Here is a 288,358-nt window from a genome sequence, read left to right on the forward strand (position 1 = left end):
ACAAAGTTTTTTGAAAAACAATCTTGGTCACTGAGAATTGGACCAATGATTAAAATTTATATTATTAATGGAGGTAAGACAACATATAGCCACCGTCCAATGAACCACCCACCCCGCTAAATGTCATTACAGCCATCTAGTTTGTATTTATTTGGGATAGGCCCTATAGCCTAACCTAGGCCTACCAACGTTTTAGCTTACTTTAATTACCCCTTTTTAAAATTATTATTTGCAGTTATCATTTTCACATAGGCCTCCACCTTTTATAGCCTGTCGATTACGACACATTTACAGACCTACCGAGCGGCTCAATGTGTAAATTTTATGCCTATTGTCAAGGCTGTGGGTAACTGGTGAAAGGAGTCAGGCGCAGGAGAGCTGAGATGCATGGACAAGGTATTAAATACAAGACAACACCAATATAAACACAATACCACGGTGTGGGAAAAATACCGGTACCACAAAAATACCAGCCGTCAGTAACAGCCTGAACAATAGAACAAACATGCACACAAACATGGGGGAAAACAATGATGAACATTGTTAAATAATGATAATGGGGGAATAAAACCAGGTGTGTATAAAACAAAGACAAAACAAATGGAAAATTAAAAGTGGATTGGCATTGACGTCACCGACGGCGGTTGGTGACGTCGACCGCCGCTCGAACAAGGAGAGGGGCCGACTCCAGCGGAAGTCGTGACACCTATGGCCTTATCCTGTTGATATTTAGTTTTAATATAAACAATCCAACTTATCCTATAGATCCCTCTTAAGGATTTGATCTATAGTTTCGGTTTTATTTGGTCCTAACGATTAGCCCTATGTCTTTTGGGGGAGATATTTGTAGGCTGGGCTATTGATTTTATATTCTCCCTCTTTTTGTACTGTGATCTGGATGGGGGCTACGTTGTTCCAGGATGGAGTGGATAAGATTCTGCTCTACGCAGAGGATTTCTTGCTCTACATAGACACAAATGTTCGGTACGGCAAGTTTTCAGGATGGTAAGATACATTTGAACAAATCCGCTGTTTGCCCTGTCAATCTTACACTCAACAGCTCTATGGAGACACGCTGTCAGTTTCAGTGGAAGACACAGAGGTTTCAATACCTTGGGATCTTTCTAACACCAGATCTGAATTGCCTTTTCAAGGAAAATTATCTCCCATTCCTGGATCGAATCAAGAACGATCTCCAAACCTGGATCTCCCTCCCAATTAGCTTATTCGGAAGAATCAATGTTATCTGTATGAACATCCTACCTAGATTTAACTATTTATTTCAGATGCTCCTATGTTATCTCCCAGTTTCCTTTTTCAAAACAACTAACCAAAGCATCACCAAATTTATATGGGGCAATAAAAAACCTAGGATCCAGTTCTCCACTCTATCGAAAACTGAATCTATGGGTGGTCCTGCCCTTCCCTTCTTCAATTACTACTGGTCTGCCCGAATCCGCAACATGCTAACATGGATCACACACAGACAAGACTCAATGTGGATTCAGTTAGAAGCCCAAACCTGTGGTTCATTGCCCCTTAGCTCAAATATATTAATTAATAACTTCAGTGAAAGGGCAACATAGCCAAACCTTTGTGATTTACAGTGCTCTACAAGCATGGAGGGACTACAAGAAATACCTTGGCATTTTCTCCTAAATATGTTCTCATCCGCCTGTTGTATGCAACCCAGACTTGCCAAAAGCAAGTGGCATACTCAAGGGATTAGGACCTTTTCAGACCCGTTTCATCAGAAATCCACTATACTGAAATCCTTTCAAGAGCTCTGCAGTGAATTCAATGTGCCAAGATCCATTTTTTTTATATCTTCAATTTAGACACGTCATTTCCTTATTTACTTCCAAGGGGAGGTTAATAGCTCAGTGAATGAAGTTGAGACCCTTCTTGCTACAGCACAATCCATCAAAGGCAAAATCTCATATCTATAGAGTTCTTTCTGAGAAAGGGGGCTCCTCCTTAACTCCTTTTCTGGGAAAAGGACCTTTGTCGGACTATCAGTGATGAGTTATGGGCGGATGTATGCGACCGGGTATAGTGCTCCTCTACTAATGTTAAAATGAAAGAATCTAATGACACATTTTTGTACACATTTTATTACACCCCAGTGCGACTCCATGGAATGGATACAGACATGTCTTCTGACTGTAAAAGATGTACCTCTGAAAGGGGAACCTATATGCTTGGATTTTGGAGTTGTAGAGAGATTACCAGATTTTGGCAAACTATACATACTGCTGCACAGAAAATACTAGATGTACAGTTTGATATGACCCCGTGTCTCTATCTTCTTAATGCCCAGCAGGACTTTGTTCTTGATCATGACAGAGAAAATGTGTTTATGACCATCACATACATTGCTAAGAAATGTATTCTTCTATTGTGCGCTTCTAATACTTCTCCTACATTTAAAATGTGGATTGACCAGACTGTTGACTTTCTTCCCCTTGAAAAGCTCACTTATGACCTCCACAAGAGACAGGCCAAGTTTGATAGACTCTGGTCTCCACTACTCAACTATATTTCAAATTGGACACAGTAATGGGGTGATTAGGGAAATGAACAGATACATGTTGTGTAAGATGCTGTAAAAAGTAATTATTTGCTCGTTGTCTCAGCTAAAGATGGAAATATCTAATAGGAACGCAGATGGTGCTGCTGCATGTTTGTTTGTTTCGTTTTATATATTATTTATGTCTGCCACATCTGTGAATGTGGAATGTGTTTTGTTGGTTGATTGAAAAACAAGAAAATGTAATAAAACTTTAGTTGAAAAAGATAATTCAATTAATTTTATCAGGTGTTATACTTCTAGGGCTGGGGGAAAATGTGACACCAATCAGGCCCCCGAGGACATAAGTTGCCCTGATCAATGTATACTTCTGAGCTGGGGGAAAACGTGACACCAATCAGGCCCCCGAGGACATGAGTTGCCCAACCATGATCAATGTATACTTCTAGGGCTGGGGGAAAATGTGACACCAATCAGGCCCCTGAGGACATGAGTTGCCCTGATCAATGTATACTTCTGAGCTGGGGGAAAACGTGACACCAATCAGGCCCCCGAGGACATGAGTTGCCCAACCCTGATCAATGTATACTTCTAGGGCTGGGGGAAAATGTGACACCAATCAGGCCCCCGATGACATGAGTTGCCCTGATCAATGTATACTTCTGAGCTGGAGTCCTTCCAGAGTCACGCAGTTTGCTTTCGCTCCTCCAGTCTATGAGGCTGCAACCCTACTGGCAGCACTTGACTACAACCTCTGTAACCATCTTCCAGCCTTGGAGAACGCGTAGGGCAGTGTTCCCCAACTGGCAGTCTGTGGGTGGTTTAAGTTTTCTAAGCAAAAAATATGTATTTGTTTTATTTTCATTGTTGGACGTAAAAACACCAGTTATTTTAATTTGGGAAATCTGTTCTCAATATCCCCGCACATAATAGAGAGACACGTGACCTTATACAAATGTAAGTAAGGTTTGAAATGATTGATCATGTTTTTGTCAAATATTATATCTGTTTAGAATTCTTGTGGTCAATTTGCAGCCTACAAATGATTTGTAATTATGTTCCGGCCCCCCAACCATCCGCTCATGAAAAAAATCGGCCGTAGCTGAATCTTGTTGATGATCCCTGGCGTAGGGCAATAAGATGTAAGTGTTAGTTGTCCTCTAAGTTGTGAAAAATATTTGAATGATGTTAAACTAAAACATTTAATAAATGTATTAGAACTTATTACAATATAATGTAATATGTTCAACAAATGTCAACATTACAGTTCGGCACTGACAGTAATGAAATTCTTTAGACAAAATACTCACAAAATATTATTATATCTTTCAGCTAAAGGAGACTCTACAAAAACAAGCCTTAAAGGTGAAATTTCTACTCATTGAAAACTGCAAAGCACTACACCTACATCCCAGTACTTCAGATGGCAGTGTTACGAAGACTGGGCTCTAAAATCGGGGCAGTGTTGTCAGACTTGGTGGTCCTACAACCAAACATATAAATCATATAAATAAGGGAAGTTTATGTGGGCAAAAATAAACTTGCGTGAGAAACAATACTTGTGCATTCATTATCTAGCATATAGTCATCATTATTGTACATTTGGAATGGCCTAGAACAAAACAAGTAAATCATGTAAAAAAGGGAAGTTTTTGTGGTCAACAACACTTGTGCATTTTTTATCTAGCATATAGTCATTATTATTGTACTTTTGGATTGATTTTTAAATTATTTACTAAATTGTTATCTTTTCTTGGGTATTGTCACGCCCTGACCATAGAAAGCTGTTTATTTTCTATGTTGGTTGGGGCGTGATAGTGACTAGGGTGGGTCAGCTAGGAGAATTGTATTTCCATGGTGGCCTGATATGGTTCCCAATCAAAGGCAGCTGTTTATCGTTGTCTCTGATTAGGGATCATATTTAGGTAGCCATTTCCCCATTGTGTTTGTGGGATCTTGTCTACAGTTAGTTGCCTTTGTGCACACCAGTAGCTTCATGTTTCGTTTGTGCTTTGTTTTTGTTTTGATGAGTTTCGATTTATTAAAAATATGTGGAACTCTAAGCACGCTACACGTTGGTCTACTTCTTTTGATGATCGTGACATACATCTATGTTGTTGACGGTTTACTATTCAATTGATTTTCAAGCAGAAGAGTCGAGTAAAACACTTTTGTAAACCATACACAACATATTCATAGTCATAGCTCTCGAGAATCAAGGGGCCATCCGAGTAATGTTATTAGCTAGCTAGTATAGCTATGAGTCAGAAGGGCAAAGGATTGAATGAATGCCAAAGCCAAGGTTATTTTCCATGAATACAGAGCCATGATAGTCAAAATTACTCTTCTACAATCAATGCATATCTTCATAGCCATAGCTCTCCAGAATCACAAGGGGCAATCCCAGTAACGTTATTAGGTAGCTAGTTAGTATGGGAGTCGGAGAAGGCCAAAGATTTGCGAAAGCCAAGGTTATTTTCCAAGCTAGGATATTGCTATTTTGTACCAGGCAGGGAAATTCAAGGTAGCTATTATCAACCATGTAGCTTTCTAAATTAGCTAGCTAGTGTGGGGGTTAATTTCTTTACTATCAAATGAGGAGAGACAAACTTATCACACAAGTCAGAGTTATACTTAAACTAAATTTGTAATCACTTATTAATAAGGGAGCAGGTCAATACAACCAACACATATAAAGTGAATCGATTGAGTGCTCTACGATAATGATAGCTGGTCAACGAAGCACCCTCAGATGATTTGTTGAGAGCCCCGAGACAATAGTACAAAGGTCTGTTATAGCCAAGATACACCCCTTTCATTCTACAAGTCGAACAACAGATGAATGGAGTGGGTCACAAGGTTAAGATTTGTATGAAAGATACTTATATTTCACAGCAGACAGTATCTGCTGTAAAAACATTAACTCATGCTCTGGAATTCGGTATCCCCAAAGACATTGTAAATCTTCCAGAGGCCCATCCTCAGTAGAACACACACAGATGAGCGTTCTAACAATCCCTTATTCTGTTGCATAAAACAACCATTTGATGCAATAAAAGTATTATAATATAATCTTGCAATTTTGCTCTCACTCTAGCTACATTGACATTGTTAACATTAGCTATCTTTCTGGCATACAACGTGAATATTATAACATGTATATGATTGTGCCTGTTCTGAAGACATTGTTGCTAAAAGATCTGCAATCTTGTCCATAACTGTTATCGCATCGGCATCCACAGTCTCAAATTACCAGACTCTGTTGGGTTGTCACTAGTTACCACAGCCACAAAGTATCAGAGAGGATCATGATGTCAAATCAAATCAAATCATCCCAGTGGCGACAACCCATGAGAGCTGGGGTTTTTGGCATATCACGTTCAAATCTAGAATAAAAACTACATTCTTGCCAGAGGGGTCTTCAAAAACACCTGTACACACATAATTACTCAGTGAAGGTTTAAACAACTTAAAAGTGTTTACCTATTTAACTAAAGTGGAAAGTCTGGAGTTGACAGAGATGCGACTCCGTGACCTGGAAACAGTTGGAACTCCTAAAATAGGAAACGGAATCACTCAAATCATTCCCCTAAATTCATTGTGAGGGTCACAGGACCTGAAACAGGAAACCCAACTTCCTTCATGAGCAATCGTTTCTATGAAGAGTTCGGGCAGGAGAAGCTGGGTCCCATGCCGCTGATTGACAGTACGCACTGCATGGGTCAAGTCCACAATGACTCTAGCTGTATGATTGTACGGATCCACAGCTTTGAAATCAAGCAGCAAATTGTTCGCCTTGCAATGCAATCCGGGGGTCTGACCTATGCAGGGAAGAGTATCAGCATCTACCTGGGGGACCAACTTCTTATTAAACAAAGGGAGACCTACAACAAGGAATGTTTCATGTGTAATATTACGATTTTTCACATTTTGAATTTCGCGCTCTGCAATTTCACCAGATGTTGTCGAGAGGGACTGTATCTGTGACCAACAGATGCATATCTGTATTCCCAGTGATGTGAAATCAATAGATTAGGACCTAATGAATGTATTTCAAATGACTGATTTCCTTTATATGAACTGTAACGCAGTACAATCTTTTAAATTGTTGCATGTTGCATTGATATTTTTGTTCGGTGTAAGTTGGTCACTATCCCCTACTATTTTTTGTTTAATTTTGTATTTATTTATTGTTATTGGCAAGGATAGATGGACAGTCCCATATGGGCTACTAACACATTATTTATTTTTTGCTTTTGCTTGTTTCTCTTCCTGTTCATTCCTACCCCCCTCTGATTGTATCTACTGAATGTATCTCCCAGGGAGGGCTTGCCCCACAGGCAATGATTCATTATTATATAAGATCTAGTGTATAGACTTCACTTTTTTGCACATACCCCGTTCTTTTTGTGTGACCATATTGTAAAGCATTTAAACGTCATGGATTAAATGCTGTGGGTCCAACAGCTATCCTATTTTTGACTGTTTAGGCATTAGACTTGCATGTCTGTCTTATCTTCATTTTGTTTTCATATTCTTTATTTTTTCTTTATTACCCATTACTCAACAAGTCTATTTATTTGTAAAGGTGTCCCCAAGCCACAAGACTGCTAAGGAGTACATTTACATTGCACTGACTCTATCTTGCACGGGCCCTTACGCACTCACTATACTACAGTGGGGAGAACAAGTATTTGATACACTGCCGATTTTGCAGATTTTCCTACTTACAAAGCATGTAGAGGTCTGCAATTTTTATTATAGGTACACTTCAACTGTGAGAGATGGAATCTAAAACAAAAATCCAGAAAATCACAGTGTATGATTTTTAAGTAATTCATTTGCATTTTATTGCATGACATAAGCATTTGATCATCTACCAACCAGTCAGAATTCCGGCTCTCACAGACCTGTTAGTTTTTCTTTAAGAGTCCCCCCTGTTCTCCACTCATTACCTGTATTAACTGTACCTGTTTGAACTCGTTACCTGAATAAAAGACACCTGTCCACACACTCAATCAAACAGATTCCAACCTCTCCACAATGGCCAAGACCAGAGAGACGTCAGGGATACAATTGCAGACCTGCACAAGGCTGGGATGGGCTACAGGACAATAGGCAAGCAGCTTGGTGAGAAGGCAACAACTGTTGGCACAATTATTAGAAAATGGAAGAAGTTCAAGATGACGGTCAATCACCCTCGGTCTGGGGCTCCATGCAAGATCTCACCTCGTGGGGCATCAATGATCATGAGGAAGGTGAGGGATCAGCCTAGAACTACACGGCAGGACCTGGTCAATGACCTGAAGAGAGCTGGGACCACAGTCAATCCAGGCCATGTCCAGGCCCGTCTGAAGTTTGCCAATGACCAACTGGATGATCCAGAGGAGGAATGGGAGAAGGTCATGTGGTCTGATGAGACAAAAATAGAGCTTTTTGGTCTAAACTCCACTCGCCGTGTTTGGAGGAGGAAGAAGGATGAGTACAATCCTAAGAACACCATCCCAACCGTGAAGCATAGAGGTGGGAACATCATTCTTTGGGGATGCTTTTCTGCAAAGGGGACAGGACGACTGCACTGTATTGAGGAGAGGATGGATGGGGCCATGTATCACGAGATCTTGCCCAACAACCTCCTTCCCTCAGTAAGAGCATTGAAGATGGGTCGTGGCTGGGTCTTCCAGCATGACAACGACCCGAAACACACAGCCAGGGTAACTAAGGAGTGGCTCCATAAGAAGCATCTCAAGGTCCTGGAGTGGCCTAGCCAGTCTCCAGGCCTGAACCGAATAGAAAATATTTGGAGGGAGCAGATATTCCGTATTGCCCAGTGACAACCCCGAATCCTGAAGGATCTGGAGAACATCTGTATGGAGGAGTGGGCCAAAATCCCTGCTGCAGTGTGTGCAAACCTGGTCAAGAACTACAGGAAACGTATGATCTCTGTAATTGCAAACAAAGGTTTTTGTACCAAATATTAAGTTCTGCTTTTCTGATGTATCAAATACAAATTAATTACTTAAAAATCATACAATGTGATTTTCTGGATTTTTGTTTTAGATTCCGTCTCTCACAGTTGAAGTGTACATATGATAAATTGTACAGACCTCTACATGCTTTGTAAGTAGGAAAACCTGCAAAATCCGCAGTGTATCAAATACTTGTTCTCCCCACCGTATATATTTAAACCTGATAAATTACAAATAAAGAAGATATTCGAACTGGAAAAGTTGTTAACGACGTTCTCAACAAACACTCTTTTCAGAGCAGGTAGTGACTCTCTCCAAAGTCAAGACAGAACTACATTTGTTGATAAGACCAGCATCCCATAGTCACCTCGTCAATGTTAACGTTGAGACTGGTGTTTTGCGGGTACTATTTAATTAAGCTGCCAGTTGAGGACTTGTGAGGCGTCTGTTTCTCAAACTAGACACTAATGTACTTGTCCTCTTGCTCAGTTGTGCACCTGGGCCTCCCACTCCTCTTTCAATTCTGGTTAGAGTCAGTTTGCGCTGTTCTGTGAAGGAAGTAGTACACAGAATTGTAAGAGATCTTCAGTTTCTTGAAAATTTCTCACATGGAATAGCCATCAATTCTCAGAACAAGAATGGACTGACGAGTTTCAGAAGAAAGTTATTTGTTTCTGGCCATTTTGAGCCTGTAATTGAACCCACAAATGCTGATGCTCCAGATACTCAAGTAGTCTAAAGAAGGACCAGTTTTATTGTTACTTTAAAGAGATGGGTGGGGCTAAATCTTAAGAGGGCGTGAACGATGCTGAAGGGGTGTAGTCAAAGTAGGGCTCTCCAATAGTAGTACCAAAATATTAAAATGCCATTTTCTCAAAATTGTATCAAAGAATCCTTGAATCTCTAAATCAATCAGAGACAACTACTGTTGGCAAGCAGCACGGAGGCAAAAGGTGGAAAACATGGGGGTTGGAGATATGTTGGGCTGGGGGTATGGGATGGGGAGTTGATAGAGATAGACACAGGAATACATAACAGGGGTTTTTAATACACCCAAAACAGACACGTATACAAAAAAACTGGGCTGTACGCAAACAAAAGAGTGCGGGTAAACCATGTTGACCGACACGGGACTATACCCATAACACACAATATATATAGCACGCTGTCACACCCTGACCATAGTTTGCTTTGTATGTTTATATGTTTTGTTTGGTCAGGGTGTGATCTGAGTGGGCATTCGATGTTGTGTGTCTAGTTTGTCAGTTTCTGTGTTTGGCCTGATATGGTTCTCAATCAGAGGCAGGTGTTAGTCATTGTCTCTGATTGGGAACCATATTTATGTAGCCTGTTTGGTGTTGGGTTTTGTGGGTGATTGTTCCTTGTCCTTTTGTCCTTAGGGCTGTCGTGTGCTAGTTTGCACCAGTATTAGGCTGTTTCGGTTTTCTTGTTACGTTTGTTTTGTTTTGTATATTGATTTGTGTTTACTTCAGTAATATTAAACATGGATCGCAATAGACACGCCGCATTTTGGTCCGACTCTCTTTCACCTACAGAAAACCGTGACACACGCAGCATAGCAGCTGCACCAACCCATAGGTACTCACACAACCAACAGAGGGCACATGTATAACGTACTAATCAGGGGAAATGGGAACCAGGTGTGTGTAATCAGACAAGACAGTCCGGGGTTGATATTAATGAGTCCCGTTCATTGAAGCCTAAAAGCCGGGGGGTGTAGACTTCCGGAACTGGTGAACAGAATGAGCATCAGTACCGGGTGGATCCATGACACTAAAATGGATTCATGCCAAGTCAATAGCCATTTCCGCACCTATGACTCAACTCAATCTATATCCCCGAAGTTCAGTGCTATAGCCCAATTTTAATTCATAGGCAATGTTCCCGTGTTCGTGGAGAATTCATGGTAAACGCTGCATATGTCGGCTCAATCAGAAATTAGCTTTATATTTCAAGTGCACTATAGCGTTGAACTTTGGCGATACGGATTGAATCGAGACCCTATATTATATTGCAACAGAAGAAGACAGCAGCTTAATTTAAGGGTGAATCCATTTGATGGATGAGTGTGTGAGTGTATGTACTCTCCGAAGGCCCCCCTTTGTCTGACACTGGATAACTCTGTTCAGGTTGACCTACTTAAATCTTTTCCAATAAAATTGTATTATTAGTATTATTCCATGCATCGCTATCATCGTTATAAATCATTTGACACGGGCCCCATAGTCATCATTGACACGCTCCCCACAGATTGATGAAGTGCCCTCAAAACAAAAACTCATGTTGACCCAGTTACGAATTCAAGACTGTAGCTCCAACTTAGTTTTTAAAGTGAAGCTACATAAAGCTTAATTGTATGGGGATTGTTGCACTTCGAGCACATAGTTGAACATGTGCAGTAGATTCGTTTATAATCTCTCTCTTTACAGATTTTTGCCTATGGATGTGGTCAATTTACTACACAAATACTCATACTCTTCCAATATTTTTTCATCATTACTACCCTTTCTACTTAGCTTTCCCTTACTAAAAGTACTATTACTACTACCACTACCATGCTACTAGCACAGAAATAATGATCACAATACCAGTTTAACCACCAGTTCAGTATTTTCTTTCATTAATAAAACTTGTACAAGTTTCAACATGTACGAGTTGCGGCAGAGGTTGGTGTGGAATAATTGTGTCTGTTACCAGCAAGTCTTTGAGTTCACGTCTTCGAGAAATATGCCTTCTAATGATTTCATTTCACACCCCATCCAAAATACAGGTTATCATACTGCAGGTATAATTGCTTGGGTTCCTCCGGTTAGGGGAGACTGTGTTAAGTAAGGATATAATGTACCACTGATATGTTAGTCATTATTATTTCCTTGTATCTTCCTTGCAGTATTAGGATTATGGCATTTTATACAACAGGGACTGGAGATATTTTGGTTTTATGACAATGACAAAAAATGTGAACCATTGAACTGATGATACATAATAAGTACAGTTAGAAAAAAGTGGAACTTGAACAGAACAAAAATTGGTGTATTTAGTCTTGTAATAGTATTGTTACAGTATAACTGTAATAGTATTTACTGCTCAAAATAAACATAATACCATTCTCTTTTCAACTGTATGACTGCCATTACTATGTGGGACTGGGGGGGAGATGAATGGTTGCTGACAGGCCAAACCTCAAATCTTAGCCCGACATGCTGACATTTGAGTTGTTCAATTTGAAGGGTTTAATTAGTTAACCCAGGTGCAGTTATTGTTCCCAGGTGCAGCCCCTTTGTCTCCACATGAGCTCAGGAAGCATGAGGCAAGGCTCCCCAGGTACATGAAAAACATAAGGAGACCAGGTGGTGGAAGATGGTTGCAATTCTGACAGCAATGTTTCTTAGTCTCCCAGGTACAGATCCACCTGCCACAGGGTAAGAAGCCCAGGATGCTGGGTGCATTCCAGGGAGTCTGTTGTGAAGGCACTGAGTTTGTGATGCCGTCACATTGAGTTCACACGTTCAAACCCCAAAAAGAGCCCCAGATGTTCCAAAAAATGGTGAAGCTGAGCAGTACACTGAGCAGTAGTGCACAGTATTAGCTCTCTTTCTTAATGCAGCACTGCTGCACAAGAAAATAACAAGTTTTATATATTGAAAAGAGGGGCATGAAATCTATTCTAGTTACGCCCTGACCTTAGAGAGCGTTTTTATTTCTCTATTTGGTTAGGTCAGGGTGTGATTTGGGTGGGCATTCTAGTTTGTCTGTTTCTTTGTTGGCCGGGTATGGTTCCCAATCAGATGCAGCTGTCTATCGTTGTCCCTGATTGGGAATCATACTTAGGCAGCCTTTTTCCCACCCGTGTTTGTTGGGTAATTATTTATTTTCTGTGTGTGTTTGTGTGCGCCACGGTTGCGTCACGTTAGGTTTCTGTTTACCTGTTTTTTTTGTGAAGGTTTCACTTTATTAAAGATGTGGAATTACATGTACGCTGCGCCTTGGCACATCTATGACAGGGAGTTGGAAGACAGTGAACGTGACAATTCTATTGCAAACATTTTCCAATTACAGAGTTAAGGTTTGGCCAGACTGATCCATGGAGAACAAACACTGAATTGGAATGGATTAATATTGGTCTGTGGTCACACACATGATTAGCAGATGCTATTGCGGGTGTAGTGAAATGCTTGTGCTTCTAGCTCCAACAGTGCAGTAATATCTAACAAATGACACAACACATACCCAATACACATACATCTAAGTAGAAATGAATTAAGACTATATAAAGGGCCTTTCATCTATTCATCTATTCATCCCCCTTCTCGTTTTCCTATTTTGTTGCATTACAACCTGTAAATTAAATATATGTTTTATATTTCATGAAAGGGACATATACAAAATTGGTGAAGTGAGATGAAAAAAATTACTTGTTTAAAGGAAGTTAGATTTTTTGGGGGGGAAAAGTAGTGCGTGCATATTTACTCACTTAAGCTGTAAACTCACACAGAGCTGGGCTTTAACCTCTTACATCTATGGGGGCGCTATTTCATTTTTGGATGAAAAACGTTCCCGTTTTAAACAAGATATTTTGTCACAAAAAGATGCTCGACTATGCATATAATTGCTACCGTTCGAAAGAAAACACTCTGACGTGTCCAGAAATACAAAGATCTTCTCTGTGCGTGCCCTATAACGTGAGCTTCAGGCAAAACCAAGATGAGATGGCATCCAGGAAATGACAAGGATTTTTGAGGCTCTGTTTTTCATGATCTCCTTATATGGCTGTGAACGCAATAGGAATGAGTCAACCCTTTCTGTCGTTTCCCCAAGGTGGCTGCAGCATTGTGACGTATTTGTAGGCAGATCATTGGAAGATTGACCATAAGAGACCACATTTACCACGTGTCCGCCCGGTGTCCTGCGCCGAAATTGGTGCGCAAAAGTCACCTGCCAGTATTTTTCCATGCGATACAGAGAGTAAAGCAAGCTTCCACGAACTGCATGTCAATGAAGAGATATGTGAAAAAACACCTTGAGGACTGATTCCAAACAACGTTTGCCATGTTTCGGTCGATATTATGTAGTTAATCCGGAAAAAGTTTCACGTTGTAGGTGACTGCATTTTCGGTTCGTTTCGGTAGCCAGACGCAATGTAGAAAACGGAACGATTTCTCCTACACACAGACGCTTTCAGGAAACACTGCGCATTTGGTATGTGACTGAGAGTCTCCTCATTGAAAACATCAGAAGCTCTTCAAAGGTAAATGATTTTATTTATTTGGTTATCTGGTTTTTGTGAAAATGTTGCGTGCTACATGCTACACAAAATGCTATGCTAGCTTTGCATACTCTTACACAAATTAGTCAATTTCTATGGTTCAAAAGCATATTTTGAAAATCTGAGATGACAGTGTTGTTAAGAAAAGGCTAAGCTTGAGAGCAAACGCATTATTTTAATTTTATTTGCGATTTTCAGAAATCGTTAACGTTGCGTTATGCTAATGAGCCTGAGGCTTTAGTCACGATCCCGGATCCGGGATGGGGAGTTTCAAGATTAAGGAAGAGAGGCCAGAAAAAAATCCATTGCTTAAAGAAAAAAATAAGCAAACACATTTGGTGTTTACTAAAAGGCATGTGGGAGACTCCCCAAACATATGGAAGAAGGTACTCTGGTCAGATGAGACAGAAAATTAGCGTTTTGGCCATAAAGGAAAATGCTATGTCTGACGCAAACCCAACACCTCTCATTACCCCGAGCACAGCATCCCCCAGTGAAGCATGGTGGTGGCAGCATCATGCTGTGGGGATGTTTTTCAGCGACTGGGAAACTGGTCAGATTTGAAGGATTGATGGATGGTGCTAAATACAGGGACATTCTTGAGGGAAACCTGTTTCAGTCCTCCAGAGATTTGAGACTGGGACGGAGGTTCACCTTCTGTGTAAGTCAAATGATACAATTCCCTGCCCCAAAAAAATCTATTTTAATTCCAGGTTGTAAGGCTACAAAATAGGAAAAATTCCAATGGGGTGAATACTTTCGCAAGCCACTGTACATATGGACGAGCGATGTCAGAGCGGAACGGACTAAGATACAGTATAAAAGTATAGAATAGAGTATATACTGTACACATTAGATGAGTGAAAAAATTGTGAGGGTTTTAGGTGACCAGACAAATTTCTTTAGCCTCCTGAGGTTGAAGGCTCTGTTGCACCTTCTTCACCACACTGTCTGTGTGGGTGGTCCATTTCAGTTTGTCAGTGATGTGTACGCCAAGGAACTTGAAGCTTTCCACCTTCTCCACTGTGGTCCCATCGATGTAGATGGGGCGGTGCACCCTCTGCTGTTGTCCTGAAGTCCACAATCATCTCCTTTGTTTTGTTGACGTTGAGTGAGAGGTTGTTTTCCAGGCACCAAACTTCCAGCGCTCTCACCTCCTCCCTGTAGGCTGTCTCGTCATCGTTGGAAATCAAGCCTACTACTGGTGTGTCGTCTACAAACTTGATGATTGAGTTGGAGGCATGCTTGTCCATGCAGTCATGGGTGAACAGGGAGTACAGGAGGGGGCTGAGCACATACCCTTGTGGGGCCTCAATGTTGAGGATCAGCGGAGTGGAGATGTTGTTTCCTGCCTTCACCACCTAGGGGCAGCCCATCAGGAAGTCCAGGACCCAGTTGTACAGGGCAGGGTTCAGCCTCAGGGTCTCAAGCTTAATAATGAGCTTGGAGGGTACTATGGTGTTGAATGCTGAGCTGTAATCAATAAACAGCATTCTTACATACACGACAGTGTGCAGAGTGATGGCGATTGCATCGTCTGTGGATCTATTGGGGCGGTAAGCAAATTGAAGTGGCAGGTAAGGTACAGATGATTTGAACCTTGACTAGTCTCTCAAAGCATTTCATGATGACGGAGGTGAGTGCTACGGGGCGATAGTCATTAAGTTCAGTTACCTTTGCCTTTTTGCGTACAGGAACAATGGTGGCCATCTTGAAGCATGTGGGTACAGCAGACTGGGATAGGGAGTGATTGAATATGCCTGTAAACAAACCAGCCAGTTGGTCTGCGCATGCTCTGAGGACGCGGCTGTTGTTTTACTCACGTTGGCCACAGAGAAAAATAGCCTTACAGTCCTTGGTAGCAGGCTGCGTCGGTGGCACTGTCTTATCCTCAAAGCATGCGAAGAATGTGCTTAGCCTGCCTTGCGTAGTGAATAACTACACTGTTTATATTCTGCCATATTGCCTTGCCATGGTTAAATGCGTCCATAATAAATACAAGTACAAAGACAACAAACAAAACTCATCCCAGTCCATCAGTCAAAGTCCTATCCAAAATACATCCCTACACAGGCTCGGGGGAGGAACACTTGTTGACAGGATTCCTTGCAAGGCCTTGGCTGTGAAATCACAAAGACCCCAAAAACGTTCCTGCCGATCTCACAATGATGCCAATTTTCTCAAACCTTTTCTCTGTTTGTACTGTAGTTTAAGACCTTTTCAATGAATGACACAAAGTATACATTTTTAACAAGTACAATGATCACTTAGATGGTGAGAAACCTTCACTGGTGGTGGCTCTACTACCATTGCTCCTTCAACTCTTCTCACAGTCTTTCTCCTACAACAGGCACTCAAAGATGTTCTCCACCACAATTGCAGCATTTCAACTTGGCTGTCATACGATACTCTTCCTGTCTGCATACAAATCTTCTGCATTTCTGACACTGAGGGGCTTGTGCATGCATAAAAGTACTGACAGGGTATCTCATGAATCCTAACTTCACATGAGAAGGGAGAGACTCTTCATCAAAGAACAATAGTATGGATTAAATTAATTTCTTTATTCCATTCATTATTCCAGTCAGTCAACGTGCACCAACCACTCCATCTAGGTCTTCAGTTGTATCAACTATATTTACTTAATGCGCCAACGCCAGAGATAACCCCCCTTGATAGCACCTTGCTTCGAAGATCCATAAACTAAACATTACACTTTGATGTCTTTTTGAGGTGCAAATAACGCTTCTTCTGCTCCGCAGACATAAAAAAATCGAAATAAGATAACTAATTGTGCTGCTTATCGACCCCACATCATCCTCCAATGCATCCCAGAAATTCTTAGAGATGTCAAATGAGTGTCCCAGGTAGCATTGTTCCAAAACCCTCACTCAACTAAAAGCGAGTTTAGTCTAGGCTTGGATTTCACCTCAACTTCTCGTTTACTTTATTTTTTGCCACTGTAACCCACTCACACTCTGTGCTCTCATCTTCACACGACACAGCGTCGGTTTCAAACAGAACATGCATTTCTGCCATCTTTTCTTTGGACTTCACTAACAAATAGGCCTATCTTCTGTATACCAACCCTACCTTGTTACAACACAACTGATCGGGTCAAACACATTAGGAAATTCCACAAATTAGCTTTCAAAAGGCACACCTGTTACTTGAAATGCATTCCAGGTGACTACCTCATGAAACTGATTGAGAGAATGCCAAGAGTGTGCATTCGGAAAGTATTCAGACTCCTTCACTTTTTCCACATTTTGATTTACGTTACAGCCTTATCCTAAAATATTGTTTCCCCCTTCATCAATCTACACACAATACCCCCATAATGATGAAGCAAAAACAGATTTTTAGACATTTTTCCATATTTATATATATTTTTTAAATATCACATTTACATAAGTATTGAGACCCTTCACTCAGAACTATGTTGAAGTACCTTTGGCAGTGATTACAGCCTCGAGTCGTTTTGGGTATTACGCTACAACCTTGGCACATCTGTATTTCTGAAGTTTCTCCCATTCTTCTATGCAGATCCTCAAAAATCTGTCAAGTTGGATGGGAAGTGACGCGGCACAGCTATTTTCACGTCTCTCCAGAGATGTTTGTCCGGGTTCTGGCTGGGACACTCAATGACATTCAGAGACATGTCCCAAAGCCACTTCTGCGTTATCTTGGCTGTGTGCTTGTCCTGTTGGAAGAAGAACCTTCACCCCAGTCTGAGGCTTGAGCGCTCTGCAGCAGGTTCCGGGTTGGAGCGAGCGGTCGCATCTACACTTCGGTCCGCAGGTAGTATAACTTTTCCATTACATTTCATTATAGTACAACGGTTTGATTTGTCTAATCTTAGCAATTTCTTCTTAGCTAGCTACATAGCCGTCTTTGTATCAAAGATAATTGCGTAATTATCGTATTTCGTCGTCCTAACGTAGTCTACACTGCTATCTGCCCAGCAGCTAGCTAACGTCTACCGTCTACTAGCACTGTAGAAACTATTACACTCAACTGAACGACTCGATTAGTGTAGTGTTAGCTAGCTACATAGTTGTCTTTGCTGTCTTCGTATCCAAGATAATTGTGTAGTTTAGAGTGTGTAGACTTAGAGTGATTATCTTAATTTACAGAGGTTAGCTAGCCAGCTATTTGTCGTCCTTAACGTAGGAGATACTGATAGCTAGCTAGCCAACAGCTAGCCAACGTCTACCGAATTAAACTTCAACAACCCGGTCAACATTCCGCTTCGCTCCACAGGTAGTATCACATTTTCATTTCACTTCATTACAGTACAACGGTTTGATTTGGTTGATCGTAGCTAGCTAGCTACATAGCCGTCTTTGTATCTAAGACAATTGTGTAGTCTAGAGCGATTTTCTAGGTTAGCTAGCCAGCTATTGTCGTTCTTTTAACGTAACGTAACGTAATCAACACTGCTAGCTAGCCAGCTAGCCCCGAATAGCAGCACTGTAGAAACTATTACACTCGACGGAATGACTTGATTAGTGTAGTGTCAACAACGCAGCCACTGCCAGCTAGCCTACTCCAGCAGTACTGTATCATTTTAGTCAAGAAGATTCTTGCTACGTAAGCTTAACTTTCTGAACATTCGAGACGTGTAGTCCACTTGTCATTCCAATCTCCTTTGCATTAGCGTAGCCTCTTCTGTAGCCTGTCAACTATGTGTCTATCTATCCCTGTTCTCTCCTCTCTGCACAGACCATACAAACGCTCCACACCGCGTGGCCGCGGCCACCCTAATCTGGTGGTCCCAGCAGAGTTCATCTCAGCCTATGCCTCCCTCCAGTCCCTCGACTTCTTGGCACTGACGGAAACATGGATCACCACAGATAACACTGCTACTCCTACTGCTCTCTCTTCGTCCGCCCACGTGTTCTCGCACACCCCGAGAGCTTCTGGTCAGCGGGGTGGTGGCACCGGGATCCTCATCTCTCCCAAGTGGTCATTCTCTCTTTCTCCCCTTACCCATCTGTCTATCGCCTCCTTTGAATTCCATGCTGTCACAGTTACCAGCCCTTTCAAGCTTAACATCCTTATCATTTATCGCCCTCCAGGTTCCCTCGGAGAGTTCATCAATGAGCTTGATGCCTTGATAAGCTCCTTTCCTGAGGACGGCTCACCTCTCACAGTCCTGGGCGACTTTAACCTCCCCACGTCTACCTTTGACTCATTCCTCTCTGCCTCCTTCTTTCCACTCCTCTCCTCTTTTGACCTCACCCTCTCACCTTCCCCCCCTACTCACAAGGCAGGCAATACACTCGACCTCATCTTTACTAGATGCTGTTCTTCCACTAACCTCATTGCAACTCCCCTCCAAGTCTCCGACCACTACCTTGTATCCTTTTCCCTCTCGCTCTCATCCAACACTTCCCACACTGCCCCTACTCGGATGGTATCGCGCCGTCCCAACCTTCGCTCTCTCTCCCCCGCTACTCTCTCCTCTTCCATCCTATCATCTCTTCCCTCTGCTCATACCTTCTCCAACCTATCTCCTGATTCTGCCTCCTCAACCCTCCTCTCTTCCCTTTCTGCATCCTTTGACTCTCTATGTCCCCTATCCTCCAGGCCGGCTCGGTCCTCCCCTCCCGCTCCGTGGCTCGAAGACTCATTGCGAGCTCACAGAACAGTGCTCCGGGCAGCCGAGCGGAAATGGAGGAAAACTCGCCTCCCTGCGGACCTGGCATCCTTTCACTCCCTCCTCTTTACATTTTCCTCCTCTGTCTCTGCTGCTAAAGCCACTTTCTACCACTCTAAATTCCAAGCATCTGCCTCTAACCCTAGGAAGCTCTTTGCCACCTTCTCCTCCCTCCTGAATCCTCCTCCCCCTCCCCCTCCTCCCTCTCTGCAGATGACTTCGTCAACCATTTTGAAAAGAAGGTCGACGACATCCGATCCTCGTTTGCTAAGTCAAACGACACCGCTGGTTCTGCTCACACTGCCCTATCCTGTGCTCTGACCTCTTTCTCCCCTCTCTCTCCAGATGAAATCTCGCTTCTTGTGACGGCCGGCCGCCCAACAACCTGCCCGCTTGACCCTATCCCCTCCTCTCTTCTCCAGACCATTTCCGGAGACCTTCTCACCTTACCTCACCTCGCTCATCAACTCATCCCTGACCGCTGGCTACGTCCCTTCTGTCTTCAAGAGAGCGAGAGTTGCACCCCTTCTGAAAAAACCTACACTCGACCCCTCCGATGTCAACAACTACAGACCAGTATCCCTTCTTTCTTTTCTCTCCAAAACTCTTGAACGTGCCGTCCTTGGCCAGCTCTCCCGCTATCTCTCTCAGAATGACCTTCTTGATCCAAATCAGTCAGGTTTCAAGACTAGTCATTCAACTGAGACTGCTCTTCTCTGTATCACGGAGGCGCTCCGCACTGCTAAAGCTAACTCTCTCTCCTCTGCTCTCATCCTTCTAGACCTATCGGCTGCCTTCGATACTGTGAACCATCAGATCCTCCTCTCCACCCTCTCCGAGTTGGGCATCTCCGGCGCGGCCCACGCTTGGATTGCGTCCTACCTGACAGGTCGCTCCTACCAGGTGGCGTGGCGAGAATCTGTCTCCTCGCCACGCGCTCTCACCACTGGTGTCCCCCAGGGCTCTGTTCTAGGCCCTCTCCTATTCTCGCTATACACCAAGTCACTTGGCTCTGTCATAACCTCACATGGTCTCTCCTATCATTGCTATGCAGACGACACACAATTAATCTTCTCCTTTCCCCCTTCTGATGACCAGGTGGCGAATCGCATCTCTGCATGTCTGGCAGACATATCAGTGTGGATGACGGATCACCACCTCAAGCTGAACCTCGGCAAGACGGAGCTGCTCTTCCTCCCGGGGAAGGACTGCCCGTTCCATGATCTCGCCATCACGGTTGACAACTCCATTGTGTCCTCCTCCCAGAGCGCTAAGAACCTTGGCGTGATCCTGGACAACACCCTGTCGTTCTCAACTAACATCAAGGCGGTGGCCCGTTCCTGTAGGTTCATGCTATACAACATCCGCAGAGTACGACCCTGCCTCACACAGGAAGCGGCGCAAGTCCTAATCCAGGCACTTGTCATCTCCCGTCTGGATTACTGCAACTCGCTGTTGGCTGGGCTCCCTGCCTGTGCCATTAAACCCCTACAACTCATCCAGAACGCCGCAGCCCGTCTGGTGTTCAACCTTCCCAAGTTCTCTCACGTCACCCCGCTCCTCCGCTCTCTCCACTGGCTTCCAGTTTAAGCTCGCATCCGCTACAAGACCATGGTGCTTGCCTACGGAGCTGTGAGGGGAACGGCACCGCAGTACCTCCAGGCTCTGATCAGGCCCTACACCCAAACAAGGGCACTGCGTTCATCCACCTCTGGCCTGCTCGCCTCCCTACCACTGAGGAAGTACAGTTCCCGCTCAGCCCAGTCAAAACTGTTCGCTGCTCTGGCCCCCCAATGGTGGAACAAACTCCCTCACGACGCCAGGACAGCGGAGTCAATCACCACCTTCTGGAGACACCTGAAACCCCACCTCTTCAAGGAATACCTAGGATAGGATAATGTTATCCTTCTCACCCCCCCCCCTTAAATGATTTAGATGCACTATTGCAAGTGGCTGTTCCACTGGATGTCAGAAGGTGAATTCATCAATTTGTAAGTCGCTCTGGATAAGAGCGTCTGCTAAATGACTTAAATGTAAATGTAAATGTTTTCATCAAGGTTCTCTCTGTACTTTGCTCAGTTCATCTTTGCCTCGATCCTGACTTGTCTCCCAGTCCCTGCCGCTGAAAAACATCCCCACGGCATGATGCTGCCACCATTATGCTGCAGTTGCTTCCGTCTGGCCACTCCACCATAAAGGGCTGATTGGTAGAGTACTGCAGAGACTGTTGTACTTCTGGAAGTTTCTTACGTCTCCACAGAGGAACTCTGGAGCTCTGTCACAGTGACCATTGGGTTCTTGGTCACCTCCCTGACCAAGGCCCTTCTCCCCCGTTGCTAAGTTTGACCGGACGGCCAGGTCTAGGAAGAGTCTTAGTAGTTCCAAAGTTCTTCCATTTAAGAATGATGAGGCCACTGTGTTCTTGGGGACCTTCAATGCTGCAGAAATGTTTTGGTACCTTTCCGCAGATCTGTGCCTCGACACAATCCTGTCTCAGAGGTCTACAGACAATTCATTGGACCCCATGGCTTGGTTTTTGCTCTGACATGCAGTGTTAATTGTGAGACATTGTATAGACAGAGGTGTGCCGTTCAAACTCATGTCCAGTCGATTGAATTCACCACAGGTGGACTCCAATCAAGTTGTAGAAACATCTCATATATGGATTTCACATGACTGGGCATGGGTACTGCCATGGGTGTGCCTGGGAGGATATAGGCCCACCCACTTGGCAGCCAGGCCCACCCACTGGGGAGCTAGGCCCAACCAAATAGAATTAGTTTTCCCCCCAAAAAGTGCTTCATTACAGACAGACAGATTTTGTAGCTCATGAAACATGTGACCAACACTTTACATATTGTGTTTGTATTTTTGTTCAGTGTACATTAAATGCGGATGCTACCATCATTACGGATAATCCTGAATGAATCATGACTAATGATGAGTGAGAAAGTTACAGGCGCACAAATATCATATGGCAACTTCCCATTTTATTGTAATGGTGAGAGGTTAGCATAGCCAGAAATTATTTGGTGGGTGGCCCTCACTCATCATTGTTCACGATTCAATCAGGATTATCTGTCATCATGGTAGCATCCACATTAATGTAGAACTGTTTAGAAACATATTCTATTCTTATTTATATTACAAGTGACTCCAAAATGACCCAATACATTATTTAACATTACTTTCTATTGGGCCCAAAATAAACTGAAACACATGAACCTCAGTACCCACAATGCCAGTTATTGAGGTTACATATGTGCCTACTGCATTGTATCACGACTATTGTAGATCTCTATTGGATCGGTGGGTAAAATCAGCTGGTTGAACGTTTGTGATCAGCAATGTGTAGCCAGCAGATCTATATGTGAATTTGAATTTGAACATTTTTTACTCCATATTTTACTATGCACATGTTTAGTTAATAGTAAATGCAAACTTCTTAAGGCTAGGGGGCACTATTTTCACCGGATGAAAAGTGTGCCCAAAGTCAACTGCCTGCAACTCAGGCCCAGAAGCTTGGATATGCATATAATAGATTTGGATAGAAAACACTCTAAAGTTTATAAAACTGTTAAAAGTATGTCTGTATAACAGTATAGCAGAACTTATTTGGCAGACGAAACCCTGAGGACAAACCATCCAGGAATTTTATATTTTGAGGTGACAGTGTTTTCAATGAGATTTCTATGTGGATCTAGATTTCTAAGGCACTTGGTTGCAGTTCATATTGCTTCCACTAGATGTCAACAGTCTTTAGAAATTGGTTGATGTTTTTCCTTTGAGAAATGAAGAAGTAGCCATTTCCTATCTGGGTGGATAGCCAAGTGTACTGTTGTGTTTGGGGCGCACAACTTGAAAGCTCGATCCACTTTCATTTTATCCTCTATTGAACATGGTTTATACTGTCTTAAGTTTGATCGATTATTTACATTAAAAAATTCCTAAAGTTGTATTAGGAAAGTTGTTTGAAATGTTTGGATCGAGTTTACAGGTAACATATTAGATACTTTGTAGTCATGTTGCGCGAGTTGGAACTGGTGTATTTTCTGAATCAAACGCGCCAAATAAATTTACATTTTGGGGATATAAAGACAGAATTTATCGAACAAAATTACCATTTGAGATGTTTAATGGACATATTGGAGTTCCGACAGAAGATCTTCAAAGGTAAGGCATGAATTATACCGTTATTTCGGACTTTTGTGTCACGCCTGGCGGGTTGAAATCTGATTTTCGTGTGTTGATATTCTGGGTGCTGTCTTCAGGTAATCGCATGGTTTGCTTTCGCCGTAGGGCCTTTTTGAAATCTGACACTGTGGCTGGATTAACAAGAATTTCATCTTTAAACCGAAGTATAACACTTGTATGATTCATGAATTATTATTTTGAGTAGTTCTGTTTTTGCGTGCTGCTATTTCACTGGGTGTTGTCAAATCGATCTCGTTAACGGGATTGGCGCGTGAAGGGATCACTAAGAAGTTAAGCTGTTGCTATCTTACCTCGTTTGCCCATGGAAACCTCTCCAATATTGTTAATGACAGTATAACAAATCAGTAAGGCTGGGTATTGTTTGTTACACATGAAAGGTGAATAGTCTTGACCTTTTGAAGCAAACATTACTTTTGGGGAATATATGGACCTGGTAATGATGGGCTGTCAAACAAATCAATATGATGGAAAAATAAGGCACTCGTCGTGATTGCGTCTGACATCATTCCTCATGGGTTGCGTTGTCCAAGTTGTGCTGAGTCGCTCATAATTATAGTTATTTCCTTTTAATTGCATTCTAATTTGTCATCCAAGGCACTAAAATGAATTGGCAATCCTATTACTTGGTTAGATGAGAGAGGCTGTTCTGTCCTCTGTGGTTCACTTACTACATTACGTGGTTCATATGTTTCAGAATTGTCTAAAGGCAATGCATTTCATTCAAGTAAAAGGTGTCAGTTTGAAAGCAGGGTATACACAGAAAGAATAATAAAAAATGTGCAGCCTGCTCTCACCTACTTCAGTGTCTTTCTGCAGCCTTTTTGAGTTAAGCACCACTGTTAACATCCCCAGTTACTTTCTGCTTGGTTCAGGTACAGATGTAACCAAAATTGCATCACCGAAAACTTGATCAAGCCTACATAATGCTTCAAGCAGAGAAATCTGATGAACACAACTGACCTCTTCATATCATGTTGTTCAGTGTGCTACAGGATGTCAAGAAAGGCCATCCAACGTTTGGGAAATGTTATGATAAATAATGCATGTCGTTAGCTGACCAAGGGGAGTTATTAGAGCTGGGAGCGCTGCCAATAAGGAGCGTGATCCTTCATTGCCACCTCAATTAATCATAATCCTCGCAGCTAATCCAATAACGCCCAGGTGACTCTGGCCTTCCCTATTATTTAGTATGTGTGTGTTACAGTTTGGAATGGGTGCATTTGTGAATTCATTCTCTCTTTAAAACAAAGAAAACTTCAAAAAATGGGATGATATGTTGATACAATCTAATCTAAGCATCTAAAGAACATGTAAACACTTGATTATTTTACTTTGCTCGTCTACAAACGAGTCGTTCACAAAATTAGCCTCAAGGTCTAACTTTTTGTACAGCTTGATAGAGGAATAATTTAGCTCTGAACATGCGTTACTATAAAAGTATAACATAAAAATTGAATTAAACATCTCTATCATACCCCGTGTAGGGATGTTAAAGACGCAAAAATGAGTTTGAAATCCTGGAAAGAGATTGGGGATGTAATAGGGACAGATGTGGTAAAGATGTAAATGGAATGCAAACCGTGGGGTATATTAGGATGCTAGATTGGCGCACATTCAACAAATCTCATCTAACAAAGTGGATATTTATCAAATCCGTTATGATTGATCTATTGTAACAGGCCCACAATGTGGTAATTAAAATCAGATGTTGATATATTTGGCTGATTTTGCTGCATAACATTTAGAAGAACATTTAGTACCTTTTCAGGTTTAGATAAAGTGATTGCTAAATGCTAATTCCCATTCGTATAAACTGGTAGCTTAGCTAGCATACAGAAATCGGTGGTGGTAGTCAGAGTTTTAATTGTAATGTAGATGATTGAAGATGACATGAACATGTATTGGGGTTGCCATCCATACAAGCATTATACTCTTGCAACAGGGAGAGATTTGGGATGGAGATGCAGGTGGGAAAACAGTGCAGTCTTTTTACTTCATGATATCTTGGCTGAGCTCCAATGTCAAGAACCGGGAAACGGACTGCAACATTTCAGAAGAGGTAAGGTCTTGTCTTTTCGTTTAGCCAGTTGCTTGTAATTAGTTGGGTGGCTATAGAGATTAGCCCTCATTCACTAGGAGTGTTGCGGTGCAAACCAATTTATTGGACGAGTATGACAGCTTCCCGAAGCAATATAGGTATGAATGCTCTGACTTCTACAGAGGCCGCATCACAGTAAATGCTTTAAGGCCACTGCAGATGTCAGACTGACCACGCAGAGCCTTTAATTAGCCCCTACACCCTCGATCATTTTCACTCCCTCAGCTTTGGGACAAATGTGCATATGGCATAGGCGCACGTGAATGCACAAATGGAGGGCTGAGGGGAAGGGGTAATGGAAGGGACTGGTTTGAGATTCAGCATAGTATTGTTTGCTACTTAGACGGAATTCAGCCCTCTTTTCTCCCATACTCCACACTGCTTTGGTCAAGGGTCAAAGTTCTCGGTCACTGCGACGTATTTCCATCATTTGGTCTTTTTGAGATTAGTGTAGATCCATAAAAAAATCTCTTGGTGGATATGGGCTGGAGATGACAGAAGCCTGCAGAAGCATGTCTGTTCTACAAAATACACTATATATGCAAAAGTATGTGGACACCCCTTAACATTTGTTGATTCAGATATTTCAGCCATGCCCGTTGCTGACAGGTGTATTAAATTGTGCACAATGCCATTCAATCTCCATAGACAAACAGTGTCAGTAGAATGACCTTACTGAAGAGCTCAGTGACTTTCAATGTGGCACCGTCATAGGATGCCACCTTTCCAACAAGTCAGTTCGTCAAATTTCTGCCCTGCTACAGCTGCCCCGGTCAACTGCAAGTGCTGTTATTGTGAAGTGGAAACGTCTAGGATCAACAGCGGCTCAGCCGCGAAGTGGTAGGCCACACAAGCCCACAGCACTGGAGTGCTGAGTGCTAAAAGCACATAACGCGTAAAAACTGTCTGTCCTTGATTGCAACACTCACCACCGAGTTCCAAACTGCCTCTGGAAGCAACGTCAGCACAAAAACTGTCTGTCGGGAGCTTCATGAAATGGATTTCCATGTCCGAGAAGCTGTACACAAGCCTAAGATCACCATGCGCAATGCCAAGTGTTGGCTGGAGTGGTGTAAAGCTTGCCGCCATTGGACTCTAGATCAGTGGAAACGTGTTCTTTGGAGTGCTGAATCACGCTACATCTGGCAATCCGACGGACAAATCCTGAGTTTTGCGGATGCAAGGAGAACGCTACCTGCCCGAATGCATATTGTCAACTGTAAAGTTTGATAGAGGAGGAATAATGGTCTGGGCTAGGCCCCTTAGTTCCAGTGAAGTATGCTACAGCATACAATGACATTCTAGAAAATTATGTGCTTCCAACTTTTTAGCAACATTTTGGGAAAGTCTCTTTCCTGTTTTAGTATGACATTGCCCCCGTGCACAATGCGAGGTACATACAGAAATGGTTTGTCGAGATCGGTGTGGAAGAACTTGACTGGCCTGCACAGAGCTCTGACCTCAACCACATTGCACATCTTTGGGATGAATTGGAACGCCGACTGTGAGCCAGGCCTAATTGCCCAACATCAGTGCCCGACCTCACTAAAGCTCTTATGGCTGATTGGAAGCAAGTCCCTGCAGCAATGTTCCAACATCTAGTGGAAAGTCTTTCCAGAAGAGTGGAGGCTGTTATAGCATTAAGGGAGAGACCCACTCCATATTAATACCCATGAGATTTGAAAATTAGATGTTCGACGAGCAAGTGTCCACATACTTTTGGTCATGTTGTGTATATGTTGTGTATATTTTGTGTATATTCACAAATATTTGATTTCCTTTGTTAAACTGTGTGCATTAAACCTACTGTAGCTGCTGGCAAAGTCATTCAAAGCCTTCACTCAGGTCAGGATGCAACTTTCCAGTGCTACAGTACAATTTTGTTCAATGTAATATTGTTATTTCAACCAAATCTGACAACATAATAGAACAATAGTTGACCTATTTACCTAGTCAGCTTGTTGTTGTGTGTTCTATATGAGAGAAATATTAATCTTTATGAGCATTCAAGTTACGAAAGTGATAGGGGGGAAACATGCATTCTGACAAGGAGTCCATGGACAACAATTCTTAATGCAATTGCGTAAAAACACCCTTGAAAGCAGTTGTGGCAAATGTATTTTGAAAGCAGTCTTGGCCTTCTAGGTGAACGGAGCCAAATTATCGAGCTCAAAGAAAAATGTATATTGACATGATTCAGTTTATGTGAATTGTATAGCCACTTTGCTGCATCAGTTAGGCTACATGTAATAATGCTTATTGCTAATAGCACATCTGATAATAGACCATGCATAGGCTACATGTAATTTTTGGGGGTAATTTACATAATTTTGCCCAATATGTTTTTGGGCTCATTTCTGGAGTGGAAATTGATTTTTAGATGTTGGCAGTATCTTTTCATTTTGGAGTAGAATGTCCTTTCAAAAAGTCACCAGAACTGATCATTTCAGTCCTTCTATGTAAAAATCATCCCAGGTAGGACCCCAGACCCATAAGCAAGGGGCCTTGAATCAGGAAGCTGGTGCAGAAGGTGGGTTTAATAATAAAACAATACAAATTAACAAACATGAGAACTGAGAGATAAAACAATACTACCTAATGACTGATGACAACTTAGGGCTGATTAAAGGTGGAGTAACCAAGGAGAAAATTATGACCAGCTGTGCATAATGACGGGGTACCCGTGTGCATAATATAGAAGTCAGGGCCGGTGGTTAGTAGAAGGCGACGTCGAGTGCCGGAGGGAGGGAGCAGTATTCCCCTCCTGATGCACGGCTCCGGCAGCAGGAGTACAGCCCCAAGGCTGGTCCGGACGGCGGAGATGGAATTCCCTGATGATGTTGGGGTCCAGGATGTCCGCCACCGGGACCCAATAGCACTCCTCAGGACCGTATCTCTCCCAGTTCACTAGGTACTGGAGCCAACCCCCATGACGTCCAGGAAGTCCAGGAAGGCCCTAACAGCATAAGCGTGACACACCCTCTCGATTGAGTTGTGGACTGTATGTATTATAGTATCAAGGTGACGTCTCGATGGTTATCAATATTAGTTCATTCTTGTGTAGGCTGCTATCCTACTTGAGAAAAAATAACGCAAGAGAAAAAATGGCTACGTAGCTACCGCCGGCGACACAACCATGATACCCAGTATCAGTACCATGATACCCAATAAAAAATTACAGTATTTCAATCTTATCTATTTGCTGTTTTTCTAGGAGATTTGTCAAATCTGTGTTGTTTTGATATTTGTTCTGGTAATATTAATGTTGGCATAAATAACAAGTTATAAAGGGTCAGTAAGGTGACCAACAAGGTCATCGGGATGCAACAGGCAGGTATTCTGTCATGTCTTATTATGTCTGTTCCTGTCCTTTCTCTTCACTCTGTCTCTCTCTGCTGGTCTTATTAGGTTACCTTCTCTTTCTCTCCTTCTCCAGCTGTTCCACATCTCCCCTAACTAGCTCATTCACCCTTTCCCCACCTGTTCCCTCTTTTCCCTCTGATTAGGTCTCTATTTCTCTCTCTGTTCCTGCTACTTTCGGTGTCAGATTCTTGTTTGTGTTTTTCATGCCAGAAGCAAGCTATCGTCTCGTTTGCTTCCACCTTGTCCTATCCTGTCGGAGTCTGCCTGGCAGGTGCATCCTGCACTCTACTAACGTTCTTTTGTTCCATTGACAACGTCGGAAGAGGATCTATGCCATTCCTGTTTATTCATTAAAAGAACTCTGTTTTCTGTTAAAACCGCTTTTGGGTCTTCACTCAAGTACATAACAGAAGAATCTGACCAAGAATGGACCCAGCGGCTCCGGACCCTTTTCACTCTGCCGTCGAGATCCAGGGAGCGATGCTAGGCAGACACGAGGAGGAATTGTCTGCTGCTCGACATGCCGTTGAGACCCTGGCCGTCCAAGTCTCCGACCTCACAAGACAGGTTCACCAACTCCACCTCGATCCACCGCCCACTTCCAGGGTTTCCGAGTCTCCGGAGCCCAGGATCAATAACCCGCCGTGTTACTCTGGGGAGCCCACTGAGTGCCGCTCATTCCTCACTCAGTGTGATGTGGTGTTCTCTCTCCAGCCCAACACTTACTCCAGGAGCACAGCCCGCATCGCCTACGTCATTTCTCTCCTTACCGGACGGGCGCGTGAGTGGGGCACGGCAATCTGGGAGGCGAGGGCTGAGTGTATTAACCAGTATCAGGACTTTAAGGAGGAGATGATACGGGTTTTTGACCGTTCTGTTTTTGGGGAGGAGGCTTCCAGGGCCCTGTCTTCCCTATGTCAGGGGAATCGATCCATAACGGATTATTCTATTGAGTTTCGCACTCTCGCTGCCTCTAGTGACTGGAACGAGCCGGCTTTGCTCGCTCGTTTTCTGGAGGGTCTCCTCGCCGAGGTTAAGGATGAGATCCTCTCCCGGGAGGTTCCTTCCAGTCTGGACTCCTTAATAGCTCTCGCTATTCGCATAGAGCGACGGTTTGATCTTCGTCGCCGAGCTCGTGGAAAGGAGTTCGCGTTCTCCGTTGCCCCCTCTCCACATCACTGCCACCTGCCGCATCACTGCCACCCTCCTCCGCCGGCTCGGATGCTGAGCCTATGCAGCTGGGGGTATCCGCATCTCGGCCAAGGAGAAGGAACGGAGAATCACCAACCGCCTCTGTCTCTACTGCGGCTCCGCTGGTCATTTTGTCACCTCATGCCCAGTAAAAGCCAGAGCTCATCAGTAAGAGGAGGGCTACTGGTGAGCGCAACTACTCAGGTCTCTCCTTCAAGATCCTGCACTACCTTTCCGGTCCATCTCCGCTGGCCCGGTTCATCTGCTTCCTGCAGTGCCTTGATAGACTCTGGGGCGGAGGGCTGTTTTATGGACGAGACCTGGGCTCGGGAACATGACATTCCTCTCAGACAGTTAAGGGATCCCACGGCCTTGTTCGCTTTAGATGGTAGTTCTCTCCCCAAGATTCAGCGTGAGACGCTGCCTTTAACCCTCACTGTCTCTGGTAATCATAGCGAAACCATTTCTTTTTTAATTTTTCGTTCACCTTTTACACCTGTTGTTTTGGGTCATCCCTGGCTAGTGCGCCATAACCCTTCTATTAATTGGTCTAGTAATACTATCCTATCCTGGAATGTATCTTGTCATGTGACCTGTTTAATGTCTGCTATCCCTCCTGTTTCCTCTGTCTCTTCTTCACAGGAGGAGCCTGGTGATTTGACAGGGGTGCCGGAGGAGTATCACGATCTGCGCACGGTGTTCAGTCGTTCCAAGGCCACTTCTCTCCCTCCACACCGGTCGTATGACTGTAGTATTGATCTCCTTCCGGGAACTACTCCCCCGGGGTAGATTATACTCTCTGTCGGCTCCCGAACGTAAGGCTCTCGAGGATTATTTGTCTGTATCGCTCGACGCCGGTATCATAGTCTCCTCCTCCTCTCCCGCCGGAGCGGGGTTTTTTTTTGTTCAGAAGAAGGACGGGTCCCTGCGCCCATGCGTGGATTATCGAGGGCTGAATGACATAACAGTTAAGAATCGTTATCCGCTTCCTCTTATGTCTTCAGCCTTCGAGATCCTGCAGGGAGCCAGGTTTTTCACCAAATTGGACCTTCGTAACGCCTACCATCTCGTGCGCATCAGGGAGGGGGACGAGTGGAAGACGGCGTTTAACACTCCGTTAGGGCACTTTGAATACCGGGTTCTTCCTTTCGGCCTCGTTAACGCTCCAGCTGTCTTTCAGGCACTAGTTAACGATGTCCTGAGAGACATGCTGAACATTTTTGTTTTCGTTTACATGGACGATATCCTGATTTTTTCACCGTCTCTCCCGATTCATGTTCAGCACGTGCGACGCGTCCTCCAGCGCCTTTTGGAGAACTGTCTTTATGTGAAGGCTGAGAAGTGCACTTTTCATGCCTCCTCTGTCCCTTTTCTCGGTTCCGTTATTTCCGCTGAGGGCATTAAGATGGATCCCGCTAAGGTCCAGGCTGTCATTGATTGGCCCGTTCCTAAGTCACGCGTCGAGCTGCAGCGCTTTCTTGGCTTCGCGAATTTCTATTGTCGTTTCATCCGTAATTTCGGTCAGGTGGCAGCTCCCCTCACAGCCCTTACTTCTGTTAAGACGTGCTTTAAGTGGTCCGTTTCCGCCCAGGGAGCTTTTGATCTTCTCAAGAATCGTTTTACATCCGCACCTATTCTTGTTACACCTGACATCTCTAGACAGTTTGTTGTTGAGGTTGACGCGTCAGAGGTGGGCGTGGGAGCCATTCTTTCTCAGCGCTCCCTCTCTGACGGCAAGGTCCATCCTTGCGCGTTTTTCTCTCATCGCTTATCGCCGTCAGAACGTAATTATGATGTTGGTAATCGCGAACTGCTCGCCATCCGCTTAGCCCTAGGCGAATGGCGACAGTGGTTGGAGGGGCGACCGTTCCTTTTGTCGTTTGGACTGACCATAGGAACCTTGAGTACATCCGTTCAGCCAAACGACTTAATGCGCGTCAGGCTCGTTGGGCTCTGTTTTTCGCTCGTTTCGAGTTTGTTATTTCTTATCGTCCGGGCTCAAAAAACACCAAGCCTGATGCTTTATCTCGTCTCTTCAGTTCTTCTGAGGTCTCCACCGACCCCGAGGGGATTCTCCCTGAGGGGCGTGTTGTCGGGTTGACTGTCTGGGGAATTGAGAGGCAGGTAAAGCAAGCACTCGCTCACACTCCGTCGCCGCGAGCTTGTCCTAGGAACCTTCTGTTCGTTCCCGTTCCTACTCGTCCGGCCGTTCTTCAGTGGGCCCACTCTGCCAAGTTAGCCGGCCACCCCGGCGTTCGGGGTACGCTCGCTTCCGTTCGCCAGCGTTTCTGGTGGCCCACTCGGGAACGTGACGCGTCGATTTGTCGCTGCTTGTTCGGTCTGCGCGCAGACTAAATCTGGGAACTCTCCTCCTGCCGGCCGTCTCAGACCGCTTCCCATTCCCTCTCGACCGTGGTCTCACATCGCTTTAGATTTTATCACCGGACTGCCTTCATCAGCGGGGAAGACAGTTATTCTTACGGTTGTCGATAGATTCTCTAAGGCGGCTCATTTCATTCCTCTCGCTAAGCTCCCTTCTGCTAAGGAGACGGCTCAGATCATTATCGAGAATGTTTTCCGAATTCATGGCCTTCCGTCAGACGTCGTTTCAGACAGAGGCCCGCAGTTCACGTCTCAATTTTGGAGGGAGTTTTGCCGTTTGATTGGGGCTTCCGTCAGTCTCTCGTCCGGCTTTCATCCCCAGTCTAACGGTCAAGCCGAACGGGCCAATCAGACTGTTGGTCGCATCTTACGCAGTCTTTCTTTTCGTAACCCTGCGTCTTGGTCAGAACAGCTCCCCTGGGCAGAGTACGCCCACAACTCGCTTCCTTCGTCTGCTACCGGTCTATCTCCTTTTCAGAGTAGCCTCGGGTACCAGCCTCCGCTGTTCTCATCTCAGCTCGCCGAGTCCTGCGTCCCCTCCGCTCAGGCTTTTGTCCAGCGTTGCGAGCGCACCTGGAAGGGGGTCAGGTCGGCACTTTGCCGTAATAGGGCGCAGACTGTGAGGGCCGCTAATAAGCGTAGGACCAAGAGTCCTAGATATTGTTGCGGTCAGAGAGTATGGCTCTCCACTCAGAACCTTCCCCTTAAGACAGCTTCTCGCAAGTTGACCCCGCGGTTCATTGGTCCGTTCCGTATTTCTCAAGTCATTAATCCTGTCGCAGTGCGACTTCTTCTCCCGCGCTATCTTCGTCGCGTTCACCCGGTCTTCCATGTCTCCTGTGTTAAGCCCGTTCTTCGCGCCCCCGCTCGTCCCTCCCCCCCCCCATCCTTGTCGAGGGCGCACCTATCTACAGGGTTCGTAAGATTTTGGACATGCGTCCTCGGGGCCGTGGTTATCAGTACCTAGTGGATTGGGAGGGGTACGGTCCTGAGGAGAGGAGTTGGGTTCCCTCTCGGGACGTGCTGGACCGTTCGCTGATCGATGATTTCCTCCGTTGCCGCCAGGTTTCCTCCTCGAGTGCGCCAGGAGGCGCTCGGTGAGTGGGGGGGGTACTGTCATGTCTTATTATGTCTGTTCCTGTCCTTTCTCTTCACTCTGTCTCTCTCTGCTGGTCTTATTAGGTTACCTTCTCTTTCTCTCCTTCTCCAGCTGTTCCACATCTACCCTAACTAGCTCATTCACCCTTTCCCCACCTGTTCCCTCTTTTCCCTCTGATTAGGTCTCTATTTCTCTCTCTGTTCCTGCTACTTTCGGTGTCAGATTCTTGTTTGTGTTTTTCATGCCAGAAGCAAGCTATCGTCTCGTTTGCTTCCACCTTGTCCTATCCTGTCGGAGTCTGCCTGGCAGGTGCATCCTGCACTCTACTAACGTTCTTTTGTTCCATTGACAACGTCGGAAGAGGATCTATGCCATTCCTGTTTTTTCATTAAAAGAACTCTGTTTTCTGTTAAAACCGCTTTTGGGTCTTCACTCAAGTACATAACATATTCAAGAAGCAAGTGAAGAAAAGCTGATAGTATCCTAGACTCTCCTTAAAATCCCCTTGTTGCCGATTTTGAGCCCCTCCCTTCAGGTCCTGTTTGTAGACTTCACAAACTCAAGAGCAGCAGATCCTATAACTATTTTATCCCACAGGCCATAACGTTCTTAATCTGCATTATTTATTGCTGCACATGTGTACAATATCTGCTACAATTTATGACTTTAACACTGTAACTGACCTCACACTTATCTCATGTGTATATATTTTGTATGGTTGTTACTGTTTTTATTGTTGTAACCCTGACTGCACTACACATTTCCCAATTGGGACTATAAAGACATTGATTGATTTAAATATCATATTGACAAATCCGTAAATGTACCAGAGATTAATCATACGTAACTCTGACAAGCGACAGCCCGAGACCAGGTATTCCCAAACAGTGGTTCGGGGTACGCCAAATAAACATGTGATTTACATTTAAAAGAAAACAAAATCCAGTCCATTTATATATTGGGGCTGTACATTTGGGTGAGTTTTTTCTTGCCTGAGTAGCCTCGTTTCACTGACAAAAATGTAATTAAACTATCTATTGTTTAGCGAAATAACAACACAATGTCAAATACAGGTAGCCTAGTTAAATAGTTAACATCCAATCACATGAACCATTACTCTCTCTCTGGAATTCCATTAACAGTCCGTATGTAGCCAAACGTACCTGCTGCTCATTCCGTTTGCTCGGAAATTGATAAATGGTTAAAAAAAGGCCCTTGTCCATAAAGACACATACCAGCTCTACTGGTAGTACTGCTACTACCAGCAGTACTACAGTTGTGGCCAAAAGTTTTGAGAATGAAACAAATGTTAATTTTCGCAATGTCTGCTGCCTCAGTTCGTATGATGGCAATTTGCATATGCTCCAGAATGTTATGAAGAGTGATCAGATGAATTGCAATTAATTGCAAAGTCCCTCTTTGCCATGCAAATTAACTGAATCCCCCCAAAAAACATTTCCACTGCATTTCAGCCCTGCCACAAAAGGACCAGCTGACATGTCAGTGATTCTCTCGTTAACACAGGTGTGAGTGTTTACGAGGACAAGGCTGGAGATCACTCTGTCATGCTGATTGAGTTCGAATAACAGACTGGAAGCTTCAAAAGTAGGGTGGTGCTTGGAATCATTGTTCTTCCTCTGTCAATCATAGTTACCTGGAAGGAAACATGTGCCGTCATCATTGAGTTGCACAAAAAGGGCTTCACAGGCAAGGATATTGCTGCCAGTAAGATCGCACCTAAATCAACCATTTATCGGATCATCAAGAACTTCAAGGAGAGCGGTTAAATTGTTGTGACGAAGGCTTCAGGGCGCCCAAGAAAGTCCAGCAAGCCTATAAAGCCATCTGTAAAAAAGCTTGTCCGGAGAAGACAAGGTGAGCGCTATCCTCAGTCCTGTGTTATGCCAACAGTAAAGCATCCTGAGACCATTCATGTGTGGGGTTGCTTCTCAGCCTAGGGAGTGTGCTCACTCACAATTTTGCCTAAGAACACAGCCATGAATAAAGAATGGTACCAACACATCCTCAGAGAGCAACTTCTCCCAACCATCCAGGAACAGTTTGGTGATGAACAATTGTTTTTCCAGCATGATGGAGCACCTTGTCATAAGGCAAAAGTGATAACTAAGTGGCTCGGGGATGAAAACATTGATATTTTGGGTCGATGGCCAGACCTTAATCCGATTGAGAATTTGTGGTCAATCCTTAAGAGGTGGATGGACAAACAAAACCCCACAAATTCTGACAAACTCCAAGCATTGATTATGCAAGAATGGACTGCCATCAGTCAGGATGTGGCCCAGAAGATAATTGACAGCATGCCAGGGCGGATTGCAGAGTTCTTAAAAAAGAAGGGTCAACACTGCAAATATTGACTCTTTGCATCAACTTCATGTAATTTTTGATAAAAGCCTTTGATACTTATGAAATGCTTGTAATTATACTTCAGTATTCCATAGTAACATCTGACAAAAATATCTAAAGACACTGAAGCAGCGAACTTTGTGAAATGTATATTTGTGTAATTCTCAAAACTTTTTACCATGACTGTACACCTGTACCTGTTGATGACACAAGTTGTTCTTCTTCCATGAGCACATCCAATGCTATCATCAGTAATTCTACTTTTGTTGTTAGCCCAGCTTGCATGCACGCTGGCGATTGTGAATCTGATGTAACCGAAGAGCTACTGCCCCCTTACCAGGGAAAGCACCAAACAACATATAAGGATGTTGGACCATCGAAGAGGCGCAAATATGATGAGAACTCCATTGATTTGGGTATCATTTACATTGGGAGTAGTGCCTTTCCTCAGCCACGTTGTGTTATATGTGCAAAAGTACTATCTCACAACTCGATGAAACCTTCACTCTTGCGCAGACATTTAGAAACAAAACATGCCAATTTGAAAAAAAAGCCACAGGTTTTTTGGTGAGAATTAAAATGACTTCCGAGAAGTAAGACCTGTATGAAAGCAAAAGATACCATTAATAATAAGGAGGGGCTAGAAGCGTCTTATATGGTGAGCTACCGAAAGGACAGGCAAGCCCCAAACTGTTGTGGAGGACTTAATTCTTCCTGCTGCTGCTAAGGGAATGTCTGACAGCTTGATAGACTTTGTGGACACTACAGTGAAAATGGTTAACTTTGTTAAAACAAGTCACCTGAACTCTCGTGTACTTTCTGTACTATGCAATGATATGGGCAGCGACCATGTAACACTTTTACAACACAGCTGGTTATCAAGGAACAAAGACACGTATTTTTGAATTAGGAGATGAGCTTAAAATTTTCTTTACTGACCAGGTGCTCCGCAAGTAGATTAATTAACTCCCATTACGGCACCATGAAATTAAAACTACTGGATAAAACGTGTTGCTAACAAAGCTTTGTAAAGGCCCGGTAGAGTCAAAACGTATATTGTACAACAGCTGATGAAGCAACACTGTAAAAGTGTGCTTTTTTATGTATTTATTTAACCTTTATTTAACTAGGCAAGTCAGTTAATTAAGAACAAATTATTATTTACAATGACAGCCTACCCCGGCCAGACCCTAACCCGGACAACGCTGGGCCAAATGTGTGCCGCCCTATGGGACTCCCAATCACGGCCGTTTGTGATACAGCCTGAAATCGAACCAGGGTCTGTAGTGACACCTCTTATAGTATTTCCTTATAGCTGCTGGTTGAAAATACAGTCTACCACAGGATCTTCTACTCAACAGGTTTGCATGGCAGTCCTTCCATGGTGACATCACCTTTCATTGGTAAATAGACCAATAACAAAAAGAGTTCCAAACCTCTCTGCTAATAGCAGGTAGTTTTCAGTAGGTTGCAAACTTCTTGCTTGAGAAATAGTTTTTGATAAAAAAACATTTTTGCCCATTTTAATGGAATTCTATTACAGTAAGGTACTTCATTGTTACCCATAATTAATTTTATATTAATATAAAAATGGCTGCATTGGGTCCATGGCCATAACAATGAAATGACAAATACACTTCAAAAGTTTGGGGTCACTTAGAAATGTCCTTGTTTTTGAAAGAAAAGCAGTTGTCCATTAAAATAACATAAAATTGATCAGAAATACAGTGTAGACATTGTTAATCTTGTAAATGACTATTGTAGCTGGAAACGGCAGATTTTTAATGGAATATCTACATAGGCGTACAGAGCCCCATTATTAGCAACTATCACTCCTGTGTTCCAATGGTACATTAGCTAATCCAAGTTTAGCATTTTAAAAGGCTAATTGATCATTAGAAAACCCTTTTGCAATTATGTTAGCACAGCTGAAAACTGTTGGTCTGATTAAGGAAGCAATAAAACTGGGCTTCTTTAGACTAATTGAGTATCTGGAGCATCAGCATTTGTGGGTTCGATTACAAGCTCAAAATGGCCAGAAACAAATACTATTCTTCTGAAACTCGTCAGTCTATTCTTGTCCTGAAAAATGAAGGCTACTCCATGCGAGACATTGCCAAGAAACTGAAGGTCTCATACAGTGCTGTGTACTACTCCCTTCACAGAACAGGGAAAACTGTCTCTAACCAGAATAGAAAGAGGAGTGGGAGGCCCCGGTGCACAACTGAGCAAGAGGACAAGTACATTAGAGTGTCTAGTTTGAAAAACAGACACCTCACAAGTCCTCAACTGGCAGTTTAATTAAATAGTACCCACAAAACACCAGTCTCAATGTCAACAGTGAAGAGGCAACTCCGGGATGCTGGCCTTCTTGGCAGAGTTCCTCTGTCCAGTGTGTGTTATTTTGCCCATCTTAATCTTTTCTTTTTATTGTCCAGTCTGAGATATGGATTTTTGCTTGCAACTCTGCCCAGAAGGCCAGCATCCCAGAGTCGCCTCTTCACTGTTGACATTGAGACTGGTGTTTTGCAGGTACTATTTAATGAAGCTGCAGGATGATGGCTAAGCTCTCCATTAAACTTGGTTTAAACCTAAGGACTAGGTTTAATCTCCCTAAAGGCACAGCAGAAAATTTAGATATCACACAAATTAATTCATCAGTGCATGTGATATTCATCAAATAATCTAGTATTCATAAGAACAGGCAGATTTTTTACAGACTTCTGTAAAGTGAAAGAGGAATAGCTGCCAGCATTCAAAACAGAACCACAAATAATTTTCACATTCACTGGCACAAAGCAAAAAAGAAATAGCATATACACTATGCTGCCCGCAGAAAGGATATGGGAGAATTTGGTTGGACTAAATAGTTTAAACAAAAATGTCGGTTTTATATTGATTGATTGATTCTCTTTTTTGTATGGTTCACAGACTTAAAATGATTTTGTTCCCAGTTGTCTTCTCTTTGGACAAGTAGGAATTAGATACATTGTTTTGTGGGATGATGCGACACCCGTCCCATAGGGACATTTTTTTGTTGACAAGATATCAGGTAAGTGTTCGTCATATTTTAATTGAAAAAACTGAACACTACACTACACTAACAACGAAGAGAAAACGAAACAGTTCTGCCAGGTGAGCAGACACTAAACAGAAATTAAACACCCACAACCAAAATGTTCCTAGGCTGTCATTGAAAATAAGAATTTGTTCTTAACTGACTTGCATAGTTAAATAAAGAAAAAATAAACTAGTAGCTTACTTAGTATAACATGTTGTTTTTAATACAGTGTACATGCAAATGTATGTGATGTACTGGTATACTTGCAATTTTCTACAATTTTCTTTTGACAGGGGATATGTACAATTTGTTTTAGTACATCTCCTAATATGTCAATGGCATGGTGAAATAATGTAGTACACCTATTAGAGGGTTGGAAAAGAGAAAACAGGAAATTACCCAAGGGGGGGGATCTAAAAGTACAGACAACAAGGTAATTTAATGTACATTTCTGGGTTTGCGCAAGATTGGCTTTCTTTCTATGCTCCATACATACTTTGTTAAATTTAAAAACCTTTGTTGAAATGCCCAAATTCCAAGGCAGCAGCTACTCTTCCCGGGGTCCGGCAAAATTAAGGCAGTTACACAATTTTAAAAACATTACAATACATTCATTACAGCATTCACAACACACAAAGTGTGTGCCCTCAGGCACATACTCCACTATCACATATCTACAACGGAAAGTGCATGTGTGTATAGTGCGTATGTTATCATTTGTTTGTATGCATGTGTCTGTGCCAATGTTTGTTGCATACACAATCCCCGCTGTTCCATAAGGTATATTTTTACCTGCTTTTTAAATCTGATTCTACTGCTTGCATCATTTACCTCATGTGAGATAGAGTTCCATGTAGTCATGGGTCTATGTAGTACTGTGTGCCTCCCATAATCTGTTCTGGACTTGGGGACTGTGAAGACACCTCTTGTGGCATGTCTTGTGGGGTATGCATGAGCTGTGTGCTAGTATTTTAAAACAGACAGCTCGGTACCTTCAGCTTGTCAACACCTCTTACAAAAACAAGTAATGAGGAAGTCAATCTCTGTTCCACTTTGAGCCATGAGAGATTGACATGCATGTCATTAATGTTAGCTCTCCGTGTACTTTTAAGGGCCAGCCGTGCTGCCCTGTTCTGAGCCAACTGAAATTTTCCCAAGTCCCTCTTTGTGGCACCTGACCACACGACTGAACAGTAGTCCAGGTGCGACAAAACCAGGGCCAGTAGAACCTGCCTTGTTGATAGTGTTGTTAAAAATGCAGAGTAGCGCTTTATTATGGACAGACTTCTCCTTATCTTAGCTAATTCAACTGCCTGCTACTCATCCCCAGAAGATAAGATATGCATATTATTAGTAGAATTTGATAAAAAAAACACTCAGAAGTTTCTAAAACTGTTTGAATCATGTCTGTGATTATAACATAACTTCTGTCGCAGGCGAAAACCCAAGGACAAACCATTCCGATTTTTTTTAGTTCACTCTTGCAGTTCCTACCGCTTCTACTGGATGTCACCAGTCTTTAGAAATTGGTTGAGGTTTTTCCTTTGTGTAATGGAGAAGTAGCCCTTTTCAAAACGAGGTTCACTTCATGTGTACTATTTGAAAGAGGCGCATGACCAGAAAGCTAGCGGCAGTTTGTTTTCTTCCTGTATTGAACACAGATCATCCCGTCTTCAATTTTATTGATTATTTACTTTGCAAAATACCTAAAGTTGTACTAAAAAAGTAGTTTGAAATGTTTTGGCAAAGTTTACAGGTAACTTTTGAGATATTTTGTAGTCACATTGAGCAAGTTGGAACCGGTGTTTTTCTGGATCAAATGCGCCAAATAAATTGACATTTTGGATATATATGGACGGAATTAATCGAACAACAGGACCATTTGTGATGTTTATGGGACATATTGGAGTGCCAACAGAAGAAGCTCGTCAAAGGTAAGGCATGATTTATATTTTTATTTCTGCGTTTTGTGTCGTGCCTGCAGGGTTGAAATATGTTTTCTCTCTTTTGTTTTACGGATGTGCTATCCTCAGAAAATAGCATTGTTTGCTTTCGCTTAAAAGCCTTTTTGAAATCTGACATGTTGGATGGATTCACAACACATGTAGCTTTAATTTGGTATCTTACATGTGTGATTTCATGAAAGTTAGATTTTTATAGGAATTTATTTGAATTTTGGCGCTCTGCATTTTCTCTGGCTTTTGGCCAAGTCCGTCCCACATATCCCAGAGAGGTTTTTAAGTGTTTCAGTCATTTCAGTTGCTGTAGTAGCTGACGTGTATAGTGTTGAGTCATCCTCATCCATAGACACACTGGCCTTACTCAAAGCCAGTGGCATGTCATTAGTAAAGATTGAAAAAAGCAAGGGGCCTAAACAGCTGCCCTGGGGAATTATTGTTTCTACCTGGATTATATTTGAGAGGCTTCCATTAAAGAACACCCACTGTGTTCTGTTAGACAACTAACTCTTTATCCACAATATAGCAGGGGGTGTAAAGCCAAAACACATCAGTTTTTCAAGCAGCAAGCTGTGATCGATAATGTCAAAAGATGCACTGAAGTCTAACAAGACTGCCCCCACAATCATGCCATCATTGTTGAATGTCCTTCCCTATATGTGTGCCGAAAGTCTGTCAATTTGTTTAATGTGAAATAGCATCGTATCTGGTCAAAAACAATTTATTCCAGAAGTTTACTAAGGGTTGGTAACAGACTGATTGGTCGGCTATTTGAGCCGGTAAAGGGGGCTTTTCTATTCTTGGATAGCGGAATGACTTTAGCTTCCCTCCAGGCCTGAGGGCACACACTTTCTAGTAGGCTTAAATTGAAGATGTGGCTGTAAAGGGTACGTACTCTTCCAGATCTGCCAGTCAGCCAGACTCTTCCAGATCTGCCAGTCAACCAGACTCTTCCAGATCTGTCAGCCAACCAGATTCTTCCAGATCTGCCAGTCAACTAGACTCTTCCAGATCTGCTAGTCAACCAGACTCTTCCAGATCTGCCAGTCAGCCAGACTCTTCCAGATCAGCCAGTCAACCAGACTCTTCCAGATCCGCCAGTCAGCCAGACTCTTCCAGATCTGCCAGGCAACCAGATTCTTCCAGATCTGCCAGTCAACTAGACTCTTCCAGATCTGCTAGTCAACCAGACTCTTCCAGATCTGCCAGTCAGCCAGACTCTTCCAGATCTGCCAGTCAACCAGACTCTTCCAGATCCGCCAGTCAGCCAGACTCTTCCAGATCTGCCAGTCAACCAGACTCTTCCAGATCCGCCAGTCAGCCAGACTCTTCCAGATCCGCCAGTCAGCCAGACTCTTCCAGATCTGCCAGGCAACCAGATTCTTCCAGATCTGCCAGTCAACTAGACTCTTCCAGATCTGCTAGTCAACCAGACTCTTCCAGATCTGCCAGTCAGCCAGACTCTTCCAGATCTGCCAGTCAACCAGACTCTTCCAGATCCGCCAGTCAGCCAGACTCTTCCAGATCTGCCAGTCAACCAGACTCTTCCAGATCCGCCAGTCAGCCAGACTCTTCCAGATCCGCCAGTCAGCCAGGATCTGCCAGAGCCTTCCTCCTCTCCGCTGCTGCCGGAGTCTCCCACCTGTCAGGCGTTGCTGCCGGAGTCTCCCGCCTGTCAGGCGCTGCTGCCGGAGTCTCCCGCCTGTCCGGCGCTGCTGCCGGAGTCTCCCGCCTGTACGGCGCTGCTGCCGGAGTCTGAGGAGCCCCTCTGTCCCGAGCTGCCCCTCTGTCCCGAGCTGCCCCTCTGTACCGAGCTGCCCCACTGTCCCGAGCTGCCCCTCTGTCCCGTGTTATTTAGTAGGGTTGCCGTGGCTAGGAGGTCACGGAAGCGGACAAGGTGGGGGAGGACTACGTTGAAGTGGGGGCCACGTCCAGCACCGGAGCCGCCACCACGGACAGATGCCCACCCAGACCCTCCCCGATAGGTTCAGGTTTTGCGGCCGGAGTCCGCACCTTGGGGGGAGGGGTACTGTCACACCCCGACCTTAGTTTATTTGTATGTTTCTATGTTTTGGTTGGTCAGGGTGTGATCTGAGTGGGCATTCTATGTTGGATGTCTTGTTTGTCTATTTCTATGTCTGGCCTGATATGGTTCTCAATCAGAGGCAGGTGTTAGTCATTGTCTCTGATTGGGAACCATATTTGGGTAGCCTGGGTTTCACTGTGTGTTTGTGGGTGATTGTTCCTGTCTCTGTGTTTTGCACCACATAGGGCTGTTTTCGGTTTTCGTACGTTTGTTATTTTGTTAGTTTAATCGTGTATAGTTTCCTTATTAAATAAAATGAATCACAACTATGCTGCATTTTGGTCCGCTCCTCCTTCCCACAACGAAAGCCGTGACAGCTGCCTAAATATGGTTCCCAATCAGAGACAACGATAATCACCTGACTTTGAGAATATATGTTGGAGAGGGAAGAGAGAAAGTGGGCACATGGAGGGGATTTGCTTTTCATTTTGCTCAATCACAAGCTGACAAGCCCACAAACCCCTAAGAACCGAAGGCTGCACTCAAAAGACACAATAGTAAATCCACCCCAATGAGAATTTCAATGTGTTTGCCAGCTCTGCTGTTTCTGCTACAGCACAAATATCCCACAGATAGTTCACATCTTGCTTTACTCCATTGTCTCTCTTGACTATAGAAGTTGAATACCAGAGTACAGAGCAGAGTACTTCAATTTCTAACCGAGTACACTGAAATTGGTTCTGTGAAAGTTCCCAGAACATTCGTTAGGTTGCGGCAAATGCTTTCATAACACAAAACATTTCCAGTTGTGCTGATGATTATACGGTGTTTGGTTACACCATTTTAAGGGGGCCTTATAAAAGTGCAATTACACTGCATAAAGTATTGTAATTAATTGTAATAATCAGTGGCAATTTTAGCATGCTAGCAAAGCCACTCACAACAAAACACTAGCTGTAACGGTTCGCGTCTGTCGAAGGAGAAGCGGACCAAAGTGCAGCGTGGTGGTTATTTATGTTCTTTAATGAAAATGAACTAGACATGAAATAACAAACAAAACAAAGAATGAACGTGAAAACCTATACAGCCTATCTGGTGAACACAAACACAGAGACAGGAACAATCACCCACGAAACACTCAAAGAATATGGCTGCCTAAATATGGTTCCCAATCAGAGACAACGATAATCACCTGACTCTGATTGAGAACCGCCTCAGGCAGCCATAGACTATGCTAGACACCCCACAAAACCCCAAGACAAAAACACACCACAATAACCCATGTCACACCCTGGCCTGACCAAATAAATGAAGACAGACATAATATACTTCGACCAGGGCATGACAATGCACAAGCACTTACAATAAACTATTCCGGACATGGGGGGGGGGGGGGAACAGAGGGTTAAATACACAACATGTAATGATGGAATTGAAAACAGGTGTGTGGGAAGACAAGACAAAACAAATGGAAAACGAAAAGTGGATTGATGATGGCTGGAAGCCCGGCGACGCCAACCGCTGAACAAGTGGAACTTTGGTGGAAGTCGTGAAAGTGACAAATAGGAGTGGTGATATCGTCCACTATTATCCTCAATAATTTTTAATCCAGATTGTCAGATCCCCTGGCTTTTCATTGTTGATAGACAACAGTAATTACTTGACCTCTTCCACACTGACTAAGGAATTCAAAAGTACAATTGTCTTTCAAAATTTGGTCAGATATATTTGGGTGTGTAGTGTCAGCGTTTGTTGCTGGCATGTCATCCCTAAGTTTGTTTATCTTCCCAATGAAAAAGTAGTTGGCGGTATCAGTGTGATTTGTAATGAATGATTCATCTGATTCAATAAATGATGGAGCCAAGTTAACTTTTTTCTCCAAATCTTTTTTACTATCATTCTTTATATAATTTATCTTTGTTTCATAGTATAGTTCATTTTTATTTAGATTAGTCACATGATTTCTTAATTTACAGTACGTTTGCCGTAGCTTTTTCCTCATCCCTCTCAACCATACCATTCTTCAATTCCTCATCAATCCAAAAGGATTTAACAGTTTTTACAGTCATTTTCTTAATGGGTGCATTCTTATTAGTAACTGGAATAAGCAAATTCATAAATGTGTCAAGTGTAGCATCTGGTTGCTCCTCATTACACACCACAGACCAGCAAATATTCTTTACATCATCAACATATGAATCACTACAAAACATCTTGTATGACCTCTTATATACTATATTAGGCCCAGCCTTTGGAACTTTGGTTTTTCTACATATGGACATTATATTGTGTTTTAAAGTACATTTCTGCAGCATTAGTATAGATGTGATTAATACATGTTGATGATTTCATTCCTGTGCTATTTGTAAATACCCTGGTAGGTTGACTGACAACCTCAACCAGGTTGCAATCACTGGTTATAGTTTTTTCTTGAGTTTGCAGCTTGATGATAGCCAGTCAACATTCAAATCAACCAGAAAATATACTTCTCTGTTAATATCACATACATTATCAAGAATTTCACCCATATTATCCAGATACTGACTGTTAGCACTTGGTGGTCTATAGCAGCTTCCCACAATAATGGGCTTTAGGTGAGGCAGATGAACCTGTAGCAATATTACATCAACAGTATTTTACATTAGATCTTCTTTAAGCTTTACAGGAATGTGGTTCTTTATATAGACCGCAACACCGTCCCCTTTGTCTTTTCGGTAAATGTTATAACCATGTATTGTTACCACTGTATCATCAAAGGTATTATCTAAGTGAGTTTCAGAGATAGTCAGAATATGAACGTAATCTGTTACAAGCAAGTTATTGACTTCACGGACCTTGTTTATCAGGCTGCATATTTTAATATGGGCTATTTTTTAGCACTTTCCGGGTTGCTTGATTGTTTTTAATGCTTTACTGGGAAGCTTATCAGAAGTAGACTTGATAGTGCAGGGTGAACTGCACAAAGTGGCCTTCCTACTAGGGCACACCGCCTCAGTGCTATCAGTGTAACTCTGGTTCATAGGTTTATGATTACTACATCTAATAGCTGTAGGATTAACAAAGTTATTCAGGGAAATTAGAAGGCCATGAATTAAGTTACTTACATTGTGTCTGCCAACACCCCTAGGATAGTATACCTTTAATGCAGCATTATGATCACTCATTGTCACAGTGGTAGGGATTAGCTGAGCTGGTCTTGGGTCATTGATAAGTCAATGTTTCAATGCAGCCTTGAAATGCATGGACAGAGTCCAGGAGCCAAGATGATTTGGATGGACTCCATCATTCCTGTAGAGTATCTTCTGTTTCCAGGTGTCAAAGTAATCAATGAAAGTGACTCCAGCAGAGCAACAGCAGTCTTTTAGCCAGGCAGCCTCACAGTCTGGTGAGGCTGGGAGCTCCGAGGATCTGAACAAGAGGACAGAGTCCAGGAGCCAAGATGATTTGGATGGACTCCATCATTCCTGTAGAGTATCTTCTGTTTCCAGAAGGTGTCTAAGTAATCAATGAAAGTGACTCCAGCAGAGCAACAGCACTCTTTTAGCCAGGCAGCCTCACAGTCTGGTGAGGCTGGGAGCTCCGAGGATCTGAAGCAGAGGACAGAGTCCAGGAGCCAAGATGATTTGGATGGACTCCATCATTCCTGTAGAGTATCTTCTGTTTCCAGGTGTCAAAGTAATCAATAAAAGTGACTCCAGCTGTGCTACAATATTTTTTAAGCATTCATGCAAGGCTGATATTGTACAGCATCTACTCCCTTTATTACAGTGCACCCATACCCATTGCGAAAGGACACCCAATAAAAACCACCAAGTATATAGCTAATAATGAGAAATCGTCACCCTATTGCCGACCAATTAAGAACATAATTAGGCCCGGCCCTGCTACATTTAATACTGAACCAAAAATGGCCATTTGAATGCGTCCATGTGCGGTATTTGGGATTATTTCTTATTCTCCACTGATGAAGTATCACAACATAAAATGCTAGCCTGTGTCGCCCTGCTTGGTGAAACCCTGAGTGAACTGGAAGGTTTAGTAATCAGCACTTGTCTTCTTGTCAGAAGAGTAGAATGCAACCCCCCCCATCCAAATCCAATCCCCTCCTGGTTTGAGTTAGCCTTTTCCAGTGTGATTTAGCATATATTAACAGAGAAACATACAGTAGCACGATTACCTCTCTCTTAGCTTTTTCATCACAATGCTAGATAGCTTTAACACTCCAGAGCATTCATTACCCTGGTCCCAGCCAAATGATGCAGGCAATTTCTCAGCTCCCTTTGCCACCATCCACCATCCACCCACAACTCCAAAACCTCCTTTAATTACATAGCAACCAATCTGTCGGCCTGTGTAGCTTGCATATGGCCAAATCTAATACTAGAAGGGGGGAGTATCTTGCTTAAACCAGACTGAATGCTAACAGTTCATGTAAAACAATAGTGAGCGTAATGTTCAGTCTTGTTAAACCAGTACCTATGCATGTGTCATGTTTCAGGGTAAACCCAATGACCCAACTAAATAACAATGGCAATATTTTTGTTGTAGTTCTTATTGATTATTATAGCAGTTCCAACGGTAGCCACAACAGTGAAACAGATATGAGGTAATGGGCGTTTAAGATGGTATGTCACATTTATGCTTATGGACAGTCAGTGAGCAAATTCAAGAATCTGTCAGAAAATGTAACATTGTGTAAATGTTTAGTTATAAAAATATTTTAAAGACTGAATTATTATGCTGCAGTTTTTTCCTACAGTAGTTTTTTTACCCATCTAGAGGTATTTCTTAAAGCTGAAATCTGCAGCGACACTTTTCACCCAAGCACATTTGTTATTGTTTTTGTTTTGTTGATGAAATGGAGGAGAGGAGCGTCCTGCATCATGGTAAAAATAAATTGCAGAACATACTCTGCTGTTCCATCGCACGTGCAATAATGCTCAATGATGTCCGAGGAAAGAAAATTGTGTTCGTTGTTTGAAGTAACTTTTTTGTTGTTGTAATATCGCAAATGGTCATGGCAGTTTCACCAAGCATGGATTGCAGCTTTAAGAGCCAGGCAGTGGTTGAGTGAAAGTGTCTGAGTGCAAATAGTGGGCCCCATTTTCAAAACTAATTACAGATGTCACAATGCCAGTCATTCACACAATAAGAAAATGAAGTACGTTGAAAGAGGTCTCTCAAATAGAGCACTACCTTCAATGCTCTCAAAGCTCTTTCAGCCCAAGTGGATTGATTTAACTGTCATTCTTAGTTGTTTCCCTCCCTGTCATAAAACACTTCCCACCTATTCCTGAGGATCTCAGCAAATGGCATGACAACATTATGATCTATACGTTTGAACTTCTTTCTTGGGTTTGAGCTATTGAATATAGAAGTTGATTCAGTAGTTTGGTGTGAATGTATTGTTATTTTACTCTTTTCTTTTAAGCTTTATACTGTATATTGTGTCATTATTGCACATGCAATATGCAATTACACACTTCACCGCTTTGCTGAATAAACAAGAAAAAAATAAATACACAATGACTAATTCTCTGGTTCGATCAGTTAATAAGATGCTGATTTATTTAAATGGGAAAGTTAAACTGTGAAATATCAAAAAGGATCTGATGAGGGGAAAATGACGGCTAAACCCTCTTGACCTTTTGGTCCAAGCCATTATGCCTGGACTGTCAGCACCTGCTTCATAATTAAAGTTTAAATACAATTTCCCCCCACTCCCCCTAGACATCCCCCAAACCCCTCCACCATCCTCCACTTCCCCATCCTTCACTTCTCCGTTCTCCCTTTCCCCTCACTTTCTCTCAATTAGGCACTAGCATCTAATGTAGATTCTCATTACTGAAAGCAAATTGGTTTTAAATTCTGAGTCCATCAAAGGCTAAGTAATCTAGGGGTCTATACATGAACGGCTAAGCCGTCCCGGTGTCATCTTCCTCCGTCTCATTTCGCTCTGGCGCATGTAGCAGCCAAAGTCTTTTCTCCATAACAAAAAATAACGAAAGTGCAGTGTTTTAACATTTTTTTTTATTGTACTTGCTGACGAAAGAGCAAGACTTTGATATTATGCTCAGTTGAGTCAATATTTAAGTTAAAAGCAATGTAGGAGGAAAATGTTCACCCTATTTCACCTTATGCCATTTTAACCCACCATTGACTACAGTGTCTGTTGAAGATACATTTTGGTTAAAGCAACATTTATGAGTTTGACTGCCTTCTTGGGTATATTATGTATGCTGATGAGTTGAGAATATATGTTGGAGAGGGAAGAGAGAAAGGGGGCACATGGAGGGGATTTGCTTTTCATTTTGCTCAATCACAAGCTGACAAGCCCACAAACCCCTAAGAACCGAAGGCTGCACTCAAAAGACACAATAGTAAATCCACCCCAATGAGAATTTCAATGTGTTTGCCAGCTCTGCTGTTTCTGCTACAGCACAAATATCCCACAGATAGTTCACATCTTGCTGCACTCCATTGTCTCTCTTGACTATAGAAGTTGAATACCAGAGTACAGAGCAGAGTACTTCAATTTCTAACCGAGTACACCGAAATTGGTTCTGTGAAAGCTCCCAGAACATTCGTTAGGTTGCGGCAAATGCTTTCATAACACAAAACATTTCCAGTTGTGCTGATGATTATACGGTGTTTGGTTACACCATTTTAAGGGGCCTTATAAAAGTGCAATTACACTGCATAAAGTATTGTAATTAATTGTAATAATCAGTGGCAATTTTAGCATGCTAGCAAAGCCACTCACAACACAACACTAAACAATACATTAATTGCACTTAATTGCTGTAACGGTTCGCGTCTGTCGAAGGAGAAGCGGACCAAAATGCAGCGTGGTGGTTACTCATGTTCTTTAATGAAAATGAACTAGACATGAAATAACAAACAAAACAAAGAACAAACGTGAAAACCTATACAGCCTATCTGGTGAACACAAACACAGAGACAGGAACAATCACCCACGAAACACTCAAAGAATATGGCTGCCTAAATATGGTTCCCAATCAGAGACAACGATAATCACCTGACTCTGATTGAGAACCGCCTCAGGCAGCCATAGACTACGCTAGACACCCCACAAAACCCCAAGACAAAAACACACCACAATAAACCCATGTCACACCCTGGCCTGACCCAATAAATGAAGATAAACATAATACATTTTGACCAGGGCGTGACAATTGCCTAATTGCCTACATAAAGCTCTCCCAACCACAGAGCTTTCTTTTCAGCACCATGAAGTGAATCCTTACCACCGCTACACCTGGCTATCAGCGGTGCCTTGTCTGGCAGTAAAACAGTTAATTCAGCCTCATTTACTACCTTTTCAAAAAAACATAACTGATATGGCTGACTTGCTTTAACAAATGTAGTTTCTACTAACAATTGAGTTGTACAAACTATGGCACAAGAGAACAATGAGCGGATAAGAGGCGATTAAGACATTAATGAGCGAGCTAAGACGGACGTAGTCAATTTAACTATTTGTTAACGGAATTCAGAACATGAGTGTTCTTACAGTATTCTCCCTGCACCACCAAGTCAGAACAGTAGGCTAAGTTATGGGGGTGAAAGGGACCAAATAATTAGGGTGAGGCATATCAAATCAAATTTTATTGGTCACATACACTTATTTAGCAAACTTTATGCGGGTGTTACGAAATGCTTGTGTTCCTAGCTCCAACAGTGCAGTAGTATCTAACAAAACACACAAATCTAAAAGTAAAAGAATGGAATTAAGAAATATGTGAATATTAGATTGAGTAATGTGGAATTTACTAAAATAGAGTAGAATAGAATATAGTATATACATATGAGATGTGTAAGGCAGTATGTACATATTATTAAAGTGACTAGTGTTCATTTATTAACTTCTCTAGGGTAAGGGGCACTATTTTCACCTCCGGATGAAAAGTGTGCTCAAAGTAAACTGCCTGCTACTCAGGCCCAGAAGTAAGGATATGCATATAAGATTTGGATAGAAAACACTCTAAAGTTTCCAAAACTGTTAAAATAATGTCTGTGAGTATAACAGAACTGATTTGGCAGGCGTAGTTTTCTATTCAATGCCATTACAGTATCTGTTGATTTTGAACTCAAATTGCAGTTCTTATGCCTTCCACTAGATGTCAACAGTCTTTAGAAATTGTTTCAGGCTTGTATTCTGAAAAATGAGGGAGTAAGACCAGTCTGAATGTCTGGACCCTAAAGTGTCACAGAGCTGTTTCATGGGCAATCCCGAGAGCGCGCCTTTCTTGTTTACCTTTTATATGGACAAATTTATTGTCTGGTTGAAATGTTATCGATTATTTAGAGTAAAAACAACCTGAGGATTGATTATAAACATCGTTTGACATTTTTATATGACCTTTACGGATACAATTTAGATTTTTTTGTCTGCCTGTTGTGACTGCATTTGAGCCTGTGGATTACAGCAGAAAGCGCGAACAAAACAAGATTTTTAGATATAAAGAGAATTTATTGAACAAAACAAACATTAATTGAGTAAATTAATGTCTTCTGAGTGCAACCATATGAAGATCATCAAAGGTAAGTGATTAATTTTCTCTATTTCTGACTTGTGTAACTCTTCTACTTGGCTGGTTACTGTTTGTAATGATTTGTCTGCTGGGCGATGTTCTCAAATAATCGCATGCTTTCACATTAAAGCCTTTTTGAAATCTGACACCGTGGTTGCATTCACAAGAAGTTCATCTTTAAGAAAGCTGTGCTAGGTGAAAAATATTTTGACAATCGCATGTCAGGCTTTCGCTGTAAAGCCTATTATGAATCGGACAATGCAGTTAGATAAACAATAATTTAAGATTTTAACTGATATAAGACACTTGGTATGAACCTAAATGTTTAATATCCATAATTTTTATGATTATTTATTTGAATTGAACACCCTCCAATTTCACCGGAAGTTGTCGACAGGCGCTACGCCTAGCCCGAACAACTACAATGGAATAGGCCTATGTTGATCAGCCTCCCCTAAAATGTTTACTGTGTTTCAGAACTCTGATGCAATGACCCATCTGAAACTACTGCTTTACATACTCTTGCATTTGAGAGAGAAACCTGCCAGCATGTTGACTATGTGCATGGTAGGCCTAATTGTTTCTATTGGTGTGTGTGCATGTGTGTCTGGTCTTTCTCCTACAGATTTATTTTATGTACTTGACTGGGTCAATGCTGTGAATTCTATACTGTTTCTCCTGTTTTCACAAGACCACAAGCCCTGTGACACTTGTGGGAGTCGCAAAGCAAAACGAAGGACACCATTCTGTTCACGAGAATCTGCCCTTTCCACATTCGGGTCATATTAGTTTGAAGCCCAAACGGTTTGGACGCGACAAACAGAAGTTGGCACATCGACTGTACCGTTTTCAGACGAGTCCCGTCACCCGTTTGTGAGAGTCTCATCTTTCCATTGAGTCTGACAAACACCACTCTAGCTCTGCCACCTTTCCCCACAGATGCCAGACATTAGAAGATGTGATGGATTGAGACGCATCCAATGGAATAAAATAGATATCTCAAGCTTAAAACTGATGGATTTTGATGGGGATTTTTAAAATGTTACTTATATTGATACACCAGTGTATCAATCAACTCTAGGGGTTCCGTGATCATTAGAAGCCCCTGCCACACATGTCTTGTGTCCAACCCACTGAATTGCTCTTCCACTTTTTCTCTATACTTGTGTTTCGCCATCTTTTGTCACACCCTGATCTGTTTCACCTGTCTTTGGGATTGTCTACACCCCCCTCCAGGTGTCACTCATCTTCCCCTGTGTATTTATACCTGTGTTCTCTCTTTGTCTGTTGCCAGTTTGTCTTGTTTGTCAAGTCAACCAGCATTTTTGTCTCAGCTCCTGCTTTTCCCAGTCTCTCTTTTTCTCGCCCTCCTGGTTTGACTCTTCCCTGTCATGAATCTGAGCCCGTCTGCCTGACCACTCTGCCTGCCATCCGGTACCATTGCCCCACCTCTGGTTTACTGACCCCTGCCTGCCTTGACCTGCCTATTGCCTGCCCCTGATGGATTATTAAACCATTGTTCATTTGAAGTTGTCTGCATCTGGGTCTTACATTCATATCTGATATCTTGATCGATCTGCGTAAGTCATATTTGTACTGTTTAACCTCTCTTAGGTAGGGGACAGTATTTTCAAATCCGGATGAAAAGCGTGCCCAAAGTAAACTGCCTGTTCCTCAGGCCCAGAAGGTAGGATATGCATATAATTGGTAGATTTGTATCGACAACACTCTACAGTTTCTAGAACTGTTAAAAAATAATGTCTGTGAGTATAACAGAACTGACATGGCAGGCGACACCCCGAGAACAACACCCCCCACCCAAAAAAATCAGCCTAACACTGTTTTCAACGGCTGTCACTTTTATTATAATGCAAAATCCTCCCAGATTGCAGTTCATAGGGCTTCCACTAGATGTCAACAGTTGTTAGAAAGAGTTTCATGCTGATATTTGGAAAAATTGTCCAGAAATTGTAGTTTTTCTAGGTGGCTCCCATTTTGGCTGTAGTGTTTCCAAGGGAGTGGAAGAGAACCCGTTCTTTGGTATTTTTCTCCTGTAAAGACAATAACGATTCTGTCTTAAATTTGATAGTTTATTTATGTATTAGGGTACCTAAGGTTTGATTATAAACATTGTTTGACTTGTTTGGAAATGTTTATTAGCAACGTTTGGGATTCATTTTGTATGCATTTTGATGGAGGGAAACTGGTGGATTATTGACTGAAGTGTGCCAGCTAAACTGAGTTTTATGGATATAAAGAAGGACATTATCGAACAAAAGGACCATTTGTGATGTAACTGGGACCTTTTGGAGTGCCAACAGAAGAAGGTCATCAAAGGTAATGCATTTATTATATCGCTATTTCTGACTTCCGTGGCGCACCTGCCTGGTTGAAATATGTTTTTCCTGTTTTGTATTTGGGGCGCTGTCCTCAGATAATCGCATGGTTAAAGCCTATTTAAAATCTGACACAGCGCTGGTTTAACAAGAATTTAAGGTTTATTTTGAAAGTAACTTTTCATTACCATGAAAGTTAAATATTTATAATTCTGTAGTTTGAATTTCGCGCTCTGCAATTTCAACGGATGTTGGCCAGGTGGGATGCTACGGTCCCACTTGCCCATAACAAGTTAACCAAACTAGTGTCACCTTGCCCTGTTTATAAGCAGCATATCTCTCTTTCAGTTTTACTACGGTATCACATCTATGCATTTCTTTATGAATCCAGTGACTGTTTCATTGACATTATCTCCTGAGGCAACCTGGAATATATTCCAGTCCACGTGATCAACACAGTCTTGGAGCGTGAATTCTGATTGGTTGGGCCAACGCTGTACAGACCTAATCACCAGAACTTCCCTCTTGAGTCTTTGTTTGGCAGAGAGAAACAAAATGGAGTCATGGTCGGATTTTCCGAAAGGAGGACGGGAGAGGGCCTTATACCCATGTCGAAAAGGTGTGTAGCAGTGGTCAGTAGAATTTTATTGTGCTGGTAATAATTTGGGAGCATGATTCTCAAATTACTTTTGTTAAAGTCCCCTGCAACAATGAATGCTACCTCTGGGAATGAAGTGTCCAGTTTGTTCGGGGTCCAATGAAGATCTTTGAGAGCCTTTTTGGTGTCGGCTTGGGGCGGGGTGTACATAGGCATGGCGATAATCTCCATGAACTCTCTCGGAAGGTAAAGAGGACAAGATTCTATGACCAAATATTCCAAGTCGGCAGAGCAGAAACTCGCCATTTCCTGTACATTTCCCCCATCGCACCATGCGGTGTTGGTCATAAAGCTGAGCCCACCACCCTTGCTCTTGCCAGAGAGAGGATGTTTATAATCAGTCTGGATGTCAAAGGACCTAACCAAAAGGACCTCAAAGGACCTAATCAAAATAATAAAGAAAACAGAGATAACTAAGGTCAGGGCATGACATGGCGGTCTAGTGATAAGAGTACACTCTCTCAAAAACAAGCTTTAACAGCTGAATTGAAGGGAAAATGTACAAAGGCCATGATACAACTGCAATTCCTTGGCATGTCTTGTTGCTGGCTGATCAACATTTCATATTAAGTTATTCTGCATTGTATTTCCTACCTCAACCTATCTCCAGACAATTTTGCTTGAGACGACCTCAACTTCTTCCATGGCCTTAAGGAAACAGAATAACTGCTCACTGCTTTGTTTCAAGATTGATACAGTACGGTCCATTTTGAAATAGAGTGACACAGGTGTGTCTGTTTAGTTTTTGCCTTAGAGAAGTTGGTAATGCCACTCGTACATAACTAATATTGTGCTGTTGCCTACTTGATTTGTAAAAATAATCTGGATACAGTACTAATAGGCCTACTTGTTGTTGAAGGAAATGTTTTGTCTAAGAGACCGGGTACCTGCTTTGTGAGAAGAAGAACATGTATACAGTACTTGTTGGACTATCTTGCACTTACGTTTGCTTGTTTTAAACTGATTGGAAGAGAAATTGTGGCTCAATCTGGGATCTGGGTTTTGAAGACAATATACTGTAGATAAATGCAAAACTGGTTAAGCAGCATGGTTGGGGTTAATTTAATATAATTTTTTACATTTTACTGCAGTGGGCTAAATCAGGGTCACAAATCTACTTTGAAACAAAAGTATACACCTAACAAATGGTTATGGTACACTTGTATCATGTCAGATATAGTTGAAGTTGGAATTTTACATACACGTGTTGGAGTCATTAAAACTTGTTTTTCAACCACTCCACAATTTTTCGTTAACAAACTATAGTTTTGTCAAGTCAGTTGGGACATCTACTTTGTGCATGACACAAGTATTTTTTTCCAACAATTGTTTACAGACAGATTATTTCACTTACAGTTCATCGCATCACAATTCCAGTGGGTCAGAAGTTTACATACACTAAGTTGACTGTGCCATTACACAGCTTGGAAAATTCCAGAAAATGATGTCATGGCTTTAGAAGCTTCTGATAGGCTAATTGACATCATTTGCGTCAATTGGAGGTGTACCTGTGGATGTATTTCAAGGCCTACCTTTAAACTCAGTGCCTTTTTGCTTGACCTCCAGAGCTCCACAAGTCTGGTGCATCCTTGGAAGCAATGTCCAAATGCCTGAAGGTGCCACGTACATCTGTACAAACAATAGTACGCAAGTATAAACAAGATGGGACCATGCATCATTATATTTGGAGAAAAAAGGGGGAGGGAGCCGAAGAACACCATCCCAACCGTGAAGCACGGTGGCAGCATCATGTTGTGGGGGTGCTTTGCTGCAGAAAGGACTGGTGCAGTTCACAAAATAGATGGAATCATGAGGTAGGGAAATTATTTGGATATATTGAAGCATCATCTCAAGACATCAGTCAGGAACTTAAAGCTTGGTCGCAAATAGGTCTTCCAAATGGACAATAACCCCAGGCATACTTCCAAAGTTGTGGCAAAATGGCTGAAGGACAACAAAGTCAAGGTATTGGAGTGGCCATCACAAAGCCCTGACATCAATCCTATAGAAAATTTGTGGGCAGAACTGAAAAAGCGAGTGCATGCAAGGAGGCCTCCAAAACTGACTCAGTTACACCAGCTGTGTCAGGAGGAATGGGCCAAAATTCACCCAACTTATTGTGGGAAGCTTGTGGAAGGCTTCCCAAACCGTTTGACCCCAGTTAAACGATTTAAAGGTAATGCTAACAAATACTAATTGAGTGTATGTAAACTTCTGAGTCACTGGTTAATGTGATGAAGGAAATAAAAGCTGAAAAAAATCATTCTCTCTACTATTATTCTGACATTTCACATTCTTAAAATAAAGTGGTGATCCTAACTGACCGAAGACAGGGAATTTTTATTTTGATTAAATGTCAGGAATTGTGAAAAACTGAGTTTAAATGTATTTGACTAATGAGTTTTCATCCCAATATTACACTTTATATACAGTACATCACAGAAGACTGAAATATATCAAAACCGTTTGACATAGAAACAAGATTTTCTACGATTTTAAAATAAACTTTATGTAACAGTTTTCATGCGGTGAAGGAGAGTCGGACCAAAATGCAGCGTGTAGATTGCGATCCATGTTTAATGAACAAACGTAAACACGAATCAATACAAATACTACAAAAAACAAAGAAAGTAACGAAAACCGAAACAGCCTATACTAGTGTAAACTAACACAGAGACAGGAACATGGACACTAAGGACAATCACCCACGAAACACACAAAGAATATGGCTGCCTAAATATGGTTCCCAATCAGAGACAACGATAATCACCTGACTCTGATTGAGAACCGCCTCAGGCAGCCATAGACTAACGCTAGACATCCCACAAAACCCCAAGACAAAAACACACCACAATAACCCATGTCACAACCTGGCCTGACCGAATAAATGAAGAATAAACATAAAATATTTCGACCAGGGCGTGACAGAAACCCCCCCCTAAGGTGCGGACTCCCGGACGCACATCAAAACAATAGGGAGGGTCCGGGTGGGCGTCTGTCCATGGTGGCGGCTCCGGCTCCGGCGCGGCACGTGGAACCCACTCTATAAATGTCTTAGTCCCCCCTACTCGCGTCCTAGGATAGTCCACATTCGCCGCCGACCATGGCCTTGTAGTCCTCACCCAGAACCCCACTGGACTGAGGGTCAGCTCGGGACTGAGGGGCAGCTCGGGACAGAGGGGCAGCTAGGGACAGAGGGGCAGCTCGGGACAGAGGGGCAGCTCGGGACAGAGGGGCAGCACGGGACAGGGGCAGCTCAGCACTGAGGGGAAGCTCAGCACTGAGGGGAAGCTCAGGACTGAGAGGAAGCCCAGCACTGAGAGGAAGCCCAGCACTGAGAGGAAGCCCAGCACTGAGAGGAAGCTCAGCACTGAGAGGAAGCTCAGGCAGGTAGTTGGCTCCGGCAGATCCTGGCTGGCTGGCTGGCGGATCTGGAAGAGTCTGGTTGACTGGCGGATCTGGAAGAGTCTGGTTGACTGGCAGATCTGGAAGAGTCTGATTGACTAGCAGATCTGGAAGAGTCTGGCTGACTGGCAGATCTGGAAGAGTCTGGCTGACTGGCGGATCTGGAAGAGTCTGGCTGACTGGCGGATCCGACAGATCCTGGCTGACTGGCGGTTCCGGCAGATCCTGGCTGACAGGCAGGAGAATCCAGCAGCGCAGGAGAGGAGGAAGGCTCTGGCTGCGCTGAACAGGCGAGGCGCACAGTAGGTCTGATGCGTGGTGCTGGCACTGGTGGTACTGGGCCGAGGACATGCACAGGAAGCCTGGTGCGGGGAGCTGCCACCGGAGGGCTGGGGTGTGGAGGTGGTACTGGGTAGACCGGATCGTGCAGGCGCACTGGAGCTCTTGAGCACCGAGCCTGCCCAACCTTACCTGGCTCGATGCCCACTCTAGCCCAGCCGATACGAGGAGCTGGAATATACCTCACTGGGCAATGCACTCGCACTGGGGACACCGTGCGCACCACTGCATAACACGGTGCCTGCCCGGCGCCTGCACAATAACCCATGTCACACCCTGGCCTGACCGAATAAATGAAGAATAAACATAATATATTTCGACCAGGGCATGATACTTTATTCATTATGAAATTATTACAAATAGTCATTTTTAACTCGGCGTTACTCTGGACCCTGATCTCTCTCTTGACGAACATATCAAGACTGTTTCAAGGACAGCTGTTTTCCTTCTACGTAACATTGCAAAAATCAGAAACTTTCTGTCCAAAAATGATGCAGAAAAATTCATCCATGCTTTTGTTACTTCTAGGTTAGACTACTGCAATTCTCTACTTTTCGGCTACCCGGATAAAGCACTAAATAAACTTCAGTTAGTGCTAAATACATCTGCTAGAATCCTGACTAGAACCCCAAAATGTTATACTATTACTCCAGTGCTAGCCTCCCTACACTGGCTTCCTGTTAAGGCAAGGGCTGATTTCAAGGTGTTACTGCTAACCTACAAAGCATTACATGGGCTTGCTCCTACCTATCTTTCTGATTTGGTCCTGCCGTACATACCTACGCGTACGCTATGGTAACAAGACCCAGGCCTCCTAATTGACCCTATAATTCCCAAGCAAACAGCTGGAGGCAGGGCTTTCTCCTATAGAGCTCCATTTTTATGGAATGGTCTGCCTACCCATGTGAGAGATGCAGACTTGGTCTCAACCTTTAAGTGCTACCTGTCCCAATCTGCTGTTTTCAACTCTCTAGATACAGCAGGAGCGGTAGAGATACTCTAATGATGGGCTATGAATAGCCAACTGACATTTACTCCTGAGGTGCTGACTTGCTGCACCCTCGACAACACTGTGATTGTAATTACAGTGGGGCAAAAAATGATTTAGTCAGCCACCAATTGTGCAAGTTCTCCCACTTAAAAAGATGAGAGGCCTGTAATTTTCATCATAGATACACTTCAACTATGACAGACAAAATGAGAAAAAAATCCAGAAAATCACATTGTGATCAAACAGTCAAACATGATGAAAATTACAGGCCTCTCTCGTCTTTTTAAGTGGGAGAACTTGCACAATTGGTGGCTGACTAAATACTTTTTTGCTCCACTGTATTTGACCATGCTGGTCATTTATGAACATTTGAACATCTTGGCCATGTTCTGTAATAATCTCCACTCGGCACAGCCAGAAGAGGACTGGCCACCCCTCATAGCCTGGTTCCTCTCTAGATTTCTTCATAGGTTTTGGTCTTTCTAGGGAGTTTTTCCTAGCCACCGTGCTTTTACACCTGCATTGCTTGCTGTTTGGGGTTTTATGCTGGGTTTCTGTACAGCACTTTGAGACATCAGCTGATGTAAGAAGGGCTATATAAATAAATTTGATTTGATTTGATGGCATGTCACTCATACCCAATGTGTTTTGGTCACTATTTTGTTTGAATGTCATGGCCACCCCATACAATATAGTTTACTTTGGCCGACCATCTGGAGGTTAATGCATGGATCTGACTTAACCCAAAATATGTTTAAATATCTTTAAATAATCTCAGTTGCACATGTGCAATGATTGTAATTGTAAGCAATTAATAGAGGCTAATTCAAGGCAACCAGCTGCAATAGGAATGTGAATTTGCTCAACAAAATGACATTGAGGTTGATTCAGAGTACAATTGTAAGGCAACAAGCTGAGTTTACGCAACATTTGGGCATGTTGGGTCAGCAAATATGACCAAAAGTTGAGTAAACTCACAATCCTATTGCAACTGTTTGCCTTGCAATTGTATTGTACATTGAATCAACATGTTTATTTTTCAGTGCATTGCAGCATTAGGCAAGTTTTTAACCAAGCGTTATCCATCTTATGTGGTCCTTTACTGTTGGAACACTATGTATAAATATAGGTAAGGTCATCCATTTACAATTGCCTTCATGTGCATTGAAGGCACTTGCTTTGCATTTTCCTGAGTGTGCAAGTTTAGAAGAATGTTGAGCCCCAGTATTCCCACCCAGTTGACAGTCTTTAATGTAGAAGTGTACTGTTTTAGTGTCTGTGATTGACTGTGTATTGACCCTCTTTAATTGAAATTAATTTACTCCAAAGGAAACGTACCACTGATTCAATAATGCAAGGACCTTGATTGTGAGCTCCATGGCCGTTAGATTACATTCTCCCTTAAAAACCTCTCTCCCAGTCCTTTCAAGATGAATGAACAGGCTACTGCAGTGACTAAGAGCTCTATTATTTTCATAGGGACGTGTGATTGTTTAATATCCCCCTTTTCAATGTAAAATAAGTGCAGATTCAGCTCATACAATGTCTCAATATCAGTGTGAAAAAATATCATATAGCTCTTATTTGACTCCTTACCAAACAAATGTAGCCTTTTAAAATCAAAGGTACATTATTAAGTGTCTACAAAGTGATCCAGAGAAACTGCCTGGCTGGATCAGCAGAATGGACTAGATGTGTGTTTGTGTGAGAGCGCGTACATGTGTGAGTGTCATATAATTGATTTGCCATTTGTATTCTAAGAACAGTATGTCACTATTAGTTTAATTTGTACCTACTCTATTCCCTTTTATCCAAACTTGAGGACAAGCACTGTGAGGGTTTCTCGAGTCTTTTGACATATCTAGTTAAGGTGAATGTCAGTTATCAGTTGAAAGTAAAAGGGGACACCTCTCTTGGAACGACTGTTAGACTTGTGGAGAGATTCTAGTCAAACATGTTCAACATTGTTATGATTGCTTTCTGGAATAAAAGATAGCTGTAGAGCAGTGTTTCCCAAATGATGGGAACAGAGTGATCATTACGCACCAGATGAAAGAAAACAGACTGAAACAAGGAGGGACAACCTTGACTTGTCCAATAAGACATTTGAACATTCTGTTACCATACTTTTTGAAGCATTTTCCATTGTGTCCAAATTAACATGACTGGTTTGTTTGCAGCGTAACAAGAGGCTGGCTCATGACTAGAAACATTTATTTTGTTATATTAGTTGGGCAAAGAAATATTGAAAAAGCTTTTGGTGGGAAACAGCCTAGTTTGGGAACCACTATAAGCTTATGCATTGTTTTCAAAAGATGGGTGTATTTCACCCTTTTCACACTACTAAGTGGAGCGCAGCCAAGCAGAACTGAGCAGGCCTTATTGCGCATACACCATACAGTAGTTGTTGATACCATGCTGAAAATTGGACAGTATACAAATAAAATAGGGAATATCTCGGTCCTAAAGCAGAGCTGGAGGCACTGAAAGGGGAGAGGCGCCGGTATGATGAGGCAGCACGGCAGCGCGGCTGTAAGCCCGAGAGGCAGCCCCAAAATGTCTTGGTGAGGGGCACACGGAGAGTGTGGCTAAGTCAGGTAGGAGACCTGAGCCAACTCCCCGTGCTTACCGGAGAGCGAGAGGGACCGGGCAGGCACCATGTTATGCTGTGGAGCACACGGTGTCCCAGGTGCGTGTGCATAGCCCGGTACGGTACATTCCAGCTCCTCGTATCGGCCGGGCTAGAGTGGGCATCGAGCCAGGTGCCATGAAGCTGGCTCTACGCATCTGGTCTCCAGTGCGTCTCCTCGGGCCGACCTACATGGCACCAGCCTTAGGCATGGTGTCCCCGGAGTCTCCCGTCTGTCCTGAGCCGCCAGAGTCTCCCGTCTGTCCTGAGCCGCCAGAGTCTCCCGTCTGTCCTGAGCCGCCAGAGTCTCCCGTCTGTCCTGAGCCGCCAGAGTCTCCCGTCTGTCCTGAGCCGCCAGAGTCTCCCGTCTGTCCTGAGCCGCCAGAGTCTCCCGTCTGTCCTGAGCCGCCAGAGTCTCCCGTCTGTCCTGAGCCGCCAGAGTCTCCCGTCTGTCCTGAGCCGCCAGAGTCTCCCGTCTGTCCTGAGCCGCCAGTCAGCCAGGAGCCGCCGGAGCCGCCAGTCAGCCAGGAGCCGCCGGAGTCGTCAGCCAGCCCATCTACCAACAGGTGTCCTTCTTTGAGAGGCATTGGTCTTTGTGTTTGAATCTGAGTTTGAAATTCACTGCTTGACTGATGGACCTTATAATTATTTGTATGTGTGGGGTACAGAGATGAGGTAGTCCTTCAAAAATCATGTTAAATAATGTTATTGCACAGAGAGTGAGTCCATGCAATTTATTATGTGATTTGTGAAGCAAATCTTTACTCCTGAATGTATTTAGGCTTGCTATAAGAAAGTAGTTGAATATTTATTGACTCAAGACATTTCAGCTTTTCATTTTTTATTTATTTGTAAAAAATTCCACTTTGATATGAGGTATTGTGTATAGGCCAGTGACTTTTTTCTCTCACCAATTTAATCAATTTTAAATGTAGGCTATAACACAACAACACGTGAAAAAATCAAGGGGTGTGAATACTTTCAGGAGGCACTGGAGATTGACACTTTTGTGATTCATCATGATTATTTCTAAGGAACTTGTTCATTGTATTCCTGACTGTTTTAGCAGCTTTTGTCACACTTCAGTCAGACAGCAAAGCTATGGCTAAAAAGGGCTAATCAGAGATCCATCGTTTCTGTGATTGGGGAGAGAGGGAGATACTGTATGAATTAGCCTGATGGTGAGTGGCTGTATGTGTTTGTTACCCTCTGATCTACTCAAGCACCCCATCCGGGATTACCGCAGTAAAAGCCTTAATCAGGTTAACCTCTGCCCAGACAACAACATTGACGGTGTTCACTCTCAGTCTGCATATCCATCTGCCCTTTTCTCCCCTCCTCCCTTCATTTTGGTCTCTGTCTTCAACATTCTCTCTTTTCCCATCACCCTATTATTCTTTCTCCCTTTCCCCACTACCTCCATTTTTTTGCCTTGACTATCTTTCACACTACTTTTCCCTCATATCCTTTACTTCTCCCTCTAGCTCTCTTCAATTATGGTTGTAATAATGCATTGGGATGCAGTCCAGATAGGTTCCGCCACATTAAGCTGAGGCCATATGGCGGCTTGCCTCATGAACATACTGTACTTGGAGGTAATTCGGTATCACTCATAAAATCTCCATAGAGTGTTTTAGCCTTCAATGTATAATAAAACACTTGTTTGTGAACCAGTCAGAGGCTGAATGACTATATTTCTTCATCAGATTACAAAAGATCAAGCTTAGAGTAGAGGTAAGGTATATAATAAGTGGTATGAGCAAATAACTCTGATATGCAAAAAAAGTGGCAGCATCCTATGTTCCACTCACACACACACACACACACACACTCTTAAAACTCCTTAGGGCGAGTTCCCTTTTTTCTCAATTTCCGCCTGAATGTCGTGCGCAAAGTAAACTGCCTGTTGCTCAGGCCCTGAAGCCAGGATATAATTGGTACCATGGGAAAGAAAACACGTTGGGGTTTGTAGAAATGTTAAAATTATGTAGGAGAATATGTAAGAGACAATCCAAAGAAAAACCAACCAGAAGTTTTTGTTGTTGAGAGAGACCATCCAGAGTGGCAAGTATAAGGTCATATTGAAGATTAGCTCCCTGTATGCAATTCCCATGGCTTCCACAGCGTGTCAGCAGTCTATGTTCAAGGTTTCAGGCTTGTAACTTCAAAAACAAATAAGATATATCAGTTTTAGTACAGGGACACAGTCTTGGAAATTCATGTTTGCGCGCCATGAAGACAGGACGCACCTGTTAAAATTGGTTTCCTATTGAACATACTTCTTTCCGTAAGAAATATTATAGTTTGATTACGTTTTAGGGTATCTGAGGAGTCAATAGAAACATATTTTGACTTGTTGAAACAAAGTTTAGGAGTAGATTTTTGGATTCCTTTCTCTGCATGTTGAACTATTGGGTTACTCAAAATCGATGGCGCCAACTAAACTAACTTTTTGGGATATAAAGTAGGATTTTATCTAACAAAATGACACTACATGTTGTAGCTGGGACCCTTTGGATGAAAAATCAGAGGAAGATTTTCAAAAAGTAACTGAATATTTAATCGCTATTTGTGAACTTATGAAACCTGTGCCGGTGGAAGAATATTTTGATGTGGGCCGCCATCCTCAAACAATCGCATGGCATGTTTTCGCTGTAATAGCTACTGTAAATGGGACAGTGCAGTTAGATTTACAAGAATTGTAGCTTTCAACCGATATAAGACACTTGTATGTACCTAAATGTTTAATAGCCAACATTTTTATTGCGCGCCCTCCAGTTTCACCGGAAGTTGTCCCGCTAGTGGGATGCCTAGCCCTATTTAGGGTTATTCATTCTTCAAAATGAGTGCCCAATTTGAGTAAAATCATCCATCGTGAATTGAAGGTAAATTAAAATAAGTATATTTTTGTGCAGCAAGGATCGGAGTTGAAGTTCAGTGCATCCACAAAACAGTGTTAAATGTAAAATTCAATTGGATGTCCAACACTCTCAACATAGGGATGTATTTTCCTCTAAACTACAGAATCTACCAGTAAACTGTTTAAATTGAACAGGGCTTCCTCATTGATGTAGTTGGCTTATTGTTAGAAGAGAGAACATCCTATTACATCTACTGTAGGAATGCTCCTTACACGGGGCACAATTTATGTAGGGCAGGTATTCCCAAACACCCAGGGGTATATGCGCAATGCCGTCGGGGTTACGCCAAATAAAAATATGATTCACATTTTCTATTTTTTCACATTTTCAAACAGTCCATTTAAATTTTCCAATGGGGAAATACATTTGGGGGAGGTTTTTTTCTCACCTGAGTAGCCTCGTTTCACTGCCAAAAATCTAATTAAACCATCTAGTGTTCATCGAAATAACAACACAATTTCAAATACAGGTAGCCTAGTCAAATAATTAACATCCAATCACATTAACTGTTATACTCTCGCGGGAATTCCACTAGCGGTCCATATGTAGCCAAACGTAGCTGCTGCGCATGTTGGTATCTGCACTGATGGCGCAAAAACCATGATAGGGAGACACACTGGCGTGGGAACGCCGTGCAAGCAGATGCTCCCGACGCCACTTGGGTACACTGCAGCATCCAATGAGAGGCTCTTGCTCCCAAGGGAATGTCTGACAGCTTGAAAGATGTTTTTGACACAACAGTGAAAATGTGTTAAAGCAAGGCTCCTGAACTCTCATTTATTTTCTGCACTATGCAATGATATGGGCAGTGATCATGTAACACTTTTACAACATACAGAAGCGTGCTGGTTATCAAGTGGCAAAGTATTGACACGTTTTTTTGAATTGAGAGACGAGCTTAAAGTTCTCTTTACTGACTGTAATTTTCACTTGTTTGACAGCTTGTAATGATGACGAGTTTCTCACATGACTGGCACATGTTTTTTCTCGCCTGAATGATCTGAATCTAGGATTACAGGGACTCTCTGAAACTATATTCAATGTGCGGGACAAAATTGTGGCAATGATTAAGAAGTTGGAGCTCTTCTCTGTCTGCATTAACAAGGACAACACACAGGTCTTTTTTTGTGTGCAAATTAACTCAAGCTTTCAGACAATGTGATATAGCGAAGCACCTGAGTGAAAATTGAATTTAAATCAAAAGCTACTGCCAGATTTGGCTGGACTCAGAGTATCCTGCCTTGACAAATCGCGCAGTTAAGACACTGATGCGCTTTGCAACCATGTACCTATGTGAGAGTTGATCCTCGGGCCTCACTAGCATGAAAACTAAATACAGGCACATACTGTGTGGAAATTCATTTAAGACTGAGACTCTCTCCAATACAACCCAACATTGCAGAGTTATGTGCATCCTTTCAAGCATACCCTTCTCATTAACCTGTGGTGAGTTATGAACAAATTAGGTTTTATATGTAAGATGGTAACATAAAGAGCAAAAATGATTATTTGTGCCCTGGTCTTTAAGAGCTGTTTGTGACAAAAACAGAGTGAGTCCAATATTGTGCCGCTGCGCGTATTGATGGTGACAGGATGTTATACTTGTTTAATTGACTATTATTCTCCATAAATTGACTCTTTCAAATAATTTATTCTGGCAAGTTTGGCACTAGCGAGCTGCAGTAGGGAAGTAAAGCGGAAGTCCAATAATCTGTAATGTGTGCATACTGCGGCAGAGAAGTCAGGTGCAAGAGAGCAAAGACTATGTTACAACGGTGCAGTTTAACTTCTTTGGGGTAGGGGGCAGTATTTTCACGTCCGGATGAAAATCGTGCCCAGAGTAAATTGCCTGCTACTCTGGCCCAGAAGCTAGGATATGCATATTAGTGGATTTGGATAGAAAACAATCTGAAGTTTCTAAAACTGTTTGAATGATGTATGTGAGTATAACAGAACTCATAAGGCAGGCGAAAACCTGAGAGAAATCTAACCAGGAAGTGGGAAATCTGAGGTTTGTAGATTTTTTGTCACGGTTTTCTGTAGGTGAAAGAGAGTCAGACCAAAATGCGGCGTGGCTATTACGATCCATGTTTAATGAAACAGAAGAAAACACCAATCAAAATACAAAACAAACAAACATAACACAAAACTGAAACAGCCTAATACTGGTGCAAACTAGCACACAACAGACATAAGGACAGGAACAGGAACAATCACCCACAAAACCCAACACCAAACAGGCTACCTAAATATGGTTCCCAATCAGAGACAATGACTCACACCTGCCTCTGATTGAGAACCATATCAGGCCAAACACAGAAACAGACAAACCAGACACACAACATAGAAGGCCCACTCAGATCACACCCTGACCAAACAAAACATATAAACATACAAAGCAAACTATGGTCAGGGTGTGACAGTACCACCCCCCCAATGTGCGGACTCCGGCCGCAAAACCTGAACCTATTGGGGAGGGTCTGGGTGGGCATCTGTCTGCGGTGGCGGCTCTGGTGCTGGACGTGGCCCCCACTTCATCATCGTCTTAGTCCGCCACCTTGTCCGCTTCCTTGGCCTCCTAACTAAAGGCGACCATACTACATAACCCCACTGGACTGACGGGCAGCTCGGGACAGAGGGGCAGCTCGGGACAGAGGGGCAGCTCAGGACAGAGGGGCAGCTCGAGACAGAGGGGCAGCTCGAGACAGAGGGGCAGCTCGAGACAGAGGGGCAGCTCGGGACAGAGGGGCAGCTCGGGACAGAGGGGCAGCTCGGGACAGAGGGGCAGCTCGGGACAGAGTGGCTCTGGCGCCTCTGGGCTGACTGGCGGATCTGGAAGATCCTGGCTGACTGGCGGCACTGGAAGAGTCTGGCTGACTGGCGGCACTGGAAGAGTCTGGCTGACTGGCGGATCTGGAAGAGTCTGGCTGACTGGTGGATCCTGGCAGACTGGCGGATCTGGAAGATCCTGGCTGATTGGCGGATCCTGGCTGACTGGCGGATCCTGGCTGACTGGCGGATCTGGAAGATCCTGGCTGACTGGCGGATCCTGGCAGACTAGGGGAATCTGGAATATCCTGGCTGACTGGCGGATCTGGAAGATCCTGGCTGACTGGCGGATCTGGAAGAGTCTGGCTGACTGGCGGATCTGGAAGAGTCTGGCTGACTGGCGGATCTGGAAGAGTCTGGCTGACTGACGGATCCTGGCTGACTGGCGGATCCTGGCAGACTGACGGCTCTGGCTGCTCCATGCAGACTGGCAGCTCTGGCTGCTCCATGCTGACTGACGGCTCTGGCTGCTCCATGCAGACTGGCAGCTTCTTGCAGACTGGCAGCTCTGGCGGCTTCTTGCAGACTGGCAGCTCTGGCTGCTCCATGCAGACCGGCAGCTCCTTGCAGACTGGCAGCTCCTTGCAGACTGACAGCTCCTTGCAGACTGACAGCTCTTGCTGCTCCATGCAGACTGGCAGCTCTGGCAGCTCCACGCAGACTGGCAGCTCTGGCTGCTCCATGCAGACTGGCAGCTCTGGCTGCTCCATGCAGACTGGCAGCTCTGGCTGCTCCATGCAGACTTTCAGCTCTGGCTGCTCCATGCAGACTGGCAGCTCTGGCTGCTCCATGCAGATTGGCAGGTCTGGCTGCGCTGAACAGGCTGGAGACTCCAGCAGCGTCGTAGAGGAGGAAGGCTCTGGCAGAGCTAAACGGTTGGGAGACTCCGGCAGCGCAGGAGAGGAGGAAGGCTCTGGCAGCGCTGGAGAGGCGAGGTGCATTGTAGGCCTGATGGTACTGGGCCGAGGACACGCACAGGAAGCCTGGTGCGGGGAGCTGCCACCGGAGGGCTGGTGCGTGGAGGTGGTACTGTGGAGACCGGACCGTGCAGGCGCACTGGAGCTCTTGAGCACCGAGCCTGCCCAACCTTACCTGGTTGAATACTCACAGTCGCTCTGCCAGTGCGGCAAGGTGGAATATCCCGCACTGGGCTATGCAGGCGAACCGGGGACACCGTGCGCAAGGCTGGTGCCATGTAAGCCGGCCCAAGGAGACGCACTGGAGACCAGATGCTTAGAGCCGGCTTCATGGCATTTGGCTCGACGCTCACTCTAGCCTGGCCGATACGCGGAGCTGGAATGTACCGCACCGGGCTATGCACCCGCACTGGGGACACCGTGCGCACCAGAGCATAACACGATGCCTGCCCGGTCTCTCTAGCCCCCCAATATCCAGTGTAAATGGGGTCAGATTGCACTTCATAAGGTTTCCAGTAGATGTCAACAGTCTTTAGAAAATTGTTTCAGGCTTCTATTGTGAAAGGGGAGAGAATAAGACCACTCACAGTAATTGGCTCAGCTGAAAGTTGTTTATCGCGCATGGCCGTGAGCGCGAGCTCCGTTCCCTTTCCCTTCTAGTGACAAAGGAATTGTCCGGTTGGAAAATCATTGATGTTTTATGATGAAAACATCCTAAAGATTGATTATATACATCGTTTGACATGTTTCTATGAACTGTAATGGAACTTTTCGTCTGGACTTGCCCGCGCCTTGGATCATTTATGTCCAAAAACCTCCTTTTTGTTTACGTGTTTAGCACAGTAATTCAAATTCATGACGCGCGATGAAAAGTCAAAAAGTTCTGTTACAGTCCGTAGAAACATGTCAGAAAATCCATCGACAGGTGCGACCAAGACCATTGTGGAACGGGTAAGGGGTGTAGCTTACCTCTGTGCAGGTGCCTTGGAGCCTTACACTGGGCGCACACCGAACAGGAGGAAAAATAAACCCTCACGTCCTTAGCCAAGCACCGCTCCTCAGTGAGGTAATGGGAGCCGCTACCTGACCAAAATCCTGGAAAAACCTCCGGTAGTAGTTGGCAGACCCTAAGAACCGCTGCACCTCATTTACCGTGGTGGGAGTCGGCCAACTACGCACAGCTGAAATGCGGTCACTCTACATCTCCACCCCTGAGGTGGAAATGCGATACCCTAGGAAGGAGAGGGAAGAACAGGCATTTCTGGAAGAAATACTGGAAGAACAGGCATTTCTCAGCCTTGACGTACAGGTCATGCTCCAACAGGCGACCAAGCACCCTGCACACCAGGGACACATGCTCGGCGCATGTAGCGGAGTATATCAAAATGTCATCAATATTCACCACTACACCCTGCCCATGCAGGTCCCTGAAAATCTCGTCTACAAAGGCTTGGAAGACTGATGGCGCATTCATCAACCCATACGGCATGACGAGGTACTCATTGTGTCCTGAGGTGGTACTGAAAGCCGTCTTCCACTCGTCTCCCTCCCGGATACGCACCAGGTTGTAAGCGCTTCTGAGATCTAGTTTGGTGAAGAAGCGCGCCCCGTGCATTGACTCAATCAATGTGGCTATGAGCTGTAGCGGGTAACTATACCTCACCGTGATATGGTTCAGACCCCGATAGTAAATACACGGGCGCAGACCTCCCTCCGTCTTCTTCACAAAAAATAAACTCGAGGACGCGGGTGAAGTGGAGGACCAAATGTACCCCTGACGCAGGGATTCGGAGACATATGTTTCCATTGCCTCCGTCTCCGACTGTGAGAGGGGATACACGTGACTCCCCGGAAGTGCAGCGTCTACCAGGCGATTTAATATCGCCCCGTCGATAGGCTGGTAATTATTTTTAGAGAGGGCGAGAGCCAAATCGGCATATTCATAATGCGCACGGTGGAGACCTGGTCTGGACCCTCCACCTTGTTCGTGTAACAGTATAGAATTTACGTCCGTCCCCTCGCCCCCGATCTGGGCGCAAACCATGGACGCTCTGCACAAGGCAACAGTCACCCTCGAAGCATTGTTACCCATTGTTCCCCTTGCAGAGCAAGGGGAACCACTACTTCAAGGTCTCAGAGCAAGTGACGTCACCGATTGAAACGCCACCTGCGCGCACCACCGCTAACTAGCTAGCCATTTCACATCGGCTACACTCACCCCCTTTTGACCTCCTCCTCTTTCCGCAGCAACCAATGATCCGGGATCAATGTAACAGAATAACTTTCGTCCTTCTTCTCGCCCCAACCTGGGCTCGAACCAGGGACTCTTTGCACATATCAACCAGTCACTCACGAAGCATCGTTACTCATCACTCCACAAAAGCCGCGGCCCTTGCAGAGCAAGGGGAACCACTACTTCAATATACAATGGGACAAAACACTTCGCACGCCAGACATAACATGCACAAACTCTTACAATCAACAGTACTGGACAAGGACATGTGGGGAACAGTTGGTTAAATACACAACATGCAATTGATGGGATTCAAACCAGGTGTGATGGAAGACAAGACAAAACAAATAGAAAATGAAAGGTGGATCGGCGATGGCTAGAAGACCGGTGATGTCGACCGCCAAATGTCGCCCGAACAAGGAGAGGGACCGACTTCGGAGGAAGTCGTGACATCATCACAAACAAATTAGGTGTATAGTGTAGAGAATCATTGTACCATCTAAACCGCTGTGAAATGCCTTTTCCATAACCAAAAATATTGTATTTTCAGCTGTTTGAAGCTGGTGTACAAAACCAAATGTAAAAGACGCAAAAACAAAACTTTAGAATGGGAAGAAAAGAAATAGCGCCCATAGAACAGATCTACCACTTCTTAGACATGCTTTCAATGAGAATGATGGATCTATAACATATGTGAATTTGGTCGGGTCACCCAAAAAGTTATTGCAGCAATAAAAAATAATAATCCTGTAGCTAACATTGAACAACTCCCAGAATTTCTATTCATCGCCCCAAGCCACGGAAATGGTTATGGATCACATATATAATGGTACTCCGATTCCGCAATAATCTACACCCCACAGCCGCAAACTTCCGAATGCAACTCTGCAATAAGAAGCCACCCTCTTATTTGTCAACAAAGCAATCTAGCTACTGTAGCAGCTGTAACGTTAGCAGAGGTAGCTAACCAAAGTAAATTACTACAGCCAATATAGTCAATAAGTAATGTTACTAGCTAGCTAGTTAACAAAATTGTAGCTGACATGTTACATGGATTTTAGATGTAGGAGTAAGAAATGGAACATTGCTGTTTTGACAAAAACAAGCTAATGTGAGCTGGCAATCAATGTGAGCTAAGGTGCAACGTTGTTACAGCTAATTCCTGTTTGCCTGAGTATGATGCCGCACAGATGTTTGTACACATGCATATTCACACACTCATTCAAAATGCACACACGTGCACAGACACACTAATTCAGTTGGCCTTGTTTTCATGATTTTTGTTGTCCTTGATGGCTTTTGTTTTTGTCTTTCTCTTTGTAAATGTTGAGCGGCTTCACTGCAAGTCGTTTTTTTTATTGAATACTAAAACATACAACCAAAGCATAGTTCGCTAACGTTAGCTACCCAACGTTGGTGGAAGAATGGATAGCTTGGTAGCTAGTTATTCTTACAAGCCTAGTAAAATACAGCAAAGGAGCCAAATCAAATTTTACTTACTATATTTTTTCCATTGATACAATTAGTTTGTGGGAGCCTCTTCTTGCAAGGAAACGATGCATCACCAAACGATGGTTTTCCAGCAACTCATGTCCAGGCTGAATCAGATGCCAGACTACAACATGGTAGCTGATATGAACGAAAGGCTGATGGCACAAGTAGCTCAACTATTCCAAAAACAACAGCAGCCGCAGCAGCTACAGTACTCCTCCAGCGCCTGCATCAAAACGGGCGAAGGGCGTTCATTGAGAAAGATGGAATGAGCTATCTGTAAGTTGTATGATAATTATCTTCGCATTCTCAAATATGTTACATGAAATAGAGATCCGAATAGCATAATCTGATGGGGCAGCAGGTGGCCTAGTGATTAAAGCATTGGGCCAGTAACTGAAAGGTTTGTGGGTCGAATCCCCAAGCTGACAAGGTAAAGTTCTGTTGTTCTGCTTCTAAACAAGGCAGTTAACCCACTGTTCCTAGGCTGTCATTCTAAATAAGAATGTACTCTTAACTGACTTGCCTAATTAAATAAAGTTTGAAAAAAATCTAAATTTCATGTTTTTTCTTTGTCATGTCTCTGGGAGAACAATCCGCATAACACCTGTGTACTGGATCTGATGGTTAGTCAGCTGAGATGGCAGATTTTGAAGGTGAGTAATTTCCTAAAGACATGGACTGACGAACAGAATTCCACATTGTAAAATTTTCTCAAGGGTTTTGATGCATATAACCATTGATAATACACTGACTCCTCAGATTCAGCTGCAAATCTGCATTGGACTGAAAGAGTGGAATAAGCCGTCGGACACCCCAGACAAAGCAAAAGAACGGGACATCAAAAAGTGAAGGCGGTCTTGCCAGAGACAGGTTAGTTTATACATGTAAACCAATCCATACATTTTAAACGCAGTACCGAATTTTGAAATGTTGAGACTTGTTCCACAGCTTTTGCTTTCAGTGTCTCTGCATCTTTAGCTTTTTTTGTTTCAAGACAGCAGAATATGACGTATTATCTCCTGCAATTTCACAGGCTGTGGTCAGTCGGTCAAAAGAACTCTGCTGAAGAGATGCAGCAATTTGCGAAGGCAACTGAAGACACGATGTCTGATGTGGAGACAGACCCAGAGAATACTGGTGCATATTTAATAACCTCCCCACCATGCCTCTCCCCTGAGTTTGAGGACCTGATTGTGTCAGCAGACCGGATAAAGGCCAAGCGTGCTTATGGGGAGAAAAGGCTCCTTCAGAACAACAACCAGAGCAACCACCGCAGTCCTATCCAGAACATCTGATTGTGCAATAGACCACAGACAATCACCTGCAAAGGTCCTCTGCATCCACATTACTAAGAAATTGGCATAGTTCAAACATACCATCACAGTTGTGAAGAGGGCACGACAGCACCTCTTTTCCCTCAGGAGGCTGAAAAGATTTGTCATGGGCCCTCAGATCCTCAAAGTTCTAACAGCTGCACCATTGAAATCAGCTTGACTGGCTGCATCACATCTTGGTACGGCAACTGCAAGGCACAGAAGGTAGTGTGTATGGCCCAGTACATCACTGGGGCAGAGCTCCCTGCCATCCAGGGACACTTTACCAGGTGGTGTCAGAGGAAGGCCCAAAAAACTCCAGCCACCCAAGCCATAAATGGTTCTCTCTGCTACTGCATGGCAAGCGGTACCGGCGCACCAAGTCTAGAATAAACAGAACCCTGAGCAGCTTCTATCCCCAAGCCATGAGACTACTAAACAAGACTGCTAAATTATTAATCAAATGGCTACCCGGACTACCTGCATTGACCCTTTATTTGCACCAACTCTCTTGTACTGACCCCATTCACACACTCAGGACTCACACTCACTCACACATACTTACAATACACTGACACCCCAACACACACAAACATGCATACTGATGCCACTCACACACATACACACTTTCACTTACCACATACGCTTCTGTCACTGTCTTATCTATCCTGTTGCCTTGTAACATTACACCCAACAATAATACAGTGCCTTCAGAAAGTATTCACACCCCTTGACTTTTTTCACATTTCGTTGTGTTACAGCCTGAATTTAATTAAGATTTTTGGGTCACTTGCCTATACACAATACCCCATTATGTCAAAGTGGAATTATGTTTTTATACATTTTTACAAATTAATTGAAAATTAAAAGCTGAAATTTCTTTAGTCAATAAGTATTCAACCTCTTTGTTATGGCACGCCTAAATAAGCTCAGGAGAAAAAATGTACTTAATTAACAAGTCACATAAATTGCATGGACTCACTGTGTGCAATAATAGTGTTTAATAACATTATTTTTGAGTGACAAACTCATCTCTGTACCCCACACATACAATTATTTGTAAGGTCCCTCAGTCGAGCAGTACATTTCAAACACAGATTCAACCACAAAGACCAGGGAGGTTTTTCCAACATCTTGCAAATGAGTGCACCTATTGGTAGATGGGTAAAAAATTAAAAAGTAGACATTGAATATCCCTTTGAATATGGTGAAGTTATTAATTACATTTTGGATGGTGTATCAATACACCCAGTCACTACAAGGGTACAGGTGTCCTTCCTAACTTAGTTCACGGACAGGAAGGAAACCGCTCAGGGAGTTCACAATGAGGCCAATGGTGACTTTAAAACAGTTATAGAATTTAATGGCTGTGATATGAGAAAACTGAGAATGGATCAACAACGTTATTCAACGTTATTCCACAATACCAACCTAAATAACAGAGTGAAGACAATGATAACAATGGTTAGGTGTGAGTGTCAGGATAACTTAATGGCATGTCTCATGCTGGGCACACTGGCAGTCATGATCTCTAGTCTCCACCGAGTGTTAACACCCCATTTTTCACCTTATCCGTCTGTCGATGGAGAAACAACGAAGTTCTTCCTACTGGCATGAAGTGGATAGAATCTTCAGAGGTGTAGGAATTATTAGGAGTCTGAAACTAGGGTATTTGGTGCAGGGTATGTTCTTGAGCTTGTGTCTTCAAAAGTGAGTACACCTCAGCAATGTCTAACTATTTTTAAAAGAAAGGTGAGTTCCAGAACTTTATAAAACTATGCAACATTACTAGTTCATTTTTCTGGCCATCTCATGAAAATAATTACGTTTGGGTATGTCTAGTTAGGGCAAAATCTTGATTACCACCTATCGTTCAACTTTAAATACCTAAATGATATAATTTTTCTGAATCAATCTCAGAAACAGCACTTAGTTTGACTCACGTATCTCACTAATCCTGACTCAGAGGTCACTTTGTGAGTAAAGGAATTTGTCATTTGCTACAGGTTTGACCTCTGTGTGATATAATTAGAAAGATAATCTTTAAAAGGTCAGTTTTCCAACATAATTCAGCATGTGTAATTGGCGTTTAGACACTTGGCGAGGGCACACACCCATTAGATTAAGGTTTTGGGAGGAAAGAATAAATACATTAGATTTATTTCGTTTTAAAAGGGAAAATCTTTACAAACTATAATACAGGGGCCATGCTTAATCTATGAAAACATTTCAAATTCTGTAAGAAGATGGAGGATACAACCTTCAATCATTGGATGGACAGTTGTTCATATATACTCATGGTGAGTAAAGCTTTGTGCAATGGAAATTTTGCTCTGGCTCTTCAAAGCATTTCCAGGGTGAATGACTCCGCTTCTTGATACACCCAGTGTGTGGTAAGGTTGTTATTATTTGTCAAAGACCATTGTTTGTTTACCACTACTTTGAGAAAGTTTAGCTACGTTTTCATGGTAGGATAGGAAGCAGTAAAAAAATAGGCCTAATCGAAAGTTAAATCTTCTTTTTTTCATCCAGCAATGAATGATATATTCTTATAGCTATCTACACGTCGTTGATCTAAATTGCAGGGCAACATATTCCATAGATTATCAAAATAATTTAATACATTAGTTAAAGCATCCCATGTCACCTATTCAATAATATGTATGTGCAACAGGGACTGTATAACAAGACCTATCCTTCAATATTAACAAAACAAACACAACAGAGAGAGAGAGAGAGAGATGGCCCCACAAATCAAATCCTGCACATGTCCCCCAAAAAGCTTTGTCCAACACTGATTATAAGCCTTATACTAATACATTACAATGGCTCATCCATGCTTATGACAAGTAATACAGCATGATACCTGTCTGCTTTAAGGAAAGTGTTACCAAACTAGCAGTTGGCACAGTACAACTGACAGAACGAAGGACTTCCTATTTACTAGTGAACATGACTGTCTTTGTGGAAGACGCTCAAATAGGCATGTGTGTCCTACAGAAATAACTGTCTTTGTCCTTGGTTGCGGCTCTTATTGAGCCTTAGTGGCGTTGCCGGGGAGAAGGCTGACCTGGGTTCAAATACTATGCAAAATCTTTCAAATATATATATTTGTTGTGTGTTCTTGCCTACCTGGAGTGCCAGATGGGGTTGCACTTCTATTGTTCCACTTTGCCAGACAAGCTCAATCATGCGCAGCTAAAGTATTTGAAATTATTTTTCATAGGGTTTGAATCCAGGTCTGGGAGAAGGAGGTCTGCATCACAGAGAGAGGAGGGAAAGCCCTCTGAAGTGAGCGAAGAAAATGGAAACAACAAACAATCAGTGGAACACAGGAGTCATGCTGCTTGAAACAAAAGATTTCAAAAGGAGGAGGCTTTTGTTTCTAGAATAACAGGGCTGTTGCAATACATGCCTTGGAGGCAGACAATGAGAGGGGAGAGAGAATGAAGCAAGGTTATAAACTGCTGGAATTTCACAATGAAACAAACAATGATTGACTGCCAACTGTCCTTGGGTTAATCTGGAATTCAGTAACATCTCAGATCATGGATGTCATGAGTGCCACTGTTTACTTTAACATGATTGACCATATAACATAAAGTAATACTTCATCATATTGGGAAATAGATTATAATGCAATTACCAAATTGTAATTACTATACAATATGCATAGAAAGTGGATACGCATCACACTGGTCAATCGTAAACACAACTGGAGACACCAGTTATTAATAAACATTTTGGAGACAGGTTATTAATGACACAGTAGCACTACTGTACCTAGCAACATAGTTTAGAAGCGATTGCTAACTAACTTCTAGCTTGCAAGCGTGACAGTGTCAGGATCCAACTTATTTTATGAAGTCCACCTCGCTCTTTCTAGTTTTATCTCGGGAGTAGGATGAAGTTGCCCCGAGTCACTGATCTTTGGTCAGTTTGAATTTTCCCCACTTATGGTTTAGGTTGGGACTGAAGAGAAGGAAGCTAATCCTAGATCTGTACCAAGAAAACCTGGACAGGATGTTCGCCTCAGGACACACATTTGCATTTTCTGCCTGCTTTGTTTCAGTAGACGCAGGGTTTCTCCTCAGGACTCAAAATCTTAATCTGCTGTCATTGAGATCTAAAACTGGTGGAAACTGAACTTCTATCACCTTAAAGGGAAATTTCACCACTGCTCTATGTAACTATATATGTACATTAATACGTTATTAACATGTCATATGTGTCATAAAAATTTTGCATTTCCTCACCACATGCAAATACGAGCGTTTCTGCATCTCACTGTAAGAAACGGGCCAGCTACAGTGGGGCAAAAAAGTATTTAGTCAGCCACCAATTGTGCATGTTCTCCCACTTAAAAAGATGAGAGAGGCCTGTAATTTTCATCATAGGTACACTTCAACTATGACAGAGACAAAATGAGAAAATGAATGAGAAAAAAAATCCAGAAAATCACATTGTAGAATTTTTTATGAATTTATTTGTAAATTATGGTGGAAAATAAGTATTTGGTCAATAACAAAAGTTTATCTCAATACTTTGTTATATACCCTTTGTTGACAATGACAGAGGTCAAATGTTTTCTGTAATTCTTCACAAGGTTTTCACACACTGTTGCTGGTATTTTGGCCCATTCCTCCATGCAGATCTCCTCTAGAGCAGTGATGTTTTGGGGCTGTTGCTGGGCAACACAGACTTTCAACTCCCTCCAAAGGTTTTCTATGGGGTCGAGATCTGGAGACTGGCTAGGCCACTTCAGGACCTTGAAATGCTTCTTACGAAGCCACTCCTTCGTTGCCCGGTTAGTGTGTTTGGGATCATTGTCATGCTGAAAGACCCAGCCAGGTTTCATCTTCAATGCCCTTGCTGATGGAAGGAGGTTTTCACTCAAAATCTCACGATACATGGCTCCATTCATTCTTTCCTTTACATGGATCAGTCGTCCTGGTCCCTTTGCAGAAAAACGGCCCCAAAGCATGATGTTTCCACCCCCATGCTTCACAGTAGGTATTGTGTTTTTTGGATGCAACTCAGCATTCTTTGTCCTCAAAACACGACGAGTTGAGTTTTTACCAAAAGGTTCTATTTTGGTTTCATCTTGTAACGGTTATCATGCGGTGAAAGAGAGTCGGACCAAAATGCAGCGTGTAGATTGCGATCCATGTTTAATGAACAAAATGTAACACGAATCTAAATACAAACACTACAAAAACAAAGAACGTAACGAAAACCGAAACAGCCTATACTAGTGTAAACTAACACAGATACAGGAACAAGGACACTAAGGACAATCACCCACAAAACACACAAAGAATATGGCTGCCTAAATATGGTTCCCAATCAGAGACAACGATAATCACCTGACTCTGATTGAGAACCACCTCAGGCAGCCATAGACTAACGCTAGACATACCACAAAACCCAAGACAAAACACACCACAATAACCCATGTCACACCCTGGCCTGACCGAATAAATGAAGAATAAACATAATATATTTCGACCATGGTGTGACACATCTGACCATATGACATTCTCCCAATCTTCTTCTGGATCATCCAAATGCTCTCTAGCAAACTTCAGACGGGCCTGGACATGTACTGGCTTAAGCAGGGGGACACGTCTGGCACTGCAGGATTTGAGTCCCTGGCGGCGTAGTGTGTTACTGAGGGTAGGCTTTGTTACTTTGGTCCCAGCTCTGCAGGTCATTCACTAGATCATTTTGACCCCACGGGGTGAGATCTTGCGTGGAGCCCCAGATCGAGGGAGATTATCAGTGGTCTTGTATGTCTTCCATTTCTTAATAATTGCTCCCACAGTTGATTTATTCATACCAAGCTGATTACCTATTGCAGATTCAGTCTTCCCAACCTGGTGCAGGTCTACAATTTTGTTTCTGGTGTCCTTTGACAGCTCTTTGGTCTTGGCCATAGTGGAGTTTGGAGTGTGTCTGTTTGAGGTTGTGGACAGGTGTCTTTTTTACTGATAACAAGTTCAAACAGGTGCCATTAATACAGGTAACGAGTGGAGGACAGAGGAGCCTCTTAAAGAAGAAGTTACAGGTCTGTGAGAGCCAGACATCTTGCTCGTTTGTAGGTAACCAAATACTTATTTTCCACCATAATTTGCAAATAAATTCATTAAAAATCCTGCAATGTGATTTACTGGATTTTTTTTCTCATTTTGTCTGTCATAGTTGAAGTGTACCTATGATAAAAATTACAGGCCTATTTCATCTTTTTAAGTGGGAGAACTTGCACAATTGGTGGCTGACTAAATACTTTTTTGCCCCACTGTACATTGCCTGACTGTTAGCAAACCACATTTTTCAGAATTCATAGTAATTTCAGGATGTGGAGGACAGCCCCGTGGACGTGTGAGAAATCTCTAAATGTCTGTGTTTGTAGCCAGCACTTACAGCCAGAAGATTTCGAAACAGATTTAAAGTCTCATGTGATGGGGTTGCCATGTCGTCAAACAAGTCATGTCATTCTATCGATTTTCCCCTTCAATTCAAAAAGAGGCAGCTATCCAATCCTATCCAATCAACAACACCACAGCAAAAAAAAATAAGTCAAGCTGACGTAACTCAGCTAACGCTACCTAGCTAGCTAGCAAAATAAATGCATTTATCTAAACCAAAATCTAGCTAGCTTTTATAATACGCTAGCTAGACATTCCAAAGCATTCCGATGTAATTTTGCAGCTGCTATCTGACAATGTGATTTGTAACTTTGCAAGTTACCATTAGCTTCATTAGGTTACGCTAGCTAACTAACTACCACAGAAGCTAACGTGACTGTGTTCTATTTAGAGTCTGATCCCATCAACATCTGTAGAGGCATCAACATCAAGCTCAGCACCAAGAACTAGCAAGTCACCTTCTGTTGTAAAATCTTACTAAAATCTACTAAATCTTTCCATGATTCCATGATGAGCAAATAAATATACTGGAGCCAATCATATAGATGGTCAGTGCTTGTCTTGATGTCATAGTTGGTGTGTTTACAATTTAGGCAGCCATATTCTTTGGGTATTTTGTGGGTGATTGTTTCCTGTGTCAGTGTTTGTGCCACACGGGGCTGGTTTCGGTTTTCACGTTTCTTGTTTTGTAGTTGTGTTCATGTTTAGTGTCTCTTATTAAAGAACCATGAACTATAACCACGCTGTGTTTTGGTCCGCCTCTTCTTCCCAGGAAGAAAGCCGTGACAATAGGCTGTCTCGTCGTTGTTGGTGATCAGGTTTACCACTGTTGTGTCGTCTGCAAACTTAATGAAGGTGCTGGAGTCATGCCTGGCTATGCAGTCGTGGGTGAACAGGGAGTACAGGAGAGGACTGAGCATGCACCCCCGGGGAGCTCCAGTGTTGAGGATCAGCGTGGCAGATGTGTTGCTACCTACCCTCACCACCTGGGGGTGGCCTGTCTGGAAGTCTGGGATCCAGTTGCAGAGGGAGGTGTTTAGTCCCAGGATCCTTAGCTTAGTGATGAGCTTTGAGGGCACTATGGTGTTGAATGCAGAGCTGTAGTCAATGAATAGCATTCTCACATAAGTGTTCCTTTTGTCCAGGTGGGAAAGGGCAGTATTGAGTGCAATAGCGATTGCATCATCTGTGGATCTGTTTGGGCGGTGTGCAAATTGGAGTGGGTCTAGGGTTTCTGGGATAATGATGTTGATGTGAACCATTACCAACCTTTCAAAGCACTTCATGGCTATGGGTGTGAGTCTGTAGTCATTTAGGCAGGTTGTCTTTGTGTTCTTGGGCACAGGGACCATGGTGGTCTGCTTGAAACATGTTTATATTACAGACTCAATCAGGGACATGTTGAAAATGTCAGTGAAGACACCTGCCAGTTGGTCAGCGCATGCCCAGAGCACACGTCCTGGTTATCCGTCTGGCCCCGTAGCCTTGTGTATGTTGACCTGTTTAAAGGTCTTACTCACGTCGGCTACGGAGAGCATGACAACACAGTTGTCCGGAACAGCTGATGCTCTTATGCATGCCTTAGTGTTGCTTGCCTTGTTCTCCCCACTGTTTATGCATAGTCACTTTACCTATACATTCATATACATACTACCTCAATTGTGCCAACCAACCGGTGCTCCAGCACATTGGCTAACCCAGTATCTGCATTGTGTACCGCCATCCACCATCTGCCAACCCCTCTTTTACATTACTGCTACTGTTCATCATATATGCATAGTCACTTTAACCATATCTACATGTACATACTACCTCAATCAGCCTGACTAACCAGCGTGTATGTAGCATCACTACTTTTATAGCCTTGCTACTGTATATAGCCTGTCTTTTCACTGTTTTATTTCTTTGCTTACCTATTGTTTTAGTTAGTCAATAACGCTCTGGATAACATATAAACAGCCTAACCAGCTCTGTGCGGGCGAAAAATAAAGGCCAGAGCGTGGTATTCTATCATTTGTGTCTGGAAGTAGCTAGCAAGCTAGCCAAATTTAGCCAGTTAGCTTGGGTGCTTGACTGGCGTTGTGAGGAAAGCTCGGGTCAACCTTTCTCCTCGGACAGTGCCCAGTGTCAATTTGTGCAGTGAAACAGACAATCTGACAACACTCTGAATTTATGAACGACCCAAAGGCAATTTATGACAGCACGATAAGTTGTCAATCAAATATATTTTGGCTGTATCAAATGAGCTGGCAGGCAGGCAAGTTCCCATTCAGTTGTCAAAACATGGGTTGGGAGAAGCATGCATAGGCAGGCAAGTGTCACACCCTGACCATAGTTTATTTGTATGCTTCTATGTTTTGGTTGATCAGGGTGTGATCTGAGTGGGCATTCTATTTTGGATGTCTTGTTTGTCTATTTCTATGTCTGGCCTGATATGGTTCTCAATCACAGGCAGGTGTTAGTCATTGTCTCTGATTGGGAACCATATTTAGGTAGCCTGGGTTTCACTGTGTGTTTGTGGGTGATTGTTCCTGTCTCTGTGTTTGTTGCACCAGATAGGGCTGTTTCGGTTTTCCACGTTTATTGTTTTGTATTGTTCGTGTTTCATCTTCATTAAAGATGTATCTAACTAACCACGCTGCTTTTTGGTCCAATCCTTGTTCCACCTCTTCGTCAGAGGAGGAGTTAGAAGAAACTCGTTACAGCAAGCTGCAAAAGGACGAGCAGGCTACTGTTCCCCATTGTTTATCATTGCAATTTTGACGTCCAACTAGCTGAAAAAGTTTGAGGGGGTTTATCTAATGTTCCCTCATTAGATTTCAGCTCCTCTCACTATGGATAGCATTAGTTGTTGACCTTGTTGTTTTTATGTGCATAACTGAGGGAGAGAGAGCCTACCTTTTCATGGTTGTGTGATCAATAGAACCATGAAGTTCCCAAAGGAAAGAGGACTCCCAGTTGAATTTACATATTTGCAGAGATCCATTCAGGTGTATTCTGTGGCTTTTGGCGTATGCGTTCTACTGATCTAAAGTCGCGCAGTTGCTATTGCCTGTGAACACAGTCCAGTTGAAAGTGAATGATGGCAGGTCGTATGGAAAATGGCTTATTTTCATATAGGCCTACTTTAGCTCTGATTGGCTATGGTGCACTGATCTGAATAGATTCCAGTCCTGGACAAGACGTGTTTTTATTAGTTTTTATTTCTATCTTGCTATAGAGTTTTCACAAATGCCTTTCAGGTGCCTACCTCAAATGCCTACCTCTGTTATAACTTACATAGCACTAAACATTGATCATACCATTATTTATAATCTCACAATGGGCTTGGAAACTTTAGCCTACAACTGGTTCCGTCACTGTAGCACATTCAGTGATCGATTCATATCCAGTACTCTAACATTACTTTCTGTCAGGTGAAATCCATAGATTAGGGCCTAATGAATTTCCTTATTGTGTTTTATTTTTGTTCAGTGTATTTTTACCAGAAAGGTGAGATTTTAACCTGTCTTGGAGAATGCAGCATTACTAGTTATTGTTCATGGCCCTCTCCTGATAAACAATTATTTTTGGGATTGCATTTTCTATTACATTTAGTTACATTTAAGTGGTTTTAAAGTCACCATTGGCCTCATTGTGAAATCCCTGAGTGGTTTCTTTCCTCTCTGGCAAATGAGTTAGGAAGGACGCCTGTATCTTTGTAGTGACCGGGTGTGTAATGAATAACTTTACCATGCTCACATGCTCAAAGGTATATTCAATGTCTGCTTTTTTTTGTATTGTGTATCTTTGTAGTGACTGGGTGTATTGATACACCATCCAAAGTGTAATTAATAACTTCACCATGCTCAAAGGGATATTCAATGTCTGCTTTAAAAAAATAATATAATCCCATCTACCAATAGGTGCTCTTTGTGAGGCATTGGAAAACCTCCCCGGTCTTTATGGTTGAATCTGTGTTTACAATTTACTGCGCGACTGACGGACATTCCGAAAATGGTATGCATGGAGTACAAAGATGAGCTAGTCTTAAAAAAAACATGTTAAACACTATTATTGCACATTGAGTAAGTCCATGCAACTTGTGACTTGTTAAAGCATGTTTTTACTCCGGAACTTATTCAGGCTTGCCATAGGAAAGGGGTTGAACACCTATTGACTCAAAAACATAATTCCACTTTGACATTATGGGGTATTGTGTGTAGGCCAGTGACAAAAACATCTCAATTTAATACATTTTACATTCAGAGTATAACACAACAACATGTAGAAAAAGTCAAAGGGTGTGAATACTTTCTGAAGGCATTGTAGGTCACTTTTGAGCTTATCTAATACCAACACCAGGTCTTGAGGTGTGCCATTAACATAACATTAGTCTGCTTATTGAGAAGTGCCACCATTCCTAATTGAACAGCTGTTTGTGGCAGAATAAAGGCATTGCCTAATCAGAGTACAAGGTTATGGTCCCCTTCGTAATGAAGGCACTTTATGATGGTTGGCCATATGTTATATAGTTGTTCTTCTGTGGGACCTGTATATCACAGCTTTTAACCTAAAAACGTAGGGCTAGATGTCCCCACTAAACCCAGTCAGCCCAGTATTAATTCATGAGGTGGTTTCTTTGGCAGAAACGTTAAATTATAACTGAGTCACTTGGCTCATCAACATCAATTCAGTAACGCACCAACCTTGAAAGGTTAACTTTAGTCAACCCTCCCCCCCTGTCACGTTCTGACCTTTATTTCCTTTGTTTTGTATTCATTAGTTAGTATGTTCAGGGCGTGAGTTGGGGTGGGCAGTCTATGTTTGATTTTCTATGATTTGGGGATTTCTATGTTTCGGCCTAGTATGGTTCTCAATCAGAGGCAGGTGTCATTAGTTGTCTCTGATTGAGAATCATACTTCGGTAGCCTGGGTTGCACTGTTTGTTTGTGGGTGATTGTCTATGCTAGTTGCGTGTGTCAGCACAGGTCTCATTTGTAGCTTCACAATCCTTATTTGTATATTGTTTTTGTAGGCAGTGTTCAGTACTTTCTTTAATTAAATATTCACTATGAACATATACCACGCTGTGTTTTGGTCCTCTGATCCTTCTCGCCTCTCCTCTTCAGATGAAGAGGAGGAAGACCGTGACACCCCCAAATATTAATGTTAGGGTTATGGTTATGGGATATGATACTATAAATATGATAGAGTAAAAACGTCACTCTCTTTTAAATACTTCCTTAGCAGACAAAAGGCTTTTTGTAGAAATTCATGATGTCCATTACACTTTATAGTAGGCATGACATTCTCTGAGCCTTGCTGCCTTTCTCTCCTCTTCTTTACCCAGACATTATTTTTAATAAACCATACTCAGTTTGGGCTTAGATATGAGTCAGGTACTTCCATCCTTCGTGGCAACTAGTTTTTCCCATTGCTGTCTAAAAACAAATGTTTTCATATGTAAATTATTAAATGAATTACGCATATCCCGGAGTCATTGTGAGAATGTCAGGGAAAGGGGCAGGGGCCACTGCAAAATGTGGTGTATTACAATCTGCTACTTATTCTCTGTCTATTCTTGGAAGACCTTGGTTCCCAATATTCCTTCAAATAACTAGGTGTTCAGTGCTTATCAGAGTTATCTTAGCTATTTCAGGCAATGCTTTGAGGGAGTTGCCTACATTTGCATAGGCTTTCCAGTTGGGCAAAACTCATAATTTGGTTTACCACCATGATTTTATAAATTACTTTTTTATACTATCATTAGCATGACAACATGTTTGACATGACAACAAAGATTCCATATGGCAAGAAACATAATGGGTTTTTGGCATTTAACATGGAAAACGTTTGGAAAACAGATTTACCACTCCATGCACATTAACAGGGTGATATTAGTTTTCTAAGTCAGACAGTAGTTTTCATATGGTGTCCATACTAGGAGAGACGCGGGACTGGCCTAATATGGACAACGTCTTCTCATTAATGGTCGTGACGTGGTAAGTCAGAAATTATGTCAGGTCAAAAGTAGTACACCACATAGATAATAGGGTGCTATTTTGGACGCAACCCCAGTGTTTGGAGACGGCTCATTTACCCTGGCAAACAGGAGCCCAGCAATTACACAGAATTTGCAGGAGACAAACAAGGACTTTATCGAAGGCCTGCAGCACCAAACGAAAGCAGACGTTGAGTTAGTGTGTGTGTGTGTGTGTGTGTGTGTGTGTGTGTGTGTGTGTGTGTGTGTGTGTGTGTGTGTGTGTGTGTTTGTGGTCAGGGGTATAGAGAGAGATTAATAAAAAACAATTCAATATATTACACGTAAATGGAGTGTGTGTGGTGGGGGGTATAGAGGGAGATTAATAAAAAAACAACCCATTATATATAAGGTGCAAATGGTTAGTGTGCCACCTTAGCAGAAAAACACTGTGTTTACCCTATTGCCACTCACAATTTTACTTGTGAAAACGCTGTGTATTGCTTAATCCTGACTCTCTCCCAGCCAGAATGAATTCATACAATTTCAGGCCCAAATCCAAATTACAGGAACTGACCAAATACATCAGGGAAGGAGAATTTGTGTATGAGAATGACAAATTGGAGTATCATGTATATTCACCAATATGCTTATCATTCGGGGCAGTTTGAACACAGAATGCACTCAGGCAGCTGAGACCTCTGTGTGAGAGAAAGATGTCTAACTGCCTCCATGCAGCATGCGACCTTGAATTTTTTTTCTCACTCTCAACTCACAGGGCTCCATATGGTGGCTCCGTGTCAAATAGGTACTCATTACATTGGAATTACTCTGCTTTTTGGCATCCCAATCATGTCCGTACCCTTTATTTATCCTCACCTTTAATGACGGGAACATTTTTGCTGGAGGAGCCTTCCATCTCCCAGGACACCACCGCACCTTCACCATTTCTAAGCAGAGACACAAAGAATACTGTCAGCAGCAAGAAAGTAAGTATCCAATACAATGTGTGCCCTTTTGCTCTTAATGTAACAATGAATCTGTCTTTTGATAATGAGATATGCATTATAAATTATAATTTGTGATTGGTCTATTCGGTATCTTACTGCAAACCTGCTATTCATAGTGGCAATTATTGTTGCATCCAAGGTTAAAGATGCTATACAGATCTTTTGTTTCTGGGAGTGCTGTTGAGTCAAATGGGGTCCCCTAAATAGATAGGAATATTGTCCAGAAATTGCCTCATTGAACAGAAAGGGGCACCCACCCCACACCCATGACAAAAAGTATACTAACACATGTCATGTCACTAGTACAATCCACATAATTCTATTCAGTCATGTGAGTGTAATTCACCAAACCTCCACTTCAGCCTCTTCTTCACCCCTCGTTGACTTCTTTCTCCTCTCTGCAGCAACCCCAGCACAAGTAGGTCCTCTCTATACAATGTGTTTCTAGGATATACATGTTCTCTAAAAGAAATGCAGCTTATTGTAGACATCACTATAGATATTTCCCAAACCAGGAACATTCCTAGAAAATGATTTAACATTAGGATCATAACATCCCAAATGTGCTGCTAAATAAAACTATTTTTTGTATTTCAGTTAATTTCCTTAAACATTAAAAATATATCTTTGGAATGATATCCTCATTAGGTTTCCAGGTAAAGAAAAGACAATGTGTTCTGGAAACATTCTTGCAACATCAGGCGAACGTTTTATACAAACATCCGGTAACAATTCATTTTAAGGGGTCCTTAACATGTGTAATTACACTGTAACAAGAATTGTAGTTAATTGTAATAACTCCTAGTTGCATCTTATAACATGTAACTGGTGGTATTTGCAGTCTGTAATTAGAGGTATAACGATGAACATTTGTTTCAAATAGACAAGTTTCCAGTAAATTCACCAATTTGGTGTTTTGTTTCTTCTCCGCTGCAGCCGATTCAGTAACAACTATCACAAGGTTGTAATCTCTTGTGGACAGATGCGCTGGGTTTCCCGAGATTACATACGCTCTAATTACTTACCTACCCGTGAATGCACTCTCTTCAAAATGTCCACTCAATGTTGTTGCTAGCACTTGCCCCCAAAAAGTGTACCATCTAGGTTATCTTGGTCGAGTTTACAAAAACAGATCAAATATAGATCAATATCACTGTGTGTGGTCTACCATACGGGTGTCATCCTCAAGTGGGTGTCATCCTCAAGGGGGAGGATAAACACACAAGTGCACCCGAGTACATGTAAAATCGGCATAAGTACAATGTCATTACTAGGTGTTACACAGGATTTAGTTAGTTAAAATTAAGTGTATATTAGCCCATGCAGTGGTGTAAAGTACTATTACTTAAGTAGTTTTTTTGGATTATCTGTGCTTTACTATATATATTTTTGACAGCTTTTACTTTTACTTCAATGCATTCCTAAAGAAAATTCTGTACTTTTTCCCCCTCTGACACTCAAAAGTGCTCGTTACATTTTCAATGCAGCACAGGAAAAGGGTCTAATTCACATACTTATCAAGAGAACATCCCTGGTCATCCCTATTACCTCTGATCTGGTGGACTCTCTAAACACACATGCTTTATTTCTAAATTACGTCTCAGTGTCAGAGTGTGTCCCTGGCTATCTGTAAATAAATAAAAACAAGATAATTGTGCAGTCTTTTGGCCCGCCTCCAAGCCGCCCGCGATGTGCTGCACTACCAACATTCTGCACGCCAAACTGCAGTGCATTGCCACAGACACACCCCTCCTCCCAGATCCACACACAGACCCACCCGAGCCAGCCAGTGTGCTGTATCATAACATCACTAATGGCACTGACCAAATCTTTTACCTGACCAAAAGTTGAAATTTGCTGTAGACTAAATGTCCAGTTCCAATAATTCCTTGCTGTAGCCTATAGATAATATAATTTTGCTGTCAAAAGGTTATAATAAAAGGTTATAAGACAGAGGATTAATTACTAGGTATAAATTACTATTAAAGGACAACAGGACACACAAGTGAGAATAAATTAGTTAACAGCTGAGTCACCTACTTTATAAAATTACAGCCTGATCAATCCCATCAATGAATTCAACATCAATTGCGCTGCTTTCATGTGTCCCATTTACAGCACACAGAAGACAAAGTGTAGACTTTAGAGACACATGCCACAGTCCTAGGCTACTAAAATGTTGCTGTCTGGCTTCGGTTTTTAAAACTTGACAATGAATAACCAATAAACAACACTTGCAATAAATCACCTAGCAAATGAGAAACATGTTGTCACACCCCGATCTGTTTCTGATAACGTAATTTATATATTTAAAGTAATGACTAAAGGATTCCACCCTGAACTCATATTATTGTATGAACTGTGTTAGTAGTCATAATTCTGTAATATGTGTGACTGGACCATTGAGTTGTTGTGTCGTGGCGTGAGAGTTGAGCGAACAAAGGACAACAGGAAAGAGGCTCCTTCCAAGGTCCCTCTAATCTAGGGAGGGAGGGAACGGCATGGAACTGCCAGCGTGGTAGTGATAAACAAGGAATGTGGACTGTGGGGAAAGATACTGCCCACCTTCGTTTTTTTTGTCTGTGTGCATGTAAGTAGGTGGGGGGTGGGAGTTATAAAATGACTCGTCTTTGCATTTTGGACTTTAGAATGTTCTCTGAATAAACCTTACGGACCTTTTGCAGAAGCGGGGTCTTTGCCTAATTATTATTAAACCCAGGGTCTTACAAACCTCGGGGATTGGTCAAAGCTTAAATAATTGTTTAGTATTCATCAATGGAATTGAAAATTCTCGTGACAGTTTCTGTCTTTGTGCTTGTCTCCACCCCCCTCCAGGTGTCGCCCATTTTCCCCATTATCCCCAGTGTATTTATACCTGTGTTCTCTGTTTGTCTGTTGCCAGTTTGTTTTGTCCGTCAAGCCTACCTGTGTTTTTACCCTTACTCCTTTCTTTTTCTAGTTTTCACGTTTTTACCATTCTGCCTGCCCTAAGCCTGAATGCCGTTCTGTACCTTGTCACACCATCCTGGATTATTGACCTCTGTCTGCCCTGACCCCGAGACTACCTGCTGTTATGTACCTTTTGGACTCTGATCTGGATTACTGACCTCTGCCTTGACCTGTTGTTTTGCCTGCCCCTTATTCTAGTAATACACCTTTGTTACTTCGACACTGTCTGCATCTGGGTATTCTCTTGAAACGTGATAGTACGAACTGGCCATAACTGACCCAACAGACTCAGACTATCTCTGCAACGTCATCTCCTCCCAAGGAGCCACCATTGGAGGGCACGAGGAGTTGCTTCGTGGTCTTATGGAAGGGTTACAGACTTTGGCTGAAGCAGCCTACCATGACTGTAACTTCCCAGCCCCTCAGTAACCCGGGTGGTAGCAGCACCACCTCCCCGGCCACCTAGGAACCCTGCTTAACTCCCCTGGAATGCTTTGATGGAGAGTCAACACCTGTCGGGCGTTTCTCACTCAGTGTTCCCTCCATCACCGAGCTGCAGCCCTCCTCCTTCCCCTCGAACCACTCTAAGATAGCGTACCTCATCACGCTGATGTCTGGGAGGGATCTTGCCTGGGCTACGGCAGTATGGGAACTGTAGTCGGCCACATGCACATCCACAGTCTGGAGGAGTTTGTGGTGGAGGTGAAGAAAGTTTTCCATGCTCCATTGTCCAGGAGAGAGGATGCCTGGAAGTTGCTCCAGCTTTGGCAAGACTCCCGCAGTGTGGCAGACTATGCGGTGGATTTCCGCACTTTGGCAGCTGAGAGTGCCTGGAACCCAGAAGCTCTGTTCGACATGTTCCTGTAAGGAGTTTTGGAGGAAGTACAGGTCCAATGGATCTTGACTGGCTCATCGCCTTGACCATTCGGATCGATGGGCGACTACCAGAGCGAAGGAAAGGGAGGAGGTCGATTTCACTCCCCCGACCAAGGCTTCCACCTAGCTTCCGAGACATCCCAGAAGCCCTCGACGGCTCCATTGAGGAAACAACCCGAGGATACCCGAGTTCCCCCGAGAGTCACCGAAATCTGCCAATTCACTTCTTCCCAAGCCGATGCAACGAGGCAGAGCTTGGCTGTCCCCAGCCGAACGGCTATACAGACTTCACACAAAAAGTTGCCTATATTGCGGGACTACTGGTCATTTCGTGTCCATTTGTCCACTAAAAGACCAGGCTCACCGATAGGAGCGAGAACTCTGATGGGCCATATGGATAACTTTTCCTCTCCCCTTACTCTCCCCATGCCATCTTGTTGTGGGGGAACCAGTCAAAATCTCTTTGGGTACTCATCGACTTTGGGGCATTTGAGAGCTTTATGGACCCTACGCTGGTATCTGAGCTGGGCATCCCCACTCAGCCAATCTCCATTCTCATGGACACTAGAGCGCTGGACGGGCGCACTATAGCCCGGGTCACCCACAATACCACCTTCATCAAGCTACTTGTGTCAGGGAACCACAGAGAGAAGATCCAATTCCTGCTTATTACAGTGCCTTGCGAAAGTATTCGGCCCCCTTGAACTTTGCGACCTTTTGCCACATTTCAGGCTTCAAACATAAAGATATAAAACTGTATTTTTTTGTGAAGAATCAACAAGTGGGACACAATCATGAAGTGGAACGACATTTATTGGATATTTCAAACAAATCAAAAACTGAAAAATTGGGCGTGCAAAATTGTTCAGCCCCCTTAAGTTACTACTTTGTAGCGCCACCTTTTGCTGCGATTACAGCTGTAAGTCGCTTGGGGTATGTCTCTATCAGTTTTGCACATCAAGAGACTGAAATTTTTTCCCATTTCTCCTTGCAAAACAGCTCGAGCTCAGTGAGGTTGGATGGAGAGCATTTGTGAACAGCAGTTTTCAGTTCTTTCCACAGATTCTCAATTGGATTCAGGTCTGGAATTTGACTTGGTCATTCTAACACCTGGATATGTTTATTTTTGAACCATTCCATTGTAGATTTTGCTTTATGTTTTGGATCATTGTCTTGTTGGAAGACAAATCTCCGTCCCAGGCTCAGGTCTTTTGCAGACTCCATCAGGTTTTCTTCCAGAATGGTCCTGTATTTGGCTCCATCCATCTTCCCATCAATTTTAACCATCTTCCCTGTCCCTGCTGAAGACAATCAGGCCCAAACCATGATGCTGCCACCACCATGTTTAACAGTGGGGATGGTGTGTTCAGGGTGATGAGCTGTGTTGCTTTTACGCCAAACATAACGTTTTGCATTGTTGCCAAAAAGTTCAATTTTGGTTTCATCTGACCAGAGCACCTTCTTCCACATGTTTGGTGTGTCTCCCAGGTGGCTTGTGGCAAACTTTAAACAACACTTTTTATGGATATCTTTAAGAAATGGCTTTCTTCTTGCCACTCTTCCATAAAGGCCAGATTTGTGCAATATACGACTGATTGTTGTCCTATGGACAGAGTCTCCCACCTCAGCTGTAGATCTCTGCAGTTCATCTAGAGTGATCATGGGCCTCTTGTTTGCATCTCTGATCAGTCTTCTCCTTGTATGAGCTGAAGGTTTAGAGGGACGGCCACTGTCTTCACAACAGTATCTCGGACCTGCCTGGTGTGTTCCTTGTTCTTCATGATGCTCTCTGCGCTTTTAACGGACCTCTGAGACTATCACAGTGCAGGTGCATTTATACGGAGACTTGATTACACACAGGTGGATTGTATTTATCATCATTAGTCATTTAGGTCAACATTGGATCATTCAGAGATCCTCACTGAACTTCTGGAGAGAGTTTGCTGCACTGAAAGTAAAGGGGCTGAATAATTTTGCACACCCAATTTTTCAGTTTTTGATTTTTAAAAAAAAGTTTGAAATATCCAATAAATGTCGTTCCACTTCATGATTGTGTCCCACTTGTTGTTGATTCTTCACAAAAAAAATACAGTTTTATATCTTTATGTTTGAAGCCTGAAATGTGGCAAAAGGTCGCAAAGTTCAAGAGGGCCGAATACTTTTGCAAGGCACTGTAATCAATATTCTGGCTCAAGGATATGGTTTGATGGAAATCTCCATCTTCATTTCTCTTTTTACATACAGATGTGTTTTCTTCTCCTCATACAGCTCATTGCCTTTGCGCAGACTCACTTCAACATCATTCAAAAAAGTAGGAATGGGGAAAGTGGATGGCCACGGTGTCACGGTTTTCATATGGTGAAGGAGAGTCGGACCAAACTGCAGCGTGTCTATTGTGATCCATGTTTAATAAAACAAACGTAACAAGAATCAATACAAAACACTACAAAACAAATAAACGAAAACCAAAACAGCCTAAACTGGTGTCAGCTAACACAGCACAAGGACATCAAGACACTAAGGACAATCACCCATGGCAAACTCAAAGAATATGGCTGCCTAAATATGGTTCCCAATCAGAGACAACGATAAGCACCTGCCTCTGATTGAGAACCACTCCAGACAGCCATAGACTTTGCTAGATAACCCCACTAGCTACTATCCCAAATACATACACACCAAAACCCCAAGACAAAACACACCACAATACAAAAACTCCATGCCACACCCTGGCCTGACCCAATACATGAAGAAAAACACAAAATACTTAGACCAGGGCGTGACACACGGATTATTTTGACATTGGCTAAGGGTGGAAGGTGTAGAACTCTCAAGGGAACTGCATGACATCGAGGGAAAGAGACTGGCAGTGTCTAGTGAAGAAACCAAGAGAGGTTCCTCTAGTTCCTTAAAATTCCAGAGCACCTTTAAAGTTGCCTTCTCTGGTGGCAGATCTGAAATGTCAATAAAATGAGTCCTCAAACTGAAAATCAAAGTCTCCTGTTTAAGCTTTTCCTGAAGAGATGCTGTCTGTTCATCCAGTGACTCAAGGTTGTCCACTATGGCTGCTGTCCAATAGGCTCACGTGAACTACAATGTTCAACATACAAAACATGACCACTGGTGAGAAATTCTAGATGTCTGACAAACCACTACACTGTCCAGGAAACACAATCATGACCTCAAAGCAATGCGTGGGACATAAAATACTCTACGTCAGGCTTTCTCAAACCATTGTGTCCACAGAGCCCACCAGATTCACATACCTGAATAGCTAAACAAGTGTATGCGCATGTGAAAAACATTTCCCGTCTTCATAAATCTCCTTAGAGTAGGAGTGCTGATCTTGGGACAGTTTTGCCTTTTAGGTCATAATGAATAACAGGGGGGAGTTAATCCTAGATCAACACTCCTACACTGAGACCCTTTATAATGCTTGTCCAGAACTAGCCTGAAGAGCCGCTGGATTGCGTGGTTCTTCCTGACATAGTTAGTAATCCGTTAACAAAACAAGTAAATAGTGACTGCTAGAGGCTGTTCAGGCTGGTCCAGGGCAAGCCAAGTTGGGGTATTGTGCTGCCAAGGAAAAATTCAGCCTGCAAGCAAGTTTGTTGAGTAGACACATGCTCACACATTAGCACAATTTCTTGTCATTCTGAAGCACTGTAATGCTGATTAAGCAAGTGGTTACGTTAGCTTTTTTACAGTGTAAAGATTGTTTAGCACTGCATATAAAATCAAGGTGGAAAATGAGATGTAACCTTTCAGCTCATTCAACGAAAGAGAGACAAACAGCTTAAAGAAGATATGTTGATGACATTTCTTAAAATATGTACATTGTGTTAGTATTTCCCCTAAGTTCCTATTACTTCAGAGAGCATGACATGACAACTTAAAATAAGTTGTAAGGCCAGCAAACTCTAATACAATCCACATCACCACCACCACCACAGGAACTCGGGACAAGATAGAGAAGACAACTGTGCACTCTCAAAACCTTTAAACCCTATGACACGTTTCAAATGTTTGAAGCACTGTATTGGATTCAAGCTGAGAGTTGTCCTAGACACACTCCAAAAGTTTTTTGGTGTGAATGGCAATTTCTGCTTGATTTGTGGACACAATACCAACCACATGGAGAGCCCTCAGCCTCCCCCCGTGGTTAGAAGCCATGGCCTGCCAGGAATAATCTGCAGTAAAGCAGATTGAGGTGATGATAGCTCTGTGTGTCCCTGATTGCTCCATGTAACCCTAGGGAGTTTGGGGGATCATTCTGGCACTTTCCTTCTCAAGTCTTGATTGGCTGGGAGACTCAAGGGGTCCTTTTTGTGCCCATCTGAATTTCATATTGAGAGCAGACATTGGGACAGAGGTGATATGACATTTTCATATTAATGGCCAAAGTGTTGAGGGCAGTTGATTCTGATTGAAGTTTAGTGTCTGGAGTGATTTTAGTGTCTGTCTGTCTGTCTGTCTGTCTGTCTGTCTGTCTGTCTGTCTGTCTGTCTGTCTGTCACCCCACAGTTGAGTCTTCTTTCAGGATTCCTATTGTAGAACTGGCTATAAACTAAAGCACTGATCACCAAGCCAAAATATTAGCTCTAATGACAAACACATTCTGGCTAAATTGCAAAGCCAGTGACTTCCTTTCAGTACGTTTGAACTGTAGGTCAGTCAACACACTGCAGTACACTCCCTGTCACATCTACACCCTTTCCGGCCTCTCGGTCATCCGGCTGCTGGTTATCCCGCACACCTGTCACCATCGTCTTGCGCACCTGCGCCTCGTGACACTCACCTGGACTCCATCACCTCCTTGATTATCTTCCCTATATCTGTCACTCCTCTTGGTTCTTTCCTCAGGTTATTGTCTCTGTTTTCATGACGGTGTGTTGTTTATGTTTCGTGTTCATAGTTATTAAAACACTCACTCCCTGAAATTGCTTCTCGACTCTCAAAGCACACGTTACATTCCTGTTGTCTCGGCAATCAAATCGTCATCACTTGCATAATTATTGTTGCCTTTTTGATGAGTTTTTCCAAAGGCCTTAAGCTCGAATGATTGGATTTTTCTGAAAGCAATCTTGTTAAATATACAAAATCATATATCCAATTCTGTAAGTGAAATCGATAGTATACGGCTACATATACTACCTGCACAGACTGAGAAAAGGGAGGTTGAGGACTGAGGAGGGACCTACAGGTATCTGACAAAATAAGGTTATGATGTGGGGTGCATTTTCCTGGCATGGTTTAGATCCACTCAACCCCTTAGAGTGCAAGGTTAACACCAATAAATGCACAGCCATCTTGAGTCACCTTAAGCTTGGCGTCCCACTAGCGGGGCAACTTACGGTGACACTGGAAGGCACGCAATTCAAATAAATAATCATAACAATTATGGATATTAAAAATGTAGGTACATACAAGTGTCTTATATAGGTTGAAAGCTTAAATTCTTGTTAATCTAACTGCACTGTTCAATTTACATTTGCCATTACAGCGAAAGCATGCTATGTGATTGTTTGAGGACGGGGCCCCACATCAAAATATTTTTCCATCGGCACAGGTTTCATAAATTCACAAATAGCGATTAAATATTCAGTTACTTTTTGAAAATCTTCCTCTGATTTGTCATCCAAAGGGTCCAAGCTATAACGTAGAGTAATTTTGTTAGATAAAATCCTTCTTAATATCCCAAAAAGTCTGGATTTTCCCCTACCATATCTAGTGTGTTATAGTGTCCTACAAACTTCAAAGTGTCTTCTTTCCAATGGCACCAATGATATTCATATCCTGGCTTTATTGCCTAAGTAACAGGCAGTTTTCATCCGGATTTGAAAATACTGCCCCCTACCTAAGAGAGGTTAAACAGTACAAATATGACTTACGCAATTGAGAAAAAAGGACACTAGCCTGAAGAAGTCAAACCTCTCACATGTAGGTAAGACCCAGATGCAGACAGTGTAGAAGTAACACAAGTTTATTTTCAACCACAGGGCAGGAAAACGACAGGTCAAGGTGGGCAGGGGTAACATTTGTAATTTATTTAACCTTTATTTAACTAGGCAAGTCAGTTAAGAACAAATTCTTATTTACAAAAACAGCCTACCAGGGAACAGTGGGTTAACTGCCATGTTCAGGGGACAGAACGACAGATTTTTACCTTGTCAGCTCGGGGATTCGATCCAGCAATCCTTTGGTTACGCTCTAATCACTAGGTGGTGTTTGAGATCCTGGAACGCCCGATCAGCAGCTGGAGACCACGTGAACAGAACCTTGGGAGAGGTGGAATTTTCATCTTTTACAAACAACTGGTCTCCAGGAGGCGCTGGAGAAACTGATGGACGTGGAGCACATGTTCTTGGATGGAGCGGGAGAAGAAGTGGATGTCATCAAGGTAGATGAAGACGAACCGGTGAACCAGAAGAACATCCTTAACCAGAGCCTGGAACACAGCAGGGGCGTTGGTAAGGCCAAAGGGCATGACCAGGTACTCGTAGTGGCCGCTGGCCGTGTTGAGAGCAGTCTTCCACTCATCCCCGTCCCGTATCCGTACCAGGTAGTCGGCCCAGCTTGGAGAACACGCCCCCCTGGAGTGGCTCGAAGGCCAGAGGAGATGAGAGAGCTGTCAGGGACTTCCCGACAGCTCGGAGGCGAGGTGGAATCCTTGGCCGGGCGAGTGAAATTGAATCTCCTCTCCTTCCTTTGGTCCAGTAGTCGCCCAACCATTTGAATGGTCAAGGTGATGAGCGAGTCGAGATCTGTTGGTAGTTCTCGGGCAGGAAGTTAGTCATTTACTTCCTCTGAAACTCTGTGCAGGAACCCTGTCTAACAGTGCTTCCGAGTTCCAGGCATTTTCAGGTGCGAATGTGCGAAAATCAACTGCGTAGTCTGCCACACTGAGGGAGCCTTTCCAAAAGTAGAGTAACTTCCAGGCAGCCTCTCTCGTGGAGAATGGAGCAGCCCTTCTTTCCATCTTCCACAAACTCCTCCAGACTGGAGCATATGGCTGACTGTTGTTCCCATGCTGCCGTAGCCCAGGCGAGAGCCCTCCCGGACATCAGAGCGGAGCAGTCGGAGGGAAAGGATGAAGGCTGCAGCTCCATGATGAGTGAACACTGAGTGAGAAACGCCTGACAGGTGCCCGACTCTCCATCGAAGTGCTCCTGGGGAGGTAAGCGGGCTTCCCGGGAAACTGGGGTGAAGGCACTGCTACCAGCCAGGTTACTGGCTGGGAGGTTACCGTCATGGTAGGCTGCCTAGTAGACAACCCACGGATTTGATCCAGCAATGTGTTCAAGGCTTTGTTGTGATGTTTGGCCAAGCTCTGGAACCCTGCCATCAGACCATGAAGCAAATCCTTGTGCCTTTCAATGATAGCTTCTTGGGAGGCGAGGACGTTGCGGATGTGATATGAGTCTGCTGGGTCAGTCATGGCCAGTTCATACTATCACATTTAGGTAAGACCCAGATGCAGACAGTGTAGAAGTAACAAGAGTTTATTACAACTACAGGGGCAGGCAAACTACAGACAGACAGGCAGGGGTCAATAATCCAGAAAGGTGGGGTAAGGTACAAAATGGCAGGCAATCTCAGGGTCAGGGCAGGCAGAACGGTCAATACAGAGAAGGACTAGACAAAAGGAGCAAGAAACAGGCAGGAGCAGGGAAACAAACGCTGGTACGTTTTACGAACAAAACGAACTGGCAACAGGTATAAACCCCTCTTTTACGCTACTGCTACTCTCTGTTCATCATATATGCATATTCACTTTACTTTAACCATATTAAAGAAAAGTGTGATAAATAAAAACATATACCAATTTCATTTAAGGATCAAAAACAGACAGCTGTGCCATATAGATTGCAAAGTAGTTGGGAAGAGATTTTCGACCCATTCCATGGCAAATGGTTTATGAATTGATACTCAAAACAACGCCGGATTCAAAACTTCAATTTAAATTACCATGCAAAATTTTTGCAACCAATAGAATGATATATATATATGGGGGATACAATCTTCCCAGCTCTGCAGATTGTGCTGTGAGGAGGCAGAGTCATTAGATATTTATTTTGGTATTGTTCATATGTAGCTCGTTTTTGGTCACAGGTCCAGGAATGGCTGAAGAATTGCAACATTTGCCTAGAACTAATGCTGCAGATAGCAATACTGGATGATTTGAAAAGCCATAGTCAATCAATCAATAATATAATTATTATTTTAGCAAAACATTTTTTTTAAAATTTACAATCAGTAGACGCTATGAGAATAGAAAGGTTCAAAACGTTTGTGAAGAATCACTGCAGTTGAAAAATATATGGCAAATAGAAATCCAAAATGGATGATGTTAATTAAGAGATAGATGGGAGGGGTTGAATGGAGCTGAAGGGTGGGACCCATAACAAGATAACCAATGTAAAACATACGGTGTCTGTAAAATGTATATAGGTTCAGAACTTCTGTGAAATAGCACAGTTACAAATAGAAATCAAACTGGATGGACATCAGAAATAGAGGAAGGAAAACAAACAAAATAGATTGTGTCTGTAAAATGTGTATAAGAGATATAAACCAAAGGTAGAAGCCTAGGTGATTATTGCTTTACTCCAATTGGGGGAAGGGTGGTAAGGTTTGCGGGGAATAATAAAGGTATATTCTAAAAAATATATGTATGTATATAAGTGTATATGTCTGCATGCGTGTATGTTTATGGATATATATATTTACCAGAAAAATATATGGGGGATTGGAAATGATGCAGACAATTACATTGATGGAAGCAACAATCTTTCCGCAATATTAAGCTGATCCACCCCAAAAATAAAAATAAATAAAACATGCTATGGTAATAAAAAATGTAAGTTTACACACTACCAGGAATGTCATACGTGATGGATCATTAGCTTCCCTACAAAAAAGACACTAACCTTCAACAATCTAGATGGCTGTGCCGGGTGGGTGTGGAGCCAGAGACAGCAGTGGGGTTAAACTGTAGAACCCAGTTCCCTACATTTGAATATAAAATTCATTTTTTCAAACAAAACTACACTATATTTTATCTTGGGGACCTTCAAGTTCACTTGCATACAGTATTTGTGGGCAGACATTTGTGAAAAAAGTTTGGAGGAAATTTGAGCAGTAAGTGATTTATAAAGGGTTAAATATGTTTTGTAGATGCAACTGATTTACACATGACTCATCTCAATAATACTTTCACTTCTTCTGGCTGCAGGGGCACTATTGAGTAGCTTGGATGAAAGGTGTCCAGAGTAAACGGCCTGCTCCTCAGTCTCAGTTGCTAATATATGCATATTATTATTAGTATTGGATAGAAAACACTCTGAAGTTTCTAAAGCTGTTTGAATAATGTCTGTGAGTATAATAGAACTCATATGGCAGGCAAAAACCTGAGAAGAAATCCAAACAGGAAGTGAGAAATCTGAGGTTGGAATATTTTCAACCCATTCCCTAATGAAATCACATTGGGATATGTATGAAATGTCAGCTGTCTATAGAAACTTGAATGAGGCTTCTACTGTGTTGTGGGACTGAATAAAGAGGGGAATAATTCAGGCTACTGGCAGAGAGCCATTTCCCGGTGATGCGCAAACCACATGATATCATTCTGCGTTCCTTTCCTCCTCAAGACCCAAAGAAATTCTCTGTTTGGAACTTTCCTAATGATTGATTCTGTACTTAGTTTGAAATGTTTCTTCGACCTGTAAAATAACTTTTTGAAGTGAAATGGTCAACCAGCACCAGCGTTTGGGTAGGTGTACCAAACGCGCTAACAAAGGTAGCTAATTGGACATAAATGACAGACATTATCGAACAAATCAAGCATTTATTGTGGACCTGGGATTCCTGGGAGTGCATTCTGATGAAGATCATCAAAGGTAAGCAAATATTTATCATGTGATTTCTGGTTTATGTTGACTCCAAAATGGCGGCTAATTGAATTATATTTCTGAGCGCCGTCTCAGATTATTGCATGGTTTGCTTTTTCCGTAAGTTAAAAAAATCTGACACAGCGGTTGCATTAAGGAGAGGTATATCTATAATTCCATGTGTATAACTTGTATTATCATCTACATTTATGATGAGTATTTCTGTTGAATCGATGTGGCTATGCAAAATCACTGGATGTTTTTGGAACTAGTGAACGTAACGCACCAATGTAAACTCAGATTGTTTGATATAAATATGAACTTTATCAAACAAAACATACATGTATTGTGTAACATGAAGTCCTATGAGTGTCATCTGATGAAGATCATCAAAGGTTAGTGATTAATGCTATCTCTATTTGTGCTTTTTGTGACTCCTCTCTTTGGCTGGAAAAATGGCTGTGTTTATTCTGTGGCTTGGTGGTGACCTAACATAATTGTTTGTGGTGCTTTCGCTGAAAAGCATATTTGAAATTGAACACTGTGGTTGGATTAACAACAAGATTACCTTTAAAATGGTATAAAATACATACATGTTTGAGGAATTTTAATTATGAGATTTCTGTTTGGCGCCCTGTACTTTCACTGGCTGTTGTCATATCATCCCGTTAACGGGATTGCAGCCCAAAGTGGTTGTTAAAGGAAATCCAGACTTGCAAATGAACACAGATGTGGAATAGCCTAGTTCATAAGCCTAACCACGAGGGTACATTAGACTTTGTCTTATCTCTCACTGCAAATTGAATAATAGCAGCTGCAGAGGGTTGAATACTATAACATGTCTGTGTTCTGTCTCTCATAACCAGGGTTTGGAAGATTGGAAGATTGGAACATTCTTTTCCAATTGGTTCGTTATGAACATAACAATTTTTTATGTTTGGTTCCCCTGTTCCGACCAGCAAAATAAAGTTCTGTACCAGTTCGAACCAAGAAAAGTACTGGTCTATATCATTCCTTCCTGTTCATTTTTAAATATCTGATATCAGAAAAATAATTATGTTTAGCTCGACATTCAAATACTTCACCAATCAGTGCAAATAGAGCAGCTTGCTATAGAGCTATAGTTGTTTAGATGCAATGGACAGACAAGCGTAGGGTGCGAAGACACCACTCCAATCAGGATAGAAATGATTCACCATAGGTTTTGTCACACCCTGATCTGTTTTCACCTGTCTTTTGTCTCCACCCCCCTCCAGGTGCCGCCCATCTTCCCCATTATCCCATGTGTATTCCAAATCAAATCAAAGTGTATTTGTCACATGTGCCGAATACAACCTTACAGTGAAATTGTTACTTACAGGCTCTAACCAATAGTGAAAAAAGGTATTAGGTGAACAATAGGTAAGTAAAGAAATAAAACAACAGCAAAAAGACAGTTGAAAATAACAGTAGCGAGGCTATATACAGACACCGGTTAGTCATGCTGATTGAGGTAGTATGTGCATGTTAACCATTTACATGTGCATGTTAACCACATACAAGTTTCTTACCTTTTTCCCCTCTATTTGCCACATCCATTTTTGTGGTAATGCTGCAATTCATTAGTTGTAATTTTGGGTAGAGCAGACATTTCCATATGTCTGTGTTAGCTGTATGTGTGACACAACTCCACCAGTTCTGTATATGATATAATTCACAAAAATTATACCTTTTTAAAATATTCTTTTGAAAAATGTGTTTTTTTATTATCAATTACTATATTTGAGTTTAATCACAATATTTGTTGTATTATTTGTTTTGTTTTTCAGGTGGATTAAACTGAAATTGCAACCAACTTTCCAAGGCTTGTTTAAAAAATAAAGATATTTTGGAGATTATTTCCTTTTCAAACAACCGAAAGTGAGCAGGTGTAATCTGAATAAAGGGGAAAAAGGCCCTTCTTAAACATAGGATGAGACATTCTTACCAATTTATTAGAAAACCAGTTTGGATTTAAGTATAATTTTTGTATGACTGTATCTGTCAGAATCGTGTGTATAGGTGGCAGGGAAGTCAGGCGCAGGAGAATCAAACTGAATGAAAATGGAGTTGTTTAATAACAATAAATGAAACATAACTCCAACACTAAATAACAATAAAACAAAGTGGGTACGAGGACCCGTTGCGCACCAATACAAACAAACAATCTCTGAGAAATACATGAGGGGAAATACGGGTTTAAATACACAACAGGTATGAATGGGATTGAAACCAGGTGTGTAGGAAGACAAGACAAAACCAATGGACAATGAAAAATGGATCAATGATTGCCGAGCACCGCCCGAACAAGGAGAGGCTTCGACTTCGGTAGAAGTCGTGACAGTACCCCCCGACCCGTGGCTGTCGACACCGGCCTTGGGGACGACCCGGAGGATGAGACGCAAGGCGATCCGGGTGGAGACGGTGGAATTCTCGTAGCATGGAAGGATCTAACACGTCCTCCACCGGAAACCAGTATCTCTCCTCCGGACCGTACTCCTCCCAGTCCACGAGGTACTGAAGGCCCCTCGCCCGACGTCTCGAATCCAAGATGGATCAAACGGAGTACGCCGGGACCCCCTTGATGTCCAGAGGGGGCGGAGGAACATCAAGCACTTCAGCCTCCTGGAGCGGGCCAGTTGCCACCGGGCTGAGGAGAGACACATGGAACAAGGGGTTAATACGGTAATTAGTGGGTAGCTGTAACCTATAACATACTTCGTTCACTCTCCTCAGGACATTAAACGGCCCCACAAACCACAGACCCAGCTTCCAGGCAGGTCAGGTGGAGGGACAGGTTTCGGGTCGAGAGCCAGACCCTGTCCCCTGGTGCGAACACCGGGGCCTCACTGCGGTGATGGTCTGACAACTTTCTGGCGCAGCATGGCGCACTGAAGGTGGACGTGGATGGCCTCCCAGGTTTCCTCCGCCCGTCGGAACCAATTGTCCACCGCAGGAGCCTCGGTCTGACTCTGATGCCAAGGAGCCAGAACCGGCTGATACCCTAATACACAGTGAAAGGGAGAAAGGTTAGTGGAGGAGTGGCGTAGCGAGTTCTGGGCCCATCTCTGCCCAGGGCACGAAATTCGCCCATTCTTCTGGCCGGTCCTTGCAATAAGACCGCAGAAATTTACCCACAACCTGGTTAACACTCTCCTGCCCATTACTCTTGGGGTGAAAACCTGAAGTAAGGCTGACCGAGACCCCCAGAGGTTCCATGAATGCCTTCCAGACCCTTGATGTGAACTGGGGACCCCGGTCAGACATTATACCCTCAGGCACCCCATAGTGCCAGAAAACGTGTGTAAACAGGGCCTCTGCAGTTTGTAAGGTCGTAGAGAGACCGGGCAAAGGGAGGAGACGACAGGACTTAGAAAAACGATCCACAACAACCAGGATCGTGGTGTTACCCTGTGAAGGTGTTACCCTGTGAAGGTGGAAAATCCCCCGACAGGTGCGACCACGGCCGTTGTGGAATGGGTAAGGGATGTAACATACCTCTGGGCAGGTGTCTAAGAGCCTTGCCCTGGGCGCACACTGAGCAGGAGGAAACATAAATCCTCACATCCTTAGCTAAAGTGGTTCACCAGTACCTCCCATCAAGACAGAGCACCGTCCGACCTATCCCAGGATGACCAGAGGAGGGTGACGTGTGGCCCAATATATCAGTCGGTCGCGGACAGCAGATGGAACGTACAGACGCCCAGCTGGACACTGAGGGGTAGAGGGCTCTGCATGTGACGTCCTCTCACTGTCCGCGCCCAGCTCCCACACTATCGGCACCACCCAACAAGAAAACGGGGGTATGGGAGTGGGATCCATGGACCGCTCCCCCGTGTCACACAGCCGGGACAGTACGTCTGCCTTAACGTTCTGGGAGCCTGGTCTGTAAGCGAGGGTTAACACAAAACGAGTGAAAAACATGGCCCACTTTGCCTGACGAGGATTCAGTCTCTTCGCCTCCCGGATGTACTCCAGATTGCGATGGTCAGTCCAGATGAGAAAAGGGTGTTTAGACCCCTCAAGCCAATGTCTCCACGCCTTCAAGGCCTTGACGACAGCCAACAGCTCCCGTTCCCCCACGTCATAGTTTCGCTCCCCCGGGCTGCGCTTCTTTGAAAAGGGGCAGAGCTTCAATGGCACACCCGAGCCCTGAGAGAGCACTGCTCCTATCCCAGCTTCGGATGCGTCTACTTCCACTATGAACGGCAAAGCGGGATCCGGATGAGCCAACACAGGAACCGAGGTAAACAGAGCCTTCAGGTGCCTAAAAGCCCAGTTCGCCTCAGCTGACCACTGCAAGTGCACCGGGCCCCCTTTTAGCAGTGAGGTAATGGGAGCAGCAACCTGACCAAAACCCTTGATAAACCACCGGTAGTAGTTGGCAAACCCTAAGAATCGCTGCACCTCCTTTACCGTGGTGGGAGTCGGCCAATTACGCACGGCTGCAATGCAGTCACTCTCCATCTCCACTCCTGACATGGAAATCCAATGCCCTAGGAAGGAGATGGACTGTTGGAAGATCAAGCATTTCTCAGCTTTGACATAAAGATCATGCTCCAACAGGCGACCAAGCACTTTGCGCACCAGAGACACATGCTCAGCGCTTGTAGCGGAGTATATCAGGATGTCATCGTTATACACCACTACACCCTGTCAGTGCAGGTCTCTGAAAATCTAATCTGCAAATGATTGGAAGACTGATGGAGCATTCATTATATGGCATGACGCGGTACTCATAATGCCCTGAGGTGGTGCTAAATGCCGTCTTCCACTCGTCTCCTTACCGAATATGCACCAGATTGTACGCACTCTTGAGATCCATTTTAGTGAAGAAGCGTGCCCTGTGCATTGACTCAATCGCCATAGTTACAAGAGGTAGCGGGTAACTATACCTCACCGGGATTTTATTTAGACCTCGATAATCAATACACGGGAGCAAACCACAATCCTTCTTCTTCACAAAAAAGAAACGGGTGAAATGGAGGGCTGAATGTACCCCTGATGCAGGGATTCGGAGACATATGTCTCCATAGCCACCGTCTACGCTTGCGACAGGGGATACACGTGACTCCTGGGAAGTGCAGCGTCTACCAGGAGATCTATCGGGGGTAAAAAATAACAGCAAAATAGCTTTATATTCACACTGACCTTGCCTTTGAATGAGGACTCAACTATTTTTCCAGTTCAGCTTATTTTTTTGTGGTCTGAGACCTCTTTGCATTCACATTGCTATGTTTAGAAAGGAACCAATATCTTTTTCCAACATTCACTCAATGTGGTTTCCACAATGTCCAGGACAAGCAAATATATCAGAGCGTGTTATCGGACAGCAAGATATACCTACTTGCATTTTGGAAGCTAATAGATTGCATTTAGTTAAAAGATGACATCTAATAACTATAATCAGAAGATAATATTAACATGTCGTCACGACTTCTACTGAAGTCCTTGTTCGGGTAGCATTCGGCGGTCGACATCACCGGCTTTCTAGCCATCGCTGCTTCATTTTGCATGTATCCATTTGTTTTGTCTTGTTCTCTGCACACCTGGTTTTCATTCCCCAATCAATCTACATGTACAGTGGGGCAAAAAACTATTTAGTCAGCCACCAATTGTGCAAGTTCTCCCACTTAAAAAGATGAGAGAGGCCTGTAATTTTCATCATAGGTACACTTCAACTATGACAGACAAAATGAGAAAAAAAATCCAGAAAATCATTTTGTAGGATTTTTAATGAATTTATTTGCAAATTATGGTGGAAAATAAGTATTTGGTCACCTACAGACAAGCAAGATTTCTGGCTCTCACAGACCTGTAACTTCTTCTTTAAGAGTCCTCCACTCGTTACCTGTATTAATGGCACCTGTTTGAACTTGTTATCAGTAGAAAAGACACCTGTCCACAACCTCAAACAGTCACACTCCAAACTCCACTATGGCCAAGACCAAAGAGCTGTCAAAGGACACCAGAAACAAAATTGTAGACCTGCACCAGGCTGGGAAGACTGAATCTGCAGTAGGTAAGCAGCTTGGTTTGAAGAAATCAACTGTGGGAGCAATTATTAGGAAATGGAAGACATACAAGACCACTGATAATCTCCCTCGATCTGGGGCTCCACGCAAGATCTCAGCCCGTGGGGTCAAAATGATCACAAGAACGGTGAACAAAAATCCCAGAACCACACGGGGGGACCTAGTGAATGACCTGCAGAGAGCTGGGACCAAAGTAACAAAGCCTACCATCAGTAACACACTACGCCGCCAGGGACTCAAATCCTGCAGCGCCAGACGTGTCCCAATGCTTAAGCCAGTACATGTCCAGGCCCCGTCTGAAGTTTGCTAGAGAGCATTTGGATGATCCAGAAGAAGATTGGGCGAATGTCATATGGTCAGATGAAACCAAAATATAACTTTTTGGTAAAAGCTCAACTAGTTGTGTTTGGAGGACAAAGAATGCTGAGTTGCATCCAAAGAACACCATACCTACTGTGAAGCATGGGGGTGGAAACATCATGCTTTGGGGCTGTTTTTCTGCAAAGGGACCAGGACGACTGATCCGTGTAATGGAAAATATGAATGGGGCCATGTATCGTGAGATTTTGAGTGAAAACCTCCTTCCATCAGCAAGGGCATTGAAGATGAAACGTGGCTGGGTCTTTCAGCATGACAATGATCCCAAACACACCACCCTGGCGACAAATGAGTGGCTTCGTAAGAAGCATTTCAAGGTCCTGGAGTGGCCTAGCCAGTCTCCAGATCTCAACCCTATAGAAAATCTTTTGAAAGAAGAAATCTTTTGAAAGAAAGAATTGAAAGTCTGTGTTGCCCAGCAACAGCCCCAAAACATCACTGCTTTGCAAATTAATTAATTAAAAATCCTACAATGTGATTTTCTGGATTTTTTTCTCATTTTGTCTGTCATAGTGTACCTGTGATGAAAATTACAGGCCTCTCTCATCTTTTTAAGTGGAGAACTTGCACAATTGGTGGCTGAATAAATAGTTTTTTGCCCCACTGTATTTATTCCTCTGTACCCCATCGTGTCTTTGTGTAAGATTGTTTGTGTTATGTGTATTTGTCATGCGCCAGACATTTGTCCATGTTCCGTGTTTTGGGCACGTTGTTTGTGCTATTGATATTTTACCGGAATAAAGTGTGCGCCTGTTCACTTCACTCTGCTCTCCTGCACCTGACTTTCCCTCCAGTACACATTAAGTGACAGAATCTTACACATACCATGGAGTCAGCAGGAGCTACCCCGGTCAGAGGAGTAAAGTAACACGCGGCTATGTTACATCATCTCAAAGCCATGATGGATTGTATTGTCCAGACTATGGACCGCTGGGAGAGACAGAAAGTGTCTCCAGCACCTCGAACAGCTCAACCGGGGTTATCCCGTCCCATCCGGATCCAGCTCCCGTGGAATGCGTCTCTCCTTTCCCAGGGAGTATGATGGGACGGCCACACAGTGCCAGGGGTTCCTTTTACAACTGGACCTATTCCAGGCCACCGTTCACAAAGGTCACACAGGAAGGGAGAGAGTATCCGCCCTCGTCTAATGCCTCTCAGGGAGAGCTCTGGAGTGGGCAAACGGCGTGTGGGGAGAGGAAGAGGCGGCATTGGACCACTTTGAGGAGTTCACCCGCCCAGGGAACGACTCTTCCATTTGAGGCAGGGGATTTGGGGCGCACAGGATTTCGCACTGGAGTTCCGGACTTTGGCCGCCGGAGTAGGATGGAACGACAGGGCCCTCATCGACCACTATCGATGCAGCCTACGTGAGGACATCCGACGGGAATTGGCCTGCAGGGATGCCACCATCACCTTTGACAAACTGCTGGATCTGTCCATCCGGTTGGATAACCTGCTGGTCATCCGTGGACGTCCTGAGGGGGCTCTGTCGGTTCCATCTCCCAGCATTCCCGCTCCTGTGCCCATGGAGTTGGGAGGGGCTGAGTGTAGGGAGCCTGGAGGAGGGGCCTTCACGTAGCACCATCTGAAGTCACAGAGGGCACACTGCCGGTCGGTGCCGGGTTGGTCCCTCTGGAAGTTGAGGCAGCAGGCAGGGCACTCTGACGTCACCCCAGATGTGTCTGCACCACTCTCATTCAGAGTCCTCTGTTGTCCACCTGTTTGTGCCTGTTTGTTTCCCTGAGTTCTCCCCGCTTTCCCATTATAAGGCTCTCGTCGATTCAGGAGCAGCTGGGAATTTTATCGACAGAGTGTTAGCCCTTAGTTTAAGGATCCCCATTATTCTTGTGGATAGACCTTTCCTGGTTCACGCTCTGGATAGTAGACAATTAGGGTCTGGGCTAATCAGGGAAGCCACCATCTCCCTGGCCATGGAGACGCAGGGGGGTCACGAGGAGAGAATCAGTCTCTTTCTCATTGACTCTCCTATGTTTCCCATGGTACTAGGCCTTCCCTGGTTGGCTCGTCATAACCCCACTATTTCCTGGCAACAGAGGGCTCCCACGGGGTGTTCGCGAGAGTGCTCGGGGAGGTCTGTAGGGGTTTCCGTTGGTGCTACCATGGTGGAAAGTACAGACCAGGTCTCCACCGTGCGCATTCCCCCTGAATATGCCGATTTGGCTCTTGTTTTCTGAAAGAAGAAGACGACTCAACTACCACCCCATCGACAGGGTTTGTGCGATAAATCTCCTGGTAGATGCTGTACTTCCCAGGAGTCACGAGTATCCCCGGTCGCAAGTGGAGACGGTGGCTATGGAGACATATGTCTCTGAATACCTGCGTCAGGGGTACATTCGGTCCTCCACCTCACCCGCCTCCTTGACTTTCTTTTTTGTGAAGAAGAAGGATGGACTTCTGCACCCATGCATTGACTATAGAGGTCTCAATCAAATCACGGTGAGGTACAGTTACCGACTACTTCTTATTGCCACAGCGATTGATTCAATGCACGGGGCGCGGATCCCTCATGGTCACAAATCATCTATAACCATATGTCACGCTCTTTAACCTCTTACATCTATGGGGGCGCTATTTCATTTTTGGATGAAAAACGTTCCCGTTTTAAACAAGATATTTTGTCACAAAAAGATGCTCGACTATGCATATAATTGATAGCTTTCGAAAGAAAACACTCTGACGTGTCCAAAACTACCAAGATATTCTCTGTGCGTGCCCTAGAACGTGAGCTTCAGGCAAAACCAAGATGAGATGGCATCCAGGAAATGAGCAGGATTTTTGAGGCTCTGTTTTCCATTGTCTCCTTATATGGCTGTGAATGCGAGAGGAATGAGCCTGCCCTTTCTGTCGTTTCCCCAAGGTGTCTGCAGCATTGTGACGTATTTGTAGGCAGATCATTGGAAGATTGACCATAAGAGACCACATTTACCAGGTGTCCGCCCGGTGTCCTGCGCCGAAATTGGTGCGCAAAAGTCACCTGCCAGTATTTTTCCATGGGATACAGAGAGGAAAGCAAGCTTCCACGAACTGCATATCAATGAAGAGATATGTGAAAAAACACCTTGAGGATTGATTCCAAACAACGTTTGCCATGTTTCGGTCGATATTATGTAGTTAATCCGGAAAAAGTTTTACGTTGTAGGTGACTGAATTTTCGGTTCGTTTCGGTAGCCAGACGCAATGTAGAAAACGGAACGATTTCTCCTACACACAGACGCTTTCAGGAAAAACTGCGCATTTGGTATGTAACTGAGAGTCTCCTCATTGAAAACATCAGAAGCTCTTCAAAGGTAAATGATTTTATTTATTTGGTTATCTGGTTTTTGTGAAAATGTTGCGTGCTAAATGCTACTCAAAATGCTATGCTAGCTTTGCATACTCTTACACAAATTAGTCAATTTCTATGGTTCAAAAGCATATTTTGAAAATCTGAGATGACAGTGTTGTTAAGAAAAGGCTAAGCTTGAGAGCAGACGCATTATTTTCATTTTATTTGCGATTTTCAGAAATCGTTAACGTTGCGTTATGCTAATGAGCCTGAGGCTTTAGTCACAAACCCGGATCCGGGATGGGGAGTTTCAAGAAGTTAAAGGGTTCATAAATGTGACATAACCACCTATTTCAATAGAGACATAGTCCACTATGTCAAATATGACATAAATCTGTGCTTTACAAAGGGTGGCATGAGCACCACTTAATGAAGGCTTTATAAATCATATTACATTGAGGCTTAACAAAGCCTTTATAACCTTGTCATGCATCTTGATGAAGATGCATGCATTGCAATTGCCATGATAGTTGGTTCGATTGCCGGAACCACCCATACCTATAAATGTATGCACACATGATTAAAGCATCTGCTAAATTGCATATATTATATTACTCTAAAAACATTTCTAGCAGTAATGTAGTGGTAAAAAAAAGGTGGATAAAAGCTAATCACCGTTCGCAGAGAATAAAGTTATGCTCCCTATACTTTCAATGCATTTTCTATGATGTCCCAGCCAATATTGGACCTCAAATGTCCGCAAAATGATGTGCAGCAGGATGACACACACTCTAAAGTGCAGTCATGCACAGCATACAAATGTTGGTAGGGCCCTTTAAAATCTGCTAACAGGTTTTGCCTAATTCGGTTATGTTTTTCAAGGTTTCGGACTTCCCCCAATTTTTTTCATGTCTCCCACAAGTTATTTTCACACTTTTTTAACGGAAAAACAACAACATTTGATTTTCCTTGTCCTCACAATGCTTAAACCACATGAGGGGATGACTTTTGAGTACTGAGAAAAATCTAAATGATTCTGTAGTGAAGAAAGACGAGTATGAGTATGTTAACCTTTATTTATGGTAATTGAAATGAATTTGTAGTAGTTAACTGTTGAGTTAGATTACATAGCTACCTCAATCGGCCTTTCAAATAATTGTGGTGACTTCACAGCAATTGCTAGTCACTCTGCTAAATAAAAATCCCCCTAGATACAGACACGTCTCATAGTCACATCATGAGATTTGGAAAGGAAAGATGAATATAATAATACGAATCGAATGGAGTTTCCCCATCTCCCCATTTAGAGTATTTCTGGTGCAGAACAAAAATGCCCTTATCTAGATGGTGTGACAAAAGCATTTCCTAACAGACCTGTTAACTTTCTTTGTTGCTTTAAGGTTGGAAACAACCTGCTCTACCTCCGGCAGGCAGAGGCAAGAAACATTTGTCCGAAAGCTTAGGGACAAGCTACACTATTTACAGCCCTGTGTAATGTTCAATGTAATGTCCAATGTAATTGCATTATTGGAATTTTCGAAAATGTATGTACTTGTATTGTTAAAAACACATCAAAATAAAAGGAAATGTATGGTTTAAACATGTCTTTAATGTTTATTTGTTTTAGCTGCTAGTGTTAATACATTTGTTTATATCATTAATGTAACGGTTCTCGTCTGTTGTAGAAGGAGAAGCAGACCAAAATGCAGTGTGGTGGTTATTATGTTCTTTCATGAAAAGGAACTCGACATGAAATAACTAACTATACAAAAACGTCAAACGGAACGTAAAAACCTATACAGCCTATCTGGTGACAACAAACACAGAGACAGGAACAATCACCCACGAAATACTTAAATAATATGGCTGCCTAAATATGGTTCCCAATCAGAGACAACGATAATCACCTGACTCTGATTGAGAACCGCCTCTGGCAGCCATAGACTATGCTATACACCCCCAAGACAAAACACACCACAAAAAACCCATGCCACACCCTGGCCTGACCAAATAAATGCAGACAAACACAATATACTTCGACCAGGGCGTGACAGAACCCCCCCCTAAGGTGCGGACTCCCGGACGCACATCAAAACAATAGGGAAGGGTCCGGGTGGGCGTCTGTCCATGGTGGCGGCTCCGGCACGGGACGTGGACCCCACTCAATGTCTTAGTCCCTCCTCCTCGCGTCCTAAGATAGTCCACCCTCTCCGCCGACCATGGCCTAGTAGTCCTCACCCAGAAACCCACTGGACCGAGGGGCAGCTCAGGACTGAGGGGCAGCTCGGGACTGAGGGGCAGCTCGGGACTGAGGGGCAGCTCGGGACTGAGGGGTAGCGCGGGACTGAGAGGGAGCTCGGGACTGAGGGGAAGCTCGGGACTGAGGGGAAGCTTGGGACTGAGGGGAAGCTCGGTACTGAGAGTAAGCTCAGCACTGAGAGGAAGCCCAGCACTGAGAGGAAGCTCAGCACTGAGAGGGAGCTCAGGCAGGTAGTTGGATCCGGCAGATCCTGGATGGCTGGAGGTTCTGGCAGATCCTGGCTGACTGGCGGATCTGGAAGAGTCAGGCTGACTGGCAGATCTGGAAGAGTCTGGCTGACTGGCAGATCTGGAAGAGTCTGGCTGACTGGCGGATCTGGAAGAGTCTGGCTGACTGGCAGATCTGGAAGAATCTGGCTGACTGGCGGATCTGGAAGAGTCTGGCTGACTGGCAGATCTAAGATCACAGTGCTGAGCTTCCTTCCAGATAAACACAATATACTTCGACCAGGGCGTGACAATTAAGCCTTTATTTATGTGTAATGAATGACCAAAGGTGTCTGACTTTAAAGTAGTGTCATGCGATATAGTGTCTTTATGGATGTGTTATGAATAACCGTTAAACTGAGAACTACAGGACACTACATCAAGTGTAAATAAATAGGTTTTTAACCTTCAGCTGATTTATGAAGGTTCTCTCACTCATGATCCACAGGTTACTGTAGGGTCTGAGAGGTATTTCAATGACTTGATTGACCTGCAAAGCTAGAGTTTGTCTGTCTGTCTTTGGAGAAGTCCAACCTGAGACTACCGCACCAGGTATTCCTCTTCTGTTCCCATGCTGGAGACCAGGGCTTGATTACAATCTGCTGCAATGGTGCCAACATTTTGTGGCTGATCTTTCAGCAGCGAAGTGGACAAAGACCTGACTGGGTCCAACACAGTATGGCTCATTATATTGTTGTGTGTGTGTGGTTGTGTCCTGAAGAACATGTAACTTGGTTGGGGGCTTTCATCAAGGTAAGTGTTTCTTGGTGTAACGTCGTCCCCAGGCTATTGAGCACACAGCACATATGAACCTGGGATATCAACCATTCAAAGTTGGCATAAGTGGGAGTGACCATAGCATTTTTTGGGAGTGACCTTACTGAGTAAAGTATTTGTCATCAGGCTATGTCCCTTGCGAGCAAAAACATTCCCCCTGGTCATCACCAGTTATAAATTCATAATTAAGGCTAAAACCTGCCCATCTCCAAAATGCCAAAATTTGATTTGAAACCTAACCCTAACTGAAGGCCAAGTTTGATGCTTTGGTCCACCAGCCCTGCTGTGCAGAGGGTAATGCGTACGGCCCAGCACTGGGGCCAAGTTTCCTGCCATCCAAGACCTCTATACCAGACGGTGTCAGAGGAAGGCCCTAAACATTGCCAAAGACATCAGCCACCCTAGTAATAGACTGCTCTCTCTGCTACCGCAAGGCAAGCGGTACCGGAGCACCAAGTCTAGGTCCAAAAGGCTTCTTAACAGCTTCTTCCCCAAGCCATAAGACTCTTGAACAGCTAATCAAATGGCTACCCAGACTATTTTCATTGATCCCCCTCATTTTTCCACTGCTGATACTCTCTGTTTATTATCTATGCATACTCACTTTAGCTCTACCTACATGCACATATTACCTCAATTTCCTCGACTAACCAGTTCATCATCAATCCATGGAGATGGACTATCATGCCCCTATAAGAAAGAGAATAGTTGGTGCCCGTCCATCTCCATGGATTGATGATGAACTGGGTGAAGCTTTTTCTCAAAGAAATATGGCAAAAGTCTTAGCAGCCAAGTCAAAATTAGAAATGGATGAACAGAATTATAGAACATGACGTAATTATGCAGTTAAATTGAATCGAAGAAAAAAAAAGTTATTTTACAGCAATGCTTTTACTGATTGTAAAAATGATTCTAAAAAGGTATGGAACACAGTTAAGGACTTACTTGGTACATCTATCTCATCATGCCCATCTAGTGTGGAGGTTGACGGGAGAATAATAACAAAACCAGTTGATATTGCCAATCATTTTGCAGATTTTTTTACACAGAAAATTAAATTACTAAGCAACAATGTGGACATAAATTCTTCCAAACAATTTGATGATCATATTATGAGCAATAAGAACTGCTCTTTTAGTCTACAAACGGTGTCAGTGGAGGAGGTGTTAAACCTATTGAAGTCATTACATGATGGTAAATCTACAGGTTATGGTCTTATGGACAATTTTTTGCTTCGCTGTCCTGCTCCCCAGATTGCAGTTCCACTGAGAGACATATTTAATTGGTCACTGGAAAAGGGGTTGTTTGCAAATGTATGGAAGCATGTGAAACTGTGTCCTATTCCGAATGACTGCAAAGAACCCATTACTCCTGCCAATAGTCGACCAATTAGTCTACTCCCTACACTCAGTAAGATATTGGAGGGTATTGTGAGTAGACGAATGTGGGAGTATATGGAAAAGAATGATCTGATTACAGCCAATCAGCATACTTATCGCAAAAACCATTCCACTACCACTGCATTGGTTGACATGACTGACCAGTTGCTCAATGCTATGGATAATGGCAGGTTTGTAGGTGTACTATTTTTAGATTTCAGTGCAGCATTTGATTTAGTGGATCATGAAATGATTTTGACAAAATTAATGCATTATGGTTTCAAGGAGGTAGCATTGAATTGGGTACAGTCATATCTAACTGACAGGAAACAGTCCACCTATATCAATGTTTCATTTTCTTCCCCTAATGTGTTAAACTGTGGAATACCGCAGGGCAGCTGCCTTGGGCCACTTCTCTACTTAATATACACCAACGACCTTCACTATGCCTTGGTTGAAACTCAAGCTACTATATTTGCAGATGATGCTACAATTTATGCAGCAAGACAATCGGTTCAACAGGTACAGCAAGCTTTGCAAGGAGATTTGGAGATTATCAGGAAATGGGTTTGCCAAAACAAACTTGCTTTAAACACCAAGAAAACCAAAGTTATGTTGGTCTGTTCAACTAGGAAAAGGCCAAAACAGCATGGGATACAATTAAGTATGGGAGGAGTACAAATTGAAGAAGTGGCAGAAACCAAACTCCTGGGAGTGCAGCTAGACAACTGCTTATCATGGTCGTCTCAAATAACTAATCCATGTAAAAAAGAATATTAAAACAGCATGCACAATCACAAGGATAGCTAAATATTTACCAGGGAAAATCCTTCAGCAAATAACACAGGCATTGGTTGAGAGTCAAGTGAACTATTGTTCGGTGGTCTGGGGAAATGCATCATCTAGTGAAGTTAGGAGGCTGCAGAATGCACAGAATAAAGCAGGCGGAGATATGGTTCTTCTGTTGCAGTCATGCGCAGTGTTCTTGGTTGGTCATCAATCGACACGATAATTGAAAAAAACATGCTTATCTTATTTTATAATATACATAATTTAAAACGGCCAAGTTCTATTCACAATGATATTCAGTTGGTAAGAGACAGACATTCCGTGAATACTAGGAATAGATAGTCCACCATCTCTGTGTTATCCAGTACTAGGAATAGACTGTCCACCATTTATGCGTTATCCAGACAGAAAAAAGAAATGGGCAAAAGAACATTTCCATTTAGAGCAATAAAGAAATGGAATGAATTAACTGAGCAAACTAGAAACCTTTCAATATATAAGTTTAAACATTATTTAAAAACAATTTAAATATAGTATATAGAAATGTTGTGGGTCTATAGTAGATGAAGAATCAATATGTTTTTAGATTGAGTATTTATTGGGTCATTATGCTAGTGTATTATGTATGTTTGTAATAGTGTGTTATATGTGAAAGTGTGTTTGTATTATAAATTGTATTTTAATGTTAAGGACTCTTGGAAGATTAGTCCAAATGGGGACTAAAAGAGATTCTAATAAAATCTAATCAACCTGTGCCCCCACTCATGGACTCTTTACCGATACCCCCTCTATATAGCCTTGTTATTGTTATTTTATTGTTGCTTTTTTATTATTTGTATTTATTTATTTTTTGCTTGTTGATTTTAGTAAATACTTTCTTAACACTTATTTTTCTTAAAACTGCATGGTTGGCTCGTAAGTAAGCATTTCACTGTAAGGACTACCTACACCTGTTGTATTCGGCACATGTGAAAAATAACATTTGATTTGGACGGAAGTGTCTGGGAACGAAAATGGGTGTAATGGGACTTACACGACTTCACTTTAGAGCGTGTGCCACCCTTCAGAGCCCTTTATAAAGCACATCTTTATAATAATATTCAACATGCTATATCACACAGTTATGCCACATTTATGAACATTCTATAAAGCATGACATACGGTTATAGATGATTTGTAACACATTTATTTAGTGTTTATGAAGGCATTATGAAGTCTTTATGAAGGCTTCATGAAGTCTTTATAGGCTGAAGATCATTTGAAGCGGGACTGAAACAATATGTGGTGTACACCCAATGTACTTTCCCTTTAGGAGCTAGTATTGATTTTGTACCATATGTTGTGATTCTCACCAAATATTATTGTCTTCTCACACTATTCAAACCCCACAATGGAATAAACAGCTTATGAAGCTTTCTTAGCCTATAGATCACATATGGCAATAATCTGAACATCGTGTTGCTACAAAACTTCATATATATGTTCACCCTTGACAATCGCTAATCAATGTCCAAAATCAGCACACCTGCACATCATAATATTCTCTCTTTTGTGGCACTAACGTGAAGGTTTATGGTAGGGAAAATGGTGTTGCAGTAGCCTAGTGTGTGGTGTGGGAATATTTACAAGCAAACATGGAGAGCTTTTTGTTCACATTGCTCTAAAAAAAAGGAACCAGACCGCGAAATTCAAGCGAAACAAACTCAGTTCGGTTAGCTTCGGGGGCTCTTATGAGGGAACTGAGTTCCTTTGGAGAATTCACACTGCACAAAACATTACGTGAACCACACTGAATTAAAAAGATTTGGCTGAAAGGGACCAAGTGTGAAAACACCCCAAAGAAGTGAAGGCACATATCTTCTGGTAACACTTCAAGCCAAAAGTATAATGAATTCTTATATATAATAATATTATTCAACATATATTATAAGTTTATAATCAACTCAACAATTTGTCTATGGCCTCAAAATATTTGATAATAACTCAAGATTGTTGTGAGATAAAATGTAAGAGATTATGAGGGGGTCTTAGCAGATGTTTATGTGAAGTCTTGAAAAATGCCTTTGGACTGCATTGTACATCATTAGACCTGTTGGATTTAAGTTAGAATAGCATTGTATGGTTTGAGTCAGCACAATAGCATGAAAAGGATATGTAGGACTGTCTTGCTTCCATTTATTGTATAACATTTTCTCCTACTAATGAGCATCAACTGTATGAACCGTCATCAAACAAAATAAATAAACAGCTGTGCAGCTCTGGAGGAGGGATCACCCTATACATCAGGCACAAACGACTACGTGACCTTGAGGACAATCGTTATGAGTGCCTTTGGCTGTGGACGAAACTCTCACGCCTCACCGTGGCCTGAACTGTATTATAACATATATAATTTACATCCCACCCCCAACTTCTAAAGAGGCGAGGTCTCAAGGGCGGTGCTTGGACCATGTGCAACACAAATACACCCTCCCAGGTGATTCTGGGTGACACAAACAGATTCAAGCATGGTTTTCTTTGTTCTAGGTATGGCCCTAACCAAGTCGTAACAAACTCTACATGTGGAGCTAATCAGCTAAACTCCATATTTACCATCAAGAAAGGCCTATACTCCAAAGCCAAGTATCTACCACTGAGGTGAGTCGGATCACCAGACCATTGTGGTCAGCAGGTGAATGGCCTAAATCACCAGCTCAGTACATCTACAAACAACACCGTACATCTGACAACCTAAGTGCTCTCTCCATGGCACTAAATATAGATAGTTTCACATCAGTCTAAACAGCAAAACACTGCCAAGAGCAGACAGATGAACTTAACTCTCTCCTAAAAAATTACTCTCAATAGTAATCTCTCCATCAAAAAAAGTTAACTGACTACCAGAGACAAGCAATGGATGACCACACACACAGACTCAGCCTCAGGTCATCCAGACAGAAAGCCTTTCACAGTCAAGACAAAGCAGAATACAAGGCGCTTCAGCAGAATGTTGCAGCTCTAGTGAAAAATGCCAAGAAAGAGTACTTCCAAGCAGAAGTCCAACAGCTGAAGTCGTCTAACTTTGCTGGCTAATACAAATCATTGAAAAGCTTGATTGGTGCAAGTGAGACTAGAGAAAACCTTTCAGCCCTCAATCAACAGTATTTTCAGAGGGAATGTGACATTCTCAGTGCCCACTTTCCTCTGTATGGGAAGGTACAACATGCATGATCCCTGAAATTGAGGCTGTTGAAAACAAGCTTACAAACGTCTGTCCCCCTAGCTTCAACATTGGCCAGATCAAAACCCATCTGAAGCTGCTGAATGGGCAGAAGTCTGCAGGCCCGACGAGATTCCTCCCTGGTTCCTAAAACGTACTGTATGGAGCTTGCACCAGTACTGTGTGATATCTTCAACATCTATGGAACACAGCTACTTCCCCCTCTCAATGGATAAAGTCCATCATCTGTGCTGTGCCTAAAAAGAGCAACCCCATCTTCCTCCAAGACTACAGGCAAATCTCTCTCCTCAGATCCAAAAATCTATGAGCGGTTGAACACAACATGCTGTAGAAGGAGACTGCTCCGAACATCAACTCCTCACAACATGGCTTTGTGAAGAACAGGTCAACAGTGTTTGCTCTGGCACAATGCATCAAATGAAGTGCCAAAGCAGGATGTTTATGCAACTTTCATTAACTTTTCCAGAGCATTTGACACCCTAAACCATAGCCATCTCCTACTCACTCTAGTGGAGCATGGGGTGACCCGCTCACTATGGATCTCTATCAAGAGCGAACTGGACAACCGCAAACAGACGGTGAGGTCGAGAACATGCCTTTCTAACTCACAGCCAGTCCCAGCTGGAGTGCCCCAGGGTGTAGTGCTCTCACACCTACTGTTTGTGCTATGCATGATCACCATAGACTCCAGCCTCCCAAAGAGCATCCATCCTGTCAAGTAGGCTGATGACCTCACATTCACAGATTTTGCTCCCTGGCAAGCTACCTGGCCAAACACATGCAGCAGTATATGCAGTGGCCCAATGGGGAAAACCAACTGCCTGTATGTGAACGAAAAGAAAACCATGGATATGGTCATCAGCTTCAGAAGGGCTGTCATGTATCTTTTACATGTGTTTTATATTGTATTGACATTGCATTGTATGTATGTTTCTGCATATATACCAAGATGTTCAAATAAACCTAAACCTAAAGAGCTCTCAATCAAAACTTTCCCAGCTGCCTTTCCTTGCATTTCCCTCTCACAAAATATGTTTTAAGCAGCATGATGTATGCATATTTCTTATTTTGCAAGATAAGTTTCTATTTCAAACTAATCTGACTTCATACATTTATATTTCTACTCACTGTATGTGAAATAGCAATTGACATTCTCCTTGGCTTAGTGTTTTTACAAATGCCTGAAGCTTTGCTGTAAATGTTCTTCAACTCATTGTTAACTGTATTTTCCCATGCTGCTATAGCTATGTTTCCATTTAAAAAAACACAGTTTAAACCAACATGGCAGCTAGAACACCTCATAGGGTACATAAAACATCACAACAGCTTTGAATGTTGGAGATACCAATACGCTGCATTCAATTTAGAACAATGTTACGCTGCTGCTCTTAGAAACCAGTATCATGCTGCTGTGTGACAAGGTTTTAACGGAGCAATGTAAGTGAGAGGTGTTTGTTCCCTTGCATCAATGGAGGGAGACTTCATAAACCCTTCAGCGGCACTGTGACCCTTAAAGCATTCAGTGTGACAAGGGACATCCCTGGCAGGTGTCTACATACATTTATAGGAATGCATTGTTTCTGATACTCTAAATAGTTGAGAGATCATTGCCGTGTTCGTTAGGCACCAAATTGAAGAAAGGGGGCAGAGACTACTGGTCCAATAAGAAACACTCATTTCTGTTTTCTGCTTTAAAGTATTTTGCTATGGTGATCCCTACTGAACATGAACCACGGTAAGCCTGAATTGATCAAATCCATCATTTGTTAAAAAAACTGCTGTAAAATCCATATGGAGTTAAATTGAGAATCTGTTCTATAAATATACATTTGAAACAAATATTGCAGATCACAGTGAACCCTGTGACAGACTACAGGGCAGTTCAAGGTGGCACTGTTTTCATTTGAACACGACATGATGGAGTACTTGATAATGTCACTGTTGTAATAACACTGGAGCATAGATTCACTTTTCGTCACATTTGAACGTCACGTGACTTGAGAAAGTCTGGAAATTTGTGCATTGAGGTCCTTCCAAAGGGTCTGGAGCCAACGCCTTACGCTTTGCATAATTTCCATCATATTAAATCTAGTTAACAAATTCTCACAAAGTTTATTCTTTGAAAAATACTGCCAGTCCCCCAAAAAAGATTTTGAATAGAAAACCAACATCCTATTGGTTATTCTCACCGTCATTGATGCATTTATATACACCAATCAAATATCCTTCAGAGTACAGCATTTTCTTCTCGTCATCTTACATTTGCTTTCTTGTATCCTTCTTTATATTCTTCAGTTTCCTTCCCTTAGTTGTTAGAATGTCTGTGCCAACATTTTAGCAGGCTCAACCGAGGGCTAAGAGGCGAAGAGGTTACCGTCATCGCTGTGGCCGTAGAGGTCTGCCAGCTTCTTGAATCGCGGCCCCCAGTCGCTGAGGTAGTCGTAGTTCTGCTCCGAGTCCGTGCTCAGGGAATCCAGCGAGCTGAGGGACTCTGCGGCCGAGCCACTACCCTCGAAGGCATATGTCTGCAGTGAGTCATAGGGTGGTGCCGACACGTCTACGTCGGCCTCCTTCAGCCGGTCCCAGATAAAGTCGCGGAAGATGCCATTGTCTGGCGGTGGTCGGCAAGACAAGAAGAGGCTGGGCACTTCCGGGGTGACATCACGGCGGGTCTTGCCACTGCTCTCACGGACCAGTTTCAGGTTGCGGAGAGCGACCATGTCGAAGGCCTCTGTGTCCTCCTCGCCGCCGCCCTCGTCGTCGTAGCGTACAATGTTCTCGCGCACGTCACGCTCCTCGTCCAGGATCAGGGGCTCTTTCTTCCTCCGTCGCATGGTGACAATCAACAGGACAAGCACTGTGTTGAGAGACAGAGAGGGACAGTCACCATCAATAAAGGGCAGAGGATCAAGATAGCTGAGGGTTAATCATTAGTAGACAAAGTAAAAATGGTCTGTCAATAAATATCATTGTGGAGACATTCTTTGTCAAACCTTGAGCCAAGATGGACAAAACGACAGAGGCATCACATGTCCAGGACCAGTGTGGACTTTTTACAGTACAGAACATTTGTGCTATATTAGAAAATATATATTTCATAATTTTTGGTCATAGTCCAAAACATACTGGTAATGATAGGGAAACCCTGTCTGCCACCTGTGTGGCATTAGGCCCCCTAAACACATCAACACAACTGTTGGAGGCAAGTTTTTAGCTCCGAGAAACAATTTGATGGATAGAGCGATAAAGAGCCAGTGGGCGTGGAGAAAGGAATGGAGTCGATTGATAAAGAGCCAGTGGGGGTGGAGAAAGGAATGGAGTCGATTGATAAAGAGCCAGTGGGGGTGGAGAAAGGAATGGAGTCGATTGATAAAGGAGCCAGTGGGGGTGGAGAAAGGAATGGAGTCGATTGATAAAGAGCCAGTGGGGGTGGAGAAAGGAATGGAGTCGATTGATAAAGAGCCAGTGGGGGTGGAGAAAGGAATGGAGTCGATTGATAAAGAGCCAGTGGGGGTGGAGAAAGGAATGGAGTCGATTGATAAAGAGCCAGTGGGGGTGGAGAAAGGAATGGAGTCGATTGATAAAGAGCCAGTGGGGGTGGAGAAAGGAATGGAGTCGATTGATAAAGAGCCAGTGGGGGTGGAGAAAGGAATGGAGTCGATTGATAAAGAGCCAGTGGGGGTGGAGAAAGGAATGGAGTCGATTGATAAAGAGCCAGTGGGGGTGGAGAAAGGAATGGAGTCGATTGATAAAGAGCCAGTGGGGGTGGAGAAAGGAATGGAGTCGATTGATAAAGAGCCAGTGGGGGTGGAGAAAGGAATGGAGTCGATTGATAAAGGAGCCAGTTGGGGTGGAGAAAGGAATGGAGTCGATTGATAAAGAGCCAGTGGGGGTGGAGAAAGGGATGGAGTTGATTGATAAAGAGCCAGTGGGGGTGGAGAAAGGAATGGAGTCGATTGATAAAGGAGCCAGTGGGGTGGAGAAAGGAATGGAGTCGATTGATATAGAGCCAGTGGGGGTGGAGAAAGGAATGGAGTCGATTGATAAAGAGCCAGTTGGGGTGGAGAAAGGAATGGAGTCGATTGATAAAGAGCCAGTGGGGGTGGAGAAAGGAATGGAGTCGATTGATAAAGAGCCAGTGGGGGTGGAGAAAGGAATGGAGTCGATTGATAAAGAGCCAGTGGGGGTGGAGAAAGGAATGGAGTCGATTGATAAAGAGCCAGTGGGGGTGGAGAAAGGAATGGAGTCGATTGATAAAGAGCCAGTGGGGATGGAGAAAGGAATGGAGTCGATTGATAAAGGAGCCAGTGGAGGTGGAGAAAGGAATGGAGTCGATTGATAAAGAGCCAGTGGGGGTGGAGAAAGGAATGGAGTCGATTGATAAAGAGCCAGTGGGGGTGGAGAAAGGAATGGAGTTGATTGATAAAGAGCCAGTGGGGGTGGAGAAAGGAATGGAGTCGATTGATAAAGAGCCAGTGGGGGTGGAGAAAGGAATGGAGTCGATTGATAAAGAGCCAGTGGGGGTGGAGAAAGGAATGGAGTCGATTGATAAAGGAGCCAGTTGGGGTGGAGAAAGGAATGGAGTCGATTGATAAAGAGCCAGTGGGGGTGGAGAAAGGAATGGAGTTGATTGATAAAGAGCCAGTGGGGGTGGAGAAAGGAATGGAGTCGATTGATAAAGAGCCAGTGGGGGTGGAGAAAGGAATGGAGTCGATTGATAAAGAGCCAGTGGGGGTGGAGAAAGGAATGGAGTCGATTGATAAAGGAGCCAGTTGGGGTGGAGAAAGGAATGGAGTCGATTGATAAAGAGCCAGTGGGGGTGGAGAAAGGAATGGAGTCGATTGATAAAGGAGCCAGTTGGGGTGGAGAAAGGAATGGAGTCGATTGATAAAGAGCCAGTGGGGGTGGAGAAAGGAATGGAGTCGATTGATAAAGGAGCCAGTTGGGGTGGAGAAAGGAATGGAGTCGATTGATAAAGAGCCAGTGGGGGTGGAGAAAGGAATGGAGTCGATTGATAAAGAGCCAGTGGGGGTGGAGAAAGGAATGGAGTCGATTGATAAAGAGCCAGTGGGGGTGGAGAAAGGAATGGAGTTGATTGATAAAGAGCCAGTGGGGGTGGAGAAAGGAATGGAGTCGATTGATATAGAGCCAGTGGGGGTGGAGAAAGGAATGGAGTCGATTGATAAAGAGCCAGTGGGGGTGGAGAAAGGAATGGAGTCGATTGATAAAGAGCCAGTGGGGGTGGAGAAAGGAATGGAGTCGATTGATAAAGGAGCCAGTGGGGGTGGAGAAAGGAATGGAGTCGATTGATAAAGAGCCAGTGGGGGTGGAGAAAGGAATGGAGTCGATTGATAAAGAGCCAGTGGGGGTGGAGAAAGGGATGGAGTCGATTGATAAAGAGCCAGTGGGGGTGGAGAAAGGAATGGAGTCGATTGATAAAGAGCCAGTGGGGATGGAGAAAGGAATGGAGTTGATTGATAAAGGAGCCAGTGGGGGTGGAGAAAGGGATGGAGTCGATTGATAAAGAGCCAGTGGGGGTGGAGAAAGGAATGGAGTCGATTGATAAAGAGCCAGTGGGGGTGGAGAAAGGAATGGAGTCGATTGATAAAGAGCCAGTGGGGGTGGAGAAAGGAATGGAGTCGATTGATAAAGAGCCAGTGGGGGTGGAGAAAGGAATGGAGTCGATTGATAAAGAGCCAGTGGGGGTGGAGAAAGGAATGGAGTCGATTGATAAAGAGCCAGTGGGGGTGGAGAAAGGAATGGAGTCGATTGATAAAGAGCCAGTGGGGGTGGAGAAAGGAATGGAGTCGATTGATAAAGAGCCAGTGGGGGTGGAGAAAGGAATGGAGTCGATTGATAAAGAGCCAGTGGGGATGGAGAAAGGAATGGAGTCGATTGATAAAGGAGCCAGTGGAGGTGGAGAAAGGAATGGAGTCGATTGATAAAGAGCCAGTGGGGGTGGAGAAAGGAATGGAGTCGATTGATAAAGAGCCAGTGGGGGTGGAGAAAGGAATGGAGTCGATTGATAAAGAGCCAGTGGGGGTGGAGAAAGGAATGGAGTCGATTGATAAAGAGCCAGTGGGGATGGAGAAAGGAATGGAGTCGATTGATAAAGGAGCCAGTGGAGGTGGAGAAAGGAATGGAGTCGATTGATAAAGAGCCAGTGGGGGTGGAGAAAGGAATGGAGTCGATTGATAAAGAGCCAGTGGGGGTGGAGAAAGGAATGGAGTTGATTGATAAAGAGCCAGTGGGGGTGGAGAAAGGAATGGAGTCGATTGATAAAGAGCCAGTGGGGGTGGAGAAAGGAATGGAGTCGATTGATAAAGGAGCCAGTTGGGGTGGAGAAAGGAATGGAGTCGATTGATAAAGAGCCAGTGGGGGTGGAGAAAGGAATGGAGTTGATTGATAAAGAGCCAGTGGGGGTGGAGAAAGGAATGGAGTCGATTGATAAAGAGCCAGTGGGGGTGGAGAAAGGAATGGAGTCGATTGATAAAGAGCCAGTGGGGGTGGAGAAAGGAATGGAGTCGATTGATAAAGGAGCCAGTTGGGGTGGAGAAAGGAATGGAGTCGATTGATAAAGAGCCAGTGGGGGTGGAGAAAGGAATGGAGTCGATTGATAAAGGAGCCAGTTGGGGTGGAGAAAGGAATGGAGTCGATTGATAAAGAGCCAGTGGGGGTGGAGAAAGGAATGGAGTCGATTGATAAAGGAGCCAGTTGGGGTGGAGAAAGGAATGGAGTCGATTGATAAAGAGCCAGTGGGGGTGGAGAAAGGAATGGAGTCGATTGATAAAGAGCCAGTGGGGGTGGAGAAAGGAATGGAGTCGATTGATAAAGAGCCAGTGGGGGTGGAGAAAGGAATGGAGTTGATTGATAAAGAGCCAGTGGGGGTGGAGAAAGGAATGGAGTCGATTGATATAGAGCCAGTGGGGGTGGAGAAAGGAATGGAGTCGATTGATAAAGAGCCAGTGGGGGTGGAGAAAGGAATGGAGTCGATTGATAAAGAGCCAGTGGGGGTGGAGAAAGGAATGGAGTTGATTGATAAAGGAGCCAGTGGGGGTGGAGAAAGGAATGGAGTCGATTGATAAAGAGCCAGTGGGGGTGGAGAAAGGAATGGAGTCGATTGATAAAGAGCCAGTGGGGGTGGAGAAAGGGATGGAGTCGATTGATAAAGAGCCAGTGGGGGTGGAGAAAGGAATGGAGTCGATTGATAAAGAGCCAGTGGGGATGGAGAAAGGAATGGAGTTGATTGATAAAGGAGCCAGTGGGGGTGGAGAAAGGGATGGAGTCGATTGATAAAGAGCCAGTGGGGGTGGAGAAAGGAATGGAGTCGATTGATAAAGAGCCAGTGGGGGTGGAGAAAGGAATGGAGTCGATTGATAAAGAGCCAGTGGGGGTGGAGAAAGGAATGGAGTCGATTGATAAAGAGCCAGTGGGGGTGGAGAAAGGAATGGAGTCGATTGATAAAGAGCCAGTGGGGGTGGAGAAAGGAATGGAGTCGATTGATAAAGGAGCCAGTGGGGGTGGAGAAAGGAATGGAGTCGATTGATAAAGAGCCAGTGGGGGTGGAGAAAGGAATGGAGTCGATTGATAAAGAGCCAGTGGGGGTGGAGAAAGGAATGGAGTCGATTGATAAAGGAGCCAGTGGGGGTGGAGAAAGGGATGGAGTCGATTGATAAAGGAGCCAGTGGGGGTGGAGAAAGGGATGGAGTTGATTGATAAAGAGCCAGTGGGGGTGGAGAAAGGAATGGAGTCGATTGATAAAGAGCCAGTGGGGGTGGAGAAAGGAATGGAGTCGATTGATAAAGAGCCAGTGGGGGTGGAGAAAGGAATGGAGTCGATTGATAAAGAGCCAGTGGGGGTGGAGAAAGGAATGGAGTGGATTGATAAAGAGCCAGTGGGGGTGGAGAAAGGAATGGAGTCTATTGATAAAGGAGCCAGTGGGGGTGGAGAAAGGGATGGAGTCGATTGATAAAGGAGCCAGTGGGGGTGGAGAAAGGGATGGAGTCGATTGATAAAGAGCCAGTGGGGGTGGAGAAAGGAATGGAGTCGATTGATAAAGGAGCCAGTGGGGGTGGAGAAAGGAATGGAGTCGATTGATAAAGGAGCCAGTGGGGGTGGAGAAAGGAATGGAGTCGATTGATAAAGGAGCCAGTGGGGGTGGAGAAAGGGATGGAGTCGATTGATAAAGAGCCAGTGGGGGTGGAGAAAGGAATGGAGTCGATTGATAAAGGAGCCAGTGGGGGTGGAGAAAGGAATGGAGTTGATTGATAAAGAGCGATACTATCTGTATTACATTTATTGCAATAGGCCCATGTTATTCATTGTGTTTTCAGCCAAGGCATATAAGACACCCTCGTTGTATTTTCCTCACCTTTAGCCTGAAGAGCATACTCTTGTCTGAGAATACAGTTTTGGTATTGTCTGGAAAATTATATTTAAGATGGGGGCAGATGATCCGCTACATTGGTTTTATTAATAGCTTCAACTGATTAGGTTTTAATCACTTGTACTGCAGTGCTGAGAACAGCTAGCTGTTCATCGAGTGTGGTGCTATCTGGAAAAGGTGTTACTCATTACAGTCCTGAGGTCAGGTTATTTCTGGTGGAATTCAAGTTGCTTTAAGGTTATTTCAGGGTGAATTCAGATCTTGACAAATCAAAAAGATATCTATCGACCTTAAATTGACTCCTTTGAGGTATTCGCAAATTACTTCATGAGATTTTCAAGATTTATACTTTTTAAATATGTAATTGGCCTGCTCATGTTGTTAGAATGTAAACAACACAGAGATAAACACACAGACATGAGCACAGAGATTTGGAGTGGCCAAATATGCTGTAAATATCAGGGTTTAACAGTGGTGCGATCCCAAATGACACCCTAACCCCTTTAGAGTGCACTACTTTTGGTCAGAGCCCTATGGGCCTTGGTGAAAAGAAGTGCACTTAACAGGTAATAGTCGGCTGCTCCCACAAGTTGCTTACCCTGGGCATCGTTTTTATGGGCACAGCATATGCCTATCTGTGCAATAAAACAGGATTATATGCTAGTCATAAAGCAGCCGCCCCTAAAAGCAAACAAACCCAACCATGTCAAGGTTCGACCTCTCTCTTTCTATATACTTGATGGACCATTTCTGTGCCATCTTTTGACATGCTAGAAAAGTTTTATCCTAAAATTGAATATAGTCTAAAACAATATAAACCAACATCCTCACAATATTCTAAAAGCAAAGTTTGAGCGACCATAAGCTCTATCAATTTCAAGGGCAAGTTGAAAGTACTGACCAACACACTACTTGACTAATATACTATGCTGTGCTGAACACCCCATTGCTGAGCACTTGACTACGTGGGCTGTGTGCATATAGACCCTATGACATAAATCTCCCCTCCTTTAACTCAGCACACACAAACATTCACAGATACACACACACACACACACACACAAAATAAATATCACACATTCACGGACACACCCACATACAACATCACTGTGTGTCACACACACACGCACTCACACACTTGTTACATACAAACACACCAACATACACATCTCCGTCAAACACACTCCCCAAGACACAGTCACAGTCAACCCATCAGGTTAGTGACTGCCTGCCAGAATCCCCTCCTCTCCCGCGTTGGATCTATACTCCCAGGGTTGAAAATAACCTCTGTCGCTGCAGAGTGAGTGAGCAAAGCAGGGGAGGCAAATGTCTAATAATTCATCCATCAGCGGTGCCACCGCCAGACTGAAATATGGAAGCCGACCAGACCATACCTCATCCCCAGGCATGATGCCATTCCGTGGGCTAGACAAGCACGGTGGAGGCAGTAGCGGATTTAGGCACAGGCGACATGGGCAGCATCTTGCCGGGGGCAGCATGGAGCGCCCAAACAATTCTTTTTAATAATAATAATATTCCAAATGGTGACATTTGCGCAATCGGTTTTCTCTCACTCATTTGAACGTCATGTCAATGATATCATGTCACCTTGTGGGACTGTGGGTCAATGAACCTTGTCGGATTGGGCGCCCTGATTCTAGTTTGTGAGCTAGGCAGGCCACTGCCTGGGAAGGTCTACAGAAGCACAGACGTACGAGAATGGGAGGTGGCGGGGGTAGGTTGACCTCAGGTCTCCCCAGTGGAAGCCCGAGGTAGGGGGAGGTGGTGGGGGTAGGTTGACCTCAGGTCTCCCCAGTGGAAGCCCGAGGTAGGGGGAGGTGGTGGGGGTAGGTTGACCACAGGTCTCCCCAGTGGAAGCCCGAGGTAGGGGGAGAGGGGAATCTATCAAATAGCGCACCTATAACTTTTTACAGTACTAATGCAATTGGTTGTGCAATTTAGTTTGTGTGTTTGTTGTTAGCAATACGGTAATAGTGTAATAATTCAATTCTCTTTTTTTATTTGTATTTATATACTACAGTTTGTTTCAGAGGCAGTAGGGATGACCAGGGATGTTGTCTTGACAAGTGTCTGAATTGGGGAAAAAATCATTACTTTCGAAATGTAAAAAGTACTTTTGGGTGTCAGGGAAAATGTATGGAGTAGGAATGTAGTGGAGTAAAAGTAGTAAAATAAATAAATAGTAAAGTAAAGTACATATAACCCAAAAAACAACTTATGTAGTACTTTAGAACACTGGTTAGGGGTTCTGGTTAAGTTTAGGGTCGTCTTTGATACTTCTTTTTTTATATGTATGAGTCTTATTTTTGTGTTTGTATTTATAAAGTTTTGTTATGTATTAATTTTTTTGCTAGTATTATTTATTTGTGTTCCAAAAGTCAGTTAGTGCAGAATGTTATTTTTTTTTGGGGGGGGGGAGCTGCAGGGAGCCATACAAACCTGAACCGCCACTGGGGGGGGGGGGGTTAAGAGGAGGCAAAAATATATGTATATTTTGTTTAAAGTGCTCCATGTCAGCAATGAGCATGTCTGGTTTCTGGTTTCTATATCCTCTTAATGTTAATTGAGCTTCCATGCATGAGCATAGGTTAACTGGATGTCTGATTGTCTGAGCTCACCATAAATTGAGATTCTCAGTTACAGTCGTCAGCGAGATAGTTGATGAGTTAGTCAATGATATTTCCTCACAGTATTTGAAAAATCTTTACAACACTCTCCCCCTAGATTACCACCAGGACTGGCTCAACCAGGACTAGCTAAATGTCATGCTCTCATATATCCAGTGGAAATAGCCTACCTGAACAGATATTTCTTTGCGCAAAGACAGCTGTCTGTCCGGAGCTCCCTGGTGGTAAACTCTGAGGGCCAGGAATATGTTAGTTGATACAATGTTACAAGTGTCATGACTCTCCTGACTGAGGATCCAAGGCCTCAGATCAGATTTGAAAATGGCCCACGATGACCAGACTGTCACGCCCTGGCCTTAGTATTCTGTGTTTTCTTTATTATTTTGGTTAGGCCAGGGTGTGACATGGGCGATTATGTGTTTTCTTGTCTAGGGGTTTTGTAGATTGATGGGGTTGTGTTCAGTGTAGTATTCTAGGTAAGTCTATGGTTGCCTCAAGTGGTTCTCAATCAGAGGCAGGTGTTTATCGTTGTCTCTGATTGGGAACCATATTTAGGCAGCCATGTTCTTTGGGTATTTCGTGGGTGATTGTTTCCTGTCTCTGTGTTTTGCACCAGTTAGGACTGTTTTGGTTTTTCCACGGTTTCTTGTTTGGTATATTGTTCAAGTTATCATCTTTATTAAAGATGTTCAACCATAACCAAGCTGCATTTCGGTCCTCCTCTCCTTCCCAGGAAGAAAACCGTAACACAGACTCCTCTCACCCACAGAAGAGGAAAGGGGGGGAGGGGGCTGAGACAGGTTTGACAGCTTAATTAAGACTTTGTCTTAAATTAGGGAGGAAGGGAATCTCCCTCCTTCTGTTCAGTATCGTTCAAAGGAATGCCTTTGTCCCCCAGAAGACTTTTGCCGCCAAAACCAAAACACCCGAAAAGTGAATACTGGAACAATATTTCTAAGATAGGAATAGTCAGTGGGTATCTAAAGAATAATCATGTCATATTGCTTGTCATTTTGTGACGTTTTTAAAAACTGTATGAAGTAAATACTGTAACTTGGGAAGGAAAAACCCTTTGGCTGTCAAGTTTCCATCCAATAAATTGTGAATACAATATTAAGAACGATTAAACTATTTTTGTCACGATAGGAATGTGATTTTGGTTTTCTAATGAGTTTATGGCTTATCCTGTCCATGTCCATGTTGCACATTAAAACCTCTTAGAGATCGGGCTACTTTTTTCAACATCCTGCTACTCATGCCAGGAATATAGTATATGCATATGATTAGTATGTGTGCATAGAAAACACTCTGAAGTTTCTAGAACTGGTTCAATGGTGTCTGTGACTATAACAGAACGAGTTCCGTGGTCAAAATCGCCAGAAAACCTGGTCACTAAATCGACGAAGAAAAAATCAATCCGCCAGCCCAAGTATTGTCTATTGGAAGGAAAAATAATTAAGAGTGAGATTACAGTTCCTACAGCTTCCACACGATGTCGCCAGTGTTGTGATTTCGATTCAACTAAATCCTTGGTCATCTGAGTAATAGCCACATCCGGTTGTCAAGTCCACAGATGTAAACAATGGAACCGGAAAAGTTAGTTACGTTACCCAAACTCGTGCTTATTGAATACAGATCGCTCCATGATCAATTTGATCGTTTATTAACGTTTAGTAATACCTAAAGTTGGATTACAGAAGTAGTTTGAAGTGTTTTGTCAAAGTTTATAGGCAACTTTTTTAATTTTAAAAAATAACGTTGCGTTTAAAAAATGTGTTTTTACTGGATCTGACGGTGTTCATAAATTGACATTTTGGGTACACAAGGAACGATTTAATCGAAAAAAAAGACCCAATTGAGATGTTTATGGGACATATAGGAGGGCCAACAAAGAATCTCGTCAAAGGTAATGAATGTTTTATATTTTATTTCTGCGTTTTGTGTAGCGCCGGCTACGCAAAATCCTTTGTTTACGTGCCCTTCTGGTATTTCGGCGTGTTGCCTGCTATCAGATAATAGCTACTCATGCTTTCGCCGAAAAGCATTTTACAAATCTGACTCATTGGCTAGATTCACAACGAGTGTAGCTTGAATTGACTACCCTGTAAGTGAATTTTAATGAACGTTTGAGTTTTAACGAGTGCTATTAGCATTTGGCGTAGCGCATTTGCATTTATTGTTGGAAGGGGGTGCGGTTGCGTCCCGGGTGGGCCAGAGAGGTTAAGTAGCCACGCCCGGAATGAGGTCAGAAGAGCGTGTCAGTATGATGCAACCTCCCTTTCCGACCAGAGTGCTTAAAAGGACTCGCTAAGAATTAAGATACCAGAAGACGTGAGACCGTGGTCCACACTTTGAAAATGGTTGGAAACACTAAAACTCTCAACACTAAATGATAAGATAACCTCACCTGCCAGACTAAAATATTGCTAGGTTGCTACTGACCTGTAAAGTGGTCGGGAGCTGAAACCTGAATAATTAATTTATGCCAGAAAACATGTAGCTGTGGCTACATGGCTGAAAATGGTTAGAACTTCGAATCTCCACATGAGGTGAAGAAGATTAGACCTTAATTATTAACATTGCCATTCTGCAGGCTGGGCATATAAAAGTGGTCCTCGAACTTTGACTAAAAACATGGAGGTGGGAAGGACAAAATCCCATCTCAGACAATCACAGAGTATCTGTTATATGTGAACACTCCACTACAAGACCAAGACAACTAAGAAGAAGGAAATTGTGACCTCTGGTGGACAATCAGAGCCTTACACTGAAGCGGGACACTACAACCCATAGATGGATTGATTGGTTTCAACAGAGAGACGACAAACAAAGATATCTACACGTAAATACATTCATGATCTCTTACCCAAACGGGAGGTGGTTCGTGTAAAGATTAAATTATTACTTTGAGGGTAGTTTCCAAACGTATCAACGATAAGTTTGGCTCTCTCTTTGTCTGTCCATCTCCCTATCTACCCCTCCCTCTTGTGGTAACCAAGCAGGCATGCTGTTGTTAGTCGGCTAGGGACTTTTTCTAGTGTGTTAAGTGTTATTTACTAGTTAGCTAGTAAATAAATAATTCAACTGATTTTGTGCTGAATCATAAGTAAAGCTGGGGTTCTTGCGGATCCAAGGAGTAGGCGGCTTTCAGAATGAGACTGATATGAGGCGATTAATAAGTGACTGTTATCGATATATGAGTTATATATCTTTTCGAGTTTAATTCGATGGTAACTCTATAAACATCTTCTTCCGTGGTGCCGCAAATTCCGAACGAGTTAATTGTTGCATGATTCATTTATTGTGTAACAATTAAATATAGTTAGTTGATTCGATAAATAATAGACACATCACAAGTTCACAAGCAATAGCTTACCAGACCTTCATATATACAGTCATTGGGCAGGACTTAGTAAGACAGATAGAAAGGGAGGCAGAAAGGCTAGGTATCTATAGAGAGATGAAATAACCTGCATTTTCATCAGGATTTGTTCAGGATTTATATATTTTTATTTAGTCGACAAAATAAGTTACAGTACTACCCCTACATTGGCCTAGGCAGTCTCTCATTTCTTTAGCCGCCAATGGTTCACGGGGAATCAATGTGTCCATATGGCAAAGGCTGGTGCTCTCGTATTAGTGGGATTTAAGGAGCAGGCCTTTATTATTTATTTATTTTTACCCCTTTTTCTCCCCAATTTCGTGATATCCTATTGTAGTTATAGTGTTGTCATATCGCTGAAACTCGGTAGAGGCGAAAGGTCGAGAGCCATGCGTCCTCTGAAACAAAGTCCTGCCAAGTCACACTGCTTCTTGACACACTGCTCGCTTAACCCGGAAGCCAGCTGCACCAATGTGTCGGAAAAAACACAGTTCAACTGGCGACCATGTCAGCGTGCATGAACCCGGCCCGCCACAGGAGTCGCTAGAGCGCAATGGGACTAGGACATCCCAGCCAGCCAAACCCTCCCCTAAGATAACCTGGAAGACCCTGGGCGACCCGGACGAGAATGTACAAAGCTGTCATCAAGGCAAAGGGTGGCTACTTTGAAGAATCTCAGATATAAGACATATTTTTATTTTTTTAACACTTTTTTTGTTTGTGTAATTTCATAGTTTTGATGTCTTCACTATTATTATACAATATCGAAAATAGTCCAAATAAAGAAAAACCCTGGAATGAGTAGGTGTGTCCAAACTCTTGACTGGGACATTTTTTTCTTCAATTTATCAGGGGTCAACAGCACCCCCATCACCCCTACTTCCTGCGGCTATGCTTAGAATTTATCATAATAACAATATTAATTGCCTGGTAATAGATATGTAACTCACCCAAAAACTACAAAATGTTTTGTTTTGTTGGATTTCTGCTGTTCATGTTCAACATGTTGGGTATGCAACATTGTATGACAGATAGACACTCAGAGGAGTTTTAATGCACATGCTAACCTTGGCTGTAGTCCAGTCCAGGTAAAAATCTGAATTAAATTAGGGGCCCTGGATTTATTTTAATTTTTATGGAATTAGATGGTTTGCCAGCGGCTGATTGAATGTTGTCCATATTTGTAATAACTGATTAATTGCCTCTGGCGCAATGGGTTTGCGGTCTTGGCGGGTTAGTCGTAATTTGGCGGCTACCTTTGATGTTCCTCAAAGTCATGTACACTGTAGCGAGCTGAGCCAGTTCAAAAGTAAAAAGGCAGAGGCTGAAAGAGTTCCGGGACCAAGGTATGCTAAAAAAAGATACCAAAATTAACTGGATATTTCAGTAAGCCAGCTACCAGTTCCTCTCAACAAAGTTCAACAGCCACTGCCGCCAATGATGATGAGCTATCATCAGCAACAACAGCAACTGGGCTAGCTGCTAGCCTGGATCATGTGCACCAGCTCCCAATCACACCTCCAGCAGTTGACCAGCAGATGAGCAAAGGAGCCTACTGGTGAGGCAACAACTTTCTAAACAAGCCTCATTCTCGCTATATCAGCTGCTATTAAGGAGGACCAGGACCATCACACAATGCCACCGCCAGCAGCAGCCACCACAACTAGCCTGGTAGCAGAGAAGAGCATGCAGAAGAAACCTCCAACTGCCCCTGCCACATGTGCCACAGGTCCCCTCATTGGGTCAACTGCTGCTGTCAGCGAGGAGGACTCCTACACCCCTGACCCAGCTCGTTGGGTTAAACTTGATGACAGTGTGCGTACTTACTGGGCTAAAAAGGGACAAAATTGTGCCAGAAAAGAAACGCTGACATATCAGCATCAGTACAAACACCAGAAACAACACTTTTAAAAAGCCCATTTCAAAATCGTGAAAACGTGCCCAGGGAATGCCTTTTGTACTCTCTCTCGAAAGGTAGTTTATTTTGTTTTGCTTGCCGACTTTTTGGGGACAAGAACTGTGGACTGCCATATTCAAAGCAATTTGGCAGTATTGGTTACAGTGATTGGAAACACAAGAATGACTGCTTATTTGAGCATGAAGGATCTGAATGGCATAGAATAACAAAAAAATTCCTAGCCTACTTCAGGGGTCATAGTGAAACATTAGGGCGTTCTGACAATATAAATGATTTGGGTATGGTAATAAGCCAGTGTGATCCTTTGTTAAAAGCGCATATAGAGAAATATAGAGAAATACATAAAAGCCGGCAAAGGGAATCCCTCTTACCTCTGTAGGGATCTGCAAGGCATTTATTGAACTGATGGGACAGAAGGTGGTGATTGAAATGATCAGTCAATTAAAGACATTGAAATACTTTTCAATCAGTGTGGATTCCACTCAAATGTTGCATGTAGACCAACTTACATTCATCATGTGGTATGAGCATTTTCTCAGATTTCTGCCCACTACTAGCCATACAGGAAAAGCCCTTTGGAATTCAGTGAAACTGTTTTACGAGAGATGGACATTGACAACTGAAGATGGCAATGTTATGATAATGCTAGCAATAAGTCAGGAGTCTACAAAGATCTTCAGCAGCACCTGAGAGAGATTACCCTTTGTTTGAGTGGGTACCATGTGCTGCCCACACCCTCAATTTGGTGGTTTAACTGTTGGGTTGAGACGGAGGAGTTCTTCACCTTAGTACATCATCTTTTTAATTATCGCTCAAAAGCCGTTTCATGCTGGCAGACAATTACTGTGGGGTTACAGCCAAATGTAAATAAATTAATTGAGACTGAAAACTCTGTAATACATGGTGGTCAGCACAAGCAACTAGACTGTGTCTGAACTATACTTTATACAGGCGTCTCCAAACAAAATATCTGACGCGACTAACCAGCATTTCACTTCTAGTGATGAAGCCAGGGAGTTAAACAAGACATGTAGAAACTCAAGACACTGCAGGCAGTTGACCTGGACTTGATTTGATTAGTTAATTAAGGCATTATGTGGCAGGCCTACAGGATCAATATGACAGCTTTGAGACAGTAGATTAAAACATGTCCGGTACAGTCACAACTTTATCAATCGGACACACGATGGCAAATCATCCTCAGTGTTAGTTGTCAGGCCATGAGAAGTTTTCTAGAAGCGTGGCAGACGGTATCTCTTGACTGATATGACCATACGTTCATCATATACTATCTAATATACCATATAGCATTGTAAAGAAACCTTTGGTAATTTTTTGTTCTACTATCCAATTTGCACACAGTAAATACAGATAAAGGAATTCGTACAAGCGCTGAACAGAAAATAATAAAGTTTGGCACAAAAATCTATGACATGAATGAGGACTTCCTTTGTGTTTGTGAGCATGGGTGCTTGAATACCGGAACTAATCGAACACGTGTCAAATTAATTCACTGACGGTTGAATGCATGTTATTATATAGTGATTATGAACGTGTCACAAGGACCCTGTGCACTCATTTAACTGTTGTGTCACAAATTGCAAGTGACAGGCCTCACTTAAGGCCTTGATTTAGCAACATGGCAGTTTTGCCGAAAGATGAATGGGCGAGATGTGCGGTAGATCAATTGAACATTATGCCCAATTTTTCATATTTGAACTGAGAAAATAATCCATCATGCAAAATCAATGAGACTACAAGCAGAATATTTAGTGCTGGGCCCGTTCTCATCGACATATTTTATAATGAGCCCAGCCACTGATAGATTCAGTAGCTGGGCTCCCTCTCCTCTCCTCTGTCTACAGTGGGTAAAATGACTGTATTAAATAAATAATTTAAATTCTGAGCTATATTGTACGCTCAAAATAATTTGAAAGTTGCATTATTTTATACTAATACAATTTCCCAGAGAAATAGATTTTGTTAAACAAGTAATAAAAAAATCTTAAAAGTGATGGGATCACAATTATTGACACCCCTGTTTCAACACCTTTCAATACCTCACCTTGCAAGGATAACGATGCAGCCTTTTTTAAAGTGTTTTATGAGTTGAGAGGGATCGTAGACCCTTGGGAGGGATCTTAGACCATTTGGAACAGATTGGGAGGGATCTTAGACCTTTTGGAACAGACTGGGAGGGATCTTAGACCCTTGGGAGGGATCTTAGACCATTTGGAACAGATTGTGAGGGATCTTAGACCATTTGGAACAGATTGGGAGGGATCTTAGACCATTCGGAACAGATTGGGAGGGATCTTAGACCCTTGGGAGGGATCTTAGACCCTTGGGAGGGATCTTAGACCATTCCTCCATACAGAATCCTTCCAGATCCTTGATATCCTTCGTCTGCGCTTATGGACTGCCCTCTTCAATTCAAACCACAGGTTTCCAATGGGTTTCAAGTCTGGAGACTGAGATGGCCATTGCAAAATGTTGATTTTGAGGCCAATTAACCATTTCTTTGTAGATTTTTCATGTGTGCTTGTGGTTTTTGTCTGGCTGCCTGACCATGCTGTACTGAAATGAATTGATGCACATTCAGATGTGTACTGCGTCATCATAATCCATCTTGAAGAGTACAAGCCTTCTGAGCTGATACTGATACATTTTTGCAATCCATACAATCTTGAAACAATTAAATAATTATCCACTATCCAATACATTATCATTTACATGGTATTTGCTGAGTCAAGCGACCTCCGATGTACTTCAGCTGAATTGGTGCCAGTCAACACTCGCCGATCACCACAATTACAGACTATGTCAGCCAGAATGAAGGGGACAGTTTGAGACACAGACACCGTCAATAATAGATTACTTTATGGTCATCAATATGTTGGCTGCCTAAAAATGTTAGATGTGAATTATCACTGAGGTGTAATGCAGCCTGGTTTCATAGAGTAGATGTAACATAGTAAACTTAAATCAGGGACACTCAAATCAGTATAATATGTTACGTTTGGAACGGTTACATAAGACAGAAGGACACTTAAGGCAAAAACTAATGGGAAGGGAACATATCATATGTTCTGCAAATTGTGGACCTCTCATGTTATGAGTCAGATGACCTTACGTGACCTCTCTATTGATGGTTTATCTATTTATGGTTCCAGCATTATGAGGCAGAGCAAACGACTGTACAGTATAGTGACTGCACAGAGCCCCAAGAGACCTCTGGAACAGCTGCTGTCATTGTTTGAGGAGCTCTGCCAAAATTTGTGAGATTGCCTCAAGATTACAGAAAAGTATAGAACCTCCAAGCTTGCCTTATTACAATTATTGAGCCACATGAGTGTGCGTAATTTTTGTCTCGCCTTATCCAGGTTAAAAGCAGTGCAGACACATGTCAGTCAAAAATTACTGTGACCAGAAAACAGGGCTGTGTCAAGTAGTAAGAACATGTTTGGCATCGGGAGTTACTACCTGAACTTGTCCAATAAGAAACCTTGTTTTTGTTTTCCGTTGCAAAGTGTTGTGATGTTCTGCCCTAGTGAACACAACTAAGTTTGGTGCAATTAAAAGGGGCACAAATCAGGACAAAAACCATTGTTTTGAATGCGAACAACAACAAAACTATGAAACGACACACTGCTTCAGTGCCTTTGGTACAACTTAGTTTGGGTCCTTGCTCTTCTCTTCCAGTTTGACTCAAGCGTCAAAAGTGCATTAGTTGTTAATAATTCCCTATTTAAAATGTTTTCTTTTTCTGTGTCCACATTCTCTCTTCTGGCTCTCCACGTATCAATCTGCCCCTCACCCTCGACCATGACGGAAGGACCCCCAAGGGAAACGGCTTAGTTGGCCCAAAATATCGTCTCATTTGAGGCTGTGCAGTAGTGGACTAATCCTAGCCTTCGTCCCAAATGACACCCTATACCCTACATAGTGCACTACTCTTGTACAGAGGTCTATGGGTGCTACATTGGGAATAGGATGCCATTTGGGATGCAGTACAAGTGCCACAGATATGCAGGGAGAAGCTTTGGGTGTCTGAATAAGACGTGGGAGAGGTCTTAAGAAATACAAGGATGCAAGGCATCTGCTGCCATACAATGTATCCTCCACAACAACAGGAGAGAACAGGAGAAATTGAGAAATGTCAGCCTGCTGCTGTGTAACACATAATGGGTAACATTTTCTTCCCTTGCGCAAAACAGCACTGAACCATGTAAAAAATGTAATATATCCATGCCTTCTATACCTTTCGATATTCATAATGACCTTCAGAGAGAGAAACTCAGGGCCCATATTGATAAAACATCTCATATTAGGAGTGCTGATCTAGGATCACCCTTGTCCATATAAACGCATTCATTATGATCTAAAAGGCAAAGCCGATCCTAGATCCGCCGACCGTATGAAGCTGTAATATCTTGCTCTATCAACAGGAAATGTGTGAGTTATTTTGTCTAACAAAGATTGTATTAGGCAAAGACATAATTGGACTTAGCAATAACACGACTGCAGCTTTGAAAGAGACCTTTCACTCAATCATGTGTCGAGAACAATTATTAAAGGTTGATTGTCACAGGAGACTAAGGTAACTGGAAAACCACCTGTTTCTCGCCTCTATCTATCTCAAAAATCACAAAGAAATCTGTTGGTTGATTGCTAACCTGTGAGATACACCTTAGGTGTAAGTGGCCCGTGATAGACGAAGAGACAGCAAAAGAGAGGTTTAGGAAGGTAATGAGAAGAGGCAGATCGTAAGATAGTAAAGAAGGGAGGGCTGAAAATAACAAAATAGTATGGGGAAAACCCGAACATAGACATTGTCTGATGTTTTGACAAGTTTTGACACGTTTCTCACCATGTTACCTGCTTACGTCATCAAGACACTACACTTACTCACTATATCTACTAATAGCTGCAAGATACACGAGAAGCTTGGTTGGACCACGGCACCTCCCAACAGTGTGTGACTATCAAACACGTGGGAGAATCTCAGTGGAGGAAATACCCCTTAACTATGCAGGGCTCATCCCCAAAAATACAAAAAGGTACTTTACTGAACTGTTAATAAGTTTACAGGTTAGCTGGACTCACATCCCTGAGCATTTCATCAGTCTGGGTCAAACAGATCAAGAGATATAAAATGTGCCCGTTATAGCATCACAATTTGATGGATATGAATGGTCTTGCATATGTTGAGTCTTGACAGTGTTTGCAACATGTACCAAGTTTTGTTTCTATACAAATATCCGTGTTTAAGTGCAGACCATGCACATGTGAATGTTTATTGGTCAATAGTGGCCATGTTGTTTGACATACTAGCCTGAAAAATGGTGCGTTGAAAGACATTGGTCCATAGAGGCCAAATATTACGTTTCGTGCAGATTGGTAATTCGGTGCCGGAGGAGTAGCGTTTTAAGTGTTTTTGACACTTTTTGAAGTGGGGAAAAATCCATCATGACCACCTTTATGGATCCTTGAGGCAAATTGTTTCCTTGTGGTTAGAGGTACCTATATATACCATTTCAGGACTCTCAAACTTTCAATTTTCAATCACTTGTTATAGCGCCACCTTGTGGCCAATTGGCATGGCATTGCATGAGAGGGTGTGGCCCATGAGCCTTTACCATCATGCCAATTGCATGTTATTGCAATTGCTATTGCATGTCATTTTCCTTGGAGGAAGAACTCTGTATAGTAATAAAGAATGCCAAGAAAAACAATAGGGTTTCACCAGCTTCTCTGATCACCTAAACATAGCTGCAAGCACACTTCTTCCCTGGATAGAGAGGAACCTACGTACCAAATTCCAAGACGCTAGGTAAAATGATGAGATTTAAGTCAAATGTTATTTATATCACCATTTTTTGGCCGTTTAACACCACCGCAATTTATATCACCACCATGAGTTGCACCATGTGTAACCAGATGAATTTGGCCACCAACTTACACCATCCCAACAAGTTTGGTGTCTATAGGTCTTATCACTTAAGAGCTATATTTCTCTAATAACAATAATAAATATAGCTGCAAGCATCCATGCCGGGTTTGTAAGTCGCTCTGGATAAGAGCGTCTGCTAAATGACTTAAATGTAAAATGTAAATGTTCAAGCTTTGGCCCCATAGTGCCACCATCAGGACAAATTGGACACATCATCTTAGTATGTGCTGCTTCTGTAGTCTTTACCACACTTACCAAATATCAGAACTCAAAATCGAACAGATTATGCAATATGCTTTTAATGTATGTTGACTATTTAAAAACATTTCTAGAACCGCTGGACCGGTCAACACCAAAGTCGGTATATAGCATCGATAGATGCATGTCTTCTAAACAATGTTTTTCCCAAAACTCTAGCTGGAAAAATATTGCCACTATACTCCAATAAGCTTGCATGAATGTTTTTCCATGTCTAACAACACCATGTCACCAAAGAAGTTAACTACACTCACATCCTTGAGTGTGGATGCCAAATTTCATCATGCTGAGTCAAGCAGATGAAAGAGATATAAATATGTGACCAATACAGCGCCATTGTGTGGTCGATTAAAATGTGCTTGCAAATTATTATTGACAGTAAAGATATTGTCTGTGAGTGTTACAGGCGAAACCCAGATAAAAATCCAACCAGGAAGTGCCACATTTTTTGAAACCGCCTCATGCCAATGACTCCTTATATGGCTGTGAATGAGCTACGAATGATCTTACGTTTTCCACGTATTCCCCAAGGTGTCTACAGCATTGTGACGTCTTTGTAGGCATTTCCATTGAAGAATGGCTTTAAGGGACCATATATAGCATGTGGTCACATGGTGTCTCCGGCAGAAAATCTTGCGTAAAATACTGAGGTAGCCATTTTTCCAATCGCTTCTTATGACAAACCAATTGCCTCGACGGATATATTATCGAATATATATGTTAAAAACACCTTGAGGATGGATCCCAAACAACGTTTGCCGTTTTTCTGTCGATATTATGGAGCAAATTTTGAAAAAAGTTTGGCGTTATAGATGCAGCATTTTCCGGTTGATTTCTCAGCCAAGCATGATGAAGAAACGGGAGCTATTTCGCCTACAAAAACATTTTTGTGGCAGTGTAGCCTAGTGGTTAGAGCATTGGACTAGTAACCGAAAGGTTGCAAGTTCAAATCCCAGAGCTGACAAGGTACAAAATCTGTCGTTCTGCCCCTGAACAGGCAGTTAAACCCACTGTTCCTAGGCCGTCATTGAAAATAAGAATTTGTTCTTAACTGACTTGCCTAGTAAAGTAAAGGTAAAAAATAACACCATTTTTGCTATCTACATGGGAGTCTCCTGAGTGAAAGCATCTGAAGTTCTTCAAAGGTAAATGATTTAATTTGGTTGCTTTTCTTATTTTCGTGAAAATGTTGCCTGCTGCCACCAGAGCCTAGCATAGCATTATGCCATGATAAACTTACACAAATGCTTGTCTAGCGTTGGCTGTAATGCATGTTTTGAAAATCTGAGATGACAGTGTTGTTAATAATTATAAATCCTCTTAAGGTTTAGGGTGAATTTTTTCAACTTTTTGATAAAAAGCGTGCAAAATTTCAACGTCCTGCTACTCATGCCAGGAATATAGTATATGCATATGATTAGTATGTGTGGATAGAAAACACTCTGAAGGTTATAAAACTGGTTAATAAATCATGGCTGTGACAATAACAGAACGTGTGTAGCAGGCAAACCCCCAAGGAAAAACGGTTCAGAAAAAATCCCTCCGCCAGTTCCCTGTATTGTCTATGTCAAGGGAAATTAGATAGCGCCCAGTTTACAGTTCCTACAGCTTCCACACGATGTCGCCAGTCTTGGGAATTGGGTTGAAGTTAATCTTTGGTGAAATGAAGAATAGGCACTTCCTGTCAGAGGTTACACTGTGGAAAGTTATGAAAGAGAGAAAATTGTCCATGATTTGTTGACTTGCTGCTATTGAATACAGATCGCCCCGTCATCAATTTGATCGATTATTAACGTTTACAAATACCTAAAGTTGGATTACAAAAGTAGTTTGAAGTATTTTGGCAAAGTTTATAGGCAACTTTTTACATTTTTTGTAATGACGTTGTGTTTTGGAAAGCTGTTTTTTCCTGAATCAGACGGGCTTTATAAATGGACATTTTGGGTATACATGGACGGAATTAATAAATAAAAAAAGAACCAATTGTGATGTTTATGGGACATATTGGAGTGCCAACAAAGAAGCTCGTCAAAGGTAATGCATGTTTTATATTTTATTTCAGAGTTTTGTGTAGTGCCGGCTATGCTAATTCTTTTGTTTATGTCGCGTTCATGTGTTTCGGTGGGGTGCATGCTATCAGACAATAGCTTCTCATGCTTTCGCCGAAAAGCATTTTTAAAATCTGACATGTTGGCTGGATTCACAACGAGTGTTGAGTATTGAGTACCCTGCATGTGTGATTTAATGAAAGTTTGAGTTTTATCTCGTACTATTTGAATTTAGTGCTCTGCATTTCCCAGGCTATTGGCCAGGAGAGACGCTAGCGTCTCTATATGCTCAAGAGGTTAACAAAAGGCTAAGCTTGTGTTTGAATATATTTATTTCATTTCATTTGCGATTTCTTTTGCGTATTTATGTCCGCTGCGTTATGCTAATGCATTTGAGGCTATGATTACGCTCCCGGATACGGGTTTGCTTGTCGCAAGAGGTTAATACGGAGCTACTTCAAGTTTCGAACGCTTACAATACAGCAGGATCACAATTGCATCATGTGCATCTAATATAGTTCTGGTGTTAGAGTTACGTCGCACCACAGTGTTGTCAAAACGATTGCCATGGTAACAAGTCATCCTCTCCCAAAGCCCACGCTATTATTCAACACACTACATGATATTCACCACCAATATTGTGTTTGTACGACATACCAATGTTTGAAGGACATCTTGGGATTAACTAGTGTAACGTGAAAAGGTACATGAACACTGTTTGACTCCTGTATTAAAATATCAAAACAGATATTTTATTTCCCCAGATGGGCATTCCATAAATGTGAAAGCCTGGCATCTCGTGACTTTGATAAAACAACTTAGAATCTTGTACTGTTATTAGATATGAAATGTCAGTCTGGGTGCCACACAAATGCAGCTTACAGGCCTGATGGGGCACTGATGTTTTTCTGATGTTATAATGGCTGCCTCATACCTAGAAGTGTGAGGATGCAAGCCAGGATGGCGATGAGGGCCCCAGTGCTGAGGCCTGCTGAGAGCATGGAGGCTTCACTTCCACATGACTGGGGAGCTCCATCGTGGTCACAGTCGCACACCCGAATGGACAGGGTGTTGGTGCTGCTGAGGGCAGGGCTCCCGCCATCCATGATGAGGACAGGGAGGCGGTACATAGTCTGGTCGTGACGCTGGAAACCCCCTCGCATGGTCAGCACAGAGGCGGTGTTGTCTGTGAGGAGGAAGGCATAGCAGCAATATAATGATCAAATTGTGTTCAGATAGTAATACTTGGTGGATTCCAACTAATCATGATGACAGTTAGCTCTGATATAATGTTTGGATAATGGAAAATATCCATACCAGGGCTAGGAAACCATTATGGTGTTGTGGAGCTTCTCCTGCCTGGCTTCTAGGTTGTCCTGCTGCCAACTATGCACATTTCGTTGGCCAAATATGACTGTGTCTGGCCTTTACCTTTGTTGTCTCTCAGGGTGAAGTTGAGGTTCCCAGCAGCCTCTGCAGTGAGGGAGAAGAAGAAGCGGTGTCCACTCTGAGGTTCGTCTCTGTCCATTGCGCTGATGGTCTCAATGACCTGCAGGGGACAGAGGACCAAAGGTTACAGTTCAGGTCAGATCAGATATAGGAATTTGTCTTGTATTCTAGAGTATAGTGTCGATATTAAGACAGAGTCAGTCTTTAAAAAAATATGAATTATTTCACTTTATTTAACCAGGTAGGCCAGTTGAGAACAAGTTCTCATTTAAAACTGTGACCTGGCCAAGATAAAGCAAAGCAGTGCGACAAAAACAACAACACAGAGTTACACATAAACAAACGTACAGTCAATATCAATAGAACATTTATGTACAGTGTGTGCAAATGTAGAAGACTAGGGAAGTAAGGCAATAAATAGGCCACGGGGTGAAATATTTACAATTTAGCATTAACACTGGAGTGATAGATATCCAGATGATGAGCAAGTAGAGATACTGTACTAGGGTGCAAAAGAGCAAGAAGTTAAATAACAATATCGGGATGAGGTAGTTGGGTGTGCTATTTACAGATTGGCTGTGTACAGTCGTGGCCAAACGTTTTGAGAATGACACAAATATACATTTTCACAAAGTCGGTTGCCTCAGTTTGTATGATGGCAATTTGCATATACTCCAGAATGTTATGAAGAGTGATCAGATTAATTGCAAGTCATTGCAAAGTCCCTCTAAGCCATTAAAAAAAACGGAATCCCCCCAAAAACATTTCCACTGCATTTTCAGCCCTGCCACAAAAGGACCAGCTGACATCATGTCAGTGATTCTCTCATTAACACAGTTGTAAGTGTTGACGAGGGCTGGAGACTATTCTGTCATGCTGATTGAGTTGAATAACAGACTGAAAGCTTCAAGAGGAGGGTGGTGCTTGGAATCATTGTTCTTCCTCTGTCAAACATGGTTACCTGTGCCGTCATCATTGATTTGCACAAAAAGAGGCAAGGATATTACTGCCAGTAAGATTGCACCTAAAGCAACCATTTATCGGATCATCAAGAACTTCAAGGAGAGTGGTTAAATTGTTGTGAAGAAGGCTTCAGGGTGCCCAAGAAAGTCCAGCAAGTGCCAGGACCGTCTCCTCAAGTTGATTCAGCTGTGGGATCGGGGCACCACCAGTATAGAGCTTCTCAGGAATGGCAGCAGGCAGGTGTGAGTGCATCTGCTCGCACAGTGAGGCAAAGACTTTTGGAGGATGACCTGGTGTCAAGAAGGGCAGCAAAGAAGCCACTTCTCTCCAGGAAAAACAACAGGGACAGACTGATATTCTGCAAAAGGTACAGGGATTGGACTGCTGAGGACTGGGGTAAAGTAATTTTCTCTGATGAATCCCCTTTCCGATTGTTTGGTGCATCCGGAAAAAAGCTTGTCCGGAGAAGACAAGGTGAGCGCTATCATCAGTCCTGTGTCATGCCAACAGTAAAGCATCCTGAGACCATTCATGTGTGGGGTTGCTTCTCAGCTAAGGGAGTGGGCTCACTCACACTTTTGCCAAAGATCACAGCCATGAATAAAGAATGGTACCAACACATCTTTCGAGAGCAACTTCTCCTAACCATCCAGGAACAGTTTAGTGACGAACAATGCCTTTTCCAGCATGATGGAGCACCTTGCCATAAGGCAAAAGTGATAACTAAGTGGCTCGGAGAACCAAACATCGATATTTTGGGTCCAGACTTTAATCCCATTGAGGACTTGTGGTCAATCCTCAAGAGGTGGGTGGACAAAGAAAAACCAACAAATTCTGACAAACTACAAGCATTGATTATGTAAGAATGGGCTGCAATCATTCAGGATGTGGCCCAGAAGATAATTGACAGCATGCCAGGGCGGGTTGCAGAGGTCTTGAAAAAGAAGGGCCAACACTGCAAATATTGACTCTTTGCATCAACTTCATGTCATTGTCAATAAAAGCCTTTGACACTTATGAAATGCTTGTAATTATACTTCAGTATTCCATAGTAACATCTGACAAAAATATCTAAAGACACTGAAGCAGCAAACTTTGTGAAAATTAATATTGTCATTCTCAAAACTTTTGGCCACGACTGTACAGGTACAGTGATGGGTAAGCTGCTCTGACAGCTGATGCTTAAAGTTAGAGAGGGAGATATGTCTCCAGCTTCAGTGATTTTTGCTTTAGTTTTTTTTTATTGTTTAAAAGTCCTGCTGAGACTGAGGCTGTCCTATTATGGACACCATGTTGGAGCAGCACTAAGTTAAAAAAAAATATCACCTAGAGATAGAGCCATATAGATCACAAGCTATACAATTTGACATGACAATATTTCAGGTCATATAGGTCATGCTTTGAGAGGGAAGGCAGTACCACACTCTATAGGGTTGGGACTTGGAAGACAACGTATAGTGGAAGTGAGAGATATTTTCTAAAAAACAGGCAAGGAAAATCAACACAATTTGGTGACCGTTCCACCGCCAACACAATCCCCATTGAACTGCCTGTAGTCAGCATTATCTTCAAACCAACATGATAATAGACCCTTTCAACTCAAATAATAATTGTGTTAGATGAGTATTTATTTGTCAGGTTGATATATTCTAAGCAGAACCTGATATACTTTGTATAATATGACACAATACATGTTGTGCGTATTGTAGCTATGTCAGCTGCAGCACAACAAATAGACTACAGAGTTCAGGGTGGTGATATGAATTATGTCTCAAAAACATCATCATAGGGGGTCCAAATATCAGTTCCAAACCAAATGGACATGAGGAAGTGTGGGTTTAAGCCAATGAACTAATACTGCACACACAGACACACACACAGACACAAACACACACATTGTTTAGCTAGGACAGTTTACAAAGCATTAAAGTGGAAGAGCCATCCCCGGGCTGGCTTACGAATTATTACACACACTAAAAAAACGCACACCATTTAAAAGTGCTGTGTTTAAAAGATGATTATCAGTGTAGGCCCATCAGGTTGCGCTATAAGAAGATTCACTCGGTCTGACGCTCTGCAGTGGTCTAATCCCCCTAGCTTTGGCTGGGTTAAACACCGGCCATGCCGATCCCTGCCCTCGCGAGGAGCCAGAGTCAGCACAAACTCTATCTGCCAGAAAATCTCCTGGAAACTGGAAATTGAACAACCTGCCAACAGGGGTAGCATTCCAAATGGCACCCTATTCCCTATATAGTGCACAACTTTTGACCACAGCCCTATGGGCCCTGGTTAAAAGTAGTGCACTATATAATGAAAAGGTTGCCATTTGGGACACACTGGGAGTGAATCTAAAAAATATATATATACATTTTACCTTTATATATACAGGTTTCTTCTCATTGAGATAATGTCTCTTTTTCAAGAGAGACCTGGTCCAATAGCAGCAGGGGGAACAATGTTTCAGACAAAACAACTTACATACACTAACACAACATTAAACACACATACAGTACAACAATTACATATTACATTAAAAACACAAACATCTTGACTAAAAACAGCTGGCCTAAAAACAATTACACTCTTCTATGATATATACATCGGTCAAATATTTAAACTCCACCAACCAAACTAGATCATCACATTTTAAAATGTTCAGGAGAGAATTCCAGGACCACGGTGCTAAATAACTAAAACTATTTCTACCATGACCTGTTCTAATTTGTGTACTGTTAGAAGCAAATCAGAATGGGACCGTAATTTATATTTATTTACTGACCTGACTGAAAAAGAACAGAGATAAAATGGCATTTTACCCAATATGGCCTTATAAATCAGTGTAAACCAGTGTTTAAGCCTACGCAAGGTCAATGACGACCAGCCAACAGCGCTGTAGAGATCACAATGATGTGTTAGACGTTTCTGATTTGTAATGAACCTGAGGGCTGCATGATACACTGAATCAAGTGCTCTCAGGGTAGTGGCTGAGGCCTGCATATATATAACATCACTACAATCTAAAACCGACAGTAATGTACATCATACCAGCGCCTTCCCGGCCTTGAAAGAAAAACAAGCCTTATGCCGGTAATAAAATTTTCAGCTTGAGCTTCCTTATCAAGTTCTCTACATGCACAGTGAAGCTCAGCTTATCATCAACCCACACACCCAAATATTTGTACACTTTAACTTGCTCTATAGTATGTCCAGCCAATGCAGCAATGACATGATTTGTAACATGCCTGGCATTTGAAAATACCATGCATTTTGTTTTAAGCGAATTTAGAATCAGCTTTAAATCATACATATTCTGTTGTATGATGGTAAATGCTCTTTGGGCATTTTCAAAATCCAAAGATAAACTATTGCCACTTGAATAAAGAATAGTATCATCTGCATAAAAATGAACATCCTCTGTTTCAATAAGATCCCCAATGTTGTTGATATACAAAATGAACAACAGTGGGCCCAAAATAGAACCTTGCAGAACATGTGAGCACACCTCTATAAATACAGCAACAACAGTATATTTTTGGGATAAATTGATGTACATCCCAAAATATGCTGCCTTGTCCATGCGAGGCTTTAACGTTGAACCTACATGATTATCTGGATGGATTTAGTGTTTTATTTATTAAGGAATTACAGTTTTTTATTTATTTATTTATTTCACCTTTATTTAACCAGGTGGGCAAGTTGAGAACAAGTTCTCATTTACAATTGCGACCTGGCCAAGATAAAGCAAAGCAGTTCGACACACACAACGACACAGAGTTACACATGGAGTAAAACAAACATACAGTCAATAATACAGTATAAACAAGTCTATATACGATGTGAGCAAATGAGGTGAGATAAGTTGAAGTCGGACGTTTACATACACCTCAGCCAAATACATTTCAACTCAGTTTTCACAATTCTTGACATTTAATCCTAGTAAAAATTCCCTGTTTTAGGTCAGTTAGGATCAACACTTTATTTTAAGAATGTGAAATTAATTAATTAATTTTATTTCAACTTAATTTAAGCCAGTTGAGAACAAGTTCCCATTTACAACTGCGACCTGGCCAAGATAAAGCAAAGCAGTGCGACAAAAACAACACAGAGTTACAAATGGGATAAACAAATGTACAGTCAATAACACAATAGAAAAATCTGTATACAGTGTGTGCAAATGAAGCAAGCAGGTAAGGCAATAAATAGACAATAGTGGCGAAATAATTACAATTACAATTTAGCACTAACACTGGAGTGATAGATGTGCAGATGACGATGTGCAAGTAGAGATACTGTACTAGGGTGCAAAAGAGCAAGAAGATAAATAACAATATCGGGATGAGGTAGTTGGGTGTGCTATTTACAGATTGGCTGTGTACAGGTACAGTGATCGGTAAGCTGCTCTGACAGCTGATGCTAAAGTTAGAGAGGGCGATATAAGACTAACTTCAGTGATTTTTGCAATACGTTCCAGTCATTGGCAGCAGAGAACTGTAAGGAAAGGCAGCCAAAAGAAGTGTTGGCTTTGGGGATGACCAGTGAAATATACTTGCTGGAGCGTGTGCTTAAGGTGGGTGTTGCTATGGTGACCAGTAAGCTGAGATAAGGCAGGGCTTTACCTAGCAAAGACTTATAGATGACATGGAGACAGTGGGTTTGGCTACAAATATGTAGTGGTGGGTCGCAGTGGTGGGTAGTATATGGGGCTTTGGTAACAAAACGGATGGCACTGTGATAGACGACATCCAGTTTGCTGAGCGTTGGAGGCTATTTTGTAACTGACATCACCAAAGTCAAGGATCGGTAGGATACTCAGTTTTACGAGGGTATGTTTGGCAGGATGAGTGAAGGAGGCTTTGTTGCAAAATAGGAAGCTGATTCTAGATCTAATTTTGGATTGGGGATGCTTAATGTGAGTCTGGAAGGAGAGTTTACAGTCTAACCAGACACCTAGGTATTTGTAGTTATCCACATATTCTAAGTCAGAACCGCCCAGAGTAGTGATGCTAGTCGGACGGGAGGGTGCGGGAGAAAATCGGTTGAAGAGCATTTAAAAGCAGTTGGAGGCCATGGAAGGAGTGTTGTATGGCGTGGAAGCTTGTTTGGAGGTTTGTTAGTACAGTGTCCAAAGAAGGGCCAGATGTATACAGAATGGTGTCGCCTGCGTAGAGGTGGATCAGAGAATCAGCATCAGCAAGAGCGACATCATTGATATATTCTGAGAAAAGAGTCAAAATGTCAGAATAATAGGAGAGAGAATGATTAATTTCAGCTTTTCTTTATTTCTTTACTTTCCCAAATGGGTCAGAAGTTTACATACACTCAATTAGTATTTGGGAGCATTGCCTTTAAGTTGTTTAACTTGGGTCAAACGTATCAGGCAGCCTTCCACAAGTTTCCCACAATAAGTTGGGTGAATTTTGGCCCATTCCCCATTCCAACCACCATCGATAAAAGACTGTACTGTGCAACCGTCTTCATCGACCTGGCCAAGGCTTTCGACTCTGTCAATCACCATATTCTTCTCGGCAGACTCAACAGCCTTGGTTTCTCTCATGACGGCCTCGCCTGGTTCACCAACTACTTCTCAGATAGAGTTCAGTGTGTCAATTCAAAGGGCCTGTTGTCCAATGTGTCAATGCAGAGGATGCCAAGAGTGTGCAAAGTTGTCATCAAGGCAAAGGGTGGCTTTTTGAAAAGTCGCAAATATAAAATATATTCAGATTTGTTTAACACTTTTGTGGTTACTACATGATTCCATATGTGTTATTTCACAGTTTTGATGTCTTCACTACAATGTAGAAAATAGTAAAAATAAAGAAAATTCCTGAAATGAGTAGATGTGTCCCGAAATGTTGGCTGGTACTGTACATTTAGAATACATTTCAAAGATAAGAAAGGTGTTCGCTAAGAATTCATCAAGGTTTCTAATATTTTAGCAAGTCAAGAGATTTTAGAAATAGGCTGATAATTATTTAGGTGACAAGGGTCATCACCTTTGTGAATGGGGAGTACATGGGCCACCTTAAAGACTTACACAGAAAGACTCACAGCTTTAATCGTCGCCAAAGGTGATTCTAACGTATTCTAACAATGTATTGACTCAAGGGTGTGAATATATATGTAAATGAGATGAGATATTTCTGTATTTCATTATCAATAAATTAGCAAACATTTCTAAAAACATGTTTTTTCTCTTTGTCATTATGGGGTATTGTGTGTAGATGGGTTAGAGAAAACATATATTTAATACATTTTGAATTCAGTCTGAAACACAACAAAATGTGGAATATAATGTATGACATGGTATGAACACTTTCTGAAGAGGCACTGTACTTATAATAACAGTAACCATGGGACATCTTTTCAGTCAAGGGTCCTTTTTGGGTAAATTGCATGAGCTTGAATGGGTGAAGAATATAATATATGCTTATGTCTCGTACAGAGCTAGGAAAAAAGTTTTCAATTTCTCTGCCCCTTCCGATTGGAAAGAGCGTCGAAAGGTCCTGAAATGTGAAAGTTTTGACCCCTAGTTACACCACACTTTCCCAAACAATATTGCTGTTCAATTTGTACATTTATGTCAGTAACTGTAGTGCTTTGTGTTTTATGTTGTAAATGTGTCTGCAACTTTGTGTGTTGCTATTTTGGCCAGGTCTCTCGTGTAAAATAGATTATTAGGCAGAGTTGTGAAGTGGCCAATAAAAATAAAATATTAAGATGAGCAAAAGAACACAGCTAGTAGATTGGAAAAAGTGTTATGGACAGACGACGTTTAAGGTGTTCGGATCACAAAGAAGAACCGCTATGAACCGCAGAAAAAAATGTAAATATGCTGGAGGAGTGCTTTTGACACCATCTGTCAAGCATGGTGGAGGCAATGTGAGCACCTGGGGGTGCTTTGGTGGTGTTAATGTGGGAGATCTGTACAGGGTAAAAGGGATCTTGAAGAAGGAAGGCTATCACTCCATTTTGCAACGCCATGCCATACCCTGTGGACGGCGCATAATTGGAGCCAATTTTCTCCTACAACAGGACAATGAACCAAAGCACAGCTCCAAACTATGCAAGAACTATTTAGGGAAGAAGCAGTCAGCTGGTATTCTGTCTATAATGGAGTGGCCAGCACAGTCTCAACCCTACTGAGCTGTTGTGGGAGCAGCTTGACCGTATGGTACGTAAGAAGTGCCCATCAAGCCAATCCAACTTGGCGAAAGCAAAGTTTGAAGGACAACAATTATTATTTTAATTTAAAAAAAATTATAACCTTGTCAACGTCTTGACATCTTATGTAGACAGGCATGTGCCTTTCCATATCATGTCCAATCGATTGAATTTACCACAGACGGACTCCAATCAAGTTGTAGAAACATCAAGGATGAGCACTGGAAACAAGATGCACCTAAGCTCAATTTCAAGTCTCACAGCAAAGGTCTGAATACTTATGTAAAGAAGGTATGTTTTTAATTTTTAATATATGTACAAAAATGTCTAAAAATGTCTGTTTTTGCTTTGTCATTATGGGGTATTGGGTATAGATTGATGAGGAAAACGTTTTATTTAGTCCATTTTAGAATAAGGCTGTAACGTAACAAACAGTGGACAAAGTGAAGTGGTCTGAATACTGTCTGAATGCACTGTATGTACATCTGGATGGGGTCCATAGTGATCCTGTCCCTGCTTACAAATAACTGGCATCTGGAAAGATGAAAAGCTGTCTTTTTAAAAAGCATATTGATGAGTTAGTTAAGAAGCTGAGAATAAAAATTGGCTTCTTCAATAGAAATAAGTTCTGCTTCTCTCTAAATAGTAGAAAGCAGATTATTCAGTTGGCGTTCCTATTCCTATTTTAGTACTCATCACAGCATTCTCTTCAAGAAAGTTGGTAGGCCCTCTTTGATGTCACGTTGATACATTGCTATGTTTTCATTTGTAGAGCCTTTTTACAAAAAGTCCCACTGTATCCAACATCATTACTGTCACGCCTGCTCCAGCTTTGCCTCAGGTGGCTTGTCGAGCTTCCACGCCTTAGCTGGCATGAGAGGTTTTCTTGCCTCGGTTGGTTCGGCAGGCGCCCATCACACGACATGCCTCAGCCAGTTCATCGGCCTCCCCCATGCCTCAGCGGGATCGTCAGGCTCCCACGCCTCAGCGGGATCGTCAGGCTCCCACGCCTCAGCGGGATCGTCAGGCTCCCACGCCTCAGCCGGCTCCCACGCCTCAGCCGGCTCCTCAGGCTCCCACGCCTCAGCCGGCTCCTCAGGCTCCCACGCCTCAGCCGGCTCCTCAGGCACCCACGCCTCAGCCGGCTCCTCAGGCTCCCACGCCTCAGCCGGCTCCTCAGGCTCCCACGCCTCAGCCGGCTCCTCAGGCTCCCATGCCTCAGCCGGCTCCTCAGGCTCCCACGCCTCTGCCGGATAGTCGAGCTTCTGCGCTCCAGCCAGCTTGTCGAGCGCCCATGCCTCAGCCGGCCCATCAGGCTTTCAAGCTGATTTAAGTCAAAACTATTACTAGGCCACTCAAGAACATTCAATGTCATCTTGTTAAGCAACTCCAGTGTACATTTGGCCAAGTGTTTTAGGTTATTGTCCTGCTGAAAGGCGAATTTGTCGCCCAATGTCTGTTGGAAAGCAGACTGAACCAGGTTTTCCTCTAGGATTTTGCCTGTGCTTAGCTCTATTTCTGTTTCTTTTTATCCAAAATAAAATTCCCTATTCTTTGCCGATGACAAGCATACCCATAACATGATTCAGATACCACCATGATTGAAAATATGAAGAATGGTAGTCAGTGACGTGTAGTGTTGGATTTTCCCCAAAAGCTTTGTATTTGGGACATAAAGTAATTTTTTTTTGCCACATTTGCATGTTTTGGAATATTTTTATTCTGTATAAGTTCCTTCTTTTCACTCTGTCATTTAGGTTAATATTGGGGAGTAACTACAATGTTGTTGATCCATCCTCAGTTTTATTCTATCACAGCCAATAAACTGTTTTAAAGTCACTTTTGGCCTCATGGTGAAATCCTTGGGATTTTCAATGTCTACTGTTGAATGTTTAACCAATCTATCAATAGGTGCCCTTCTTTGTGAGGCATTGGAAACCCTCCCTGGTCTTTGTGGTTGAATCTGTGTTTCAAATTCAGTGTTTGATGGAGGGACCTTACAGATAATTGAATGTGTGGGGTACAGAGGTGGGGTGGTCATTCAAAAGTCATGTTAAACACAACTTGTATTGCTAATTTTCACTTGTGAACTTATTTTGGCTTGCCATAAAAAGGGTTTGAATACTTATTGAATCAAGACATTTCAGCTAAAATTTGTAAAAAAAAATATATATAATAATACATTTAGACTTTTTGTGTGTATTGTGTGTAGACCAGTGACACAATATCTCAATTTAGTCTATATTAAATTCAGTCTGTACCACAAAAAAATGTGGAAAAAGTAAAGGGGTGTGAATACTTTGCACTGTATGTTTTAGGTGCATTATTATACAGTATCAGTTATCTGTGATAACAGATGTAAACAAAGTGTAGGCTGCCCCTTTTCACCTGCCTTTTATTTGACTATTGTTGTATCCTTTGCCCCATGGAAGCACCCCTAGAGAACATAGTTACCTAGAAATGCTACAAATATACACAATCTTGGGAAGAGACGACACTTCAGACTTGTCAATCTACTCAAGCTTGTTTGCCAGCCAGTGGCTATAAAAAGCCTATAGCAGTCATTTAGGCAGGCAGCAGGCATATAAAAAAATAATGCATTCAAATAATACCTCTGACAAGTGCTGGACCGACGTATAGAAATGCTGCTCTATATTGAATTTAGCCTCATGATTCTTCTTCGTCGTGCCATAACAGTACAGGCCTCTGTGCAAAACCACTGGCAGTTATAACCAGCTCTGGATGGCACATCATAAACAATAATGGAATGACAGTTGGGAAAGAATCAAAATGGCCGAATCAAGGGCACTAAACAATAGCTCAGGCACCCTGAGATTGAAAACAGAAGACAAGCAAAAGCTACATGAATAACCCCATAACAGGTGTGGGTTGCTGATGGGATTTGGGGACTGACACTTTATACACCTGCCATCTGTTTTGCATCTGTTTTACATTGCAACGGCTGAAGCAGCAACCTTTTTGGGGTTTTGGAAATGAATACATTTGGCTCATTACTGCTTTGCTTTTGTAAGCAAAACTCCAGGGATGAGGATGGGTTGTGTAAGGATCATGCAATTAACAATGAACAACAAGGAATTGTGATTGGTAAACCCTTAGATTTACTCTTCATCAAAAGGCATTTATACATTAATGAGAACTTCATAAACATGACATGGCTGTGAGGCAAGATGTTATTGAACCTTTGAACATTTCAATTATTTCTGTCTAATTTAACCCCATCAGTCCCGAGACTCCAGAAAACAATCAGCTTTTCATTTATCGGACTTTCATTTACAGTGCATCAAAATCCAATCAAATGTTATTTGTCACATACACATGGTTAACAGATGTTAATGCGATTGTAGCGAAATGCTTGTGCTTCTAGTTCCGACAGTGCAGTAATTTTTAACAAGTAATCTAACAATTCCCCAACAACTACCTAATACACACAAATCTAAAGGGTGAATGAGAATATGTACATGTAAGTAAGTAAGTAAGAGTGATGGCCGAGCGGCATAGGCAAGGTGCAATAGATGGTATAAAATACAGTATATACATGTGATATGAGTAATGTAAGATATGTAAACATTATTAAAGTGCCATTATTTAGAGTGGCATTGTATAAAGTGAGGAGTGATCCATTTATTAAAGTGGCCAGTGATTGGGTCTCAATGTAGGCAGTAGCCTCTCTGAGTTAGTGATTGCTGTTTAGCAGTCTGATGCCCTTGAGATAGAAGCTGTTTTCCAGTCTCTCGGTCCCAGATTTGGTACACCTGTACTGACCTTGCCTTCTGGATGGTAGCGGTGTGAACAGGCAGTGGCTCGGGTGGTTGATGTCCTTGATTTATTTGGCCTTCCTGCGACATCGGGTGCTGTAAGTGTCATGGAGGGCGGGCACCTTCTGGAGAGCCTTGAGGTTGAGGGTGGTGCAGTTGCAGCTGTGATACAGCCCAACAGGATGCTCTCGATTGTGCATCTGTAAAATTTTGTCAGGGTTTTGGGTGACAAGCAACATTTCTTCAGCCTGCTGAGGTTGAAGAGGCACGATTGCGCCTTCTTCACCACACTGTCTGTGTGGGTGGACCATTTCAGTTTGTCTGTGATGTGTATGCCGATGAACTTTCCACCATCTCCACTGCTGTCCCTTCAATGTGGATAAGGGGGTGCTCCCTCTGCTGTTTCCTGAAGTCCACGATCATCTCCTTTGTTTTGTTGACGTTGAGTGAGAGGTTGTTTTCCTGACACCAAACTCCGAGTGCCCTCACCTCCTCCCTGTATGCTGTCTCGTCATTGTTGATAATCAAGCACTCTACTGTTGTGTCGTCTGCAAACTTGATGATTGAGTTGGATGCGTGCATGACCATGCAGTCGTGGGTTAACAGGGAGTACAGGAGGGGGCTGAGCACGCACCCTTGTGGGCCCCCAGTGTTGAGGGTCAGCAAAGTGGAGATGTTGTTTCCTACCTTCACCACCTGGGGGCGGCACGTCAGAAAGTTCAGGACTCAATTGCACAGGGTGGGGGTTGAGACCCAGGGCCTCCAGCTTGATGATGAGCTTGGAGGGTACTATGGTGTTGAATGCTGAGCTGTAGTCAATGAACAGCATTCTTACATTGGTATTCCTTTGATATGATCCTTGACTAATCTCTCAAAGCACTTCATGATGACACATCAAGTCGGTAGTCTTTTAGTTCAGCCTTCTTGGGTACAGGAACAATGGTAACCATCTTGAAGCATGTGGGGACAACAGACTGGGATAGGGAGCGATTGAATATGTCCTTAAACACACCAGCCAGCTGGTCTGCACATGCTCTGAGGACGCGGCTAAGGATGTCATCTGGGCCAGCAGCCTTAGAAGGGTTAACACATTCAAATGCTTTACTCACATCAGCAATGGGGAAGGAGGGGGGATGGTGGCACTGTATTATCCTCAAAATGGGCAAAGATGTTTAGTTTGTCTGGAAGCGTGACGTCAGTGTCCGTGACGTAGCTGGTTTTCTTTTTCTAGTCCGTGATTTCCTTTAGACCCTGCCACATACGTCTCGTGTCTGAGCTGTTGAATTGCGACTCCACGTTGTCCCTGTATTGGCATTTCGCTTGAAGCACTTTGTTACATTACGTTACAGCCTTATTCTAAAATGGATTAAATTATATTTTTCTCTCATCAATCTACACACAATAGCCCATAATGTCAAATCCAAAACAGGTTTTTAGGAATGTTTGCAAATGTTTGCAAAAAATACAGAAATGTTAAGACCCTTTACTCAGTATTTTGTTGAAGCACCATTGGCAGTTACAGCCTCAAGTCTTCTTGGGTATGACGCTACAATCTTGGCACACATATATTTGGGGAGTTTCTCCCATTCTCCTCTGCAGATCCTATCAAGCTGGATGGATGGGGGAGTGTCGCTGCACAGCTATTTTGAGGTCTCTCCAAAGCCACTCCTGTGGTGTCTTGGCTGTGTACTTAGGGTCGTTGTCCTGTTGGAAGGTGAACATTAAGACACGTATGAGGTCCCGAGCACTCTGGAGCAGGTTTTACTTTGCTCAGTTCATCTATCCCTCAACCCTGACTAATCCACCAGATGTGATGCTTTGCATTCAAGCCAAACAGTTCAATCTTGGTTTCATCAGACCAGAGAATATTGCATCTCTTGGTCTGAGAGTCCTTTAGGTGCCTTTTGGCAATCTCCAAGAGGGCTGTCATGTGCCTTTTACTGAGGAGTGGCTTCCGTCTAGCCACTCTACCATAAAGGCCTAATTGGTAGAGTGCTGCAGAGATGGTTGTCCTTCTGGAAGGTTCTCTCATCTCCACAGAGGAACTCTGGAGCTCTGTCAGAGTAACCATCGGGTTCTTAGTCACCTCCCTGACCAAGGCCCTTGTTCCCCAATTGCTCAGCTTGGCTGAATTTTTTAGTACCCTTCCCCAGATCTGTGCCTCAAAACAACCCTCAGAGCTCTACGGACAATTCCTTCAACCGTATGATTTGGTTTTTGCTCAAACATACACTGCGAACTGTGGGAAATCTGTTTCCAAATCATGTCCAATCAATTTATTTTACCACAGGTGGACTCCAATCAAGTGCATCACCTTTGCATCACTCTCCTGCAACCCGCCTTACCCAATGTAGCTACTTTTCCTAAAGTATTTATATTTACTTCGGAACCGGAACCCCTCAACTGAAGCTAGCCATTTAACCACCTGCTATGCTAGCGGTCTTCAGCTAACCGGTCATCAGCTAACCCTTAGCTCGGAAAGCTCTCGCCAGTTCGAACAACGCAACGCTAACCAGAGCATAACGGACCTATTTATTTTTTTTAACCCCGGATTCCCACCGCAAACGGAACATCTTTCAGCTGGATCTTCACAACTAGCTATCGAGCTAAACCGCAACCCTGGTTGATTACTCCTGGCCAGCGTTTCCACCCACGTAGCTTGAAGCTAGCCCGGCCAGAGCTCCTGTGCTCATAGCATACTCCTGGGCTACAATACCCGGACCCACGACCAGGCCAATCGATGTCACTGCATGAAGAGGAATAAACAGACTCACCCCATCGCGACGTCCTCCAAAGGCTAACTCTCTAGCCCTCGCTATCTCCTTGCTTGCTAATTCGGCATGCTAACTGCTAGTTTGTTTAGCCCAGGTCCGCTAACTACTACCTTGTTTACCCCGGCCTGCTAATCTGTTAGCTTGTTAGCACAGGCCTGCTAATCTGTTAGTTTGTTAGCACAGGCCTGCTAACCGTCTGCATCGCCGCGTCCCAAACACGCAGTGGCCCATATGTACTTTCTATCTCTTTCCGATTTTTTAAAATTTGTTTATACCTTCCGGAAACCTGCCTCACCCAATGTGATACGGAATCGCTATTATTTTTAATTTTTAGAACACACTCAAGAACCTCCAGAAGCTAACCAGCTAACTAGCTACAAGCTATTTAGTCATTGTTATTTTTTTAACCTGGATAACACTCGCCAGTCCAGCCCCCCTGCCCCCTGGACTCTGATCACTTGGCTACATAGCTGATGCACGCTGGACTGTCCATTAATCACGGTACTCCATTCTGCTTGTTTGTTTTATCTGTCTGTTGTTATGCTAGCTGATTAGCTGTTGTCTCACCCACTGTTTTAGCTAGCTTTCCCAGTTCAACACCTGTGATTACTGTATGCCTTGCTGTATGTCTCTTTCAATTGTCAATATGCCTTGTTTACTGTTGCTCAGGTTAGTTATCATTGTTTTAGTTCACAATGGAGCCCCTTGTCCCACTCCTCATACCCCTGATACCTCCTTTGTCCCACCTCCCACATATGCAGTGACCTCACCCATTACAACCAGCATGTCCAGAGATAAAACCTCTCTCATCATCACCCAGTGCCTGGGCTTACCTCCGCCATACCCGCACCCCACCATACCCCTGTCTGCGCATTATGCACTGAATATATTCTACCATGCCCAGATACCTGCTCCTCTTATTCTCTGTCGCCAACGCTCTAAGCGACCAGTTTTGATAGCCTTTAGCCGCACCCTCATACTACTCCTTCTCTGTTCCGCGGGTGATGTGGAGGTAAACCCAGGCCCTGCATGTCCCCAGGCACCCTCATTTGTTGACTTCTGTGATCAAAAAAGCCTTGGTTTCATGCATGTCAACATCAGAAGCCTTCTCCCTAAGTTTGTTTTACTCACTGCTTTAGCACACTCTGCTAACCCTGATGTCCTTGCCGTGTCTGAATCCTGGCTCAGGAAGGCCACCAAAAATTCAGAGATTTCCATACCCAACTATAACATCTTCCGTCAAGATAGAACTGCCAAAGGGGGAGGAGTTGCAGTCTACTGCAGAGATAGCCTGCAAAGTGATGTCATACTTTCCAGGTCCATACCCAAACAGTTCGAACTACTAATTCTGAAAATTACTCTCTCCAGAAATAAGTCACTCACTGTTGCCGCCTGCTACCGACCCCCCTCAGCTCCCAGGACACCATTTGTGAATTGATTGCCCCCCATCTAGCTTCAGAGTTTGTTCTGTTGGGTGACCTAAACTGGGATATGCTTAACACCCCGGCAGTCCTACAATCTAAGCTAGATGCCCTCAATCTCACACAAATCATCAAGGAACCCACCAGGTACAACCCTAACTCTGTAAGCAAGGGCACCCTCATAGACGTCATCCTGACCAACTGGCCCTCCAAATACACCTCCGCTGTCTTCAATCAGGATCTCAGCGACCACTGCCTCATTGCCTGTATCCGCTACGGTGCCGCAGTCAAACGACCACCCCTCATCACTGTCAAACGCTCCCTAAAACACTTCTGTGAGCAGGCCTTCCTAATCGACCTGGCCCGGGTATCCTGGAAGGACATTGACCTCATCCCGTCAGTTGAGGATGCCTGGTCATTCTTTAAGAGTAACTTCCTCACCATTTTAGATAAGCATGCTCCATTCAAAAAATGCAGAACTAAGGACAGATACAGCCCTTGGTTCACTCCAGACCTGACTGCCCTCGACCAGCACAAAAACATCCTGTGGCAGACTGCAATAGCATCGAACAGTCCCCGCGATATGCAACTGTTCAGGGAAGTCAGGAACCAATACACGCAGTCAGTCAGGAAAGCTAAGGCCAGCTTCTTCAGGCAGAAGTTTGCATCCTGTAGCTCCAACTCCAAAAAGTTCTGGGACACTGTGAAGTCCATGGAGAACAAGAGCACCTCCTCCCAGCTGCCCACTGCACTGAGGCTAGGGAACACGGTCACCACCGACAAATCCATGATTATTGAAAACTTCAACAAGCATTTCTCAACCGCTGGCCATGCCTTCCGCCTGGCTACTCCAACCTCGGCCAACAGCTCCGGCCCCCCCGCAGCTCCTCGCCCAAGCCTCTCCAGGTTCTCCTTTACCCAAATCCAGATAGCAGATGTTCTGAAAGAGCTGCAAAACCTGGACCCGTATAAATCAGCTGGGCTTGACAATCTGGACCCTCTATTTCTGAAACTATCCGCCGCCATTGTCGCAACCCCTATTACCAGCCTGTTCAACCTCTCTTTCATATCGTCTGAGATCCCCAAGGATTGGAAAGCTGCCGCAGTCATCCCCCTCTTCAAAGGGGGAGACACCCTGGACCCAAACTGTTACAGACCTATATCCATTCTGCCTTGCCTATCTAAGGTCTTCGAAAGCCAAGTCAACAAACAGGTCACTGACCATCTCGAATCCCACCGTACCTTCTCCGCTATGCAATCTGGTTTCCGAGCCGGTCACGGGTGCACCTCAGCCACACTCAAGGTACTAAACGACATCATAACTGCCATCGATAAAAGACAGTACTGTGCAGCCGTCTTCATCGACCTTGCCAAGGCTTTCGATTCTGTCAATCACCATATTCTTATCGGCAGACCTAGTAGCCTCGGTTTTTCGGATGACTGCCTTGCCTGGTTCACCAATTACTTTGCAGACAGAGTTCAGTGTGTCAAATCGGAGGGCATGCTGTCCGGTCCTCTGGCAGTCTCTATGGGGGTGCCACAGGGTTCAATTCTCGGGCCGACTCTTTTCTCTGTATATATCAATGATGTTGCTCTTGCTGCGGGCGATTCCCTGATCCACCTCTACGCAGACGACACCATTCTATATACTTTTGGCCCGTCATTGGACACTGTGCTATCTAACCTCCAAACGAGCTTCAATGCCATACAACACTCCTTCCGTGGCATCCAACTGCTCTTAAACGCTAGTAAAACCAAATGCATGCTTTTCAACCGATCGCTGCCTGCACCCGCATGCCCGACTAGCATCACCACACTGGATGGTTCCGACCTTGAATATGTGGACACCTATAAGTACCTAGGTGTCTGGCTAGACTGCAAACTCTCCTTCCAGACCCATATCAAACATCTCCAATCGAAAATCAAATCAAGAGTCGGCTTTCTATTCCGTAACAAAGCCTCCTTCACTCACGCTGCCAAGCTTACCCTAGTAAAACTGACTATCCTACCGATCCTCGACTTCGGCGATGTCATCTTCAAAATTGCTTCCAACACTCTTCTCAGCAAACTGGATGCAGTTTATCACAGTGCCATCCGTTTTGTCACTAAAGCACCTTATACTACCCACCACTGCGACTTGTATGCTCTAGTCGGCTGGCCCTCGCTACATATTCATCGCAAGACCCACTGGCTCCAGGTCGTCTACAAGGCCATGCTAGGTAAAGCTCCGCCTTATCTCAGTTCACTGGTCACGATGGCAACACCCATCCATAGCACGCGCTCCAGCAGGTGTATCTCACTGATCATCCCTAAAGCCAACACCTCATTCGGCCGCCTTTCGTTCCAGTACTCTGCTGCCTGTGACTGGAACGAATTGCAAAAATCGCTGAAGTTGGAGACCTTTATCTCCCTCACCAACTTCAAACATCAGCTATCTGAGCAGCTAACCGATCACTGCAGCTGTACATAATCTATTGGTAAATAGCCCACCCATTTTCACCTACCTCATCCCCACAGTTTTTATTTATTTACTTTTCTGCTCTTTTGCACACCAATTTCTCTACCTGTACATGATCATTTATCAATCCAGTGTTAATCTGCAATATTGTAATTATTCGCCTACCTCCTCATGCCTTTTGCACACATTGTATACAGACTCCCCTTTTTTTCTACTGTGTTATTGACTTGTTAATTGTTTACTCCATGTGTAACTCTGTGCTGTCTGTTCACACTGCTATGCTTTATCTTGGCCAGGTCGCAGTTGTAAATGAGAACTTGTTCTCAACTAGCCTACCTGGTTAAATAAAGGTGAAATAAAAAATAAAAATAAAAATAAAAATCAACAGGATGCACCTAATCTCAATTTCGAGTCTAACAAAAAAGGGTCTGAATACTTGTCACGCCCTGGTCAAAATATATTATGGTTATCTTCATTTATTTGGTCAGGCCAGGGTGTGACATGGGATATTGTGGTGTGTTTTTGTCTTGGGGTTTTGTGGGGTGTCTAGCATAGTCTATGGCTGCCTGAGGCGGTTCTCAATCAGAGTCAGGTGATTATCATTGTCTCTGATTGGGAACCATATTTAGGCAGCCATATTCTTTGAGTGTTTCGTGGGTGATTGTTCCTGTCTCTGTGTTTGCACCAGATAGGACTGTTTTCGTTTTTTATACGTTTGTTATTTTGTTAGTTTATCATGTTTAGTTTCCGTATTTAATAAAATGAATCACAACTACGCTGTATTTTGGTCCGCTCCTCCTTCCCACAATGAAAACCGTGACAGAATCACCCACCACAACAGGACCAAGCGGCGTGGTAACAGGCAGGTGCAGCGAAAGGAGGAATGGACGTGGGAAGACGTTTTGGATGGCAAGGGTTGTTACACATGGGAGGAGATACTGGCTGGAAGAGATCGCCTCCCATGGGAACAGGTGGAGGCACTTAGGAGAGCAGAGGCAGCCGGAGAGAGGAGCCGGCGATACGAGGGAACTGTTCCTGTGCGTGTCCTCGGCCCAGTACCACCAGTGCCAGCACCACGCATCAGGCCTACAGTGTGCTTTGCCTCTCCAGTGCTGCCGGAGCCTTTTTCCTCTCCTGCGCTGCCGGAGTCTCCCGCCTGTTCAGCGCAGCCAGAGCCTTCCTCCTCTACAGCACTGACAGAGTATCCCGCCTGTTCAGCGCAGCCAGAGCCTTTCTCCTCTCCTGCGCTGCTGGAGTCTCCCGCCTGTTTAGCGCTGCCAGAGCATTCCGCCTCTACAGCATTGCCGGAGTCTCTATGCCTGTTTAGCGCAGCCAGAGCTGCCAGCCTGCATGGAGCAGCCAGAGCTGCCAGCCTGCATGGAGCAGCCAGAGCTGTCAGTCTGCATGGAGCAGCCGGAGCTGCCAGTCTGCAAGGAGCTGTCAGTCTGCAAGGAGCTGCCAGTCTGTAAGGAGCTGCCAGTCTGTAAGGAGCTGCCAGTCTGCAAGCAGCTGTCAGTTTGCAAGGAGCTGTCAGTCTGCAAGGAGCTGCCAGTCTGCAAGGAGCTGCCAGTCTGCAAGGAGCTGCCAGTCTGCACGGAGCAGCCAGTCTGCAAGGAGCTGTCAGTCTGCAAGGAGCTGTCAGTCTGCAAGGAACTGTCAGTCTGCAAGGAGCTGCCAGTCTGCATGGAGCTGTCAGTCTGCATGGAGCAGCCAGAGCTGTCAGTCTGCAAGAAGCCGCCAGAGCTGTCAGTCTACATGGAGCAGCCAGATCCGTCAGTCAGCCAGACTCTTCCAGATCCGCCAGTCAGCCAGACTCTTCCAGATCTGCCAGTCAGCCAGACTCTTCCAGATCCGCCAGTCAACCAGACTCTTCCAGATCCGCCAGTCAACCAGACTCTTCCAGATCTGCCAGTCAGCCAGACTCTTCCAGATCTGCCAGTCAGCCAGACTCTATCAGATCTGCCAGTCAGCCAGACTCTTCCAGATCAGCAAAGTCAACCAGACTCTTCCAGATCTGCCAGTCAGCCAGACTCTTCCAGATCTGCCAGTCAACCAGACTCTTCCAGATCTGCCAGTCAGCCGGGATCTGCCAGAGCCGTCAACCAGCCAGGATCTGCCGGATCCAACTACCTGGTTGAGCTTCCTCTCAGTGCTGGGCTTCCTCTCAGTGCTGGGCTTCCTCTCAGTCCCGAGCTGCCCCTCTGTCCCGAGCTGCCCCTCTGTCCCGAGCTGCCCCTCTGTCCCGAGCTGCCCCTCTGTCCCGAGCTGCCCCTCAGTCCCGAGCTGCCTCTCAGTCCCGAGATGCCCCTCAGTCCCGAGCTGCCTCTCAGTCCCGAGATGCCCCTCAGTCAGGAGCTGACCCTCAGTCCCGAGATGACCCTTAGTCCCGAGCTGACCCTCAGTCCAGTGGGGTTCCGGGTGAGGACTACTAGGCCATGGTCGGCGGCGAGGGTGGACTATCCTAGAACGCGAGGAAGGGGGACTAATAGGAAGGAAGGGGGACATTAATAGAGTGGGGTCCCACGCCGGAGCCAGAGCCGCCACCATGGACAGACGCCCACCTGGACCCTCCATATTGTTTTGATGTTTGTCCGGGAGTCCGCACCTTAGGGGGGGGGGGGGTTCTGTCACGCCCTGGTCGAAATATATCATGTTTATTCTTCATTTATTCGGTCAGGCCAGGGTGTGACATGGGTTATTGTGGTGTGTTTTTGTCTTGGGGTTTTGTGGGATGTCTATCGTTAGTCTATGGCTGCCTGAGGCGGTTCTCAATCAGAGTCAGGGGATTATCGTTGTCTCTGATTGGGAACCATATTTAGGCAGCCATATTCTTTGAGTGTTTCGTGGGTGATTGTTCCTGTCTCTGTGTCTTCACCAGATAGGACTGTTTAGGTTTTCACGTTTCCGTTTGTTGTTTTTGTTCATGTTCAGTTATTTCACGTCTAGTCTACTTTCATTCAATAAACATGAGTAACCATCACGCTGCATTTTGGTCCGATCCTCCTTCAACAGAAGAAAGCCGTTACAGCGTCATGTTACAAAACATGTTCCATCAGGACACAAGATGCTTGCCAATGGGTTTAGAATTTTGGAATATTTACAAGTGGCAGTTGGGATGCAAGTGCGCATCGTATCAAGCCTCATTTTGCCCAAAACAGTAGCAGACTCGAGTGATCACTATCAAACACATCAGTGCCCACTCCATAAAGGGCTTAGGGGCCAAGTGTTCTTTCAACATAACATTGGCAACGTGTTGTCTTATGTAAACAAGTCCATGTCTGAGGTGCTGTATAATGGAAATGTCTGTCTCTCTCTGGAGGTTGTGTCCTTTGATTGAATAGAGCGCAACCAGCACAGCTGTTTCTTCGTCCATGATAATTCGCCTTAGGCGTTACAATCGTGTACTTGTGGGCAAGTGGGCATGACTGTTATCCAAACCCAACCGGCATGTAAGTTGTGACGAAATCAGCTACACAAATCTCACAAAACTTTGTTTTGGAATATAGTGACTTTTAGAAGAAAAAAAAAATACTATATATTATTTTTAGTTACTCTTGGCAGTGGAATAAAAGTTTGACTAATATCAATGCCTATAGGCCGTTTTCAAACAGGGAAGTTTATTTTTTTGCTTTCAGTTGCCTTTTAAGTTCATAATAAGTGATAAACATGAGTGATAAACAATGCAGGGCTATTTCCAAAGAGACTGGAACTAGCCCTGAATTGACAGGAAAAGTCGACCAAGGCGAAAGAAAAACAAGAATTTCCGTGATTGATTTTCCTAAACAAAAACGTGTCTTTAGCACAGGATGATTTACTTTAAAGCCACATTTCAATTCACATAACAATGGTAACTATTTATACTTAATGATTATTAAGTCATAACAGATATGAAAGGTTATTAAAGTATACATTGTCTTTTGTGAAATAAGCCACATTGATATTTATTTAAAAAAAACAGATTCCATAAAATGGAATAAAAATAAATGTGCACACTGGTAGGCCTATATGCTCCCAAGTGTTTTAAAATGACATTTTTAGGATAGCGTTTCATCAGTTGGGGTATGTACTTAATAAAATGATAGTAAGCACTTGGGAGAATGTACCTGTGTGCAGATGTATTTTGTTCTTGGATATAGTACTTTCTCTTTCCTTCTTAAAAAGTAAAAAGTATGACAACCAGTCCGTCTCCCCTACTGCTGACCTTTGCAACCTGTCATGATCATTTCCACCAGAGGTCTATCTGTGAAGCCAAAGGACATTCTACTCCACACGGATTTCCCACTTAAAAAGAGAAAACCCAAGGTCCTGGCACAGGGAGGTACAATGAATGGCCAGAATGAGAAAAGCACCACTCAAAGTAAGTATCCCTGGTTTTGATCAGAACAATAACAAAGCAATTGCACATTTCTCTTACAGGTTAGTCAACAAACGAGTCCACTGCCTGCCCCGCAGCCACTCCCAGACGTCAATGTGTGGGACGTGTATGCTAAATAATATTTTCATGTGAATTTGCTTGAGAACAAAGCCAACCAATACGAAACATCCTCCTTCCTGATTCAAGGAAGGAAAATTTCCCTCACAGTGAAAAGTGTTCATGATAGTGCCCATTGCTAAATCCTACAAACCATTGATCAGCTGCGACCTATAAGTAGCTACCAAAATAAAGAAAACACCCACATAGTGTCTTAAAGGTCCAATGTAGCTGGGTTTTTTTTTTTATCTCCAAATGAAATTATTTGAAACAATTAAGTACCTTCGTATGATTGAAAACAATCTAAATGGTCAAACACATAAACAGAATCTTAGCAAAGAGCAATTTCTCAAGCAAGAATTTTGCTAGGACTCTGGGAGTGGTCTGTGTGGGGAGGGGAAAACTGAAAACTAGCTGTTATTGGTAGAGATATTTGGAACTCTCATTCTTAACTACACTGAACAAAAATATAAACACAACATGTAAAGTGTTGGTCCCAAGTTTCATGAGCTGACATAAAATATCTCAGAAATGTTCCATGCGCACAAAAAGCATATTTCTCTAAAATGTTGTGCACAACTCTGTTTGCATTTCTCCTTTGCCAAGATAATACATCCACCTGACAGGTGTGGCATATCAAAAAACTGATTAAACAGCATGATCAATACACAGGTGCCACTTGTGCTGGGGGCAGTAAAAGGCTACTCTAATGTGCAGTTTTGTCACACAACACAATGCCATAGATGTCTTAAGGCTTGAGGGAGCGTGCAATTGGCATGCTGACTGCAGGAATGTCCACCAGAGCTGTTGCCAGATAATTTAATGTTAATTTCTTTACTATAAGCTGCCTCCAACGTTGTTTTAGAGAATTTGGCAGTACGTCCATCCGGCCTCACAACTGCCGACCATGTGTATGGCGTCGTTGTGGACGAGCGGTTTTCTGATGTCAACATTGTGAACAGAGTGCTCCATAGTAGTGGTGGGGTTATGGTATGGGCAGGCATAAACTATGGACAACAAAAACAATTGCATTTTATTGATGGCAATTTGAATGCACAGAAATACTGTGACGATATCCTGGGGACCATTGTGAGGTCCATTATTTTTAAAGGTATTCCCAGTCATGAAATCCATAGAGTAGGCCCTAATGAATTTATTTCAATGGACTGATTTCCTCATATGAACTGTGACTCTGTAAAATCTTTGAAATTGCTGCATGTTGCGTTTATATTTTTGTTCAGTATAATTTATCGCCTGGTGATGTTGCCAGGCAGGCCAACACTCCATCCCACCTAAACAGGCTGTAATTTTAGGTAGTCTTTTCAAACAGCTATTAAAGTGCACTATCATAATTTTCACAATTTTACGGTATTATTCCAAGCTCATGTATACAGTATAAAACACAGTAATATCATGTTTTTTACTGCACTGGACCATAAATATCTAAGGAAGTATAAAGGTTTTGCTCGCCTGAGGTAGAGTATCTCATGATAAGCTGTAGACCACCCTATCTACCTAGAGAGTTTTCATCTGTATTTTTCATAGCTGTCTACAAACCACCACAGACCGATTCTGAGGACTTTAATGCAGGGAAACTTAAATCAGTTTTACCTCATTTCTACTAGCATGTTAAATGTGCAACCATAGAAAAAAAAACTTTAGACCATCTTCACTCCATACACAGAGATGCGTACAAAGCTCTCCCTCACCCTCCATTTGGCAAATGTGACCATAAATATATCCCCCTGATTCCTGCTTACAAGCAAAAACTAAAGTTGGAAGCACCAGTGACACGAGTCTACCAGATGAGCTAAATTACTTCTATGCTCACTTCGAGGTGAATAACACTGAAACATGCATGAGAGCACCAGCTGTTCCAGACGACTGTGTGATCATGCACTGCGCAGCCGATGTGAGTAAGACCTTTAACCTCTCTGGAGACACCTGAAACCCCACCTCTTCAAGGAATACCTAGGATAAGATAAGTAATCCTTCTCACCACCCCCCCCCCCTTAATGATTTAGATGCACTATTGTAAAGTGGCTGTTCCACTGGATGTCAGAAGGTGAATTCACCAATTTGTAAGTCGCTCTGGATAAGAGCGTCTGCTAAATGACTTAAATGTAAATGTAAATGTAAATGTTAAATACAAGCCATCAGTGAACACAATAACAGTTTACATTTAACAGTGACCTAATGTAAAAATGTAATTCTAATGTCGAATTCTAATGTCTTAAATACAACACCAGGTCAGTGTTAAATGTACACTGTTATTGTGTTCACTGATGGCATGTATTTAACATTTCTGGATACAGCACTTTAGGTCAGTGTTGAGGTAAAAGTGTTCACTGATTGCTACCATTCAAAAGTACGTAGACAGTCATTTCTATGCATTTTTACAGGCGATTCAGTATTCAGCTTTCAGCTTTCTGTATCAGAAAGTAGCCTGGCACTCTCTGAAGTCTCGTAGATTGATGCATTGCACTCTTCTTGTTTATAAAGCCCTCCTGCATAAACGTCCGCCGTAGCTTCCTTCATTGTTAACTTACAGAAGTACGAGATACCAGACCCGGTTTCAGGGGTGACTCCGGAGATCCCTTCGATCTCCACTGAATCTGCTTTTAGGTTTTTTGCTCCTTACTTGTGGAATGATCTCCAAGTCCCTCTAAACTTGGATGAATTGGTGCCTCAAGGGTAAGATGACATACAGTTGGTAGTGTTAGAGCTCCCTTTGTCACAGACATCTGACAAGAGTCACAAGGGAGATAGAGAAAAACATATGCAGTGATTTTCATATTACAGCAAAAGGAACAAAAATTCACCTCAGCCCAACAGCCATTTCAAGATGTGTTAAAGTAATTTGGCTAGAAAGTCCCCCTTTGAAAAATCCTGCCGACGGGAACTCGGCTGGGCCAAAAAACAAGGACAATTTCTCCCACTGGGGAATTTCAGCTACACCTTTCAAAGACAGAGATGTAGCGCTTGTTGAGATGAACCGTGCATCACCAGCATCTCGACACTGAGGGAATGAGGTGTCCATTTTAAGACAGGCCCAGTCTCAGCAGGAGTTGAGACTAGACAACTCCTGCTGAGACCGAGGCTGTCCTAATAGGGACACTGTGAGCAGTAGCAGTAGCAGGGTAAAAAAGTATGCTAAAACATATGTTGCAAACTTGGTTGTGAAATGTGTATTGTTTGCTCTATAACACATCCTTTCATACGCCACCATGATATACAATAAGGCTGTGACAACAATAAGAAAACAGGCACACAGTGTCGGAATGAACTCAACTACACATACGTTTGTTTAATAAAAAAAAACATTCAGTGAAATCCACAAAGCAAGTATTGCAGGTAACAAACAGTTGTATGACCTGCAGCATGGTCAAGTTAATATTTTTGACAGTTTACCAAACAACTGCTGATTTAGAACCACCGAGATACCATAAGTCAGCAAAAAGACAACAGGAGCCCTGCCTCTGCTATTCCATCACCCTTTCAACTTAAACATCATCAAATCAACAAGGCTATATACTCTTAATTTAATACACTGACAACAAACGTAAAGATACCAAAACAATTTATCAGTGTTGCTAAATATAATGTGGCTCTCCATGGTACTGATTTCTGTCTGTGTGTGTGCATGGTGCCCAAGTAATAACATTTTTTTTGACTCCTAGTACTTGTAGACTAGTTGAACGCCAATGCCATCCTCCTGTCTTTCATGTTGGCTAAACGGTCTATGGCTCTGTCATAAAGCATAATTTTAGTTTTTGATGTCATAGGCTACCTAGCTAAAGTGCTTGCTAGCCTAAACTTCCTCGCATAGGCAACAATGAACCAGCTAAGTTAGCTAGCTAACTAACATGAGCCTACCAGACTACATCTAGGCTACATATTGAACTTCAATTGTCTCAGGCCAGTGGCACAATATATGAATGTATGATTAGATCAGAATCGCCGCCATAATCCTTTGCCTGTAGAGAGAATTAAGTCAAAGCCACAAGTCCAAATCCCCATCTCCATCCATGGCTTAGGAAAGGGTTGAGTTAGCAAGCTAGCCACTGCAGGACATCAACACAAACAGACACATTTTTCTGGCAATGACGACATTTACCTTAGGATGTGATTGGATTGGTTTGAAGCAAAATCTAAACCCCTTGGGACGAGTTTTGCTACGACCAGGACAGCCCAGAGTTGAGCGTTTGGCTGATTGTCTAATTCCCTCATAATTGTTTTATCAAGGCAGGCCAAATGCTTGCTGGTATCAATCAATCAAATGCTACAGCGGCAACATGTCTTACTCTTTTGTTCCAGACAGCATCAGATACAAGGGCTACACATACTGAGACAGAGGGGCACTGTTTCCCTCCATTCAATGATTTATCCAGTAAGATTTAGCCACTATCAAATTGGGAAAATTATGAAAACACAGAGACCCAAATATTTGGGGAAGCCTGGCTTCCCTTAGCATCCATGAATACACACCACTGACAGTAAGGGAACAACAAATACGATTCAGAGTGGGTACTGGAACAAGCTGGGCCTAATTTGCTCCAGTGCAAACAATGATGTTTCCACAGGGTATTATGTGTAAACAATCTGTGCCTCTCTCTTTCGCTCTCTTCCCTCCATCTCTCCCCCTCTCTGCAGTTTGAATATAAGTCTCTAATGGAGGAAATAAATTGTCTTTAAGCCCTCTTTGCAGCAGCTTCAAAGCAGCAGTTAATCAGGGACACAATCATGTTGTTTCTTTTTACAGGATTGGCGTTGTCATCCGATTACAATCAGGTATATAGGCAGTAAATACTGAACTCACAGGGGTCTAAGGTACTGTTGACGTTGGCCTTGTAAATATTATATACATTAGAATTGTGGATGAATATGATTGATGCAATGATCATAGTGTAAATGCTTGTGAGTGCATACAGGTAAGATTTACCTCTCGTCTGTTTCTTATTTCTCTGGTAGGCCAGATTTGAGTGTGTCTGTTTCAGTAACCAATTTTGAACGTTCATTTTGCCAATGCAAAATATACACTGCTCAAAAAAAATGAAGGGAACACTTAAACAACACAATGTAACTCCAAGTCAATCACACTTCTGTGAAATCAAACTGTCCAGTTAGGAAGCAACACTGATTGACAATAAATGTCGCATGCTGTTGTGCAAATGGAATAGACAAAAGGTGGAAATTATAGGCTGCCATGGCGCTGTAAGGTAACCAAAACAGAGAGCTCTGCATATTTTGTACATGTTTTAGATGATTGAGTGTCATTGAAGGACTGATGGTAAGTCTGCTTGTTTAGTTTGGCTAGCTAAGAAGCCTGCTGCATTTAAAATATGCATTTCACTCAGCACCGACTTCTTGATCAATGAGACCTGACTGAATTGTGGAAATACCAAAGAGCTCGTGATGAGGATGACTACTGCACTGGACTGATGTGTGGTGAGCTTCTTTACGCAATAGCAGCTGCAAAGGCATCACCCAAGTGGGTGCTACACGTTAGTTGTGGAGGAGAACTAAGTCCAGGCTACAGAGAGGTTGAGCTTAGAACAACATCAGGGCCAGCAAGCCATCACCATCATCATCTGGCATCGATTATCTGGCATCACCATCATCAAATCATCTCCACTAACCCCAACACGTTGCCAGAAAAAGGCCACTCTAAAATGTCCAGTTTTGTAACACAATGCCAAAGATTTCTCAAGTTTTGAGGGAGCGTGCAATTGGTATGCTGATTGCAGGAATGTCCACCAGAGCTGATGCCTAAAACGTTGTTGTAGAGAATTTGGCAGTACGTCCAATCTGCCTCACAACCGCAGACCGCATGTAACCACGCCAGCTCAGGACCTCCACATCCGGCATCTTTACCTGTGGGATCGTCTGAGACCAGCCACCCGGACAGCTGATGAAACTGTGGGTTTGTACAAACTGTCAGAAATCATCTCTGCGAAGCTCATCTGCATGCTAGTCATCCTCATCAGGGTCTTGACCTGACTGCAGTTTGGTGTCATAACTGACTTCAGTGGGTAAATTCTCACCTTCGATGACCACTGGCACGCTGTATCTTCTTCATCTTCTTCAACGGTCCCAGGCAGATGGCGTTGTGTGAGTGAGCGGTTTGCTGGTGTCAACGTTGTGAGCAGAGAGCCCCATGGTGGCGGTGGTATGAGCAGGCATAAACTACGGACAATGAACACAATTGCATTTTATCAATGCCAATTTTAATGCACATAGATAACGTGACGAGATCCTGGGGCTCATTGTCGTGCCATTCATCCGTCGCCATCACCTCTTGTTTCAGCATGATAATGCACGGCCCCATGTCGCAAGGATCTGCACAGAATTCCTGGAAGCTGAAAATGTCCATGGCTGCCACAGGGTGGCGACAGTGAAGATCTCTGAACCACTGGTGTCCAAAAAGGAGAAGGGTAGGCTGTTGAACAGGTCGAGGCCCAGGAGTGGCACTATGGCGAGACACATGAAACTAAACAGCTGGCGAAGCTTTCTCCCCGTATTTAAGAGGTAGCTGGTGGGATCGCACAATGTCAATTTTGGAGTTGGCATAACCACATAGGGCAGTTGATGGGGTGCCCAAAGGTTGGTGGGAGAAAAACTGTTGATATATGTTAAGCAAAGACACATTAGCTTCTGTGTTGAGAAGGAGTTGCAGGCTGTCCTCATCATTCATCAGAGTGGATGTTTTAAATGCTACTCGTCCAGAGCTGACTTTGTGAATGATTGTGGTTGGTTATTGGTGAACATACCATTGTTATCTGTCACCTTGGGTAGACCTGCAGACTTTAACGGCGACCAACTGCGTTGTTGTCACAGAAGAAGTTGACAGAGTTTTGAAATCAGTGGAATGGCTGGCTTTCTTGCTAATGTTACTTGTATTATCTGTGTAGTAATATTATTCGTATCTCAGAAATCTATTTGCATTGCTAGTAATAGCCTAATGTTAGCTAGCTAGCTAATATTGAACCTAGTTGGTTGGCTTTAGCTACCTGCAGAATCATGCATGGTAGTAACATTATGAGTTGGGATTATGGTTAATTTTTTAATAACTATTTACATACGTAAACAAAAGACTCCACTATGGATTTAACCATTCCACTGTACCGTTTACACCTTCTGTACCCTGTACATGTGACAAATAAACGTAGCTTTTATTTGATATAGTGAGTGTTTGGACCAAAGTCAAATTAGGATATGAAGTTAGGCCAACAAGACAGTGTCCAAGTTAAAAAATTATCAGAATGCCTTGCTTTTATTACGTCCCACTCACAACCGTAAGTTATTTTATGTAATTAGCTTGACATTAACTTGTAAGGAATGATCTTGTTGTGAGTTTATTTTCCTGTAATAATAAATAAAAATTTGCTAAAGTTAAGATGTTGTCAGCTATGAAATTGTCATTATTTTAACTGGCTAGCCAGCTAACTTAACATTAGCTAACAAGCTAGAAATGAACCAAAACACTGTTTAGAAAGTTGCTTTTAATTGCCAGGTTTGATAAATTGACATATATTAAATTAATTTTTAAAAGGATGGGTTTATTGGTGTTACATACATCAGTTATGCTATTTTGGACCACCAGGCTTCTTATGTCATGCAGCCTGTAGTTTTTGTGTTTATAGTTTTTATAACGATAACGACAAGTTTGATGTCGGACGACAATAGAATGTTCACAATGTTACTGCGACAACTGTCTACAGACATGTTGATAGATGTAGTATAAACCAGCCTCACTCTGTTTAGCACATGGCATCACATGTGAATTCTTAAAGAGATGGGTGGGGCTAAGGCTTAAGAGGGTGTGAACGATGCTTAATGGGTGTAGACAAAGAAGAGCTCTGTAGTAGGTGTACCAAACAATTCAAGGGTCATTTTCTTAAAAGTGAGGTTACAAGTTTATCAACTTTCAAAGCAGAATTACTTTCCCATTGTTCCTCAAATGCAGTGTATGATATACCAATTTCGAGCTCTGAGTTTCGACTTTTTATCTTTTTATTTTATTTTTTGAAAAACACAATTTCAAATGTCGGTACATAAGACTGAATTGAGGCGGTCAGTAACATGTTTAAAGGAATAGCATGCTAGAAGATACCCATAGACTTCCAGTCATTGCACTAATGCTAGATAGCATTTGGTTGCAAAACTACCTCTAACGTCCTGCATACTGGACACAGAGATATAAAAATGGTATCTACGAGTTAATCTGCCAAAATCCCAAAGTATCCCTTTAATATGGCTATCATCTCCCATTGTTTTCGGACAGATGTGTGTGAAGGTATAGTATTATAATGGCTGCTTGAAGAGACCGTTTAACTGCCGTTCAATTGGTGTAATACAATACATTTTGGGGTATGGGGAATGCCAATGTGGTGTGAAAAATTCCCTGCTATTATTTTTGTATGGAATGCGGGAATGTGGAGTATTTGCAATAGCATGAATGTCTAAATGACGCCATTTTGTCACACACACAGGTGTAATGTCAAACACATGCATACGCAGGCAGCAGACACACACACACACACACACACATACACATACACACATACACATACACATACACATACACATACACCTCAGCTGTGCTCTCACACCACGGAAAGTGCAGATGGATACATAAGTAAGTAACACATGTGGTGTCAGTGTGGCCAGTTGGCTGTCGTGGTGAGCTGACACCGAGCACTTGATACCACGCCACGTTTTCGTATAAATCAATTTCATGCCACAATCCCCCCAACAATGCCCCTGTTTTCATCCCTCTTTAAAAAGTTTTTCCACATGGCAGCACAATGCTTTGATCCCCTGATTAGGCACCTGCTATGGAGATCCATGCTATGGAGATCTAACTCTTTTCACCTGACCACTCATTACATTTACATTTAAGTCATTTAGCAGACGCTCTTATCCAGAGCGACTTACAAATTGGTGAATTCACCTTCTGACATCCAGTGGAACAGCCACTTTACAATAGTGAGTGTAATTATACAATTGACTATGAGAGAATTATGGCGCAGATAATAATTTTCTGTCTCCAAAATGTGCCTAATTATTCATATGCCCAATTATTAATTTGTTGTTTTAATTGCGACAATGACACCAAAATAAATGTTTTACCCAATATAACAGCACTACCAGAATCCCGTCATATCCTCTTTGAACTGCCTCAGAACATTAAATTGTGTCAGTCCAGTATAAAATGTATTTGTTACTGTGGTTTTCCATTACGAATGGTAGCTTTTGGAGGCATAGGATATTTAGATGTTGACATACCTGTCCAGGTCTGGCACTCTCACAAATGTAGGTCTCGTACTCGATGGCAAAGACGGGTGCGTTGTCATTGATGTCCGTCACTGTGATCAGAATTATGCACTTTCCCACTTGTAATGGGTGCACTGAAAAAATAAACAAGAGAGAAACAAATGGTCAATGATAAGCACAACCAAATGCACTGGTCTTTGAAGCATGTATCTGGTAGTTGACGGTGTAAAGCAGAAGAATAGGATGCAGGGAAGCTAAATATTTGAAGCAACACCCAGTTGCATGTCCTGCCCTACAACATCAGTTTCCATTGTTGGGTTTGACATTTTGAACATTGAGATATTAAATAAATGATAGAGAAGAAGCATAGAATCAAAGGAGAAAGTTAAGGGTTCTCTGTAGAAAGCCAGAAGGCTTTGGAATGTGTTTGATGGAGGAGAGGAGAGCGGCATATTGATACAGGAAAGACAGATGGACATCTGTGTATTAGATGAAAGAGGAGTTCAGTTCAGGAGGTGAGGACAGAGTCTCTTAAGAGAGTAATACATGTTTGGCATCCTGTTACCCTCTTTATTAGCTTCCTGTAGAGCCATAAATTCTAAGAATTGGAGAGAAGGAGGAGTGTTTTAAGTGGGATATAAATATCTGGATGGGACAAATGTTGGGTTGTCTGATTACAGCTGTACAGAAACTTTGGGAAGAATTAAACTTGGTTAAGCTTCTCTCTTGTCCTTGGGTTATTTTCTCTGAAAAGTAAGAACCTAACACCATTGACTGACAAATTCACCACACACCTGTATCTGTAAGTGTCTTAAGTTAACTTTATAGAGCTACAGGATCGATTTCAGATATATAATAGAGTTATAATTTGGCAACAGTGTCCAGGTAAATAAAACCAAAGCATGGGTTGCTGTATTACCTTGTAGGTAGACTGGGTAAGGGCACCAAAAAGTAATTTCTAATTTGGGTGAACTATCCCTTTAAGAAAACATTCATTTTAAATCCATCAGAAAACCGTCTGTGTAGGAAGTCTGGAAGTTTCCTCATAAAGAGTCAGAGATCGACGACAACTCAGTGGTTTTCATGGCCAGACAACGTACTGTATGTTTGCTTTTTAATTGACAAGCTCATTTTGTCTTGTTCACGTCATCTTCATCTGAATCTTTACCTTAATATAAATCACGAAACAGGGATAAAAGACAGGCCAAGGTTACTCTGCATGCTAAATTCTCCACTGTAGAATCGTTTGAAGGCATAAATATAAATAGAGGTATTTTAAATCAGACTCATTAGAATAGTTGATCATACTTTTTTTATATCTCATTTGCAACTTCCTACAAACTTTGTGTATAGTATAATGACCTATGGACCCATTCTGTAAGAGATGCATGATAATGTACAGTAGGGCAATAAAGTATTTAGTCAGCCACCAATTGTGCAAGTTCTCCCACATAAAAAGATGAGAGAGGCCTGTAATTTTCATCATAGGTACACTTCAACTATGACAGACAAAATGAAAAAAAAAATCCAGAAAAATCACATTGTAGGATTTTTAATGAATTTATTTGCAAATTATGGTGGAAAATAAGTATTTGGTCAATAACAAAAGTTTATCTCAATACTTTGTTATATACCCTTTGTTGGCAATGACAGAGGTCAAACGTTTTCTGTAAGTCTTCACAAGGTTTTCACACAATGTTGCTGGTATTTTGGCCCATTCCTCCATGCAGATCTCCTCTAGAGCAAAGGGAGTCGAAAAGCGAACACTGAAGGCTATTGTGTAAAACATCTGTCTCCGGATTACATCTTCAAACTAAGGGCAACCATGGCATCCGTGACAGAGAGGGAGAAGCTACATTTTCAGATATTACACATTTCTAATTTTGTCAAAGTTGTTTTCATTTCAAGTTAAAGCGTACTGTTAGCTAGCTGGCTCACTATCTAACCTTACATGTATGATCTGTGTAGTAATATGATTCGGATCACAGAGCCAGCTGCATTGCTAGTTCTTGCTTAATGTTAACTAGCTAGCTAGAATTGAACCTGGTTGGTTAGCTACCTGTAGATTCATGCAGGGTAGTAACATTATGATTTAAGATTATTATTCATTGTTTAGCTAGCTAGCTACATGTCTAAAAAAAACGCACATCTACGCAAGGAACTATACTTAACTATAACATTAACAATTTAACTATAACATTGGGGTCCCACAAAGGTCAATATTAGGCCCCCTTCTGTTTACCATCTATATAAATTATCTCCCACTTGCTTGCCAACAAGTTAACATACAGATGTATGCAGACGATACAGTTCTGTATGTGCACTCAAAAAATAGACAATTGGTTGTTAACCTCTCTGGGCAACCCAACACACTAGCGTCCCACCTTGCCAACAATAAATGCAAATGCACTACGCCAAATGCTAATAGCACTCGTTAAAACTCAAACGTTCATTAAAACACACATGCCGGGTACTCAATTGAAGCTACACTCGTTGTGAATCTAGCCAACAAGTCAGATTTTTAAAATGCTTTTCGGCGAAAGCATGAGAAGCTATTATCTGATAGCATGCAACACCCCGAAATACCTGAAGGGGACGTAAACAAAAGAATTAGCGTAGCCGGCGCTACACAAAACGCAGAAATAAAATATAAAACATTCATTACCTTTGACGAGCTTCTTTGTTGGCACTCCTATATGTCCCATAAACATCACAATTGGGTCTTTTTTTCGATTAATTCAGTCCTTGTATACCCAAAATGTCCATTTATGAAGACTGTGTGATCCAGGAAAAACACTGTTTCTAAACGCAACGTTATTTTTTTAAATTAAAAAAGTTGCCTATAAACTTTGACAAAACACTTCAAACTACTTCTGTAATCCAACTTTAGGTATTAGTAAACGTTAATAAACGATCAAATTGATCACGGAGTGATCTGTATTCAATAGCAAGTTTGGAAATCGTAGTCCACTTTCCCCCTTCCATTTCTTCCTGCTGTGTACCCGACGAAAGGATGTGCCTATTACTCATATGACCAAGGATTTAGCTGCATAGAATTCACAACACTGGCGACATCGTGTGGAAGCTGTAGGAACTGTAAGCCCGTCACTATCTATTATACCTTAGACAATACAGAGACTGGCGGATTGATTTTCAGGTCTCCTTGCGTTTTTGACCACGAAACACGTTCTGTTATAGTCACTGACATCATTTAACCAGTTTTAGAAACTTCAGAGTGTTTTCTTTGCACACATACTAATCATATGCATATACTATATTCCTGGCATGAGTAGCAGGACGTTGAAATGTTGCGCGATTTTTAACAGAATGTTGAAAAAAGTAGCCCGATCTCTAACAGGTTTTAACAAGTTAACTGAAGCTATGGTACATTTTTCTAAATGGATGACAAATGATTTTAAATATCGACAAGACTGTATGTACTTCTCTAAGACATCCATTGCTTCTTCCCAACGAGCTGTTCTTGTTCATGAGTAGAACCTGAAATGTGTGTCTAACTTCAGGTATCTTGGTGTCATTTTGGACTCCAAACATCTGAAGATTATCACGTTAAGATTGTTTTATCCAACTTTAGGTTTATAAGATCTTTCTTTAATCTTTAGGCCGCCAAACTATATATGCATGCAATAATCTACTCACATTTGAGATATGGACTCACATGCTGGTCACAAGCAGAAGCAACTATTCTGAAACCAATTTTATCACTCTACAAACAAACACTTAAGATTTTTTATAACAAACCAACTAGTTACCACCATTGTCAAATCATTTACAAACATGATTTATTTAGTCTGGAATGCTTTAAGCAGTATGTAGATGCAAGCCTCGTCAATTTAAGATCTTGCATGGTCTTGCCACTCCACCCCTATGCTGGCATATCATGCTCAAGAAAAGCACCTCCAGAATAACAAGGGCAGTAACTAGAGGGGATTGCATTGTCCCTTTTCAACACAGTAAAATGGGCCAATCGGCCTTCTCTGACACAAATACATTTTCCAACATTTTCTTGCAGACAGATTATTCCACTGTATCATAATTCCAGTGGGTGATACGTTTTCATACACTAAGTTGACTGTGCCTTTAATTAAACAGCTTGGAAAATTCCAGAAAATGATGTCATTTAGAAGCTTCTGATAGGCTAATTGACATCATTTGAGTCAATTGGAGGTGTACCTGTGGATGTATTTCAAGGCCTACCTTCAAACTCTGTGCCTCTATGCTTGACATGGGAAAGTCAAAAGAAATCAGCCAAGACCTCAGAAAAAAACGGTAGCCCTCCACAAGTCTGGTTCATCCTTGGAGGCAAATGCCTGAAGGTACCACGTTCATCCTTACAAACAATAGTATGCAAGTATAAACACCATGGGACCAAACAACCGTCATACCACTCAGGAAGGAGATGCGATCTGAACGTACTGTGGTGCAAAAAGTGCAAATCAATCCCAGAACAACAGCAAAGGACCTTGTGAAGATGCTGGAGGAAACAGGTACAAAAGTATCTATATCCACAGTAAAACGACTCCTATATTGACATAACCTGAAAGACCGCTCACCAAGGAAGAAGCCACTGCTCTAAAACCACCATATAAAAGCCAGACTACGTTTTGCAAATGACACAAGATCGTACATTTTGGAGAAATGTCCTCTGTTCTGGTGAAACAAAAATAGAACTGTTTGGCCATAATGACCATCGTTATGTCTGGAGGGTAATGGGGGATGCTTGCAAGCCGAAGAACATCAATCCAACCATGAAGTACAGCATCAAGTTGTGGGGGTGCTTTGCTGCAGGAGTGGCTGGTGCACCTCACAAAAAAAGATGGCATCATGAGGCGGGAAAATAACATGGATATATTGAAGCAACATCACAAGACATCAGTCAGGAAGTTAAAGCTTGGTCGCAAATGGGTCTTCCAAATGGACAATGACCCCAAGCAGACATCCAAAGTTGTAGCAAAATGGCTTAAGGACAGCAAAGTCAAGGTATTGGAGTGGCCGTCACAAAGCCCTGACCTCAATCCTATCGAAACATTATGGGCAGAACTGAAAAAGCGTGTGCGAGCAAGGAGGCCTAAAAACCTGACTCAGTTACACCAGCTCTGTCAGGAGGAATGGGACAAAATTCACCCAGAAGCTTATGGAAGGCTACCCAAAACGCTTGACCCAAATTAAACAATTTAAAGGCAATGCTACCAAATACTAATTGAGTGTATGTAAACTTCTGACACACTGGGAATGTGATGAAAGTAATACATGCTGGAAAAAAATCATTTTTCTGATATTTCACATTATGAACATAAAGTGGTGATCCTAACTGACCTATGACAGGGAATTTTTACTTGGATTAAATGTCAAGAATTGTGAAAAACTGAGTTCAAATGTATTTGGCTAAGGTGAATGTAAACTTCCGACTTCAACTGTATGTTTCACTGTCTTTTAGCCAGGTAAAAACTGATTGTCTTTTCTTTTCATCCATTAAGCCTTTACAATTATAACTAGCTAAACTTATTTCACCACTTAGCATAATGATATACATGTTTAAATTCTATTTATTGCAATATGTGTTTGCAAATGTACCATTAAAAAGTACCATGCTGATTGAATGTCCATATAGCTGTACCATGATATTTGCATTGCGACTGAGTCAACCTGCAATTGTCCTACAATATTACACCCACTAAATCCTTCCCCCATCCCAAGTTGGGTTGTCGTTTCAGTGACTGACAGACCACCTCTGGAGACATGGATCCTAAGTCCTTTGAGAGATTGGAACCCATCCTTTGAAAAGAACACATAGTGAAACCTACAGAACAGAACCAGATTAACTATTTTGCCCCTGTTGTACAGCCGTGGTCAAAAGTTTTGAGAATGTAGTTTGCTGCTTCAGTGTCTTTAGATATTTTTGTCAGATGTTACTATGGAATACTGAAATATAATTACAAGCATTTCATAAGCGTCAAAGGCTTTTATTGACAATTGCATGAAGTTAATGCAAAGAGTCAATATTTGCAGTGTTGACCCTTCTTTTTCAAGACCTCTAAAAATCCACCCTGGCATGCTGTCAATTAACTTCTGGGTCACATCCTGACTGATGGCAGCCCATTCTTGCATAATCCATGCTTGGAGTTTGTCAGAATTTGTGGGGTTTTGTTTGTCTACCCACCTATTGATGATTGACCACAAGTTCTCAATGGGATTAAGGTCTGGGGAGTTTCCTGGCCATGGACCCAAAATATCGATGTTCTGTTCCCCGAGCCACTTAGTTATCACTTTTGCCTTATGGAAAGGTGCTCCATCATGCTGGAAAAGGCATTGTTCGTCACCAAACTGTTCCTGGATGGTTGGGAGAAGTTGCTTTCGGTGGATGTGTTGGTACCATTCTTTATTCATGGCTGTGTTCTCAGGCAAAATTGTGAGTGAGCCCACTCCCTTGGCTGAGAAGCAACCCCACACATGAATGGTCTCAGGATGCTTTACTGTTGGCATGACGGTAGCGCTCACCTCGTCTTCTCCAGACAAGCTTTTTTCAGGATGCCCCAAACAATTGGAAAGGGGATTCATCAGAGAAAATGACTTTACCCCAGTCCTCAGCAGTCCAATCCTTGTACTTTTTGCAGAATATCATTCTGACCCTAATGTTTTTCCTGGAGAGAAGTGGCTTCTTTGCAGCTCTTCTTGAGGCTATCCTCCAAGTCTTCGCCTCACTGTGCGTGCAGATGCACTCACACCTGCCTGCTGCCATTCCTGAGCAAGCTCTGTAAAGGTGAAGCCCTGATCCCGCAGCTGAATCAACGGTGCTGGCGCTTGCTGGACATTCTTGGACACCCTGAAGCATTCTTCACAACAATTGAACCACTCTCCTTGAAGTTCTTGATGATCTGATAATTGGTTGCTTTAGGTGCAATCTTACTGACAGCAATATCCTTGCCTGTGAATACCTTTTTGTGCAAACCAATGATGACGGCACGTGTTTCCTTGCAGGTAACCATGATTGACAGAGAAATGATTCCAAGCACCACCCTCCTTTTGAAGCTTCCATTCTGTTATTCTACTCAATCAGCATGACAGCCTTGTCCTCGTAAACACTCACACTTGTGTTAACGAGAGAATCACTGACATGATGTCAGCTGGTCCTTTTGTGGCAGGGCTGAAATGCAGTGGAAACGTTTTTTGGGGATTCAGTTCATTTGCATGGCAAAGAGGGACTTTGCAATTAATTGCAATTCATCTGATCACTCTTCATAACATTCTGGAGTATATGCAAATTGCCATCATACAAACTGAGGCAGCAGACTTTGTGAAAAATAATATTTTTGTCATTCTCAAAACTTTTGAACACGACAGTATTATTTGTAGTTGTAAAAATATATACAATACCATTCAAAAGTTTGGACACACCCATATTCATTCAAGTGTTTGTCTTTATTGTTACTAGTTTCTACATTGTTGAATAATAGTGAACACATCACAACTATGAAATAACACATCATGTAGTAACCAAAAAAGCGTTGAATAATTCTAAATATATGTTATATTTCACCCCTTTGCCCTAATACAGCTTTGCTCTTGAAATTCTCTCTACCAGCTTCACGAGGTAGTCACCTAGAATGCATTTCAATTAACAGGTGTGCCATGTTAAAAGTTAATTTGTGGAATTTAATGCTAAACACTTAACGCATTTGTGTTGTGACAAGGTAGGAGCGATATATAGAAGATAGCCCTATTTGATTAAAAAAAGCTTAAATAAGCAAAGAGTAACGGCAGTCCATCATTACTTTAAGACATGAAGGTCAGTCAGTGCACAACATTTCAAGAACTTTGAAAGTTTCTCCAAGTGGAATTGCAAAAACCATCAAGCGCTATGATGAAACTGGCTCTCATGAGGACCACTACAGGAAAGTAAGACCTCTGCTGCAAAGGTTAAGTTCATTAGAGTTACCAGCCTCACAAATTGCAGCCCAAATTAATGCTTCAAATAGTTCAAGTAACAGACACATCCCAACATCAACTGTTCAGAGGAGACTGTCTGAATCAGGCCTTCATGGTTGATTTGCTGCAAAGAAACCACTACTAGAGGACACCAATAATAATAAGAGAGTTGCTTGGGCTAAGAAACACAAGCAATGCACATTAGACCAGTGGAAATCTATCCTTTGGTCTGATGAGTCCAAATTTGAGATTTTTGGTTCCAACCACCGTGTCTTCGTGAGACGCAGAATCGGTGAAAGGATGATCTCCGCATGTGTGGTTCCCACTGAGGGGCATGGGGGAGGAGGTGTGATGGTGTGGGGGTGCTTTGCTGGTGACACTGTGGGTGATTTATTTAGAATTCAAGGCACACTTAACCAGCATGGCTTCCACAGCATTCTGCAGTGATACGCCATCCCATCTGGCTTGCGCTTAGTGGGACTATCATTTGTTTTTCATCAGGACAATGACCGAACACACCTCCATGCTGTGTAAGGGCTATTTGACCAATAAGGAGAGTGATGGAGTGCTGCATCAGATGGTTTGGGATGAGTTGGACCGCAGAGTGAAGGATAAGCAGCCAACAAGTGCTCAGCATATATGGGATCTCCTTCAAAACTGTTGGAAAAGCATTTCAGGTGAAGCTGGTTGAGAGAATGCCAAGAGTAGGCAAAGGGTAGCTACTTCAAAGGATTTAAATATATTTTGATTTGATTAACTGTTTTTTGGTTCCTACATGGTTCCAAAATTTCATAATTTTGATGTCTTCACTATTATTCTACAATGTAGAAAATAGTAAAAAATAAAGAAAACCCTTGAATGAGCAGGGGTGTCCAAACTTTTGACTGGTAGTGTATTTACATTTAAAAAAATTGTGCATGTGTTAATTCTTTCCACAATTGACAAATAATATGCAGAATAATGTAAGCTCTTCCTACGTAAGGACTGGAAGTACAAAATAAAACAATTGGCAAGCAATTACAATTCAATTTACACTGCACCTTGTGATTCCATTCTAGCCTAACATCATTACCCCATAGCAACAGATGTGTGATGCATACACGCACACACCCCACCCCTCCGACACAAATACCTCTACCCCTCTCTCCCCTTCCACCGATAGACCGACCAACAACACCCTATGCACTCATTCATACATACACACACACACACACACACACACACAACCACAATCTCAGATGTTTAACAGTTGTTCAATCCCCAAGCCCAACTCAAGATTATACTTGATGTGTGAATGTGTATATAGTTGTAACTGTTTGAGAATGCATGCCAAATTGAGCAGGAATGGAAAGATTTGATTAACTAATGTCTAGTCGTAGCTGATGGAGCTTGGGTACCCCCTTCCCCCCAACACGCACACACGCGCTGTTCCCCTGTTGTGACCCTTCTTCCCAAGCATCTCTGTTCAGTTAGACCATTTGATTATTCTGTGCCGCCAGTGCCACAATAATTGACCCCCTCTCTGATTGTCCAAGTGTGGCCCCCTCCCCATGGATTACTGCAGCCAATTCTGCCAGCACTGCCACTACCTGGGTGGGGGCTCTCCACCGGTATTCCCACGGGCTAGGTATGAGGTCGTCAAGGTTGTCATTAGTAGAAAATGTTTGTATATTGTGCTCTCCCTTTGTTGGACCAACCCTGCCAGGCAGGCTCAGACTGTTTGTGTGTCTGCTTGTGTGTTTGTGAGTCTGCTTGGCCATTACAACTGCCCTCTTTCAGTTTGTCCTCTGTGATAAAAAAGCATTTGCCACAATATCATTCCAACAGTCTCTCTCTTTCTCCTTCTCGCTGTCCTTACTTTGGGTTCTGCACGTTTTGGCTGCATAATGAAGAGGATATGACAACAATGATTTAGATTTATTTAGGCTGCAGGGGAGATCAAATGTTTTTCGTTAGATTAAAGAAACAGGAGTACACTTCTGAGAATCCGTAGGCGAGTGAGTAAACTCCCTCTGCAATCCGTTCTTCTTGCTAAAGTGCAATAATTGGAAAATAAAATGTATGACCTATGATTGCGTCCTGTGCCAGCACCCCTCACTTGCCGGGCTAAAGTGAGCATCCAGCCAGGACGGGTTGTGCCAGCTCTATGCTCCAGACCTCCAGTGTGCCTCCACAGTCCAGTACGTCCTGTGCCTCCTCCCCACACTCATCCTGAGGTGCGCGTCATCAGCCCGGTGCCACCTGTACCGGTCCCTGCATCAGGCCTCCAGTGTGCCTCCACAGTCCAGAGCTTCCGGGGACAGTACCCAGTCCAGAGGTTCCGGCGACAGTTCCCAGTCCAGACTTCTGGCTAAGGTTCCCAGTCCAGAGCATCCGGCGACAGTTCCCAGTCTGGAGCTTCCGGCGATGGTCCACAGTCGGGAACCTCCTGAGGCGGTCCGCAGTCCGGAACCTCCTGAGGCGGTCCGCAGTCGGGAACCTCCTGAGGCGGTCCGCAGTCGGGAACCTCCTGAGGCGGTCCGCAGTCCGGAACCTCCTGAGGCGGTCCGCAGTCGGGAACCTCCTGAGGCGGTCCGCAGTCGGGAACCTCCTGAGGCGGTCCGCAGTCGGGAACCTCCTGAGGCGGTCCGCAGTCGGGAACCTCCTGAGGCGGTCCGCAGTCGGGAACCTCCTGAGGCGGTCCGCAGTCGGGAACCTCCTGAGGCGGTCCGCAGTCGGGAACCTCCTGAGGCGGTCCGCAGTCGGGAACCTCCTGAGGCGGTCCGCAATCCGGAACCTCCTGAGGCGGTCCGCAGTCCGGAACCTCCTGAGGCGGTCCGCAGTCGGGAACCTCCTGAGGCGGTCCGCAGTCGGGAACCTCCTGAGGCGGTCCGCAGTCGGGAACCTCCTGAGGCGGTCCGCAGTCCGGAACCTCCTGAGGCGGTCCACAGTCCGGAACCTCCTGAACCACCACCTCAGTCATCGGATTCATCAATAAGTGCATCGACGACGTTGTCCCCACAGTGACTGTACGCACATATCCCAATCAGAAGCCATGGATTAAAGGCAACATCCACATCGAGCTAAAGGCTAGAGCTGCTGCTTTCAAGGAGCGGGAGACTAATCCAGACGCTTATAACAAATCCTGCTATGCCCTCGGACGAACCATCAAACAAGCAAATTGTCAATACAGGATTAAGATTGAATCATACTACACCGGCACTGACGCTCGACGGATGTGGCAGGGCTTGAAAACTATTACGGATTACAAAGGGAAACCCAGATGTGAGCTGCCCAGTGACGCGAGCCTACCAGACAAGCTAAATGCATTTTATGCTCGCTTCGAGGCAAGCAACACTGAAGCATGCACAAGATCACCAGCTGTTCTGGATGACTGTATGATAATGCTCTCGGTAGCCGATGTGAACAAAACCTTTAAACCGGTCAACATTCACAAAGCTACAGATTACCAGGACATGTACTCAAAGCATGCGTGGACCAACTGTCAAGTGTCTTCACTGACATTTTCAACCTCTCCCTTACCGAGTCTGTAATATCTACATGTTTCAAGCAGACCACCAAAGTCCCTGTGCCCAAGGAAGCGAAGGGAACTTGCCTAAATGATTACCGCCCCGTGGCACTCACATCGGTAGCCATGAAGTATTTTGAATGGCTCACATCAACAGCATCCTCCCAGACATCCTAGTCCAACTCCAATTTGCATACTGCCCCAACAGATCCACAGATGACACAATCTCAATCGCACTCCACACTACCCTTTCTCACCTGGACAAAAGGAACACCTACGTGAGAATGCTGTTCATTCACTACAGCTCAGCGTTCAACACCATAGTGCCCAGGAAGCTCATTACTAAGCTAAGGACTCTGGGACTAAACACCTCCCTCTGCAAATGGATCCTGGACTTCCTGACGGGCCACCCCCCAGGTGGTAAGACTAGGCAACAACACGTCTGCCACACTGATCCTTAACACTTGGGCCCCTCAGGGGTGTGTACTGCGTCCCCTCCTGTATTCCCTGTTCACCCACGACTGCGTGGCCAAACTCGACACCAACACCATCATTAAGTTTGCTGACGACACAACAGAGGGAGGCCTGATCGCCGACAATGATGAGACTGGCTATAGGGAGGAGGTCAGAGAACTGGCATTGTGGTGCCAGGAGAACAACCTCTTCCTCAATGTGAGCAAGAGAAAGGAGCTGATTGTGAACTGCAGGAAAAGGCGGGCCGAACAGGCCCCCATTAACATCGACAGGGCTGTAGTGGAGCGGTGTCGAGAGTTTCAAGTTCCTTGGTGTCCACATCACCAACGAACAATCATGGTCCAAACATACCAAGACAGTCATGAAGAGGGCACAACAGTCTCCCCCTCAGGAGACTGAAAAGATTTGGCATGGGTCCCCAAATCCTCAAAAGGTCATACAGCTGCACCATCGAGAGCATCCTGACCGGTTGCATCACCCCCTGGTATGGCAACTGCTCGGCATCTGACCAAAGGTGCTACAGAGGGTAGTGCATACGGCCCAGTACATCACTGGGGCCAAGCTTCCTGCCATCCAGGACCTATACAATAGGCGGTGTCAGAGGAAAGCCCATAAAATTGTCAGAGACTCCAGTCACCTAAGTTATAGACTGTTTTCTCTGCTACTGCACGGCAAGCGGCATAGCCTCGTTATTGTTATTGTGTTACTTTTTATTTTTACTTTTTATTTTAGTCTACTTGTTAAATATTTGTTTAACTCTTCTTGGGTTAAGGGCTTGTAAAGTAAGTATTTCACGGTAGTCTATACTTGTTGTATTCGGCGCGTGTGACAAATAAAGTTTGATTTGAATTTAATCTAGCCAGAGAGTTTCACTGCAAGGTTGCTAACGCTGTGGGTTCAAATCCGTTCTCAATCAACAAATGTCTGGCTACCATACAAGGTCGGTCAGTTCAGTCTTACAATGGCAGGGATGTAAAATAATTGTGTTCAGTATGTAAGAAATGGGAGAAAAATGTCAGAAACAGAGTGAAATGAGGTGGTACTATTTGAACTTGTCTGCTTTCATTTTATGTTGCAAAATGTTTTGCTAGCAAGAGTATGCTTTTTAGGGCTTTCATTTTTGATAGGTTCAGATTTCTAAACTTTGAATATTATTATTATTATCATTAGCTATGCTAGAGACGTGAGGGGTTCCCTAGTCCAGGGTCTACACCATTAGTTAATGGGTATCTGTAGGAGGAATGTATATGATCAGTGCAATTAAGTTTGTAATGTACTGAGTGTAGGGGAAACAATCACATGGCAGCAATGATAAGGGGAGAGAGCCGTGGATTAGTGATGAAGGGGGTTGAAGTCAGGTCAGGTCACATTAAGGGAGAAGGAACAGTTTATTGCCCGTATCACTTAATTTCCTGCTTGTATCACTTAATTTCCAGTCTAGCAACAAAGATGTTTAGTGAGAAGGAGGTGACTCCACCCCAAATTGGGGTATATATACCACCACTGGTAGAACCATGTCTTTGTTTGTTTGGCTGTTCGATCCTTTGGGATGAATAAACTTGGTTTAAGCTTTTACAATGTTCACCGAGTTCTTACTCTGATATTTAGAATCTAACAAGTAGGTACGAAATGGTAGAAAACATTCCGAAACAGAGTGAAACAAGAGGTACTTTTTCATTGCAAAAACGTTTTGCTGTGGTGTGAACATGACTCTAAACGCCTTGCTTTAATTGAGCAAATAACACAAAATTAGATGTATCAGTTGCCATCTATATAATTTTGTGGATGACACATTGGCTGTGTTCCAGGCCGCCTAAATCTCATAACCTCTCAAAATGTTTAACATGACAGTAAAAGCATCAATATGATTGTAATTAACACGAGGTTGAGACAGAGAGCTGATTTCAAGAGCAGGAAGCAGCAGGTGTTTATAGGTAAAGGACCACAGGAGGAGGCAGGTAGCTGGGTCCAGGGGCAGGCAGAAGGTCATACACAGGGGGTCCAAAAGGGCAACAGTACAGGCAGAGAAAAGGCTAGTAAAGCAGTCCAGGAGATCAGGTAATAGGTAGATAACAGGAAATCCGATAGGCTAAAGTACAGGCAGGGAATAGGCAAAAGGCATCATTAGTGAGGCATGCAAAAACTATCATACACGGGAGGAGTAACTCACGGGAGACCCAGAGCTCTGAAAGCCGTGTGTCACAAAACAAACAATACCTCACAGTGACTGGGTGCAAAGAACTGAAGTAAATATTGTGTGATAATGACATACAGGTGTGTGAACAGGTGATTGGGATTTGGGGAGTGAGCTGCGTTCAGGGGATTTAGGTGTGAGAGTGTGAGCTGGAAAGTGAGCTGCGTTCAGGGGATCTACGTGTTAGAGGGTGTGAGTTGGAAACAGATTTTACAATGATTTTGAAATCTGATGCCCAAATCATAGATTTTTTTTGTACCTTTATTTAACTAGGCAAGTCAGTTAAGAACAAATTCTTATTTTCAACAACGGCCTAGGAACAGTGGGTTAACTGTCTGTTCAGGGGCAGAACGACAGATTTGTATCTTGTCAGCTCGGGATTTGTGTTATTCATGGAGATGTTTTCATATCATTTGCATGAACTTGCAACCTTTTGACTGCTAGTCCAACGCTCTAACCACTAGGCTACCCTGCCGCCCCGGCTACTCTGCTGCCCATCCTGTATGATTAATATGTGCAGTTTGACTGCCTTGCAGTCGGTCTGGAATGCGGCCAATATCATAATGAGTTTTCCTGTAAGCATACAGGACATGTGTTTGTAGTGCAAAAATCCAGTGCAAATATCCAATGTTTATCTCCCTCATGCAAATGATATCAAAACATCTCCATGAATAACACATTTGCGAAATGAACACCTTTCACTACTGTAGTGTTAGCTACATGTCTCCACAGTGCTGATTGCAGCTCGACTCGGAAATAGATTATGTGCATCTGTCAGTGACTCATGCACATCTGCTGTTAATTTACAGAGGTGAAGCGGGAGAGAGTGCAAGAGAGGGAGAGAGAGAGAGCACTTAATTACTGTAAATCACACACACACGCCATACATACACACACTTCTCAGTAAGGCAGCCAGCCTCAGGTGAGAAGCAGATCCAGGAATCTTGCCTCACTCTCCAGGTACAGTAACCCAGTTGGTGTATGATGCTGCCCAAAGGGAATAAATAAAGAGAGGTGATATTTTAGCTGAGCTCTACCAACTCTGACAATGGCAATAAAGTATGTTGTCATAGAGATACAGCTCCCCACTCTATTCAATGTCTTGAGGGCATAGACTGGAACGAGGTATAGAGAGACAAAAACTGAGTGTTAGCCTTTGGATCAAACTTCTGTTCTTGCAAATTGGCCTGCTTTGGTACAACTTATCTCTAACTTCCTAATAAAGTTTGGATTTAGTGAGACAAACAACTCATCAAATATCCAAATCATGAGGATATCCAAAGTAATAATTGCTAAATCTGGCAAACACAATGGACACAAGGCTTTTTCAGGGATCAGCATGTCTCCCACCCAGAGAAACATAGGAGAAGACACCTCAATCTTCCCTGCCAAGACACATTTAAGGGACCTGCGATGCCTCTGACCAAGATCTATTGACTTTAAAGTCTCTATTTCAACAAACCTAACGCAATGATTAATATTAGCGCTGGCATTACACTCTTGGAAAAAAAGGCGCTATCTACGACCTTAATAAAGGATACTTTAGCTGTCCCCATAGGAGAATCCTTTGAAGAACCATTTTTGGTTACAGGTAGAACTCTTTTGGGTTCCATGTAGAACCTTTTCTACAGAGGGTTCTACATGGAACCCAAAAGGGTTATCCTATGGGTACAGCCGAAGAACCCTTTTGGAACCCTTTCTTCTAAGAGTGTAGGGGCATGTTTTCGGGGATTGTCTAAAATATTTTTGCTATTTTCACAACTGGAATTATGGGCGTAGAAGCAGGAGGTGGCGCGAAAGAGCTCGGTTTTTATGAATAAACAAGTTGTGGGAGTGTCTAGGCTCGGCCCCTCAGTGCCCAATCAGAATGTGCTCCATGGCTAAATATATGGCTGCTTCACGTCGTGTATTCACAGTCTTTTATGTATTGCATTGTCATCAACTCCAATTAGAATGTTGAATACGTTATTGCCTAGTTTGTTAAATAGCCTGCCCCATATTTACTAAATATGTTGAATATATTTGCAGTCCACATTGTTCTAATTGCATTGTTTTAACATGGAAATACATTGCTAAACATAGGCTACAGCATTCACACTGATTTAGGGGCTAGGCCTACTTTAAATTGCAATCTGGACATGGACATGCCAAACAGTCAATAAACAAGATTAAATTCACTAGGCTATTGATAAGGCCTAAAATTACAGTGTATAATTCTAACCAAACTCTTATAAAAATGCAACAACTTGTTTTAAATAGGCTATGTCTAAATGCAGTTACAGGCCCAATAAATGATCCCTGTGAGCGTATAATACAGACAGATAGGAAGGAAATCGCTCAGGGATTTCACAATGTTGACTTTAAAACAGTTAGAGTTTAACTGCTGTTAAATAGGGGAAACCTGAGTAGCATTGTAGTTTATTTTTTTAAATTTTACCTTCATTTTACTAGGCAAGTCAGTTAAGAACAAATTCTTATTTTCAATGACAGCCTAGGAACAGTGGGTTAACTGCCTGTTCAGGGGCAGAATGACAGATTTGTACCTTGTCAGCTTGGGGATTTGAACTTGCAACCTTTTGGTTTCTAGTCCAACACTCTAACCACTAGGCTGCCGCCCCACAATATGGAGAGTGGTACTCAGTAACCTATTGTATTGGTTGGTCACCAAACATAACAAAAAGTTCAAGACAGTTGGAAAAGCATTCCAGGTGAAGCTAGTTGAGAGAATGCCAAGAGTGTGCAAAGCTGTCATCAAGACTCTCAAATATAAAACCTATTTTGATTTGTTTAACACTTATTTGGTTACTACATGATTCCCTATGTGTTATTTCATAGTTTTGATGTCTTCACTATGATTTTACATTGTAGAAAATAGTATGAATAAAGAAAAACCCTTAAATGAGTTCTAAAACTTTTGACCGGTAGTGAACATGACCAGCATTGCCAATCCCCCACCAAAATGAGTTGACCCCCGAAAGATGCTGTTCAGAACGTAGGCTTGTTTTGGTGGAAGACACATTCGAGCAAGCAAGTGATGGCCTTATTCTGCTGGACAGACACTTGTAAGTAGCAACATTGGATATGGGTATTGATTGTTGGTGTTACTGTTGTAGCTACAATGTGTAGTTATTGCTATAAATGTTAGTTACAAAGTACTTTCAGGTTTTATAGAACGCCATTGTAGCTGGTGTAACTAGAAGCTTAGCCTAAAGAAAGGGAAGGAACGGTAACATAAGCCACATCATAATGTGAACAAAACGTTCAGATTGAAATATATTATATAACACTATGCATCTGACATGAAGAATATGGAATCCTGTTTATGACATTTCCTTCGGTCAAGTAATCATGAGTCAAAGATGAGTATCTTGTTTTTCTATTTAGCACAAGTTGAGGAATCTTCTATCAACTACATTCCATGTCCACTTTCATAAGTGATTTAAACAACAAAGTAAATCACTAATGAACATGTTAATTTTTGCCTGTTGAACTGTTCAATAGCAAACCACATCAGCTGTGTCCCTGACACATCAACAGGGCTGCAGTGGAACGAGTCGAGCGCTTCATGTTCCTCAGTGTCCAAATCACTAAGGAGTTACGGTAGTCCACACACAGGAAGAATGAAGAAGGCGTGACAGTGCCTCTTCCCCTTCAGGAGGTTGAAAAGGTTTAGCGTTGAGGGCCCTCAAACCATCAAAAGGTTCTACAGCTGTACCATTGACAGCTTCTTGATGTAACACGGCTTGGTATGACATGGCGCTAAAGAGGGTGGTGCAGACAGCCCAGTACATCACTGGGTCCGAACTCCCTGCCTTCCAGGACCTCTATATCAGGCGGTGTGAAAGGAAGGCCCAGAGAATCGTTAACGACTCCAGCCACCAGAGCCATAGACTGTTCTCTCTGCATCTTCATGTCAAGTAGTACCGGTGCATCAAAACTGTCAAGCAGGCTCCTGAACAGCTTCTATCCCCAAGTCATAAGACTGCTAAATAGCTGACAAAATGGCTATATGGACTAATTGAGTTCATAGTCTGCATAGTCATTTTCACTCTCTCTATGCACACTCACTGTCCCTCCAACACACACACAAACACACTTTGCTCACACACACATAATATGCACATACATTTATACTGACTTTACACACCCACTCACAATCATCATATATGCTGCTGCTACTCTGTTTAGTATATATCATCCTGATGCCTTACCCCTATACATATCTATCTCTATCACTCCAGTATCCTGGCACATTGTAAATATGGTAAGGGAACTGACTGACCCTGTATACAGTATGCTTACATACTTTCTCTTGATTCTCTTGATATTTCTACCTTAAGTTATTTTTTGTATTGTTATTGTTATTGATTACTGCACTGTTGTGTTTAGAGCTTGCAAGAAAGGCATTTCACTGTACTTGTGACGCAAAATTAAAACTGAACTTGAAACTTGAAACATAAAGATATAAAACTGTATCTTTTTGTGAAGAATCAACAACAAGTGGGACATAATCATGAAGTGGAACGACATTTATTGGATATTTCAAACTTTTTTAACAAATCAAAAACTGAAAAATTGGGCGTGATTCATGATTGTGTCCCACTTGTTGTTGATTCTTCACAAAAAATACAGTTTTATATCTTTATGTTTGAAGCCTGAAATGTGGCAAAAGGTCGCAAAGTTCAAGGGGGCCGAATACTTTCACAAGGCACTGTACTAATTATACATACTGAGAAAGCGTCATCTATTGTGTAATGGTGATTTGTTCATTTTTTTTAATCTATTCTGATTATTAGCTGTTGTCAAATACATGTGGGTGTGAAAAGACGATTCTCTTCCTCAATAGCAGTGGTGTAGTGGAGGGTATATGCCGTATACCCACTTATTTTTCTGTGGGCATGTAACGGCTGTTGGAAGGAGTGGAGGACCAAGGTGCGGCGTGGTACGTATTCATCTTTATTATTCGAACTGAACACTGACTAACAAAAATAACAAAGAGAATGAACGAAAACCGAAACAGTTCTGTCGGGTGCAGAAAGACACAAAAGAGAAATCATAGAACCCACAACATAGAATGCCCACCCCAACTCACGCCCTGATCAAACCAAAATAGAGACATAAAAGGATCGCTAAGGTCAGGGCGTGACAGTAACCCCCCCCCCAAAGACGCAGACTTCGGCCGCAAAACCTAAACCTATAGGAGAGGGTCTGGGTGGGCATCTATCCACGGTGGCGGCTCTGGTGCGGGACATGGACCCCGCTCCACCTTAGGCTTGTCCCACTTAGGTGGCGCCTCTGGAGCGGGGATCCTCGCCGCTTACCCCGGACTGTGGACCCTCACAGCGGGCCCCGGACAGTTGGGAGACTCTGGCAGCAGGCTGGGGAGACATACAGGCGGCCTCCTCCTTGGCCGAGGCACCGGACACACTGAGCCGTGGAGGCGCGGTCTCGAGCGCAGAGCTGGCCCCACCTGTTCTGGCTGGATGCCAGCTTCACGTGGGTGTGAAAAGACGATTCTCATAAAAGGATAAAAGGATCTCTAAGGTCAGAGCGTGACAGGGTATTGTGTATTCTCACTTCTTAATCCCCACTAATACTTATCAAAGTAATGTACTGGAGGTGTATGCCTATCATTTAGGGCTGATGGAACAGATCAGAATGTTTATCTTAAATAGTTGATAAACTATTATTTATTCACATTTTAGGCACATCAATGTACACACACAGTAAGCCTACACAGGAATGGTCCATTTCAAAACTCTATTCTACACCGCAGATGCAAGCGGTTTCATGGACAGAAATGCTCATATTCATTAGAAAGAGGAGGGATTTAAAGATGCAACAACTTTCAAGGGTCGCAAATATGATTAGGATGCCATTGGCTTCTAGACAATGAAAGATAGTTGAAAAGAAAACAATAGAACAGGAGAAAGCATATGAGTTAGTCTTAATAAAAATAATTGCCTCCATATTTCAAAATTGTAGACCTCCACGAGTCTGGTTCATCCTTGGGAGAAATTTCCAAACGCCTGATGGTACCACGTTCATCTGTACAAACAATAGTACGCAAGTATAAACACCATGGGACCACTCAGCCATCAAACCGCTCAGGAAGGAGACAGGTTCTGTCTCCTAGAGATGAACGTACTTTGGTGCGAAAAGTGCAAATCAATCCCAGAACAACAGCAAAGGACCTTGTGAAGATGCTGGAGGAAACAGGTAAAAAAGTATCTATATCCACAGTAAAGCGAGTCCTATATTGACATAACCTGAAAGGCCGCTCACCAAGGAAGAAGCCACTGCTCCAAAACCGCCATAAAAAAGCCAGACTACGTTTTGCAAATGACACAAGATCGTACATTTTGGAGAAATGTCCTCTGGTCTGATGAAACAAAAATAGAACTGTTTGGCAATAATAACCGTCGTTATGTTTGGAGGAAAAAGGGGGATGCTTGCAAGCCGAAGAACACCATCCCAACCGTGAAGCACGTGGGTGGCAGCATCATGTTGCGGGGGTGCTTTGCTGCAGGAGGGACTGATGCACTTCACAAAATGGATGGCATCACGAGGATAGAAAATTATGTGGATATATTGAAGCAACATCTCAAGACATCAGAGTTACACCAAGTTAAAGCTTGGTCACAAATGGGTCTTCCAAATGGACAATGACCCCAAGCATACTTACAAAGTTGTGGCAAAATGGCTTAAGGACAACAAAGTCAAGGTATTGGAGTGGCCATCACAAAGCCCTGACTTCCATCCCATAGACAATTTGTGGGCAGAACTGAAAAATGAGTGCGAGCACTCGGAGAACTACAAACCTGTCTCAGTTACACCAGCTCTGTCAGGAGGAATGGGCCAAAATTCACCCAACTTATTGTGGAAGGCTAGTGGAAGGCTACCCAAAACGTTTGACCCAAGTCAAACAATTTAAAGGTAATGCTACCAAATACTAATTGAGTGTATGTAAACTTCTGACCCACTGGGAATGTGATGAAAGAAATATAAGCTGAAATAAATCATTCTCTCTACTATTATTCTGACATTTCACATTCTTAAAATAAAGTGGTGATCCTAACTGACCTAAGATAGGGAATTTTTACTAGGATTAAATGTCAGGAATTGTGAAAAACTGAGTTTAAATGTATTTGGCTAAGGTGTATGTAAACTTCCGACTTAGACTGTATATCTCACCGGTCATCCCCAAAGCCACCACCCCCTTTGGCCACCTTTCCTTCCAGCTCTCTGCTGCCAATGACTGGAACAAATTGCAAAAATCGCTGAAGTTGGAGACTTATATCTCCCTCTAACTTTAAGCATCAGCTATCTGAGCAGCTTACCGATCACTGCAGCTGTACACAGCCCATCTGTAAATAGCCCATCCAATATACCTAACTCATCCCCATATTGTTTTTTAAAACTTTTTTTCTCTTTTGCGCACAAGTATTTCTACTTGCACATCATCATCTGCACATCTATCACTCCAGTGTTAATTTCTTCGCTACTATGGCCTATTTATTGCCTTACCTCCTTGCGCCATTTGCGCCATAGACTTTTTCTATTGTGTCATTGACTGTACGTTTGTTCCATGTGTAACTCTGTGTTGTTGTTTGTATTGCACTGCTTTGCTTTATGTTTATCTGCTACTGCCAGGTTGCAGTTGGAAATGAGAACTTTTTCTCAACTGGCCTACCTGGTTAAATAAAGGTAAAATAAAAAAAATAAAGAATTCATATACTGTCTCTGCAAAAATTCCCGTTATATCTACTTCGATTTGAGTTTTATTCAATATTCACTCATTGTCTAATTAATCGCACTGCTTAAAAGGTTTTGAATGTCAAATGAAATTGACTGAGGAGTGGTTATAGTAGTACTCTATCCTAATAAAATATGTTAAAAGTTCAATTAAATTTACAAGGAGGGACATTAGAGTACCCTACTCAACTCTACTGATGTGTTGAAAGTGAAATGTCATTGACTAAGGAGCAATGTTAGAGTAGATAGAACTGTGCACTCGTAGAAAAAAGGCTCCAAAGGGGTTCATCAGCTGTCCCCATAGGAGAACCCTTGGGATAACTGCTCAGGGGCAGAAAGACATATTTTTACTTTGTCAGCTCGGGATTCGTTATGTTAGAGTAGTTAGAAATCTACTTAAACATGTTGAAAGTAAAATGATTAAGGAGCAATGTTACACACCTCCAACCCCAATCGGGGTTTGCCACAGTGCAGGTTTAATTGAACTCCAGCCTCAGTAGTACTGAGTCAGATGGAATGATTGGGGAACAGGTGCACTTATTTTGGTGAAGGTCACAGACAAAGTCTGCAGCGGGAGAGCCCGGGCATTGGGAGGAAAGCGTGTGTGTGTGGATCAGCTTCGGCCATCGTTCTGAATCAAGGTGAGGCTCGATCAAACACCACAAGTTCTAGAGCCAGCGATCAACTGCAGTCAACCTCTGTAGCAGCAGAGCATCTGCTCAAACTCTCATTTACAAGTCAAGGATATGAAGGGTCTGTGCACGTTCTCCCTACTAATTTTCAGACTTCCGGGAGAATTTGGCAACATCTTAGTGAGCCTGCTACTAATTATATTCATTGGGAAATAGTACAGGAAGCTTAAGTATATCTTTTAGGATACAGGATTTATCCGTGTGAAATATTCTTAAATTGTATTTGATGTCACTGTTGAAGAGGCACTACATAACATTTGCCTCTAGGGGTGCTCTTTAGGGGTCTCTTAAATAGACATATTGTCCAGAAATCACCTCATTGTATAGAAAGCAAACATTTGATGTACACAATTAGCAACTCCATTGTGTATCCTTAAGGTGTAAACAGTGATTGACAAGAACCCAGATATAATGTAGCAACTGTGCAGACAGAGCATAGCAAGAACACTTACAGCTCTCCATGGCGAAGATGGTGATGTTATGTATGGCGTTGACTTCTCTGTCCACGGGCTTGGCAGTGCTGATGACACCGGTGGTGGCGTCTATGTTGAAGAAGCGCTCCAAGTCGGTGTTGCGGTCTATAGAGTACCTGGAGTTAGGTAGTCAGGAGAGAGAGCCTATTGAAGAGGCTTCCTATCATGGGCCAGATTCAACAGCACCCGCCGTATAAACACATTCTATGGACCATCTGTGGGCAATACATTAATCAGGGATGCATACTGTACATTTATGCAGGCTGTTATAATAAGGAGCAATCATACATCGAATGATGAAGGCTACAACTGATGCATACTATGTACGTAAAAAGCAGTTGAACAACCAGCAAATGTATTTGTCGTAGAAACACAAAATCGAACTGATCAAAAACGTTCAAACAGTAACAGAGCATTACGATTTAGGACTTGCTATGATGAATCCTTGCCACACCCCTACCTGATGGGACTGTTGGTGGAATCGGGGTCATGTGCGGACACCGTCCCGATGGTGGTGCCCACCTCTGCTGCCTCCGATAGTAACATCTTGCTGAGCGGCAAGGAGAAGACAGGCGGCTCGTCCACGTTCTCCACGATGAGGCGCACTGTAGCTGTGTCGCTAAATGGGCCAAGGGAGAGGAATCGCAGGTCGATGTGTCTATTGGACACCTCCACACGTAGGGTGTAGCTCGACTTGGTCTCAAAGTCCAGGCCCTACCGATTTGAAAGGGAGAAAGAGATATTTATTGAAGGAAGTAGGGAAAGGAGTAGGGAGGGTCAGACTTTGGGCATGTCTGAATACCAGTACTTGAGTTTTAAATAGTAGCCTAGTTGGGAATGTGAAAATATTGTAAAATTGGGTTTGCACCAGACATATGTAAAATTTTGAAATTTCGGCAATTCTTTTGGCTTTTCATCTAGTATGAATTCGCTGCATGCTATTGAGGAAAATTATCATCTTTTGGGACCTTGTGTGTGTTTGACAACTTTTGATAATCACATAAGGGGATGTGCTGTACCAAAATGAAAAAAATGGCTGGAAACAACACGATTGTGCATTAGATGAAATAATGTTTGTATGGATGATGTTGACATTTGTTTCTTACTGCATACGTTTTTATTAAATAGTATATTCTAAATCCACTATAATTGAGAATTTCAATAAGCGTTTTTCTACAGCTGGCTATGCTTTCCACCTGGCTACCCCTACCCCGGACAACAGCACTGCACCCCCCACAGCAACTCGCACAAGCCTTCCCCATTTCTCCTTCTCCCAAATCCAGTCAGCTGATGTTCTGAAAGAGAAAAATCTGGACCCCTACAAATCAGCCGGGCTAGACAATCTGGAACCTTTCTTTCTAAAATTATCTGCAACCCCTATTACTAGCCTTTTCAACCTCTTTCGTGTCGTCTGATATTTCCAAAGATTGGAAAGCAGCTGCGGTCATCCCCCTCTTCAAAGGGGGACACACTCTTGACCCAAACTGCTACAGACCTATATCTATCCTACCCTGCCTTTCTAAGGTCTTCGAAAGCCAAGTCAACAAACAGATTACCGACCATTTCGAATCCCACCATAGCTTCTCCGCTATGCAATCTGGTTTCAGAGCTGGTCATGGGTGCACATCAGCCACGCTCAAGGTCCTAAATGATATCTTAACCACCATCGATAAGAAACAATACTGCGCAGCCGTCTTCATTGACCTGGCCAAGGCTTTCGACTCTTGTCAATCACCACATCCTCATCCGCGATAGCCTTGGTTTCTCAAATGATTGCCTCGCCTGGTTCACCAACTATTTCTCTGATAGAGTTCAGTGTGTCAAATCGGAGGGCCTGTTGTTTTTTACTTGCTATATTGTATTTACTTCGCCACCATGGCCTTTTTTTGCCTTTACCTCCCTTATCTCACCTCATTTGCTCACATTGTATATAGACTAATTTTTCTACTGTATAACTGACTGTATGTTTGTTTTACTCCATGTGTAACTCTGTGCTGTTGTTCGTGTTGTACTGCTTTGCTTTATCTTGGCCAGGTCGCAATTGTAAATGAGAACTTGTTCTCAACTTACCTACCTGGTTAAATAAAGGTGAAATAAAAAAATAAACTATTTGAAATAGTATGTAGCATGATTACTACACAATTACTACACAATATGTAGGATGGATGGAAGGAATACAGTGCCTTGCAAAATCATTCATCCCCATTGGCATTTTTCCTATTTTGCTGCATTACAACCTGTAATTTAAATGGATTTTTATTTTGATTTCATATAAATGGACATACACAAAATAGTCCTAAATGGTGAAGTGAAATGAAAAAAATAACTTGTTTCAAAAACATTTAAAAAAGTGTAAAACTGAAAAGTGGTGTGTGCATATACATTCCCCTCTTTGCTGTGAAGCCCCTAAATAACATCTGGTGCAACCAATTACCTTCAGAAGTCACATAATTCATTTTAAAAAAGTCCATTAAATCCATTATTAAAAAATGGAAAGAACATGGCACCGCCCACCAAAACTCATGGACCAGACAAGGAGGGCATTAATCAGAGGCAACAAAGAGACCAAAGATTACCCTGAAGGATCTGCAAAGCTTCACAGCGGAGATTGGAGTATCTGTCCATAGGAAAACTTTAAGCCGTACACTCCACAGAGTACACTCCACAGAGTTGGGCTTTACGGAAGAGTGGCCAGAAAAAAGCCATTGCTTAAAGAAACAAATAAGCAAACACGTTTTGTGTTCGCCAAAAGGCATGTGGGAGACTACCCAAACATATGGAAGAAGGTACTCTGGTCAGATGAGACTAAAATTGAGCTTTTTGGCCATCAAAGAAAACGTTATGTCTGGTGCAAACCCAACACCTCTCATCACCCCGAAAAACCATCCCCACAGTGAAGCATGGTGGTGGCAGCATCATGCTGTGTGGGTGTTTTTCATCGGTAGTGACTGGGAAACTTGTCAGAATTGAAGGAATTGTGGATGGCGCTAAATACAGGGAAATTCTTGAGGGAAACCTGTTTCAGTCCTCTAGAGATTTGAGACTGGGACGGAGGTTCACCTTCCAGCAGGACAATGACACTAAGCATACTTCTAAAGCAACACTCAAGTGGTTTAAGGGGAAACATTTAAATGTCTTGGAATGTCTAGGTCAAAGCCCAGACCTCAATCCAACTGAGAATCTGTGGTATGATTTAAAGATTGCTGTAAACCAGCGGAAACCCATCCAACTTGAAGGAGCTGGAGCAGTTTTGTCTTGAAGAATGGGCAAGAATCAAAGTGGCTAGATGTGCAAAGCTTTTAGAGACATACCCCAAGAGACTTGGATCTGTAATTGCTGCAAAAGGTGGCTCTACAAAGTCTTGAATTTGGGGGGGTGAATAGTTATACACGCTCAAGTTCAGTTTTTTCTCTTATTCCTCGTTTGTGTCACAAAAAAATATTTCAAAGTGGTAGGCATGTTGTGTAAGTCAAATGATACACCCCCCCCCCCAAAAATGAAAAAATGTTCATACCAGGTTGTAAGGCAACAAAATAGGAAAAATTCCAAGGGGGTGAATACTATCGCAAGCTACTGAGGATTGAGAATAGAGACAAAGGTTTATTTTAAATATGGAAGGGAGTAAATAAAAAAATAAGGAAGAGAGGGAGGGGAGAGAGAGAGATGAACGAGAGGGAAGGAAGAAAGTGAGGAACAATAGGAACAAGAAAAAAATAATAATAAAATAAGTCCGCTAAAATCACAATATATGAAGGCCCAGGTTTAATTCATACCCTTTACTATTCTGATCTCATTTTGTCCACACATATACAATTGTTTTCTGAACCTTCTCAATCTCTGAACATTGCTGTCATATTGACTTACAGTACATAACTGTGCCAAGGCAAAATATTGATCTTAAGACAAAGATACAAGACCCTGAAAATGTTTTCTGACACACTCGCGCAACTCCTCATTTATTCATCCTGTCAAAGTTATGAAATTACTGCTTTTTAAGATATCAAATGCAAAGTATTGAGCATACACTCATTGTCTGTAAATAATTCAAATTGTATAAAAAAGCTAAAGAGATATTTTTTATCTCCATCTCCATATTTTGTCAAGAGTCAAAAGCTTTATGATTAGGTTCAGAGAAACTTAAGAATCATTTAGAATTCAAATTCTTCAAACTCCAAGGGACATCTTACAGACTTTGGCCGTGTATGAATACCCATACTTGTGTTCTAAATTGAAGACTAATTGGATTTGCAAAAATATAATATAGTTTTAAAGTATGTCAAATTTCTAAAATGTCATGTGCTTTAAATGCTAGGATGTCATACTCATTTTGGCTTTTCATCTAGTAGAATTCACTGCAGGCTTTTGAGCAAGAGAATCGTGTTTTCAGACCCATGTGTGTTTTACTACAGCTTATAATCAGATAAGAGGAGGTCTTTATCAACATGAACAAAGGGTGGGAAACAACAGAAGTGCGCATTTTCAACGCATTCTCCATATGGATAATCCTAGTACGTTGATATTTGTTGCTTACTGCATACATTCATACTAAACAGTACATTCTAAATGGTATGTAATCTAATTAGTAGACAGTATGTAGTTTTAGTAAATAGTAGGGGGCAGCAGGTAGCCTAGTGGTTAGAGTGGTGGGCCAGTAACCAAAAGGTTGCTGAATTGAATCCCTGAGCTGACAAGGTAAAAATATGTCATTCTGCCCCTTAACAAGGCAGTTAACCCACTGCTCCCTGCTAGGCCGTCATTGTAAATAAGAATTTGTTTCATAACTGACTTGTCTAGTTAATTAAAGGTTAATAATAAAGTAGGCAAGACAGATTTTGAACACAGCCTGAGGAGCTATGGTGTGTACCGGCTTTAGTTCCAGCCTAGTACTAACACACCTGTTTCACATAAGCCTGTGTCTCAATGGGAATTTCCTGGTTAAAATAAAAATTATTAGCTGTATCAGTTGTGTTATTGCCGGCGTGGAGCAAATGGAGCATGCACACAAAGTAGCTATCTGGGACCAGTGTTGGAAAAGCATTAGATTAAGGATCTGCATCTATAGAGTGTCCATGGACAAGAGTTACACATCCATGGAATGTGTCAAACTCACTTGGAGATTTGAGTTGGTGTTGTTGTCGCTTTGACACCAACTTCAAACTCTTGACTCTGACAACTTCCACTGTCCTAATACGGACACATTATCTATTGGTCTTATAGGGTGTCCATGAGGACAGTGCAATACTATAGCAGACCTCTAGCGATGGCTTCCTTAAAGGAAAGGTCTGCATTATACCTTTTGCAGAGTGATGAGGCCTTCCTGTGTGTCTCTGTCGGGGGTGATTCGGAACAACCCGAGGCCATCCCCATCCACAATCCTGTACTCCATCTCAGCATTGGGCCCCACATCCGAGTCTAGCGTCTTTATCTTGGCTACCACTGAGGCCACTGGCAGGGACTCAGACATGCTGAATTGATAACTTTCTACAGGCGAGAGACAGAGAGAGACAGATAGAGACAGAGAGAAGAGGAAAATTATAAAAACAGCCCACACATACAAGTTATTGATGATACCATTTTCCATCTTCGCTCTATGTCCACGCTCATCGCCCTGTTGCTAAATGAATGCTACCTGTTTCTGTTGTTATTTTTCTGTAGGGTTCCTCTACCCTGTGCAGAGTGAGCTATATTAACTATTGTGTGAGTCTGACATGTCTGTGGATAGATTCCCACCACCATTTCCTTCTCAACCAACAACTTCTGGTTTGTGTCCACTCTGAGATTGGAAGGTTGGGAGCTCGATCCCTGGCTGAGTCATTAAAAAATCTCTATATATTTAACCTTTATTTAACTGGACAAGTCAGTTAAGAACAAATTGTCATTTACTACACCTGCCAAACCCAGATGATGCTCTGCCAATTGTGCGCAGCCATATGGGACTCCCAATCACGGCTTGAATGTGATACAGCCTAGAATCAAACCAGAGTCTGTAGTGACGCCTCTAGCATTGAGATGCATTGCCTTAGACCGCTGCGCCACGCAGCCCAACACTGTTACACACATCTCAAGGAACCATGGAACCTTCAGGTTTGCAACTTCACTTTATTAGGTTTATTTGAAAGCGACAAAGTACATTAATCAAAATTTCTGTGAATGTGCCAGATTTAGCCAGCCTGCTAATTCCACTTGAAGTCCATGGGCAGGTAGACAAAAGCATGCTCATTCTCCACAAGTCACTGGGATGGAGCTTTTTGATCTGAAAATACAGATCTTTAGATGGGTCAGCCCCTTCTCTATCACTCAATAATGCTGTTATAGCATTGTCTCAATACCGTCTTCTTAACAATGGCACCACCTTTCATTAGGTAGCGATAAAAAAACGGTTGTTGTAAAAATAGCCTTTTCTAGTTGAGTAATGGTGTTCTGTTGTTGATTATGGTCCTGTAGATATAGTCTGGCCCCCAAAATACTGTATACAGTTTTATTAAAACAATGTTATTTTTGCCCTTATTAAAAATCAAACTTTAGACCCTTGCACGAGCGAGCCGGAATGTTTCATAGGAGCAGGAGCCTATCTCCTGTTTCTCTCTTGAGGCAGCTTGATGTACAAGTACACCCCCTAGACATAACTCTAGTCTATCGCAGAGCCTTACCCTCAGTCTATCTCCTTAATGCTGAGTGCCAAGCAGAGACGCATCCGGTCACATTTTTACAGTCTTTGGACTCCAGAGTGGTGCAGTTGTCTAAGGCACTGCGTCTCAGTGCTTGAGGCATCACTACAGACACCCTGGTTTGAATCCACCACCGGCCATGATTGGGAGTCCCATAGGGCGGTACACAATTGGCCCAGCATCGTCCGGGATTGGCTGGTGTAGGTCGTCATTGTAAATAAGAACATGTTCTTAACTGACTTGCCTGGTTAAATAAATAAAAAAGTGTGCAAACTGACTGAAAAGAAGGGCTTACTGCGAGAGAAGTGTGGTGGATTGTCGTTGACGTCAGTGAGAGTCACCATGACGGAGGTGGTCCCAGAGAGTCCTCCCATCTGGCCCACCATGTCCTTGGCCTGGATGACCAACAGATACTGGTCCCTGGCCTCACGGTCCATATTGGGCAGAGCCGTCTTGACCACGCCTGCAAAAAAAGATTCAATAACACTTTACTTAGGGCATTCAGTTATAATATAACTTGGTACATCTTGGTATGTTTTGTCTTCTACGTTGCAATTTTTCAACCTTCTTGAAATGACTGATTCATTTTTTACTCAGATTCATTATAATATTATAGTAACTCATAAAAAAGAGTATACAAATCCCACTACGACTTGCCCAGCGTGCAAAATTTGGCACATTATGTAATAATTTTGTTTTTTTTTTGGTTGTAAACTGGTTTTCAGGATGAGAAGACATTATGTGATTTACAACCAAGTGGTCTTTGTTACACTCCGAAAAATAGAAAGAAAATGATGGCGAGATCAAGGCATCGTGAGAAATAAGTCATATTATGGCTCTTATGATCTCGTCAGATCATTAGGTTAAAACCAGATAAAGATACATTTTTATGGTTGATTAAACGACATGAACAAAACCTCCTTAAACAACCAGTACACAACCTGACCACAACATCAAATACATCATAACGATGTCATTGCAACCTCTTGCTTGCTGGGAAGAGTTTCTCCCTGGTATGACAATGACCATATGGTTGTATTCTAGAATAATCATTGGCAAATGCGCCATCACCTCTCTGAGCCTTAAACTCATATCTCAGGAACGTTATTACAGTTTGTCCCCGTTGCCCATGGTCAGCACTCTGGTTCATGCATGCAGTACTCCACTCAAAGAATGATGAAATAAGAGGCAGCGCGTTAGGTTGTAAATGCTGTCCTTGATGGCAGAGGAGAGGCTTTTAATCTGGGAAAAGACAACTGTACGTGTGCATCCCTCCTTACACTCAGTAACATCAGGAGAACCATCATAAAACACAGTTTGAGTTGTATTAAGTGGTAACTACGTTTGATAAAGTACCAGTCAAAAGTTTGGACACCTACACATTCCAGGGTTTTTCTTTATTTTGACTAATTACTACATTGTAGAATAATAGTGAAGACAAAAACTATGAACTAACTCATTTGGAATCATGTAGTAACCAAAAAAGTGTTTAACGAATCAAAATACATTTTTTATTTGAGATTCTTCAAAGTAGCCACCCTTTGCCTTGATGACAGCTTTGCACATTCTTGTCATTCTCTCAACCATACCATAGTTGTTTAGTAAACTGTTTAGTAAACTGATACATTAACTTGATTGGCCTAACCCTAACCCTAACCCTAAGCTGTAGGTCATGTAACGTTTTGTTACATGCATTGTTTACTTTAATGTGTGTGTAGTTGAATTTATTCCCGCCACAGTGTGACTGTTGGCGAATTTTGGACATGCTTTACTCATCTCATATGTGTATACTGTATTCTATTCTACTGTATTTTAGTCTATGCTTTACTCATCTCATATGTGTATACTATATTCTATTCTACTGGATTTTAGTCTATGCTTTACTCATCTCATATGTGTATACTGTATTCTATTCTACAGTATTTTAGTCTATGCTTTACTCATCTCATATGTGTATACTGTATTCTATTCTACTGTATTTTAGTCTATACTTTACGCATCTCATATGTGTATACTATATTCTATTCTACTGTATATTAGTCTATGCTTTACTCATCTCATATGTGTATACTGTATTCTATTCTACTGTATTTTAGTCTATGCTTTACTCATCTCATATGTGTATACTGTATTCTATTCTACTGTATTTTAGTCTATGCTTTACTCATCTCATATGTGTACACTGTATTCTATTCTACTGGATTTTAGTCTATGCTTTACTCATCTCATATGTGTATACTGTATTCTATTCTACTGTATTTTAGTCTATGCTTTACTCATCTCATATGTGTACACTGTATTCTATTCTACAGGATTTTAGTCTATGCTTTACTCATCTCATATGTGTATACTGTATTCTATTCTACTGTATTTTAGTCTATGCTTTACTCATCTCATATGTGTATACTGTATTCTATTCTACTGTATTTTAGTCTATGCTTTACTCATCTCATATGTGTATACTGTATTCTATTCTACTGTATTTTAGTCTATGCTTTACTCATCTCATATGTGTACACTGTATTCTATTCTACTGGATTTTAGTCTATGCTTTACTCATCTCATATGTGTATACTGTATTCTATTCTACTGTATTTTAGTCTATGCTTTACTCATCTCATATGTGTATACTGTATTCTATTCTACTGTATTTTAGTCTATGCTTTACTCATCTCATATGTGTACACTGTATTCTATTCTACTGTATTTTAGTCTATGCTTTACTCATCTCATATGTGTATACTGTATTCTATTCTACTGTATTTTAGTCTATGCTTTACTCATCTCATATGTGTATACTGTATTCTATTCTACTGTATTTTAGTCTATGCTTCACTTATCTCATATGTGTATACTGTATTCTATTCTACTGTATTTTAGTCTATGCTTTACTCATCTCATATGTGTACACTGTATTCTATTCTACTGGATTTTAGTCTATGCTTTACTCATCTCATATGTGTATACTGTATTCTATTCTACTGTATTTTAGTCTATGCTTTACTCATCTCATATGTGTATACTGTATTCTATTCTACTGGATTTTAGTCAATGTCACTCCATCTAAAATTGATACATTTCTTAATTCCATTCTTTTTCTTTTAGATGTATGTGTTGTTGTGAATTGTTTGATACTAATGCATTGTTGGAGCTAGGAACACAAGCATTTCACTACACCCGCAATAACATCTGCTAAATATGTGTATGTGACCGATAACATTTGATTTGATGTCATTTTGTTGTCTCGGCTTTATCGTGTATTACGGTGGCATATGAACTAATGGGTTATAGAGCAAACATTGCAATTATCACAACATAGCTTGTAACATGGCTTTAATCCTGGCTTGGCTTCCTCAGTGATCTTACCCACGTACCGCTACTGGGCAATTTTAAGAAATATTTAGTGATGTATTTATCTACAAACTGAAAATGTACAAAACATAAAACACTCAAATAAGCTTTCAATCTAATTGCCTTTTGTAAGTTTGAGGAAACTTGACTTTGCTGTGTAACATAATGTCAAAATTCTCCAATATATCTCATATTTTAATTTTGCAATCTAACAAACTATCCCTGCGGAGGTTTAATAATTTGTATGTAATTATGCGTATAAGTGACGGCAGACAGCACAGAATGTGATGGGATGCTAGGTATCCCTATTTTGCACTTAACCCCTAAACCAGCTCCAGGGGTGCTTCACTGTGGCTGACCCTGGCTTCCAACACCTTGGGGTGTTCGTTGATCCAGCTTTTAGACAGTATACACCTCTGTGTGATTTGGTTTAATCCTCACCTGTCTTTGGTTCCACGGAGAAGTAGGGCTGGCCCTCGAGGATGCTGTAGATCACCCTGGCACTGTTTCCATATGTGGGGTCATCCGCATCTGTTGCCACCACCGTCACCACAGATGTGCCTGTAATGACAAATTATTTGGTCATAAAAACAACTGAAAAGCCTGTTTCACCATTTATTTGTTCTTCAAGCGTTGTAGTTGAACAGACAGGATAATATAGGTAGACAGAGAAATGCTGATCATTTTTTTTGTCGAAGTAGCTGTGGAACCAGGATTTGATACCATGAGGGATCGGATGGATAGTGAACGTGGTGGTGTTATCCACTAGACGAAATGTCACGCCCTGGTCAAAATGTATTATCTTCATTTATTGGGTCAGGCCAGGGTGTGACATGGGTTTATTGTGGTGTGTTTCGTCTTGGGGTTTTGTGGGGTGTATAGCATAGTCTATGGCTGCCTGAGGCGGTTTTCAATCAGAGTCAGGTGATTATCGTTGTCTCTGATTGGGAACCATATTTAGGCATCCATATTCTTTGAGTGTTTCGTGGGTGATTGTTCCTGTGTCTGTGTTTAGTTTCACTAGATAGGCTGTATAGTTTTTTCACGTTTCCGTCTGTTGTTTTCGTACATTTCAGTATTTTCATTGTCTCGTCATTTTCATTAATAAATATGAGTAACCACAACGCTGCATTTTGGTCCGCTCCTCCTTCAACAGAAGAACGTCGTTACACGAAATGCCAAAAGTAGGGTTGTAGTGATAATGTATTGCATGGTGTAGGCTAGAGTTGGTCTTGTGTTTCAATTCAATGTGTTACATTTTTTAAAATTTTACTAGGCAAGTCAGTTAAGAACAAATTCTTATTTTCAATGACGGCCTAGGAACAGTGGGTTAACTGCCTTGTTCAGGGGCAGAACAACATATTTTTTACCTTGTCAGCTTTGGGATTCAATCTAGCAACCTTTCAGTTACTAGTCCAACGCTCTAGCCACTAGGCTACCTGCCGCCCCGCTCTCATTAGCCTGGTTGTGAGGTGTGCTTTGAAAATCAGCGCAAACTTTGTTATTTCAAACTGCTTCAAAACATACCTTTGTGAATATGAAACTTGTGATAAAGCCTGCTTATGTTTAATAAACATTTTGAACATGATCCTAATTAAAGCAGATGGACACTAATAATAGTTGTTTTGTGAATGTATCATTTCCGCCATGCCCTGAATCGGGAAGAACAACAAGTTTCAAGACAGCCCACATGGAAGCTACCACAGACATACAGTACATGCGAGTTTTGATTGCATGCATGTGTTTTTTTCCATTTGCATTGGTATAAACATACTCACACAGTTCCAAGACAAGACACAATATCAGCATATAAAATGTCACCCAATCACTACCTTGGTGGTTCAACTGGCCTTCATTAATTCATCTGCAATTCTTCAGCACAATCAATTCAGTCACAAGGGACCATTTCAGCCAGCTATAGTGGCTACTCAAATGTATTGGTAGAATCTTGAACTCAGTTAAATAAGTTCCCCCCCCGGTCCCTTTCTCCTCATGATTGAGAAGGCCGCCTCCTTTCCCAGTTGTTTATTGGCTTCACAGCCGGCTGCTCTTTCACTATATCTTGGTCAAGGTACAATTCAATGGCTCTCTATGAAGACAAAAGTCTACTTTTCGACGCTTCTTGTATTTTTTCTGGTACTCTTTTTTATGTTTTTGCCCTTTGCCTGCCAATTGTGGCTTTGGACATATTTATTTCATAATGGATACAGAGATGTCACCACTGTGTTACTTTGGTGGCAGTTAAAGGGAAAATTGGGGGAACATATTTGACCTTTACGGTAGAATGTAAAAACATTGACCAAAGTTACTGGAATCTTCAGGAATTTAGGTAATTAACAGAAAATCTATAACAATCTATCGTAACTTTGGTAATTTATACTTGAATGTATAAAAGAGAATGTTGCAAAAGAGAATGTGTTCTCAGTCAATTTACCTGGTAGAATAAGGGTTAAATAAAAATTAAAATACTATAGATATCTCTATCTTAAACTGACAGTGATGGTGATTTGTTTAATGCTAATTAGATTCCCGCTGGTGCGTGGACATCAACTCTATGGGGTAAAAAAAGTTAAGGGCATTGATCAGAAAACCAGTCAGTATCTGGCATAACTACCATTTGCCTCATGCAGTGTGACACATCTCTTTTGCATAGAGTTGATCAGGCTGTTGATTGTGGCCTGTGGAATGTTGTACCACTCCTTTTCAATGGCTTTGCGAGGTTGCTGGATATTGGAGGGAACTGAAACAAGCTGTTGACACGTCGATCCAGAGCATCCCAAACGTGCTCAATAGGTGACATGTAGTTACATCTAGTGAGTATGCAGGCCTTGGAAGAATTGGGACATTTTCAGCTTCCCGGAATTGTGTATAGATCCTTGGGAAATGGGGCCATTCATTATCATCCTGAACTATGAGGTGTTGGCGGCGGATGAATTGTACAACAATGGACCTCAGGATCTTGTCACTGTGTCTCTGTTCATTCAAATTGCCATCGATAAAACGAAACTGTGTTCGTTGTCCGTAGCTTATGCCTTCCCATACCATAACCCCACCGCCACCATGGGGGCACTCTGTTCGGTTCTGCAAACCCACAGTTTCATCAGCTGTCCGGGTGGCTGGTCTCAGATGAACTCGCAGGTGAAGAAGCTGGATGTGGAGGTCCCTGGGCTGGCGTGGTTACACATGGTCAGCAGTTGTAAGGCAGTTACCAAATTCTCAAAAACAACATTGGAGGTGTCTTATGGTAGAGAAATTAACATCCAGTTCTCTGGTAACAGCTCTGGTGGACATTACTGCAGTCAAAATGCCAATTGCACACTCCCTCAAAACTTGAGACATCTGTGGAATTGTGCTGTGTGACAAAACTGCACATTTTAGAGTGCCGTTTTATTGTCCCTAGCACAAGGTGCAGCTGTGTAAGGATCAGGCTGTTTAATAATTTTTTTGATATGCCACACCTGTCAGGTGGATGGATTATCTTGGCAAAGGATAAATGCTCACTTACAAGGATGTCAATGCATTTGTGCAAAGAATTCGAGAGAAATATTTGTTTTATGTGTATTGAACATTTCTGGGATCTTTTTTTTCAGCTCATGAAACATGGGACCAACACTTTACATGTTGCGTTCATATTTTTGTCCAGTGTAGTAAGAAAGTTAAACAAAACGACCTCTATGCTACACAGTGTATGCCTATTGCTTGTCACCCACTATGCATTTTTTGCACCATTCCATAGGACTTCCCATCAGGAAAAACTGGTTGAAATTAGATAACTCCAACTAAAAACAGTTTTTGCTCGGTTTTGCCAGCTGGGTTGATGTCACTTAATGTTACTCACCCACTGGGGACATCTCAGGGACCCTGGCTGAGTAGGGCCCATTCAGGAACTTGGGCTCATTGTCATTAATATCCTGGACCTTGATGACAAACTCGGACTCAGGCTCCACGGGCAGGTTGTTTTCGCGATTCCTGGCCTGAGCCCGGAGTGTGTAGTAAGCCTGCTCCTCGCGATCCAGACGCTTGGTGGCATGGATATCACCAGTGTTCTCGTCAATGGTGAAGATGGAGGTAGCTCCCTGGCCATTGAGCACGTACTTCACCTGCCCTTCACCCTTGTCCACGTCCGAGTGCAGCTACAGGGGTAGAGATGAGGTTATATTACAAAATAAAACAGCTTTATTTTCCATTTGTCACAATGGAAAGTGGTCCTCTGCTCTGCACTCAATAACACATTTTGAGGTTGTGGGAGTCAGATAGTTATTGAGACAATATCAAAGAAGACACTTTACATGTCTTTGTGTTAATAGTTTGAGTTTATTTAATTTTTATAGGGACAGTGCACATTAATCAACGTTTCAGTAAAAGTGCCGGTTTTAGCCAGCCGGCTAATTTTCAACCGCAGTCCCTGGACAGGTTATTGAAAACAATTACAATATAGACAATAGCAACATAGAACAAGCAAGACATAGCATACAGACAGAGCAACATAGGACAAGCAAGACGTAGCATACAGACATAGCAACATAGAATAAAAAGCAGCAAGACAAAATTCATAAAAGCAACAAAGAGTTTCCACACCTCACAAGCTACAGACAACATGGAAAGCGGCAATAGCACTTGAAAATAAAACCAGTGACACTATTGATTTACATCTAAATACATATACATTATATCACATGATGAATTCCTGTTTTCCAGGGTCTGTTGGAAAGCAGACTGAACCGGGTTCTCCTCTAGGATTTTTCCTGTGCTTAGTATTATATTGTTTATTTATTAGTGTTTTATTAGTGTTTGCTGATGACAAGCATACCAATAACATTAAGCAGCCACCACCATTATTGACTCAACAAATTTCAGCTTTTATTTTTAATGAATTAGTAAAAATTCTAAAAAAAAACATAATTCCGCTTTGACATTATGGAGTATTGTGTGTAGGCCAGTGACACAATATCTCAATTTAATCAATTTGAAATTAAGGCGGTAACACAACAAAATATGGAAAAAGTCAAGGGGTGTGTACTTTCTGAAGGCACTGTATATCATTGAACTAATATACACTGCTCAAAAAATAAAGGGAACCCTAAAATAACACATCCTAGATCTGATTAAATATTTTTATTAAATACTTTACATAGTTGAATGTGCTGACAACAAAATCACACAACAAATATCAATGGAAATCAAATGTATCAACCCATGGAGGTCTGGATTTGGAGTCACACTCAAAATTAAAGTGGAAAACCACACTACAGGCTGATCCAACTTTGATGTAATGTCCTTAAAACAAGTCAAAATGAGGCTCAGTAGTGTGTGTGGCCTCCACGTGCCTGTATGACCTCTCGACAACGCCTGGGCATGCTCCTGATGAGGTGGCGGATGGTCTCCTGAGGCATCTCCTCCCAGACCTGGACTAAAGCATCCTCCAACTCCTGGACAGTCTGTGGTGCAACGTGGCGTTGGTGGATGGGGCGAGACATGATGTCCCAGATGTGCTCAATTGGATTCAGGTCTGGGGAACGGGCGGGCCAGTCCATAGCATCAATGCCTTCCTCTTGCATGAACTGCTGACACACTCCAGCCACATGAGGTCTAGCATTGTCTTGCATTAGGAGGAACCCAGGGCCAATCGCACCAGCATATGGTCTCACAAGCGGTCTGAGGATCTCATCTCGGTACCTAATGGCAGTCAGGCTACCTCTGGCGAGCACATGGAGGGCTGTGCGGCCCCCCAAAGAAATGCCACCCCACACCATGACTGACCCATCGCCAAACCGGTCATGCTGGAGGATGTTGCAGGCAGCAGAACAATCTGCACGGCATCTCCAGATTGTCACGTCTGTCAAAATGTGCTCAGTGTGAACCTGCTTTCATCTGTGAAGAGCACAGGGCGCCAGTGGCGAATTTGCCAATCTTGGTGTTCTCTGGCAAATGCCAAATGTCCTGCACGGTGTTGGACTGTAAGCACAACCCCCACCTGTGGACGTCGGGCCCTCATACCACCCTCATGGAGTCTGTTTCTGACCGTTTGAGCAGACACATACACATTTGTGGCCAGCTGGAGGTCATTTTGCAGGGCTCTGGCAGTGCTCCTCCTTGCACAAAGGCGGAAGTAGCGGTCCTGCTGCTGGGTTGTTGCCCTCCTACGGCCTCCTCCACGTCTTCTGATGTCCTGGCCTGTCTCCTGGTAGCGTCTTCATGCTCTGGACACAACGCTGACAGACACAGCAAACCTTCATGCTACAGCTCACATTGATGTGCCATTCTGGATGAGCTGCACTACCTGAGCCACTTGTGTGGGTTGTAGACTCCGTCTCATGCTACCAAACATCAGCCAGGAAGCATAGGAAATGAGAAGTGGTCTGTAGTCACCCCCTGCAGAACCACTCCTTCATTGGGGGTGTTTTGTTAAGTGTCTATAATTACCACCTGTTGTCTATTCCATTTGCACAACAGCATGTGAAATGTATTGTCAATCAGTGTTGCTTCCTAAGTGGACAGTTTGATTTCACAGAAGTGTGATTGACTTGGAGTTACATTGTGTTGTTTAAGTGTTCCCTTTATTTTTTTGAGCAGTGTAGAATAATACTTAGAGACTGTTGACATGATTTGATCTGGTTTAGACATTTTTTACAAGACAGCTGGGAATTGCGTGTTAAGATTAAGTCAAGTTGTTCTGTTCTTCACACACCTCAGTCTTTGCAGAATCAGCACATTTCTGGAACACATGAATACCAACTGGCGTTCTTGGTCAAGGATATCTTGTTAAACATAAAACATCAGTGTACAACACGCTTCACATTTCTCAGGTACCACTCCAGGTGCCCTCGGTTTCGGGGATCTGTTTTCAAGAAAATGTGTTTTTCTGTCATTTCTTATTTATTAGAGGTGGTGTAACATGGAATTGCGTAGTTTATTATTTTTCGCTGTGTACAAACTTCGCTCATTATTACAATGGATTTCATTCAAATACAGCCACTGAATCTCGAGTTATTAAAATGCAAGTATTGGACAACAAGTTTATTTCACATCTGACTCCGTATGTGAAGAAACATAATGCGCCAGGGTTTTTCGTATCTGAATTAAGGAGATTTAGAATCAATGCTATTAATAGAATTTCTTTATGTAAAAACAAAAACATAAGCCTGGGTATCTCTAAAACTGACCATCCTACCGATCCTCATCTTCGGCGAAGTCATTTACAAACTAGCCTCCAACACCCTACTCAATAAATTGGATGCAGTCTATCACAGTGCCATCCGTTTTGTCAGCAAAGCCCCATATACTACATACCACTGCGACCTGTACACTCTCGTTGGCTGGCCCTCGCTTCATACTCGTCGCCAAACCCACTGGCTCCAGGTAATCTACAAGACCCTGCCTGGTATGTCCCCCCTTATCTCAGCTCGCTGGTCACCATAGCAGCACCCACCTGAAGCACGCGCTCCAGCAGGTATATCTCTCTGGTCACCCCCAAAACCAATTATTCCTTTGGCCGCCTCTCCTTCCAGTTCTCTGTTGCCAATGACTGGAACGAACTACAAAATTCTCTGAAACTGGAAACGCTTATCTCCCTCACTAGCTTTAAGCACCAGCTGTCAGAGCAGCTCACAGATTACTGCACCTGTACATAACCCATCTATAATTTAGCCCAAACAACTACCTCTTCCCCTACTGTATTTATTTATTTATTTTGCTCCTTTGCACCCCATTATTTATATTTCTCTTTTGCACATTCTTCAACTGCAAATCTACCATTCCAGTGTTTTACTTGCTATATTGTATTTACTTCGCCACCATGGCCTTTTTTTGCCTTTACCTCCCTTATCTCACCTCATTTGCTCACATCGTATATAGACTTATTTTTCTACTGTATTATTGACTGTATGTTTGTTTTACTCCATGTGTAACTCTGTGTTGTTGTATGTGTCGAACTGCTTTGCTTTATCTTGGCCAGGTCGCAATTGTAAATGAGAACTTGTAAATGAGAACTTGTTCTCAACTTGCCTACTTGGTTAAATAAAGGTGAAATAAATCAAATAAAAAAATAAAATCTTTGGGCTTGTTTTCATTTGTCAATGAAAAAGAATTCTAATACAATACATTCATGACTGTAATATGTGTCTGGCAGTGGAGGCTACTGAGTGGAGGACAGTTCATAATACGGACAGGATGGTTAAATGGAATGGTATCAAACACATTTTTGTTTTGTTTTCATGTGTTTGATATAATTCCATTCACTCCATTCCAGCCATTAAACTCAAATTCAGCCATTATTTTAGAGCCGATCTCCCCTCAGCAACCTTCACTGGTATCTGGAGATTGAAAAGAAATGCTCTATATCATCTCAAACAGGAAATCTATGTTGCCCTTCTCCCTCTCTACCCATCCACCCCCGCTCTTTCTTTCCCTCTGTTTCAAATAGAGAAACACTTTTTCTCTGACTGACTTTATTTAATTTCGGTCTCTTGAGGCAACTGGGTCACAAGCCAGGCTCTTAGCTTTTTCTCCTCTAATATTTAAACCATCCTAATTTTCAAGTCAACCCTCTCCAGACCCAGGAGTATGAAAAGAGAGTTTGTGTTTTGTTCTGTGTTCTGCTCAGTCATCTGTGTATTTACAGTAATGAACCAAGGAGAAAAACACAGAAGTCTATTCCATATCCGCCCTCTTCTCTATAGGCAAAGGCTCGCAGTCCCAATAACAAGACGGTCTCCATGGCACAGCTCAATGCTCTTTTCTAAGTGACTGCCCGCAGCTACTTAAGTTACACTATTTAGAAAAAAAATTCTGCTTTAGTTTCCAGCCATTGTGTTATTTGTTCAAAGTTGCTCAAGGGATGCTAGAGTTGGAATAGGTGAGGACATCAGTTCCGTCAAGGCCAAAATAGCTAGTAGCCATTGAGATATGACCGAAAATATGACATGTTTGCAAGGGTTATAGTTGTGTAAACAAAAACAGGGAATGTACATGTGAAATTACTTAATAATGTGCTTTCAGTACATTTGGAATAAAAATACTAATGTATTTGGGAAGTAAAAATGCTCTCCAGACAAGCTTTTTCAGATGTTCGTGAAAGCAAAGACAGGGTACAATGCATTTTTAACATGTGACAATTCAATTCAATTTGTCTTACAATCAAATGTGTTATTGTGCAATTATTGTATTTCCAACACGTTTTTAAACATATACATTTCGGGGTAGGGAACATGGCTGTGTATTGATGTTGTGTAGAACTCCTTTCTTTTTTTCTCCCCCTCAAGACTTGATCGAGTACAGGTGTACAACTTAGCTTCCCTGTACATTTTCCAATATAAAATATTAATATCACCTGTATTGGCGCAGCAATTCGTCTATAATGTTGCTTGATCGATGGTTAGGCTATTTGCTGGTCAAAATGAGGCTTCAGGAAAAGTAAAAAGCTGCCATATGCCATAAAAAAATATTTTTAACATTTTGTTCAAGACAACCCCTTTTTCTCTTTTCATTTATTGGCTCCACCCCATAGGATAGTATGTCACACCGATGGAAACACACAACAGGCAGTAAAATGTTATGGTTAAAACATAAATAATGACACTTTCAGAGGTTTCTGACTGCTCTAAAATGCAACTTCTGAACACCAGTCATGGATCCTCATTAATTAAAAGATTTCAAATGTAGTAATTTCAATTACATTGCCTTAGATTAGTTATCTTTTTTAAATTTGTTTTTGGTCCCACCCTTCAGCTACCCTCAAACCCTCCCATCTATCTCTGAAAACCATCCTGTTTTGATTTCTAATTGCCATATATTTTTAAACTGTGCTGTAATGTTTCGTAAAAGTTCTGAATCTGTCTATTCTCATAGTTTCTACAGATTGTAAATTAAAGATTAACATTTTTTACCTAAGAATATTATTATATTATTGATTGATTGACTATGGCTTTTCAAGAAAACAAAAGTTTGTGCTTGTCAATATAGAGAATTAAAATCACATCAACTACCCTAACTATGTGTTAGTTTGTGTTTTCAGTGAATTTACCTATATCACAAAGCTCATCTACATTTCCTGCGGCACAGGAAAATTATCTAGCAACAAAAGGGTGATCAAATTAAAATCCTACATAAGTGTGGTAAAGTGGCTAGTTACAAATGTCTCTCAGTTCAGGATATATCCCTTTAGGATGGTCAGGTCCTCAGGATGTTACTTTTACCAATGTCAGAAAAGAGCTGAGCAAACAAAGTCCACACAGAGTATGACCCTTGTGGCTCATGTCTGTCATTCTTCCAAGGCTAGTGGGCATCTCTTACCGCTTCACAGAACAAAAAAAGTGCTAGATATTACAATGTCACATCTGAGGACAATATATTTGCTATCTGCTTAGAAAAAGGCCCACCAGAAATGTATAACAAATGCAAGCTTGAAGTGGCTTAAAGAAAACAGACTAAAGAAACAGCTCATAGAGAACAAACTGGGTACTGAATATAGGCTAAAAGTAGTGTGGGTACAGAAGTTGGTTGATGTCAGACATGCTTTACCCCCAATGCTCTCTTGCTGATGACTGGGATTAATGCAGGTGCATATTTCAGGATAAGGACACCCACTCTTTTTGACTGATGATTGATATGAGGGCATATATTTCTTACTCCAAGTAAAGTGACACAGGATGGTCATAATGCTCCATGACAGTGTCATAAAGAGCATTTTCTACAAGTTATTTAAAATATGATAATATATATATATATATATACATAACTGTAAAGAATTCATTACAACAACAAAGGATTTAAGAAGAAAACTTTCAAATGAAATACATTCTTGCCAGGGAAAAATTCATTTGAATAAATATGGGTTTTGAAAATCTTATATAGGTGTCATAGCCATCCATAAAAAAAATGCAATTTAAGTCACAACAAGTGTAAATATATATGTGTGTGTGTGTGTGTGTGTGTGTGTGTGTGTGTGTGTGTGTGTGTGTGTGTGTGTGTGTGTGTGTGTGTGTGTGTGTGTGTGTACATGTGTCTGTGTGAACGTGTCTGTCTGTGGGTGTTCATGTGTGTGTGTGTATCTATCAAACACAATATATTTCAACAGTGATAAAGGGAGACAAATGAACCTGGCTAACACAAGCCTCCTCGTTTGTCCAATGGCACGTGGCGAACACCAATTATGCCAGCGAGAGTACAAACCCAGCTCGTTTCAGACACGCTAATTTAGTATTCATCCGTTTCACTTCCTGTATCGCAGCTAACCCCACATCTCAACTGGCTCCGTAAATGTCACCCGATGAAGGAATATGGCGTTGTCGTGCCATCTCCCCTGCCGACACACATCAATTATCAGTCTCTGACTGCTTTCTCCCCTCAACGAATGTGCCCGTTCGTCAGCACATAAACCATCCTATCAAATAAGCGGCGTCGAAATGCATGTCATATCCTGAGTGATGGGCTTTGGCCCGAGAGCTGATGGATGCCATGCAGCTCTAATTCAATACTTAAGACTCAATCATCCCTCTTTATTTAAAGGACGTTGTATGGAAAAATGTGGAAAAGTTCAACTTGTTATAAAAAAAAAAATCTATTTCTATGTAATTGCTAAGTATTTACTGAAGTAATATGTAACAATTTTGTAACTGTAGTAATAAGTGTTACTACACTGGTATAAGAGCAACTTAACGTAAAGTGTTACTTATTCTCTCATGTGAGATGTGAAGAGGTTACTGTAAACAACAACCTTATGGTAGGGTACATGTAAGCACGCTAGCTTAGCGAGTATGAAGTTATTTTTGAAACTTAGTGTCCCAGGTCAGGCAGACAGGAATACAATACATATGACCGTGAAAGTAATTAATGTAACAGGCTTTAATAGCAACAATTATGTTATGTGCTTGACTTTGTTGACACACTTATTGTAAGTAGCCGGGATAAGAGCGTCTGCTAAACGACTAATGTGTCAATGTACCCTCATTCCCATCACGGAAGCAAAGCCTTGGTTAGTATTGGAAACAACTTAAAACTGTTCTAACAGAGGTCCTACTGTTATTATAATCACTGGTCGAAGCCCTGTTCAGAAAGGTAACAGGGGAAGTTAATATTAAATTACATTTGACGATGTCTCGGTCTACTTGACTTACATACAATCTCTCCCTTTATAGGAAACAAATAGAGACATGACCAATTGAATAGTCTATCTCCCAAATTAATTTTACAAGAGATCTAACAGAATAACAAAATAGAGCTGTTTTTTAGGGCACTGCTCACTCTTATGCAGGGCAGAACAGTGTAACGGCTGTAGTCAGAAAGATGAGACCAAGGCGCAGTGTTCCTTGAGTTCCACATAATATTTATTGTTGAAGTGAAACTTTTAGACAAAACAAAACAATAAAGAAAGAAAACAACAACCGAACAGCTTCGTAGTGCAACCTACCTGGTCACAAACGAAGAACAAGATCCCACACAGAAGGAGGGAAAAAGCTACCTAAGTATGATTCCCAATCAGAGACAACGATAGACAGCTGTCCCTGATTGAGAACCATACCTGGCCAAACACAAAGAAATAGAAAAGATAGAAACATGAAGATAGAATGCCCACCCAAATCACACCCTGACCAAAATAAAAATAGAGACATAAAAATCGAGTGACAGCTAGACCATTTGCAAAGTTTTGAGATAACTTAGTAATGAGCATTGGAAAGCTGGGAATCAATTGTTGGATTTTGGTCTATGCATCTGAAAAGGGCTGCTGTGTACCAGTCGGAAGGTTTGCCTTCTTATTGGCAGTATTAGGAAACTCTGTCATTCATGAATGGTTTTTATGGATATAAGCCACTTGCTGACTTGGAAGATGAAGTCAAGAGGCTTGGTCCAAAAACAGTCCCTTCGCCACGGAGGCACTTTGTGTAGATCTGAAATAATTTGATAGGCATAAGCAATATGGTAGTAGCTCCATCTTTCCCTTTGATAGTTATAAGTAATACAGTGAAAATTCCATCAAGCCTATCTAGTTCTTTCAGATGTACACATGTTCCTTTGAGGTCATGGGGTGTTTTGTGTGTACAGTCAATAAAACAATAGAAAATACAACTAAATTCGATATAATACAGTTTAAGTCAGACATTTACATACACCTTAGCCAAATACATTTAAACTCAGTTTTTCACAATTCCTGACATTTAACCCAAGTAAAAATTCCCTGTCTTAGGTCAGTTAGGATCACCATTTATTTTAAGAATGTGAAATGTCAGAATAATAGTAGAGAGAATGATTTATTTCATTCCCAGTGGATGAGAAGTTTACATACACTCAATTGGTATTTGGTAGCATTACCTTTAAATTGTTTAACTGGAGTCAAACGTTTAAGGTAGCGTTCCACAAGTTCCCCACAATAAGTTGGGTGAATTTTGGCCCATTACTCCTGACACAGCTGGTGTAAATTTGTTTTTTAACCTTTATTTAACAAGGCAAGTCAGTTAAAGAACTCATTCTTATTTTCAAAGATGGCCTAGGAACAGTTGTTTAACTGCGATGATCAGGGGCAGAATGACAATTTGTACCTTGTCAGCTCAGGGATTCAAACTTGCAACTTTGAGGTTACTAGTCCAACGCTCTAACCACTAGGCTACCCTGCCGCCAAATATAGGCCTCCTTGCTCGCACATGCTTTTTCAGTTCTGCCCACAAATTTTCTACAGGATTATGGTCAGGGCTTTGTGATGGCCACTCCAATACCTTGACTTTGTTGTCCTTAAGTCGTTTTGCCACAACTTTGGAATTATACTTGTGGTCATTGTCCATTTGGAAGACCCATTTGTGGCCAAGCTTTAACTTCCTGACTGATGTCTTGAGATGTTGCTTCAATATAGCCACATAATTTCCCACCTCATGATGCCATCTATTTTGTGAAGTGCACCAGTCCCTCCTGCAGAAAAGCACCCCCACAACATGATGCTGCCACCCCCATGCTTCATGGTTGGGAAGGTGTTCTCCGGCTTGCAAGCCTCCCCCTTTTCCCTACAAACATAACAATGGTCATTATGGCCAGTTCTATTTTTGTTTCATCAGACCAGAGGACAATTCTCCAAAAGGTACGACCTTTGCCACCATGTGCAGTTGCAAACCGTAGTCTAGCTTTTTTATGGCGGTTTTGGAGCAGTGGCTTATTCATTGCTGAGCGGCCTTTCAGGTTATGTCGATATAGGACTCGTTTTACTGTGGATATAAATACTTTGTACCTGTTTTCTCCAGCATCTTCACAAGGTCCTTTGGTGTTGTTCTGGGATTGATTTTCGCACCAAAGTATGTTCATCTTTAGGAGACAGAAGGCGTCTCCTTCCTGAGCGGTATGACTGCTGCATGGTCCCATGGTGTTTATACAGATGCACGTGATACCTTCAGGAGTCTGGAAATTGCTCCCAAGGATGAACCAGACTTGTGGAGTTCTACAATTGTTTTTCTGAGTTCTTAGCTGATTTCTTTTGATTTTCCCTTGATGTCACGCAAAGAGGCACTGAGTTTGAAGATAGGCCTTGAAATACATCCACAGGTACACTACCAATTGACTCAAACAATATCAGAAGCTTCTAAAGCCATGAAATAATTTTCTGGAATTTTCCAAGCCATTGAAAGGCACAGTCAACGTAGTGTATGTAAACTTATCACCCACTGGAATTGTGATACAGTGAATTATAAGTGAAATAATCTGTAAACAATTGTTGGAAAAATGACTTGTGTCATGCACAAAGTAGATGTCCTAACCCACTTGCCAAAACTATAGTTAACAAGACATTTGTGGAAGGGTTGAAAAACAAGTTTTAATGACAACCTAAGTGTATGTAAGGTTCCGCCGTCAACTATATTTCATTGCAAAGTATATGCTTTCCATCAGCACTGTCATGTATTCAAACACAGATCCTGATTCTATTTGTTTGATGCATCTGTGTATACAGCAAGCATCTGAATCCTTTGTGCCTTAGAAATACCCTGGAATATAACTTCTCAGTTTATTGTGTTGTGGAGGAGAGGGACAGAGAGAGAAAGCAAGAGTGAGAAAGCAACCCTGAGAAAGAGTTTCAGACAGAGAGAGAAAGAGAAAGGCCCATAGAAGAAGAAAGAGAGATGGCGAGAAGAAAGAATGCTTCATATTTCAGGGCCTCCTGTCATCGTCTCACTTTGGCTCCCGCTGCCTCCCTCTGCTCTGTGCTCAGGTGGAGGAGAAGCACCACCACATTTAATAATTTATTTTTCTGTCTGTTGGAGAGTCTCTCATCCTTAAAAAGACACGACAGAATTCCTATGGTAATTTTGAATGCCAATATTTGAAAGATCCAATACAATTACCCCAACTCACCACCAGGTTCTTAGCTGACCTGTGTTCAAATACTATTTAAACAATTTCAAATTAAGCTGGGCTTGATTGAGCTTGCCTGATGCAATGGAACTAATAGATTATTCGCAAAACCCTGTCAATTTAGCACCCCAGGCAGGCTAAAGCAACCATTCAAAATCTTTGATTAATTTCTTATAGTATTTCAACCCAGGTCTGGTTTTTTGAGGATCGGAAAGGAATTTGATAGCTTTGGATTGACTCATATGTTTTCAGTCTCATTGCCAGAAACTCCTTTCCCTTTTTAATTAAGTTACATTTTGGGGGGTGAATGAATGAACGCATCAAGAGTGTTAGCTATATAAATGCAAATTGTATTGTATTACTTTGTGGTACTGCTCCATTCAAGAGAAATCGAGAGCTTTTTTCCTTTTATCATCTTCATTAGAATCAGAGATGTCTGCTCATATCGTTTTCAGCACATAAAGAGCTCTGCTGGCTTGAATGAAAAGAGATGTTCATGCCACAGTCACCAGACCATCTACATAATTGTATGAAAGCCAGACTATTCATTTTCTCCATAATTAGTGTGTGTTTGTTTCTGTGTGTGTGTGTGTGTGTGTGTGTGTGTGTGTGTGTGTGTGTGTGTGTGTGTGTGTGTGTGTGTGTGTGTGTGTGTGTGTGTGTGTGTGTGTGTGTGTGTGTGTGTGTGTGTGTGTGTGGTCTCGGTGAGAATAGCTGTTGTGGTGTCGCTTGAACGCGAGCCAGGAGAAAGCACTGGTGATTGCCAACCTGATGACTTTCACCTCCTGCCCTGAAAAATGGCCATGGAGCAGCCCAGAGGCTGGGAGATACAGATTAAAAGCCCTGGAATTGCATTTCATTAATAAACACATATTCAAAATCACACCAAAGAGAATGTACTTCACCTTGGGAGGTGAAGTGCATGTCAGTTTTTTTGGGGCTGCGTGGTAAACAGGAAATGGTAATAGACTGCAGCAGCGGCCCAGTAGATTCAATGACGCTCCTGGCGAACGTTCTCCTCCTCGACTGCAAAGGATCTCCTCCAATTAAACCCGGACTCAAAGGGCTTCTCCTCAGGAGAAATCCGGCAAACAAGGGAAGGGTAGGGGAAAATGTGATTGGCTCAGGCCAGGATGCTGTGGGTCGCTCCATCCCCTTAAAGGGGAATCGTATGGAATGCCGCAATATTTTAGTTCAGGCCTATTGCACTGGAGGCAGTGGACTTAAAGTATCAGTAAATAACTACAACCTCCTCAGCGACTTGAATATTCTCTTGCCATGCTCATACATATCAAACCCTGCTTTGTCTGTCTTATTAAGGCTGCAGCCAGGGTTGGGTAGGTTACTTTCTAAATGTAATCAGTTACAGTTACTAGTTACCTGTACAACATTTTTGAAAGAAAAGCAAAACCCGCAAAACACAAGTCTCAACGTCAACAGTGAAGAGGCGACTCCGGGATGCTGACCTTCTAGGCAGAGTTCCTCTCTCCAGTTTCTGTGTTCTTTTGCCCATATTAATATTTTATTTTTATTGGCCAGTCTTAGATATGGCTTTTTCTTTGCAACTCTGCCTAGAAGGCCAGAATCCTGGAGTCGCCTCTTCACCTTTGAAGTTGAGGCTGGTGTTTTGCGGGTACTATTTAATGAAGCTGCCAGTTGAGGACTTGCGAGGTGTCTGTTTCTCAAACTAGACACCCTAATGTCCATGTCCTCTTGCTCAGTTGTGCACCGGGGTCTCCCACTCCTCTTTCTATTCGGGTTTGAACAAATTTGCTCTGTTCTGTGAAGAGAGTAGTACATATCATTGTACGAGATCTTCAGATTCTTGGCAATTTCTCGCATGGAATAGCCATTATTTCTCAGAACAAAAATAGACTGACTCACAAATGCTGATGCTCCAGATACTCAACTAGTCTAAACAAGGCCAGTTTTATTGCTTCTTTAATCAATATACAGTTTTCAGCTGTGCTAACATAATTGAAAAGGGTTTTCTAATGATCAATTAGCCTTTTAAAAAGATAAACTTGGATTAGCTAACACAACATGCAAATGCGGAGGTGTTGCTAACATTTACGATAGCAAAATTCAATTTATAAAAAAAAATGTTTTCGTCTTTTTAGCTTCTAGTCATGAAATCTACGCAGCCTTACTCAATCACTTTTTATAGCTACTGTTTACAGGCCTCCTGGGCCATAAACAGCGTTCCTCACTGAGTTCTTTCCAGTTTTTAATAATGGATTTAATGGTCCTCTGTGGGATGTTCCAAGTTTTGGATATTTTTATTCTAAAATTGCTAAATTGTTTTTTCCTGCTCATCAATATACACACAATACCCCATAACGACAAAGCAAAAACTGGTTTCGAAATTTTTGCACATTTGTATAAAAAAAACTGTAACATCACATTTACATAAGTATTCAAACTCTTTACTCAGGACTTTGTTGAAGCACCTTTGGCAGTGATTACAGCCTCAAGTCTTCCTGGGTTTGACACTACAAACTTGGCACACCTGTATTTGGGGAGTTTATGCCATTCCTCTGCAGATCCTCTCAAGCTCTGTAAGGTTGGATGGAGAGAGTCGCTGCACAGCTATTTTCCGGTCTCTCCAGAGATGTTCGATCTGGTTCAAGTTCATGCTCTGGCTTGATCACTCAAGGACATTGAGACTTGCCCCAAAGCCACTTTTGGTTTGTCTTGGCTGTGTACTCAGAGTTGATGACCTATTGGATGGTGAACCTTCACCCCAGTCTGAGGTCTGGAGTGCTCTGGGGCAAGTTTTTATCAAGGATCTCTCTGTACTTTGCTCCATTCATCTTTCCTCGATCCTGATGAGTCTCCCAGTCCCTGCGACTGAAAAACATCCCCAAAGCATGATGCTGCCACCACCATGCTTCACCGTAGGGATGGTATTGGCCGGGTGATGAGCGGTGCCTGGGTTCCTCCAGACCTGATGCTTGGCATTCAGGCCAAAGTGTTTAATCTTGGTTTCATCAGACCAGAGAATCTTGTTTCTCATGGTCTGAGAGTGTTTTAGGGGCCTTTTGGCAAACTACAAGTGGGCTATCATGTGCCTTTTACTGAGGAGTGGCTTCCGTCTGGCCAGTCTAACATAAATACCTGAATGGTGAAGTGCTACAGAGATGGTTTTCCTTCTGGAAGGTTATCCCATCTCCACACAGGAACTCTGGAGCTCTGTTAGAATGACCATCGGATTCTTGATCACCTCCCCGACAAAGGCCCTTCTCCCCGATTGCTCAGTTTGGATGAGCGGCCAGCTCTAGGAAGAGTCTTGGTTCTTCCATTAAAGAATGACGGAAGCCAGTGTCTTCTTGGGGACCTTCAATGCTGCAGACATTTTTTGGTACCCTTCCCCAGATCTGTGCCTCAACACAATCCTATCTCGGAGCTCTATGGACAATTCCTTCGACCCCATGGCTTAGTTTTTGCAGATGTGTGCCTTCATTTTCTATGAAAGTATCTCTACTTTTACTTAAGTATGACAATTTAGTACTTTTTCCACCACTGCTAATATGTGCCGAAAAGACTAAGGACACACAAATGGTTACGTTCATGGCTTTGTGGTGGTGTCCTCCCACTTGTCCGCATGATCAAGATTAATTTACGTGTAAGGCAACACTCGGTACATTCACCCCCATGAGAGACACGCGTTCCAACAACATCTCGGATTCCCAAGCGAAAGAGATGTGTTCATCGCTGTATTGTAACAGTTTTGACTTGAGGTTATTATTTATAGGGGTGCCAGGTAGGTTGTGCCTACCAGAGAAAACATTAGTTTCTCCTTTTGGTTTGGGAGGGAATTTTTTTATTTATTTCACCTTTATTTAACCAGGTAGGTTGGTGAGAACAAGTTCTCATTTGCAACTGCGACCTGGCCAAGATAAAGCGTAGCAATTCGACACATAAAACAACAGAGTTACACATGGAATAAACAAAACATACAGTCAATAATACAGTAGAAAAAAAGTCTATATACAGTGAGTGCAAATGAGGTAAGTTAAGGAAATAAATAGCCCATGTTGGCGATGTAATTACAATATAGCAATTAAACACTGGAATGGTAGATTGGCAGAAGATGAATGTGCAGGTAGAGATACTGGGGTGCAAAGGAGCAAAATAAATAAATAAATAGCAGTATGGGGATGAGGTAGGTAGATAGATGGGCTGTTTACAGATAGGCTAAGTACAGGTGCAGTGATCTGTAAACTGCTCTGACAGCTGGTGCTTAAAGCTAGTGAAGGAGATGTGAGTCTCCAGCTTCAGAGATTTTTGCAATTCGTTCCAGTCATGGGCAGCAGAGAACTGGAAGAAAAGATGACCAAAGGAGGAATTGGCTTTGGGAGTGACCAGTGAGATATACCTGCTGGAGCACGTGCTACGAGTGGGTGCTGCTATGGTGACCAGTGAGCTGAGATAAGGCGGGGCTTTACCTAGCAGAGACTTGTAGATAACCTATAGCCAGTGGGTTTGGTGACGAGTATGAAGCGAGGGCCAACCAACGAGAGCGTACATGGCGCAATGGTGGGTAGTGTATGGGGCTTTGGTGACAAAACGGATGGCAATGTGATAGACTGCATCCAGTTTGTTGAGTAGAGTGTTGGAGGCTATTTTATAGATGACATCACCGAAGTCGAGGATCGGTAGGATGGTCAGTTTTACGAGGGTATGTTTGACAGCATGAGTGAAGGATGCTTTGTTGCAATATAGCAAGCCGATTCTAGATGTAATTTTGGATTGGAGATGCTTAATGTGAGTCTGGAAGGAGAGTTTACAGTCTAACCAGACACCCAGGTATTTGTAGTCCACATAGTCCACGTATTCTAAGTCAGAGCCTGAGAAGAGTCCTGTGAAGTGATGCTGGACAGGCGAGCAGGTGCGGGCAGCGATCGATTGAAAAGCATGCATTTAGTTTTACTTGCGTTTAAGAGCAGTTGGAGGCCACGGAAGGAAAGTTGTATGGCATTGAAGCTCGTCTGGAGGTTAGTTAACACAGTGTCCAAGGAGGTGCCAGAAGTATACAGAATGGTGTCGTCTGCGTAGAGGTGGATCAGAGAATCACCAACAGCAAGAGCAACATCATTGATGTATACAGAAAAGAGAGTCAGCCGAGAATTGAACCCTGTGGCACACCCATAGAGACTGTCAGAGGTCCAGGGAGATGGGAATGAGTCTCATCTAGTCAGTCAAATCTAAACCAATACAAAAGGACTTGTGTAAAAGTCAGGACGGAAATAAACTTTTCATAAACCCTTAAAACAACTATTCTTTTGCGTGGGTTGTATTATCAACATACATGATTACACACACATAATAATATAACACAATGAGTTCTGGTTCCTGTACGTCGGGCCTAAAAGTCCAGCCTGGTAAGAGTCCAGCCCGGTAAAGGAGTTCAGGGAACTCAAGTGACCTTAGTCACGCAATGTTTGTCCGTTCCTACAAGTATAACGTACACCCAGTATCAAGTCATACAATCATTATGACAATTATTTTACCACACAACTATAAAGAGTATCAACTCTTACTAAGTCCTCAACTACAACTAACTACATGAATCATCACAGTATACATGACATCAAAACAAATGAAATACCGTATACAAAAAGTTGCAGTCAGACGGTCAGTCAGACAATCCAACAGATCTCCAGCGGAGAAAGGCCACGAAGAACAGAGAGGTGTAGTCCACGGACGCAAAGAGTGGATCCGGTCCGCCAACAGATCTCAAGCGGAGAAAGGCCACAAAGAACAGAGAGGTGTAGTCCACGGACGCAAAGAGTGGATCCTGTCCGCCAACAGATCTCCAGTGGAGGAAGGCCACGAAGAACAGAGAGGTGTAGTCCACGGACGCAAAGAGTGGATCCTGTCCGCCAACAGATCTCCAGTGGAGAAAGACCACGAAGAACGGAAAGGTGTAGTTCACGGACGCAAAGAGTGGATCCGGTCCGCCAACAGATCTCAAGCGGAGAAAGGCCACAAAGAACAGAAAGGTGTAGTCCACGGACGAAAAGAGTGGATCCGGTCCGCCAACAGATCTCCAGCGGAGAAAGACCACGGAGAACAGAGAGGTGTAGTCCACGGACGCAAAGAGTGGATCCGGTCCGCCAACAGATCTCCAGCAGAGAAAGACCACGAAGAACGAAGAGGTGTAGTCCACGGAAGCAAAGAGTGGATCCGATCCTGGGTAAACTCTATTAGACTACAAAACAAACGGAATAGAGAAGTTTCGGAACTGAGGGATGAACACATCCTCATTCACCTCTTCTTCACAACCCCACTTTTGCGCAGCTGATGCTGGCTATTTAATTGGGAATTAAAGGGAAAGCGCCCTATTGGAAGGAGAAGCACTGAAATGGTTCAGAAAAATTCAGGGCTGTCACAGTATGCCCCTGCCATCAACATACAAGATCTGTTTAAATACTGAAAGCATTTGAAAGAGAAAGGAAACTTTCGATCGCAATGAACTGTCAGCGATTATTTGACTAGGTCGAGTATCAAATGAGAGGATGTACACGCTCGCATTCGAGAGGCCTCTTTGATACAATTAGGCAGGGGTCGATAATAGAGTAGTAGAGTAGAGGACAAGTTACAGGACGACAGGCAAGCACAGGGTCAGGTCAGGCAGAGTTCGGTAATCCAGAGGTGGAACAAAGGTACAGGATGGCAGGCCAGCTCAGGTCGGGGACAGGCAGAGTGTTCAGGCGAGCAGGTACCTGGTCAGGACAGGCAAGGGTCAAAAACCAGGAGGACGAGAAAGAGCGACTGGGGAAAATGAGCTGAGACAAACCACTGGTAGGCTTAATGCAAAATGTCTTGATAAACTTGGGAATTCATTTTTCCGTCGATGATAGCAAGCTGTCCAGGCCCTTACGCAGCCCCAAACCATGATGCTCCCCCCTCATACTTTACAGGTGGGATGAGGTTTTGATGTAGGTGTGCAGTGCCTTTTTTTCTCCACACATAGTGTTGTTTGTTCCTTCCAAACAACTCAACTTTAGTGTTTATCTGTACACAAAATATTTTTCCAGAAGCGCTGTGGAACATCCAGGTGCTCTTTTGCAAACTTCAGATGTGCAGCAATGTTTTTTTTGGACAGCAGTGGCTTCTTCCGTGGTTTCCTCCCATGAACACCATTCTTGTTTTAAGTATTGTAGATTCGTCAACAGAGATGTTAGCATGTTCCAGAGATTTATGTAAGTCTTTAGCTGACACTCTGGGATTCTTCTTAACCTCATTGAGCATTCTGCGCTGTGCTCTTGCAGTCATCTTTGCAGGACGGTCACTCCTAGGGAGAAGCATCAGTGCTGAACTTTCTCCATTTATAGACAATGTGTCTTACCGTGGACTGATGAACATCAAGGCTTTTAGAGATATTTTTGTAACCCTTTCCAGCTTTTTGCAAGTCAACAATCCTTAATATTAGGTCTTCTGAGAACTCTTTTGTTCGAGGAATGGTTCACATCAGGCAATGCTTCTTGTGAATAGCAAACTCAAATTTTGTGAGTGTTTTTCATAGGGCAGGGCAGCTCTAACCAACATCTTCAATCTCGTCTCATTGATTTGACTCCAGGTTAGCTGACTCCTGACTCCAATTAGCTTTTGGAAAAGTAATTAGCCTTGGGGTTCACAAACCTTTTTCCAACCTACACTGTGAATGTTTAAATTATGTATTCAATATAGACAAGAAAAATAAACTAATAACACACAAATTATTGTAAGCACACTGTTTGTCTATTGTTGTGACTAAGATAAAGATCAGATCAAATTGTATGACTAATTTATGATCCATCCACTACTCCATCTTGGAGGTGCCCTATCAAAACCTATAATTCTTCTCAGACCTTAAGCAGGAGGCATACGTGGACACCACTGGCCTGTTCAGGAGGCTGCAAAGGTACAGAATGTTCAGATAGAAAGCCCTTTTTTTAAGAACAGACATGATTGTTAAGTAGAATTATAGAATAAAGTAAGCTCTATTTATTTCTATCGGCAACCTTCTGAAGGTTTCATCTCACTAAATAAACCCCTGAAGTAAACATGCAATTGAAAACCATTGTGCTCTTCATGCACTCTTTATTAAAAGGTTTCTACACAAGAGCATCTAATGGAGATGGAAGAAGACCTGAGACACAGAGACTCTCTGAAAGGCAAAATGTTCTCTGTTGCTCCTAAATCCTTCCTGTGAACTCACATCTTTAACAAATGCATAAACAGGTACATAAGTATTGGATAACACAAGTAGCATTTACTCCAGTCATAGTTGGGTCAAGACATTTTGATCATCTTGTACTCAGCATCTTTTCTCCCCTTCACCGAATCCAACAATATTGTGTCCATATTAGGAAAGTCACACATCCGCCGGTTCCCTGTATAAATGCACAGCTGAGAGAGAACCCAGTTGAGAGATAAATTCTTACCTTGCCCACGTAGAGTGGCTCGTCCCCTGTGTACTCCTCCAGCACGAAGAACTGGTTCCACACCCAACTGCGCCTCTGCCTGTGGTGTGCCCCCCCTTCGCAGCTTCTTTGGTATGTCCCGACCGGCGGCAGGGGCACTGAGTTAAAGCTCAGGCCAGAGCAGCCCATCTCCCAAAGTGGTAATAGCAACAAAGCCAAAAGGCTAACCACACTCCACATGGGGGAACAGTTCAGTCTCATCATTACGATACACATTTTTTGGGGTGAAAATGAACTGCGAAAGACTCAAGAAGAAATGTTGTCAACCATCCACAGGGTGAATTTTGGGGTTCAACAGAAGCAACACCACAGTGCAGGTGTCGTTTGTTTAATGAGCAAGTGTATCCTTCAGCAGACAGACGGGGGATAGTTATTGTTGGTTGTCAAGGAGTCAGAAAACGGCTACTGCAGCAGAATGGTCTTCTGAGCACAATGAATAATTGGAGCCTATCAGAAAGAAAGAGAGAGGGTGGAGGGAGAGAAAGGAAGGAAAAGAAGGTGAGGTGGAGAGAGAGATTCAACATTGGATGAAAATTCTCATGCCAAGGCTTACATGTATGATAACAAGCATTCGGGGATAACATGCACCCATTCATTTGTTTCTCCATAGAATTTAGCATTTGTCAATGTAGGATCATTTAACTATTTGATTTTTAATTGTAAGACCCCTCGAAGTATCCCCCCAAAATATAAAACATTTATTTGATTTAAAAAATGTGTGGCCTTACTGCTATTAGCCCATACAAATGCATTGAATAACAAATTCACTACACAGAACAGCAGATAGTCCCACAAACAAATCAAAACAAAATCTGTTCTGAAATGTCTGTCCTAGAGTTATAAGAAAGATCAGGAAATATTTGTAATATTTTTTTTGTATTTTTTGTTGTTGTCGTATTTAATCCCTTATTTTTGGCACTGAACAGTACTTCCATAACATTTTTCAGACGAGTCTTGTGAGGCCTGTGGGCGTGTACGTGTTTGTGAAAGTCTCACGTTTCCACAGAGGGGTCATATTAGCGTACAGCCCAAACTGTTTGGATTCTATAGACAGAAGTTGGCAGATCAGTTGTACTGAATTCAGACGAGTTCTAAGAAGCTTGTGGGGGTCGTAAGAGCAACATGGAGAATACCGTCGTGTTTGCGAGAGTCTCATCTTTCCATAGAGAGGACAAAACAGTTTGGACACTACATACGATTTTGTGAGAAGAGCTCTAGCTCTGTCACCATGCACCGCAGATGCAGAAGTGAGAAACCAGCGAATGCTGTGGATTGAGAAAAATAACTGATATCTCTAGCTAAAATGTACAGATTTTTATGGGGATTTTTTTCTTATGATAATTAGATTTCAGTGGGGACGAGGACTTTGACTCTGTTTTTTACAAACATTTATGTCTGGTATATAGTATCATAACCTAAGAATGAAAGCAATTTTTGTATTTTCTAAAGTCTTGCAACTTTGCCCTCAAGTATGCCAGCTAAGATAGTTAGACAAAATACTTTTACTTGATTAATAGCCTAAAATGGCTTGGTAGCTGGTTATGAGGTTAGACGATTGGGAACCTATTTAGCTGGCTAGCTAAATAATTGCTAGGTGGCTAGTATTATATGGAAACAACAAAACACTTTATAATAATTTATTCATCAAGAAGGAATAAATAGGCTACATAGCTTGATTAAATTAATTTACAAATTTACTTCCTGTGAGTCCTGTCAATCATCGGCAGCTAAAATCAAATCATATGCTGTGTGTCACTCAACACTTTCTATCCTCCTCCACTGATGGCACAGTTTGCACACACTACAATATCTAATGTCCTGCCTAGCATATCTTTCCTAAGTGGTGCACCTTGGAAGGGCATGACACCTCTGTAAGCAATAATAACACAAGTAACACCATGACATAGTTTCTACCGAGATGAATATATTTAAGTTCCGGTAACTACAAAAGGTACCTGAAGTTGGTAAATACTGATGGAATCCACACTGTTTTTCCCTCATTTCAGGTCACAACTTGCAGACTTGTTTAAGTGTTACTGTGCGTTTTGTTGCCAACCTTACTTAGCTACCAGACAGCTTTACGTTTTTTACTTTTTAATTACCATTTATATTTTTAGTTTTTTCCCCACACTCAACTTTTTTTTCATTCAATTTTTTCACTCCAGACGCTTTATCTGGACATGGTTCATCAGGACTTACAACAGCAGAAGCTAAGTAGTAACATTAACATGATGCCTTCTAAATGCAGTCGCTGTACTCATAATATATAGGAGAACGATCACCTTAAGGCGAGGATAGCTGTGCTGCAAGCCCAGCTTCAGACGCAATCATTAGTCAAGGGTAATTTCAGTGTAGAAATGGATGAAAACAGTGTCAAAAGTAAGTACAGATAGTAACGTTGGTACAAATCCCCTCGCACGGTGTCGTGTTCGCCATAATGACGAGACCAAGGGGCAGCGTGAACAGAATATTCTTCTTTATTTACACGAAGAACACTAAACAAACTAACAAAACGACCGTGACGCTATAAACACGAGTGCTGACATGCAACTACACATAGACAATAACCCACCAAACCAAAATGGAAAATGGCAAACTAAATAGGATCCCCAATCAGCGACAACGATAAACAGCTGTCTCTGATTGGGAACCAATTCAGGCCACCAGAGACCTACATTTACCTAGACAATACCAAAACCCATAGGTATACAAAAAACCCTAGACAAGCCAAAAACACACATACCACCCTCGTCACACCCTGACCTAACCAAAATAATAAAGAAAACAAAGATAACTAAGGTTAGGACGTGACACACGGTCCCCGCAGCCGGACAACTTTCTCATGGCTTCTGGAGGGAAATGCTGTAGGAATGCTCAACCGGTGTCGCTCATTCAGCCGACAGAAACCTTCAACCGATTCTTCCCATTAAGCAGTGAGTCAGAGTCTGAGGCCGAGCCTTTTCTGGTCTCTACTCCTCCCGCTACAAGGTCTGAGATGCCGAAGCTTCCCACCATTAGCTCTGACAAATTAAAAACCCTAGTCATTGGCGACTCCATTACCATTACATTAGTATTAGACTTAAAACGAATCATCCAGCAATCATACACTGTTTACCAGGGGGCAGGGCTACCGACGTTAAGGCTAATCTGAAGATGGTGCTGGCTAAAGCTAAAACTGGCGAGTGTAGAGAGTATAGAGATATTGTTATCCACGTCGGCACCAACAATGTTAGGATGAAACAGTCAGCGGTCACCAAGCGCAGCATAACTTCAGCCTGTAAACCAGCAAGAAATATGTGTCGGCATCCAGTAATTGTCTCTGGCCCCCTCCCGGGGAGTGTTGAGCTCTACAGCAGTCTCACACAATTCAATTGCTGGTTGAAAACTGTTTTCTGCCCCTCCCAAAAGAAATAATTTGTAGATAATTGGCCCTCTTTCTGGGACTCACCCACAAACAGGACCAAGCCTGGCCTGTTGAGGAGTGACGGACTCCCTCCTAGCTGGAGGGGTGCTCTCATCTTATCTATCAACATAGACAGGGCTCTAACTCCTCTAGCTCCACAATGAAATAGGGTGCAGGCCAGGCAGCAGGCTGTTAGCCAGCCTGCCAGCTTAGTGGAGTCTGCCACTAGCACAGTCAGTGTAGTCAGCTCAGCTATCCCCATTGAGACCTTGTCTGTGCCTCGACCTAGGTTGGGCAAAACGAAACATGGCGATGTTTGCCTTAGCAATCACACTAGAATAAAGACCTCCTCCATTCCTGCCATTATTAAAAGAGATCGTGATACCTCACATCTCAAAATAGGGCTACTTAATGTTAGATCACTCACTTCAAAGGCAGTTATAGTCAATGAACTAATCACTGATCATAATCTTGATGGATTGGCCTGATTGAAACATGGCTTAAGCCTGAAGAATTTACTGTGTTAAATGAGGCCTCACCTCCTGGTTACACTAGTGCATCCCGCAAAGGCAGAAGTTGTTGCTAACATTTACAATAGCAAATTTCAATTTACAAAAAAAGCTGACGTTTTCGTCTTTTGAGCTTCTAGTCATGAAATCTATGCAGCCTACTCAATCACTTTTTATAGCTACTGTTTACAGGCCTCCTGGGCCATATACAGCATTCCTCACTGAGTTCCCTGAATTCCTATCGGACCTTGTAGTCATAGCAGATAATATTCAATTTTTTTGTGATTGTAATATTCACATGGAGTCCACAGACCTACTCCAAAAGGCATTCGGAGCCATCATCGACTCAGTGAGTTTTGTCCAACATGTCTCTGGACCTACTCACTGTCACAGTCATACACTGGACCTAGTTTTGTCCAATGGAATAAATGTTGTGGATTTAATGTTTCCTCGTAATCCTGGACTATCGGACCACCATTTTATTACTTTTGCAATCACAACAAATAATCTGCTCAGACCCTAACCAAGGAACATCAAAAGTCATGCTACAAATTCTCAGACAACCCAGAGATTCCTTGATGCCATTCCAGACTCCCTCTGCTTACCCACGGACGTCAGAGGACAAAAATCAGTTAACCACCTAACCGAGGATCTAAATTTAACCTTACGCAATACCCTAGATGCAGTTGCACCCCTAAAAACATTTGTAATAAGATACTAGCTCCCTGGTATACAGAAAATAACCGTGCTCTGAAGCAAGCTTCTGAAGCAAGCTTCCAGAAAATTGGAACGGAAATGGCACCACACCAAACTGGAAGTCTTCCAACTAGCTTGGAAAGACAGTACCATGCAGTACCGAAGAGCCCTCACTGCTGCTCGATCATCCTATTTTTCCAACTCAATTGAGGAAAATAAGAACTGAAGTTTCATTTTGATACTGTCGCAAAGCTAACTAAAAAGCAGCATTCCCCAAGAGAGGATGGCTTTCACTTCAGCAGTAAGAAATTCATGAACTTCTTTGAGAAAAAGATCATGATCATTAGAAAGCAAATTACAGACTCCTCTTTAAATCTGCGTACTACTCCAAAGCTCAGTTGTCCCGAGTCTGCACAACTCTGCCAGGACCTGGGATCAAGAGAGACACTCAAGTGTTTTAGTACTATATCCTTTGACACAATGACGAAAATAATCATGGCCTCTAAACCTTCAAGCTGCATACTCGACCCTATTCCAACTAAACTACTGAAATAGCTGCTTCATGTGCTTGGCCCTCCTATGTTGAACATAATAAATGGCTCTCTATCCACTGGATGTGTACCAAACTCACTAAAAGTGGCAGTAATAAAGCATCACTTGAAAAAGCCAAACCTTGACCAAGAAAATATAAAAAACTATCGACCTATATCGAATCGTCCATTCCTCTCAAAAAATTTTGAAAAATCTGTTCCGCAGCAACTCACTGCCTTCCTGAAGACAAACAATGTGTACGAAACGCTTCAGTCTGGTTGTAGACCCCATCATAGCACTGAGACTGCACTTGTGAAGGTGGTAAGTTACCTTTGAACCTTTTCCGTGTAGGGGCAGTATTTTCATTTTTGGCAAAAAAACGTACGCATTTGAAACTGCCTATTTCTCAGCCCCAGAAACTAGAATATGCATATAATTGTCAGCTTAGGATAGAAAACATTCAAAAGTTTCCAAAACTGTACAAATATTGTCTGTGAGTATAACAGAATTGATATTGCAGGCAACATCCTATGGAAAATCTAATCAGGAAGTGCCTCTTATTTTGAAACCTCTCTGTTCCCGTGCATGCCTATCCTCCATTTAAAGGGATATCAACCAGATAGTTTCAGGCTTTTATTTTGAAAAATGAGCATGAAGGATCACATTGCATAAGTGGATAGGTGGGGACTCTCAGAGTGAGTTTTGCGCAACTGAGTAAAGCCACCATTGTTCCTCCCGCTGTTATTGAAAAACCTACACACTCGGTTGATATATTATTGAATATATATTTTGAAAACAACATGAGGATTGATTATAAAAAACGTTTGACATGTTTCTATGGACATTATGGATAGTATTTGGAATATACGTCTGCGTTGTCGTGACCGCTCTTTCCTGTGGATTTCTGAACGTAACGCAACAAACAAACGGAGGTATTTTGGGTATAAAAATAATATTTTTGGAACAAAAGGAACATTTGTTGTGTAACTGGGAGTCTCGTGAGTGAAAACATCCGAAGATCATCAGAGGTAAATTATTTTTTTGATTGCTTTTCTGATTTTCGTGACATAGCTACTTAATGTGTAACGGCTTTCTTCTACCTCCTTCTCTGACGAAGAGGTGGAATAAGGATGGGACCAAAATGCAACGTGGTTCGTTCGATACATCTTTAATGAAGAAGAACACGAACAATACAAAACAACGAACGTCGAAAACCGAAACAGCCCTGACTGGTGCAACAAACACAGAGACAGGAACAATCACCCACAAACACACAGTGAAACCCAGGCTACCTAAATATGGTTCCCAATCAAAGACAACGATAATCACGCTCAAATAGGTCCACAGACGATGCAATCTCAACCACACTGCACACTGCCCTAACCCATCTGGACAAGAGGAATACCTATGTGAGAATGCTGTTCATCGACTACAGCTCGGCATTCAACACCATAGTACCCTCCAAGCTCGTCATCGAGCTCGAGACCCTGGGTCTCGACCCCGCCCTGTGCAACTGGGTACTGGACTTCCTGACGGGCGCCCCCAGGTGGTGAGGGTAGGTAACAACATCTCCTCCCCGCTGATACTCAACACTGGGGCCCCACAAGGGTGCGTTCTGAGCCCTCTCCTGTACTCCCTGTTCACCCACGACTGCGTGGCCACGCACGCCTCCAACTCAATCATCAAGTTTGCGGACGACACAACAGTGGTAGGCTTGATTACCAACAACGACGAGACGGCCTACAGGGAGGAGATGAGGGCCCTCGGAGTGTGGTGTCAGGAAAGTAACCTCACACTCAACGTCAACAAAACTAAGGAGATGATTGTGGACTTCAGGAAACAGCAGAGGGAACACCCCCCTATCCACATCGATGGAACAGTAGTTTAGAGAGTAGCAAGTTTTAAGTTCCTCGGCATACACATCACAGACAAACTGAATTGGTCCACTCACACAGACAGCATCGTGAAGAAGGCGCAGCAGCGCCTCTTCAACCTCAGGAGGCTGAAGAAATTCGGCTTGTCACCAAAAGCACTCACAAACGTCTACAGAGGCACAATCGAGAGCATCCTGGCGGGCTGTATCACCGCCTGGTACGGCAACTGCTCCTCCCTCAACCGTAAGGCTCTCCAGGTCTGCACAACGCATCATCGGGGGCAAACTACCTGCCCTCCAGGACACCTACACCACCCGATGTTACAGGAAGGCCATAAAGATCATCAAGGACATCTACCACCCGATCCACTGAATATATCCCTCTAGGTGTGTGGGGGCTGTGCTTTGGCAAAGTCGGTGTGGTTATATCCTGCCTGTTTGGCCCTGTCTGGAGGTATCATCAAATGGGGCCACAGTGTCTCCTGACTCCTCCTGTCTCAGCCTTCAGTATTTGTGCTGCAGTAATTTATGTGTTGGGGGCTAGGGTCAGTCTGTTATATCTGGAGTACTTCTCCTGTCTTTTCTGGTGTCCTGTGTGAATTTAACTATGCTCTCTCTAATACTCTCTTTCTTTCTTTCTCTCTCTCTGAGGACCTGAGCCCTAGGACCATGCCTCAGGACTACCTGGCCTGATGACTCCTTGCTGTCCACCAGTCCACCTGGCCGTGCTGCTGCTCCAGTTTCAACTGTTCTGCCTGCAGCTATGGAACCCTGACCTGTTCACCGGACGTGCTACCTGTCCCAGACCTGCTGTTTTCAACTCTCTAGAGACGGCAGGAGCGGTTGAGATAGTCTTAATGATTGACTATGAAAAGCCAACTGACATTTACTCCTGAGGTGCCGACTTGTTGCACCCTCGACAACTACTGTGATTATTATTATTTGACCATGCTGGTCATTTATGAACATTTTAACATCTTGGCCATGTTCTGTTATAATCTCCACCCGGCACAGCTAGAAGAGGACTGGCCACCCCTCATAGCCTGGTTCCTCTCTAGGTTTCTTCCTAGGTTTTGGCCTTTCTAGGGAGTTTTTCCTAGCCACCGTGCTTCTACACCTGAATCGCTTGCTGTTTGGGGTTTTAGGCTGGGTTTCTGTACAGCACTTTGAGATATAAGCTGATGTTAGAAGGGCTATATAAATACATTTGATTTGATTTCACTGTCGCATGAGGAATTACATTATACTTCAAAGTGGCTTAACCTTTCGCTGCTGCTGAGAAAACAGTCTTTGAGATTACACTTTTCTTTGAGACTTTCAAAAGAACAAGCAAGCATTAACAATCATATAATACAATCATACAAGAGCCTATCAAACCGCAGTGAAGATTCAATAGGAAAAATGTCTTTGCTCATATCTTATGTGGAGAAAGCCTTCTATCATTGTCTCTGTGTGACTTGCCTTTGAGTTGTGTGTGGAAATGTCATCAGCAGTCATGCTCACTCTAGAAGCATTTGTTTGCTCTTACCCTTGGAGCTGTAAGACCACTGTGCCTGTTGGCAGCTACAGTATATGGGAGAGGCTATACGGACATGCCTGGTGCCCAAATGAATGAAGTATGTCGGGCAGCTGAGAGTCGAGTGGAGACGAATGGATTCAGTTCAGTGAGGTCAGTCAGTCGTCTTGATGAGCCCTTCTCAGCCAACTAGTTTATAGCTGGCTAGCTGGCATCAAAAGCAGCATGGAGCTGGGTAAAACTTGTAACATAAAGTTATGTTTATTTTGATGGGTAAGGTTGAAATAACTTGTAGTATTGGTCTCCATCTGGATGTCACCATGACATGCCAATTATCTAACGTAACGACATGCCGGGGAGAATGACCAGTGCAACAGTGTTGTATCAAGGTGCTTCCCACTGATGCTTCCCACTGGGCAGCAGTTGCATCACATGTCGCTAGCGGTAGCTAACTTGGCCAGTTTGTTCCATCCTACTGATTATGTTTAGAGTAGGATAGACAAGAAATAACTTGGAATATTGGTAGTAAGAATCTGGATGTCACAGTGATACAGTCTACTGCTCAATAGGGAGAGTTTGCATCAGCTTATTGACTGCTGTCCTGCAGTAATGAGAGGGAAGTAGCTAGATAGTGTAGCCAATATCAGGTCAGGGTGACATCTCAAGCACATTTATTGTAGTGATTTTCACAAAAAATGTTTACAAATACAGCATTACAACATGTTTGTAAAAAAAAAAAATATATATATATAGTTGAAATTTTAGCCACAAACATAAACTAGCTAGCTAGGGAGGGCTCATTAGGATGACTGACTGAACTGACTGAACCGAATCCATTCATCCCTATTCAACTCTCGCTGCGTGACATATGTCATACATTTTGGGAACCAGGTGTTTCCGTATAGCCTCTCCCATGTACTGTAGAGCATATGGGAACTAAATAGTAAATCCCAAGGGTTCTTGCTTTAGCACTGACGTGTGAAGCGAGAGAGGTGTCGATGCCTTTGAGCTTCTCCCAAGTGGGTGTGACACCTACTCCTGTTGCCTGCTGCACTGCTGCTTGGATTCTACCTGGGGACCTGTTCACCATCTGCCCCGGTTGTCAGACTGTTTGTTCTCACACTCGGGACTCTGACTCTCTATTGGTTACCTTTTGGCCTACCATCCCATTCTAACCACCTCTCCCCGGCTTTGTATTCATAGTAACTGATGAAATTGCTCTACAATATGATCTTGCTGCCATCTAATGCACATTCAGATCAATCAGCAGATAAATCAGCACTGCAGAGCTCTCCCTGTCCTATGCCGTGCCTTGATTGCATTACTGTTGATGATATCTGGGAATGTGCATGTACAGTGCCTTGCGAAAGTATTAGGCCCCCTTGAACTTTGCGACCTTTTGCCACATTTCAGGCTTCAAACATAAAGATATAAAACTGTATTTTTTTGTGAAGAATCAACAACGAGTGGGACATAATCATGAAGTGGAACGACATTTATTGGATATTTCAAACTTTTTTAACAAATCAAAAACTGAAGAATTGGGCGTGCAAAATTATTCAGCCCCTTTACTTTCAGTGCAGCAAACTCTCTCCAGAAGTTCAGTGAGGATCTCTGAATGATCCAATGTTGACCTAAATGACTAATGATGATAAATACAATCCACCTGTGTGTAATCAAGTCTCCGTATAAATGCACCTGCACTGTGATAGTCTCAGAGGTCCGTTAAAAGCGCAGAGAGCATCACTAACTGAGTCTCCGCATTGAAAACATCCAAAGTTCTTCAAAGGTAAATGATTTTATTTGAACGCTTTTCTTGTTTTTGTGAAAATGTTGCCTGCCGAATGCTTGGCTTAATGCTATGCTAGCTATCAATACTCTTACACAAATGCTTGTGTAGCTATGGTTGAAAGCATTTTTTGAAAATCTGAGATGACAGTGTTGTTAACAAAAGGCTAAGCTTGTGAGCCAATATATTAATTTCATTTCATTGCGATTTTCATGAATAGTTAACGTTGCGTTATGGTAATGAGCTTGAGGCTATAATTACGCTCCCGGATACGGGATTTCTTGTCGCAATAGGTTAAGGAGATGTATGTCTATAATTCCATGTGTATAACTTGTATTATCATCTACATTTATGATGAGTTTTTCTGTTGAATGATGTGGCTATGCAAAATCACTGGATAATTTTGGAACTAGTGAATGTAACGCACCAATGTAAACTCATATTTGGATAAATATGAACTTTATCAAACAAAACATACATGTATTGTGTAACATGAAGTCCTATGAGTGTCATCTGATGAAGATCATCAAAGGTTAGTGATTAATTATATCTCTATTTCTGCTTTTTGAAACTCCTCTCTTTGGCTGGAAAAAAATGGCTGTGTTTTTCTGTGGCTATGTGGTGACCTAACATAATCGTTTGTGGTGCTTTTGCTGTAAAGCATATTTGAAATTGGACAATGTGGTGGGATTAACAACGAGAATAGCTTTAAAATGGTATGAGATACATGTATGTGTGAGGAATGTTAATTATGAGATTTTTGATGTTTTGAAAATGGCGCCCTACACTTTGACTGGCTGCTGTCAAATCGGGATTGCAGCCATAAGGAGTTTTAACAAACACTCCCCCATAAAGAAAATGGGAATTAAAAACAGGTTCAGCCCCTGGTTGGCGAAAGGGACAGCACACGCAGGCTGACTGGCTCTTGTTCAGGCAAATGACAAATAAGTGCACTCAGGCTACCCGGAAGGCAAAAGTTTGTTACTTTAAGGAGCAGCTCTCTCTCTGTAGGTCTAACCCCAATAAGTTCTGGAAAACTGTTAATGACCTGGAGAATAAACCTTCCTCCTCACAGCTGCTCATGTCCCTTAATGTTGATGGTGTGATTGTTAATGACAAGAAGCACATGGCTGAGCTCTTTAATCATGATAAAATAATTTCAATGTTGAAAGATAATGATTAAATAATTCCACTCTGAAACATTATAATTGTATGAAATTGATTAGAATCATAATATTATAATCTGATGATGTGTGTAGTTTTAGTCAGATTTTGGTTAAACAATGTATCTATATAGTGGAAAAACACAGACTGTCTGAGCAAGGCATAGCTCGGGATTTTAACTTGTATGTGGGGGCTGAAGAAAGATACCGAGAACAGTTCATCTGTGTTTGGACCGACCTGGCTAGGCCTCTGAGGAATTCTTGAGGGCATAGGGAGTACTTCTCAAGGTCTCCCTAATCTCTGGGGAATGGAACTGTGGGCTGGGTAGTGATACCGTGGTGAGAACTATGGAGAAGGATACAACTCACCTACTGTTTGTGTGGAAATATGTGGGTAAGATACCTACTGTTTGTGTGGAAGTATGTGTGCAGCTATAAAATGGATGTCTTTGTATAATGGACTTTAGAACGTTCTCTGAATAAACTGTACTATCTTTTTGCATAAGCTGAGTCTTTGACTAATTATTATTAAACCCATGGTCTTATAGAGCTTGGGATTGGTCAGAGCTATTGATTGTCAGTTATTATCATTGAGATTGAAAATTCTTGTGACAAATCACCAATTCAATAAATCAGGATTCTAATTTGACTCAGCCATGCATCCTTGCCCATCCAACATTTCCTCATCTCCCACCCGTTCTAATACAACTATCCTTAATGTTTCTCCCTCTTTCCCCCCTGTCCCGCTACAAATTTTCTCCCTGCAGGCAGTCACTGAGTTCTACGTGCTAAAGGAGCTCCTGAATCCTGACACCAAAAAACATCTGGGTCAGATGGTTTCGACCCTTTCCTCTTTAAGGTTGCTGCTCCTATCATCGCCAAGCCTATCTCCGAAATGTTTTACCTGTCTCTCCTTTCTGGGGAGGTTACCATTGCTTGGAAGGCAGCTACGGTCCACCCTTTATTTAAAGGGGGAGATCAAGCTGATCCTAACTGTTATAGGCCTATTTATACTTTGCCCTGTTTATCAAAACTGTTGGAAAAACTTGCAAATAATCAACTGACTGGCTTTTTTAAAAAATGTTTCTGGTTTCCCCTCAGGTTATGGATGTGTCACTGCAACCTCAAAGGTCCTCAATGATGTCACCATTGCCCTTGATTCTACGCAGAGTTGTGCTGCTATTTTTATTGACTTGGCCCAAGCTTTTGATAGGGTAGACCATTCCTGTTGGCCAGCTAATGAGTATTGTTGTCTCTGAGGGGTCTTTGGCCTGGTTTGCTAACTACCTCTCCTGAAGAGCTCAGTGTATAAAGTCAGAAAAGCTGCTTTCTCAGCCACTGCCTGTCACCAAGGGTGTATCCCAAGGCTAGATCCTAGGCCCCACGCTCTTCTCAATTTTACATCAACATCATAGCGCAGGCATTAGGAAGCTCTCTCATCCATTTATATGTAGATGATACAGTCTTATATTCAGCTAGCCCTGCCCCGGACTTTGTGTTAAATGCTCTACAACAAAGCTTTCTTAGTGTCCAACAAGCTTTCTCTACCCTTAACCTTGTTCTGAACACCTCCAAAACAAAGGTCATGTGGTTTGTTAAGAAGAATGCCCCTCTCCCCACAGGTGTGATTACTACCTCTGAGGCTTTAGAGCTTGAGGTAGTCACCTCATACAAGTACTTGGGAGACATGTAGACTTGGTTTCGTAATCACTCCTCTTTAACCCCAGCTGCCAAACTAAGCCTGATGCAGATGACCATCCTACCTATGCTAGATTACGGAGACATAATGTATAGGTATGCAGGTAAGGGTGCTCTCGAGCGGCTAGATGTGCTTTACCATTCGGCCATCAGATTTGCCACCAATGCACCTTACAGGACACATCACTGCACTCTATACTCCTCTGTCAAATGGTCATCTCAGTAGCATCTCACTGGTTGATGCTTATTTATAATACCCTCTTAGGCCTCACTCCCCTATCTGAGATATCTACTGCAGCCCTCATCCTCTACATACAAAACCCACTCTGCCAGTCACATTCTGTTAAAGGTACCCAAACAACACACAACCCTGGGTCGCACGTCTTTTCAGTTCACTGCAGCTAGCAACTGGAATGAGCTAGAACAAACACTCAAACTGGACAGTTTTATCTCAATCTCTTCATTCAAAGACTCCATCATGGACACACTAACTGACAGTTGTGGCTGCTTTGTGTGATATATTGTTGTCTCTACCTTCTTGCCCTTTGTGCTGTTATCTGTGCCCCAACATGTTTGTATCATGTTTTGTGATGCTACCATGCTGTGTTGTCATGTGTTGCTGCCTTGCTATGCTGTTGTCTTAGGTCTCTCTTTATGTAGTGGTTTGTTGTCTCTCTTGTCGTAAAGTCTGTTTTGTACTATATTTATATATATTAATCCTCTGTCCCTGCTGGAGGCCTTTTGCCTTTTGCCTTTTCGTAGGCTGTCGTTGTAAATACGAATTTGTTCTTAACTGACTTGCCTAGTTAAATAAGGGTTAAATTTAAAAAATGTATGGTCTTCAGGAGTGTTAAGAGGCACTAGTCCTCTGGTCCCTGGGCCCTGGATGGGAGTGGTCTAAATAAACATGTGAGAAAAAAATTCACATACTGAAAACTTGTCTGAAAACCCTGTGTCTAACTTGTGAGGGTAGCCATGTCAGCCCATGTTAATCACAGTACTGTTCAAAAGCCTAGAGAAATTCTCCTTTCAGAAAGACGATAATAGGTGCGGAATATGGAAGCTCGTGATGGGTTGCCACTTATCAGAACAATAAAATATTTTACATGGGTGAAGTTCCAAAATAATTCTGACTTGCAATAAGCTCGCATGCATATGATACAAAACAAATGGCAACCAAAACGTTGTCCGACATGATAGGAAAACAGACACGGACAAAAAAAAAAACTAACAAAACACAAGCATCTTCTGAGTGGAAAAATAATTTCTGTGAGCCAATAGTCAAGTAAATAAGACAGGATTAGGAAGGCTGGCCATGTAAGACGAGGCACCAAATGAAAGAAAATGATCCAAAACAGGGGAGGGAGTACCTGGACTTGTCCAATAAGAAATACTCACTTTGTTTTCTATGGTGTGCAGTTATAAATACTACCCTACTGTAACTGGTGGGATTCAAACCCTGGTATCCGGCTCGTGAATCCTAATCTTAACCTTTAGTCCAAGAGGACACCCTCAAGGTTCAAAGCATACATTTGGAATTCCAGTGGAATTTCTGAAGGCTCACAGGGAGAAAGGAACGATATGATTGCTATAGGTATGCACAACAGGCAAATTGGTAATTTGACAGAGGAGGAGAAACGTAGTACATTTTCCACATTCTGTTACATTACAGACTTATTCTAAAATGGATTAAATGTTACGTTAAAAAAAATAAAAGTTTCCTTATCAATCTAGACACAATACCCCATAATGACAAAGCAAAAACTGATTTTAAGAAATGTTTGGAAATGTACACTCCCGTTCAAAAGTTTGGGGTCACTTAGAAATGTCCTTGTTTTTGAAAGAAAAGCAAAACAAAATGTCCATTAAAATAACAATCAAATTGATCACAAATATAGTGTAGACATTGGTAATGTTATAAATGACTATTATAGCTGGAAATGTCAGTTATTTTAATGGAATACCATCATTCATGTGTGTTTTCCTTGTTTTAGTGTTGGTCAGGGTGTGATCTGAGTGGGCATTCGATGTTGTGTGTCTAGTTTGTCAGTTTCTGTGTTTGGCCTGATATGGTTCTCAATCAGAGGCAGGTGTTAGTCATTGTCTCTGATTGGGAACCATATTTAGGCAGCCTGTTTTGTGTTGGATTTTGTGGGTGATTGTTCCTGTCTCTGTGTTTGTTGCATCAGATAGGGCTGTTTCGGTTTTGTCACATTTCTTGTTTTGTAGATTGTTCATCTTTATTAAAGATGTTTACAAGTAAACAACGTTTTGGTCCGCCTCTCTTTCCCCAGAAGAAAACCGTTACACACTCCTGTGTTCCAATGGCACGCTGTGTTAGCTAATCAAAGTTTACCATTTGAAAAGGCCAATTAATCATTAGAAAACCATTTTCCAATTATGTTAGCACAGCTGAAAACTGTTGTGCTGATTAAAGAAGCAATAAAACTGGCCTTCTTTGGACTAGTTGAGTATCTGGAGAATCAGGCTCAAAATGGCCAGAAACAAAGAACCTTCTTCTGAAACTTGTCAGTCTATTCTTGTTCTGAGAAATGATGGCTATTCCATGTGAGAAATTGCCAAGAAATTGAAGATCTCGTACAACGCTGTGTACTACTCCCGTAACAGAACAGAGCAAACTCGCTCTAACCAGAGTAGAAAGAGGAGTGGGAGGCCCCGGTGCACAACTGAGCAAGAGGACAAGTACATTAGAGTGTCTAGTTTGAGAAACAGATGCCTCACAAGTCCTCAACTGGCAGCTTCATTAATTAGTACCCGCAAAACACCAGCCTCAACGTCAACAGTGAAGAGGCGACTCCAGGATTCTGGCCTTCTAGGCAGAGTTGCAAAGAAAAAGCCATATCTAAGACTGGCCAATAAAAAGCATATATTAATATGGGCAAAAGAACACAGAAACTGGACAGAGGAACTCTGCCTAGAAGGCCAGCATCCCGGAGTCGCCTCTTCACTGTTGACGTTGAGACTTGTGTTTTGCGGGTACTATTTAATGAAGCTACCAGTTGAGGACCTGATTCAGGACCTCAGACTGGGTCGAAGGTTCACCTTCCAACAGGACCCTAAGCACACAGCGAAAACAACGCAGGAGTAGCTTCGGGACAAGTCTCTGAATGTCCTTGAGTGGCCCAACTAAATCAAGTCAAATTTTATGTGTCACATACACATGGTTAGCAGAGGTTAATGCGAGTGTAGCGAAATGCTTGTGCATCTAGTTCCCAACCATGCAGTAATATCTAACAATTTCACAACAACTACCTTATACACACAAGTGTAAAGAAATTAATCAATAAGTACACAAAGATATATAAATGAGCGATGTCCGAACGGCATAGGCAAGATGCAATAGATGGTATGGAGTACAGTATATACATATGAGATAAGTAATGTCGGGTATGTAAACATTATATAAAGCCTGGACTTGATCCCGATTGAACATTTCTGAAGAGACCTCAAAATAGCTGTGCAGCGACGCTCCCGATCCAACCTGACAGAGCTTGAGATGATCTGCAGAGAAGATTGGGAGAAACTACAAAGATACAAGTGTGCCAAGCTTGTAGCGTCATACCCAAGAACACTTGAGGCTGTAATCGCTGCCAAAGGTGCTTCAACTGAGTAAAGGGTCTGAATACTTATGTAAATGTGATATTTCAGTTTCTAAAAACTTGTATTTGCCTTGTCATTATGGGGTATTGTGTGTATTTTGATGAGGGGGAAAAAGCATTTAATCAATTTTAGAATATGGCTGTAACGTAACAAAATGTGGAAAAAGTCAATGATCTGAATTCTCGATTGCCATGTAGAAGCCATGTCTTTAGGACTTTAGGTCTTTAGGACAGAAAGAGAGAGAAGAATGTAAAGAGAGGGAGAGAGGTTGGAGCCATGAAACATTGTAGCATTGTGTCAGCATGGAATCTATTGTGCTTGGGTTCGTAGGGGGAACCAGGAGCATGTGCGTGTGTGCGTGTGTGCGTGTGTGTGTGCGTGTGTGTGTGTGTGTGTGTGTGTGTGTGTGTGTGTGCATGTCTGTGTGTGTGCGTGTGTGTGTGTGTGTGTGTATGTCTGTGTGCGTGTGTGTGTGTGCGTGTGTGTGTGCGTGTGTGTGTGCGTGTGTGTGTGTGTGTGTGTGCATGTCTGTGTGTGTGGTGTGAATTATTATTATTTTATCAACCTGAGCTCCAATGAAAGGCAATGGCAGGGAGACCTTGCAGATGCATTATACATCACAACAACAACTAAAGAAAATAAACAGTAAACTGTTTTTATGACCTTTGGCTTCACAAGAACTCTCCATCTTTTCTCCTCAGTGGAACTGATGGTATAAGTACAAAATATGGCAGAATGTAACTATGTGACCAATAAAGTGAAGATTTTAATTCAGAACAGAGCGCTCCATTGAAGATGTATTGCAGTTCAGATGGATATAACCTTACTTCAAGTGACAAAAGTTATAGTCTTAGAATATCCTCCTACAGTGTCTCTAGGGGGCTAGAGTGTAGGTAGTGTAGTACAGAGTCTTTTAAGCCAAACGCTTAGTCAGGAACAAGTTCAAACAGAATGAACGTTGAACACGAGTGTTCATCTGAGAGGTTTACGCTCTATTACGATTCAAAGACAAAAGTTGAAATAATACCAGAGAAACAACGTTATTGTGAGAAGATGTTTAATCATGTACAAGCTATCACTAGTCTTTATCCAAAGATGACACCATTCTAGAATTACTGTCCCTTTATTGTGGATATCCTTTGGGAGAGAGCGCAGAAGATCTGCATTGTAGTGCAGTTGAAATGTAAAGATCATTTCTGAATGAGCAAACATATGCAGTGTTTACTGTTAATGCAGTCTCTGCAAACACGGACACGTTGCCTTTAAATGTTAATTGTGTTATAGCTCTGAAAAAGCAAGACATGTTGGAAGTATATATAGTGTCTGGTCTTGAGATCCACAGTGTCTGCTGATTTTCACCCAAAGGTTTGTGGTCTCTCTGGGCCAAACCAACCACAATTCACCAATCATTAGGCAAATTTCATTTTTAAAGATTTGCAGTTTAGTTTCAAATAAATGTTTCTTTCTACACCTTTTGGATCAACTGAACCAATGTTCAGTAGCTTCTCTAAAATTCCCGGTTTTCCCCAAAAAATCATGGTTGGAAGATTCCAGATTTCCTGCTTATTCCCTCCTGATTCTGGGAATCTTCCAACTGCGATACAGCATTTACTGCGATGCAGCCTCAGCAGACTTCAGGGCTTTCATACTTCATACGCTTAGCAGAGCAGAGCTATTGTGAAGGAAGTTGTCAGGGAAGATTGTGTTTATACAGGATGTACCGCCCCCACCTACTGCAACCAAACATGTCAATGCGGAGCTATATTTGAGAGGCGCATAGCTAGCGATACGGTAGAGAGCTTGATTTGGCCTCTGCATTCTTCCGGAGGCTCCGCATTTCCGTCACACCCTCCATTACAAAGCCTCCAACTACATTTTCGAATCAAGTAGGAATTTGCTTAATTTTTTAACCTTCCAAACTTGGAATTGTATCAACTCACTAACCAAGGCATTTACTTGCAACATATATGCATCCACAACACCCCTAGTGAATAAGTAATAGTCGAATTGTGTGGCTAGTGCCTAAAGAGGACCAATCTGTACATATTGAAGATGCACATTCTCATCCCCAGAATCTATTTTCAAAAGATAAAGCTAACAACTTCATAGTTAAGAACACTATAACAACATGGAAGAAAATGTAATTTCTTCTACAAGAACCAATATCACTCACTAAAAACAACCTTATGCAACAATCCTTGGATAGATTTCAGAATTCACTGATAAATTGGTCCACATGGAAAACTATAGACATAGAAACCACAAATTACAATTAGGTCCATGACAGAATTTAAAAAGTAATTTTGGACTGACCAATAGTCAAACACATATATCACAACATTTCGATTTGAAATATTTTGGACATAAGAGCAACCTTGAGGTAATGTTATTTAAGTCAGAAAAGAATGTTCATATGATAGGTGTCACGTTCGTCATAATGAGGAGACCAAGGCGCAGCGTAATATGACTACATACTTATGCTGAGTGCTGATAGGCAACTACACAGACAATAACCCACCAAACCAAAATGGAAAATGGCAACCTAAATAGGATCCCCAATCAGAGACGACGATAAACAGCTGCCTCTGATTGGGAACCAATTCAGGCCACCATAGACCTACATTACCTAGACATATAAAAAACCCATAGATATACAAAAACCCTAGACAGGTTGAAAACACACATACCCACCCTGGTCACACGCTGACCTGACCAAAATAATACATAAAACATAGATAACTAAGGTCAGGGCGTGACAGTACCCTCCCATAGTTGCGGACTCCCGACCGCAAACCTGAAATTATAGGGGAGGGTCCGGGTGGGCATCTACCCTCGGTGGCGACTCTGGTTCTGGATGCCGCTCCCCCTTCTTTACACTGAGTCCGCTCTTGTAGCCGGAGGCTCTGGACTGCGGATCCTCGCCGTAGGTCCCGGGGCTGGGGACCCTCGCTGCGTGGACCATCGCCGGATGTTTTGGACTGGGACCGTCGCTGGAGGCTCCGGACTGTGGCCCGTCGCTGGAGGCTCTGGAGTGGGTACTGTCGCCGGACACTCTGGACTGGGTACTGTCGCAGGACGCTCTGGACTGCTGAGGCGCACTGTAGGCCTGGTGCGTGGTGCCGGCACTGGGCTGGTGACACGCACCTCAGGGCGAGTGCGGGGAGCAGGAACAGGATGTAATGGACTGTGGAGGCGCACTGGAGGGAGAGTGTGAGGAGTTGGCACAGGACACACTGGGTCTTGAAGGTACACCGGAGACCTGGTGTGTATAGCCGGTATCAATTGTTCTGGAACTTTAACACACGTTTCAGGACGAGTTCAGAGAGCTGACTCAGGTGGCACCAAACTGACAACACGTTCTTTTATTACAAATGTCCTCCATCAACTCAACAACTCACCCATTTCTCTCTCCTCCAAATCCTCCTTCTCCCAGACTGGCTCTGGTTTACTCCTTGGCCCCGCCGACTGCTCCCCCCCCAAAACAATATCTTGGGGTTTCTGTGGTTGCCTTGACTCCTCGTATCGTCACCTTTCCTCCTGTGCTATCTCCACCTGCTTCCATAGCAGGGTCTTGTCCCCTGCCATTACCTCCTCCCAGGTCCAGGATGTCCTCCACTCATCTTTCTCCCGGGTCCAGGATGTCCGCTCCTCATTCACATGCTGCTTGGTCATTATTTGGTGGGTTATTCTGTCACGATCGTCGTATAGAGGAGCCCAAGGCGCAGCGTTGTAAGCGTACATCTTCTTTAATGAAAGAACACTGAACAAACTATACAAAACAACAAAACATGACGCTAACATGAGAAGTGCAGAACAGGCAACTAAACAGACTAACAACCCACAAAATAACCAAGGAATATGGCTACCTAAATATGGTTCCCACCCAAACGGTAAACAGCTGCCTCTGATTGAGAACCAATCCAGGCAATCATAAACACCTAGACAAGATAAACCCCTAGACAATACAAAAACTAAACAAACCACCCTTGTCACACCCTGACCTAACCAAATATGAAAGAAAACAAAGATATCTAAGGTCAGGGCATGACAATAGTGAAAATATACAAAACCTTGCAGAGAGCATATTCAACTAACAATCTCTTAGAAAAAAATATAAATTATTGGAACAAAGACTTAAAAAGGACTGATGTTGGCACAAAATGGAGGGAAAGTTGGAGCATAAACTAATGAAATTACACTTAGCAAAAATGTATGCTCAATCCAGTATAAACTAATGTATATAATGTATTATACACAAAATACAAATTTCACAAATGCTAAAGCACGACTGGCAGAGTCATGTCTCAAGTGTAAACTAATAATGACTCAATAACCCATGCTTTCTGGGAATGCTATAAAGTCCTGAAGTTGTCAGAAGAGCTAAGGGTTGGCTGTTAGAAGTAATACAATGTAAACTTACTTTAATCCATCTGCATATTTCAAGACATGGCATATGGGGGTGTAGTGCGGTACCCAATTGGCTGGACGACTCTCTTTTCATCACTCATCTTGTACAAAATGTATAGCAGAACTTGGACACAATGGAACATTTTTATGATTTATTATTGAAACATTGAAATAGCATGGGCAACCGAGAAAAACAAATTGGTACAATTTAAGTCTAAGTTGCAAGCAATAATGCAGGCACTAGGGATGTGAGCATGCGGGTCTGAGCAGATGAGAGGTAGTCATTGTTGGTCAAGTTGTTGTTCGTATGTAAAAAATAAGGTGAAAAAATCTCAAATGTAATACTTTTTAAAAATACTAAAATTACAACAACAAAAAACACAGACTCCTCACTATTCACAGGGCCTCTTGGATTCAGAGGTGCAAGATGAACTTATGCCATTCTCTTTGATCATCCTCTATCCAGCCTCCTTTCCATCCATCCATCTCTCCCTTTCTCTTGCTCTCTCCCTCCTTCTCTCATTCCCTTTCTTTTTATCTTTCTCTCTCTCTTCCCACATGCTGCAATGCTGCAGGGGTGACTTGCATGAAGAGGAAATGTCTTATCTGAACCCTCTAATCTCTTTTATAAGCCTCACTTTACAGAGAATTACAAGTGCTTAGTAACCGATTAGATAGATATTGTCTCTTGAAACAGCATACATGCAATACAACCTGTTGAATTGAACAACTGGAGAGTTCAGGAAATGGAAAACACAGCTATTGGATATTATCACCTAGAATGTCAGATTCAGTTTTCACTATTCTATTCCTGTGTGGCGCTTGCAACACCAGGGGTAGTGGGTTTGGTTCTCGCTAGGGCCAACCATATGATTTTTATTTATTACTATTCTAGGTGACTCGTTGCTGTACATTTGAGTGACTACACTACAATGTATCTGACAGCACTAGCAGAGCCTATAAGCGTGGATAGCACGTGACTTTATGTCAGACCTGACTGGGATTGGGGCTCTACCACTGGAAAGTTCTTTCAAATATGCTAGTTGCTCTTGATTTAGCTTGCCCGGCACAATGGAACTAGTGGAGTTGTCCCAAAAGTGCAATCTCGTCCATCTGGCACTCCATGCAATGAAACAGTTGACTGCACTGGGCTCTTAACTTCTTGACACTACCCATCCCTGTCACGGGATCATTTTCGTCAGCAACCGCTGAATAGCATAGCGCAAAAGTCAAATAATAATACTAAAAAATATTCATATTCATGAAATCACAAGTGCAATATTGCAAAAAACAGCTTAGCCTTTTGATAATCCACCTGTCGTCTCAGATTTTGAAATTATGCTTTACAGAGATAGCAATTCAAGCGTTTGTTTATCGATAGCCTAGCATAGCATTATGTACACTCAGCATCAGGAAGCTTGGTCACGAAAATCAGAAAAGCAATCAAATTAACCATTTACCTTTGATGATCTTCGGATGTTTTCACTCACAGGACTCCCAGTTACAAACCAAATGTTCCTTTTGTTCCATAAAGATTATTTTTATACCCGAAATACCTCCGTTTGTTTGTTGAGTTATGTTCAGAAATCCACAGGAAAGAGCGGTCACGACAACGCAGACAGAAATTCCAAATAATTTCCATAATGTCCACAGAAACATGTCAAACGTTTTTTATAATCAATCCTCAGGTTGTTTTTAAAATATATAAATCGATAATATATCAACCGCAAATGTCTTTCACAGTAGGAGAGGGAAAAGCAATACCTATCCAAACTCTGTTGCACGAGCGATGTTATCGTTCTGGCTCATTTTTCAAAATAAAAGCCTGAAGACTGTTGACACCTTGGGGAAGCCATAGCAAAAGGAATCTGGTTGATATCCATTTAAATGGAGGATAGGCATGCATAGGAACAGAAGGGTTTCAAAATAAGAGGCACTTCCTGAAGGTATTTTCCTCAGGTTTTCACCTGCAATATCAGTTCTGTTAAACTCACAGACAATATTTTAACAATTTGAAACTTTAGGTTGTTTTCTATCTAATAATAATATGCATATAGTAGCAACTGTGACTGAGGAGCTGGCCGTTTACAATGGGCACCTTTTCATCCAAGCTACTCAATACTGCCACTGCAGCCATAAAAAGTTAACATCCCACTCTTTATACCTACCCAGACCTTTCATACATGCTAACATCAAGGGGTTGGGGCCGATTGTGGAGAGATGGGGAGCAATTTGGGCCGGCTATATCAACATATTTTAAAGGAAACTAAGACTTTCTGAACCCAGGTCTGCGAACATTGAATGGAATTATGAGAAACTCTGATGTCCGTGTTATGTCCTATCCCTGCTCACCCTCACCCTTGCAATAGGAGTCATTATTGTTCAGTGGCCACAGAGAAGAGGGGCAGACATGACTGATTCCACACTTCTCCATTTCTCTTGACCTGTCTTGGCAATGTCAAATCTTTATTTATATTAGCCAACAAAATCCTGCACAAGCAGTCATGCATGCACAGGTAACAGGCATCACGCTGTTTGCTTATCATTACTTCTTCCTCCCTCAACAACTCACAGCCTTGGGCCAGATCTAGCGATGTCTGTCTTGCACACATCACCGCCCTGTTTACAAAGTCTTAGCCAGCTGCGCCACTGAAAAGCTAGCAATTTGAAGCAGCGGGTGGAGACATCAAGTTGAGGAGTGATTTACACACATATGACTTATTCTGAAGCATCTTCATGTGATGGGAGTCTGCCTGGTGCTTTCAAACTACCCAATATCGCTCTAAGATTTGATTTGGCCACAAGAGAAGCGATATGTTAACATGCTAAACTACTGCAATGCCGATTTGACTGAATTCAGCCCTATGAGTTGGTGCTGCTGTGTATATAAACTTGATGGTAGCCTACGTTATGTTATTCCACTTAACCCTGTTGACTCTGTAGCCTAGACTAGGGCTGGGATTCAATCCAATCAGACATGGGGAGTGTTGAATGTGGTCTCTGCGAACACTGGAACATTGCCTTTAAAAAGGTGCATAGCTGAGAAAGCACGATTGGATTGAATTCCATTCCCCCCAAACATTTTGCCAACGAGTTTCCAACCCCCCCATCAGTCCCACACACACACACCCGCACACACACACAAAATTAGTAATTCCCTCTCTTCTATGGTGTGTACACAGTGCACACAGGGGCACCGTGAGTCCCCTGGGCAAGATTTACACATCTCTGTAGCCATATCCCTGCTTCACTCTCACAGGGCAAATAGTTCCTCTTTCAAAGCATGACTCTGTTTGTTTGTATGTGTTTGGTCGTGTGTGTGTGTGTGTGTGTGTCATAACGGGATCCAAGAGGGGGCTAAAGGGGGCTTAACCTTATGCAGTCAATTTCACGCCATATGTATTGATTTCAAAATAAAATAAATCGTGAACATGAAAAATAAAGTTGAGAATGTAAACATTATTTTTTCGAGGACAGATGAAATAATGGATGTTGAAATCAAAAACCAAACAATTGAAAGCAAAATGTATAGAATTGTAAACAAAAATAAGACATCAAAAGCAAAACCCAATAACTTGTAAGCAAATAATTTCAAAGCGAGAGCAAATCTGACAATTTTTTTATATATATATATTTGAAAACAAATGCAAAATGAGTTTCTGGATAAACTTTCCCAGCAACCAATCCTATTGAATAGATTTTGCCTACACTCTTGCCTGTGTGTACTACCTTTTGGTTACGCTACACGTATCTTTGCTTTCCATGTTTGTTTTTTTGCTTTCAGTGCCAGTCTTTTCGATTGCGAGTTTTGGCATTATTTTTCTGTGAAGGGCGGGGGTTTAGAAGGAGGCGTAGACAATGAGTCTCCATTGGTCCACTAGTTTTGGAGTGGCGGTTCGTCTGAACCCAATCAATTAACATGATAGACAGGCTTTTTTTTCTATTGCCTACTAAAGTAGACAGACTGACGTCACCTCGTTTTAGGGTTTTAGCTATCACACTTCAACATTTTCAGTCAAGGGTCGATAATGTACGGATATTAGAATTCATCAAATGGACATACCATATGGGTCAATATTTATTATGTACCCAGTGCTAATTTGGAATGTGTCCTTCTGCCTTGATGTCACATGTCTATTAGTTTGGGGAGTGTTAATGAACTGACATGATTTCAGGTGAAGGGAAAATTAACACTGATACATCCTGACAATGTTAGAGATTACTGTTTATGTGTGAGGAATATATCTCGAGCATCCTTTAAAATGTTGAGACCAGAATAAGGTTAGGGGTGTGTGGCGAAGATATGCTATATCTACGTCTCTCTCCACACCCTCTCTATTGCACACTAACTCCCGCCAATTCGGGCACACTATATGTTTCATTGTGTCAATTGTTTTGGGAATGTTTATCAATGCCCCGTGAAATATATAATCATCAGTGATGTTATTGTTAATCCCAACATATTCCCCCATGAATTTAGAATGTTTGGTTATGGATATTATTGTAGAATTAATTAAATATAATATACAGTGCCTTTGGAAAGTATTCAGAGCCGTTGATTTTTTTAAAGAATTTCTTACGTAACAGCCTTATTCTAAAAAAATGTTTTCCCCCACATCAATCTACACACAATACTCCATAACAATTAAACAAAAAAACTGCAATATCAAATTTACATAAAAGTTCCGACCCTTTACTCAGTACTTCGTTGAAGCACCTTTGGCAGCGATTGCAGCATGGAGTCTTCCGTAGAGATGGTGCCAGGTTTCCTCCCAACGTGACGCTTGTCATTCAGGCCAAAGAGTTCAATCTTGGTTTCATCAGACCAGAGAATCGTGTTTCTAATGGTCTGAGATCTTTAGGTGCCGTTTGGAAAACTTCAAACTGGCTGTCATTTGCCTTTTACTCAGGAGTGGCTGCTGTCTATCCACTCTATCATAAAGGCCTGATTGGTGGGGTGGTGCAGAGATGGTTGTCCTTCTGGAAGTTTTTCCCATCTCCACAGAGGAACTCTAGAGCTCTGTCAGAGTGAGCATCGGGTTCTTGGTCACCTACCTGCTGGCAAAGGCCCTTCTCCCCTGAATGCTCAGTTTGGCGGCCAGCTCTAGGAAGAGTCTTGGTGGCTCCAAAGTTCTTCTATTTAAGAATGATGGAGGCACTGTGTTCTTGGGGACCTTCAATGCCGCAGATATGTTTTGGTTTCTCTCCACAGATTTTGTGCCTCAACACAATCCTGTCTCAATCCTGTCTACGGACATTCATTTAGGAATTGTTAGTTAGATTACTTGTTGGTTATTACTGCATTGTCGGAACTAAAAGCACAAGCATTTCGCTACACTTGCGTTAACATCTGCTAACCATGTGTATGTGACAAATAAAATTTGATTTGATTTGGACAATTCCTTCCACCTCATGGCTTGGTTTTTGCTCTGACATTCACCGTCAGCTGTAGGACCTTATATAGACAGGTGTGTGCCTTTCTAGATAATGTCCAGTCAATTGAATTTACCACAGGTTGATTCCAATCAAGTTGTAGAAACAAGGATGATCAATGGAAACAGGATGCACTTGAGCTCAATTTCAAGTCTCATAGCAAATAAGGTAAATAAGGTATTTCTGTTTTTTTTTAAATAAATTTGCAAAAATGTCTAAAAACCTATATTCGCTTTGTCATTGTGCCATATTGTGTGTAGTTTAAGGCTGTAACGTAACAAAATACTTTCTGAAGGCACTGTGATTCCAATGCAAGAATCCCCCCCAAAATTGCTCCCTCTAACGATTTCAACTGCCCCCTTAGTCACTTTATCCAAGCATCAGGTCTGGTACTGCGTGGCTCACAGTGTGAAAGCAACAAAGAAGACTATTGCAGTAGTTGCTATATGAAGCACTATATCCAACTGAGCACCGAGTAGAGTTGTCCTTATTTTCTCTTTGCCCTCACCCTCCTCCCCTCTTTCGCTTCCCACCTTTTTTTCATCCCAGTCCTGAAATATGCCTGTTGTCGGTCTTGGCACTGCATGACCGAAGCAGTGTTCTGCGGCTTATCCAAATAGACTGAGACAGGATGATGAAGTCTCATTAGACTCTCCTGCCATCTGATGCGCGTTGCGCACGCTTCCAGAGAGCGAGCGCACTCAAACCGTGAGTTTCAAGCGTTTGCCGCACCACCGTCCCTCCATATCTAACCCCCTTCCACTCTCCCACTATTTTATGTTGCCCCCTTCTCCTCAAACCATTTGCTAGAAACAGAGAGCTCCCTTGGAGTGAAGTGCAAACACAGGCATTTAGAGCACAAGACCACGCTTGGGGAACAACCGCAGCCTCCTAGGAGAGAACGCTCAAACGCAGTGTGCGCACGCCACTCCTGTCATCTGGACATAAAGCACAGCGTGGGGAGTGACTGGTAACACAGCCTTGTTATAATGGCTAGCCGACTCAATTTTCAGCCCTTTATTGTGGTAGAGAAACTGAGGCAGAAGTTATGCATGTAGTTGAGAAACACACACTAGCTTACGGAAAGGCATGATGATTTCCATACCAGAACTCAGCCCAATCAATTAACCAAATGTGGATTGACACTTACAAAACCTTTAATTAAAATGAATTAATCCATCATTAAATATATATATATATTTTTAAATCACTTCTAGGTTTTTTCCGATGGCATTACTCATTAACTATAACCTAATAATTTTGCCCTGTGCGTGTGCTGAAAGCTACTCGATGTCCTTCTTAAATAACACATTGACTAATCAAAACACACCCTGACACAGCATAGGCTACATGCAAGCACAGACTTAAGTATTCAAAGCAACATGCTTATTGCAAATTACATGTCATCAACTAACCTAAGCCTAATTCATGATTAGTGTGTTAATTTATTCATCTTCCACATTGTTTCCATGAGTAATGTAATTCTATTTGTAGATGACTTGTTTATCATAGGCCTATATATTTTCCACAATACAGATGGCACACACAGTATAGGCATCTCTATAGGACATTAAGGCGGTAAGTAGAGGGCCCTAATCAACATGTGATGCAGTGCCTGTGCTATGATTGCTTATCATGCCCTACCGGCTTAAAACTAGAACCACTAAATCAGTCATTTTGACAACTCATTAATTAATTTATTTTATTACTCTCCCATTTTTAAAGTCATGCCCCCTTCCGTACTTGAATTTGCTTATATAAGTCTATATAACAGATTGATGTTGTTCGAAACATAATATCAGAAACAGAACTGGAGTTATAACCAGTTTTAGGAAGGGATGTCTTATTTCAATGGTTTTCACCCGTTGCCCCTCCAATGAAATATGTCCAGCAGATAATCAGCCCGATATTTGCCTCAAAACTGAAGCTAGCTATACCTAATGTCACACATAACAACATATACACTACCGTTCAAAAGTTTGGGGTCACTTAGAAATGTCCTTGTTTTTTAAAGAAAAGCACATTTTTTTGCCCTTTAAAATAACATCTAATTGATCAGAAATACCATGTAGACATTGTTAATGTTATAAATTACTATTGTAGCTGGAAATGGCTGATGTTTATTGGAATATGTACATAGTCGTACAGAGGCACATTATCAGCAACCATCACTGCTGTGTTCCAATGGCACGTTGTGTTAACTAATCCAAGTTTATCATTTTAAAAGGCTAATTGATCATTAGAAAACCCTTTAGCAATTATGTTAGCACAGCTGAAAACTGTCGTTCTGATTAAAGATGCAATAAAACTGGCCTTTTTTTTGCCTAGTTGAGTATCTGGAGCATCAGCATTTGTAGGTTTGATTACAGGCTCAAAATGGCCAGAAACAAAGACCTTTTTCTGAAACTCGTCAGTCTATTCTTGTTCTGAGAAATTAAGACTATTCCATGCGAGAAACTGCCAAGAAACAGAAGATCTCGAACAACGCTGTGTACTAATGCCTTCACAGAACAGCGCAAACTGGCTCTAAACAGAACAGAAAGAGGAGTGGGAGGCCCCGGTGCACAACTTTGGCAAGGAGAGGAATATCACCATGGACAATTTCTTCACTTCACTGTCATTGGCAAACAAGTTGCTTGGAAATAAAACAAGCATAGTCGGCACCATGAACTAAGCTTCCTTCCTCTGCGCAAAATAATGCACCTGCACAACCATTGTTCTCCACAACGGTGCTAAAAAATGACAAGACAACAGTCACACTATACCATATCAATGTCATGAGCACAATGCATCTGACAGTTACCATTGAAAGGGAGACAATAAAGAGAAAACTGGATACTATTACGGCCCTACAACCAAACAAGGAATGTAAATATTACATTGCCATATATCAGTAAACGTATGCAATGCATTATGCTCTTCTGTATAATACGTGTTGTTTTTCCTATGGGACAATAATCATAATGTTTACTACTATATACTGTTCCATAGGTTGGGGTGTATGTTTTGGATCAGATGGCACGGTTGTACTGTGTGAAAGGAGGCACCCGCTGCTGGCCTACAACATGTGTGACTTGGCTGCTATCAACGCACACGTGTTGTTCAAGCAGTGCATGAATAACACCATGCCCAGGAGAGATTTCACCATGAGTGTGGCATACTGGCTACGTGAGAGACATATGTGGGCCAAGGCCGCAGCAAAGTTTCCATGCGAGCCTTTGCCCGAGCCAAATTGCGTACAGCACCTGGAGGAGAAAGTGCCAGATGGCCAGATGAACAAAGAACAGAGCCCAAGACACTCATGTCGCCTGCAAGTTACGTTTTTGTGGGATGTTTCAAGCAAGTGACAGTGGCAAAGATTTGTGTGGACTGTTAGGACAAGGGATAACCTCTTACTGAAATCTAACTGATGCTATTGCGTGAAAACGCAAACAATGTAAGCAAGCACAAGCTGACAATAATGGACTATTTTTGACTGCTGTCATAATGACACTTACATTGGGGCAAAAAAGTATTTAGTCAGCCACCAATTGTGCAAGTTCTCCCACTTAAAAAGATGAGGCCTGTAATTTTCATCATAGGTACACTTCAACTATGACAGACAAAATGAGAAAAAAAAATCCAGAAAATCACCATGTAGGATTTTTTATGAATTTATTTGCAAATTATTGTGGAAAATAAGTACTTGGTCACCTACAAACAAGCAAGATTTCTGGCTCTCACAGACCTGTAACGTCTTCTTTAAGAGGCTCCTCTGTCCTCCACTCGTTACCTGTATTAATGCACCTGTTTGAACTTGTTATCAGTATAAAAGACACCTGTCCACAACCTCAAACAGTCACACTCCAAACTCCACTATGGCCAAGACCAAAGAGCTGTCAGAGGACACCAGAAACAAAATTGTAGACCTACACCAGGCTGGGAAGACTGAATCTGCAATAGGTAAGCAGCTTGGTTTGAAGAAATCAACTGTGGGAGCAATTATTAGGAAATGGAAGAAATACAAGACCACTGATAATCTACCTCAATCTGGGGCTCCACGCAAGATCTCAACCCGTGGGGTCAAAATGATCACAAGAATGGTGAGCAAAAATCCCAGAACCACACGGAAGGACCTAGTGAATGACCTGCAGAGAGCTGGGACCAAAGTAACAAAGCCTACCATCAGTAACACACTACGCAGCCAGGGACTCGAATCCTGCAGTGCTAGACATGTCCCCCTGCTTAAGCCAGTACATGTCCAGGCCCGTCTGAAGTTTGCTAGAGATTATTTGGATGATCCAGAAGAAGATTGGGAGAATGTCATATGGTCAGATGAAGCCAAAATATAACTTTTTGGTAAAAACTCAACTTGTTGTGTTTGGAGGACAAATAATGCTGAGTTGCATCCAAAGAACACCATACCTACTCTGAAGCATGGGGGTGGAAATATCATGCTTTGGGGCTGTTTTTCTGCAAAGGGACCAGGACGACTGATCCGTGTAAAGGAAAGATTGAATGGGGCCATGTATCATGAGATTTTGAGTGAAAACCTCCTTCCATCAGCAAGGGCATTGAAGATGAAACCTGGCTGGGTCTTTCAACATGACAATGATCCCAAACACAACGCCCGGGCAATCAAGGAGTGGCTTCGTAAGAAGCATTTCAAGGTCCTGGAGTGGAATAGCCAGTCTCCAGATCTCAACCCCATAGAAAATCTTCGGAGGGAGTTGAAAGTCCTTGTTGCCCAGCAATAGCCCCAAAACATCACCGCTCTAGAGGAGATCTGCATGGAGGAATGGGCCAAAATACCAGCAACAGTGTGTGAAAACCTTGTGAAGACTTACAGAAAACGTTTGACCTCTGTCATTGCCAACAAAGGGTATATAACAAATTATTGAGATAAATAAATATTTGGTCAATAACAAAAGTTTTCCACCATAATTTACAAATAAATTAAAATGTTTTTTTTAATACATTTAAAAATCCTACAATGTAATTTTCTGGATTTTTTCCTTCTCATTTTGCCTGTCATAGTTGAAGTGTACCTATGATGAAAATTACAGGCCTTTCTCATATTTTTAAGTGGGAGAACTAACTAAATACTTTTTTGCCCCACTGTATATTAATTATTATGCCATTATTGCTTTTGTGCTGATTTTCACTATTTATCAAGCACACGTTGCGCTTTTATTTATGTTAAGACAACTGTTTTCATCCTTTGACCGTGTTCTTTTGTCCGTGCATCTTTGTGATTGGGGTATTTCTTTTTAAATAAATATTTATTAATAGAAGCTGTTACCATCTTCCAACACATGTGGTTTTTGTTTCATAGTTGTTACAAAAGCATGCCACGCATAAAATTGATTGAACATTTGAATGTTTGTGTTTTTTTGTTTCTACATATGGCTTACAGTAACATAAACTTATGAAAATGCTATTTTGCTATTTAAAATGAAAAATAAATTGTATTCTAGTGTTACCTAACACCTTCATGAGCACAACCACATTATTATTTTATTTTAGAGATAGCAAATATGAAATGTATTAATTACACTTTTAGAATGTTACAGTCACAATGACTGCTTGTTAGCTTGAAAAGGGGTGTCACGACTTCCACCGAAGTCGTTTCCACTCCTTGTTCGGGCGGCGGTTGGCGTCACCGGTCTTCTAGCTATCGTCAATCCTCTTTTCATTTTCCATTTGTTTTGTCTTGTTTTCCTACACACCTGGTTTTCATTTCCCTCAATAATTGTTGTGTATTTAACCCTCAGTTTCCCCCATGTCTTTGTGTGGGATTGTTTGTTGTAAGTGCTTGTGCACCTGTTTACTGGTCAGGTTTTTTGTACCGGTATTCTGTTGTATGTTTAGGCCGTTGGTTTTTGGATTATACTGCTCCGGCTACTACCTAGTTCTGCTCTCCTGCGTCTGAATTCCCTGCCACCAGTTACGCACCCCTTTACAAGGGGCCCCTCGAGGCCCAGCGGTTCTAGTGTTAAGGGAAACACGTGGGCTACATCATCATCATCTTCAATCTTGTCTCATTGTTCGAGCTCAGTCGGAATAAGCAGACCTGCACAGCAGCTAAACTATGCAAAACTAATTTCACACATATAACAAAAGATTAAATAAATGAAGTAATGTATGATGGAGAAGAAAGGGGGAGAATGGGTGAGTTGATGAGCAAGGGGAAGCAAACAATGCATAAATATGTAATCACCAATTGTGACAGAAGAACAGGGAGGGCCATTCTATTGTATAGATATATTCTAATTATAATGGAATGCACTCCATATCAGTCCACCAAATCTAAGCAGTCTTATCAGTCTACTCTGGCCAACTTGGAGTACACAGTAAGAGCGAGTGTAATTTACAATGGCAAGAAGACCAAGAAGAATGGATGTACATGCTGTGTTAGCGCTGCTACAATATCTGAATGAAAAGGACTGATGGTGGGAAAGAAATGAATCATGACATCTCTGATGATTACTCTTCCGATTCTGAGCCTCAGCTTGAACCTACACATTTGAGGCCTAAACGGAAATAAACCAGAATGGTACGCACTGAGCAGGTGCAGACGCCACCACCAAATCAAACCGTGAGACAGGAGAGAGGAAGGGACGGCACCGTTTGGGAAAAGATCCACATCGGGCAGCAGGTGAGTGAGTGACGGAGAATGTGGTGATGAGGCTTGTGGAACCTTACACTGGCAAGGAGAGGAATATCACCAATTTCATCACTTCACTGTCATTGGCGAACAAGTTGCTTGGAAATAAAACAAGCCTAGTCGGCATCATGAACAAAGCGAGACGGGAGCACTCTCCCTCTGCGCAAAATAATAGAACAGGGTTAGCAGAGAAATCAACATATTTATATTTTAGTATGCACTCTTTTACAGAAGGACTTACATGAGCAATTAGGGTAAAGTGCCTTGCTCAAGGGTACAGATAGATTTTTCACCTTGTCAGCATTGAGATTTGAACCAGCAACCTTTCAGTTCACCTTACCTGCCTCCCACATATCAAACAACAATCTGTTTGGGGAAGAATTACAACCTAATACTGGGCAAATATTGTCTTAAATTGTTCAAGAAAAATACAAGTTGTGAAACTTCTAAAACATCTCAATTTGTAGGCCTACAAACTATTGTCTATTTAATATACGTTTTTCAAACATACAGTCGTTGTTGACTTTGCATCCCCCCCCAAATGTTAAAATCAGAAGTGTTATATCGAATAACTTTGCTTTGTCATAGGCTATAGACCTACAGGTCATGATGTTGCTCGAACAGGGACCCAAAATCATTACAAACTATAGGCTAGTATCATCCACGCCACCCAGTGGACAAAATAAAACCTATACACTGGACCAGAAAGACCGTTATTCAAACCGAACAATCATTGTCTCGACTGATGAATGACGCAGAGATGTTAGATATGGAGTGATACTGTCTCATTTCATATCAACAAGAGTTAACCACATTATCTGCCATATATGATTGCCTATATTTAATATGAAACCCAAAGCGTCACTCAAAAGTAAAGGCCTGCGCACTAATAAACTGAAATTGTTTTTGAGGACACGCAAATTCGAGCCTATTCGAGCCTACTTTACCAATTATTCATGATAGTTCCAATTCGTCCAATATGTCATATAAAATAGTGTCGATGTATAGGTTAATGTACATAAAAGTTTAAACTAATAAAACATGTATGAGCAACATGAGCCGCTGTATAGGTAGCCCGATCCATCATTATACAGCTTTATAATATTGCCTAATGAATTCTAATAAATGAGTCTGCAATGCAATCGTTTTTGATATTCTTTAGAGGCATCACTATCATTTTATGCAATTATACATCGCATGCAATAAACATCACTGTCATAGGAAATTGATAAATAGGCTAAGCAAAACAGATCTTTTCGGATTTTAAAATATTCCAAGTTGTTTTATTCTTCCAGATTCCTTACGGGCAAATTCTACTGAGAATAAAGCCATATCCAGTCAGTTTTGAAGAAACACACGTTTTTAGTTCATACAGAACATGTATGTCAAAGAACTATACTAGAACTCATAAAATATCCAAATCATTAAAATTGCACCCTTGTACAGTTAGTTAATATGAAGTGAATCCTGTTTCAAACCATTGGACAGTTATAATATAAAGTGAATCCTGGTTCATACCTTTTTTTCTCGCGCTCCGAAACACACTCAAAGGGAATCCGCAATCGCATAGCCAATAGATGCGGTAAAGTGGTCAATGGACCTTGACCAAAATAATGGAAATTCGTGGGGGAAAGATACCGACTCTTCTCATTGCCCCCAAGAAAAATGTATGGATGTCAGCCCCAATACATGTTCACGTCATCGTCACCTGCAGTACAGTTCAAAACGACTTTGACTACCACCTTTTTCTACCAGTTTATACGAACGGGAGTTCGCATTTAACAGACACTTCTAAACATGAAAAGTGAAGACAGCCAAATATATGCACATCGGACTTTAGTAACCACATTGTGGGCCTGTTACAATACAATTGAAGAATATCTACATTGTGAGATTTGTTGAATAGGCGCCAATCCAGTATCCTTCTTCTATCCCCCACGTTCTGCATTCCATTGATCTCTTTACCGCATGCATGTCTGCTCTAAAAAATAAACTTAACACATGGTAAAGCCTCTGCCATAGTTGAAGTCTTGAGGAAGCCTCACTGTAACATCGTATAAGCCCTACCTTAACACTACGGTCGTTTGATGTCTTCCTCTCTCACACACAGGACGATGCCACTGCAACAGACAGCACCGCGCTCAACGTGATTGCAATAACTGCGCTGCTCAGCTCCTTCGCTCCAACTACGTGTTGTCGCTACAATGAGCTCCATTGAGAAGTCACAGCTGCAGCGGGACGCAGACCGATGATAGCTCCGCATGCTGTGGGAAGTGTTGGAGAAAAATATAACTGACAGTCATCAAACATGCTCCGAGGCTTCAATGGCACCTTATAGACATACAGAAGTGGAAAGGGATGCAGGCAGTCAAGCATACGGCTCTAGGCTACTTTTCCAGGCGCAACAATACTGTTGGCATATTTTAAGAATACTATTGAATTAGGATGAACATAGACATGGGTGGGTAGTAGGACTGAACTAATTAACACTAAGGAGGAAATAGACTTATGGCAGCAGTGTGATATCAGATAACCTTGTAAAAACTGCCAAATTGCCAAATAAACAAATACATTTTCAAACTGACAAATAACATATTGTCACAAACATTGCAATACATTTCATCTGTGACCAGTGTGCAGTGTAGACAAACCAACCATCTGATTCTTGTGTCTTGTCAGGTTACCTAAACACAATGTGTGTGTAATGCCCTCCCAAGGCAATAGGTTACCCTTCTGTTTCCCTCAGGGTTGAATTGTATCTGCATCATGTATCATGAATTTTATCTGCATAACCCAAACTCAAATCTGGCAGTGCTGCATAAACACATGACATGCATGCACACATGCAGGTTGGAAGACAGATAGACACATGTGACACACGCCAGCCTGGTCTCATAGACAGAACATAGTAAATTTAAATAAGACAGAAGGTTACTTAAGGTAAAAACAAAAGGAGGGTGGTTGGTCGATTACTTACTACCTTTTAGCTACTTTGCAACTACTTAGCATGTTAGATAACCCTACCCGTAACCTTAACCCATTTGGCTAACCCTTCCCCTTAACCCTTTAACCTAACTCCTATTCTTAACCCTAACCCAGCGTTTCCCAAACTCGGTCCTCGGACCACAGAGTGCACATTTGTTTTGCCCTAACACTACACAGCTGATCCAAATGATCAAAGCTTGATGATTAGTTGATTATTTGAATCCACTGTGTAGTGCTAGGGGTGCTCGGGGGAAAGAAATACAGTGCATGCACCCCATGGAGTCCTGAGGACAGAGTATGGGAAACCCTGCCCTAACCCCAAACCCTAACCCCTAGGCTTGTTAACATTAGCTACCTAGATAAAGTCAGCCACAACAATTTGCAATTCGTAACAGGTCAAATGTTTTGCGCATTCGTAACAAATTGTCAATTTTTCTAATTTGTAACATATCTTACAAATTGTAATTCATAACATATCACATGAAAGGAATGATGGATATCCACAAATTAATATATACCAATATGAAACGTAGTGTATCATGCTAAAGGTAGTGTCTCAGATCTATGTACAGAATAATGCAAAATGCTCTGAGACCAAGTTGTTTACACACACACACACGTTTATTTTAACTTTATTTTTACGAAATGTATCCGCTATAATTTCTTACAACCAACAACAACTTTTTAACATCAGATTGGCAGTTACTTACCTAATTTCAGGCCTCAACTTCATCTCATCTTCCCTGGGCTCTTTATAATTGCGACCCAAATTTTCAGGCTATCCAAGAGGAAACGGCGATGTTACTAATGCAAGAGATGGGGATCCTGGCAAAATTAAGATGAAGGGGGAACCGGCCACCTCTTTCCTCCATTCTACTGGCCAGTCACTTGATAATAAGATGGATGACCTCTGATCACGGATTTCCTACCAACGAGACTCTTGAAACTGCAATATTCTCTGCTTTTCTGGTTGCCAGCTATTTTAATTCTGCGTCGTTAACACACGTGATATCAAACTTCCATACATTTTTACCCCAGAATGCAACATACTTTGAAAGGAGGTAACCAACGATGGTCACCAAGTTCACAAAAGTGATCTGCTCGATTGCACACATTGAGATGAGCAACATGCAAGACTTTGCTCTCACACAGTCACACAAAATATCTGTGCATGTGCACAAACAGCAAAGAAGTTTAGCTTCGTGGTTTAACGCCCCTGGTTGTTTCAGAAATTGACCCACCTCTACTGTTTACTTTGTGAATCTATGTCAACTCGCTGAGTCTACCTTTGAAGAGCAGCTGAAGCAAAAAGGATAATTTTGGTCTAAAAGGTCAGTGTCTTCCGAAACAGAGATTTGGGAAAAAATGGAAACTGATTGCGCTCTAGCCAATTGTACAGCAATACTAATTTTCTGCAACATTTTTACTTGAGAAATACTACACTAAACCCCTTAGCTAGACGTAAAATTGCGCGACTAAGACCTCCTTAGCAAAAATGTCAAAATTAATTAGATTTCTTGATTAATTTAATTCATTCAGACTTCATGAGGATGAAATGTTGCTACCGTGACTCTAGGGACAAACGATAACTGCCAGCGTATGAATAAATGAACAAAACACACACATTGAACAACACATCCAAGACCTAAAGCTTGTTTTTTTTATGAGCAGCATGCTGAATCGGTGTGTTCAGCCCCACTTAAAGATCGACTGCCACTAAAAAGCGACTTCTCATTTTGAAAACGGCCTATGTGGCATCGTTTGACTCAAAAACATTTATTCTAGTGTAAAATGGAGATTTGAGAGATGATAGTAAAACATCATATTTTTACAATATTAACCTTCATTTAACTAGGGAAGTCAGTTAAGAACAAAGTCTTATTTACAACCTTTAAAACCTAACCAAAGATTATCTATTGTATTGACAAGATGGTCGGGTGACCATTCTAACAATGGAAATACATGTCCTCAAAGATGGAAGGCAGGCAAGAGGAGGCGAGATCAGGTGGCACCATTCTATCCATTGAGAGGTCAGATAAGCATGTCAACAACAGGCTCAACTCCAATACAAAGTAGTTTTGAAATGCCACTTGCATCCACTTATATCACTGCATTTGTAACAACCTAACCATTATGAAACGTCTATTAGATTACATAAGCCTCACGTAGAAAATTAGAAATTCAATTTTTTGTTGACCTCCATGCAAAAATGTCTCATTTCGTGGTCTTATTTTTGTGGACAGATTTAGGCAGCGTAAACCCTCTCGCTTTGCCTCATCCTCTCTGACATAACTTATGCATTACTGCCCTACAGTGGCAAGAAGTGACATCCCCAAAAACACAAATGATCTCTGGCAAAGTTGTAACAGTTTGTCTGTTTGACTGTGTGATGGCTCTAGAAAAAGTGATTATATAAATGCTTCCTTGGTTATATAAATGCTAAATAAAACATGAAGGATAAAAAAACACAATAAAATACAGTAAGACCTAAACACATAAATATTCACACTGCAGAGTCAATACATGTTAGAATCATATTTGGCAGCGACTACAGCTGTGAGTCTTTCTGGGTAAGTCTGTAAGAGTTTGCACACCTGGATTGTACAATATTTGAACATTATTCTTTAAAAAATTCTTCAAGCTCTGTTAAGTTGGTTGTTTATCATCGCTAATCAGCCATTTTAAAGTCTTGCTGAAGATTTTCAAGCCGATTTAAGTCAAAAATGTAACTAAGCCACTCAGGAACATTCAATGTCATCTTGGTAAGCAATTTATATTTGCCCTTGTGTTTTAGGTTATTGTCCTGCTGAAAGGTAAATTTGCCTCATAGTGTCTGTTGGAAAGCAGAACCAGGTTCTGGCTGTGCTTAACTCTATTATGTTTATTTTTATCCTAAAAAAACTCCCTTGTCCTTGCCAATGACAAGCATACCCATAACATGATGCAGCCATCACGCTTGTAAATATGAAGAGTGAAACTCAGTGATGTGTTGTGTTGGATTTGCCCCAAACACAGCACTTTGTATTCCGGACGTAAAGTTAATTTCCTTGCCATGATTTTTGCTGTTTTACTTTTTTTATTTTGTACAAGCTTCCTTCTTTTCATTCTGTCACTTAGGTTAGTATTGTGGCATAACTACAATGTTGTTGATCCATCCTTAGTTTCTCTTAGCACAGCCTTTTATCGCCATAACTGTTTTAAAGTCACTATTGGCCTCATTGTGAAATCCCCAATTTACTTTCTTCCTCTCCGGGAACTGCGTTAGTAAGGCAACTGTATCTTTGTAGTGAATGGGTATATTGATACACCATCTAAAGCCTAATGAATAACTTCACCATGATTTTTTTCCCCCTCGGTCTACTAATAGGTGCCCTTCTTTGCGAGAAGTGAAAAACCTCTCTGATCTTTGTGGTTGAATCTGTGTTTGACATTCACTGCTCGACTGAGGGACCTTACAGATAATTGTGTGGGGTACAGAGATGAGATAGTGTTTAATATGATTTTTGTATAACTATTGCTCAGGTGCATCCTGTTCCTATTGAGCAACATTGAGATTTTTCTACAACTTTATTGGAGTCCACCTGTGGTAAATTCAAATGATTGGATATTATTTGGAAAGGCACACATATGTCTATATAAAGTCCCACAGTTGACAGTGCATGTCCTCAGTAAAACGCACATGATTGCCCGCTTGGAGTTTGCCAAAAGGGACCTAAAGACTGTCAGACCATGAGAAACAAAATTATCTGGTCTGATGAACCAAGATTGAACTCTTTGGCCTGAATGCCAAGCGTCACGTCTGGAGGAAACCTGGCACCATCCCTACGGTGAATTATGGTGGTGGCAGCATCAGCGTCGGCCCAAACTCTGAATGCAGTGCTGCATAACTACAGTGTAATACTGCCAGAATTACAGTAAGGGAATTGAATTGCATATTAAAACATTAAGTTAAAAACAAATTATGAATTATGTTTTATTGTAATATCCTTATTTTCTGAAGTGGACATCATGGTCTTTTGCTTGGGTGTGAAACGTTAAGCTAAAATTGTCAATGTTATTTTGTCAAATTATGTCTGTATGAACAGTATGAACAACATACTGTACTTTGCCATGTAGACTAGTTACCATGTAAGCCTAGTTTAAGAATGGTAATACTAATTATATTGATACCTTCTTTCTACAGGCCTGAGTGAAGGATGTTGGTGCTCACCTTGACTTCCGGATAACAATTAATTAAATGTAAGTTTTGGATATCCGAGTTGTGACATTGCTTTATCAAAAGAGTTGTACAGGGGATAATCTCAACTGCATTTCCTTGATTCCTCACATCCTTTCTCCTCGCCTCCTTCTCAAAATCCATTGGACGAGAAGAGTTCAGTTTCCTTAAATTAATTTATTAACCACCTGCAAAATATCATGCATTTATAAATATTTACTTTGTTTCAAGCATGGTGTCCATTGTTTGTAACACATGGCACTTGAATATGCCTACCACTGCCAAGTTAATTTTGGCAAGTTTGCTTTCTGTATTGACTGAATTGAAAAGGAATTTACCCCAAGCCTGGTGACGTTGCTAAGGGAACTGTGTGTTCACTTTAAATGTGAACATTTGCACTCTATTTTGATTTATTTTATTTCACCTTCATTTAACCAGGTAGGCTAGTTGAGAACAAGTTCTCATTTGCAACTGTGTACTGGCCAAGATAAAGCATAGCAATTTGACACATACAACAACAGAGTTACACGTGGAATAAATAAAACATACAGTCAATAATACAGTAGAACAAAAGAAAACAAAAGCCTATATACAGTGTGTGCAAATGAGGTAAGATAAGGGAGTTAATTAAGAATAGAATAAATAAAACATACAGTTAATTAAGGCACTAAATAGGCCATGGTGGCGACGTAATTACAATATAGCAATTAAACACTGGAATGGAAGATCTGCAGAAGATGAATGTGCAGGTAGAGATACTGGGGTGCAAAGGAGCAAGATAAATACAGTATGGGGATGAGGTAGATAGATGGGCTGTTTACAGATGAGCTATGTACAGATGCAGTGATCTGTAAGCTTTTCTGACAGCTGGTGCTTAAAGCTAGTGCGGGAGATATGAGTCTCCAGCTTCAGTGATTTTTGCAGTTCGTTCCAGTCATTGGCAGCAGAGAACTGGAAGGAATTGGCTTTAGGAGATGACCAGTGAGATACACTTGCTGGAGCGCGTGCTACAAGTGGGTGCTGCTATGGTGACCAATGAGCTGAGATAAGGCGGGGCTTTACCTAGCAGAGACTTGTAGATAACCTGTAGCCAGTGGGTTCGGTGACGAATATGAAGCGAGGGCCAACCAACGAAAGCGTACATGTCGCAGTGGTGAGTAGTGCATGGGGCTTTGGTGACAAAACGGATAGCACTGTGATAGACTGCATCCAATTTGTTGAGTAGAGTGTTGGAGGCTATTTTATAGATGACATCGCCAAAGTCGAGGATCGGTAGGATGGTCAGTTTTACGAGGGTGTGTTTGGCAGCATGAGTGAAAGATGCTTTGTTTTGATGTAGGAAGCCAATTCTAGATTTAATTTTGGATTGGAGATGCTTAATGTGAGTCTGAAAGGAGAGTTTACAGTCTAACCAGACACCCAGGTATTTGTAGTTGTCCACATATTCTAAGTCAGAGCCATCCAGAGTAGTGATGCTGGACGGGCAGGCGGGACGGTGCGGGCAGTGATTGATTGAATAGCATACATTTAGTTTTACTTGCATTTAAGAGCAATTGGAGGCCACGGAAGGAGAGTTGTATGGCATTGGAGCTTACGTGGAGGGTTGTAAACACAGTGTCCAGAGAGGGGCCAGAAGTATACAGAATGGTGTCGTCTGCGTAGAGGTGGATCAGAGAATCACCAGCAGCAAGAGCGACATCATTGATGTATACAGAGAAGAGAGTCGGCCCGAGAATTGAACCCTGTGGCACCCCCATAGAGACTTCCAGAGGTCCGGACAACAGGCCCTCCGATTTGACACACTGAACTCTATCAGCGAAGTAGTTGGTGAACCACACGAGGCAATAATTTGAGAAACCAAGGATGTCGAGTCTGCCAATAAGAATGTGGTGATTGACAGAGTCGAAAGCCTTGGTCAGGTTGATGAATACGGCTACACGGTAATGTCTCTTATCAATGGCGTTTATGATATCGTTTAGGGCCTTGAACGTGGCTGAGGTGCACCCATGACCAGCTCTGAAACCAGATTGCATAGCGGAGAAGGTACGGTGGGAAAGGCAGGGTAGGATAGATATTGGTCTGTAGCAGTTTGGGTCTAGAGTGTCACCCCCTTTTGAAGAGGGGGATGACCGCGGCAGCGTTCCAATCTTTGGGAATCTCAGATGATACGAAAGAGATGTTGAACAGTCTAGTAATAGAGGTTGCAACAATTTCAGCAGATAATTTTGGAAAGAGAGGGTCCAGATTGTCTAGCCAGGCTGATTTGTAGGGGTACAGATTTTGCAGCTCTTTCAGAACATCAGCTATCTGGATTTCACTGAAGGAGAAATGGTGGGGTCTTGGGCGGGTTGCTGTGGAAGTTGCTGGGCAGTTGACCCGGGTAGCGGTTGCCAGGTGGAAAGCATGTCAAGCCGTAGAGAAATGTTTATTGAAATTCTCAAATTTAGTGGATTTATTGGTGGTAAGTGTTTCCTAGCCCCAGCGCAGTGGGCAGCTGGGAGGAGGTGCTCTTATTCTCCATGGTTTTACATCGTCCCAGAACGTTTTTGAATTTGTACTACAGGAAGCAAATTTCTGTTTGAAAAAGCTAGCCTTAGTTTTCCTAACTGCCTGTGTATATTTGTTCCTAACTTCCCTGAAAAGTTGCATATCACGGGGGCTATTCGATGCTAATGCAGAATGCCACAGGATGTTTTTGTGCTGGTCAAGGGCAGACAGGTCTGGAGTGAACCAAGGACTATATCTATTCCTAGTTTCACATTTTTTGAATGGAGCATGCTTATTTAAGATGGTGAGGAAGGCACTTTTAAAGATTAACCAGGCATCCTATACTAACGGGATGAGGTCAATGTCATTCCAGGATACCCCGGCCAGGTCGATTAGAAAGGCCTGCTCGCAGAAGTGTTTTAGGGAGCATTTGACAGTGATGAGGGGTGGTCGTTTGATCGCAGACCCATTACGGATGCAGGCAATGAGGCAGTGATCGCTGAGATCTTGATTGAAAACAGCAGAGGTGTATTTGGAGGGCGAGTTAGTTAGGATGATATCTATGAGGGTGCCCGTGTTTACGGATTTGGGGTTGTACCTGGTAGGTTCATTGATAATTTGTGTGAGATTGAGGGCATCAAGCTTAGTTTGTAGGATGGCCGGGGCTTTAAGCATGTCCCAGTTTAGGTCGCCTAGTAGCACGAGCTCAGAAGATAGATGGGGGGCAATCAATTCACATATGGTGCTGGGAGTAGAGGGTGGTCTATAGCAAGCTGCAACAGTGAGAGACGTGTTTCTGGGAAGTTGAATTTTTAGAAGTAGAAGCTCGAATTGTTTGGGTAAAGACCTGAATCGTAAGACAGAACTCTACAGGCAATCTTTGCAGCAGATTGCAACACCGCCCCTTTGGCAGTTTGGCAGTCTCTTGGCGGAAAATGTTATAGTTCGGGATGGAGATTTCAGAGTTTTTGTTGGTTTTCCTAAGTCAGGATTCAGACACGGCTAAGACATCCGGTTTGGCAGAGTGTGCTAAAGCAGCGAGTAAAACAAACTTAAGGAGTAGGCTTCTAATGCTAACATGCATGAAACCAAGACTTTTACGGATACAGAAGTAAACAAATGAGAGCACCTGGGGAGTGGGATTGGAGCTAGGCACTGCAGGACCTGGATTAACCCCTACATCACCAGAGGAGAAGTAGGATAAGGATATGGCTAAAGGCTATACGAACTGGCCGTCTAGCACGTTCGGAACAGAGAGTAAATGGAGCAGGGGCATGCGTAGTCAAGTGATCATATGGGTCCAGTGAGTGGTTGGGCTTGCTGGGGACACGGCGATTCAGACAGACAGCAGGCCGGGGCTAACAAGCTAGCAGTTAACAGACCGGAGCTAGCAAGCAGGCAGTTAGCAGACCGAGGATAGCAAGCTAGCAGTTGGCAGACCGGGGCTAGCAAGTCAGCAGAAGGACCTTTGGGGGATGCTGGTAGTCATCCGGGGTTGCGGTTAGCTACTATTTAGCACAGGCCTGCTAACTGTCTGAATCACCGTGTCCCCAGCCAGCCCAACCACTCACTTGACCCATATTTATGTTCAATCTATTTTCGATTTTTAATTCGATTATACCCTCCGGTAACCTGCCTCACCCAATGTGATACGGAATCGCTATTATTTTTAATTTTAGAACACATTCAAGAACCTCCAGAAGCTAACCAGCTACAAGCTATTTAGTCATTGTTTTACCTTCTACACAGCCAGCCCTGTTTTTTAGCCTGGATAATACTCGCCAGTCGACCAGTATCGAACTGTCTCTCCACAAGAACGCCGGATTCCTGCCGTAATCCCTGGACCACTACTTCCGATCTTCACAGCTAGCTTGCACGCAGTCCCGAAGCTATCCCAGAGGCCCACCTACCAGCCTACTCAGCTCATACACGGCTAATACTCCACCGGATCCTTGCTGTAAACTCTGGACCTTGGCTAATGCCACTGCTACGAAGCTAGCACCAGTTAGCCGTGAGCCAGGCACATCTCTCTGCTAGCAGGCACATCTCCCTACCAACCCTGAGCAGAGCCCCGCCTACCACCCCCGGGCTACTAACTTCAAACGCTGTGTCGCTAGCGTAGTGGCGGCTTCCCTGTCCCATCTACTGCTGACCCCTGGACACTGTGATCACTTGGCTACATAGCTGATGCCTGCTGGACTGTCCATTAATCACTTTACTCCATTCTGTTTTTTTATGTTTTATCTGTCGGCCCCAGCCGCAAACTCAGGCTTTGTGTGTAGTTAATTTGTAAGTCGCTCTGGATAAGAGCGTCTGCTAAATGACTTAAATGTAAATGTAAATGTTAATCCGAACCTCTCTGCCTAGTCATTTTACCTGCTGTTGTTGTGCTAGCTGTTGTTGTCTCACCTGTTGTTTTAGCTAGCTCTCCCAATCAACACCTGCGATTACTGTATGCCTCGCTCAAATGTCAATATGCCTTGTATAATGTTGTTCAGGTTAGTTAGCATTGTTTTAGTTTACAATGGACCCACTAGTTCCACTCCTCATACCTCTGATACCTCCTTTGTCCCACCTCCCACACATGCAGTGACCTCACCCATTACAACCAGCATGTCCAGAGATACAACCTCTCTTATCATCACCCAGTGCCTGGGCTTACCTCCACTGTACCCGCACCCCACCATACCCCTGTCTGCGCATTATGCCCTGAATATATTCTACCATGCCCAGAAATCTGCTCCTTTTATTCTTTGTCCCCAACGCTCGAGGCGACCAGTTTTGATAGCCTTTAGCCGCACCCTCTTACTACTCGTCCTCTGTTCTGCGGGTGATGTGGAGGAAACCCAGGCCCTGCATGTCCCCAGGCACCCTCATTTGTTGACTTCTGTGATCGAAAAAGCCTTGGTTTTATGCATGTCAACATCAGAAGCCTCCTTCCTAAGTTTGTCTTACTCCCTGCTTTAGCACACTTTGCCAACCCCTGATGTCCTTGCCGTATCTGAATCCTAGCTTAGGAAGGCCACCAAAAAGTTTGAGATTTTCTTACCCAACTATAACATTTTCCGTCAAGATAGAACTACCAAAGGGGGAGGAGTTGCAGCCTGCAAAGTACTTTCCAGGTCCATACCTAAACAGTTCGAACTACTAATTTTAAATATTTCTCTCTCCAGAAATAAGACTCTCACTGTTGCCGCCTGCTACCGACCCCCCTCAGCTCCCAGCTGTGCCCTGGAGACCATTTGTGAATTGATCGGCACCCCATCTAGCTTCAGAGTTTGTTCTGTTAGGTGACCTAAACTGGGACATGCTTAACATTCCTACAATCTAAGCTAGATGCCCTCAATCTCACACAAATCATCAAGGAACCCACCAGGTACAACCCTAAATCTGTAAACAAGGACACCCTCATAGATGTTATCCTGACCAACTGGCCCTCCAAATACACCTCCGCTGTCTTCAACCAGGATCTCAGCGACCACTGCCTCATTGCCTGTATCCGCTACGGGTCCGCAGTCAAACGACCACCACTCATCACTGTCAAACGCTCCCTAAAACACTTCTGCGAGCAGGCCTTTCTAATCGACCTGGCCCGGGTATCCTGGCAGGATATTGACCTCATTCCATCAGTTGAGGATACCTGGTCATTCTTTAAAAGTAACTTCCCCACCATCTTAGATAAACATGCTCCGTACAAGAAAATGCAGAACGAAGGACAGATATAGCCCTTGGTTCACTCCAGACCTGACTGCCCTCGACCAGCACAAAAACATCCTGTGGCGGACTGCAATAGCATCAAATAGTCCCCGCGATATGCAACTGTTCAGGGAAGTCAGGAACCAATACACGCAGTCAGTCAGGAAAGCAAAGACCAGCTTTTTCAAGCAGAAGGTAAATGCTAGGTAAAGCTCCGCCTTATCTCAGTTCACTGGTCACGATGGCAACACACACCCGTAGCACGCGCTCCAGCAGGTGTATCTCACTGATCATCCCTAAAGCCAACACCTCATTTGGCCGCCTTTCCTTACAGTTCTTTGCTGCCTGTGACTGGAACGGATTGCAAAAATCGTTGAAGTTGGAGACTTTCATCTCCCTCACCAACTTCAAACATCTGCTATCTGAGCAGCTAACCGATCGCTGCAGCTGTACATAGTCTATCGGTAAATAGCACACCCAATTTACCTACCTCATCCCCATACTGTTTATATTTATTTACTTTTCTGCTCTTTTGCACACCAGTATCTCTACCTGCACATGACCATCTGATCATTTATCAATCCATTGTTAATCTTCAAAATTGTAATTATCCGCCTACCTCTTCATGCCTTTTGCACTCAATGTATATAGACTCTTTTTGTCTTTCCACTGTGTTATTGACTTATTTATTGTTTACTCCATGTGTAACTGTGTTGTTGTCTGTTCACACTGCTATGCTTTATCTTGGCCAGGTCGCAGTTGTAAATGAGAACTTGTCCTCAACTAGCCTACCTGGTGCAATAAAATAAATAAATAATGGAGAGAAAAATAGGTCCGTTATACTCTGGTTTGAGTCACTTTGTACAAACTGGCGAGAGCTTTCCGAGCTAAAGGTTAGCTGATGACTGCTAACAGTGGTTTGCTGACTGATAGTTGGTAGCTGGCTAGCTTCAGTTGAGGGATTCCAGATCCGAAGTAAATAGAAATACTTTAGAAAAAACAGATCCACGCCACATTGGCTGAGGCGGGTTGCTGGAGAGTATTTAGAAGTTGAGGATTAGGAAAATAATTTTTGAAAGAAACTGAGAAAAAGATATATACAAGGGACACGACAGGACAAAGACAAAGCGTCTGACTGTTACGCCATTTTGGAATGATGCTTGTTCAGGAAACACTGTTTACTTATTGGACCTTTTTATTATTGTAACTGAAACAATATATTGATATTATTGTTGTTTAGAAGCATGTTTTAGAAGTCATTCATGGAAAATTTTGAAAACATTGAATATTGTTTCCCACTACTTCCGGCCCCGACAGAGATGGCCGCCTCGCTTCGCGTTCCTAGGAAACTTTGCAGTTTTTTTACGTGTTATTTCTTACATTAGTACCCCAGGTCATCTTAGGTTTCATTACATACAGTCGAGAAGAACTACTGAATATAAGTGCAGCGTCAACTCACCATCAGTACGACCAAGAATATGACTTTCGCGAAGCGGATCCTGTGTTCTGCCTTTCACCCAGGACAACGGAATGGATCCCAGCCGACGACCCAAAAAAACGACTTCATAAAAGAGGGAAACGAGGCGGTCTTCTGGTCAGACTCCGGAGACGGGCACATCGTGCACCACTCCCTAGCATTCTTCTCGCCAATGTCCAGTCTCTTGACAACAAGGTTGATGAAATCCGAGCAAGGGTAGAATTCCAGAGGGACATCAGAGACTGTAACGTTCTTTGCTTCACGGAAACATGGCTCACCGGAGAGACGCTATCGGAGTCGGTGCAGCCAGCTGGTTTCTCCACGCATCGTGCCGACAGAAACAAACATCTTTCTGGTAAGAAGAGGGGCGGGGGCGTATGCCTTATGGCTAACGAGACGTGGTGTGATCACAAAAACATACAGGTACTCAAGTCCTTCTGTTCACCTGAATTAGAATTCCTCACAATCAAATGTCGACTGCATTATCTACCAAGAGAATTCTCTTCGATTATAATCACAGCCGTATATATCCCCCCCAAGCAGACACATCGATGGCTCTGAACAAACTTTATTTGACTCTTTGCAAACTGGAATCCATACATCCTGAGGCTGCATTCATTGTAGCTGGGGATTTTAACAAGGCTAATCTGAAAACAAGACTCCCTAAATTGTATCAGCATATCGATTGCGCAAGCAGGGTTGGCAAAACCTTGGATCATTGCTATTCTAACTACCGCTGCTCATATAAGGCCCTCCCCCTCCCTCCTTTCAGAAAAGCTGACCACGACTCCATTTTGTTGATCCCTGCCTACAGACAGAAAATAAAACAAGAAGCTTCCATGCTGAGATCTGTCCAACGCTGGTCCGACCAATCTGATTCCACACTCCAAGACTGCTTCCATCACGTGGACTGGGATATGTTTCGTATTGCGTCAGACAACAGCATTGACGATTACGCTGATTCGGTGTGCGAGTTCATTAGAACGTGCGTTAAAGATGTTGTTCCCATAGCAACGATTAAAACATTCCCAAACCAGAAACCGTGGATTGATGGCAGCATTCGCGTGAAACTCAAAGTGCGAACCACTGCTTTTAATCAGGGCAAGGTGACCGGAAACATGACTGGATACAAACAGTGCAGCTTTTCTCTCCGCAAGGCAATCAAACAAGCTAAGCATCAGTATAGAGACAAAGTAGAATCTCAATTCAACGGCTCAGACACGAGGTATGTGGCAGGGTCTACAGTCAATCACGGATTACAAAAAGAAAACCAGCCCAGTCACGGACCAGGATGTCTTGCTCCCAGGCAGACTAAATAACTTTTTTGCCCGCTTTGAGGACAATACAGTGCCACTGACACGGCCTGCAACGAAAACATGCGGACTCTCCTTCACTGCAGCCGAGGTGAGTAAAACATTTAAACGTGTTAACCCTCGCAAGGCTGCAGGCCCAGACGGCATCCCCAACCGCGCCCTCAGAGCATGCGCAGACCAGCTGGCTGGTGTGTTTACGGACATATTCAATCAATCCCTATCCCAGTCTGTTGTTCCCACATGCTTCAAGAGGGCCACCATTGTTCCTGTTCCCAAGAAAGCTAAGGTAACTGAGCTAAACGACTACCGCCCCATAGCACTCACTTCCATCGTCATGAAGTGCTTTGAGAGACTAGTCAAGGACCATATCACCTCCACCCACTCCATTTTGCTTACCGTCCAAATAGGTCCACAGACGATGCAATCTCAACCACACTGCCCTAACCCATCTGGACAAGAGGAATACCTATGTGAGAATGCTGTTAATCGACTACAGCTCGGCATTTAACACCATGTGTGTGTAACTTCCGGCGCCGACAGAGATGGCCGCCTCGCTTCGCTTCACGTTCCTAGGAAACTATGCAGTTTTTTGTTTTTTTTTTACATGTTATTTCTTACATTAGTACCCCAGGTCATCTTAGGTTTCATTACACACAGCCGAGAAGAACTACTGTATATAAGATCAGCGTCAACTCACCATCAGTACGACCAAGAATATGTTTTTCGCGACGAGGATCCTGTGTTCTGCCTTACAAACAGTACAATGGAATGGATCACATGCAGCGACCCCAAAAAACGACTCCGAAAAAGAGGGAAACGTAGCGGTCTTCTTGTCAGACTACGGAGACGGGCACATCGTGCCACACTTCCTAGCATTCTTCTTGCCAATGTCCAGTCTCTTGACAACAAGGTTGATGAAATCCGAGCAAGGGTAGCATTCCAGAGGGACATCAGAGACTGTAACGTTCTGTGCTTCACGGAAACATGGCTCACTGGAGAGACGCTATCCGATTCAATGCAGCCAACGGGTTTCTCCACGCATCGCGCCGACAGAAACAAACACCTTTCTGGTAAGAAGAGGGGTGGGGGTGTATGCCTTATGGCTAACGAGGCATGGTGCGATGAAAGAAACATACAGGAACTCAAATCCTTCTGTTCACCTGATTTAGAATTCCTCACAATCAAATGTAGACCGCATTACCTACCAAGAGAATTCTCTTCGATTATAATCACAGCCGTATATATCCCCCCCCAAGCAGACACATCGATGGCTCTGAACAAACTTTATTTAACTCTTTGCAAACTGGAAACCATTTATCCGGAGGCTGCATTCATCGTTGTTGGGGATTTTAACAAGGCTAATCTGAAAACAAGACTCCCTAAATTTTATCAGCATATCGATTGCGCAACCAGGGGCGGAAAAACCTTGGATCACTGTTACTCTAACTTCCGCGACGCATATAAGGCCCTGCCCCGCCCCCTTTCGGAAAAGCTGACCACGACTCCATTTTGCTGATACCTGCCTACAGACAAAAGCTAAAAAAGAAGCTCCCACGCTGAGGTCTGTCCAACGCTGGTCCGACCAAGCTGACTCCACACTCCAAGACTGCTTCCATCACGTGGACTGGGACATGTTTCGTATTGCGTCAAATAACAACATTGACGAATACGCTGATTCGGTGTGCGAGTTCATTAGAACGTGCGTTGAAGATGTCGTTCCCATAGCAACGATTACATTTACATTTACATTTAAGTCATTTAGCAGACGCTCTTATCCAGAGCGACTTACAAATTGGTGAATTCACCTTCTGACATCCAGTGGAACAGCCACTTTACAATAGTGCATCTAAGTCATTAAGAGGGGGGGGGTGAGAAGGATTACTTATCCTATCCTAGGTATTCCTTGAAGAGGTGGGGTTTCAGGTGTCTCCGGAAGGTGGTGATTGACTCCGCTGTCCTGGCGTCGTGAGGGAGTTTGTTCCACCATTGGGGGGCCAGAGCAGCGAACAGTTTTGACTGGGCTGAGCGGGAACTGTACTTCCTCAATGGTAGGGAGGCGAGCAGGCCAGAGGTGGATGAACGCAGTGCCCTTGCTTGGGTGTAGGGCCTGATCAGAGCCTGGAGGTACTGCGGTGCCGTTCCCCTCACAGCTCCGTAGGCAAGCACCATGGTCTTGTAGCGGATGCGAGCTTCAACTGGAAGCCAGTGGAGAGAGCGGAGGAGCGGGGTGACGTGAGAGAACTTGGGAAGGTTGAACACCAGACGGGCTGCGGCGTTCTGGATGAGTTGTAGGGGTTTAATGGCACAGGCAGGGAGCCCAGCCAACAGCGAGTTGCAGTAATCCAGACGGGAGATGACAAGTGCCTGGATTAGGACCTGCGCCGCTTCCTGTGTGAGGCAGGGTCGTACTCTGCGGATGTTGTAGAGCATGAACCTACAGGAACGGGCCACCGCCATGATGTTGGTTGAGAACGACAGGGTGTTGTCCAGGATCACGCCAAGGTTCTTAGCGCTCTGGGAGGAGGACACAATGGAGTTGTCAACCGTGATGGCGATTAAAACATTCCCTAACCAGAAACCTTGGATTGATGGCAGCATTTGTGTGAAACTGAAAGCGCGAACCACTGCTTTCAATCATGTCAAGGTGTCTGGTAACATGACTGAATACAAACAATGCAGCTATTCCCTCCGTAAGGCTATCAAACAAGCTAAGCGTCAGTACAGAGACAAAGTAGAATCCCAATTCAACGGCTCAGACACGAGGCATGTGGCAGGGTCTACAGTCAATCACGGACTACAGGAAGAAATCCAGCCCAGTCACGGACCAGGATGTCTTGCTCCCAGGCAAACTAAATAAATTTTTTGCCCGCTTTGAGGACAATACAGTGCCACTGACACTGCCTGCAGCGGAAAAATGCGGTCTCTCCTTCACTGCAGCCGTGGTGAGTAAAACATTTAAACGTGTTAACCCTCGCAAGGCTGCAGGCCCAGACGGCATCCCCAGCCGCGCCCTCAGAGCATGCGCAGACCAGCTGGCTGGTGTGTTTACGGACATATTCAATCAATCCCTATACCAGTCTGCTGTTCCCACATGCTTCAAGAGGGCCACCATTGTTCCTGTTCCCAAGAAAGCTAAGGTAACTGAGCTAAACGACTACCGCCCCGTAGCACTCACTTCCGTCATCATGAAGTGCTTTGAGAGACTAGTCAAGGACCATATCACCTCCACCCTACCTGACACCCTAGACCCACTTCAATTTGCTTACCGCTCAAATAGGTCCACAGACGATGCAATCTCAACCACACTGCACACTGCCCTAACCCATCTGGACAAGAGGAATACCTATGTGAGAATGCTGTTCATCGACTACAGCTCGGCATTCAACACCATAGTACCCTCCAAGCTCGTCATCAAGCTCGAGACCCTGGGTCTCGACCCCGCCCTGTGCAACTGGGTACTGGACTTCCTGACGGGCCGCCCCCAGGTGGTGAGGGTAGGTAACAACATCTCCTCCCCGCTGATCCTCAACACTGGGGCCCCACAAGGGTGCGTTCTGAGCCCTCTCCTGTACTCCCTGTTCACCCACGACTGCGTGGCCACGCACACCTCCAACTCAATCATCAAGTTTGCGGACGACACAACAGTGGTAGGCTTGATTACCAACAACGACGAGACGGCCTACAGGGAGGAGGTGAGGGCCCTCGGAGTGTGGTGTCAGGAAAATAACCTCACACTCAACGTCAACAAAACTAAGGAGATGATTGTGGACTTCAGGAAACAGCAGAGGGAACACCCCCCTATCAACATCGATGGAACAGTAGTGGAGAGAGTAGCAAGTTTTAAGTTCCTCGGCATACACATCACAGACAAACTGAATTGTTCCACTCACACAGACAGCATCGTGAAGAAGGCGCAGCAGCGCCTCTTCAACCTCAGGAGGCTGAAGAAATTCGGCTTGTCACCAAAAGCACTCACAAACTTCTACAGATGCACAATCGAGAGCATCCTGGCGGGCTGTATCACCGCCTGGTACGGCAACTGCTCCGCCCTCAACCGTAAGGCTCTCCAGAGGGTAGTGAGGTCTGCACAACGCATCATCTGGGGCAAACTACCTGCCCTCCAGGACACCTACACCACCCGATGTTACAGGAAGGCCATAAAGATCATCAAGGACATCTACCACCCGAGCCACTGCCTGTTCACCCCGCTATCATCCAGAAGGCGAGGTCAGTACAGGTGCATCAAAGCTGGGACCGAGAGACTGAAAAACAGCTTCTATCTCAAGGCCATCAGACTGTTAAACAGCCACCACTAACATTGAGTGGCTGCTGCCTACACACTGACACTGACTCAA

General features: G+C 42.6%; 1 protein-coding gene across 1 annotated transcript; it reads right to left on the minus strand.

Moving 5' to 3' along the window:
* Positions 1-121,702: 121,702 nt before the first annotated feature.
* LOC135518350 (cadherin-7-like) lies at positions 121,703-234,748 on the minus strand. Its single transcript, XM_064943468.1, has 11 exons — positions 234,506-234,748; positions 214,588-214,882; positions 211,191-211,310; positions 207,694-207,861; positions 206,024-206,211; positions 201,191-201,444; positions 200,710-200,846; positions 177,703-177,824; positions 145,373-145,490; positions 144,876-145,127; positions 121,703-122,205 (listed from the first exon to the last, which is right to left on the minus strand). Exons 1-11 carry the CDS (start codon positions 234,746-234,748, stop codon positions 121,703-121,705), a joined length of 2,400 nt encoding a protein of 799 aa, XP_064799540.1.
* Between the last annotated feature and the right edge of the window lie 53,610 nt (positions 234,749-288,358).

This window comes from Oncorhynchus masou, chromosome 3 (genome assembly GCF_036934945.1).
Source record: "Oncorhynchus masou masou isolate Uvic2021 chromosome 3, UVic_Omas_1.1, whole genome shotgun sequence".
Classification (NCBI taxonomy): domain Eukaryota; kingdom Metazoa; phylum Chordata; class Actinopteri; order Salmoniformes; family Salmonidae; genus Oncorhynchus; species Oncorhynchus masou.

Coding starts and splice junctions, on each gene's coding strand:
- LOC135518350 (XM_064943468.1), bottom strand. CDS start 234,748: ATGATGAGACTGAACTGTTCCCCCATGTGGAGTGTGGTTAGCCTTTTG. Junction 207,862..211,190: donor CTCCGTGGAACCAAAGACAG/GTGAGGATTAAA, acceptor CTTTTTTTGCAG/GCGTGGTCAAGACGGCTCTG. Junction 122,206..144,875: donor TTGCATCCTCACACTTCTAG/GTATGAGGCAGC, acceptor CTCTCAACACAG/TGCTTGTCCTGTTGATTGTC.